The following is a 246,099-nucleotide window of genomic DNA, read 5'->3' on the forward strand; positions in this document are numbered from 1 at the left end:
CTTTGCTTTTTGCGAACTAGCTGTTCCTCCACTTCACAGCGGAGATCTGAGACAAGTATGTGGCTGATTTGGGCAAAACAAAACAAAATAAAACCAAACGAAACCAAAACAGACCTTCCTATTACCAAATCTGAGTTAGTGGGTAGGAATCCTTGTCAACCAAGGAGACCTGTCCTTGGTCCTGACCACATAATTTGCCACTCGCCTCCTTCATCGACTCCGTTTGCTACAAGTACGGAACCGGTGGGCGCCCGGCGCCAGGAGGCTCGGGCCCGGGCCACCACAAGTGCTCGGCGCGCCTCGGGCGGGTCTCGGGCGCGGGCCCGTGGCTCTCCGGGCCGGGCACCTGTTTCGAATCCAGGCGCGAGGCGCGGTGGGGGCGGTGGGGTGGGGTGGGGTGGAGTGGGATGGGGTGGGGTGGGGGCGGGGTGGCGTCACGTGCCGCCGGCGGCGGCGGCGGCCCCGGGAAGGTTCCATTTCTTCCGCGGCTCGCACTCGCGGTGCTCGGGGCCCCTCCCTCGCCCCGCCCGCGGCGCCCCTCGCGGCCGCGCAGCCGGGCGACTCCGGGCCGGGCCCCGCCCCTCTCGCTGGCGGACTCGGCGTGTCCTCCGCCCGCCCTCGCGCCCGCTGCCCCTGCCATCTAGTTGGTGCGGTCCATGGCGAGCACATCATGGCGATTGAAGGTAAGTGGAGGCTGACAGCGGGGAGGGAGGACGGTGACCGCCCAGCTGGCGGGGGGGCTCGGAGGCGCGCCGGCAGGCCGAGGCGCTGACGGGGCCGTCTCCTGAGGGCTGGAGCCGGCTGAGGAGGCGCGGGGGTCCCGGCCGCGTCTCGGGAGGCGGGTGGGCGGAGCGGCGCCGCTGGGACGCCGGGCTCCACTGGCTCGCTCGCCCCGGCCTTCGCAGTTTCAGCGGCCTCCCGGCGGCCGCACGCGGGCAGAGCTGACTGGCGGGCAGGTACAGCGTCCGGGCCGCTGCCTCCTGCCGGCCGCGCGGTGTGGGGGTCGGGCTGAGGCCCTACAGACCCCGCGGGACGGGCTGGGAGGAGCGAGGGGCCACGGGGAGCTCAGGCTGCACCTTCTTCTCTGGCTCCCGTCGCAGCAAACCGTCCTTCCACAATACCCGCCTTCCTGCCAAACTGAGAGTCCAGTATTTTGTTCCCTTTCTAACCCTTCCCTGTCCCCACTCGGGCTGATGCTGGGTTACACTCTCTATCCATTCCCCTTCTGTTTGCCGTTGCAGGGTGTCCAGGAAATTTGGGGTTAGGTTAATTTCCTCCTCAAGTGGTTTTGTTCCTCCCCAACACTCAAAACTGTTTTTCTCCATGAAAAGAAGTAAATACGTCCTTACAACAAGCACACATTCTTAGAATCCTGCAAATATCAGTCTGTGAAGTGTTATAGTGCCAACAATGCTCGTATTTCGAAAAGCAGCTTAATAAAAATTAAGTTCCTGGATAAGGTAGTTGACACGAAAGTGTATTTTTCTCTTGTTCCAGAAACATGTGACTGGGACCCAGTGTCTATATTTTGCCTTGTTTTTAAGGAAGATATTGTGAAAATTAATTTCACACGTCTAGGATGTTTATGTGAAAGATTACATCTTCAGGCCCTGTCTCTTAGATTAACTCAAACAGTGAAAGTAATTTGTAAATTTTCCCTGTGCGTGTATGTTCATCTGTACAGCTGTGCAAGGTGCCTATAGCTGTATCATTATTTGTCTACATTGAATGTGTGTTCCTAAGTAAAACTTTTTAAAGCGTTTCCCTTCTAAGTGACCAATCACTGGTAGTATGCATCTCTGGGGCACTGCTTTTTGTCAGATCGTGTGGACTCCAAGATAAGAGTTTAGCTATGTGTTTACGTTTATCTTATTTATTTAAGCGAGGGAGTACTATTATATGCAAGACACGCATTCTAACAGTTTCAAATGTCTACTTTAGTTAAAATGGTGGGGAATAAGATCTACCTATAATTTATGATATTCCTGTTATCTGGAGTAGTACTTTCAACGTTTGTTTCCCTGGCTGCCCTTTTACCAAAGGTTAAAAATCAAGAAACCAAACCCACTGATTTATGTTGTGTACTTTATTTTACCAACTAGTTTGTGGTAGAGTTTCTTGTGAAGCCGTGAAGGTAGAAAGGTTTAGCAGAAGATGAGGAAAATCCTTCAGCCAGATGCCATTCAGATATGATGCTATAACTTGTAATTTCTTAAAATCTTTTCAGTTTTTTCCTTTTTTTCTTAGTTCTTCCTTTCTTTCTTCTGGCAGTTAAGTGTTATTGATTAATTTTCCATGTCACCTGATGGGATTTTGCTCTGCCTACTACTTAACATGTTTAAAGAATAAGATGTTTTGAATCCTCACATTCTAGAGATTCCTCTGTGTTTGAGATAGTCTCATAAATATTTTCATACTGAAGCATTTGCTTAAGGTTTCATAATACAAAGATCAGGAATTATATCTTTTCTAGTTTGGCAAAGAAACTGTAATTAATATTAGCACTTCAGATAAAGATGGCAGTTCGAATTAGCCTAACTGTGCTCCTTATCACATAGTACAATAGATTCATTATGCCCACCCTCCCTAGGCTGTGTTATGGAGTAGAATGAGTTCTGCATGAGACTCTGTGCTAAGGACATCTTAAAAATTTAGGGGCCCAAAAGGCATCTCATTTTTTTAATGAAATGTTTCTTAAAACATTCAATTTCTTCATTCACCTATTAATTCAATAGACTTTTTTTTTTTTTTTTTTTTGGTACAATAGCCGTATACAATGTTCATTGCTGGATTCCATGAGGCCAAAAACATAAATAAGACTATAACCCTTCCCTCAAAGAGTTCATGTTCTATTCGGAGAGACAGATAATTTTAAACATGCAATTACAGTGTAATGTGAATGCTAAGAGATGGATCATCTTTCCTTTGTATAAAAACATTCAATGATGATGGGTCAAACACTGTTTTTGGCAGTAATTCTTATATTCATAAGGTCTTTGTATTTGGCCGAATATCTGACATTCAGTAATGTCTGTCTACCCATCCTAGTTTTGCTTTCTGTAGCAATAAAAAGCCCACTATTCTCTCTCTCTGTGATATCCCTTCTGCCATTTGAAGACAGCTCTAGAGTGTTTTCTAGACAAAATATCCACTTCCCTTCTCTGGATGATCTGTAGTTGTATGTTTTAAAATTTAGAATATAGTAGTGGGCCATTTCATTCCAGTTATACTATTGAATAGCATACATTAAAACTGTTATACCACTCCTTCACTTGTGTGTAATCCTATTAATATAGCTTAACATTAGAATAGGTTTTTTGGAGCTTCATGTTGGCGCAGAGCAAGGCTGTAATCAACTAAAACCACAGTCTCTTTTAGCTGGTATACTCTCAAGGCATGTGCCTGCAACCCCTTACTTAGCTAACCAATGTTTTGAACTGAACAGTTTGTTTATATCTGTTAAGCATACTCTTATTAGCTATGGCCCAGTGTTTTAGCCCTTGAGTCTAGACTTTTTAGTACTAAGGATTGTTTTTATTTCCTTCTCTGTGTAAACCTCCTATTTTATAACACAAAATTATTTCTACTAAGTAATCATTAATTTCCTCCTTTTATCAGTCAGATGTGTGACTGCTAATAAAAAGAGACAAATAAAAGATGCTAGAGTTACTACATTGAGCTAACATAATTCCAGTCAGCGGTAAAGAAGTTAGGCTATATTAGGTAAAGTTACAATTTTTAAAAGGCATTTTGAAATATTGAGAATAGTTATACATCCTTACTGTTGGCCCAGTGGTCTGGCAATACCAGATTGGGAATCATTGTTGTAGCCTAGCCTATGAAGTGATGTAATTGCTATCCAGCATATTCATTCTTCTAGTGTTGGCCTCTGTTAATCTGATAGTGTTGACTCTTTTTTGTTGTATTTGAAATTTCCTCCTCTCTTGATTACATATTTCTCAGTCTTCTCTTAATCTACCTGACCTAATGTTCTAGTGGCTTCCGTTCTTGACCCTGTTGCCATTGTCTGCTTTATACACATTGCCGTAATTGCACGCATTGAACAATTTTGTAATCACTTATTTACAAATTTGTTTTTCCTGTCCGACTGTAAATTTCTAGAGGTTAATGTCTTATTCATTTGTATCCCTTAGGTTTTGTATGGTACCTGAATGCAGTTGTCCCTTGGTAACTGTGGGGGAGATTGGTTCCAGGGGCCCTGGAGATACCAAAATTTGAGAATGCCCAAGGTCTTTATATCGTATGGCATAATATTTGCATCTAACTGATGCACATCCTCTCATATACTTTAAATCATCTCCAGTCTACTTGTAATACCTACTATAATGTAAATACTATGTAAATAGTTCTTTAGGGGATAATGACAAGAAAAAAAGTCTGTACATATTCAGTACATATACAACCACTGTAGGCCTAACTATGTTTTCCATGCACGGTTAGTTAAATCCGTAGATGCTGAACCTGTGGATATGGGGGGCCAATTGTATTTTGTATGAACTCAAACCAAGTTTCTATGCATTGTTTCATGGAATTCTGAACATTGTCAAAAAATTATGCCATTACCCAGAAGCGTATTTCTAACACAGAATTTTCCTGACTTATATTTCCAAATAGTAGCTAGATACTTTCACATGGTTGTCCTCAGCAATCCAAAATGTTTAGCTTGGTATATTCAGAATGTCCCAAAGTTGTCATCACAGCCACCAAATCCAGCCTCCATCAAAATTCACCCCCCACTCTGTGCAGATTTACCATCTGAGTGGCATTTTTAAGTAACCAGGAATCTGAGTTAAAAACCTGGACACCAACCTTGTATTACAGTTCACCTCCCACATCCTGTTGATAACGAAGTCCTGCCAAGTCTACAATTCAAATCAGTTTGTGCTGCTTGGTGTCTTCACTTTATTTTATGCCCTTATCGCTCATTAAGAGACTTGCATTAATTTCCTAAGTAGTCTTATTTCCAGTGTTAAGTTTCCTTCCAATTCATTTTCCAAAGTAGTGCTAGTTATCTTCGTGTTATAAAATGCAAATCTGAGTTTCTTAAAACCTCAAGATGAGGCTGGTCCTTAATAATCTAACTTCCTTCCTTCATCCAGTCCACATTTTTCTTTCTCTTCCATAAGAATATAAGAAGACTCTGCAGACTGTTTTGCCAAAGTAAAAAATAAACACCTGTTACATTGCTATATTAACTTTAACTATTTAAATTCTCTGGGTAACATTTTTAAAAAATGTAGAATAAGGTTAAACTAGCGAAAATCTATGTGTATGTGTGTATATGTGTGAGTGTATGTAGTGCATTTGCTTTTTATTAATAATGTACCTTATAGTTTGCTACATACATATATTGTATTTTTAAAATAATGAGAAGAATACTGAGATGTTCTTTAAGGTTTCTTTTGGCTCTAAGATTTCTGAGGCAAAATTTAGACTTTCAAAAGCCATTTGAAATAGTTAAAAAACCCAGTAGATTTACTTTTGAATAATTTACAGTTTATTCAAGGTTACTTTTCTAACTCACCAAAGAAAATTAGAAACACTTAGGGAACATTAGAGACACAGTGGTATTTTATTTTTTGTTGTTTTAAGGTTGTATTAGAATGCAGCTGTGCACTTTGGTAGGCCGAGGTGGGCGGATCAGTTGAAGTCAGGAGTTTGAGACCAGCCTGGCCAACATGGTGAAACCTTGTCTCTACTGAAAATACAAAACTTAGCTGGGTATAGTGGCGCACACCTGTAGTCCCAGCTGCTGGGGAGGCCGAGACAGGAGAATCACCTAAACCCTGGAGACGGAGGTTGCAGTGAGCCGAGATCGTGCCCCTGCACTCCAGCCTGGGCAACAGAGCGAGATTCTGTCTCAAAAAAGAAAAAAAAAGAGAATGCAGCAGTGCACGGCAATGGGGAAAGCAGAGAGAACCATACACTGGCTTAATTTATACAGTTTGTTATTTGAGTAATACTATTTGCATTATTAGTTTATTTGAAAATATTATGTTTGCGCATAGTATATATGTGGTAGTATAATAGATTGTTTTCATGCATTTTATTTCCATTTAGCTGACTTTATCCTTTTATTCTTTTCCCCGAATCCTAGTCGATTACTACCTAATATGAAAGTGCCTATGTATGAATAATGTAAGACTGAACAAACTACTATAAATAAAACATTTCACGCTTTTGAGTAAAATGATTATATGCATATTTTGTATGTCTATGTAGTAGTATCTTAATTGGACCCTATCAAATTAGAACACTTGATTTACCCTTTTTTTAGAAGGGGGAAATAGTGACAACTCAGGAGGCTGTTATTGGGCATTTACGAACAAATTTCGAAGAGCCACACATGTATTCAGAACAAGCTCTTATTTTCACATTTTTAGGACTATGTTAGAATTGGTATTCAAGATATTATTTTGAGTCATCATGAGATAGAAGTTTTAATGAATATTAAATTATCTTCAGTATTCTGAACTTAATGCAGTAATGCATATGAGTAGCTTTAAAAAATGATTTGGTGCAGAAGTAAAAAATAAGTTTTATTCTCTGTTGACTAGAAAATACACTTAAGTAGAATTTTTTGTGAGCACATACTTAAGGTTTTATTGTGTTATGTTAATGAGTATCTAGCAGTCAAAAGCATAATTGACCAAATGAATTGAATTAAAAAGTAGCTTCAAAGTTGGAAAAATGGATTAATTTGTGAACAGTAAATTTAATTTTATAGGATAAAATTTATACCTCTTAGAAAAGACTATTGAATAAATTCATAGGAACTTATATGGATCAAATGAGATACCGTATTTAGCATGCTTTGTAAATTATAAAGTGCTCTAAGATATTGTTGTGAATAAGATCTAGTTTATTTTATGTGATGCTTGAGGGGTAGTATGTGTCTCAAAGTGTAGGCTGCTATTTAATAGGAGTATCATAGATAAAATGAGTTTGTAAAAGTATAGAAAGGACTTGACTTTTTCAGACTATTTTAACTCTACAGTAATTGCATAGCAACAGCAAAAAGTAAAGGAATTCCAATTTGGGAGGATAACTCCCAGAGGGTTGGAGGCCTGAAGGTTTTTTTTTCCCTCTTTTTTAAAGAAAAAATTCAAAAAAGAGGACAGGTTAAGAAGTATGAGAAAGTTAACGTTTATTTTGGAATATTTACATTGGAGAATGTTTGACATTCAATGATAACTGTAGAAAAGAAGAAAACATCTCCAGAGCCTGAATTTGTTTGAATTTTATATTCTACTTGGTGAAGAATGCAAAGGGAATTACCTTTTTTTGGGTGCTTGCCACGGGCCAGGCAACATATATTCATTTTCTCAGTCATAAATAGCACCACTTCTCCCTCTGTTGTCTGCAGCAGACATCTGTTTTATTAAGACATCTTTTTTCCTGCTTGTGGACTTGGTTTCCGAATCCTTGGCAACACTACCCTCCAACCCTACCCTGGCAGCTACTACCAATCCATCAGAATTAGTATACAAGATGAAAGCTATTTTCTGTCGTGAGGTTATTATTATTATTTTATAGATTACTTTAGCTATTATTTTTACTTACTCCAAAGATTAAGTAGCAAGCACAGGTTTGCAAAGACAGTACTAGGTGATGCTGACTTTAGAATTGAAGTCTGACTCAATTCAGAAGCAATGATCTTTATGTAACACTGTGTTTTAAATTGGTGACCAAAATTGGTATTATTCCTTGAATGGTCTAATTAGGAACAAAACTAAAAGATGTCTAGAGGTTAGTGACTATGGTCTAAGTGGATTAAGTTGATTGGGGGTTGGTAGCATTAGTAGTTTCATGCTTATGATGTGCAGTACAGGTGTCTGCATAAGGATTAGCTATAAAAGAGTTTATAATTGTAAGGCAGGTGATCATTTAAAGGCTCTGACTGATGCATGTGCTTTGGAGAAGAATCTTTAGATGAGATGGAATTTAAAACATTTCTAAGGTAGCCTTTCAGTGTTTGACCAAGAAGAAATAAGTAGAACCTGTAAATTCTGGTGATTTAGGCTAATGGTCAGAATAAACATGGTAGACAAAATACAGTTGATTTTGAAAAGGACTCTTAGATCCATTTTAAAGGAACTAAATTTGGGGGTTTAATTCCATGTTTGTGTGCAGGTATACAAAATTGCGCTTCATTTTATTGTAAATTCACAAATTTGCATTTTTTACAAATTGAAAGTTTGTGGCAACTCTGTGTTGAACGAATCTATTGGCACAATTTTTTCAACAGCATGTGCTCACCTTGTGTCTCTGTGTCACGTTTTGGTAATTCTTGTAATATTTGAAACTTTTTTGTTATTATTATATTTGTTATGGTGATCTGTGATCAGTGATCTTTGATGCTACTGTTGAAATTGTTTTGGGCGCTACGAGCCATGCCAATATGGGCGCTATGAGCCATGGCAAACTTAGTTGATAAATGTTGTGTGTGTTCTGATTGTTCCTCCAACCAGTTATTCCCTCAGTCTCTCTTCCTTTCCTCAGGCTTCCCTATTCCCTGAGACACAACAATTAATAACCCTACAAATGTTGAGTGAAAGGAAGAGTCACACGTCTCTCACTTTAATTCAAAAGCTAGAAGTGATTAATCCTAGTGAGGAAGGCATGTTAAAAGCTGAGACTGGCCAAAAGCTAGGCCTTTTGTGCCAGTAGCTGAAGTTGTGAATGCAAAGGAAAATTAACAGTGCTACCTGCTGTAGTGAACACATGAGTGACAGGAAGACTTAACAGGCTTATTGCTGATATGGAGAAGTTCGAGTGGTCTGGATGACAGATCAAACCAGCCACAACATTCCCTAAAGCCAAAGCCTAATGCAGAGTAAGACCCTTACTCTCTTCAATTCTGTGGATGCTGAGAGAAGTGAAGAAGCTGTAGAAGAAAAGTTGGAAGCCAGCAGAGGTTAGTTCATAAGGTTTAGAAAGAAGCTATCTCCATAACATAAAAGTATGAGGTGAAGCAGCAAGTGCTGATGGAGAAGCTGTAGCAGGTTATCCATAAGATCTAGCTGAGATCATTGATGAAGGTGGCTACACTAAACAACAGATTTTCATTGTAGGTGAAACAGCCTTCTATTAGAAGAGGATGCCATTTAAGAGTTTCATAGCTAGAGAGGAGAAGTCAGTGCCTGGCTTCAAAGCTTCAAAGGACAGGCTGACTCTCTTGTTAGGGGCTGATGCATCTGGTGACTTTAAGTGGAAGCCAGTGCCCATTGACGATTCTGAAAGTCCTTGGGGTTTTAAGAAGGATGCTAAATGTACTCTGTGTGCTCTACAAGTAGAACAACAAAGCCTAAATTTTGGGGGTTTTAGATGACAGAACGTCTGTTTACAGCATGGTTTATTGAATATTTTGAGTCTGCTGTTGAGTCCTACTGCACAGAAAAAAGATTCATTTCAAAATGTTACTGCTCTTTGACAAGGCATCTGCTCACCCAGGAGCTCTAATGGAGACATACAAGGAGATGAACGTTGTTTTCATGCCTGCTAATGTAATATTTATTCTGTAGCTCATGAATCAAGGATTAGTTAAGACTTTCAAGCTTTATTATTTAGAAAATATATTGTGTAAGGCTGTAGCTGCCATAGATAGTGATTCCTTTGATGGACCTGGCAAAGTAAATTGAAAACTTTCTGGAAAGGATTAATCATTCTAGATGCCATTAAGAACATTTGTGATTCTTTTGAGGAGGCCAAAATATTAACATTAATAGGAGTTTGGAAGAAGTTGATTCCAACTATCATGGATGACTTTGAGAGGCTCAAGACTTAAGCAGGGGAAGCCACTACAGATGAGGTGAAACTAGCAAGAGAACTAGAATTAGAAGTGGAGCCTGAATATGTGACTAAATTGCTGAAATCTCGTGATAAAACTTGAATGGATGAGGAGCTGCTTATGTGGATGAACAGAGTGGTTTCCTGAGATGAAATCTACTGGTGAAGCTGCTATGAACATTGTTGAAATGACAAAGGGTTTAGAATATTATATACACTTAGTTGATAAAAAAAAAAAGCAGTAGGGTTTGAGAGGATTGACTCCAGTTTTTAAAGTTCTATTGTGGGTAAAATGCTATCAAACAGCATTGCATGCTACAGAGAAATCTTCCATGAAAGGAAGACTCACCCATCGGTGTGGTAAGCTTCATTGTCTAATTTTAAGAAATTGCTACAACCACCCCAACCTTCATCAGCCATCATCCTGATTGGTCCACAATCATCAACATCAAGGCAAAACCCTTCACCAGCAAAAAGATAGGACTTGCTGAAGATTTAGACAATCATTACTATTTTTTTTGCAATAAATTATTTTTAAATTAAGGTCATACATTTTTTAAGATACAATGATATTGCACACTTAATAGACTACCGTCTAGTATAAACATAACTTTTGTTTGCACTGGGAAACCAAAAAGTTTATGTGACTTGTTTTATTGTGATTTATTGCAGTGGTTGGGAGTCAAACCCATTGATATCTCTGAGGTATGCCTGTACCTGGATGTATTTCGATGGGGCTGTCATGTAACTACATATTTTCCTTCTGTAAACATGTGGGCAAGTACATATGTTGTAATGATCCTTTTGTTTATTTTTTTAAAATTCCAGTTTCCAATGACACTCACATATATATTCATACACAAACACATGCACACAATCACAGCATACGTGTGTGCCCACACACATCTATTTTCTCTTATACCCCTTATTCCAATTGTAGAGGATTATGCCAGTTTACGTTTTGCTCCTACATGGGTTTGCCTGAGGGAAAAGATGGTAACTTTGACTAAACTTGTCATTTTCTATCTGTTTCTCCTTTCCATGTTGCTGAGATGATTATTTCAAAAGCAGTGCTGCTATTATCTCCAAGTATAGTTTTTATGCAGTTCTATTTAAATTACCTTAAAGGATTGGAAAACAATTTCATAACTTTCAGTTTTTTCATAAAAATGAAGAAAAATCAATATTTACTTTCCAAAATGCATTAAACATAAAGTTCTTTTATTTTTTTTCCCTGACAATTAGCTAGTGACCTTGAACAACTTTAACTTTTGAGGTCTCCATTTATCTGTAAAATTATGAACTAGACAAATGTATTTCTGAGTTCTAGTGTCTTATGTTCTGTTGTCCCAGTCTTCATTTTCTTGAATTAAATTTGATGTGTGGAAAATTGTATTTATACAGGAGTTCATTTTGGGGGTGATTATTTTAGTGGAAGATTAATCTCTTTCCAAAGATACTGGCTAAGTGACTAAATAAGCATTCCCTCTTGTGCATTACACTGTTAAAAGCAGTATACCACTTTTTGGATTACCACCACATCTAAATCACGATATGTCTACAGTGTCTTTCTTGCCTCCTGCTTACAGATTTAACATTTCTTTTGGAAACTTTTCGGATTTACTTTTCAAGACAAAAGAAGACATAAAATTTGTACAAAGTTCAACTTATCTCTAACTGAAAAAGTATTTAAGCCTTTGACTTCCAAACAGACATATACATTAAAAAATTTACATTTAAACTAGAGAATGCATATTTTTTCCTTACACTCCTCCCAGTCTTAGGAAGGATTAGGGATAAAAGGAACACTAGGCTGGGCATGGTGGCTCACGCCTGTAATCCCAGCACTTTGGGAGGCCAAGGCAGATGGATCATGAGGTCAAGAGATCGAGACCATCCTGGGCAACATAGCGAAATCCTGTCTCTACTTAAAATACAAAAATGAGGCACCATTTGCGTGTGCCTGTAGTCCCAGCTACTCGGGAGGCTGAGGCAGGAGAATTGCTTGAACCTGGGAGGCGGAGGTTGCAGTGAGCTGAGATTGCGCCACTGCACTCCAGCCTGGTGACAGAGTGAGACTCCATCTCAAAAAAAAAAAAAAAAGGAACACTGAATTTCGTTTCCAATAATGTAATAAATTTATATGACTTTTTTGTATTTCTTCTTTTGTATTTTTAAAAGCAGGGTTTTCTTGAATTTTATTTTATTGTCTGGAAATTATGTATCCTTAGTATTTCTGTTCACTGTTCATTTTCGTAAGAATAGTGATTTCTTTTGAGTTCCACATGTACATCAGTGGAGTCTTATTTGTTGGTTAGAATTTAGGGGACAAATATCAAGAAAGGTCGTGCATAGTCTTATTTGCTTATTTGACTTTTGTGGGTACTTTGACAAATTTGGCAGCTAATTGACTGTAAATATGAAATATAGTGATTATTTGAGTAACTTAAAAAATTTATGAGGTTCTTTGATATAGATAAATTGAATGCTTTTAAAAGTGGGAATTGGCTTTCATTGTCATTCTGCAGTTTTGAGAAATATCTTAGAATGTAGTAGTTTTTATTGTTACTGTACATACTAAGCCTTGTAAAAATAATGCTGGTACAGTTAAGATTAGGTGTATGTGGTAAAACCTAATCAATTTATATTAAATACGTGGGAGAGTTTAGTTCTAATTACAGGCCTTAAAAAGTACAGCGTTTTTACGTGAATTAGCTATGTAACTCAAACTAAGTTACGTGTGTAACTTCTAGAGAATAAGCCTTAATGTGCATGGAGAATATTTCTAAGTAACCTCTGAAAACATCAGAGGCCTCAATATATTAATACATTATAATTATGTTATTTTTATTACATGACCCTTCTAATGTTTCAAAAATAGCTTTTTGTTATAATTCGGTAAATAGCCAGTCATTGGACTAGCATCTCCTCAATTGGAAAGAACTGTAGCACACAGGTATATTTCATTCTAGCCTTTCAGCAGGTAATCTGTTCACTGGTAATATTCCAATTAACACTCTATTTTTTGCAATGGGGTTTTGCTGAATAATTCCTTTATAACCCCATAGCTTTAAGTTAGGTGTTTCTTCTTGCAAAGCCTATCTTCCTGATAATCAGTGATTATTCTGTATTTTTAATAATAAAGAAGCAATACCATTGTTACAACCAAGTCAGAATGAAGATCTAACCTACTTTGGTGATAGAAATACTATTTTCTAGTTTTTTTAGCTTGCTTCTCAGACGACCTACTTTTTTTAGTGGATATCATGGTTTTTACTTCTCATGTTATTGCTGTAGGATATTTCTGTTTCTTATATCCAAGCTGTTTATAAAAGCTTCTGTGCTAAACTGAAATGATTAAATTATTTAATATTTTCATTATGGAAAGACTAAAAGTAATTCACAATAATTATAAGGTCATACATATACAGAACACTACAAAGTTTTATTCAGCTTACATTAAAGTGGTGACATGCTTCTGAGTGAAGGAAATATATCTATATAGTAGTAACTAATAGATAAAATTACTGTTAGAATATTCAAAGTATGTGTTTATGGGGTACAGTGTGATGTTTTGATATATGTATACATTGTGGAATGATTAAATCAAGCTAATTAACATATCAGTCACTTTGCCTTTTTTGTAGTGAGAACATTTAAGGTCTATTCTTTTAGAAATTTTGACATATACAACACATTATTAATGACTGTAGTGACCATGCTATGTGGTAGATCTCTAGAACTCCTCGTCTGTCTGAAACTTTGTGCCCTTTGCAGTATCTCCCCATTTCCTATCCTGCTCCTCTCCATTCCCTTCTTCTCTCCCACCTCTGGTAACTACCATTCTACTCTACATCTGTGAATTTGACTTTTGTAGATTCCACGTACAAGTGATATCATGCAGTATTTGTCCTTCCGTGTCTGCTTTCTTTCACTTGGCATAATGTCCTCCGGGTTCATCCATATTGTTGCATATGACAGAATTTCCTTGTTTTTTTAGACTGCATAGTATTCCACCGCATATATTTACCACATTTTCTTTATCTGTTTCCACCATTTGCCGTTATCTTCTAAAGTTAAACATACATTTGCCCCATAAACCCAGCTGTTCTCCTCGAAATACATTTAGAAGAAACGCACGCACAGCATGCATGTGGGAAACAGAGACATGTATTATATAAAAAGGTTCATAGCAAAAAGAGTCATAGCAAACCCAAATCAATTCAAATGTTTATGAATGGTAGAATTGAAATTTTTACGTATGTATGCATGCATATATGTATATATATGTATATTTATACACAATGGAATTATATACAGAAATGAAAAGGAATGAGCCATAACTACAAGCAATAAAATAGTTTGATCTTACAAACCTAATGTTGAAAGAAGTAGCACTCAAAAATGCCCACTTAACAATTCCACTTGTATAAATTTTCTAAGCAGACAAAACCAAGCTGTGGTGAAAGCACTCAGAAGATTAGGTACTTCTGAGGCACAAAGTAGTGCCTAGGAAGGTAAGTTAAAGGGGCTCCTGGAATGCCAGCAAAGTTCTGGTTCTTGACTTGGTTTGTAGCAACTCAGGTGCTTACTTTGTGATAATTACATGAACGTTTTATACATTTGTGCACTTTTCTGTATTTTTGGTTTTTGACCCAATAAGTAGAGATTTTTAAAAAAAGAAACATTACAAAAGACTCTTTCCAAAAAAGAATAATCAAAGTAATTTTTTTTTTTTTTTTACTGTTGAACAACTTTAATGCAGAAAATATTTATTAAAAAAATAGAGTGAGAAATCGGTTACCTTATACAGTTAAACATAATTTAATGTTATCTCTGAGAATTGTGGATTATTTTATATCCTCATGTTTGGCTAAAAATTATAACTTTGCGCTAAGAAAGCCTTCATTTTTCCTCTTATCTTCAAGTTGGAAATACCAACTAAGAAAATACAAAATATAAGAAAATACACAATTCACACTTGTATACACACAATTTCGTTTCATCCGTACATTTACTAAATAGTTCCTTGGGAGAGATGTAACATTAGAATGGAGGGTGAAATATTCTCCAACAACCCACTATTATAAATTTGTAAAACAAATTTAATAGTATGATGATAAAAACAAATTTAACTTTAAAAATTACTTTGATTGATAGGCGAAATAATCAAAGTAATTTTTAAAGTTAAATTTGTTTTTATCATCATACTATTAAATTTGTTTTACAAATTTATAATAGTGGGTTGTTGGAGAATATATAATATGAGCATATATGATAAAACATAAATAGTAACTTTACAGGATTGGATTGACCTTTCAGTAACTTACTTGTGTATGTTAAGGCTCAGATACAAAAGTGGGTCCTCTCTTACAGTCTTTCCTTCTAGACGATGTGAAGAGATGCTTGGGAAATGGTGATGTGATTTCTGCAGTTGAGAAGCTTGCCATTCAGAATCACATACTTGAATGAAGTGTCTTTATTACGAGACTTCATAAGACCTAATTTCTGGGTTGTTCCAGAAAATTCTGTTATCAGGCTATCATATTCATTTGGTTAACTATAAAGAGAAGAGTTAGGGAAACTTTTTCTGAGGTTACTTTTAGGTGCTAATTTAAAATGATTCTTTGTAACAGTCAAATTCACACTACTTTCTTTGTTCTTAACTTCCCATAAACTTTTTTTAACAGGTGGAGAGAGAACCTGTGGAGTACATGAACTTATCTGTATTAGAAAAGGTAAGTCACTGCTCTGCATGGCTATTTAAATACTAACTGAATACTTTCAAACTGTATAATAGATTTTGGTAGGATGGCGTATAATTTGTATTTATAAAGTGTAAATTTATAGTAAATATTAACATTTGTCTTATAGACTTAAGCATTCATAAAGTGCATATTACTTATTATGTGATTATTGAGAGTTGTTGCTTTATATTTAGTTTTGATGGGCTGATAGAGCCTGCCTGGTTTCTAGCATATTAGTTATTAGACATGGTGAAGAGGCAAAGAATGGAGGGTTTGATTTTTGTTCCCTTTCAGAATCTGGAATCTGAGTGCATGCTGATCTCCCATTGACTTCTGTTCTATTACTGTACCCCATCAGAGAGATGTGAGGACTTGGTTGAAATTCAAATCGGGAACATATCCAAAGACCACAACATCCTTTGACACCAACAACTGTCTATGCTTCCTTAGAAGGAGCCACCTGACAACTGGGTGGTTCAACAAAGTGGCCCCAGGAAAGGTAATTCAGTTACTAGGTGGGAGGCAAGGAATCAGGTATTCTCTAGATTTGGAAGAATCAGGAGAACCTTGGGAGTCCTCACAACTCCTTATAAGTAATCACAAATCTGTGAAATGGTATGAAGAAAAGATATTCCTGGGGAGGTCAGGGGAAGAAATCCTCATAAATTTACTACTCTTGTCTCTTTTTAAACTTGGGGCACTTTCTTTTCTTGCATCTCTCTTCAAACTCACTTGGCCCTCCTGAGTCTAGCCAACTAACAGCACTCCTCCCATCCCTAATATTTCACTTTAAGGAAGTTTGGAGCAGTGTCATTATTTGACACTCATACCTGGGTATTAGAGGCGTGGCAGGAAAATGTCAGCATATTTTCAGTAAGTCTTTAACAGCTCTGAAAAGCTTCAACTTCTTTAGACTTTAAAAACATTTTAATCCTTTTTAGGTGAATTTATGTCACTATTAGTGACATGGTTATACTAGTTTATCTGTGAGTCATTGCATGCAATTGCTGTTCATTTAAAATCTTCTTTCTTTATTAAAATACAGTTTTTCCGTATACCTTTCCTCTGGTACCATAAAGGAGGAAATTGAAGTCAGTTTCGTGAAATCTCAAATTTAGGATTGTGATTCTCATGCTATAACCATTGTTGATTTGTGCTTCTTACTTAAAGTGGAGATAGGGGATAGACAAATTTATGCATTGTTTTCTTTCTCCACATAAACATTTGTAGTCTTCTGCTATTTATATAAATCCAGAATTACTAAAAATGTTTAAAATAATTTTATAGTTATTATCCAGTCCCACTAAAACTTTTTAAAACTTTTAATTTGATGGGATAGCAAAAGACAGTAAAGATCAGTTGGAATCAAAAGCTGTTAAAGGTGTGGTCAGGTGAAAAGAGAATCAAGACAAGAATAGAGACAGCTAGAAGTAAGAAAATGAAAAGGTTTAGAGGGTCTTTTGTGGCTACAAAGGGAACAGAAAGCTACAATGGAGAAAATTAGATAAGGATAGAGGATAGTGTGAATATATCTTTTTTTATCATGGCTTTTTTTGTTGTTGTTCTTTATTGCTGTCTGTATTCCTTTTCAGGTAGTTCTCAAAGTATGCTTTGCCCAGATTTCTCTATATTAGTCTAGCTTTTTCGCTGTCTTCCATTATCTATAGAAATTTAATTCTGCATTTAAAAAATTTATTCACACCATAGCCATGACATGGAAAAAATCTGAATCTCTGTTTATCCTCTCAACATTCAGTACAGTAAATTTTTCATAAGTATTTGAATATTTTTAGAATTAATGCTCTGGGCTAAAGCTTTTTGCGTTTTATGCTAGACTTCCATAGAGTAGATCATATGAAAGTTGTGAAGAGTAATTATAATTAGTATCAATGATTATTCTAATGAAATGACATCTCTGACATCACAACCTCCTTTTTTCTTTTTCTTTTTTTTTTTTTAAGACAGATTTTTCACTCTGTCTCTCAGGCTGGAATGTAGTGGTATGATCTTGGCCCACTGTACCCTCTGCCTCCTGGGTTCAAGCTATTCTCATGCCTCAGCCTCCCAAGTAGCTGGGATTACAGGTGTACGCCACCATGCCCGGCTAATTTTTCTATTTTTAGTAGAGATGGGATTTCACCATGTTGGCCAGGCTGGTCTTGAACTCGTGACCTCAAATGATCTGCCCACCTCGGCCTCCCCAAATTCTGGGATTACCGGTGTGAGCCACTGCGTTCGGCCAGACATCACAACTTCTTTTTACCTCTTTGGCTGTTTCTGTCTCTTTTGCTAGCCTCTCTCCCCGTCAGACCTCTGATTATATCATATACCAGGGGTTTGGTCCTGGGCTTACTTCATTTTTCCATCTTTTACTCTGATTTTATCTAGTTCTGTTGCTTTAAATGCCACATAAATTTGTAAATCCAGCTCTTGGCTGTCTGAGCTCCCTCATCTTTTATCAAATGAGTTACTTGATATTTCTATCTGGATGTCTGTTATAATAACAACTTGACATGTTTAAAATGCAAGTCTTGATTTTCTTACCTGAGCCTATACCTTCCTCAGTTTTCTCCATCTCAGCTAATAAATAGCACTGTCTACCCAGTTACTCAACTCCTAACTTAGGAATCATCCTATATTTCCCTCATTATTATTGTCCACATTTAATTTATTAGTAAGTTCAATCAGTTCTACCTGCAAAGTATATTTTTTAATCTATCCTCTTTTTTTTCATCCTGCTGCTGTCATTGTAGTCTGGTTCTCTGTCTTTTTTTTGCCTAGATCACTGTCATAGTTTTCTAACTGGTTTCCCTACTTGCATTTTTTTCTCCTTTCAGTAAGTATTAGTGATTTTCAAAAATGTAAATCAGGCCAACCACTTTGCTTGTTAAAATTTTTCTGTTTATTGTTATTATACCTTAAATAAAAGTATCTTACCCTGATCTACAAAGACATTATAGTATCAACTCGGAGCCCAAAATGTCATCTGAATATCATCAGTTCAAAAGTCTCATTATCTAAATCACTTACATTATGTATGGGTGAGACTCTGGGTGTAATCCATTGTGGTTCAAAATTCCTTTCTATCTTTGGACCTGTGAAAATAGAAACCAACTTACCCTCCCATGCGTTTCTTCAAATCTCATTTCCCTAAGTTGTATTTCAATTTTGATTAAGTCAGTTTTCAGAACTTACTTTTTTATGATCAATATTGTTTGCAGTAAAGCCATATTATATCATAATTATATTTCCCTTTTATATAGTTTTCATCTTAAAAATATCCCTTCTTTCAAATTGTAAGCACGTGTCTCAACTCCTCATTAACCATGGTTCAGAATCCACTCTGATTTCTCTGTCATTCTTATTTTTCTTCTGCTACCACTCTTCCCCCTGTGTTGAAGTATACATCTTCTATATCATATATCCCTATAGAAGATTTTTCTGCTTCCCTAGGAAATAGTCAACATATTGTATTACTCAAGGTACTGTTAGCTGCTGCGCCAAACAAACCCCAAACAAATAATGACTCAAACAGGATAGAGGTTTATTTCTCTCTCGTGAAGTTTATATCAGGTATTTCTAGTTGCCACAGAGCACTCCTTCAGCAGTGATTCAGGGATCCAGGATCCTAGTTTGTGGCTCTGGCACATGGCTTTGGAGGTTAGTGTGTTCATCTTCATTAAGCAGGGAGTGTGTGGAGAAAAGGGGAAAGGAAGATCATGTGTAGGAGGTTTTTGTGGGATAGGCCTGGAAGCAAAGTACATTCCTTAAGATTCCCCTGTCAATAATTCAGTCACAGAGCTACATCTATAGTAACTTCAAAACAGGCTGGGAAATGTTAGTGAGTCAGTGAGCCCAAGAAGTACAGCAACCTATATTCTGCCCTTTATCAATTAATCTACCCTAATATAAAGTGCTCACCTTGCCATAGTCTTACAGGCTCTATATATGCTAATGGTGACCATGTGGATAAATTTCTTCTAGAGGTAGGTATATAACTTAAAGGTGTGACTTCAGTGAGAAAATTTAAGGCTAAGTAGAAGGGGAGATTAATATGGAAAGATGTAATAGGGTTGTTTCGTTTTGTTGTATTTTGTTTTGGAAGGGAAGGGATTGTGAATCCTCTGATTTTGTGATTGTCTTTTGTCTCTTAGGATCCTACCCCCTTTTTTTTCATTTCCCCTTCACCACCCAGTTGCTGAAGGGCCTTTTCCCTTCTGCCTTTTTTCCTCCTGCAGAAGCTATGTACAAAGACTGCCTAACTACCCCCTTAAGTTATGCTCGAAAGTAACTTATGCTAAGTTATGCTGAAAGTAACTCACATGTACTTTTAGAGTTCCTTGCCTGTAGGCTGTGCTGTCATCTACTCAGTTTTGTTATTGCTGCTGTTAGTATTTTCAGATTTAACATGGACTTTCCTTTCTAACTTTAGCTCCCCATTGCTGTCTTCTTTCTTCTGTCTTCCTGATAGTTTTTCTCTTCCTTTGTCTACACCAAAACCTTTCTGTTTTGTTTCGGTGGGGTGGGATCGTGAGAGATTGCACCTTATGATTTGGTAAGTTTTCTGTTTTTACTCGCATTTATTTTGAGATATTAGCATTCTCTGTATTCAGATGATTCTGAGGATATAGTTTTTATGTAGCATATATATATATATATATATATATTTGAGACAGAGTCTTGCTCTTGTCACCCAGGCTGGAGTGCAATGGCGCGATCTCGGCTTACTACAATCTCCACCTCCTGGGTTCAGGCGATTCTCCTGCCTCAGCCTCCCGAGCAACTGGGATTACAGGCATGCACCACCATGCCCGTCTAATTTTTGTATTGGTAGTAGAGACTGGGTTTCACCATGTTAGCCAGGCTTGTCTTGAACTCCTTACCTCAGGTGGTCCACCCACTTCAGCCTCCCAACGTGCTGGGATTACAGGCATGAGCCACCCCACCCAGCCTGTAGATTTACTTTTTCTTTCTTGTTTTGTACAGTTTGGGGGAGGTAAAACTGGGAGGCATGGAATTAGGCAGATTCCATTTTTTTTCAAATACTCAGAAGTGTCTATGGTATGTTCATGAACAAAAATTTTAATGTTAATTTAGTCTAACTTCTTAATATTTTTTCTTTTCATTCTTTTCTCTTTCTCCCCCTCCTTCCTTCTTTCTCTCTGTCTTTCTAGTGCTTTTTGAGATGTTGTGGGGAAATCCTTCCTTACCCCTAAGGTGATAGCAATTGTGTTACTTTAAGAGGTTTAGTCTTGATTTTTATATTTATGTTATTAATCCATCTGAAGTTGATTTTTATATGGTTAAGAACCTAATTTCATTTTATAATGGTTAAGTAGTAGTTCCAGCACAATTTACTAAGTATTCCAAAGATTTCCCACTGATCTGCAGTGCCACCTCTGCTACCTCTGTCGAGTTTTTATCACGTTGGTCTATTTCTGTTCTGTTAATCAGTTTACCTATTCCCTAACAGTACGTCACTATCTTAATTATTAAAGTGTTGTGATTCTTGTTATCTAGTAGTACAAATTCTTCTTACTTTTCTTCTTCAGTAATGTAATAACTATTTCTGGGCCTTTGATTTTCCATATAAAGTTTAGAATCAGCTTGTCAAGTTCTTTAAAAAGCCTTTTTGGAATTTTAATAGGGATTACATTGAATCTGTAGATCTATGTAGAGATTATATCTTTAAAATACTGAAATTTCTTATTCTTGAACATGGTGTATCTTTGCATTTGTTTAATACCTTTCAGTAAGGTTTTGAAAATTCATCTATAATGATCTTGCATTTTTTTAGATTTATGTTTAGATATCTTATATTTTTTGTTGCTATAGTAAATGAAATTTGTTAATAAAAATGCAATTAACTTTCCTAAATTAGTGTTATATGTAGCCATATTGCTAGACTATTTAACTATTTCCATAGATATTTTGGGTTTTCTCAGTAGACATATCATCTGGAAATAATAACAGTTTTTTAATCTTTTCTAGTTATACTTTTTATTTCTTTGGCAGCTTCTTCGGGAAAATAAACAAAATAGAACTAAAAGGATACTCTATAATCCTCTTCCAACTGCTTGACTAAGCATGATCTTAAAAATGGACAATAACAAGTGTTGGCAAGGATGTGGAGGAATTGAAACTCCCATCTATTGCTGGGAATGTAAAATGGTATAGCAACGTTAGAAAACAATTACAAAGTTCCTTAAAAAAAAAAAAAAAAAAAGACATGGAGTTACCATATAACCCAGGCCTATACCCAAGAAAATTGAAAACATATGTTTATACAAAAATTTGTAGATGAATATTCATAGCAAGGTTATTCTTTTTTGTAATTTTTTTTTTTCTCGAGACGGAGTCTCGCTTTATTGCCCAGGCTGGACTGCAGTGGCATGATCTCAGCTCACTGCAACCTCCGCCTCCTGGGTTCAAGCAATTCTCATGCCTCAGCCTCCTGAGTAGCTGGTACTATAGGTGTGTGCCACCACAGCCAGCTAATTTTTTGTATTTTTAGTAGAGACGGGGTTTCACCACATTGGCCAGGCTGGTCTCCATCGCTTGATCTCATGATCCTCCTGCCTTGGCCTCCCAAAGTGCTGAGATTACAGGCATGAGCCACCACACCCGGCCTAGCAACTGTATTCTTAATAGCCAAAAAGAAAGGGAAACAACCTAAATATCTATCAACTGATGAATGAATTAAATAAATGTGGCATATTGGCACAATGGAATATTATTCATTCACCAGAAGAAATGAATTATTGATACAAGCTACAACATTGATGAACCTTGCAAACAGTGAAAGAAACCAGACACGGAAAGCCACATATCATATGTATAGGCTTTCATTCATATGAAATGTCCAGAATAGACAAATCTATAGAGACAGAATATAGATTAGTAGTTGCCAGGGCTAGGGGAGGGGAGAATAGGGAGCTACTACTAATAGGTATGGGTTTTTCTGGGGAGTGATGAAAATATTCTGAATTTAGATAGTGATTGCACAACTCTATGAATATATTACAGAACACTGAATTATGCACTTTGGTGAATTTTGTGGCATATGTGTTTTATCTCAATAAAAAAAAAAAATCTGCTTACATAGTGTGTTTTATTCTTACCAGCTCCTCTTTTTATGCAAAAGTTTCCATTACCTGAAATTCTATTCCTTTGATATTTACTACTTTAGATTTTTTATGTCTTTATGAACCTAAATTAAAATAATGATATGCCTGAGACAGGTGAATGTATATACTAATGTATGTCAATATGTTCAAGTCATATTAACCTGGAGGGTGGTTTGTAGTTTTATGGCACAGGACTCTCTATTGTCCTGGCCTGTTAGTATTTTTATATACTAAATCTATATGGCATTACTTTATTGGATATTCACAAATCAAATGTAATATCCCAATATGAATGACAATCTGTTTTTGGAAATTGTAGAAAAAAGTCTCTGTAGTGGTTAGAGAATAGGAGATGATCAGTGGTTAATTTTGTTTTTTCAATTTAGGAAAAATAAATTTATGCCTTTTTTTTAAACATTGAAAATAAAAATTACTGAATCAATTGGGAACATGTATAGAATATTTAAATTTATTACCTTCAGTGTTTTTCCTTGACTAGAAGGAAGTCACTTATTTAAACCACTAAAATATAAATATCTGAGCATACTTGAGAAAGAGTAGCAAAAAACACCTTTCCAGTCTTTTCTCCCATTTGAATCAAAGACTGTCTTGAAGCTAGGTTGGCCACATGTGGTTTTTTGAATGCTGCTCATCACTAGTCTAAGTGGCCTTTACAATTTCTTTCAAATATGATCCGAAATAATAACTTAAACCTCATCAGTTAACATCTTAAAGTGAGTAGTTGTAACTTATCTGAGGGCAAAGCCTTGTATGATTGTTGACATAGGATGTGCATGGTAGTGGTAGGTTTACAAATTATGGGGCTACAATAGATACCCTATATCTGTTCAGTTCTGATAGTTTCTTGTCCTAATACGCAACTGTTTTAGAATGATACACTTATAAGAGAGTACAAGGTGTGAGAGATGAAAATTTGGAGACAATAGGTAGATTACAGTTTCTAGAGCTAGGGGAGAGGCTGAACTTGGTGCTGCTTTTCCAAACCTCTGGCAGTCAAGGGAGTGTTTCTGCATGTGCTATTCTTTTCCTTTGAGTTGGCTGATGTCGCTTTGTGGACAAATGGAAATCCAGTTAGGTGTTTATATTTTACTGTCTACAGCCTTGGATTCTCCCTTTTTGCTGGGCAGACAGATTTATTATTTCTTTCTCTTTCCCCTGAAGTGCATCGTGGGCTCTTCCCTCTTTTGGTGGTGTTTTAGTTATTTCTTTTGGGAATATAGTAGAAAAGCGTCTAAACTGTAGGTGACAATTTTTCATGTAGAATTTGTGAAGATGTAGAACTATATTCTGACTTTTTGGGGGCTGGGATAGGTACAGTTTCTTGCTTAGTGACCAAACTTGACTTTCAAGCCTTTTATAGTTCTAATTGTCCAGAGTAGTAGAACAATAAAGTAACTTTTCTTTTTTCGTGTGTTTATTAGAGCTAGTATTTAGTAGAAAGAGAACATGATTATGAAATAAAGAGATATGGGTTAAATTTCCCAATTTGCTTCATCCAGGCTGGGTAACTAAAGTCATTAAATTCTTTGAGTCTCAGTTTCCCCCTCTGTAAAATGGTAACATTATTAAGGCTATCTGTACTAATCTCACAAGGCTTCTGTGAGGATCAAGTGAAGTAAAGTGTATGAAACCCTTTGTAGTCAGTAAATTGGTATGTACATATTATTATTATCTTGCTGAAGAAGGTAGGGACAGTCTTGGAACTTGTAGACTCTCATTGGAGATGAATGAATTTTTTGTATGAATTCTGGAAGGCATGACCCGATTGTTTCATTGTTTATTCTTTCAGTGGTTTGACACTCAGAACTTTGAATTTGTGAGACCTACCTACTGAGTCACTAATGTTAGCCTTCTAAAATGTTTCAATAATTCATTTAATAGTGGCATATGTCTGTAGGAAACAGTTTGCTGATCTCTGAACAAGGAAGTGGCTCCTAGTATGAAAAATTCTGACCACAAATCTTTGGATGTTGGCATATAAGCAGACCTCCATCTTCAATTTCTATGTAAATCCAGTAAAATAATTTTTCTCCTATTGTTAGATCAACATGCAAATGAGAAATTCTAAAAATTATGTAAAAATTATAATTGTCTTTTCTTTGTTTCTTTCTTGTGACTAAACAGTATGTAATGAATAAAGTACTCTTTTTCTCAGTGTATAATTTAGTTTTCATTATTTTAAAAAATATCTAGTCATAATATAATTCTTTTATTTATGCCATTTTCATTTTTTCTGGTTCTTAGGGTAGATATGTTTCCTTTTGATATAGTTCAGTGACTTCTAGACCCTACTGTTAAGAGATATTCTTGAATTGAAGAGGCCAATAGATTTTTGTAACTGCCCTGTTGTACATTTTAAGCTTTTTTTTTTTAACCTGGTGCAAGAAATTTCAATTAGGTTGTGAATTTATAGAGCCTCAGTAGTAGCAGAGAATAGGGCTTTAGCTACTATAATTAAGATGACAGTTTCATTTACAATTTAATAGAAGGTGGAGATCATGGAGCTGTATTTTCTTTGATTCATTCTCGGCTTCTTTGAACTTCTTAATGAGAGGTTTATGTTCACCCAGAGGCAGGGAGCCTATCGCATTGACTCATGCTTGTTATTTTTAGTTTTATGTTCCAAATTCAGGCTGCCATAAATTAACATATACACTAAGAGTAAAGCAGACCCCCAGTCTTTGAAGGGGAATGAAGTTCAAGAGATAAGGGGAAACATTTTATTATGGAGGTCATAGGAGTACAAGAATCTAGAGTAATCCAAATAAAAATGGAGAGCAAATGGGTGATGAAGGCTATGAGAACCCATCCTGTACCTCACTAAGTTCTACTTTTCTCTGAAATACCCATCTAAAAGTGTCATTTTCTTCTTCCTTTATTTCTTTCTGTAATGGCTGTATGAGTTGGAGTTTTATGAGTGTAAAACTAAGGTGTTTACAGAATGATGTCTGTGTACCAACTTCAGAAATGTAAAGCCTATTTCAGTTTTTCGTAACCTGTCTGCATTATTCAATTGAGTTATGGACTCTTTAATAAATCACATTGAAACGGAACAGAAGTTCATTTATTGCTACCAGAACAGAAAGACGAGAATGTTGTTTATCTGCCCGGCGCTTGGTTCAAGGGTTGTAATTGAGATGTCTAGGGTGTGTGTAAAAAAGAAAATCTTTTTTTATTCTTGAGAGAAGAGGAATAGAGATTGATTGCTGAGATGGTCCTGACAGAATTGGTATCATACATACCATCCACTATAGTCTCTTTAGTAAGGGTCCAGGTATTATAAAAAATATCCCATTGCCAATTTAGTTTAGATTTCTCTCTCCTAAGGTCTTTTCCATTGGAAGAAGGAAAGGGAAATTTTCTTGTTTTATCAACCTATTTCATCCTAAGACTTAGGCAGACGAATGGGATGTATACTAAGTAATTTTGGCTTATGTACTTATTTTACCTAAATGAATTATATATGTAAAAATATGTATGGTTGGGATCTTTTGATCAATAAATTTAATTTTCTGATTATTTATTCTGGCCTGTCATCATTTTCATGAGGAGGAAAAGTATCTACAGAGGACAGTTTTCATACATCAACTGAAGTATGACTCATCTTTTCTACATTTCAACCCCAGAAGTTAGGTAAACACAAACAAACCTTTAAGAAGTATATCTACAAAATGAGTGATGAATCTGATGAAATGACAGATTGATGATGATTTCCTCAAAGAATTGGTTGTTCACATCAGTGAATCTCTAATTACTGTAAAATATGGTCTTCTTTAAACATGTGTTTACATCCACTTGTAATTTATTTCAGTCAGAGGTGTGAGGGAAGGATCCAGCTTTACATTAATCTCTAACTGATCAGCCACTTATACAATACCAGTTATTGGATAATTCATTCTTTCCCTGACAACTTGCAGTACTACTGTTTTCATGTACTAAGTTGTTATACACGCTTGGGTCAGTGATATGGTTTGGCTCTGTGTCCCCACTTGAATCTCATCTTGAATTGTAATCCCCATTATTCCCACATGTCAAGGGAGGGACCAGGTGGGAGGTGATTGGATCATGGCAGCAGGTTCCCCCATGCTGTTCTCGTGTTAGTGAGTTCTCACGAGAGTTGATGGTTTTATAAGAGTTCAGCAGTTCCTCTTCTCTCCCACCTGCTGTTGTGTAAGATGTGCCTGCTTCCCCTTCTGCAATGATTGTAAGTTTCTTGAGGCCTCCCCAGCCATATGGAACTGTAAGTCAATTAAACTTCCTAACTTTATAAATTACGCAGTCTCGGGCAGTTCTTTATAGCAGTGTAGACTAATATAGTCAGTTTCTGTAGTTAAGTTTTTTTTCTTTCTATTCATCTGTATATGTTTTCTGGAACCACTATTACTCTGCTTTTATTATTGAGGCTTTTGTTACCTAGTAGGAAAGGGTTTCTTGCATTAATGTTCATTTTAAACATTTTCTGGTTATTCCCTTATGTTTATTTTTCAATGAACTTTGAAATAAAGTATGCTTTCCTACAATTTATATTCCAAAAGAATCCTTTTTCCCAGAAAGAATCCTAATACAATTGAATTTCCTTGTGCTCTCTCCCTGTCATGAGGGGTCACACAGAGCACACTTCCCTCAGCAATGAAAATGCAGCAATATGTATACCATCTTCATGCCTAGGAAAGTCCATTAGAGACTCAGAGCCCAAGGTTTTCATTGAGGGCTTGCCATGTAAGCACCCTCTTCCTAGCTTGCAAAAAAATTGCAGATTTCCAAAAGACATATAGGAGTTCAGCATAAACCATAGTATTTACACAAACAGTCTAGGTACAAGAAACTACTTTTATCAATTAATGTTGACTGGTACCACTCTGAGGATCAAGTTCCCAGATGCCAGCCAGGGGCCAACCCTATAAGCAGGGTTTTCTAAGGATAGCAGTCTCAGGTCTGCCATGTTCACTTTTTTTTCTGTACAGAAGGTCAATGCCAAAGTAGGGCATGTTTTGACGAAGTCTGTTTTAAAATAAAATTTTAGATTCAAGAGGTCCATGTTCATGTTTGTTATGTAGATATATTAATATATTGTGTGATGCTGAAATCTGGGCTTCTGTTGGATCCATTACCCAAAAATTAAATAGAGTACTCAATAGTTATTCAACCCTTGTCACACTCCCTCTCTCTTCTCTTTTAGACTCCCCATGTCTATTGTTTCCATCTTTATGTCTGTGTGTACTCAGTGAGAACAAGTGATACTTGATTTTCTGTTTCTCCATTAATTCACTTAGGATAATGGCCTCCAGCTACATCCATATTGCTGCAAAGGACATGATTTCATCTTTTTTGTGGCTGCATAGTATGCCATGACATATATGTGCCACATTTTCTTTATCCAGTCAATCGTTGATGGGCACCTAGTTGATTCCATGTCTTTGCTATTGTGAATAGCACTGGGATAAACATATAAGTGCATGAATCTTTTTGGTAGAAGAGTTTGTTTTCCTTTGGGCATTTACCCAGTAATGAGATTGCCGGGTTGAGTGGTAGTTCTATTTTTAGTTCTTTGAGAAATCTCCAGACTGCTTTCCACAGGGACTGAACTGATCTACGGTCGCATCAACAGTCCGTAAGCATTCTCTAAGGAAGACATTTTGAGTTAATTTTTATGTATGATGTGAGGTACATATCAAAGTTCACTTGGTATGGATAGCTAATTGTTTCAGCCTCATTTTTTGAAAAAAAAACAAGACAAAAACCTCTCTCTGAAATGCCTTTGTCCTTTTATATCAAATCAATAGATTATGTATTTATCGGTTTATTTTTGAACTTTTCTTTTTTTTTTTTTGAGATGGGGTCTTTCTCTGTGGCCAGGCTGGAGTGCAGTGGCGCCGTCTTGGCTCACTGCAACCTCCGTCTCCTGGATTCAATCGATTCTACTGCTTCAGCCACCCAAGTAGCTGGGACTACAGGTGTGTGCCCACCACACCCAGCTAATTTTGGTATTTTTCATAGAGATGAGGTTTCACCGTCTTGGCCAGGATGGTCTCGATTGCTTGATCTCATGATCCGCCTACCTAGGCCTCCCAAAGTGCTGAGATTATAGGCATGAGCCACCGCACCTGTCCTCTTTTTGAACTTTATCCTGTTCCATTGAATTATTTGTCTGCCTTGTTGCCAATACCAAAGTGTCTTGATTACTGTAGCTTTATAACCATTCTTGAAGTGCAAGTCTATGCATTTTATTTGTTTTCAGATTCTTCGCTCTTCCAGATCTCTTGCATGTCTATGTGACTTTTAGCTTCAGTTTATCAATTTCTACAAAACAGCCTGGCGGAATTTTGGATGGGACTGTGTTAGAAAAAAACACCTGTAGATAAGCTGAAGAAAATTGACATTTTAATATTATTGAGTCTACTAATCCATGAACCTAGTGTATATTTCTATTTAGTTCTTCTTTAATTTTCTTTAGATATAAATTGTAATTTTCAGTGTGTCTTAAACATTTTAACATATACACTAAGAGTAAAGCAGACCCCCAGTCTTTGAAGGGGAATGAAGTTATATCCCTAAGCATTTCATATTTTTTAATGTTGTAAATAGAAATTTTAAATTTAAATTTTTAGTGGTTTGTTGATATTATATAGGAATACAGTTATGTTTTGTACATTATTTTGTATGCTGCAACCTTGCTAAATGCACTCGTTAGTTCTAGTAGCTTATTTTGTAGATTCTAAAGAAATATTTATGTAGATGACCGTGTCTGTGAATAAAGACAGTTTTACTTCTTCCTTTCCAATCTGGATGCCTTTTATTTCTTTTTCCTGCCTTGTTTCACTGACTAGAACTTCTAGTACAATACTGAATAAAAGTAGTGAGAATGAGAATCTTTGCCTTGTTGGTGATCTCAAGGGAAAGCATTTTGGGTGATCTCAAGGGAAGACCATTCAATCTTTTGCCAGTAAGTATGATGTTAGATGTTTTTGCCTGGGTGAGGAACATCCTTTTTATTCCTAGTTTTCTGAGAAAGTTTAGAAGGAATGATTGTTGGAATTTTTACAAGAAAATGCTTTTTCTGTATCTACTGATATGATCATATGATTTTAAAACTTTTTTTAGTTTGTTTACATGATGAATCACATGTTAAACCAACCTTACGTTTATGAGATAAATTCCACTTGTTCATGATGGATTATCCTTTTACTATATTGTTGGATTGAATTTGCTAAAAATTTGTTAAGACTTTTCGTGTGTCAGTAGGGATCCTGATTTCTTTTCTTTTCTTTTCATGCCTCTTTCTAGTTTCAGTATCAGGATGATACTGGCCTGAGAGAATGAATTGGGAAGTTCCTTCCTCTTGAATTTTGTGAGAGAGTTATATATAGTTGGTATTATTTCTTTCTTAAATGTTTGGTACAGTTCACCAGAGAAGCCACATAGGCCTTAGTGGCATAAATCTTCTTTATGGGAAGGTTTTTAACTGCAGACTTAATTTTTAAAAAAATACATGGGCTTCTTTAGGTTATCTATTCAGTCCACTGTTGATGGGCACCTGGGTTGGTTCCATGTCTTTGCTATTGTGAATAATGCTGTGGTGAACATATGTGTGCATATGTCTTTTTTGGTAGAAACATTTATTTTCTTTGGAAGATATATCTGGTAATGGGATTGCTGCATCAAATGGTCGCTCTGTTTCAAGTTATTTGAGGAATCTCAGAGTTGCTTTCCACAGTGGCTAAACTTATTTACTTTACCATCAACAGTGTATAAGTGTTCCCCTTTCTTTGCAGCCTCACCAGCATCTGCTAATTTTTTACTTTTTAATAGTAGCCATTCTGACTATTGTGAAATGGTATCTCATTGTGGGTTTTTTTTTTTTCTTTTCTTTTTTTCTTTTTCTTTTTTTTTTGAGATAGAATCTCGCTCTGTTGCCCAGGCTGGAGTGCAGTGGTGCGATCTCGGCTCACTGCAACCTCCACCTCCTGGGTTCAAGCGATTCTCCTGCCTCAGCCTCCTGAGTAGCTTGGACTACAGGCATGCGCCACCACACCTGGCTAATTTTTTATATTTTTAGTAGAGACGGAGTTTCACCCTGTTAGCCAGGATGGTCTTGATCTCCTGACCTCGTGATCCACCCATCTTGGCCTCCCAAAGTACTGGGATTATAGGCGTGAACCACCATGCCTGGCCCTCATTGTGGTTCTGATTTTCATTTCTCTGATGATTAGTGATATTGACCATTTTTTCATGTTTGTTGGCTGCTTGTATGTCTTCTTTTGAGAAGTGTCTCTTTGTGTCTTTGCTCACTTTTTAATGGGGTTGTTTTTCGTTTGTTGACTTGTTTATTCCTTATAGATTCTGGATGTTAGACCTTTGTCAGATACATAGTTTGAAATATGCAAATATTTTCCCCCATTCTGCGGGCTGGCTGTTCGTTGTGTTGATTACTACTTTTACTGTGCAGAAGCTTTTTAGTTTATATAGTCCCATTTGTGTATTTTTGTTTTTGTTGCATTTGCTTTGGGGGTCTTAGTCATGAATTCTTTGCCTAGACAAATGTGCAGAGGAGGTATTCCTGTATTTTCTTTTAGAATTTTTATAGCTTCAGAATTTACATTTAAGTCCTTAATCCATCTTGAGTTAATTTTTGTATATAGTGAGAAATAGGGATCCAGTTTCAGTCCGCATATAGTAATCCAGTTTTCCAGCACCATTTATTGAATAGAGTGTCCTTTCCCCAGTGTATGTTTTTGTTAACTTTGTCAAAGGTCAGTTGGCTGTAGATATGTAACATTATTTCTGGGTTGTCTATTCTGTCCTGTTGGTCTATGCGTCCGTTTTTGTATCAGTACCATGCTGTTGTGGTTACTATAGCCTTATACCATTTAGTTTAAAGTTGGGTAATGTGATGCATCCAGCTTTATTCTTTTTGCTTAGGATGGCTTTCACTATTTGGGCTCTTTTTTGGTTCCATATGAACTTTAGAGTTTTTTTTTTTTTCTCCTAATTCTGTGAAAAATTGACATTGGTAGTTTGATAGGAATAGCATTGAATCTGTAGATTGCTTTGGGCAGTATGACTTTTTTTTTTGGTGTCAGAGTCTCACTCTTACCCAGGCTGGAGTACAATGGCACAGTCTTGGCTCACTGCAACCTCCGCCTCCCAGGTTCAAGCTGTTCTCCTGCCCTCAGCCTCCCGAGTACCTGGGATTACAGGCATGTGCTAGTTTTTGTATTTTTAGTAGAGATGGGATTTCACCATGTTGACCAGGCTGGTCTCAAACTCCTGACATAAGGTGATCCATCCACCTCGGCCTCCCAAAGTGTTGGGATTACAGGTGTGAGCCACTGCACCCGGGGCAGTATGGCCATTTTAATGATACTTACTCTCCAATCCAAGAGCATGAAATGTTTTTCCATTTGTGTTATCTATGATTTCTTTCAGCAGTGTTTGGTAGTTCTCCTTGAGGAGATCATTCACCTCTTTGATTAGATGTATTCCTAGATATTTCTTTTCTTGTGTGGCTATTATGAAAGATGTTGTTCTTGGCTTGGCTCTCAGCTTAAACATTATTAGTGTATAGAAATGCTACTGATTTTTGTACTTTGATTTTTGTCTTGAAACTTTACTGAAGTCGTTTGTCAGTTCCGGGAGCATTTTCGTGGAGTCTTTAGGGTTTTCTAGGCATAGCCTCATATCATCGTTAAAAAGAGACAGTTTGACTTCCTTTTGTCGTATAAGGATATCTTTCATTTCTTCCTCTTGCCTGATTGCTCTGGGTAGGTCTTCCAGTATTATGTTGAATAAGAGTGGTGAGAGTAGACATCCTTGTCTTGTTCCAGTTCTCAAGGGGAATTGCTCCAGCTTTTGTCCATTCAGTATAATTTTGGCTATGGATTTGTCATAGGTGGGTCTTATTATTTTGAGGTATGTTCCTTTTGCTGCCTAGTTTGTTGAGGGTTTTTATCACAAAGGGATATTGGATTTTATCAAAAGCTTTTTCCATGTTGATTGAGATGATCAAGTGATTTTTGTTCTTGACTCAGTTTATGCGGTGAATCACATTTATTGATTTGTTTATGTTGGACCAACCTTGCATCCCGGCAGTGAAGGCTCCTTGATCATGGCAGATTTAACTTTTTGATATGTTGCTGAATTTGATTTGCTAGTATTTTGTTGAGAATTTTTGTGTCTACATTCATCAGGGATATTGGCCTGAACTTTTCTTTTTTTGTTGTTGTATTTTTGCCAAGTTTTAGTATTAAGGTGATGCTGGCTTTGTAGAATGAGTTAGGGAGGAGTCCCTCCTCCTTGTTCTTCTGGAATAGTTTCAGTAGGGTTGGCACCAGTTCTTCTTTATGCATCTGTTAGAATTTGGCTGTGAGTCCATCTGGTCCAGGGCTTTTTTTGGTCAGTAGGGTTTTTATTATTGATTCAATTTTAGAACTTGATATTGGTCTGTTCAAGGTTTCAGTTTCTTCTTGAGACAGTCTTGGGAGGTTATATGTTTCCAGGAATTTATCCATTTCCTCTAGGTTTTCTAGTTTTATGTGCATAGAGATATTCATAGTAGTCTCTGAAGATCTTTTATATTTCTATATAATTGGTTGTAATGTCTGGATCATCTCACTGTTTTTCTTTTTTCAATCTTACTAGTGGCCTATCAATGTTGTTTAGCATTTCAAAGAACCAACTTTTGGTTTCATTGTTCTTGGTATGTATTTAGGGTCTCAGTTTCCTTCCGTTCTACTCTGAGTTTTATTTATTTATTTATTTATTTGCTGGCTTTCAGGTTAGTTTGTTCTTGTTTTTCTAGTTCTTCTAGGTGTGATGTTAGATCATTAAGATTTTTCTAACTATTTTAGGTTGGTGTATAGCACTATGAACTTTCCTCTTAATACTGCTTTTGCTGCATCCCAGAGATTTTTGTATGTTGTGTCTCTGTTTTCATTTATTTTAAATATTTTTAAAATTTCTGCCTTAGTTTTATTGTTTACTGCAAAGTCATTCAGTAGCAAGTTGTTTAATTTCCATGAAATTGTGTGGTTTTGAGAGATCTTCTTGTTATTGATTTCTATTTTTATTTCACTGTGATCTGAAAGTATGGTTGGAATGATTTCAGTTTTTTTGAATTTGTTGAGACTTACCTTATGGCTGAGCATGTGGTCTATCTTAGAGTGTGTTTTGTGTGCAAACGAGAAGAATGTATATTCTGTGGTTGATGGATACAATATTCCGTAGATGGTTATTAGGTTCAGTTGGTCAAGTATCAAACTTAAGTCCAGAAATTCTTTGTTGGTTTTCTGCCTCAGTGATCTGTCTCATGCTGTCAGTTGGATATCGAAGTCCCTCACTATTATTGTGTGGTTGTCTAAGTCTTTTCACAGGTCTAGAATAATTTGTTTTATGAATTCGGGTGCCTCAGTGTTGCGTGTGTATGTATTTAGGATAGCTAAGTCTTGTTTAATTGGACGCTTTCTCATTATGTAATACAATTCTCTGTCCTTTTTTATTGTTGTTGGTTTAAATTGTTTTATCTGATATAAGAAGAGTGACTCTAGCTCTTTTTTTTTCTGTTTGTACGATAGATCTTTCTTCCACCCTTTTCTTTGAGCCTATGGATTTATATGTGAGATGGACTTTTTGAGGACAGCAGACAAATGGGTCTTTTTTTTTTTTTTTCCAACTTTAAAGTTTAGGGGTACGTTTGCAGGATGTGAAGGTTTGTTACAGAGGTAACATGTGCCATGGTGGCTTGCTGCACAGATCATCCCATCAACTAGGTATTAAACCCAGCATCCATTAGCTGTTTGTCTTGATGCTTTCCCCCTTCCTGCCCCCAACTCTCCAACAGGCCCCAGTGTGTGTTGTTCCCCTCTGTGTGTCCATGTCTTCTCATTGTTCACCTCCCACTTGTAAGTGAGAACATGTGGCATTTGGTTTTCTGTTCCTGGATTAATTTGCTGAAGATAACGGCTTGCGGCTCCATCCATGTCCCTACAGAGGACATGATCTTGTTTCTTTTTATGGCTGCGTGGTATTCCATGGTGTATATGTACCATATTTTCTTTATCCAGCCTATCACTGATGGGCATTTAGATTGATTCCATGTCTTTGCTATTGTGAATAGTGCTACAATGAATGTGTGCATGCATATATCTTTTTTTTTATTATTATACTTGCAAGTTCTAGGGTACACGAGCACAACATGCAGGTTTGTTACATATGTATACAGTGCATTCATATATCTTTATAATAGAATGATTTATACTTCTTTGGGTATATACCCAGTAATGGGAGGATTGCTGGGTCAAATGGTATTTCTGCCTCTAGGTTTTTGAAGAATCACCACATTGTCTTCCACAATAGTTGAACTTAACTTACACTTTTGCCAGCAGTGTAAAAGCATTCCTTTTTCTCTACAACCATGCCAGCATCTGTTATTTTTTTTTGACTTTTTAATTATAGCTATTCTTACTGGTGTGAGATGGTATCTCATTGTAGTTTTGATTTACATTTCTCTGATGATCAGTGATGTTGAGCTTTTTTTCATATGTATGTTGGCTGCATGTGTATCTTTTTTTGAGAAGTGTCTGTTCATATTCTTTGCCTACTTTTTAATGGGTTTTTTTTCTTGTAAATTTGTTTAAGTTCCTTGTAGTTGGTGGGTGTTAGACCTTTGTGAGATGGATAGATTGCAAAATTTTCTCCCATTCTTTAGGTTGTGTGTTCATTCTGATGGATAGTTCCTTTTGCTGTGCAGATGCCTTTTAATTAGATCCCATTTGTCAATTTTTGCTTTTGTTGCAATTGCTTTTGGCACTTTCGTCATGAAATCTTTGCTGGTGCCTGTATCCTGAAAGGTACTGCCTAGATTTTCTTCTAAGGTTTTTGTAGTTTTGGGTTTTACATTTCATTCTTTATTTATCTCGAGTTGATTTTTATATATGGTATAAGGAAGGGGTCCAGTTTCAGTTTTCCACATATGGCTAATCAGTTCTCCCAGTACCATTTATTAAATAGGGAGCCCTTATCCCATTGCTTGTTTTTATCAGGTTTGTTGAAGATAAGATGGTTGTAGGTGTGCAGTCTTATTTCTGGGTTTCTATTCTGTTCCATTGGTCTATATGTCTGTTCTTGTACCAGTACCAGGCTGTTTTGGCTACTGTAGCCTTGTAGTATAGTTTGAAGTCAGGTAGCATGATGCCTCCAACTTTGTTCTTTTTGCTTAGGATTGTCTTGACTATTTGGGCTCTTTTTTGTCCATATGAATTTTAAAATATATATTTTTTTCTAATTCTGTAAAGAATGTCAATGTTAGTTTAATGGGAATAGCATTCAACCTATAAATTACTTTGGGCAGTATGGATTTTCATGGCATTGATTCCTCCTATCCATGAGCATGGAATGTTTTTCCATTTGTTTGTGTCATTTCTGATTTCATTGAGCAGTGGTTTGTAGTTCTCCTTGAAGAAGTCCTTCACTTCCCTTGTTAGCTGTTCTTTTTTCTTTTTTTTAAAATGCAACTTGCAACTCTGTGCCTTTCAAGTGGGGCATTTAGACCATTTATATTCAAGGTTAGTATTGATATGTGAGGTTTCAATCATATGAAGTTGTTAGCTTTTTGCTCTGTCGTTTTTATTGTGTGGAAGCTGTATAGAGTCTATGGGCTATGTACTTTATTATGTTTTTGTGGTAGCTGGTGTTGTTCTTTCACTTCCATGTTTAGAATTCCATTAAGGATCTCTTGTAAGGTTGATCTGGTGGTAATGAATTTTCTTAGTGCTTGCTTGGTTGGAAAAATGTTTTATTTTTTCTTTGCATATGAAGCTTAGTTTGGTGGAACATGAAATTCTTTGTTGAAATTTCTTTTCCTCCTCCTCCTTCTTCTCCTTCTCCTTCTCCTTCTTCTTCTTTTTTTTTTTTTTTTTTTGCCGGGTCTCACTCTGTTGCCCAAACTAGAGAGCGGTGTTGTGACTGAAGCTCACTGCACCTCAAACTTCTGTGTTTAGGCAATCTTTCCACCTTAACCTCCCGAGTAGCTGGGACTACAGTTGTGTACCACCACACCTGACTAATTTTTAATGTTTATTTTTTGGAGAGATGACATCTTGCTATGTTTTTCATGCTGCTCTCAAACTCCTGGGCTCAAGTGATCCTTCTGCATCACCTTCTCAAAGTGTTGAGATTACAGATGTGAGCCACTATGCCTGACCCAGACTTTCTTCTTTTCAAGAAAGCTGAAAATAGGCCCTTGTTCTTTCCTACTTTGTAAGGTTTCTGCTGAGAGGCCTGCTCTTAGTCTCATGGGGTTCCATTTGTGCATGATCTGACACCTTTTTCTCTAGCTGCCTTTAAGATTTTTTTCTTTAGCATTGACCTTGGACAGTCTGGTGACTATATGCGTTGGTGATGTTTGTTTTGTATAGTATCTTGTAGGTGTTGCCTGGATTTCTTATATCTAGATGCCTACCCCTCTTGTAAGATTAGGAAGATTTTCTTGATTTATTTCCTCAGTTATGTTTTCCAGGCTTACTTTTTCTCAAGAATGCCAGTGATTCATAGGTTTGGTTACTTTACATAGTCCCATATTTCTCAAAGACTTCGTTGTTTATTATTATTATTATTATTTGAAATATGGTCTCACTCTGTAACCCAAGCTGGAGTGCAGTGGCGCCATCACAGCTCACTGCAGCCTTGACCTTTTGGTCTTAGGTGATCCTCCCACCTCAGCCCCCAGAGTAGCCAGGACTACAGGCGTGTACCACCGTGGCCGGCTCATTTTTGTATTTTTCGTGGAGACAAGGTTTCACCATATTGCTTAGTCTGGTCTCAAATTCCTGAGTTGAAGCAATCCACCTGCCTCAGCCTCCCAAGGTGCTGGGATTACAGGCATGAGACCGTGTTTTAAAATTCTCTTTTCTTTGTTTTTCTGTGACTGGGTTAGTTTAAAACACTGGTTTTGAAGTTTTGAAAAATTTTTTTTCTGTAATAGTTCATTTGTTTTTAACACTGGTGTTCCATTGTTTGGATGTTGTACAGTTTTATTTATCCATTCACCTACAGAGGGACATCTTGGTTGCTTCCAAGTTTTGGCAATTATGAACAAAGCTGCTGCAAGCATCAATGTACACATTTTTGTGTAGACTAAAGTTTTTAACTTTTTTGGTAAATACCAAGGAATGTAATTGCTGAATCATATGGTAAGAGTATATTTAGCTTTGTGAGAAGCAGCCAAACTGTCTTTTAGAGTCGCTTTGCCATGTTGCATTTATAGCAGCTGTTAATGAGGGTTCCTGTTGCTCCACATCCTCATCAGCATTTGGAGTTGTCAGTGTTCTGGATTTTGGCCATTCTAATAGGTATGTGGTGGTGTCTCTGTTGTTTTAATTTGCATTACCCTGATGACAGATGTTGTGGAGTGTGTTTTTACATGCTAATTTGCTATATGCTTATCGCTTTTAGTGAGGTATCTTTTAAGGCTTTTGACCCATTTATTCATCAGGCTGTTTTTTTTTTATTGTTGAGTTTTAAGAGTTCTTTATATATTTTCAAAACAGTCCGTTATCAAGTTTGTCTTTTGCAAATATTTTCCTCTAATCTGTAGCTTATCTTTTCATTTTCTTCACATTGTATTTTGCAGATCAGAAGTTTTAAATTTTAAATTGAGATCCAGCTTATCAACTATTGTTTTTCATGGATTGTGCCTTTGGTGTTATATTTACAGTCATTTTTGGCCGTTACTTCTTCTGATATTGTTCTGCCTTTTTCCTCTTCTCCTTTTGGTGCTCGTGTGATACATGTGTTGGTACGTTTGATGCTATCTCAAAGGCTCTCACATTCTGTTCATTTTTCTGCCTTCTTTTTTTTCCCCTGCTCCTCAAACTGGATCATTTCGATGGTTTTATCTTAATGTTTACTGAGTCTCTGATTTGCCTGGCCCAATCTGCCATTGAACCTCTCTAGTAAACTTTTCATTTAATCTAGTGTACTTTTCACTGTCAGAATTTCTATTTGGTTTCTTTTTATAATTTCTGTCCCTTTATTCATACTCCCTACTCATACAATGTTCTTCTGATTTTCTTTTTTTGTCCCTGGTTTATTTTAGCTTATTAATCTTATCTAAGAGTGTTCATTAAACATCCTTAACTGGTAATTCTAATTTTGGATCTTCCTCAGAGATTGTTTCTGTGAAATTCTTTTATCCTGAGAATGGGCCATACTTTCCTGTTTCTTTGAAGGCTTTGTAACTTTTTGTTGAAAACAACATTTTGAATACTCTATTATGGTAAGTAGAAATGAGATTGTCCTACTCCTTAGAGATTTCTCATTTTTGGTTAGTAGGTGCTGCAGTTATCTATTTAGTGACCTCCCCAGACTATTTTTGAAAAGTCTTTATTCCTTCTTGTATATGGTCAGAGATGTTTCTTTTTCATTATATCTGTGGTCAGACAAAGACCTCTCTCAGGTTTTCCTAAATGTCTAGATCCAAAAACCCAACCAAAGATGTGTGTGCCTTCTTGAAATAGCCACTGCTGGCAAAGCCACTACAGCCTGAGGCAGCCAAAACAAAGACAAGCATCTACAGCTGTTCTTCAGGGAAATGCCAGAATGATCAAAATGCACAACCGCCAATTTTTGGAAGTCAGGGTCCTTACTGCTGATTTTAGCACCAGCTAGCCAGTCCAGGTATATAAGCTGATGTCCCATTGCCAAGGCGGGGCTGAAGGGTGGGGGATGGTAGCTGTTTTGTGCATACTGTTCTCTTACTGCGTTTCAGCAGTCTCTCCCTTCATCAAGTGCTTCCCTCGTTGCTGTAATTGGCCAACAAGGTTCCAGAGTTTTGAAATAGTTGATTCTGACAATTTTTTTCCTGTTTAATGGTTCAGTAGAGGTGTGTACCCTTGAAGCTTCCTACTCCCTCATTTTCTGTGATGTCACTCTCTTATCTTTAAAAAAATTTTAAATAATAAGATGAAAACTGTTTTTTTAGTACACTGTATTCTTTGTGTTGTATATCTGGGTTTCATCTTGTGTCATTTTCTTTCTGTTTGAAGAACTTTAATATTTCTACGGCAGATTTGCTGGCGATGTTGTCTTTCAACATTTGTGTATTAGTCAATTCTTGTGTTGCTATAAATACCTGAGACTGGGTAATTTATTATAGAAAAGAGGTTAATTGGCTCAGGGTTCTGCAGGCTGTATAAGCATGGCACTGGCATCTTCTCAGCTTCTGGAGAGGGCTCAGGGAGCTTTTACTCATGCTGGAGGGGAAAGTGAGAGCAGGCACTTCACATGGCAAAAGCAGGAAGAAGAGAGAGTCAGTGGGGAGGTGCCACACACTTGAACAACTAGATCTTGCGAGTACTCACTATTTCAAGAACAGCACTAAGCCATGAGAGTTCTGCCCCCAGTACCTAAACACCTCCCACCAGGCCCCACCTCCAGCATTGGGAATTACATCTCAACATGAGATTTGGGCGGGGACAGATATACAAGCTGTATCATTCTGCCCCTGGCCCCACCAAATCTCATGTCCTTCTCAGGTTGCTAAATATAATCAGGCCTTTCCAGTAGTCCCCCAAAGTTTTAACTTGTTGCAACACTAAAAGTCCAAAGTCTCACCTGAGACAAGGCAATTGCTTTCTGTCTAGGAGCCTGCAAAATCAAATGGGACAAGTTATTTACTCCCAAGATACAGTGTGGGTAGAGACATTGGGTAAACATTTCCATTCCAAAAGGGAGAAATTGGCCAAAAGAAAGGGACTGCAGACCCTATGTAAGTTCAAAACGCAGCAGGGCAGTCATTAAATCTTAAACTTCCAAATCAGTCTCTTCTTTGACTCCACGTCCTATATTCAGGGCACACTGCTTCAAGAGGTGGGCTCCCAAAGCCTTTGGCCATTCTGCCTCTGTGGCTTTGTAGGGGGTCAGCCCCCAAAGCTGCTCTTCCAGGATGGAGTTGAGTGTTTGTGGCTTTTCCAGGTACACAGTGAAAGCTGCTGGTGGATCTGCCCCTCTGGAGTCTGGAGGACAGTTTCCCTCTTCCCACAGCTCTACTGGGAATGTCCCAATGAGGACTCTGTGTGGGGCCTCCATCCTCACATTTTCCCTCTGCACTGCTCTAGTAGAGGTTCTCTGTGAGGCCTTCATCCCTGCAGCAATCTTCTTCCTAGACATTCAGGCTTTTCCAAACATCCCTGAAATCTAGGCAGAGGCTGCCAAGCCCGCACTACTCTTGCACTCAAAGTGCCTAAAGACTTAACACTACGTGGAAACCTCCAAGCTTGCACCCTGTGAAGCAGCGGCCCAAGGTATACCTGGGCTTCTTTGAGCTGAGGCTGGGGCTAGAGTGGCCGGGATACAGGGAGCAATTTCCCAAGGCTGTGCAGGACAGCAGGACCCTAGGCCTGGCCCACAAAACCGTTCTGTTCTCCTAGGCTTCAGGACCTGTGGTTGGAAGGGCTTCCATGAAGGTCTCTGAGACCTTTATCCCATAGTATTAGGTATTAGTACTTGGCTCCTTTTTAATTTTGCAAATTTCTCTAGGAAGTGGTTGCTCTGCAGCCTGCTTGAGTTCCTCCCTTGAAATTGAGCCTTTCTTTTCTACCACATGGCCAGGCTGCAAATTTTCCAAACTTTCATGCTCTGCTTCCCTTTTAAATATAAATTCCAACTTTAGTCATTTATTTGTTCCCAGATCTGAACATAGGCTGTTAGAAGCAGCCAGACCACATCTCGAATGCTTTGCCACTTAGAAATTTCTTCTGCCAGATACCCTAAATTATCTTTCCTTCTTTTTTTTTTCTTTTTTGAGACAGAGTCTCACTGTGTTGCCCAGGCTAGAGTGTAGTGGTGTGATCTCAGCTCACTGCAACCTCTGCCTCCCAGGTTCAAATGATTCTCCTGCCTCAGCCTCCTGAGTAGCTGGGATTACAGGCATGTGCCACCACGCCTGGCTAATATTTGTATTTTTCGTAGAGACAGAGTTTCACCATGTTGGTCAGGCTGGTCTTGAACTCCCAACCTTGTGACCCGCCCACCTCGGCCTCCCAGGCGTGAGCCACCATGCCTGGCCCAATTATCCTTCATTTTTAAACTTACACAGATCCCTAGGACATGAGCACAATGCAGCCAAGCTGTTTGTTAAGGCATAATATGAGTTACCTTTGCTCCAGTTCCCAGTATGTTTGTCATTTCCATCTGAGACCTCAGCAGCCTGGATTGATTGTCCGTATCACCATCATCATTTTGGTCACAACCATTTAACTCATCTCTAAGCAGTTCCAAACTTTCCCTCATCTTCCTGTCTTCTTCTGAGCCCTCCAGACTATTCTAACCTCTGCCTGCTACCCACTTCCAAATTTGCTTTCACATTTTCAGGTATCTTTATAGCAGAGCCCCACTCCTTGGTACCAGTTTTCTATATTAGGCCATTCTTGTGTTGCTATAAAGAAATACCTGAGACTGGATAATTTATAGAGGTTTAATTGGCGCACAGTTTTGTAGGCTGTACAAGCATGGCGCTGGCATCTGTTCAGCTTCTGTAGAGGCCTCAGGGAGCTTTTACTAATAGTGGGAGATGAAGTGGGAGCAAACACTTCACATGGTGAAAACAGGAGCAAGAGAGAGTGTGGGTGAGGTGCTACACACTTAAACAATCAGATCTTCTGAATACTCACTATTGCAAGGACAGCACCAAGCTATAAAGGATCCTCCCCCGTGATCCAGACACCTCCCATTAGGTCTCACCTCCAACACTGGTAATTACATTTCAGTATGAGATTTGGGTGGAGACAAATATCCAAACTATATCCTTTTGTGTGACTCAAAGTTATGTTGTATTGTTTTACAAACTTTCACCTTTTATTTTTCAAAGATCATTTAACTGGCAAGGACTTCTAGATTAGCAGCTTTTATTCTTTCAATACTTTAAAGATAGTGTGCCACTTGTTCTGTCTTTTATTATTTCTGATGACTCTCTTGTCAGCCTTACCTTTTTTTTTGTAGATAATGTGTAATTTTTCCGACTACTTCTGTTTTTATCTTTACAACTTTAATGCATTTGCATATAGTGTTCCTTTGTGTAGTTTTCTTCATTTTTTTCTTGTTCTTTGAATTTAGTGAGCTGCTTTTGGTTATAGTTTTCATTAAATTTGGAACAATTTTGACCATTACTTCTTCAAATGTTTTCTTGATTTCTTCTTTTCTCATCTCTTTTGTGTGGGTGTCAGTTACACATATATTTATCTACTTGAAGTTGTCCCACAATTTACTGATTATTTGCTTATTTATTTAGTCATTCTCTTCTTGTGTTTATGCTTTCTGTTGATATGTCTTCAGGTTCATTAACATTTTCTTTTTAATATCTGATGTGCTGTCAGTCTCTTTCAGTGTATTTTTATCTAAGACATTTTAGTTTTCACGTTTGGAAGTTTGATTTAGGCTTTTAGGAAAAGTTCCATGTCTCTTCTTACCACATTCGATCATTCCTCTGGTTCTTCAAACTCATAGAATATATCGTAATAATTGTTAGTGTCCGTGTCTCCTAATGTTATCAATTTTCTGAGTCAATTTTGATTGATTAATTTTTCTCCTGGGTTTTTTTTCTTTTTGCTTCTTTGCATACCTGATAATTTCTTTATTGGATGCCAAACATTGTGAAGTTTCCCTTGTTGAGTGTTAGATCTAATAGTGATTAGTTCTTGAGGTTTATTCTGAGATAGGTTAAATTACCTGAGAACAGTTTGTTCCTTTCAGTCTTGCTTTTCACCTTTGTTAGGAGGGGCAAAACCTGCATTTAGTGTAAGATTAATTTTCTGAAGCAAAATCCTTCGTATATCAGTCTAATCAGTGGCTCGTAAGGTTTGAGATTTTAAAATTCTGGATCGATCTTCAGAATAGTCCCCATTTCGTGCTCTGTATAAGATTTGGCATCTCTTCCCTTTAATCCTGTTAGGCAGTTTTTTCCCCAGCCTCTGATTGTTTCCTTACATGTATGTGCTAAGAAGTACTGAACTGTATGTTACGAGTGACTCAGTGTAGGTATCTGGAGTTCTCTGTCTACACAGCTTTTTATTCCGGGACTCAGCCACATGAACTTTAGCACACGTAGCTTCTTCATACTCCCAGGTTTCTCTCCTCAGCACTCACCTGATTGTACAGTGACCTTACTGTCCCCTTTCTCCAGGTAGTAAGCTTGGAAAATCATTATCATATAGATGATCTCGTTTTTTTTTTTCTTTCTCTGAATGATCACTCCTTTATTGCCCATCTTCAGTGTCTTGAGTGCCATTGTTTCATGTGCTGTCTGTTGTTTTAGTGTTTTCAGGTGGTGGGATAAATCTGATCCATGTTGTTTTATATTAGCTGGAAGTAGAAAATGCAATTATTAGAATGGGGTCGTTTTTGGTGTTTAAATAGACTATATAAAAATCTGCAGCAGTGATTTCAGGAGGGAGTGGGAAATTACACAGGAACTGAGAGTCCTGCATTAGAGAACAAGATATGGTGAAATTTAAGAGGAGACAGAAATTTGATTGTTTAGAAGAAGTGGAAATTGGACAATGTAGTTTATGAATAAAAAGTAAAAACAAAATTTATTAAGGTAGAGAATTAGTTTTATCTTACATTTACCTTAAGGAAAGGCATTCTCTAGCTGTCTGCTCTTTAACCTTTGAATCATTGTCTTAGAACACTCCATTTGATTTCTGAATGAGATTACTTACTAAGTTTTAACGTTCCAGAAATGGTGATGTAAATGTAATTGCTTATATCATCTTTCTTCACTTTAAAACTTAAAGTTAACAATGATAAAAGATAATGTGTATTGTATTTACGTAAAAGTTAAATATATTTTATATTACTTTTTGAGCATGTCGGGAAATTAGTTTAGTATAGTTATGTTAACTAGTAGATATATGGTGCCATCTAATGGCTAATATGAAAATATATTTAGTAAATACTTCAGTCCTTTGCCTAGTGTGTATATATGAAATTTTACTATGAAATTATCATTACTTTAGATGTCCAAGGTGCAGTTTTATTTAAACTCTTAAGATATATGTATATTTTCATTTCAATTTATAATTTTTAAAATTCAGCTATATTTTGGTCTGACTTTTCATCATATTTAAAGCCATATACTTGCAATTAGCACAATTTAAAGTATATTCAATATATTCAATATAAAATTAGCATACAAATCAATTTTAATAAGCAAGTCAAAGTTACAGACCTCCTGTTTGCTATCTTTTAGTTCTGGTTCCTTCAAACTTGACCCAATATATAGTTATAAATTACACCTTATGGAACCTCAGCTTTATTGTAAACAGAATTCATTTTCCTTCCACCTTTCATCTGTTTTTGTACATTTTACAAAATATATCAAAAATGTTAGACTATTGTATTAGGTTGGTGAATTTTTTTTTTTTTTTTTTGAGACAGAGTCTCGCTCTGTCGCCTAGGCTGCAGTGCAGTGATGCGATCTCCGCTCACTGCAAGCTCCGCCACCTCCTGGGTTCACGCCATTCTCCTACCTCAGCCTCCCTAGAAGCTGGGACTACAGGCGCCCGCCACCACGCCTGGCTAATTTTTTTGTATTTTTAGTAGAGACGGGGTTTCACCGTGTTCACCAGGATGGTCTCGATTTCCTGACCTCGTGATCCGCCCACCTCGGCCTCCCAAAGTGCTGGGATTACAGGCGTGAGCCACCGCGCCCGGCCTAGATTGGTGGTTTTTAAGTGCTGTTCCAGATTGTTAGGGCTTCTCTTGAGCCACTCACAGGCTGTGATGGAGATGGCTAAGTTTAGAAAATTAGCATATCAATGGCTCTAGAAGTCCTGCACTGAAAAACTTTTCAACTTTATTTAGCCCAGTATTTCCTGAATGCATTTCACCATGGAACCCCTTACTTTCCTTTTTTAAAAATCTCACATCCAGATCTGTTGATCTCGTGTTCCTCAGATGTCATTTTGGCAATTGTCTTAAATTACATTTTTAAGGATGAAGGAATATTTCATATATATGTATGTGTGAATATATTTCTTGTTTTAATGAAATAAAATTTGTTGCTTTTTCTTGTCATATAATACTTATTTATCAAAAATTTAGCAATATGCCACTTACCCTGATGTGATTATTCCACATTGTATGCCTGTATCAAAATAGCTAATGTACCCCATAAATATATGCACTTATATATATACACCCGTAAAAAATTTAAAAAATTAGTAAATACAGAGTAATCATTGTTTCTTTTACATTTTTGTCATTTCCTGGTTAAAAAAAACTTTATCAAATTGGTATTATTACAAAGTTGGAGGTCTCACTTTACCTGACTTCAGGTTGTATTGCAAGGTGTTAGTAAACACAATAGCATAGTATAAAAATAGTCACAGATCAGTAGAATAGAACAGAGAACCCAGAAATAAAGCCACATACTTACAGCAAACTGATCTTTGTCAAAGTCGACAAAATTATGCACTGGGAAAAGGACACCCTATTCAGTAAGTGGTGCTAGGAAAATTGGATTGCTATATGCAAAATGAAACTGGACTCCTGACTCTCACCATATACAAAAAATAACTCAAGATGGATTAAAGCCTTAAATGTAAGTCCTGAAACTGCAAAAATTGTAGAAGAAAATCTAGGAAAAACTCCTCCCGACATTGGCCTAGACCAAGAATTCATGACTAAGACTTTTAAAAGCAAATGCAACAAAAACAAAAGTAGACAAATGGGACTATATAAACTAAAAAGCTTCTGCACAGCAAAAGAAATAATCAACACAGTGAACAGACAACCTGCAGAATGGGGGAAAATATTAGCCAACTTTGCATCTGATTTTAGGTCTAATGTCCAGAATCTACAAGGAATGCAAACAACTCAACCAAAATCCCTCAAATAACCCCATTAAAAAGTGAGCAAAGGAAATGCACAGACATTTTACAAAGGAAGACATATAAATGTCTAAGAAGCATATTGAAAAAATGCTCAACATCACTAATCATCAGAGAAATGCAAATTAAAACCACAAGGAGATACTGTCTTACACCAATCAGAATAGCTATTATTTAAAAGTCAAATAACATCTAACCTGGCCAGTGTAGTGAAACGCCGTCTCTACTGAAAATACAAAAATTAGCTGGGCATGGTGGCATATGCCTGTGGTCCCAGCTACTCGGGAGGCTAAGGCATGAGAATCGCTTGAACCCAGGAGGCAGAGACTGCAGTGAGCCAAGATCACATCACTGCACTCCAGCCTGGGCAATAAAGCGAGACTCCGTCTCGAGAAAAAAAAAAAAAGTCAAATAACAGATATTGGCAGGGATGCCGAGAAATGGAAACACTTATATGCTGTTGGTGGGAATGTAAATTAGCTAAGCCACTGTAGAAAGCAGTTTGGAGATTTCTCAAATAATTTAAAACAGAAGTACCATTTGACCTAGCAGTCTCATTACTTGAGAGAGAAGAAATCATTTTGTCAAAAAGATACCTGCACCTGTATGTTTATTGCAGCACTATTCACAATGGCAAAGATACGGAATCAACCTAAGTGTCCACCAACAGATGACTGGATAAAAAAATGTGTGTGTTTATTTATTTATTTATTTTTGTTTGTTTGTTTTTGCTTGAGACAGGGTCTCGCTCTGTCACCCAGGCTGCAGTATAGCGGCACGATCATAACTCACTCATCCTTGAACTCCTGGATTCAAGTAATCCTCCTTTCTCAGCCTCCCAGGTAGCTAGGACTACAGATGCACACCACCATACCTGGCTAAAAAATGTGGTTTATATAACCATGGAATTTCACTCAGCTATAAAAAAGAATGAAATCTTGTCTTTTGCAGCAACATGGTGGGAACTGGAATGGAGGACATTATTTTAAGTGAAATAACTAAAAAACAAAGTCAGATGCTGCATGTTCTTTTGGGTAAGTGGGAGATAAATAATGTGTACACATGGACATAGAGAATGTAATAATAGATATTGGCGACTCAGTAGGATGGAAGTGTGAGAGAAGGACGGGGGATGGGAAATTACTTAATGGGTACAGTGTACACTGTTCTGGTGATGGCTGCGCTAAAAACACCACTATGCAATGTATCTTTGTAACAAAATGGCACTTAATCCCCCTGAATTTACAGAAAACAAGTAAATAAAAGGCAAATGTAACCATGCTTGCTTAAGAAAACTGATGGGGGAACAAGATGGCCTACTAGATGCAGGGAGGAAGTAGCATTCACACTGAGAGAGACCAAATTATTGACTAAACCACCTTAATTTGGGCAGATCTTCAAAGAGAAAAAGCTGAGAGTGGATGGAAACACTGAAGCTGAGCATGAAGGGGGCGGAAGCTGGGAACGCTGTGTAGGATAACTGAACCCTTGGACTAGTTCCTGGCCCCTAAGAGCTCCTGGGAAAGAGGCGAATGAAGGACCTGAGGGACAGCTCACTTTCAGCACTGACCCCTAGGATCCTAGTTACAGGGTGCCTCGAGTCCCCTGTGGACATGTGAGCTGGCAGAGGGATCTTGCTGGGGATAGGCAGAGACTAATTTTCAGATGTTGCAGAGCCTGGGAGTTTTTGTGGGCTGGGTAGCTCTGTCAGAGAGTGGCCATAGATGCCTTTCCTCTAGGGCTCTCCATCTCCCTTCAGGAAGTGCCAGCCCTAACTGACCTCTGAGCCAGAAGAGAGTGGGGCTGGCTTCACTATGGAACAGGGGCACATTTGTTGTGCTAGCTCTCTTGTCAACTGCCTCTCCCTGGACCTATGCCTAGCTGCCCCACATGATTGAGTGTACTGTGTAGCATCAGCAGCGCAGCCTGAGTGCTTGGGGTCAGATTCCAGCTGTGCTGAGGAATTGCAGGTGTTTCTGGGCCACTGGGAAAAGAAATAAGGTGAAACATTGCACTCAGGCTGCGCTGCTGATGCTACACAGCTTGACATCTGGGTACCCCCAGAGCTGCAGCCTGCAGCCAAGATCTGTGGCCAGCACATGAGCTGGGGAGGAGCCTGTACCCTTAGAACACTGAGAGGGGTGACACGCATGGGTTCCTGGACCAGGGTGGGAACCAGACATGCATTTCTCCTTACACAGGGCCTGTCCAGAAGGGGTGTGGCATATTTCCCTGTTGCAACCTCTGCTCGGGGGACCTGGCAGCCTGGAACACCTAACAAAAGAAACTCGGGCGTGGACGCCCATGATTGGAGGGAGTTCCCTAAAGTGGACCTGGTGAGGCCATCTCTTCTTCTCCCCTTCTCCCCGTCCCCGACCTCCCCACTGCAGAGCACACCAGTGAAAGTGAGGAAGTACAAGAGTTGTGTGGCTCAGTATTAGCCTAGCTACTGGCCATTACTCTTAACTGCCAGCTACTGGATTCTAGCCCAAACTGCAACACCAAAAATCTGCTGATATATACACCCGTGAAACCAAGTGCAGGTGTGTACCTACACATAAAGATGTTGTACAGAGTCCTAGTCCTCTGAAAGCACCCAGAAACGAAGCTATATACAGTTAACACTGCAAAACACCAACCCTCCAAGATGAGAGTCAGTGCTAGAACTCTGGCAATTCAAAAAGCCAAAGTGTCCCCCTACCTCCAAATGAATCCACTAGTTCCCCAGCAATGGTTCTTAACTAGTTTGAAATGACTAAAATAACAGTCATGGAATTCAGAATCTGGATGGCAGGGACGCTCATTGAGATTCAGGAGATACGTGAAACACAATCTAAGGAATCTGGTAAGATGATCCAAGAGCTGAAAGAGGAAATAACCATTTTAAGAAGGAACCAACTGAACTTCTAGACCTGAAGAACTCATGACAAAAATTTTGTAATACAACCAGAAGTATTAACAGCAGATTAGAACAAACTGAGGAAAGAATCTTAGACTTTGAAGACTGTTTCTTCAAGGCAACTCTGACAAAAATAAAGAAGAAAGAATTTTTTAAAACTGAAAAAAAAAACTCTGAGAAATATGGGATTATGTAAAGTGATTAAGTCTAAGACTCTGGCATTCCTGAGAGAGAATGAGAGAGAAAAATAACTTGGAAAATATACTTGAGGGTGTAGTCCATGAAAATTTCCCTAATCTTTCTAGAGGTTGACATGTTAATCCAATAAATACAGAGAACGCCAGATAGATACTATAGACAGGAACCATCACCAAAGCACATAGCCATCAGATTCACCAAGGTCAACACGAAAGAAAAAAATCTTAAAAACAGCTAGAAAGAAGGGTCAAGTCACATGCAGAGGGAACCTCATCAGGTTAGCAGCAGACCTCTCAGTAGAAACCTTACTAGCCAGATGAGATTGGGGGCCTGTTTTCAACATCCATAGAGAAAAGAAATTTCAACTATTTCATCTCTCTTACCGAACTAAGCTTCATAAGTGAAAGAGGAATAAAATCTTCATCAGATTTTAAGCAAATGCTGAGGAAATTTGTTTCAACTAGACCAGCCATATAAGAAGTCTTTAAGGGAGTGCTAAACATGAAATCGTAAGAACAATATCTGATGCCACAGAAACACACTTAAGCACATAGCTCACAGGTACTGTAAAGCAACTATGCAATCGGTTCTACATAACAACCAGCTAACAAGATGATGACAAGATGAAAATCGTGTGTATCAATTCTAACCTTGAATGTAAAGGCACTAAACACCCCACTTAAAAGACACAGAGTGGCAAGATGGATAAAAAGAGAAGGCTCAACCATCTGTTGTCTTCAAGAGAACCATCTTACCTCTCGTGACACCTGTAGGCACAAAGGAAGGGGATGGAGAAAGATATACAAACAGAAACCAAAAAAAGAGCAGAAGTCACTATTCTTATATCAGATAAAACATATGTTAAGCCAGTAAAAATTAAGAAGAATGAAGGACATTACATAATGATGAAAAGTACAATCCAACAAGAAGACTTAATTATCCTAAATACATAGGCACCAAGCATTGGAGCACCCAGATTCATAAAACCAGTTCTTCTTGTCCTACGAAAAGACATAGACAACCACACAACAATAGGGTGAGACTTCAACACCCCACTGATAGTGTTAGATCATCAAGACAGAAAACTAACAATGAAACTCCGGCCTTAAACTCAACATTTGACCAATTGTACCTCATAGACATCTACAGAACACTCCACCCAACAACTACAGAGTATATGTTTTTCTCATATGCATACTGAACATATTCTAAGAGCCAGCACATGGTCAGTCATAAAGCAAATTTCAGTAAATTAAAAAGAAAACTCAAATCATACCAGCCACATTCTGAGACCACAATACAGTAAAAATAGAAATCAACATAAGGAAGATCTCTCAAAACTGCACAAGTACATGGAAATTAAACAACTTACTCTTGAAACTCCTGGGGGAATGTTGAAATTAAGGCAGAAATGCATTATTTGAATTTAATGAAAATAGGGACACATCTTGCTAGAATCTCTGGGATGCAGCTAAACCAGTGTTAAGAGAACAGTTTATAGCCCTAAATGCCTTCATCAAAAATTTAGAAAGATCTCAAATGAACAATCTACCCTTGCCCGAAAGGAACTAGAAAAGAAGAAAAAATACCAGCCCAAAGCTAGCAGAAGAAAAGGAATAACTAAAATTAGAGAAGAATTTAATGAAATTGAGCTGCAGAAATCCATACAAAAGATCAATGAAATCAAGAGTTGGTTCCTTGAAAAATTAAACAAGACTCATAGACTGCTAGCTAGATTAACAAATACAGTTGGAAATGACAAAGATGGCATGTAAGTGATCCCACAGTAATACAAAAGATCCTCAGAGAATAATGTGAACAACTCTATGCACACAAAGTAGAAAATCTAGAGGAAGTGTATAAAATCCTGGAAACATGCAGTCTCCAAGACTCAATAAGAAAGAGATTGAAATCCTGAACAGATCAATATCAAGATCTGAATCTGAATCAATAATAAAAACCCTACCAACCAAAAAAGCCCTGGACCGGATGGATTCACAGCCAAATTCTAACACACACACAAAGAAAGACTGATGCCAATCCTACTGAAAACTATTCCAGGAAATCAAGGAGGAGGGACTCCTCCCTAACTCATTCTACAAAGCCAGCATCATCCTAATACCAAAACCTGGCGAAGACACAACAACAACAACAACAAAAAGAAAACTTCAGGCCAGTATCCCTGATGAACATAGACACAAAAACCCTCAGCAAAATACTAGCAAATCAAATTCAGCAGCATATCAAAAAGTTAATTTGTGATGATTAAGTATCTTTCATTCCTGGGATGCAAGGTTGTTCCAACATACATAAATCAAAAATGCTTCACTGCATGAACAGAATCAAAAGCAAAATCCACATGATCATCTCAACTGACACAGAAAAAGCTTTTGATAAAATCCAATATCCCTTCGTGACAAAAACCCTCACCAAACTAGGCATCAAAGGAACATACCTCAAAATAATAAGAGTCATCTATGCCAGACTCATAGCCAACATCATACTGAATGGGCAAAAGCTAGAACCTTTCTCCGTGAGAACTGGAACAAGACAAGAATGTCTACTGTTAACCACTCTTATTCAACACAGCACTGGAAGTCCTAGCCAGAACAATCAGGCAAGAGAAAAATAAAAGGCATCCAGATAGGAAAAAAAAAGTCAAATAGCTTCTTTTGCTGATGATATGATTCTACACGTAGAAAATCCTAAAGACTCCACCAAAAGGCTGCAAGAACTGATAATTTTAGCAAGGTTTCAGGATACGAAATCAATGTACAAAAATCAGTAGCATTTCTATACACCAATAATGCCCAGACTGAGAATCAAATGAAGAACACAATCCCATTCATAATAACCACACAAAAAATGAAATGCCTGGGAATACATCTAACCAAGGAAGTGAAATGAAAGATCTCTATAAGGAAAATTAAAAAACACTACTGAAAGAAATTGGAGATGACACAAATAAATAAGAAAACACTGTTCTCATGGATTGGAAGAATCAATATTGTTAAAATGGCCACACTGCCCAGTGAAATCTACAGATTCAATGCTATCTTTATTAGACTACCAATGTAATTCTTCACAGAATTAGAAAAAAAGGCCATTCTAAATTTCATATGGAACATTGGATACCCAGGGAAATAAATATGAGAACAGTGGACACTGCACACTACTAGAGAGGGCATGGGGGCATGGGTTGTAAAACTACCTATTGGATACTGTGCTCACTACCTGGATGCAATATAAATAACCATGTAACAGGTCTGTACATGCACCCCCCGGTATCTAAAATAAAAGTTGAAAGTAAAAAAATTATTATTTAAAATTGCTTTATTACTCTGAAGTTGGATATTTTTTCAATTTTAAGAGTGATTTAACTTTTAAGAAATAAACATTCCTCTTTAGTGATGATTCCATGGAAATTATTCTTGAAGATTTATTAATGCTCTTTATTTAAAAAATTAAAGGCTTTTTTGAGTAATTATTTAATATGTTAAATTTTGCCCTCTTTTTTGTTTAACTTTGAATTTTGATTGTTTTTAAGACAGAGTTCTCATATTTGTACATAGGAAAAAGTATTAACCATTTTTATTTCTAGGATTTTTTTTGTTTAATTTTATATAGCATTTCTATACACCAATAACGAGTAGCTGAAAAAGGCCAAGAAGGCAATCACTTTTACCACAGGTATGGAAAACAAAATAAAATAATAAAGTTAGCCATGAAAGTGAAAGACGTCTGTGAGGAAAACTGTGAAACACTGATAAAAGAAATTGAAGAGGACCCAAACAAATGGAAAGCCATCCTATACTCATGGATTGGAAGAGTTAGTATTATTAAAATGACCATATTACACAAAGCAGTCTACACATTCAGTGCAATCCCTGTCAGAATATCCATGTCATTTTTAACAGAAATAGAGAAAACAACTCTAAAATTTGTATAGAACTAAAAAAATAGCCCAAATAGCCAAAACAATCCTGAGCAAAAAGGATAAAGCTGGACGCAGCATACTATCTGACTTCAAACTACAAGGCCATAGTAACCAAAACAACATGATGTTGATATTAAAGCAGACTCATAAACCAATGGAATAGAATAGAGAACCCAGAAATAAACCTACTTATTTATATCCAACTGATTCTGACAAAAGCCCCAAGAACATATTTTGTGGAAAGAATAGCCTCTTCAATAAATGGTGTTGGGAAATCTGGATATTCATATGCAGAAAAATGAAACAGTATTCCTATCTCTCACCATATACATACATGAACTCAAGATTGATTGAAGACTTAAACGTAAGACCCGAAACTATAAAACTACCAAAAGAAAAAAGGAGAAACACTTCAGGACATTGGGTTAGGCGAGATTTTATGGCTAAGACCTCAAAAGCACAAGCTAAAACCCCCAAAATAGACAAATGGAACTATATTAAGCTAAAAAGCTTCTGCACAGCAAAGGAAACAACAGAGCAAAAAGACAACATGTTGAATGGGAGAAAATATAAAATAATAGCAGACTTTATCTGACAAGGAACTTATATTCAGAATTTACAGGAAACTCAGTGGTAGAAAAATAAATAACCCTATTAAAAAGTGGGCAAAGGAGATGAATAGACATTTCTGAAAAGACAGTTTGATACCACTGATCATCAAGGAAATGCAAACCAAAGCCACAATGAGATATCATCTTACACCAGTTAAAATGACTATTATCAGAAAGATAAAAAATGACAGATGTTGTCAAGGACGCAGAAAAATGGAAATTCTTCTACACGGTTGGAGGGAATGTAAATTAGTACAGCCACTATGGGAAACAGTATGGAGATATCTCAAAAAAGTAAAAATAGAACTACCATACAATCCAGAAATCCTTCTACTGGGTATTTATCTAAGGGGGAAGAAATTAGTTTATCAATGGGATACCTGCATCCATAGTTTCTTGCAGCACTATTCACAATAGCACAGATATGAAATCAATGTAAGTGTCCATTTTCAGATGAATTGATAAGAAAATGTGGTACATTTACACAATGGAATACTATTCAGCCATAAAAAGAGTGAAACCTTGTCATTTGCAGCAATGTGAAAGGAACTAGAGGTCATTATGGTAAATGAAATAAGCCAGGCACAGAAAGGCATTGCATGCGCTCACTCATATGTGGGAGCTAAAAAAGTGGATCTCATAGAGGTAGAGAGTAGAATAGTAAATATCAGAGGCTCAGAATGGTGTGTGTAGTAAGGATAGGGGAATAAGAGGTTGGTTAATGCATATGAACATAGTTAAATAGAAGGAATAAGTTCTAATGTTCAGTAGCAGAGCAGGGCGACTAGGTAACAACAATATATTGTATATTTCAAAATCTAGAAGAGAGGACTTGAAATGTTTCCAACACATGGAAATAATAAATACTGGAGGTGATGGATACCTTGAAGTACTCCAAGTTGGTCATTCTATTCTTGTAACAAAATATCAGATGTACCCCATGAATATGTGCAAAAATTATGTATTAATAAAAATGTTTTTAAAGTTTTGATTTTATTTTTATTTTACAGATATTTGCAAATGTATGCAAATACATTTTTTATGTGGTATGTCAAGTATTTGCTTTAAAATTGTATACGTGTATATTTATGGTTATCTCCCTATGTTCATGTACGGTATTCTATATTTGTAAGTATTGTATTAGTCCAGACAATTGAATCCTGACTGCCACTTAACGGCTTTGTGAATTTGGACAAATTATTTCATTACATGTTTCGGTTTCCTTTTCTGCAAGGGTAGTAGAGTTGTTGTGAAACTTGAATGAAATTATACGTGTAAAATACGTGGGATAGTGCATGATGCAGAGTAAGCCTTGAATTACTTTTGTTGTAATTTTTATTAGACTTGCCAAAGTATGTTCATCTTATTTTAGTCCTCCGTCCTCATGCGCGCGTACACACATACACACACACAATCTAAGAAAATGTTCTTAGATACTTCTGGTGCTTTTATTGAATTTAATTTATTGCTGTTTTTCTTTTTATGCCCTACTACTTTCTTTAGGGCTATTTTATGCCTTCTTTTCTTTTTTTTCTTTTCTTTCTTTCTTTCTTTCTTTTTTTTTTTTTTGAGACAGAGTCTCGCTCTGTCGCCCAGGCTGGAGTGCAGTGGCCGGATCTCGGCTCACTGCAAGCTCCGCCTCCCGGGTTCACGCCATTCTCCTGCCTCAGCCTCCCGAGCAGCTGGGACTACAGGCGCCCGCAACCTCGCCCGGCTAGTTTTGTATTTTTTAGTAGAGACGGAGTTTCACCGTGTTAGCCAGGATGGTCTCGATCTCCTGACCTCGTGATCCACCCATCTCGGCCTCCCAAAGTGCTGGGATTACAGGCTTGAGCCACCGTGCCCGGCCTCTTTTTTTTTCTTGAGGCAGAGTCTCACTGTGTCACCCAGGCTGGAGTGCAGTGGCACGATCTTGGCTCACTGCAACCTCTGCCCTCTGAGTTCCAGAGATTCTCCTGCCTCAGCCTCCCTTGTACCTGGGATTACAGGTGCCCGCCACCGCACCAGGCTAATTTTTTGTTTTTTTAGTAGAGACAGGGTTTCATCATCTTGGCCAGGCTGATCTTGGTCTCCTGACCTCATGATTCTCCCACCTAGGCCTCCCAAAGTGCTGGGATGCCTTCTTTTTAAAACTTGTTTCTGTGTGCCTCATAGTTTTCATCCTTTTGTGATTAAAAACACATTTTAAGACTGAATTATGTTTTTCATTAACCTCTTAAGAATGAAGTTTTATTGTTAGAATAATAAAGGACTCTTGTTTTCACTGAGGCTCATGGAGGCTAGAAATTGAATGTTGGTTTGAATCCAGGGCAACCTAAAACCTCTGCTTTAGTGCTGAAATAAAAGCAAACAACTTTGCTGTGTTCCTAATTTTAAAGTGAATACTTTTGAATTGTAATATATTCTCATGAATTTTTTTTGCTATATTATTTTGGCTGATTTCTTTTATCAGGCTAAGTAAGTTACCTTCCAGTTCAAATTTACTAATTTTTTTCTTTTTAAAATTATAGGTTGCTGTTGAGGTTTCTTAATAACTTTTTTTTTTTTTGCCCTGTTGAAAGGGTGTCTTGACTCCTTTAACTTGTTAGTGTGATGAATTCTATCAGTTGATTTTCTAATGTTACATTATTTTTACATAGTGGGGATAAATCTAACTCTGTCTTGATGTATTTCTCCGTGTATTTCTGGATTTGGGTTTTAGTATTTATATTTTACATTTATATTCATCACTTTAAATTACATTTATATTCATAATTATTGCCTAGCAATCTATCCCAAATATCAGTGACAAATAAAAATAAGCATTTATTTTCATAGATCTGAGAGTCAGCTGGCTTCCTGCCTTTTTGAAGTATACATGCTAGTGCGGGAAGACAGATAACAAATGATGTAAAAAGTAATAAATTATTTGATATTTTAGAAGATAAGAGATACAAAAAATAAGCTAGCGAAAAGGTGAGGTATGGGTGTTAATGGATTGCACTTTTAAATATTGTTGACAGAGTTGTTCTCATTAAGAAGGTAATGTTTAAGCAAAGACTCAAAGGAGGTGAAAGAATCAGCTATGTGAATACCTGGGAAAATGCCATCGAAGCAGAGGGGGAACATCTGGGGAAAAACAACCTAGCTAATACTTGAGAAACATCAAGGCAGACTGTGGAATGAGCTAGTAGGGAAGTGGTAGGAAATGAGGTCAGAGTAGTCATAGAGAGCCAGATCATGCAGGAAATGAGGAGCCATTGGAAGGTTTTGACCAGAGGACAGTCAGTTCTGATTTATATTTTGAAGGGCTCATTCTGGACACTGTGGTAAGATTAGACTGAGAGGGACAAAATTATAAGTGGGTCATTCAGATAGCAGCTCTTGCAGACTGGAATGATTCACCACGTATCACCATAACCAAGATAAACTGCCCATAAGAACTATACATTTTTTAAGTTCTTTTTAAATTTTGAAACAAAATAAAGAATAATATTTAAAAGCAAGCACCTGTGTAACTAGAACCCAGGTAGAGAAGTAGAATGCTGCCATTTCTTCAAAAGCCCCCATGCACTCTTCCTTAGTATTATCTCTTTTCTGCTTACTTTTATGGACATTAATTTTGCTTGCTTTAAGTTTTACCACCTAAGTACACATCCTTGAAATATTAGTTTTGCCTGTTTTGAACTTTATATTGGAATCTTGCCCCTTCTGCCTTGCTGCTTTTGCTTAATCTCTTGTTTCCAAGATTCAGTTTTTTGCATGTAACTATTATTCATTCATTTTTATGGCTACATAATTTTCTAGTGTGTGAGTATATATCCATGACTTTTTTTCTCTGCTGTTGAGTCTCAGATTTTTATCGTCTGAAAGATTTCCAATTGCGCCACTTCCTCACGAATACTTCATATTACAGGATCTAAATTTTGGCCATTCTGGAATAATGATATTGCTTTATGATGTAATTTGAAGTTTTCTGATACATAACAAAGTTGAATACCTTTTCATACATTTATTGGCCATTTTTATTTTATCTTTCGTGATAACCCTGATCAGGACTTTGCCCATTTTTTTGTGCTGTCTTTAAAAAAATGTTTTTACACATTTTTAATATATTTAGATGTGAGCCTTCTCCTTCTGATTATGTGTTGCAAATACATTATTCCATATAATATATTAATTGGCTTCCCTAGTCATTATGAGATATCTTTTGATGATCAGAAATTTTAAATTTTAATGTAATAAAATTTATCAGTATTCGCTTTTGTGATTTATGCTTTTTACGTCTTGTTTAGTAAGAAATCCTTTGCCTTGGGATCATGAAGAAAAGTATTTGTATTTTTTTCTGCAATATTGATTGGCTAACACATTTCACACTTAGATCTATAATCTATCTAGAATTGGTTTGTATGTAAATTCATTTTTCCCTTATATTCTCGATTTTCCAAACACAATGCATTGAAAACATGATCCCTCACTCACCCACTGCTCTGCAGCCAACTTTGTCATACATCAGAATCCATGTGTGCAAGGGTCTGTGTCTGGCCTTTTGGTCTGTTATCTATTCCTGTGCCAATATCATCTGGTTTTAATTATTCTACTTTTAAAATAATTATTTGTATCTGGTAGAGTTTCCTCCCTTTAGTTTTCATTCTGTGCCTGCCAAGAAACCTTTTAATTACTGTTTCAGCTTTTCAGGTACTCTAATACCAGGAAGATATGTGTGTTCTGGTTTGACATTCTGTTAACATTTCTGTTATTCTAATGGAGTTTTCTCCAGTGTAAATTTTAAGTTGTTCATATATCCTCTGCCATTTGAATTTATTTGGCTACTGTGTAACAGGATCTAAATGCTAGATTCTTTACCTCTATTCATTTTTTTCCTCACATAGGCCCTCTAGGCCCTGAAAAAAGACAAGTTTTTGGTCTTCTAAAAGTGAGGATAAGACAGTAGACTGTGATGAACTCATCAAAGATCAAACTGTTCTGGAAAGCAGCTTGCTGACCAGTCACTTGCTGGCAATGCTTCTTAACTTGCTCTCTTTAAGCCATTGCACTATATTCTTTAGCAGGATTAGGAAACAGTTTCCCTTTTAAAATGCATTAAATATTGCAAAAATCCTTACAAATATTGATTTTAATATTTTTCCCACATAAATTTAATTTTATTCACAAATGATTTTTTAGTTTTTTTTTTTTTAACAAATGCTGTTTCTGTTTGTTTTCTTCTGCTTTTTAAATTTTTTTTCCTTATTGTGAAAGTCTTCAAATGTATTTTTACTAGGTGTTCTCAGTTTTACTTTGAAATTGGAGACCATAATTGCTTCATCAGAATCAGATAGCATAATAGAATGATTAGTTTTCACCAGTTAGAAACGTTATACTGCTGATTTCTATTTGACTTGTATTATATTAATTTTTTTCCTGACACATTTTGCTGAGCCAACATTTTCATTAACATTTATTAGTGTTTGGCTCCTAATGGAGTAGTAATCTTGAAATTATCCATACTGAATTTCATTTTGTTTTGATGTGTTATTTCTTTAATATATTGAGGTCCTTAGTGTATCTTAATTTCTTTCAGCGAATTAGCAGTCATGCCCTACCTAGTATTCCTAGGACCTTCTACAAAATTAATGAACATATTCTCAATTCCTTTATTCAGGTCATTGGTAAGGGTATTAAGTAACATGGGTTTATGTATTTCCCAAAATATCTAACTAAAATGGATACCACTGAAAGACGTGTCATGGTATACCACCAAATTTTACATCTCTTAATTTCATCGTTTCATTGCTTATCTTTTCTCTTTTTGATTGACAGATTCTTTCTTCAGTTAATGTTGATTTGGTTGCTGGTGACCCTTGTAGCACTACTTCTTACTTTATAATACCTTACTTATTGAAAGTGCTCCTACTTTATTTTAATTACTTAAAATTTGTATTTCAATCTCTAAGGACAAAGACTCAAACTGTTTCTCACATGATTCTGCTCCAAAACTGCGATGCTTGTTCAGAGGTTACTCAGAACTCTATCAGTACCTGAACTTAAAGGATTGTATCTTCTTTGCAAAGCTCTTAGAGTAGTTTTTCTTTAAAATTTCAAATATTTTTGCTTTTACTATATCTGATACAGATATATCAACAAAGAGGTAGAATGGTATCACTTTGCAAATGGAGTTACACATTTTTTATTCTATATGCATTGAGAATGCAAGTGAATAGAACATTCCAATTGCTATATTCAGGTGGGAACACAGTATGATGTTGATATTGAGCTCTTGTCATCACTAAAGTATGCTGGACTCATTTATTTAGTGGATAAGAAAACATGATATGCTGGTAAGGTTAGATGAACCTTTGATTGCCTATTTATGTGTTTGTACATAGCAGATCTATTGAACCCTTCAGTGTTTTCAGCAAAAGCTACTTCTCTTCAGAATGGATCAGGCTTAGTAAGGGGAAAGATAGTTTTAGAGTGAGTGACAATGTTTTGATCATTTCAAGAAGAGAACCAGGTGTCCTAATATTAAAATTTAAGAGGAAGATGGTATCTCTCTGAGAGATCTGAATGAAACTGCTTTGTATTTACCAGAATTTTGATGGGTTTGAACTAAATCTTGAAATAAGCATATCTAAAACTGTGGTTGACATCACAGATTGGCTTTAACCAGAATATTCTCCTGCGGCTGGTGTTGAATTCAAAATCTTACTCATAGTCACTCAGCAATGAAGATCTTATTGAAAAGAAAGAGCAAAGAATCATTGAAAAAGTAAAGGAGAGGAAGCGGTGACCTTAGATATTGCCCATGCCATTTCTCATTTAGGTAGTTTTAAAGGAATCCATACACATTGAATAGGTAATGAAAAATTTGAGATAGTCAACCCTAATTTGTTGTTCAAAAAAATGACTGTGCTTTGCTATAGAGAGATTTGCCAGGAAAATAAGTTTTTCTTAGTCTAAACTTCATTGGAATCATAATTCTAAAGCCTCAATCAAAACTGTCCTTGAAGAAGAGTCTCTGCCAGAGATTGACACAGTTTTATATTAAGATTTGGTTTAAACATATGAAGTACACTAAGTATTATTAAGTAAGAAGTATGTGGTTTAAATATACTTTATATTTGGTTTTCCATACTTGATAAGTGTTTGGGTTTTCTGTTTTTTCCAGTTCCTTCAAGATTGATTTATGGTTTTTTGTTATGATATTCAAATGAAATTTCAATTTATTGCATTGTACTTAGAGGAAATACAGGTTCAATCTATTCATGGCTTGAACTCTGAAACAAGTTGAGTGGCATGTCTTTTATCAACCTGACCAGGTAGGTAACTGTTTCTCTTAGAGGGCATTTTTTTCCCTAAGATCTTAGTTTTTCACATCACTGCCATCTGTGCCTTCATCCGTTGTCCCTTTAAGTTACTCACCAGTGAATTGTGTTACTTCTGTCAGTAAATGCTCTTTGTAATGATTGGTTTTTATAAAATATGGGGTTAACAGCTAGCATTGCTACATTCTTTTTTTGATTTACATATATTCTTTCCAGTTTTGTGTCATTTATAATGTAATATAAACATTTCAGGGAAATTTTATTTGTGAACTAATTGAAATATTATAAAAGGAAACTGAAACATATTAACCTTCTGTTTTCCTAAATTATCTCTTAGAATTATGAATAATTCTCTATGTCCAAACCCAGAGCAAAATAAATTATAGCATTTTTCTGATTAAAATATGGGGAAAATATTTAGAGCTAATTAAATGTAAAACACATATATCTTTTTCAATGAAAGTTGCCTTTGATAGTTCACATTTTAGTCAAGAGATAGAATTGCATCTATTAAATGAATTATTAAGGTATCCATGACATGGAGTTAGAGGATTAGTGTTTCATGCCCAGCAGGACAAATCAGCAATACATCCCTTATAATGCAAATTGTAAGTTGTTGCTTTTTATCTTTTTAAAAAAATAATTAGATGAAACAGAGGTGCTTTTTGTTTAATTTTGCATTTAAGATATAATGAGTAGAATAGTCTTGCAAATTTTGTATTAGAAGTTATAATTAATTTGTTTTGATAGAAGTATTATTTAGAGTATTATTGTGGTCCAAGTAAATCAAAATTGAAAATGTGTTGGTTTAGTAGATAAATATCCCCCATATGTTTAATTATTTTTATGTATATCCTAGAATTTTTCTCAGAAAAAAATTTCTTAGCTAGAAAATGTTCTTTCGTAACAAAATATGATGCAGAATTTAAGTGAATTCTACAATACTTGCAAAGTTGAAATGTATTTACTCTTGCTTTGACTTTAGTAAGATTGTAATTTTATCATTTTTTTAATGACCAACTTATCTGTAAAAATTAAAATGAATTTTACCACTGTTACTGAAGCTTAAAATTTTAAAAATTGGTATTTTTAAAGTTTATTTTTTGTAAACACATACATTTATTTCTAAATATAAAGATAACTACCAGAGCCAGTTCAGTATACATAGCACAAATAATCATTAGTCTTGGAAGGACTAAACTTTCTACATTTTCTGGTGAGATACTGTACCTAGTGCCCCTTCTCACTTTGCAGTATGATCTTTAGGTAATTCATATAGTGGATGATATAGCTCACAGAGAGCAGTTAATATTCTTTATTGAGCACTACTAATGAATATCAAGCTTATTTTCTATAGAGTACCTTTAGTTTTTAAATTCGTATGTGTTTTATTAGCTTTTCAAATGTGGCATACAAGGATGTATGGCATATTTTGGTTTTTCAACTTAATTCTAAATTCTAAAATATTTTGAATAGTAACTTGAATAGAAAAAAATTATGATTCCAGTTTTAAAATTCATGTATTTACTTTGAGGAAGCTGAAATTGCTTGCTATTTTTTAACATATGTAAAAGCTATAAATAAAACATTTGCACATAATATATATAGTAAGCTATGTTACTTTGGTCACATAGCGTTTTCTTATCTTTTATATACAGGTTGGCATACAAGGAGCAGTATTACTTGGTGTTTAAGATCATGGATTCTGGAATCAAAATGTCTAGGTTCAAATCCAGGTTCTACCACTTCATAGATTTGTGAACTTGGACAACTTAATTATTCTCTGGACTTCAATTTACTAATCTAAAGACTAAGATAATATTATAGTATTTATCATAAAATTGTCTTCAGCATTAAATTTTAAAATGAGAGCAATTATAACAATATCTGGCAAATGGGAAGCTAAGAGATTAGCAGTTAACAGTTTGGGTTCAGGAGTCATTGTGCCCAAGTTCAAATCCAGATTGTGTCACTGAATAAAAATTTTAAGATCTTGAAGATTTTACTTACTCTTTGTGAACCTCCGTATCTATATCTGTAAAATACGATTGCAGTGAGGATTAAGTAAGATAATGCTTGTAAAGCACTTAAAATAGTCACTGTTAAATAATAAGCACTTTTTAAGTGTTTGATATTGTTCAGGTTTTTAGTTGGTCTTGGTTTTGTTGTTTACCACATTAAGACTTTGCAAATTTGGTTGGGAAAACAGTGCATTAGTGAAATTTGAGTTATTGACTATATTCAACAAATTTAATTCTTCAAATGTGTAATATTAACCTAAACTAATTATTGACTGTGTGCTTTTAAATAGAATTTGTTTTTTCTTTTTGAGATGGAGCCTCACTCTCTCTCAGGCTGGAGTGCAGTGGCGCGATCTTGGCTCACTGCAACCTCCGCCTCCTGGGTTCAAGCAATTGTCCTGCCTCAGCCTCCTGAGTAGCTGGGATTACAGGTGCTCACCACCACACCTGGCTAATTTTTGTAGTTTTAGTAGAAATGGGGTTTTGCCATGTTGGCCAGGCTGGTCTTGAACTTCTGACCTCAGGTGATCCACCTGCCTCAGCCTCCCAAAGTGCCGGGATTACAGGCGTAAGCCACCACACCTAGCGTAAATGGAGATTTTGAAGATCCTCCTTAAGAGGCATATGTATTTAAATAGATTTATTTTCCTGCAGTGGATGGCCTAGAATGCTTGAAAGAAGGTAGCTTCATTATAGATAAATTAACCATGTTTTTAGAAATACTTATGCAGAATGACTTTCTAAGCAGATTCATAGTATAAAAAGATTTTAGGGGGAAATTCTACTCCTATAATGAATGAGAATATATTTTTTATTAGTGAGGTCTAAATCTGTGTAATTTTTTAATTGATGGTGTACAGCAGGGGTGTCCAATCTTTTGGCTTCCTTGGGCCACACATAAAATACACTAACGATAGCTGATGAGGTAAAAACAAATTGTAAAAAAAAAACTCATAAGATTTTAACAAAGTTTACAAATTTGTGTTGGGCTGCATTCAAAGCCATCCTGGGCTGCATATGGCCGGAAGGCCATGGGTTGGACAAGCATGGTTTACAGTGTTCATATCTTTAGTTTAATTTCAGTGTATCTTCTATTGCAGTTTTATGTACAGGTGGGATTTACCAAATGTTTTTATACTCAGAACTGTTACTGGCTAACTTCTGGTATCATTATAATATATTTGAAATAATAAATATTAGTTTAGTTCTCAGCTAAGGATGAAAAATGAGCTTGAAGATTTTAAATATTTTTATTAGAAGATATTTTATTTCTTGTCTATGACCACATTACTGTTTTAAAATTGTAAATAGATAAAATATTTTTAATGAATGTAAAAAACAGGCATTCAGTCAGGGAATTGTGTGAATAGTATGTTTACAGCAGGCATATTTCACCTTTTCCTAGTGGAGCAAGCTGCTTTTTTTTTTTTTTTTTCAATTTGTCTGATGCCACAGTATGTATTTATCTAAAGGTATGTAACATAATATATTTACCATTAATAAAGCCTGGTACCTGCATTTGCCAGCTTGGTTTTATTTAGTGAGTGAAGTGTTTCATGTGGAATAAGAGGAACAAAAAAGAGGGAAAATTTTCAAATTTTGTTAACTAACCTGACCTTTACCAGAACATCATACTCATATTTCCCTCTGTGAAATATTCTGTTGGCATTTCCAATGTAGCATGTCAAAAACTAAACTAATCATCTGTCATTCTCCTTCTGTTTTCCTCTTTCCTCCCATGCTCTAATCCAAATGCCTTTCTTCTCATATTTTTCATTCTGGTTAGTGCATTACCATTTACCTGGTCACTCAAAGCAGAAACTTTAGAATTAACCTCAACTCTTCTTTCTTATTCTCTAAATTTACGTAAGTGGATCATTATCAATTTTCTTTGAACAAAGACTAGATTTCACCTTTCTCTGTTACCACTGCTGCTACTTAAAGAACTGAAGATATTTTACCACTGTTGACTTGCTACCATATTTCAGTTTTCTAGTTGTTTTAACCAATATAGTTCTACAAGGCATACTGTAATGCCAGTAATCATGTTACTCCCCAAATACAACATTTTTTGGATGATATTCAAGATTCTTTGACAATATGGACCTTGCTTTCATCTCCAGTTACAGCTCCTCTGATATATTCTTGAGCTTTCCTGAATACACATGTGTTTATTAATTCATTCATTCATCCATCCATTTGTCCACAGATGTTTATATGTCAGCTATGTGGTGCTGTCCTAGGTACTTTGAAGATACAGAGGTAAATGAATATGACAGCTGTGATTATTGCCCATTAGTGCTTATAGAATGCCAGGTATATTTTACCAGGTGTCTTATTAAATGCCAGGTGTCTTTAACCATGCTATTTCAAATGTACTTTTACTATTTATAGAGTTTCTATTAATCTTTTATACCCTATTCAAGTGTCATCTCTTCTAAAGCATTTTGTGACTTTCTCAGGTACTGGTTCTTTGTGTTCCAGTAATAATTTATATTCATATCTCTATTATAGTATTTACTATATGTTACACTTACTTGCTTATAGTGGATCTCTCCCACTAGGTTGAATTTTTACAATGGGCAAGAGAAAGATGAAAGAGGAACGTAGAAATAAGAATTGAGGCAAAGGATAGAAAGAGGCAAGAAGAGGAGAGAAGGTAAACAGAAGCAGTATGAGTAGTAGTTAAGACACAGACACTGGGGCCAGACAAGGTTTGAATCCTGACTTACTATCTGTACACATAGTTTAATATCTCTTTGTCTCAATTTACAATTGGGACGATAATAGGATCATTGTGAAGATTAAATGGGTTAATATATATAAAATGCTTAAAACAGTGAGTGGTATATAGTATATGCTATATGTTTTTGTTGCTATTTTTGTTATCGATAACTAGCTTTCTTAAGTGACATGAGCTACATTTTCTCTTTCATTTAGTTTTCCAAGACATGGGAGATTTTCAGTCTGCATATCTAATCCTGTGTAGCCACTTAAGGCATTAAATGTCTGAGTGTTTTGAGCCTGGACTAAAAGAGGAACTCCTATATATGTTTGTTATTACAATGTAATATTGAAATACTGCTCTTTTTTGCCTCTTCATACCAGATTATGTTCTACTTCTGATTTTCCTGGCTATCTGAAATGTTGATTTTAGTTATTCTGTTTTCATTTTTACTCCACATCTCAGGCTTGATACATACCACTGTTTTTATGTCATATACCTTAGCTTCTTTTATTAAAATAGTTTTCTTTGCTGGCTGTGCTTCAGCCTGAGGACAAGACAGGCAAGGCTAATATCTGGCTATAATTTCTTGGTTCTAGGAGCAAGATCTGTCCTTCAGCACCAGCCTGATATCCAGCTAGCACTCCTACCATTCCTCCTGCCTCCTACTCTCACTCCTCCTCTCACTCCCATTGCCCCTGCCTTACAGTGTTACTCTGCTTCATCTTCTACTGCAACACCATTGACCCAGCTTTGAAAAGATATAATGTCTTATTCAGTTCTATACCTCGTATGCCTAACTTTTATAAATAATGAAAAAGGAAATCAAAGCACTCATCATTGACCAATTGGTGACTTCATTTTTAACAAATGAGTTAAGATACTATTTGCCATCGCTCTCTGATTTAAGAAAGAATCTTAGAGAAAACAACATTTTAGTTGCTGCTTGAATGATGGAGGAAGAAGAGTAGATTATACAGGGATCTTTGTAGGGGTGTTTGAAACTTAGAAACATTCTCAGCTAGTACTTGAATATTATCTGTAAGACATGGAGGATACAAAAACTTAGCTCCTGTTTAACTTCAAATGACTGATATAGTGACAAATAATAAAAAAGTTGAAAGGAAAGAAAGATTGCCAAGGACTGGAGAAGCTGTCTTTTGTCTTTTCCCACTGTATAAAACCTCTCTAGGTGATTTCATATATTTGCTTGAGACCGAATTCTCTTGAAAATCTAGTGGCTTATCATAACAGAATTTCATTCAGTTTCTGGAATATAACATGATCTTCTGTCTCTGGGCTTTTGCACGTGTTATTTCTGCCTGAAGTAATTCTTATTAATTCTTAAAATATAATCATAGAGTCCATAACTTCCAGAAAACCTTTCTTGATCTTTCAGCACTGGAATAAGTGTTCCTGTGGTTCTCATAGTCCCTGTTCTTTCCCAATCATAGCCTTTATTACACTATATTGCCTTTATTACACTGTGTTGTATCGTCCTCACCAGATTGTTCAAGGAACTCAGGAACTGTTTATATAACAATGCCTGGTATATGGTTGGTGCTGCAAATATATAAGTTGGTTGAGTGAACGAGTAGGATGTAGTAGAGAGGCGTTGGTTGTTCCAGGCAAGGGAAGAGGATCAATAAAAACAAGGAGTGTGGTATTGAATATTGCAGATTCTGTGGCAATGAGTATAACATTTGACTGGAGTATACTATTGAAAAGAGAGGCTGGAGCTTTAAATGCCACATTAGGGAGTACAAAGTTTATTTACTAAGAAAGAGCGATTGAAGCTTTTAGAGATAAAAATAATGATATGTGTTCTCATAAATTTTGTTAAGTAATATATCCGTGTGTGGGATATAACTTTTTTCTAATTCTTCTTTTTTTTTTTTTTTTTGAGACTGAGTCTCACTCTGTCACCCAGGCTGGGGTGCAGTGGTGTGATCTCGGCTCACTGCAACCTCTGCCTCTCAGGTTTAAGTGAGTCTCCTGCCTCAGCCTCTTGAGTAGCTAGGATTACAGGTGCCCGCCACCATGCCTGGGTAATTTTTGTACTTTAGTAGAGACAGGGTTTCGCTGTGTTGGCCAGGCTGGTCTCGAACTCGTGACCTCAAGTGATCTGCTCACCTTGGCCTTCCAAAATGCTGGGATTACAGACATGAGCCACCGTACCTGGCCTTTTTTCTAATTCTTATTTTCAAATTTTTGCAGTGCTCTTCGATGGATGAAACATATGATGACTGCCTATTTTATAGACTTCTGTCTTTTTTTTTTTTTTAAAGACAGGGTTTTGTTCTGTTGCCCAGGCTGGAATGCAATGGCACAATCTTGGCTCACCGTGGCCTCTGTCTCCCAGGTTCAAGCGATTCTCATGTCTTAGCCATCCAAGTAGCTGGGATTACAGGCATGTGCCACCATGCCAGGCTAAGTTTTGCATTTTTAGTAGAGACAGGGTATCACCATGTTGGCCAGGCTCGTCTTGAACTCCTGGCCTCAAGAGATTTTCCCCACTTGGCCTCCCACAATCACACCTCCCACAGGGATTACAGGTGTGAGCCACTGTGCCTGGCTGACTCCTGTTTAGATTAAGATTGTTCCTCCGAATATTTCAGGAAACTTAGAAAGTTTGAATGAATGCTGCTGAATAGATTGAACAACTTCATCAAACTTTGCAGTTTGTTTTTCTTATAAACGAAACTATTTTTAAACTATGACAATTAAAAAATATGATTCAAATAAGGTAGTAAGCTAACTTATGTTTGGGGTTTCCTTCTTATTTGTAGCTTAAAGAAAAATAAATGCTTACAGCTGTGACTTTTTTTTCTCTAGTATCTCCAGAGGCAGTTGGATTTTTGTCAGCTGTTGGGGTGTTTATTATCTTGATGCTGCTCCTTTTTCTCTATATTAATAAGAAGTTCTGTTTTGAAAATGTTGGCGGGTTTCCAGATCTTGGTTCAGAATACAGTACAAGGAAGAATTCACAAGATAAAATTTGTAAGTATCATATTGCTGCTTCTCTTGTTTGTTGTTTTTATCTGTACTATTGCTTACTTATTTTAATATATGCAATAAAAAGGTTGGTTGTGACATACAATAAACTAATATTTGAGCTACTATTCTGTAAAAGATCTGTTGAGTAAATTATGTTCAGGTGTCCTTCTGTTGTTCATGAATTGCTATTACATAAAGGTGAAGTGTCTACTATCACAAAATGACATTTTAATTTTCATATGTAAGATATACTTTTGATCCTATAATAGGAACAGATACGCTTGAGGAAGAAGGAAGTATGTTGTTACTTTATGCAGCATACTTCCATTGTCCAAGAAGCTCTTTAGAGAACTTTTTTCTCCACATCCCTAGAATGCTTTTGAAAGTGTTCACCCTTTTTCTTTACCTGCTATTTAATTTTCAGCTAATGGATAATTTTATTGTTTAGAGGAGTTGGAGGTGGTTCTACTTAGTAACTTAATTTATATATAAATTGTGATGATAAAAAATAGTGTTCTGCTCCCTCCCTTGGCACCATATATTATAGTGTTACTGGATACTAGGAAAGATGAGGGCTGTAATACCATTCTTTCTCTTATGGAAACATTTTCCTTGGAGTGTTTTTTTAATTACTACAAGAGTTTTTAAAATGTTCTATTTCCAAAGACTGGTTTATAAAAATGATAGCAGAAACGAATTGGAAATTATAAAAGCAAAGTGTTAATTTAGAAGAATATGACGAAAAATAGCTGAGAAATCTTGCTTTACTTATCTGTGTAAAGAGATAAGTGTTGGAGATATGCTTTTCTCTTATATATGGTAACTTAAAAGGTGATAGCCCTGTTACTTACAAGGATCTATTAGTTATTAAATTATATTTTGTGACTTTTGCATTAAGAAACTATAAATAGTATTTTATACAGTTTTAATTTGGTTAAGTTCAATGTTTCTTATAATCCACTCCAGTCCTGCTTTTTGATCATTTGTGCAGAAAGAACTGGCTAAAAGTATCTCTTTACTGGCCTTTGGTAATTCTCTAGTTCAGCGTTTCTGGCTTTTCCTTTGTTTAATGACAACTTTGTACAAATTTTATTAAGTACTCCCAAAGAGCTTTTTGTTTATGTGGATTTTATCTATTGATATGTACCATATTAGAGTTAAAACTGAGAAAATTTAAAATATTTATTTTTTAAAAAAACAAGACTATTACACATTAATATAAATAACATATTTAAATTTAAAAAAACTATCTTCCAAAACAAAAAGAAAATGGGGGAAAAATGGTGAGAAGAATGATTTTGTTTTATACTTTTTGCAAATCTTTTTAATGACTAGCATAATGGAAGACAGTTGGGATTCTCATTTCTGCCTCTACATTCAGTCTGTCATGTAGCCTCTGGATAACTCGTGTTCACTTGTGAGCCAATGAGAATGAAAAAGTTAAGTACCCCCTTGCTGTTATTGTAAAACTAGTCTTGACCTTGAGGATCCCTTGAAAATGTCTCAGGGAACTTTATTTTTCTAAGCCTTGTTTTTCTTTCACTTATTAAATAGGAATAATAATATTTACCTCCTAGAATTACTGTAAGATCAAGTAGGATAAAATGTGTCAATTACAATGCCTTGCATATAGTAGCCACTCAGCAGATGTCCACACTTCCTCTCCCCTAATCTTACCACTAGCCAAAATTGTTTAGATATTTCCCTCTAATATTTTTCTTAATTTGAAATGATACTGGGTAGTTTATTAGTAAGATAGTGTAGTTCCCTTACATAGACTATTAATAAGCAAACTAAAAGTACATAATAAAAATCCTTTTTATACTTCTTCTTTCAGGTATAGAATAAAAACCAATAGTATTTGAGGGAAAAATATTGTCTTGCTGCTGTTGCAATAGCTGTGGAGTGAGAAAAAAATGTCATAACGTTTAAACCAAGCGATTTGATTTTTGTTTTTCGGAAGAATCTTTACTTCAGCATATTTCTTTCAATGCATAATGTATTTACAGAAAGACTGAAAGCTACAATGTGAATTGCTAATATTGAGCTGACGAATAGCAACATTTAAGTAAATGTTAAATTCAAGTTCCAAAGTGGTTGATATTTTGAGAAGAGAAAATTCCGTTATTGTACCTTTTAGGAACAAGGAATTAGAAAATGACATTTTTCAGAAATTTCCAACAGAATCTGCCTTCAGTGTCCTCTCTGGTAGACACAATCAGTAGTGCTGTAGAGGATTTGACCACTGCTGTTGGGGAGGTCAGCTATGCTTTAACTGACTCAGTTGCTGAGCAGGTAACAAGTATGATAAGTGGCTTTCGCCCAGAAGAGGAAAGCTCTGTAGCAGAAGAAGCTGTAGACACTTCTAACCAAAAAAATGTTGGGTTAACAGAAGTCTCCAAAAACACTAATTGTCAGAAAACACAAGCCAATTTAGAGCATAGAGCAAAGCAAATAAATACTTGCAAAACTTCAGTTTCACAAAAGCAAGATCAAGGTATATATGAAGAAAGAGTATTTAAACATGTTAATGATAGACAACAGACTCTATCAGGATATCAAGGTACTGGTAATACTGGTGATTCTTCTTTGAAAGGCTACATGAATAATGGTGGGATATCAGTTATCAAACAGAATACAAGGGCTGGATCTATTTGTCAAGAAAGTACCAACAGATGTAAAACAATTGGACTAGGAGTTTCCAATAATGGTAAGAAGGATTTAAAGGAGGTAAGATATCACGAAATGAAAGGAAATCAGAAGAATGCCAATGGAATAAACAAATTGTATGAGCAAAAGAAATACGTTGGTACAGATAATCGTGAAAAGGAAGAATATACTAAATCTCAACATGTATGTTTGGGAAGAGATCAAGAGAATATGGGGCATTTCAATAAATATAAACATCTTCCCAATTTAGGGGATTCAGATCATTTAAAGAAAGCTGAAAAATGTGTTAAAAGTAAAACATCTAAAGGGAATGAATGTTCAGGAAATGAATGTTCTTTAAAAGGTATTTTGACAAGCAATAGACATATGACACAGAAATCCATTATAAAAGAAGACATACATCCAGCACCATCAACTAATTCTAAAGATAAGTTATCTGGGAAAATTGAAGAACAAATAAATTCAAAGAAATACTGTAAAGTGAAAGAAGACATAAAACCGAAGAAAACTGAGGCAATTTCTGCCAAGAAAGGAACAGTAAAGAGTAAAGATGAAAAATATTCTAAGATAATACCAGAAAAAGGTGAGGTCTCCTAATGTTGGTGTGAATGATTAAATTTTCTCTTAATTTTTTAAATTAGTAAAACATCATCCAAATTTCTCAGCTTTCCTATTCATGTGTCTACATTTAAGACTTTCTTGAATCCTTTTACTGGGAAACATTTTTAAAGCCATTCAGTATTTTTTCTAAAATCACTTTAAGAGCATTCATGTTATTTGTGCCGCTAAGTATTGCCGCTGGTCCCTGCATTATTTGGCCAACTTTTCAGCAGCCCTAGTTTTTCTTACTGTCCCTATTATGTATGTAATCGTAGCAGAACTGAAAAGTTTTCTTAATGTCCTCGTGATCCGCCCGCCTTGGCCTCCCAAAGTGCTAGGATTACAGGCGTGAGCCACTGTGCCCGTCCATTCTAGCAATTTTTTGATTGTCAGTATTAGTGATCTTTGGTAGGCCTAGTTTAGTTCTGATAGACTTATACTGCTTAAAGTAGCACAAATTAAAAAATAATGTAAAATAGTTTACATATTATTTTATTCAGAAAATAATGGTAGAATGGACACTCATAATAAATACATTACAAGTAGCATGTAGAGTTTTTAACTTTTTAAATTTGTTTTCATTAAGAAGCATGCTAGTACCTAAAGAAACCAAATATTTCTAACATATTCCACAATATAGTCAGTACTAAACTTACGCATGTTCCCAAATGATTTTCAAAAGCTTTTTGATCCATAGGTTAACCCTTCATTTAGCTGAACGGTGATATTACTGGTACCTGTGTTCCAGATTCTGACACAGGGTTTATAAGGTATAGAAAAAGGAGGAAGGCTGGGCATGGTGGCTCACGCTTGTAATCCCAGCACTTTGGGAGGCTGAGGCAGATGGATCACGAGGTCAGGAGATCGAGACCATCCTGGCCAACATGGTGAAACCCCATCTCTACTAAAAATACAAAAATTAGCCGGGCATGGTGGTGGGTGCTTGTAATCCTAGCTACTCGGGAGGCTGAGGCAGGAGAATTGCTTGAACCCAGGAGGCGGAGGTTGCAGTCAGCGAGATCACGCCACTACACTCCAGACTGGCAACAGGGCGAGACTCCTCAAAAAAACAAACAAACAAAAGAAAAGGAAAAGGAAGGGTTTTCTTCTCTATTTCTAATGCAGGTTACGTTAGGTAATGTTTTTTAATAGGTGAAGTTTGGCCACAGACTAATTACCCTCCTCAAGAGACTCAAAACCTTTTGCTGCTTTAAGGTCCCCACCCGTGGTATCCAACAAAATGCTAACAGCTCTGCACTGGGAGTCAGAGGTCTTATGGCTCTGCCATCTCATTGTTGTCTAATAGTATTTTCTGCAACAACGAAAACGTCTTACATCTCTGCATTGTTCCATACAGTAACCACTAGCTGCATGTGGCTGTTGAGCACTTCAAATGTGGCTAATAGCATGGGGAACTGGGTTTCAATTTCTGTTTAATTTTAATTAGTTTAAATAGCCACATGTGACTATTGGCTATGTATTGGGCAAGCACTGTCACAATATGTGACATTGGTGATAGCTTTACCCATTTATGGCTTTATTTTACTGATTTAAAAACTAGGACTAGACTAGATGACATATAACCTCCTTCTAACTCTAAGCATTTAGTTTCTGTCCTGTATTTAAAAATTACTTATTCTGTAACTCCCACTCAAATTTCAGCCTCGATTTCTTTACTACAGATGATCTTAACTGGCTATAAAGAAAAAAATAACCCTGTTGAACTAATGAATTTTAACTACTGTAGTCTCTTCACTTTTCTAGAATTGTTTAATAATTCTAAGAAAGTTGCACCATTGTGCAGTTTCAAAGTGGTTACCTTTTTAAAAAACTGATAATAACTAGTGCTTTTTAGAACAATAAAAAATTTAGACCTCCTGAAAGTTTTGTTTGAAATTTAGGTATATTTAAGTAAAATTTTCCTAGAAATTCTGCCTTTCACAAGCAGTAAGTGTTAACAGTTTGATGTATATCCTTACAGATAGTTTTGTCTGTGCATACCTAGACTGCATTGTGTGTGTACATGCCATGTGTGTGTATATATATTTTTCAAATGGGAATGTAATTATAACTTCTACTTTTTAACCTCCTTTTTTCTCATAACATGATATTGTAGTTATTATTTCCCTGAGAGTTCTTTTAAGTTCACATCCTCATTTTTAATGACTGCATAGTATATCATTGAATAGATATATCATAATTTATTTAAACAAAGCCCACTGATGGACATTTAGATTATCTCTTTTGCCATTAAATACAATGCAGTGAATTGTTTCAAAAATCTCTCTTTACTCATCTGTTAATTAATTTCTTAGGCTGAATTCTTAGAAATAGAATTGGTAAATTCCTGGAAATGGATCAGAGTATGCAGATTTAAAAGTCTAATATATTTTGCCAAATTGCTCTCTAGGAAAGGAGTATCAGTTATAATTTCACCAATAGTTTATACCTGTCCATTGCTGTATTTTACTGTTAGCACTGAGTATTATCAGTTTTGAAAATTTCGACCAAAACGAGAACCAGTAATGTGTCTTTTAATGTGAATTATTTGAATCAGATCCATAGTACTGGCAATACTTAGAACTTCACTTATATGTTAACTTGTACTTCAAAAAATGTAAAATGGTAAGTACTATAATTTCCTTTATATATAACATGGTTGAAAAATCCCTGTGACTAACAAACATTATTTATATAATAGAATATACAAGCTGATCTTTTTCCAAATCTTGGGCTTATGTGAAAAAATTGTATTTCTTTAAATCTGAAAATTCAGGTTATATATGTGTATATGTATGTGTGTGTGTGTATATATATATATTTGTGTATATATATGTGTGTGTGTATATATATATTTGTGTATATATGTGTGTGTTTATATGTATAACTTCAGCAAATTTTCCATACTTGATTGCATAAAAATTTTCATTTGACAGGCCCAGCAGGGCCAGTTGAGGGGAGGGAAATTTTTTTTCAATTATGGTTTGTTCTTCATGTCATTCCAAATAGATAATTCCTACATGGACAAAGATGAGCATGGTTCGTCCTCTGAAAGTGAAGATGAAGCACTGGGTAAATATCATGAGGCCTTATCCAGAACACATAATTCCAGACTACCACTGGCAGATTCTAGACAAAAGAACTATGCTTGGGAAACAAGGCAGAAATACAGTCCTCTATCCGCAGAGTATGATGGATACAGTAGTGAAGCATCAATAGATGAAGGTAAGATGGGCTGTTTTATTTTTTTACATGACACACTATAGTATTCGATTACTTGTGCCTGAAATTCTAGGAATCTGTGGTTGCAGAATAAAGAAGAGAGCTCCACACAGTAGAGTCACATTTCTGGAAATGTAATTTATTCAAATTCATATCTTTGGGCTCAGGCCAAAAATCAAAACCAATACCAAAACACCCCAAAGCAAAAACCAAATAATTTACGTGATGTGATAATTGTAGCTCTCATTTCACAGTGAACATATGCTTAGCAAGCATGATATGGAAGATGTGAATCTACTGTTCTCTCGGATGGAATCAGTTCTCTGTACCTGTTATAGGAACTGATAGAGTTTAAGTCTCTCACGGTGTTGAATATGATTCCAGTGTGTAAATGTATGCTGTTTCATTCAATATGGCTCCTAAACACCAGCCAAATGTTACACATGGCACACAGCGGAAGAAATGGTAATCTGTTTTGTGCAGAAGGGAAAACTGTCTGAGATGAATTTATTGAGAGCTGGTACTATATTATACCATGCTTTAAAGGCAATATAAGGGATTTTCAAGGATTTCAGTAATTTGAAGAATTATTTGTCTCTAATTGATTTTGTGTTATGTGCTGAAATTGACTTTAAAACTGAACCTGTATAGAAGATGTCAGTCCATTTATACATGTTTTTACATCTTTCTGTGACATAAATAAGACAGGTTTTGCCATTAATTAAAGCATATTTATTTCCACATTTAAATAAATTATTCACTTGCTTAATAGACTGTATGGGTGCTCATCATGATTATTATCTTTATACCCGGATACGAGGGAAAGAATAACATATTCTAGATATCATTTTTATCAGTATACATAAACACAAGCTATCTTTGATTTTGTAGCTGTGACTTAATGTTTTAGGGCTTATTACTATTGATGACTTTAAATCTTATCCCAACATGTACAATTGTCAAAGGGGGTAAATCGTCTATTACTGTATTTGGCTTCATGCCAACTAAAGATTAGTGCACCTCAATTCTTATGTCTGTTAGTACACAGATATAATAATAAATTAATCAAATACTGAATGATTACTATATGGTCATTATGAGATTCAAGGAAAAAAATAAAAAATATTTGACACGTACTCTACCTTCAAAAATACAGTGTAGTACTAGGGAAAAGAAGACATGTGCTTACTAAGTTAATTAAATAATGCAAAGCAGTAAAACCAGTCCCCAAGTTATGTACACCTCTGGTACAAGAATAGTAGAGCAGGAAGAGAATGTGTTTTGAGATCTGGTCCTTATTAACATTCTGGCTATATCTCTTAACATGCTAGCTGTGAGACCTTTGGCAATATAGTTCATTGTTTTTAGATTTCTTTCATTGCCTGTAAAATATGAATAATACTGAACTGGTAGGGTTGCCATGAAAATTAAATGATAGATGTGGTACAGTTTTCAGCATAGTGTCTGATAGCTCCTAGGTAAGTGGTAAGTAAATGTAGCTAATTATAATGGTAGTGAAAACAGTGATGGTCATGAGCAAGCCCTGAGTGTGCATTCCTTTTTTGCAGGTGTACATTTAGGATTTATTTTCTATTCATTTCTCTTCCCTCTCACCCCAACACCCCTCTGCTGTCTTGAGCACGTCTCGGTAGTTCTGTTAGTCTAGCCTGACTTTATAGACTATGGAAAGAGCAGTGAGGAGAGAGATACAACCTAGGTGCTTTTACTGTTCTTGCCCTAACCTCTGCGAGTGGTCCAAGTGTCCCAGAATCACTTTCTCATTTTAGTTTACCCATATATTTAGGAGCTATCCTGTACTTTTTTACACATTTCTACCCTAAATTATTTGATGAAACACTTAATTTTAGGCATTCTGAGATTAGATTTATTTATTTTGTAAACATGAAAAGCTTTTGTGAATACTTTTTAGCAGTCATACACTGCTAGATACTGTGGATATGAAGATCATAAGCTTGTTTCTCTCAAAAAGCCTACTGACGGCTGGGCACGGTAGCTCACGCCTGTAATCCCAGCACTTTGGGAGGCCGAGGTGGGCGGATCATGAGGTCAGGAAATCGAGACCATCCTGGCTAACATGGTGAAACCCCGTCTCTACTAAAAAAATAGAAAAAAATCAGCTTAGTAAAAAAAATCATTTTTTACTAAACAAAAATCAGCTGGGTGTGGTGGTCGGTGGCTGTAGTCCCAGCTACTCAGGAGGCTGAGGCAGGAGAATGGCGTGAACCCAGGAGGTGGAGCTTGCAGTGAGCCGAAATTGCATCAGTGCACCCCAGCCTGGGCAACAGAACAAGACCCTATCTCAAAAAAAAAAAAAAAAAAAAAAGCCTACTGACTGGAGGAGGAAAATCAGTGAGTGTATATGTAATATAATATGATGAGAGGTCTGTTAGTCACATGAACAAAGTGCAGTGGAAATATAGAGGAGGGAAAAAAAAGAAAAACTGTTTTGAGATGGAGTCTCACCCTGTTGCCCAGGCTGGAGTGCAGTGGCATAATCTTGGCTCACTGTAACCTCTGCCTCCGGGGTTCAAGAGATTCTGCTTCCTCAGCCTCCTGAGTAGCTGGGATTACAGGTGCGTGCCACCATGCCCAGCTAATTTTTGTACTTTTAGTGGACTTGGGGCTTCACCATATTGGCCTGGCTGGTCTCGAACTCCTGACCTTCTGATCTGCCCACCTCGGCTTCCCAAAGTGCTGGGATTACAGGTATGAGCCACCGCACCCAGCTGACAAAACTTTAAAAAGTAAAAATAAAAAAGATACACAGAGTAGGAGGTGATTTCGATTTTGGGAGATAGGAATCTCAGGAAGTCTAATGGGGTCTAGGTGGGCTGGACTTGAGTGAGAATTATTTCAACAAGCATGGAATAGGGCTTTCATGCAATCATGAATTCAAAAGAAAGTGTATTTCAGTGCCTCTAACTTGGGATCTCTGTTCAAAGAAGGGGAATGCCTTGCTCAGTAGTTTTTAAGCAGGAGAGTGTGATACAATGTAGAGAATATTTCAGGGATGGAAAAAAATCCACTTGACTCCAGCACAGCTGCATCTATACACATACATCTGAGGCAATAGGAGTTAAAATTGAAAAGAGAGATGAGGTCGAAGGCCTGGAGTGAGAATTTGCTGAAGAGTTTTTTTACTAAGGAACCATAATCAGGGTTGTGCTTTAGAAAGATTAATTTAGCAGCAAGCAGACTGTCAGAAAAGATACTGGTTAAGGAAATCTATGGGGTAGTATATGTGGAAAATGATAGAAGTCTGAATTACAGTAGTGGCAATAGAAATAAAGTAAGATAGGAGAGAGATTATTGAGGTAGAATTTACTGGATTTAGGATCTGAACGTGTTCGGAACATTTGGAAAAAGAAAGGAAGCATCAGAGATGACTGATTTCCATCATGTATGGTGAGGAGAATGATGATGTCATTAATATAAATATAAAAAATCCAGAGAGGGACCTGTGTTTGGTTGGAAGGGGGCAGTGGATAAGAGATATAGTAAGTGATTTTACATAGTGATAAGAGGATATTTAAGCAGTTGGAAATGGCTATCAAGCTTGTAATCATGAATGCGTTTGAGGGAGAAGTTTTCAAATCATATATGCTTAGAGAATAGAAACTATGGGCATGAATTAAATTGATGAAGGAGAATGCGTGGAGAGAAAAGATCAGAGAATCATTTCCTTTGACAGGAGAATTAGGGGTGTCATGAAAAGACACAAAGAAACAGTAAAAGAGATAAAGAGGAGATTCAGGAAAATGTTATATTTTATCAGCCGTGGAAGAAAAGTTTTAGAAGAAGGAAGGCAGCGTGGTTGGGGAGGGTGATAATTCAGATAAACCCATTTGTCCAGTAGAAGTTGATCAATCATTTTCAATTAGAGTTTTAGGAGAGTAATAAGGAAGTCAGATTGAATGTTAAGGAGAGGATAAGTGGTAAGGAAGTATACATTTGCTGCCTAGGCTTTCTTACCATCTATTCTCTCCTTTTCAACTCTGAGAGTCAGAGAGGTGGTTGAGGGGTTTTGTTTGTAACCCAACTGTTCACTTTCTTTCTCTCACCCACTGGTACTCCCCTCTGTTATATGTTTGGGAAGGAAGGGGGTTTGCGTCTCCACCTGGTGGTTGCCCCTTGGCAAAGCTGCTTCTGCAGAAACTGCTACTTTGTAGCTGATCACCCACCTAAGAGAACTGCTGGGTACAGTTCTCTTGGTAGGACTTCATTCATTTTCTTGTGTGAGTATAAAATAAATGACACACAAGTAAAGAGATGAATAGAGTAAGTTACATTTCTTATTGCTCTGATCCTGTAGTCTGCATGTGACCATCACACAAGTTTATAAAGGTTAAACTTGACTAATGTGAGTTAACTAAAGGGAATCACAAGGTAGAAGGAAAAATATTTAAAAATATACATTTTTTTACATGGCATAATATTTACCTCATTAATGCTAATAAGGAAACTTTAGTCTATTTCTCAACAGCCTAAGTAATTCCAGTTGAGAAACTTTGGAACAGCCAATTTTGAAAACAAATCTGCAGGAGTAGAGAAGATTAGAGAGGACCTGAAGAGGTATTAGGAGACACCAGTGCAAGAGAAATTTTACCAGGTAGCGAGGACTGCCATTTATTGAGTTCCTACTATGTGCCTCACTCTGTTTCTGTTATGCTGTCATATTTAATTTTCATTGCCATGTATGGTGGTCGGCAAGATTCTACAGAATTGAAGTGACTTTAAGTTGATTATTATTATTATTTTTTTTTGAGACGGAGTCTCACTCTGTCGCTGGGGCTGGAGTGCAGTGGCCGGATCTCAGCTCACTGCAAGCTCCGCCTCCCGGGTTCACGCCATTCTCCTGCTTCAGCCTCCCGAGTAGCTGGGACTACAGGCGCCCACCACCTCGCCCGGCTAGTTTTTTGTATTCTTTAGTAGAGACAGGGTTTCACAGTGGTAGCCAGGATGGTCTCAATCTCCTGACCTTGTGATTCGCCCGTCTCGGCCTCCCAAAGTGCTGGGATTATAGGCTTGAGCCACTGTGCCCGGCCTAAGTTGATTATTTTTTTAACCCAAAGTTACACAGCAAGATAAAAACTATACTTGTCAAGTTGACAGCAAAATTAATGTTATTTGGCTTTCATTAGGTCATCACTGCTACTTTAATATTTCCCCTAAGTCTATTTCATACAAAATGAACCCCTTCAGTTGGTCCTTTAGAGTAGGTTATATGTTATAAATCTGAAATACACATATTCTAGAAAAAGTAAGAAAATGTAATGGCGTATTTGTTGATCATGTTTTCTCCTCTAGGTGGCCGTATTAATCTTCTGTTTTTTTTTTTTTTTTTTTTTTTTGGAACTACAAAAAGGATGATATCTGTAAGAAATTTTTCTAGAATAAAGAAACATTAAAATAATTTATCAAATCCTTTTGTTCCCAATTTTAATTTATTTTTACTGTGTTGGGCTTAAAATTAAGGGCATTTTCTGATAAACCGCTCTAGTTTTAAAAAGGTCAGTGTCAAAATATGGTTTGTGGATATCTTGTTTAATTGATGAGCTAGACCAACCTCTGAAATTTCATTCACGCTAATTAATACTTTCTATTTTTATATTAGATAGAAGCTTATTAAAGATGATTCTATATGAAGATCAAGTTCAGTGTAAAATTACTAGAATGTCTTTTGTTATTGATAGCTTTTTATTATTAGTTTACCATAGAGATTACATAGATATACTTATATATTATGGAAAGCTGTATTATTAAATTTACATTATTTATTATGGGGGCAAGTTAATATAAAACACCATGGAAAAATAATTTTCATCATCACTTATGTCTTAGGGTATATAGCTTACACACACACATACATATACACAGCCGTACTTGTCATTCTCTTTCTGTTATAGCTATGCCACAAGCTTCATTCTATTAATTTTGATGTTACCTTAAAATTAGGACTACCAAAATGTATTTATTTATTCCTTTTATTTATATTTTACTTTTATAGTAATTTAATATGTAAGAGTAATAGATTGTTTATATTTCCTTTAAGTCCATTTTAACTGTTATATTAAAAAATTGTTTTATTAATTTTCATAATTTCTTTGCAAAGTGGAAAAGTACTAAAAATTCTCTCTGTATTTTCCAGAATTCTTTGATATAAAAATAGTGTAGTGACTTTGAATAGTTAAAGTTAGGTATATTACATTTGACTCTTGAATAACCTAGGAGTTAGAGGCACTGATCTCCCCGTTCAGTCAAAAATTCACATATAACTTTTGATTCACCAAAAACTTAACTACTGATAGCCAACTGTTGACTGGAAGCCTTTATTGATAATATTAACAGTCAATTAATGCATATTTTTAATTTTATCTGTATTATATACTGTATTATTATAGTAAATTAGGCTAGAAAAAAGAAAATGTTATTAAGAAAATTATAAGGGGACTTGGGTACAGTGGCTCATGCCTATAATGTCTCTACAAAAAATTTTAAAAAACTAGCCGAGCCTGGTGGCCCATGCCTGTAACCTTAATTTCTTGGGAGGCCAAGTCGGGAGGACCACTTAAGCCCAGGAGTTTGAGGTTGCAGTGAACTATGATCATGCCACTACACTCCAGCTGAGGCAACAGAGTGACACCCTGTTCCAAAAAAAAAAAAAAATAAGGAAAAGAAAATATATTTACTGTTCATTAAGTGGACATGGATTATCAAAAAGGTCTTCATTCTTATCTTCATGTTGAGTGGGCTGAGGAGGAAGAGGAGGGGTTGATCTTGCTGTCTCAGGTGCCAGAGATGGATGAAAATCTATTTATAACTACACTCAACACAGTTCAAACTCCTGTTGTTCAAGGGTCAACCATACATATTTATTTAGATTTTTGGTACACTTTTTTCTTAATTTCAGATTTTTGTTTATGAACATCTCTCCTCTAAGGAATTCTTTATCATGTGTATATTTTTAAAATATGGCGAATTTGAAGAGGAAATAATCTTGACTTTTATTTTACTGCAACTTTGGTGTTTTGGAGATCTTTTTATGTGATGGGATGAATTCCTCCCAATAGTGTAGAATTTTATTTAATTTTTTACATCTACAGTATTTATTTTTCTCTTTTTATTCCTTATTGTGATAAAGTATATACAGCACAAAACTTATCATTTTAATAATGTTTAAATGTGCAGTTCAATGTCATTAAGTATATTCACATTGTTGTACAACCATCATCACTATTCCATCTCTAGGATTTTTTCATCATCTTAAATGGAAACTCTATACCCATTAAAAAATAAGTCTTCCAACTCCTCCTGCTCCTCCAGGTCTCAGCTTAGATGTCACTTCTCCAGATCTGTTTGAGGGCTCCATCCATACGCTTCCAAAGAATCCTGCTCTTCCCTTGTCAAAGCACCTACTGGATGATAACTCCTCTATTCCCCATTTGACTGTAAGTTCTGTGAGGCCAAGCCCAGGCAATGTGCAGATTTTATCCTCTGTTATCTTTAGTGTGTGGCATAGTGCTGATAGATGCTAAAATACATATACACAAACACATTTTTAGAGTAAATGAATGAGAACACAAATGCCAAATCTACCTCCACTATGCTGCCTGGCTAACCCAACTAGTTAGCCAAGACTCAACCCTTATTGGGAATTCTCCTCCCAGTATTATACCATTTTCATGGTCAATAAAATTTCATCCATTTGAAATAAATGGAGGGAAGCCTACTGTGAATTACTGAGAAACTGTACCATTTTGAAAGAAGTTTTGGTGCTTTCAGGTAAGCCCTAAAAAATATCTTTCCTGTCTGAACAAATACTTTGCAATTTGTTCACTTATTATTTGCCTTCAAATGATGTTAAAATATCTTTAAAGGTGATGAAACCCCTTTCTTAAGTAAATGGAGCAACAATCCTGAAAAAAAAAAAAAATAAGTCTTTTATTCTCTCATCCCAGCCTCGAATAACCAATATTCTACTTGCTGTCTCTATGAATGTGACTACTCTGGGTAGCTCATATAAGTAGAATCATACTGTATTTGTCCTTTTTTTGTCTCGCTTATTTCAGTCAGCATGATGTCATCAAGATTCATCCATGTTGTAGCATGTATCAGAAGTTTATTCCTTTTTTTTCTTCAATTTTGAAATAGTGGTAAAATACACATAACATAAAATTTACCATCTCAACGGTTTTTAAGTGTACAGCTCAATAGTTTTCAATCCAATTGTTGTGCACCATCACCACTATCCATCTCTAGAACTCTTCATCTTGCAAAGCTGAACTCCATACCCGTTAAACAACTTTCCATCCCCCCTTCCCTCAACCTTGGCAGTCACCATTCTACTTTTTGCCTCTGTGGTTTTACTCTAAGTACTTCATATAAATGGAATCATATCCTATTTGTCTTTTTGTGACCAACTTATTTCACTTAGCATAATGTCCTCAGTTTCATCTGTGTTACAGCATGTATCAGAATATTCTTCAGTTTTAAAGCTGAATAATACTCTGTTTTGTGCATGTGCCATATTTTGCTTAACCATTTATCCATTGGTGAACACCTGTATTGCTTCTGTGTTTTAGCTGTTGTGAATAATGCTGCTATGCACTTGGGTGTATAAATATCTCTTTGAAACTCTTCTTTCAGTTCTTTTGAGTATGGACCCAGAAATGAAATTGGTAGGTCTATGGTAATTCTATTTTTAATTTTTTTAGGAACTGCCATACTATTTTCCACAGTGACTATACTATTTTACATTTCCTCCAGTAGCGTACAAGGGTTCCAATTTCTCCACCTCCTAACCAATACTTACACTGTTGTCTGTTTTTTCAAAATAATAGCCATTCTAATAGATATGAGTTGATATCTTACTGTAGTTTTGATTTACATCTCCTTAATTATTAGTGATACTGAACATCTTTTCATGTGCTTATTGGCTGTTTGTATATCTTTTTTTGAGAAATGTCCATATCTTTTGCCCATTTTGGATTCGCGTTGTTTGTTGGTTGGTTGTTGACTTTTAGGAATTCTCCATATATTTTGGATATTAATCTCTTATCAGACACAGTTTGCAAAAATTTTTTCCCATTCTGGACTGGCATTTTTTACTCTGTTGATAGTATCTTTTGATAGACAAAATGTTTTAATTTTCATGAAATCCACTTTGTGTATTTTTTGTTGTTGTCTGTGCCTTTGGTGTCATGTCCAAGAAATCTGCCAAATCCAATGTTGTGAAGCTTTTTCCCTATGTTTTCTTCTAAGAGTTTTGTAGTTTTAAGTTATGGTTATGATGTGATCCATTTTGAGTTAATTTTTTTGTTTGTTTGTTTTGTTTTGTTTTGTTTTTTTGTTTTTTTTGAGGCGGAGTCTCGCTCTGTCGCCCAGGCTGGAGTGCAGTGGCTGGATCTCAGCTCACTGCAAGCTCCGCCTCCCGGGTTTACGCCATTCTCTCGCCTCAGCCTCCTGAGTAGCTGGGACTACAGGCGCCCGCCATCTCGCCCGGCTAATTTTTTGTATATTTTAGTAGAGACGGGGTTTCACCGTGTTCGCCAGGATGGTCTCGATCTCCTGACCTCGTGATCCGCCCGTCTCGGCCTCCCAAAGTGCTGGGATTACAGGCTTGAGCCACCGCGCCCGGCCGAGTTAATTTTTAAATATGATATTAGGCAAGGGTTCAGTTTCATTCCTTTACATTTGGATATCCAGTTTTCCCAGAACATTTGTTGAAAAGGCTCTTCTACATTGCATGGTCTCGGTCCCCTATCAAAAATCATTTGACCGTATATGCAAGGTTTTATTTCAGGACTTTCTGTTTCCTTCCATTGGCCTATATGTTTGTCTTTGGCCAGTACAACAGTGTTTTGATTACTGTAGCTTTATAGTACATTTTGAAATCAAGAAGTTTGAGTCCTCTAGCTATGTTTCTCTTTTTCAGAATTGGGATCTCATTGGATTCCATATGAATTTCAGGATGTTTTTCTATTTCTGCAAGGAACATCATTGGAATTTTATGGAGGTGGCATTAAATCTGTAAATCACTTTGGGTATTATTGACATCTTAATATTAAGTTTTCTAAGCATCAACATAGTGTGTCTTCTCATTTATTTATTTATGTCTTTACTTTCTTTTGGAAATGTTTTAGTTTTCATTGTACAAGCCTTTCACCTCCTTAGTTAAGTTTATTCCTAAGTATTTTATTCTTTTTGATGTAGTCGCAAATGGAATTGTTTTCTCAGAAATTTCCTTTTCAGATTGTTCATTGTTAGTGTATAGAGATGCAGCTGATTTTTTTAATGTTGATTTTGTATCCTGCTGCTTTGCTGGATTTCTTTATTCGTTTTTTTGTTTGTTTTTTTGTTTTTAGTGGAGTCTCGCTCTGTTGCCCAGGCTGGAGTGCAGTGGTGTGATCTTGGCTCACTGCAACCTCTGCTTCCTGAGTTCAAGTGATTTTCCTTCCTCAGGCTCCCGAGTAGCTGGGATTACACCATGCCCATGCCCGGCTAATCTTTGTATTTTTACTAGTGATGGGGTTTCACCATGTTGGCCAGGTTGATGTTTAACTACTGACCTCAAGTGATCCGCCTGCCTCAGCTGCCCAAAGTGCTGGGATTACAGGTGTGAACCACTGCACCCGGTCTGATTTGTTTATTAGTTCTAGCAATTTTTTCTAAGGTGGACTCTTTAGGATTTTCTGCATAGAAGATCATATAATCTGTGAGCAGAGATAATTTTTTTCCTCTTCACTTTGGATGCCTTTTATTTCTTTTTCTTGCCTAATTGCTCTGGCTAGGACTTTCAGTACTATGTTGAGTTGAAGTGGTGAAAGTAGGCATACCTGGCTTTTTCTTGATCTTAGAGGATAAGATTTCAGTCTTTTATCATTGAGTATGATGAAATGAGGAGTGTTTTAGGAAAGTATGTCAACTTTCTCTGTTGTTGGGATTTATGCATGTCTGTGCGTGACTGTTGGACAGGGAGGAGAGTGTGAGAGAAGATCACTTATAAGAACAGTTTCTTGAGAAAGGTTTAGGAACCAGACATGGTGAACTTGACTCAGTAATAAAACTAATTAGTATGGAAATGCAGTGTTTTGTTTGTTTTGTTTTGTTTAGTCAAGACAGGTTCTCAATCATTTGCCCAGGCTGGAGTGCAGTGGCACAATGATGGCTCACTGCAGTGTTGACCTCCTGGGCTCAAGCAGTCTTCCACCTCGGTCTCCTGAGTAACCAGGACTATAGGCGTGCACCACCATGCCTGTCTTTTTTTTTTTTTTGGTAGAGATGGTTTCTCCATGTTGCCCAGGATGGGGCAGTTTTAAATGTAGCTTGCTATCTGTATCTGTTGATAGTATCATATGGTTTTTCTTCTTCAGCTATATGTGATGGATGGATTACATTCACTCGTTTTCAGATGTTGAACCAGCCTGGCATACCTGGAATAAAACTCAGTTGGTTGTGGTTTTTATTCATTATTGGACTTGATTTGCTAATGATTTGTTTGGGATTTTTGAATCTTTCTTCATGGAGATATTGGTCTGTAGTTTTCTTTTCTTGTAATATCTTTGGTATTAGGGTGATGCTGGCCTCATAGGATGAGTTAGGAAATATTCACTCTACTTCTGTCTTCTGAAAGAGAGTGTACAGAATTGGTGTAATTTCTCCCATAAATGCTTGGTAGAATTTACCATTGAATCCAAAATTTCTGCTTTGGAAAGTTATTAATAATTGATTCAGTTTTTAAGTAGGTATATACCTATTCTTTCTTGTGTGAGTTTTGGAATACTGTGTTTCTTCTTGTGTGAGTTTTGGAATACTGTGTGTTTTAAGGAATTGGTTTATTTCACCTAGGTCATCAAATTTGTAGGCACAGATGTTGTTTATAATATTCCTTTGTTATCCTTTAATATCAGTTTGGCCAGTGGTGGTGGAGATTGCTATCTGTTTCTCAGGTTGTTTTCCTGTTACAGCTTTTACCTGATTCATGCCTGAGTTCTGTGAAGTGCAAGGAGGCCATTGTAAGACCTCAAAAACCTGTTTTAATAAATCCTGTAATGCCCACCTATTGTTGTTTAGGGATTTTTTTCTAAAAGAAGGTAACAAGAAGGAGAGAGATTTATTCTTTCCCTCTTTGCTATGGACTACTGTGCACTTTAGCATCTTCAGGACAAATAAGGGACAACTAGCAGAGAATGACTATGCCCAGAAGTAGAACAGGAAAGTAATACCTGGTGGAGCATTTAAATGCCATGGCAGAGTTAAGTTATCTTCCTTTTTTCTCTTCTTCCTATAGTCTTTTTTTTTTTTTTTTTTTGCAGAGAAAGATGTCATTGGAATCAACTGAAGATGCTAGATTAAGAAAGATTAAGTACACTGCCATCATTTACCTCTAACTCAGATATTTTTGTATAGTACCGACATAACAGAATGGTATCAGTGCAGCTGAATTTCAGTAGCATACCAGCTGCTTCTGAAATAATTAAGTAAGCAGTGTTTTCTACCAGTTCTTCCTACTTTTGTCTCTTGTATTACCTTTTTATCACCATCTTTTACCTTTAGGTTGCCCTAAGCACTTCATCAGGTTTGTCTCACACCAAGTATCTCTTCTTCTCAAATCATGTTTTCCTCTCTTACCAGTAGAAAGATTCTTTACCACTAGAAGTTTCCAAGTTATCATTTATTTCCTTTCTAAAAATGGAAGTAAAAAGGGGGAGCAGAGGAAAACCTAGCTTCAGTTAGAGTATTAAACCATGTGAAATCATACTTGTTTGTTTATGATATTAACTCCTCATACCCGCTTCTTTCATTTTTCGTATGAGTGACTCTGATTATAGTACCCAGTAAAAAAACCCCATCATGAGAAGTAGAGTGTAAATATTAATAGTTACAAATAAATACGGTAACAGAAGAATATATCAATTCTGTTGGTTTTTTATTTAAATACTTACTATGAAGACAATAATTAGAAACTGATTAATTTAGCTATACTGTTCTCCTAGTTTACTCTTCCATGTTTTCCATTCTACTAATTGTTTGTAATAGAAGCTTACCTATACATTTGCACTATTTATTTATGTATTATCTAAATTTGTTCATAGTACTCCCCAAATTATTGCATTTTCAATTTTTTTTTTTTTGGCCTTAAAACTGAGTTTTAATATGTGACAGGATCATTCAAATATCTTTTCTTTCCAGTTACTGCTATAGTACAAACTAGAATAAGAATTAGGGGAGACAAAGTAAAAGTCAGTTACAGTAGTGAAAACATACATTGAAATGTTCAGATGATAATGTCAGAAGAACATGTCCCGTCTGTCCTCTCTTGAGGCAGATATTAATCAGGGTTTGAGTTTTGAGAAGCAAAAAGAAAAGAGACCTGACTAAATGCAAACTTTTATTGGACCATAGGGGTAGACCGTGAGAGTTGAGCTAAAGATACAAATATATACATTATCCTTTATGGTAATATGTTTCTCTGGCTTCATTCATGTTAAATAATTACAGAGCCATTTTAAAGAGGTAAATATCAACTGAATATCATTAGTTTTGGGTGAAATAGAATTGAGATTCTATTTATATTAATGCATAATTCTGAAAAATCCTTCATCTAAGCAATCTTAATGTGGAGCTCTCTTTTTGAGATTTCCTACCTTTGAGAAAATAAACTACATTGAAATCTTTGATGTGTGAATCAAAAATTACCTTGAGAATGTAAGAGGTGTTTTGACGCCTTAGAATATCTCTTTCATTTTGCTTGATGTGTTCTCATAAGGGTAAAGATTTTCCTAGAAGATCAGATTATATTTAAGTCTGAGTTGCTGAAATGCCATCCACCAAAAAGTAAGATCATTTAAATGGATTTTGGGTCTTAGTAAGGCAGTTATTTACTATTCAGATAGTTATGAAAAAAGCATTTGGCTTTTTATAATGTAACCAATCTTTTAGTCGTTGTGCCTTGATTTTAGTAGGTAACTGAAAAACATACCATGAGGTTTTGCTCATTGGTAATTTTGAAAATGCTTCTTTAATTAAGTATAAATTTAATAAAGCATAACACTTTATAAGGAAAATATTTACACCCTTAAACATTTTTACTTGTTTCTCAAAGAAAGAATATACCCTTAAATTTTTTTTATAATTTCATAGTGAACAGCTTTTTCAAGATGATGGATTACAATATTTTGGAAGTCTGGAAAATCTGTATTTTTAGTACATTAATAAAAAGTTAGTTCTGCAAATAACAATAGCTACACTTTATTAATGATTATGTGGTAAATAATATTGTAAACATTTTACATAAATTAATTCATTTAATCTTCAAAATAACCATAAGGGACAAGTTTTATTAGTGTCCATATTTTGAAGATGAAGAAACTGAAACACAATGAGGTTAAGGAACTTAGGTCTAAGGTTAATAGCAAGTATATGGCAGGGGCAAAATTTAAATACACTGTGTCTGCCCTCAGAGCTAATGCACCAAACTCCTCTGCTGAAATAACTTAGATAACATAATATGAGAAAATGTTTTTGTATAACTGTTACACCCAAGTAAATCTTTATTGCTGTTTTATTTTTATTGTGTAAGTAATACATGTTCATTATAGAAAAATCAGAAGTTAAAATTTATATATATATATATATATATATTTTTTTTTTTTTTTTTTCTTTTTTTAAGTAGATGTAAGGGGTATAAGTACAGTGTTGTTGCATAGATATATTGCATAGTGGTGAAGCCTGGGCTTTTAGTGTAACCATTACCCAAATAGGGTACACTGTACTCATTAGGTAATTCTCATCCCTCACCCACCCACTTTCCCTCTCACTTTGCTGAATCTTCAGTTTCTATTATTCCACTCTCTATGTTCATGTGTAAATATTACCTAGCTTCCACTTCTAAGTGGGATCATGCAGTATATGACTTTATGCTTCCGAGTTACTTTACTTAAGATAATGACCTCCAGTTCCATCCATGTTGCTGCAAAAGACATGATTTCAATTTTTTATGACTGAGTAGTATTCCATGGTATGTGTAAACCACATTTTCTTTATTCAGTCCTCTGTTGAACACTTAGGTTGATTCCATATTTTGCTACTGTGAATAGTGCTGTGATAAACATGTTAAGTGCAGGTATCTTTTCTGATATAATGATTTCTTTTCCTTTAGGTATATACCCCAGTATTAGGATTGCTGGATCGAATGGTAGATCTACTTTTAATTCTTTCAGAAATCTCCATACCGTTTTCCTTAGAGGCTGTACAAATTTACATTCTCACCAACAGTATATAAGCATACCCTTTTCTCCACGTCCTCGCCAACATGTTATTTTTTGACTTCTTAATAACAGCCATTCTGACTGGTGTCATATGCTTGTTGACCATTTGCAAAATTGTATGCCTTCTTTTGCAAAATGTCTGTTCATTTCCTTTGCCCACTTTTTCATAGGGTTATTTGGGGGATTTTGGTTGAGTTGTTTGCATTCCTCATAGATTCTGGATATTATTACTCCTCTATCAGTGGCATAGTTTGGAAATATTTTCTCCCATTTTTCAAGTTGTCTGTTGACTGTGTTGATTGTTTTTTGCTGTGCAGATGCCTTTTAGTTTATATAGTCCATTCGTCTATTTTTGTTTCTGTTGTTTCTGCTTTTGATGTCTTAGTCATGAATTCTTTGTCTAGGCCAATGCCCAGAGGAGTTTTTCTTAGATTTTCTTCTAGAGTTTTAAAAGTTTCCAGACTTGTATTTAAGTATTTAATCCATTTGTATGTGGTGAGAGATAGGGGTCCAGTGTCATTTTTCTGCATATAGCAGAGGAATGGAAATCCAATTTTCCTAGCACCATTTATGTAATAACATGTCATTTCCCCAGTGTATGTTTTGGTTGACTTTGTTAAAGATCAGTTATTCCTGGGTTCTCTATTCTGTTCCATTCATCTGTAAGTCTATTTTTGTACCAGTACCATGCTGTTTTGGTTATTATAGCCTTATAGTATGATTTGAAGTCAGGTCATGTAGTGCTTCCAGCTTTGTTCTTTTTGCTTAAGATTATTTTGGCTGGCTATTTGGGCTCTTTGTTGGTTCTGTCTGAATTTGGAGATTGTTTTTTCTGATTCTGTGAAAAATGATATTGATATTTTGATAGGGATTCCATTGAATCTATAAATCACTTTGTGTAGTATGGTCATTTTAGTAGTATCAGTTCTTCCAATCCTTAAGCATGAGTTGTCTCTCCATTTGTTGGTATCATTGACAGTTTGTTTTGTCAGTGTTTGGTAGTTTTCCTTGTAGAAATCTTTCACCTTCTTGGTTGAATGTAGTCCTAGGTAATTTTTTTTTTTATTTTTGTAGCTTATTATAAATGGAATTGCTGTCCTGATTTGGATCTCAGCTTATTGTTGGTGTCTAGAAATGCTGCTGATTTCTGCACATTGATTGTGTATCCTGAAACTTTACTGAATTTATCAAACCTTAAAGTCTTTTGGAGGAGTCTTTAGGTGGAGTCTTTAGAGAGATGATTATTTTAGGCATAAGATTATATCATCAGCAAATGGAGATAATTTGACTTATATTTTCCAATTTGGATGACCTTTCTTTCTCTTGCATGATTGCTCTGCCTAGGACTTCCTAGTACTAGGAATAGGAGTGGAAAAAGTGAGCATCCTTGTCTTGTTCCAGTTCTTAAGAGGGAATGCTTTCTTTTACCCATTCAGTATGATGATGGCTGTGAGTTTGTCGCTTATGGCTTTTATTATTTTGAGATATGTTCCTCCTATATCTGGTTTGTTGAGAGATTTTATCATGAAGAGATGCTGAATTTTATCAAATGCTTTTTCGGCATCTATTGAGATGATAATATAGTTTTTGTTTTTAATTCTGTTTATGTGGTGAATCTCATTTATTGATTTGCATATGTTGAACCATCCTTGTATCCCTGGAATAAATCCCACTTGATCATGGTGTATTATATTTGTGATGTACTGCTAGGTTCAGTTTACTAGTAATTTGTTGAGGATTTTTGCATCTGTGGTCATTAGGGATATGGATCCGTGGTTTTCTATTTTTGTTATGTCTTTGGCTGGCTTTGGTGTAAGGGTGATATTGGCTTTGTAGAATGAGTTGGGGAGAATTCCTTTCTTCTTGATTTTTTTTGAAACAGTTTCAGTAGGATTGGTATCAGTTCTTTGTATGTCTCATAACATTTGGCTGTGAATTTTTCTGGTTCTGGGCTTTTTTGTTGTTGTTGGAAGATTTGTTGTTATTTGTTCAGTCTCACTACTCGTTATTGGTCTGTTCGGAATTTCTATTTCTTCCTGGTTCAATCTTGGGAGATTGTATGTTTCTAGGAATTTATCCATTTCCTCTAGGTTTTCTAGTATGTAAGTGTAGAGATGTTCATGTAGTCTCTGATAATCCTTTGTATTTCTGTGATATCACTTGTAATGTCTCCTGTTTAAAATTTCTGATTGTGCATATTTGAATCTTCTTTCCTCTTTTATTTGTTTGTCTTGGTAGCAGCCTATCAATTTTGTTTATCTTTTCAAAGAACCACCTTTCGTTTGGTTGATCCTTTGTAATTTTTTGGTCTCCATTTTATTTAGTTCTGTTCTGATCTTTGTTATTTCTTTTCCTCCAGTAATTTTGGGTTTGGTTTTCTCATTCCTTAAAGCGCAACATTAGGTTGGTGATTTCTGATTTTTCTGGCTTTTTAAAATTGTTGTTGTTGTTATTAATGAAGGCACATAGTGCTATAGACTCCCTCTTAGCATTGCTTTTGCTGTATCTCAGAGGTTTTGGTATGTTGTGTCTTCATTGTCACTCATTTCAGAAATATTTTAAATTTTTGTTTTAATTTTGTCATTGATTCAAAGATCGTTCAGGAGCAGTTTGTTTAATTCCCATGTATTTGTATAGTTTTGAGCATTCCTCCTGGAATCGATTTCTAGTTTTATTCCACTCTGGTCCAGGAAGATATTTGATATGATTTTGATTTTTTTAAAAGTTTATTGAGACTTGTTTTGTGGCCTACTATGTGGTCTATGTTGGAGAATATTCCATGCACTGATGAGAAGAATGTATATTCTGTGGTTGTTGGGTAGAATATTCTGTAAATTTCTGTTAGGTCCATTTAGTCTAAAGTCGAATTTAAGTTCAGTGTTTTTCTTTGTTGATTTTCTCTCTTGATGATCTATCTCGTGCTGTCAGTGGGATGTTGCAGTCCCCCACTATTATTGTATTGCTGTCTCTCTCTTCTTAGATCTAGTCATATTTGTTTTATGAATCTGGGTGCATATAAATTTTGGATTGTTACATCTTATTGAATTGATCGCTTTATCATTATATAATGCCCTTCTTTGTCTTCTTTTATTATTGTTGATTTTAAAGTCTGTTTTATCTGATATAAATGTAGCTATTCCTACTTACTTTTGGCTTCCGTTTGAATGGAGTATCTTTTTCCACTCCTTCACCTTCAGCCTTGGTGTCCTTTCCAGTTAGGTGGGTTTCTTGTAAGTAGCATCTGGTTGTGTCATGTTTTTTACAAATCTGTTGTGCCAATGTTTATCTTTTAAGTGGAGTGTTTAAGGCATTTATGGTCAAGATTAATATTGATATGTAGGATTTCATCTTGTCATAATGTTTACTGTTACCTAGTTGTTTTGCAGTCTCATTTGTGTAATTGTTTTGTAAGATCTATGAGTTTTATACTTTTGTGTGTTTTTATGATGATGATTATCAATCTTTCATTTCCATGTTTAGAATTCCCTAGAGTATTTCTTGTAGGACTGGTCTAGTGGTGATGAATTCCTAGCACTTTCCTGTTTGGGAAAGACTATTCTCTTTCATTTATGAAGCTTATACTAGTATGATAACAAATTCATGGTTGACAGGTTTTGTTTTTAAGTCCGAAAATGGGACCCCACTCTCTTCTTGCTTGTACAGTTTCTGCTGGGAAGTCGGCTTTTAGTCTGTTGGGATTTCCTTTATAGGTGTTTAGATGCTATTTTCCTCCTGACACTAGGAATTTTTCCTTCATGTTGACTTTAGTCTGATGACTGTTTGTCTTGGTGAAGTCCTTGCAGTGTATTTTCTAGAGTTCTCCGAGTCTGTTGTATCTGGATGTCTGAATCTCTAGCAAGACTAGTGAAGTTTTCCTCAATTATATCCTCAAATAGGTTTTCTAAACTTTTTACTTTTTCTTCTCCCTCAGGAATGCCTTTGACTCCTAGGTTCTGGTGTTTTACGTAACTTGATACTTCTCAGAGGCTTTGTTCATGTTTTAAATTCTTTTTATTTATTTTTGTCTGACTGGATTAATTCAAAAGACCTGTCTTCAAGCTCTGAGATTCTTTCTTCTCCTTGGTCTAGTCTGTTTTTAAAGCTTTCAACTGTGTTTTATAATTCCTTCAATGAATTTTTCACTTCTCCCAGACTCTTGGGACATTGAGATTGGTGAGACACTGCTGTCTAGCCTGCAGTGTAGCCAATAGCTGTATAAGACGTCTGCCCTTAGGCTCACTGCCAAAACAGCTGTAGTGCAGAATCTCCTGCCTCAGCCCCGATCAAGATGGATTAAAGACTTAAATGTAAGACCTAAAACCATAAAAACCCTAGAAGAAAACCTAGGCAATACCTTTCAGGACATAGGCATGGGCAAAGATTTCATGACGAAAACACCAAAAGCAATGGCAACAAAAGCCAAAATTGACAAATAGGATCTAATTAAACTAAAGAGCTTCTACACAGCAAAAGAAATTGTCATCAGAGTGAACAGGCACCCTACAGGATGGGAGAAAATTTTTGCAATCTGTCCATCTAACAAAGGGCTAATATCCAGAATCTACAAAGAGCTTAAATTTACAAGAAGAAAACAACTTCATCAAAAACTGGGTGAAGGATATGAACAGACACTTCTCAAAAGAAGACATTTATGTGGCCAAGAAACATATGAAAAAAAGCTCATCATCACTGGTTATTAGAGAAATGCAAATCAAAACCACAATGAGATACTATCTCATGCCAGTTAGAATGGTGATCATTGAGAAATCAGCAAACAACAGATGCTAGAGAGGATGTGGAGAAATAGGAACACTTTTACACTGTTGGTGGGAGTGTAAATTAGTTCAACCATTGTAGAAGACAGTGTGGTGATTCCTCAAGGATGTAGAACCAGAAATACTATTACACTCAGCAATCCCATTCCTGGGTGAATACTCAAAGGATTATAAATCATTCTCCTATAAAGACACATGCACACGTATGTTTATTGCAGCACTGTTCACAATAGCAAAGACTTGGAACCAACCCAGATGCCCACCAATGATAGACTAGATTAAGAAAACGTGGCACATGTACACCATGGAATACCATGCAGCCATAAAAAAGGATGAGTTCATGTCCTTTGCAGGGACATTGATGAATCTGGAAACCATCATTCTCAGCAAACTAACACAGGAACAGAAAACCAAACACAGCATATTCTCACTCATAAGTGGGAGTTGAACACTGAGAACACATGGACACAGGGAGGGGAACATCACACACTGGGGCCTGTTGGGGGGTGAGGGGCTGGGGAAGGGATAGCATTAGGAGAAATACCTAATGTAGAAGACGTTATGTCTTCTACATTAGGTTGATGGGTGCAGCAAACCGCCATGGCACGTGTAAACCTATGTAACTTTCACGTTCTGCACATGTATCCTAGAACTTAAGGTATAATTAAAAGAAAAAAGAAACCAAAGTGATGTTAACTCGACATAGATATTTATACATTGTTCATATACATGTTACATTGTCCTTATAAATAAATGGACTTAGGATCAGACTTTAAAATCTAATGTATATAACTATAGGAGCTTCTGAACTTAGTAAGAATTAATTCTATGTCTTTATGATATACATCTTCCAGCAGCATTGGTTCCTAAAGTCATTGAGTCAGGAATCCCCTGTAGTCAAAATGATCTTTGAAAATTCCTAAATGGGTTTGTGTATGTAACTGTGTAATAATTCTAAAGTTGGAAGACTATTTAGTCTTTTAAAAATAAAAATAAGCTGTCAATGAAAATAAATAAATAAACACATAAATACATAAATAAATAAATAAAGGGATTCTCTATTTAGGGCCTCTCTCCAGCCCTGAATAGCTGGGCTTCCATGATCTCTGTTCTTTTGTGGGAGTGGCCTGCAGTGCAACACCAATATGGTGCCTGTGGTGACTTCTATTGCCACCTTTAGTTTTTTTCAGAGCAAGTAAAGGCTATGGTTATCATAAGGAGTTAAACCAAGGAAATGTGGCCAGTCAGCAGATGGCCTCAACCTGGGTAGGACAGATGGACATTGAACATTTGCCCACTGGGATACCAGTGCCAAGGATGTCTCCTCTGGTGTTGGGAAAACACGTAAGGATAGGGCCTACAGAACTGGTGAGTTTAACAGCAGCCCCTACCCAGGGCTCCTGAGGGAGCTAGAAAGGAGGCTTTAGGTCAACCCTCTTGAGTCTTTGTGGTGTTCAGCAGGTGGGACTTGTGGTGGCTACTTGCTTGGGCACCAAACAGCCTGAAAGAAGGTTTCCAAATGAGGAAATCAAAGCTATACTGGTACTGTGTGGCTGAATGTCAGCCCTGAGTTGATCACTGATTTTAATTTGATTATTATTAAAATAAGTGAAGCCCTATAATTTACAAAAAATTCTTTTCTAAAGGAAGCATGCATGTGAGATGCAGGGGTGAATATATGCAGTACATTAATGCTTAATATTGATAACTGCTACTGGGAGATATATAGCATACTGTAAGTGAAAAAAGCAAAGCGTAGAACAATTCGTATACTATACTACCTTTTATCTAGAAAGGTGGAATATGTTTGTATTTCTTATTCTTGAAAACAGTAGAAGAAACCATAAACTTAAAAATAGTTACTCATGAGGGAGGAAACAAGATAGAGGAGACAGCAGAGACCCTACTACTTGGGTCTGGTGAGACAGAATACTCTTACAAGTTAGACAAAGCAACTTTATTACTCACAGATAGGCAGCAAGATAAACAGAAGCCAGAGATCCATGAGGAGCTAGTCCCCCAGGGTTTACGAAAGCTGCCCTAGGTAGATAGAGTCTTGTCTGTGTATGCCTCTTCTTGCAGCATAACTGAGGGACCCCAAAAGCACTCTGCTCTGGGTTTTATACCCCAGCGTTACTGGGATCACTGAGCCAAGTGTTGCTTAGTGATAGGAGGAATGATGAGCCTGGGTTGTTCTGGACAGTTTCTTACCTCAGGATGTTGCATTCTGAGTGCATTTATTGAGTTATTCTCACAACTGCAATCAGGAGAGGCAGGGGAAGGGCTGAGTGGACCAAAGCCATCTGGGGACCTGTCCTCCTGCAGGGACAGGGATAGAAACTAGACTCTGTGACAAACCTTGTTTACATAGCAACAAAATGAAATGAAATTTGCAAGCACATTTCCTAAAACCAAAAGCACAATGAAACAAATGAGCTTAACCATGTCTTGAATGAGTTTAACCATACAGAGAAGGATGTTTAGTTAGAAAATAAGTGGAAGCTTCTTTTGCTGTGCAGAAGCTCTTTAGTTTAATTAGATCCCATTTGCCAATTTGGCTTTTGTTGCCACTGTTTTGGTGTTTTAGTCATGAAGTCTTTGCCCATGCCTATGTCCTGAATGGTATTGCCTAGGTTTTCTTCTAGGGTTTTTATGGTTTTAGGTCTTACATTTAAGTCTTTAATCCATCTTGAATTAATGTTTTTATTACAGAGTTAATTTTTGTATAAGGTGTAAGGAAGGGATACAGTTTCAGTTTTCTGCTTATGGCTAGCCAGTTTTCCAAACACCATTTATTAAATAGGGAATCCTTTCCCCGTTGCTTGTTTTTGTCAGGTTTGTCAAAGATAGATGGTTGTAGATGTATGGCGTGATTTCTAAGGCCTCCATTCTGTTCCATTGGTCTATGTATCTGTTTTGGTACCAGTACCATGCTGTTTTGGTTACTGTAGCCTTGTAGAATAGTTTGAAGTCAGGTAGCATGATGCCTCCAGCTTTGTTCTTTTTGCTTAGGATTGTCTTGGATATACGGGCTCTTTTTTGGTTCCATATGAAATTTAAGTAGTTTTTCCTAATTCTGTGAAGAAAGTCAATGATAGCTTGATGAGGATAGCATTGAATCTATCAATTACTTTGGGCAGTATGGCCAATTTTCACGATATTGATTCTTCCTATCCATGAGCATGGAATGTTTTTCCATTTGTTTGTGTCCTCTCTTACTTCCTTGAGTAGTGGTTTGTAGTTCTCCTTGAAGAGGTCCTTCACATCCCTTGTAAGTTGTATTCCTAGGTATTTTATTCTCTTTGTAGCAATTGCAAATGGGAGTTCATTCATGATTTGGTTCTCTGCAGGGGCAGATTGTAGAACCTTTTTGAATTCATTTCTTTTATTCTGCTTTCAAAGGATTTGATCAAATACAAAGCATGAAGCTACATGTGGTGTGTACAGAAATGATACCTTTCCATTAGAGGAAAAAGACTTCAGTAGGTAACCATGGAAACAGCCTAGTGTCCATTCCAATTTCTAACAGAAAATCTTAGTTTTCTAATAAAAACCTACCAGATAGATATATTTCTACTCTAACTCACTAGTTCTAACTTTCTAAAAAGTTTTGGAATCTTTGTTTTACTAAAAAAAACAAAACAAAACAAAAAAAGTAAAATATGTGTTTATGGCTGTAAAAAAACAAGTAACTGGAAGTTGGGTTAATTGGAAAATGTAGTTATGGTAATCCAAATGGCATATAGCTGTCTCTACTGCCGTGGTAACAGTGGGAATATAAGTAAGAATTTGAAATATATTTTGGAACCAGAATTAACAAGTTTGGATGCAATATGGGGGCTGACAGAAATTGACAAATCCAGGATAGATTCCTGGGTTTTTATTTGAGCAACAAACATAGTATGGGAAAGACTAGGGTAGGAATAAGGATTTTCTGGGCATATTAGGACTTTGAGATACTCACATAGGATATGAAGTTGTCAGTTCAGTGTGAGTCTGTTTACTCAGAGGGAAGGTCTGAGCTGGAGATAGGAATCTAATTATCATCACTGTATATATGATATTTAAAACCAGGTACTCTATTTTTGTTACATACTACACTGCAGTCAAATCTGTCTCATGGACTATTCCAGATTTTTTATTAGGATCATATTGAGAAAGTGAATTTCTGTAATATGGGCATGGAGTGTATTTTTTCAGAAATCGTTTAAAATATATTTTTGTATTGGTTTCTCAATTTAAAGCAGTTCCCCTTTCTTTAAGAACGATCTCTGATTTCTAGCAGTGGGCCCCAGAAGTTATGTCTGTATTTCATTACCTTATCTCCACAGCTGTAGTTGGCTGATGGGTGCCAATGTTGTAAATAGAAGGTGCATAAACATCTACTTTTGGATCCCTAGAGAAGTCTTGGTTCAAGCACTTTTTGAGGCTTAGTTTTTAAATCATTTCCTGGATTGCATGGTACACCTTCCATTTTTCTCATACTTTTATATTCTTTGGCTTAAAATTCTAGTTCAAGTTGGTTTTGTTTTATTTAGTTTTACTAATACAGAAATAAACGTAAAGACCCTTGTGTTTTACTACCCAGAGCTCATAATAAGTTTAGATAATGTTTTGAAATCTCTAGAAATTTCACTTCAACTTTTTACTCCATTTTAAGCCACTGCTGGCATCTTTCCTTTTGTGGAAAGCTTATTTGAAACAGTCTTTTAATGAATCAAAGCCATAGGAATCTTGTTTCAGCATCGAAACTTATTAGGGTGCTTCTGCCAGACAATGTGATAGATATGTTCTTTCTGGATCTTGTAGTTTTGATATTAAAGATATCGCGATCCTTACACATTTTTCTTCCAAGAATAAAAGTATCTCTAAAGATTTCTCTTTTCTTGGAATTTCCAGATAATTATTTGTATTAGGCTCTTCTTGCATTACTATAAAGGAATGCCTGAGAGTAGGTAATTTATAAAGAAAAGAAGTTCACTTGGCTCACAGCTCTGCAGGCCGTGCAAGCATGGCACCAACATCTGCTCAGCTTCTGCTGAGGCCTCAGGGAGCTTCTACTTATGGTGGAACATGAAGTGGGAGCAGGCATGTCACATGGTGAGAACGGGAGCGAGAGAGTGAATTGGCAGGGATGTCCCAGACTTTTATTACCAAGGGGATGGTACTAAACCATTCATGAAGGATCTGCCCCCATGATGCAGTCACCTTGCATTAGGCCCCACCTCCAACACTGGGAATCACTTTTCAATATGAGATTTGAGGGGGACAGACATCCAAATCATGTCATGATTCTCTTTAATAATAATAATACATCTACTTTCAGAATATTTATAAATTTTCCATGTATTTACACTTGAATAGACTCATTTCATTCAGTGCTATACACATTTAGTTCAAAGTTTAAAATGTAGAAATTAATTCATCAGTGTAAATTAGTCAACAAAATATTTTCTTAATGCATTGTAAAACCTTGTCAAACTAAGATCTGTTTATTCATAATAGTGCTAAATACAAAGTAAATGTTTCCCCAGAATTAATTAGATTTCTGTAAAAAACATATGAGATGCTTTGAATGTAGTTAATTTGTAGTTCATTTATTTCAGACCCTTACATTTCAGATGAACACACTTAAAAATTTATAAGTTTTAGTACACTTTAATGGAGGACATATTCTTTTTGTTTGTTGTTTTTGCATTGAGATAAAATTAACTTTAAATACAGAATAATGATACTAGCAGTTCTGAAGGATACTCTTTCCTATAAGATGAAGGCATTGAAAAAAAACCTCCTCCAGCCATTTCTTATCTCTGAATTAATAGTATAGTTACATTAATAAATAAGAAGGACTTTAACCAAATGAAAATGCAACTTCTTATCTTTCTGTACTTTCGTTTAGAATAACGTTTGGAGGTATATTTATCAGTAATAAATAGGAGACTGTATAAAAGCAAATGAAATATTAGTAATGAGTAAAATCATGTTAAACTATTTTTAAGTCTGTAGGGAAAATTTATATTTCTATTCTAGGTATAATATTTTTATGTTACTTTAGAACTTCTCAATCTTCAGGAAATTATCGTTATATAAATTTTCATTCTCAGAAATTTAACAATTTTATTGTATGTTCTATTTGTCCTTAGAAAATATATTATTTTCATATCTTGATTATATTTGATAATATAAATCATGTAGTACAAAGAAAATTACTTTATCTTTGTAATTGCTAATACATTGAACACATTTTTCACTAAGTATTTTAAAATTGCTTTATGGAGTTATGTTTTTTCTTTAAAGTTTACTCATGACTGGGTATCGTGGCTCACAGCTATAATTCCAGTACTTTGGGAGGGTGTGAGGCAGGAGGATCACTTGAGGTCAGGAGTTCGAGACCAGTCTGGCCAACATTTAGGTGAGATCCTGTCTCTACTAAAAGTACAAAAGTTATCTGGGCATGGTGGTGGGCACCTGTAACCCCAGCTACTTGAGAGGCTGAGGCAGGAGAATCACTTGAACCCAGGATGCAGAGGTTGCATTGAGCCAAGATCACACCACTGCACTTCAGCCTGGGTGACAAAACAAGACTCAGTCTCAAGTAGAAAACAAACAGACAAACAAAATTTACTCATTTTAAGTGTACAAGTCAGTGATTTTTTTTTAGTAACTTTACTGAATGGTATAACTATTACTGTAAATTATTTTTGGAACATTTCCATTAGCCATTCAGATTTGTCATACCTATTCACAGTTAATCCCTACTCTCACCCTCAGTATCAGGCAACCACTCATCTACTTTATATAAATTCACCTATTCTGGACATTTTATATAATTGGGATCATACAGTGTGAAGTCTCTTGTGTCTGGTTTCTTTCACTTAGCATCATGTTTTTGAGTTTCATCTGTTGACTTAGCATGGGTCAGTAGTTCCTTTTTATTACTGAATAGTACTTCATTGTGTGAATATACCACATATTGTCTATCCACTTAACCACTGATGAACATTTAGGGCATTTCCAGTTTTTTACTATTAGGAATAATGCTTCTATGAAGATTCACTTGCAAGTCTTTGTGTGGTTGCTTATAAGTATTCTAAAATCTTTGTGTACATTAACACCTTTAATCTTCACAGCATCTCCAGAGTTAAATAGTATTATCATCCCCATCCTATAAAAGAGGAAACTATAAAATTATATTAACATCATATAGCTACTAAGTGATGGACCCAGGAATCAAACCAGTTTGATTCCAGATCCCCTGTTTTTAATTCTATAATTAATTAATTTATTTGATATCAATGTGTCTTTATCATATTGATTGGTATAAATAATTATTCTAATTAACTTAAATCTATCATATTGATTGGTATAATTATTCTAATTAACTTAGCTCCACCATTATATAGTCCTTTTAAACCAGAATTTTGGTAAATATTACTTTATCATTAGATTTATTATTAGAAATTTTTATGAAAAGGATAAAGGTGGCAAGTACTTTGCCTTATTCATCCTTCTTTATCTAGCACCTGTCAAAGAGTATGGTACATAGAAAGGTAGACAATAAATGTTTATTGAATTAATATAGCCAAAAAATAAAAAATTACTTGGATTTTTCTGTTGCTTTGGTATAGTTTTTTTCATTATTTGTCGTTTTCCTGTATATCCTAATTTGAAGAATTTATTTATTTATTTATTTATTTATTTAATTTTATTATTGAGATGGAGTCTCACACTGTCAGTTGAGCTGGAGTGTGATGGTGCAGTCTCGTCTCACTGCAACCTCTGCCTCCCAGGCTCAAGTGATTCTCTTGCCTCAGCTTCCTAAGTAACTAGGATTACAGGCACCTGTCACCACGCCTGGCTAATTTTTTGTTTCTTTAGTAGAGACGGAGTTTCACCATGTTGGGCAGGCTGGTCTCAAACTCCTGACCTCGTTCATGATCTGCCTGCCTCGGCCACCCAAAGTGCTGGGATTATAGGCGTGAGCCATCGTGCCCGGCCTTGCTGAATTTAATGTAGATTATATTTTCAATGTGTTTCTGATTAAATATCCTAAGACTACTACAGATGTTTTAAGATACTATAATTGACAAACATAGGTTGACTATAGCTCAAGAGTTGGGAATCCAAGTTATGTGTTATGCAAAATATGAATAAAAAAGATGTCTGCTTTTTTCAGGTTGATTTTTGGCAGGAATACTATATCAGTGAAATGTCTTCAGTGTGTTACATCAGGGACCACATGATCTCGGATGTTACTGGTGCTACTAACTTTGCTTGTTTGATTTAAGTGGTGTGGTGTCCACTAGATTGCTCCATTTTGGAAGACCTTTTTCCACTTTTTCAGGAGTAAATAATTTCTGGATTGGTACTTTGAGACTGTGAATATCCTGTTCCCCAATACCTAGTGGTTTTAACATTCATTGATGATTCTTGACTAAATCAGTTATTACCTTTTTCTTTAGTATTAATACTCAGAGATTCTTTTTCTATTCAGTGTTATCCACTCCTGTCATTTTTTATTTGGATCCCCGAATTGTCTCAAATTGGGCTATCGATTGTTCACTCAAACCGACTCCCACATCTTTTTGACCTGTATGTGTCCCTGTATTAGTCCGTTTTCACACCACTGATAAATACATACCCAAGACTGGGCAATTTACAAAAGAAAGGTTTATTGGACTTACAGTTCCACATGGCTGGGGAGGCCTCATAATCATGGCGGAAGGTGAAAGGCACATCTTACATCGTGGCAGACAAGAGAAGAGAGCTGGTGCGAGAAAGCCCCCCCTTTTAAAACCATCAGATCTTGTGAGTGAGACTCATTCACTATTACGAGGACAGTGTGGAAAGATGCACCCCCATAATTCAATCATCTCTCATTGGGTTCCTCCCATGATACATGGAAATTGTGGGAGTTAAAATTCAAGATGAGATTTGGGTGGGGACACAGCCAAACCATATCATTTTGCCCCTGGCCCCTCCCAAATCTTATATCCTCACATTTCAAAACCAATCATACTTTCCCAGCGGTCCCCCAAAGTCTTAACTCATTTTAGCATCAACTCAGAAGTCCACAGTCCGGCATCTCATCTGACACAAGGCAAGTCCCTTCTGTCTATGAGGCTGTAAAATCAAAAGCAAGTTAGTTACTTCCTAGATACAATGGGGGTACAGGCATTAGGTAAATACAGCTTTTCCAAATGGGAGAAATTGGCCAAAACAAAGGGGCTACAGGCCCCATGCAAGTTTATAATCCAGCAGGGCAGTCAAATCTTAAAGCTCTGAAATGATCTCCTTTGACTCTATGTCTCACATCTGGGTCATGCTGATGCAAGGGGTAGGTTCCCATGGTCTTGGGCAGTTCTGTCCTTGTGGCTCTGCAGGGTACAGCTTCCCTCCCAGCTGCTTTCACAGGATGGTGTTGAGTGTCTGCAGCTTTTCCAGGCACACTGTGCAAGCCATTGGTGGATCTACCATTCTGGGGTCTGAAGGACCATGACCCTTTTCTCACAGCTCCACTAGGCAGTGCTCCAGTAGGGACTCTGTGTGGGGGCTTTGACCCCACATTTTCCTTCTGCACTGCCCTGGCAGAGGATCTCCATGAGAGCCCCACCCCTGTGGCAAACTTCTGCCTGGACATCCAGGCATATCCATACATCTGAAATATAGGCAGAGGTTCCCAAATACCAATTTTTTTTTTTTCTTCTTTAATCTTTTATGTGGATTTTTTTTTCTTTTCTTTTTTTTAAAAATTATACTTTTAAGTCCTGGGATACATGTGCAGAATGTGTAGGTTTGTTACATAGGTATACATGTGCCATGGTGGTTTGCTGTATCCATCAACTTGTCATCTACATTAGGTATTTCTGCTAATGCTATCCTTCCCCTTGCCTCCCACCCTCCCACAGGCCCCAGTGTGTGATGTTCCCCTCCCTGTGCCCATATGTTCTCATTGTTCAACACCCACCTATAAGTGAGACATGGTGTGTTTGGTTTTCTGTTCCTGCCCAAACACCAGTTCTTGACTTCTGTGTACTCACAGGCTCAACACCATGTGGAAGGTGCCAAGGCTTGTGGCTTGCACCCTCTGAAGCCACAGCCCGAGCTCTGTGGTGGCCCCTTTCAGCCACTGCTGGAGCAGCTGTGATGCCTGGCCCACAAAACCACTTTTTCTTCCTTGACCTACTGGCTCCTGTTGGTAGGGGCTGTGGTGAAGACCTCTGACACGCCCTAGAGACATTTTCCCCATTGTCTTGATTTTAACATTTGGCTCCTCATTACTCGTGTAAATTTCTGCAGCCAGTTTGAATTTCACCTCAGAAAATGGGATTTTCTTTTCTGTCACATTGTCAGGCTACAAATTTTCCAAACTTTTATGCTCTGTTTCCCTTCTAAAATTGCCTTTAACAGCACAAAGTCACCTCTTGAATGCTTTTCTGCTTAGAAATTTCTTCTGCCAGATACCCTAAATCATCTCTCTCAAGTTTAAATTTCCACAGATCTCTAGGGCAGGGGCAAAATGCCACCAGTCTCTTTTCTAAAACATAACAAGAGTCACCTTTGCTCCGTTTCCCAACAAGTTCCTCATCACCGGAGACCACCTCAGCTTGGATCTTATTGTCCGTATCACTATCAGCATTTTGGGCAAACCATTCAACAAGTCTCTAGGAAGTTCCAAACTTTCCCACATTTTCCTGTCTTCTTCTGAGCCCTCCAAACTATTCCAACCTCTGCCTGTTACCCAGTTCTAAAGTTGCTTCCACATTTTTGGTTATCTTTTCAGCAGGACCCCACTCTACTGGTAGCAATTTACTGTATTAGTCCATTAATACATGGACTAATGTGTTACATTAGTAATGTATAGAGTGTCATATCATTTGGGAGGCCTCACGATCATTGCAGAAGGTGAAAGGCATGTCTCACATGGTAGCAGACAGGAGAAGAGAGCTCATGCAGGGAAACTCCCCTTTTAAAACCATCAGATCTTGTGAGACTCATGAGAACCATGCAGGAAAGACCCAGCCCCATAATTCAGTCACCTGCCACTGAGTTCCTCCCATGACACTTAGGAATTGTGGGAGTTACCATTCAAGATGAGATTTGGGTGGGGATGCAGCCAAACCATATAAGTCCCATCAGGTCTTTAGTCCTTTCTTCCTTTTAATCCTTTTTTTTTGGCAGAGAAAGTTGCATTCTTTTCTTGTTTTTTTGTTTGTTTGTTTTGTTTTGTTTTGTTTTTGTTTTTGTTTTTAAAGGAGGCCTGGATCCTTTTGTGAAGACGGACATTTAGAAATGAAGATCTAGGTGTGCTTGTTACTGCTGGGTATCATTTCTTCTAGGTTCTTTCAGTGAACAGTTTATTTTGATATGACACATTCAATCCAGTACAGAGTTCTTCCTCTTCTTTCTCTTTTCTGTATTTGTATCTCTCTTCATCCATAGAACTGTGGTTCCTAGCAGAATTCTTGTATTTATTCATTTGCTCAGTCCTACAATACATATAAAATAGTTTAGGTATTGGTACTTAAATACCACTGCCAATAATAAATCTATTACATAAAATTCAAGAATTTGGGTTGCATAATGTTTGTCCTTATAATATATCAATAAGGTTGTACAATATACTGTGTTCAAAAGTTATCTGCATTAATTCTTTTTTGTGGTTACTGTTTGCTGTGAATATAGTTCACTTCCTACTTTTTGTTTCATTCGATGTTGAGTTTTCCTTTTTCAATTTAATTGTTTTTGAATATGTAAAACATTAGTCTAAATTAAAAGCTAAATTAAAACATATATTCAGATAAATCCCATTTCTTTTTTATTTCTTCTACTTCATTCCTACTCACCTGTGTAGGTAACCACATTTTTAGTTTCTGGCTTATCCTTCCTATGTTTTGTTTTGAAAAGACATAATTATGTGTGTCTTGTTATTTTCCCTTCATATAGAATACTATATATATGTGTGTATGTGTGTATATGTATTTTTTCTTTTGCATTTTTCTTTTGTTACTTATTTTGGAAACCACTCCATATGAATTCATAGAAATCGCCTTCCTTCTTTTTTTACATCTGCTGGTTATACTTCTGAATAAGTACCTAGCTTGTATTCATCCAGTATCTCACATACATGAGAAATACCTACCTTTCAGACTATTTTTTTATAGGATATTAATATCAGATTCTTTGAAAGAGTAATTAGCCTCATATCTGTGTTACTTTGTTTCCTTTACATTTAATATGATTGAGACTGCTAACCAAATCTTAGTTGGTTTTAGAATATTGTTGGATTTCTTACCTGCTACTTATGTTAACTTTTGGACCCTTTTTTGCATATGTATAGTCAAATTTCTTGGTTTATATCCTGAACTGAAATCGATCAGGAACACTCTATTGTCAAACAAATTGTTAACAATAACTTGTTAAATTCTTTTCAAGCTCTTGGTTAAGTTATTCTTTAAGAGCGATTTATTTGGATCCTAATTACAGAATTTTTAGTATATCCTGGCTCTTTTGAGTTTTTTTCCCCGATGACAAACTCTTTGGAGCAAATTTTAGGTTTTAAAAGCTCTCCAGGCCCGGCGCAGTGGCTCACGCCTGTAATCCCAGCACCCTGGGAGGCCGAGGTGGGTGGATCATCTGAGGTCAGGAATTTGAGACAAGCCTGGCCAACATGGTGAAACCCCGTCTCTTCTAAAAATACAAAAATTAGCTGGGCATGGTGGCAGGTGCCTGTAATCCCAGCTACTCAGGAGGCTGAGGCAGGAGAATCACATGATCCCAGAGCTGGAGGTTGCGGTGAGCTGAGATCGCGCCACTGCACTCCAGTCTGGGCAACAAGAGCGAAACTCCATCTCACAAAAAAAAAAAAAAAGCTCTCCAAGCGCAGAAACAATGGCATTCTAAAGCAATTTATTAACTATTAAAGAGTTGACAGGCAGAAAGCATTGTAAATACTTAGGAGTCCATTTAATAGGTTGCTAACAGCAAATTATTGAGGTGTATTAATTAAATTTTTAAAATAAAAAACAGCTCCACATACCTATTATAAGCTTATTTTCCTTTTATTGAAATTTAATTCACCTTTAATGTTACCTTTAAGTTTTAGATGTGGTATTAAATGTCAAGATCATTCTGCCGTATTCTCTACATTTTCTTATGACTGCTACTAGTGTTATAATCTTATACAATATCCTACATGACTACAAATTTTCTTTCCTTTATTTATACATAAGGACAAAGCCCAGATCAAAGAAGGGTAGATTATACCAGAACATGGAAATTTTGTGTTGATCCATACAATATCAATATAGATCAACATTTTAATTTAACTTTAACTTTTTATGTTCATGCATAGAAGGTAGAATTATATTGTAGTAGAATCTCCTTTGGTTTTTTATTACAGCGAATCACTAATTTATGCCACTGTAATTTTATTTTTGAATGCCTGCTATGCTATGCACAGAGATAGAAAAAGAGCTGTTTAAGAGAAAATTCTTTCTGCCAAGTTGAGAAGCAACAGGTGGTTTGTGTGCTGAAGTAATAGATTTATTATTGGCAGTGGTATTTAAGTACCAATACCTAAACTATTTTATATGTATTGTAGGACTGAGCAAATGAATAAATACAAGAATTCTGCTAGGAACCACAGTTCTATGGATGTAGAGATTGTCATATTTAACAGTGATATGTAGAAAAGCAGATTAGAAACTGTGTGCTTGGACTGAGTTTGTTATCAGTGACTTCAGTGCTAGTTTATTGGGAAGGAATATGACCATTTCATTTGAGACTCCCACATGTCAGTGTTTATGACTGTAGTCTTTTAGGCCACTTAATTTTTTGGAATAATCCTCCATTATCCTCATTATCCTGTTTTTGGTGAGAAGTGTGATATAATGCTTGGCTGCAGCACTCTTGGAACTGAATAATAAAAGGTAGCTGAGCATTGAACTGTTCGTCAGATTTTCACTTAATTCTCTGTTTTCAGAGGGGGAATGCTTCTCCCTGTTTCCTCTTATGCCTGATGTTCCTTAATTGGATTATTGAATACTTATTATAGAGGACATAATTTGTGGTGGGAGTGTTGTTATTGCTTACTGTGCAAGCTTTCATCTGCCTGCTCTTGTTTTAGCATACTTCTCACCCAGTACCTTCCAAGGTACTAATACCTTCAATTCCTGAGCCTTTCTGGAGCTCTGTGGAGTGAACTGGCTTGTTTCTCATCACATTCTGATTTTCATATGAGTCAGGAGATGAATAAGCTGTGGAAAAACTTAATTCCGATCCTATCTTCAGTAATTATTATCTATGTGATATAATAAACTTTTCTGAGTCTTTTCTTAAATGTAAATTATCTAAAAATACTTGCCCTAAAGAGTTAGTGTGATGACTAGAAATACTACATGTCGGCCGGGCACGGTGGCTCAAGCCTGTAATCCCAGCACTTTGGGAGGCTGAGACGGGTGGATCACGAGGTCAGGAGATCGAGACCATCCTGGCTAACACGGTGAAACCCCGTCTCTACTAAAAAATACAAAACAAAACAAAAAAAAACTAGCCGGGCGAGGTGGCGGGTGCCTGTAGTCCTAGCTACTTGGGAGGCTGAGGCAGGAGAATGGTGTAAACCCAGGAGGCGGAGCTTACAGTGAGCTGAGATCCGGCCCCTGCACTCCAGCCTGGGTGACAGAGCGAGACTCCGTCTCAAAAAAAAAAAAAAAAGAAATACTACATGTCTTGGGATATAATGGTTCTGAATAAATGGTAGCTATTAACATATTTGTATATATGAAATGTCTTTATGTATAAAATTAAATAGGTGTGCCCATTGATAATTTGTTGAAAAAAATAAAAGTGCATGAACTTCAAACTGTCTAAAAAATGGGAACAACTAGTTTTTAATTGATATTTTATTGGTTGAGAGGGAAAAATATGTTTTTTTCCTATTAGAATGTCTTAAAAATAGAATTGTTGGCCAGACATGGTAGCTCATGCCTATATTCCCAACACTTTGGGAGGTTAAGTCAAGAGGATTACTTGAAGCTAGGAGTTCGAGACCAGCCTGGTCAACATAATGAAACCCCATCTCTACAAAAAAAAAAAAATACAAAAAATTAGCTGGGTGTGGTGGCATGCACCTGTAATTCCAGATACTTGGGAGGCTAAGGCAGGAGAATCACTTAAGCCCAGAAGCTCAAGGCTATAGTGAGCTATGATTGTACCATTGAACTCCAACCCTGTCTCAAAAAAAAAAAAAAAGATTGTCTCCCATATAAAAAGTTAATTTGTTATAGTTATTGGTTATATATCAACTAAAATTTAAGTCAAAGTGATTTCTCACTTACCATCTCCAGTTCACCTTTAACCATTTAGAAGTCTCTTCTAAGTAGGTGTTTTACTTCTCACAGAACATTTAGAAACATCATGTAAATAAGATTTTTGATGCTGTTTTTAGAAAGTGCTGTTTTGCCTAAGACTAGTCCTCATTTCAGATTTAAAACTCTGTAGTTATACAGTTAGAGGCAAAGTTTATTTTAAATTCACTTTAAAAATTAATATAAATTAACACCCAATATGAAACTTACCTTTATACGTTTATGTTTTTTAAAGTACGTTTGATGACATCATATTATAAAAGCTGTACTCACCTAAATATTTCCAACATTTATCCTTATGGAGCTGTTGTCTCTCAAGAGCTTTCAGTGAAACTCTGGGTGAAGGAATCTATAGGGCATGCAACTAGTTGAGAATTGAGCCAACTAAAAGGTAATTGAGACCTCAACCCTCACCAAAAAAATATTCCACAACAGTTTTAAACATGTTTTTCATTAAGGGGTTCTGTGGATCCTTGGTAGGGGTTTGTTCTAGGAGTAAGATAAAATGAGGGTCAGGGAATCAGAATGAGGAGACAGAGCTCAAGCTCCTTATTTCTTCTTTTATTGGTTTAAATAGATTAGATTTTATTTGAACAAAAGGTTCTATAACTAAAAAGTTTTTCTGGGGCTGGGCTTGGTGGCTCACGCCTGTAATCCCAGCACTTTGGGAGGCCAAGGCAGGCAGATCATGAGGTCAGGAGATCGAGACCATCCTGGCTAACATGGTGAAACCCTGTCTCTACTAAAAAAAAAAAAAAAAATTAGCCGGGTGTGGTGCCATGCACCCAGCTACTCAGGAGGCTGAGTCAGGAGAATCACTTGAACCCACGAGGTGGAGGTTGCAGTGACCCGAGATCGCACCACTGCACTCCAGCCTGGGCGACAGAGTGAGACTCCATCTCAAAAAACAACAACAACAACAAAAAAGTTTTTTTGAAAGCTTCCAGTTGATACTATTATGTATGTATGTATGTATGTATGTATGTATGTGTGTGTGTATATTTTATTTTTTTTTTGAGACTGAGTCTTGCTCTGCCACCCAGGCTGGAGTGTAGCAGCTGCAATATCGGCTCACTGCAACCTCCACCTCTCAGGCTCAAGCACTTCTCCTGCCTCAGCTTCCTAAGTAGCTGGGATTACAGGCACCTACCACCACGCTGGGCTAATTTTTGTACTTTTAGTAGAGATGGGGTTTCGCCATGTTGGCCAGGTTGATCTGGAACTCCTGACCTCAAGTGATCTGCCCTCCTTGGCCTCCCAAAGTGCAGGGATTACAGGCATGAGCCACCACGCCAGACCCCAGTTGATATTGATATTTGAAATCACAAGATTGGAGACAAACCCAAACATGAGGTAGTATAAATATCTAAATTAACCTGTCCTTGTTCTCCCATTGTTTAAAACCTTCTCTAGTTGGTCAGTTCTTTGCAGAGGTAATTTGGTCATCGTGCCTGACTTTGTACTTTTGTTAATATTGTACCCCAGTTTGAAACATAGCACCCTCTTTCAGCCTATTGAGCACTGCATTTCAAGGCCAAAGTTAAGGCCAACTCCTGCCATGAAGTTTTCTTGCCAACACTCTCACAGATTAATCTTTCTATTTTCAGAATTTCTGTAGACCTCGGTTGCTTTGGATATTCTTTTGTTAGGTGCAGTAACTTGTTTCACTTCACTTTGGTGTGAGTTCCCAGTATCTCACATAGTGCTTGCTGGATGCAAATTTAATAAATCAATAAGTTTTTTATTTAAGTGGAACAAAGTTATGAGCTTGATTTTTCTAATTAAAACCTCTCTTGCCCTTATTACCGTTAGCCTATTTTGTTAATGATTTATATATTTGGACTTCTTGAGTTTCTTGAGTTTGATTCTTTAACATTCTTTATGATCTCTTTCATTTTGCATTCATCTTGATTTGCCCACAAAATGGAATAAGAAATCATTCATGTTTGACAGCTAGCTATACTCCTACTTCCCCATAGCCTGACAACAGAATACTCCTTCCATATGCAGATTTCTTGTGACTATTTGGGGTTAAAGAGGACCATCTCTCAGAATATACAGAACACATAAACTTTCTCTCCCTGTGTGTTCTTACATAGGTATTTGATTAGGTTGTGCATTTAGGTCTATACCTACCACAGATTATAGTGATGTATAAGAAAGATTGTCCCTATATTAATTGTATTTGTATCAGGATGTTTAATGGGATTTTTCTTGAGGCTTTTGTTATTCTGGAATAGGTGACTAGGGACTGAAAGCTGGAATAAGGAGGTAATAGTAATTCATCTCTATCTAAAATCTTGAGCTAACAGCCATTGGCATTCTGGGTCAGAGACTTCCCTACATGTTTATTATGAGGTAGTCCAAACTGGTTTTATTACTCCCAAATATTAATCTAACTGCTGTGCTCCCACTCCCACCCCATATCAAATAAGCAGGAGATGAGGTAGGGGGAGAAAGAAAGTTGGAGTTTGAAAGTTGGGAGGTACTGTGGTTACAGCTCTTCTACCTCATCCCATTTTTCAGTGGGCACTTGAGATTTGTGAAGAACACGGAGATATTTTTGAGGCTCCCCTTGGAGAAGCATGGAAAGTAGAAGAGATAAGAGCTATAGGGCTAGTCAGACAACCAACAAACCAAGGAATTTGCTACCTAATTAGGGGATTAGGAGTATGGACTGCCGACCACAGGGGAAGACTTGGCTGCTCTCCTCTCAGTAGTTCCTCTGTGACTGCAGAGGCTGAGATGAAGCTGAGTATCACCCAAATGAATTATCTGCATAATTTATGAAGAAACCACCATATCAGCAGAAACTACTATAGCCAACCAGTGCTAGAGTGAGGTTTAGGGTACCTTTCTACTACCTGCATGCAGCCAGTAAGGCAATCTCAGCAATTTCTGCTATTCCTGTTCCTTACCCCAATACATGAGAGTAATTAGAGGTGGAAGAGAGGGAAAGATGTTCCAGAATGAAGTCATTCAAGGTGCTGGATGGAGTAAGGAGGATTAAAAGTGCCGACCTCACTTTGTCTCCCACTCAAAAGTTCCATGAACAGAAGCTTAGCTGGCATCAGAGGGAAGGAGTAACAAAAGCATATACATATATGGTGCTTGCGATGTAAGAGGCACTGTTTTAAGCCCTTTGCTTATATTAGCTCATTTAATATTTTGACAGCACTGTGAACTATGAACTATTATTACCTCTGTTTTACAAGTTAGAAACTTAGATATAGAGAGGAAATTAAGTTAGACCTGGGAATGGAATTTTAAATTCTTCTAGCTTGAGATTCTTTACTAACAGAAAATGACTGGTAATGAATGAACTCAAATTAAGGGCAGGATGAGAGAAATTCACTATCATACAATTAAAACATAAGGATTAGAATAAAAATTTCCCACGGAAAAAATTCCTAGGAATTTCACATGCTAAATTCCCATACTAATTTGGGAATGAATTTGGTGGCTAAGAGCTGACAAATTCTCTTACTCAACCTGCATTAGTTAAATTGTATATATATACATGTATATGTATGATGACAAGAAAGAATATATATATATATAGAGAGAGAGAGAGACATGAATGGGATTACATTAACATTATTTCCAAAATAATGGGAACTAAAATAATTACTGTCGGAGTTGTGGGCCCTAGGATGTAAAGAGGCTGTTCTTTCAGTTCATGCACTGCATGTTTTCTTCCCAGGGTGTGAATACATTGCCAGAATTGGCAGGATAAAATAATTTACTAGCCACTATGTTGCACTAGGGGTCCATACTCTTCTCTGACCTCAGGCCAAATAGCCTACTATGGCTTTCTGTGAAAGATATCCCCTTTTCTTTCTTTCTATTTATTTATTTATTTATTTATTTATTTTTATTTTTTATTTTTATTATACTTTAAGTTCTAGGGTACATGTGCATAACGTGCAGGTTTGTTACATATGTATACTTATGCCATGTTGGTGTGCTGTACCCATCAACTCGTCAGCACCCATCAATTCATCATTTATATCATGTATAACTCCCCAGTGCAATCCCTCCCTCCTCCCCCCTCCCCATGATAGGCCCCAGGGTGTGATGTTCCCCTTCCCGAGTCCAAGTGATCTCATTGTTCAGTTCCCACCTATGAGTGAGAACATGCGGTGTTTGGTTTTCTCTTCTTGTGATAGTTTGCTAAGAATGATGGTTTCCAGCTGCATCCATGTCCCTACAAAGGACGCAAACTCATCCTTTTTTATGGCTGCATAGTATTCCATGGTGTATATGTGCCATATTTTCTTAATCCAGTCTGTCACAGATGGACATTTGGGTTGATTCCAAGTCTTTGCTATTGTGAATAGTGCTGCAATAAACATACGTGTGCATGTGTCTTTGTAGTAGAATAATTTATAATCCTTTGGGTATATACCCAGTAGTGGGATGGCTGGGATATCCCCTTTTCTTATTATGAGTATCAAGAGTCTCATGGCACTTTTCAGAAATTTGGATTGTCACATTCACTTTACCCTCTAATTTGCAAGATATGTTTATATATAGTCTTAGTTTAAGATGCTTTTTCTGAAAGCATCTCACCCTCCCATATAAATCAGTGGATGCAAGTTTATCTACAGTGGGTGGAGAATGAGGAAATGGGATGGGAACTGGGAGGTGGGAAATTGAAGGATATGGATGCTATCTAATTCCATTGTATGAGAAGTATCTGCATCTCAGCTCTAGCGTTGGTCCTTGCTACATCTGTTTCAGCTTTGGAATTGTATGCAACCTCATATCTTTTTTTCTTTCTTTTTTTTTTTTATATACTTTAAGTTCTAGGGTACATGTGCACAACATGCAGGTTTGTTACATATGTATACATGTGCCATGTTGGTGTGCTGCACCCATCAACTCATCATTTACATTAGGTGTATCTCCTAATACTATCCCTCCTCCCCCCGTCACCCCACGACAGGCCCTGGTGTGTGATGTTCCCCTTCCTGAGTCTGAGTGTTCTAATTGTTCATTTCCCACCTATGAGTGAGAACATGTGGTGTTTGGTTTTTTGTCCTTGTGATAGTTTGCTGAGAATGATGGTTTCCAGCTTCATCCATGTCCTTACAAAGGACATGAACTCATCCTTTTTTATGGCTGCATAGTATTCCATGGTGTATATGTGCCACAAATTCTTAACCTAGTCTATCATTGATGGACATTTGGGTTGATTCCAAGTCTTTGCTATTGTGAATTCTTAAGCATACTTAGAAGTAGTTAGAGCCAATGGGTATGCTTGTATAGGTCTGTACTCAGGAGACTTGTAAATGGCAGATGTGGTTTCTAATCTTACCCTTTGTATAAATTATTACTTTAGGAATGTCACAGGCCCTCGTCTCCTTTTGCGCAAATGTTAAGGTTAGGCAGTGTGATCTAAGGTTCCTTCCACTTCTCACGTTTTGAGTTCCTATGTTCCTAAGTAGAGCTACTAAAATTGCATTTTATTGCCTTTATAATTTCCAGCATAATATGTAAAGTTAACTTCAAAAAATAAACTATGTATGCAGGTTATATCCTGTAATCTTTCTTTTAGTTCTTTTGTGTAGCTACTTTTTTAAAATTTATAGTTTGTCTCTATGTCAAGATTAATGTGAGAATTCTATGTGCTTTGAACTTTGGTGCTGTATTACAAATATTCCAAAGTAGGTTTGTAAAGGAAGAAAACTCTGAGCCAATAACGTATTTACCTTTAGAGAGGTTTAAAATATTCATTGGTTGTACTTGTGGGCAAAAAATCCAGAAATTTAAAGGGAAACAGCCCTCTATAGAAAGGAAAAAAATATATATTCAATTCATGGGCCATGCTGCTATTATTGCTGGGTGAGATCAGATGTCCTTTTTTAGGGCAATTTTCCATTTGCTGTTGCTATTATGATTTTGATTTTCTATGCATCATTTTCTCCAGCTTTAATTGGTAGTTGATTTGCTATAAAACATGTTTTTCTGCTATTTTCTTACGGAATACTTAGTGAATAGATCTGGTCAGTGTTATCTGTAAACTCCTAATTAAATTCAGGGCTTAATCAATTAAGACATCTTTGATTTATCTACTGTGTCATCATTAAGTTTTTTATCTCTACAAGAAAACTGAAAAGATACGCTTTGTGTACCTGAACTAGATTCACTGTCTTCACTGAAAGGACTTCCATGCCTTTATTGTATTTCCCAAAGGCCTGCTATTTAATCTTTTTTTTCATTATCTCAGATACCATTGAATCCTTTTTCTCTATCCCATTAATTTCATCCTTCATATTACTACACCTTGACATTAATGGACTGTCATTGTAGAAGATATTATGTTTGGTATGTCTGTAATATTGAATAGGACTAATATGAAATTTTCATAATTGAGTTGGGTTGCACGAGCAATGATGTTCGTATCTGGAGGGTTTCTTTAAATGATGAGTCAAATTTGAAGCTTCTGGGACGAAAAATTATCAAAATATATGCACTTATTCTTGCTTATGCGAATTTTAAATCAGAGGCTAATCAATTATGTGTTATATTTCAAGTTATTGGTAAACATTTATGTTCTCAGTAGCCTCAAAAATACATGTTTATAGACTAAGACTCAGTTATCTTTTTTTCCTTATTCGTTTTAAAAGCAAATATCCACAGTAAAGGTGACATAAACTAGTGTCTGGTATAATGGATATTCAATGCTGTATCTTGACATGCTTAACTAAGAAAACTCAATTTAAGTTTGATAGACTTGAGCTTTTCCAGATGTGGGTCACTTCTAGACATGTAACTAGTTATAGAAATTTTATAGTGGGGTTTATACTTAAGGGGTTTAAATGAAACTAACTTTACTGATACAAAAATAGTAATCTGAATTTAAGTATTAAAAGAATTCCCAATTCACAATATAACTTAGAGTTTTGATTTTGTAATTTTATGTACGTGTTGTTTGTTGGCTAAACTTCAATATAATCTATTGTTACATTGTGAGCTTTGCTATTTGAATCTTATTCAACTTTGTCTCTTTCAGTATTTAGAGTTAATTTTCTAAGACTGCTGTGGTTACCTTATTTTTTCAATTATCTCTTTTTTTCAATAGTGTAAAGATCTATTATACAGTGGCTTTGCATTTTTGGCATTCCATTGCAGAAAGTATCAATTTGTCACATAAAAAGAAAAATTAGATATACTTTATTCATGTTAAAGTCACACCCTAGCTTTTTTAAAGGCAGCTTTGACTTAGAGTTCCAAGCCTGAGGATATTGATTTGAATTATGCATGACTGTCTGGTGTGCAGTTGCATTAGCCTGCTGGATGGATAATGTAAACATGTTCTGAATTTTAAGTACATGACAGTATATGAGTGGCAGGTTAAAAATAGAACTAATAACCAAGTGCATATTTGAAAATTTGATTCTTACAGTGTAAAACTATACAGGGATGATATCTGCAAATGGTTGACTGCAAATACAATAACTTGTTTTGTATTCTACAAATATAAAAGATAGTGTCTGATAAGTATACTGGGTCAATGATTTTTTTTTCTAATTTGTCAAACTTTTGACAGTAAAAAACAAAAGCACAATAATGTGCAAATGAATAAGGATTACCTTACACAGATTATTAGTTGATTGCTCAGCCATGCTGTTTCTAACATATTTTTCAATAAATAGGCAGGAGGATTTGATGCTAGTTATTACCACTTTGCCATCAACACGTCCATTTTGAAGTCTGGAATTGCAGTGGGTACAACTAAACGTTGTAGTTTTACAAATGAAATTTGCCATTCTATTCTCATGAAATCCTGTACCTTTCACTCCCATTTCAAATTGGTAGAAAACAGTTTGTTCTAACTACAATCTGTATCTTTGACACTTACATTTTAATTTACATTTCCAACTATACATTTTTCCTAATGTTATCGTTCTTTAATTTTGAAATTTTCTAAAGTTTAATATTAAATGTTTTAGTTTGTATTATAGTTTATGTGCTTGTATTATATATGCTGTGTGTATGCATGTATATTTATTTGTGCATGTTGGTAAATTTAACCCATTTTTCTTTTGCGTTGATGGTATTTTTCTTCTTGATTCATAATTCATGGATATTAAGAATATTAGCCTTTGTTGCATGTAATGGTTTTTGTTTTTTTGTTTTTTTGTTTTGTTTTTTTTTTTTTTGGTAACATTGGTGGTGATTTTGCTGACCCAAAATTTTTATGTTATCTCAGATTTTTTTTTTTTTTTTTTTCATTTATAGCTTCTGGATTATATGTCACATTCAGAAAGACTTTTCCTGTTTTGAGATTTGGAAAATTGTGTTCATGTTTTCTTCTAGTATTTTTATGGGTTTATCTTTTACCTGTAAATCTTTGATCTAGCTTTGATTTTTGTTGCAAGAATTGAAGTGGAGATCTAGCATTCTTCTTTTCCAAATTGCTGCCATTTATCACTGTGTTTTTTGCTGGAAAATCTAATTTATTAATCACTGATTTGAAATACTGCTTTTATCCTACGTTAAATTCCTTTTTGGACTTATATCTATTTCTGAACTTTATTGTGTTCCAATTAATTTCTCTATTACAGTGTCTAATGCTATAACATCATATTCTTTGTCAAATCTTTTATGGTTATTCTTATTCAATAATTTTTTTGGCTGAACTTTAGAATAATTCTGGTGCTATTTTGAATGAGATCACATTGAATTTATGTTGAGTGTTTCTTGATTACTTTTAATGCGTAGTTTAATTACCATTGTGAAGTTTTTTGATGCCCCTCCTTTCCAATATTCTTTTATTTTTATTCATCATTTCTATGTTGTATTCTAGAGGCCAGATACTTATGTCTTAACTGCTGTCTTCATTTGGCCACAGCTGGAATTGGTTATCAGCAATCACTTATTCTTTTTTATTGTGTGATGGCCTTCTTTTTTCTCTATGATTCACTCTCTTCTATTCTTAAACACTCCTAGGTTTTCCTATATGAAGAGTATCCTCCCTCTAATCTTAATTTTTTTAGTGTTTTTTAAAAAATCAACTTGAGATATAACAGCCTTCTAATCTTTTTAATTACTCTTAACATCCTCTTTCCGTTTCTTACATATCTCTTTAGAAGGCTGGCTGACAATGCTTTCATATTTTAACGATCCATTTTTCCAAATCACTTGAAAGCTGACTTTTAATTATCTCACGCTAGTGATTTTTTTCTATTTAGTATTTTATTGTGGTAAAATATATACATAGCATACAATTTATCCCATATAAGTGGGATCTCATATAACTTAAATAATAATATATGCCTTTTTGTGTCTGACTTATTTCACTTAGCATAGTTTTCAAAGTTCGTTTATGTTATGGCATGTATCAGAATTTCATTCTTTTAAAAATCTGTTATATATTTCTTTTAATTGTGGTAAAATATATGAAAATAAAATTTACCATCTCTACCATTTTTAAGTGTGCAGGTCTTTGACACTGAGTACATTCACAGTGTTATGCAACCATCACCATTATCTATTTCCAGAACTTTTTCATCTTCCTGAATAGAAACCCTGCCTATTAAAAAATAACTCCTCATTTCCTCTTCCCCTTAGTCCTTGGTAACCACTATTCTATGTTCTGTCTTTATGAATTTACATGTTGTAAATAACCCATGTAAATGGAATCATACAATATTTGTCCTTCTGTGTTTGGTTTATTTCATTTAGCATAATGTCTCCAAGGTTCATCCATATTGTACCAGCTATCAGAACTTCATTTCTTTTTGTGGCTGAATAATATTCTGCTGTACATATATACCACATTTTGCCTATCCATTCATCCTCTGATGGATTCTTGAGTTGCTTCTACCTTTTGGCTATTGTGAATAATACTGCTGTAAACATTGATGTGCAAGTGTCTGATTGAGCTGCTGCTTTCATTTATTTTGGGTGTATACCTAGGAATAGAATTGTAGGGTCACATGCTAATTCTGTGTTTGACTTTCCTCAGAACTGCCAAACTTTTTTTCTGCAGTGGCTGAACCCTTTCACACTCCAGCAGCAATGCATGAGGGTTCCAATTCTTCCACATCCTCGCCAACACTTGTTATTCCTTTGTTAGTTTTGTTTTTAGTGGTAGCCATTCTAGTGGGTAAAAACTAGTATCTCATTATGATTTTGATTTGCATTTCCTTAATGACTAATGGTGTTAGGCATCTTTTGATGTGCTTACTAGCCATTTGTTTATCTTCTTCTGCAAAGTGTATATTCAGGTCCTTTGCCCATTTTTGAATTGGGTTGTTTTGAGTTGTTTCATATTTTCTTCCATTCTGTGGGCTATCTTTTCACTGTCTTGGTAGTGTGCTTTGATACACAAAAGTGCTTGATACAGTTTGGCTGTGTCCCCACCTAAATCTCATCTTGAATTGTAGTTCCTGTAATCCCCACGTGTCATGGGAGGAATCCAGTGGGAGGTAATTTAATCACAGGGGTGGTTACCCCTCATGCTGTTCTTGTGATAGTGAGTGGATTCTCATGAGATCTCATGGTTTTATAAGGGGCTTTTCTCCCTTTTGCTTGGCACTTCTCCTTGCTGCTTCCATATAAAGAAGGATGTGTTTGCTTCCCCCTTCTGCCATGTTTGTGAGTTTCCTGAGGCCTCCCCAGCTGTGCTGAACTGTGAGTCAGTTAAACCTTTTTCCTTTCTAAATTACCCAGTCTCAGGTATGTCTTTATTAGCAGCGTAAGAATGGACTAATACAGTGCTCAATGAAAAGTGTTTGATGAATTTCAATTTATCTCTTGTTCCTTTTGTTGCCTGTATTTTGTTTGTTGTATCCAAGAAATAATTCCCAAAACTGGTGTCATAAAAAATTTTTCATTTTCTTCTAAGAGTTTTATAGTTTAAGCTTTCATTTAGGTATTTAATTTTGAGCTAATTTCTATATATAGTATAAGATAAGGGTCTGACTTCATTCTTTTGCATGTAAATAACCACTTACCTCAGCACTATTTGTTGAAGACTGTTCGTTCCCCATTGAATGGTCTTGGCACCCTTGTCAGTTGACCACACACATACGGTTTTATTTCCTGACTGTCAAGTGTATGTCATTGATCTACATGTCTGTCCTCTTGCCAGTACCACACTCTCTTGATTACAGTTGCTTTTACTAAGCTTGAAATCATAAAGTGTGAGTCTTCCTACTGTATTCTTCTTTTCTTTATTGTTTTAGCTATTCTGGTTATCCTTGCAATTCCATATGAATTTTAGAATCAACTTGACAATTTTTACAAAGAATTCCTCTGAGATTCTTATGGGGATTGTGTTGAATCTGTAGATTACTTTGGAGGATGTTGCCATCTTAATATTAAGTCTTCTAACTCATGAACATGAGATGTTTGTCCAGTTATTCATGTCTTCTTTAATTTCTTTCAACAGTGTTTTTCAGTTTTCAGATGTTTTAATAGGTTGTTCATGTTGTATCATGTGTTTGAATTTTATATTACTATATTCTAAGAACTTTTTTAGGACATGAAACATTATATAGATTTGAAGACCTCTCCTATATATCACCATATTCTAGAATTTGGTATTTATGCATCTTATTCATATTTTAAAAATTTACCCTCCCATTAACAGCCTTCTTACTGATCTTTTATGTCCTCATCAATGCTTACATTTGCTAGATTGTTGCATTTTTGGCAATCTGATAGGTGGTATTTCACATTTTTGTGTAGTTCCTAGGAAAAGCTGATAATATAGAAATGTGAGATGTAAAGATTGAAAAGGGAGAAATACAACCGGCGTTGCTTGGAAATGATATGGTTGTCTATCTAGAAGAGGAAAGAGATTCTACAGGCATATTATGAGGAAAGGTATCTTATTCAACAATCTTGTTCATTATTTCTGATAAATTCTAATAATTTGTCTCTAGCTCTGGCTAGGAACTCACATGCAATGTTTAATACCAGTGAATGTGCCTCTTGTTTCTGTTTTAAAGAGAATGCTTCTAATGTTTGCCTTTTATGATGTTTGCTCTGGTTATTTAGAAGATATCACTTATTGAATTAAGGAAATTCCCTTTTGTTCCTAGTTTGTTAAAACTATTTATAACCATTAATTGATGTTTAATTTTATTATTTTCTCTTTCTAATCTTTGGAAATCACATGGATTTTATCTTTTAATCTAAATGTTCATGTTGTGAATTACATTAAAAGATATCCGTTTGCTAAACTAACCTTGTGTTCCTGAAATAAAACCCAATTTGTCATGCTGTATTTTGATTACCTGTTGTGTTCCCTTTAGATTTTCCCAAATAAGCTTATTATACACCATTTTTTCTCTTACTATCTTTGTTTGAGTCTTAGCATCAAGGTTTTATGAAATTGTAAGGCAAGTTTTGGATTAGTTGCTCTTTTTCATTTCTCTAGACCGTTATATAAGATTAAGAGTATCTGTTCTCTGTTTGGTAGAATCAACCTATGAAACCACTTGTATCTTATGAGTTTTTTTGAAGATAGATTTTTTGTTGATTTAATACTTAAATGTAAGTGTCATTGGATTCTCTATTTCTTCATGAGTCAGTTTTGGTAAATTATATTTTTCCAAAAATTTTTTATTGTATACATTTTCAGAATTATGATTGTAAAGTTGTTAATAGCATTATTTTCCTTACTTAATTCTTTCAGGGTTTTTAAAAAAGAATTCATTAATTCTTCCAAGGAAACATTTTGGTTTTGTTAATCCTCTCTGTAGAATTGGTTTTTTAAAAAATTTTATTCTATCTACTTTCTTTTTTCTTTTATTTAGATTTATACTGTAACTTCTTGAGCTGGATGCTTACTTCATTGTTTTTCAGTCTTTTTTGGTTTCTAACATGTGGATTTAAGACTATACCTTTTAAAATACCATTTCAATTGTATCCAACACATTTTAATATGCAATATCTTCATTTTTATTTGTTTTTATAATTTTTCTAATTCCTATTATGATTTTTTTCAGTTGCTGGGTTTGGATTTAAGATTCCAAATATTTAAGCTAAAAGAAATCTCTCGGTGGCTCAAGCCTGTAATCCCAGCACTTTGGGAGGCCGAGACGGGCGGATCACGAGGTCAGGAGATCGAGACCATCCTGGCTAATATGGTGAAACCCCGTCTCTACTAAAAAATACAAAAAACTAGCCGGGCGACGAGGCGGGCGCCTGTAGTCCCAGCTACTCGGGAGGCTGAGACAGGAGAATGGCGTGAACCGGGAGGCGGAGCTTGCAGTGAGCTGAGAGCCGGCCACTGCACTCCAGCCTGGGCGGCAGAGCAAGACTCCGTCTCAAAAAAAAAAAAAAAAAAAAAAAAAAAAGAAATCTCTTCTTGTTTCTGAGTTCTCAGTTAAGTGTGTTGTGATCAGCTATCAAAATCTATGCAATACCAACTTTGCTATTTAAGACTTGCTTTATGTGGCTGGTGTATTTGTGTGTGTGTGTCTAGGGGATTAATGTCTATTGTATCCAACAAAAGAGTACGCATTCTCTAATTCTTGGTTGTAAGTTTCTGTGAATGTCTTTTAGTTGAGCTTATTGAGTTCAACTCATCTGCTGTATCCTTCCTATTCTTTCTGCTTTGCCTTTTAATCAGTAGGAGAGATATATAATATCTTCCACTATGATTTTTTTCCTTGGAATTCTGTTTTTCTTTAATTATTTTAATGTTATGTTATAAGGGACTTACATGCTTACAAATTCATCTTTCTGGTGGGTCGTTCCATATATAATTTTGTGGTAATAACCTTCTTTATATATTTATATTTATGTCTCTTCAGAGAGGGCTCAAAAACTATTTTATTTGTTATAATATGCTTACGCAGCTTTTAAAAATTGATTTTTGTTAAGTGTATCTTTTTATGCTTTAATATTCAACCTTTCTTTATTCTCAGTTATAAGTGTATATTGTAAACGTTTACTTCCTATGTATTTTTTGCAGTACTTTTTATAATTATTCTATTTGAATTTGTTTTTGCTATATTATTTTCTTATATTTACCCCACTTTTTCTATGCTTTTTTTTTCTCTCTGTTATACCTTTTTTTTTTTTGCCTTTGTCATGATGTGTCTTAGGAACATGATAGTGTGCAAAATTTTTTGATGGTTTCTGCATTTGATGGCATCTGTCTCTGGAAATAACCTTAGGAAAGATCATATTATGAACAGCTTTAGGAATTTAGAAACGTTGAAGCAAAACATTGTTCACATTAAAGTTGAGTTTACTAATGAGATCCTCGCATATTAATGTAAAATGTCTGCAAAATATAGTGGTTACTTAAACATCACTTAGCATAAACATTTTATTCTGAGGAGGAAAAAATATTTTTATTCTTTTCGTGTTTTAATCTTTGCATACAACTTCTCTCGTCCCACTCTCTCTCTCTCTCTTCCTTCATTGTGCCGTCACCATATATTTAAAGATCTTGAGAGCTTATGTAGTCTTGCAGGAAGGCCTGGATCTCAAATATGAAAAGGTAGAACTCTGTTAGAGTTAACTAGACTTTGAAGAAATGAGATTTTCTAGTTCCCTTTTATAATCCATTGCAGCAATAGCAGTTTTCACTTTTAGAAAATTAATCCCTTATTCTATTCCACTTTCAAAATGGAACTGTTAAGTGTTATGGATTCATTGTAGTTAAAATTACACAGATCTTAGTGATCTGGCTCGTTCTCTTTGGTTTATGGACAAAAGCCCAGAGAGTTTAAATACTCACTTTGCTTTTTAGTAGCAGACCATGGGTTCAAACTCAGGTTTCTGCTCTCCCTGTTCAGTGTTCTTTATTGATTTTCCCTTTCCCTGTTATAAAAGCTTTACAAATTAGGTTTTCTTCTCAAGGCCTATGGAATTTAGTAACTTGCATAATGCCTGGCGCAAAATAGGTCCTAAAATAAATGCCTGTTGTTTACCATTTACTGGGAAATACAGGTACACTTGGAGTCTTGGAGTTTTAAGTGGCTTGCGCTTTGTTGTCTGTGGGCACAGAAGAGGCACACTGAAATCAGCTGAGTGTTTCTTGGTATAGGGTCGTCTGCTTTTCTCCAAACCACTCTTAACAGAACATGGGATTGTCTCCAGAAGCAATCATGAGAGAAGCTGATTTAGATGGATATATTTTCTCTGCTAGTCAGCTTAGTTCAACAAAGATAGTTGGGTATAATTTTTTTTTTTTTTTTTTTGCCTAGACTTTTGCTACAGTCCTTTGTGATGAGGAAAAACAGTTCTTTGTGATGAGGAAAAACATTCCCTGTGAGTCTTGATAAAAATTTCAGACATGTGTTATAATATTTTCCCTTAAGCTAATTCTCATATAAGCCTAGTAATACCATTTTTTTTTTTTTTACTATTTTTATGGTTTCTATTTACGTTTCATAATCTTTCTAAAACAACAAAAGATGCCTTCCCCCTCTAAAGATGGAAAAATTGAGGCATTGTGAGTGTTGAGTTGGAACCTCTGTGTGAAATTCACTGCATCAGACTGAATTTGTATAGATATGTATTTCTTATAAATTAAAGAGCCTCCCTTTAGTAAGTAATATATTTATATATTAGATAATAAAAATATTTATGTTTATTCACTCTATGATCTCTAAGTCACAAATCCTTATAGAAGGAGTAATACGTGTTTCTACATTGTAATACGTATCTTAATCATAAAATTTAAGATAAACATTCACTAAAAGGACATGCCCAGCCACATTGAATAATATAATTCCTGTGAATTGTTACGTCATGTGAAGTTTCTTATTTATGTGGGTACATTTGTCTTAAAAAGTAAAATTGTATCTCTCTGACAAGAAGTCTGTATAACTGCTTCATACATATTTATACTATTTTTAAAAGGAGAAGTCACAAAAGGAGTTGTTGAAAATATTTTTTGTAGGAGCTGAGTTTGATATTCAATTCCTGATTTTTAAAAAAGATCTCTTATGTAGTAAAAGATATTAAATAGTGAAGAAAGATTTGATTGCTACACTAAGAAAGAAGAAAGTATAGGTAGAATGAGATGATTTCTGACATAATCTGAATAATTTTTACTGGTAAAAAAAAGCTTCGATTCCATTTTGCAATGATGTTTTTGTTACAGTTTAGCACTTAACCTTGAACAATCTGCATGTTCTCATAAATGACCTCTTCTGAAATTTTTTATTATGGGCTATGTAATATGAATGTTCCTATGAGATACTGTCTTTCATATAATTAGAAATTTTTATTACTGAAGAACTCAAAACTCAAGTTTACTTTTGGATTCAGGTTTTACTTTGAATCACAGATTGTCATATTGGCTTATTTTAATGTTTACCTTTTTAAAAATAACTCATTTTCTATCCAATAATTGGTTGTCTATTCAGATTTTTAAAAATAATTAGCTGGTTAGCTGGTTTAATTAAATACATATACACACACACACACACTATTTTTTAAAAGCATGAACAATTAGAGATTCATAATGTCTTGATGGCTTGATTCCTGCCATGTCAGTTTTCTTGTGTTTGATGAGACACATAGAGCAGTTATGGGAGAATACTTGTCACTGGTATCCATGGTAACTCCAAAGATACTTTGGAACTCAGAGGCATAGAGTGAGCCATAGTAATAGATCTCATTATAAGGGCAAAATACATAAAAGGTTCAGGCATATGCTTTTAATTAGTTGCCAAAAATAGCTAGAACTGGAGAGGATGCAGTGAAATATTTTTCACTGATAGAAATAGTATGGGCAGCGTTAAATTTTAAATGCTTCCCATACTATTATCTTTTTCTACCAAAGTAAGGGAGATGTACATTCTGAATACTCATAGTGGTAGTTTCTTAATCACAATTTGGACATGGGAGTACAGGAGTATACATTCGTAGAAGAGAAGACTTAGTTTCATACTGATAAAAATATAGTATTTGCTTATCATTTTTAATTCTTAGTCCTACAACATAATTTATTCAGAAAAGCACTTCTTAGACTTTTCCTTGTAGGTTCTAAACTACCCCTGAGATTTACTTTCTGTCTAAACAACATACAGAATATTTTTCCATGCATTTTTGTTTTAAAATGCAAATGATACAGTAACTAAAATTCTTATTGTTCAGGTATATTAAATTTTCTGTCTTTTTTGGGACATATTAAATTTAAATTAGCTAAAACAGGCTTCAGGAAAAGTAGACAAGAATAATTAAGTATTTGCCATTAGAGAATTATGATGGATAAAAGATTAATAACACTTTTAAGACAAAATTCTTTAAAGATTTCCTTTTGAATTGCAATCTGTAAAAAAAAAAAAATCTTGTATTGCATTGCAATTCAACACATTATTTCTTCCTGTTGCTATAGAAACTAATTCTGGTGCAGCTGTGATTGCTAATCAAAATTCTAACATTATACAACCTTTTCCCCCTTAGTATTTCATTTTGTTTTTAGTTGCAAAATAATAAATTTCAGTGGTAAGTTCATAACAATGGTCAAAACATTAATGCAAAGATTTTTTAAAATTTAAGCCCTTTTCTTTGAAAATAAGGAGGTATTCTTATTGTGTAGTTTCAATATGAATAACAAGAAAACAAAGCATTTTAGCTAAATTACAAAGGTCTATAATTGCTGTATTACATCAACATTGTGAAGCACTTAACTGCTTCATAATCCTAAATTGCTACTATTTCAACCATCTATTTTTGAAGTGTCTGGTTATTTGGTATTATAAAAATGAAAAAATAAAAAAATCTTCAGAATGCCTGAAGTCTTTTAACACAAAATGGGAATGAAACTTCCTTATTGTTTTATCTTCAAAGAATTGATATCACATCCTCATTTTATGTCATAAGTAAAAGCTAATTAGTTCTCATTCTTGCCTTTATTGATATATACTCCCCAACAAACTGTACTGTTAACATCATCCAATATAAGTCCATGTATGTTTTACAGGCCAGAATGGAGTTATGTTTTGGGTTTTGGTGTTTTTTTTTTTTTTTTTTTTTTTGTCTTTCTAAAATCATTGGTTCTTTTCTACTTCCTAAAACAAATATAAAAACTAATCACCAATTTATACATAGCAAAAAATGTATTCTGTATGTATATACACATTCAAGAGGCCTTAAGCTGAATCTAAAATAAAATCTTTGGTATGTGTTATAGTATGAATTACAGTATGTTATTTGCATATACTATCACAAAGTTTTAATTTGGTATACCAAGAAAACAAAGATGAAATTTATTATTTCAAGTTACTGATTGAGTTTAATAAAAACTCAGATGTAAAAACATAACATTTTGTATGGTTTAACAGGGTAGACTGTGTCCAAAATTAATCTGAAAACAAATTTAGAAGTTCCATGGCCTTTTCTCAAGAACACTAAATAAAAAATGAAAAATACAGATCTAATTTATTTATCCTTTCTGAGCCTCACCTACCTCAGGGGGTTACTGTATTGATTAATGCTAATATGATAACTATAGTAACAATTAAATTTACCGACACTATGAAGCACTGTGCAAAGCACTTAAAACATTAACTGAGTTAATCTTCAGAAATTACAATAAGGTTGATGCTATTACGATTCCTGACTTGCAGATGAGCAAGTAAAGTCATCAGAGATGTAAATAAGTTGTCCACAGTCACACAGTTAGTGAATGGAAGAGGTAGAATTAGAACCGGGTAGTCTAATATCAAAACCCACAGTCTTAGCTCCTGTTAAGTACTGTATAGACCATAAATTATTATATGAGCTTAAGGTATTGATACAAACATAGGCACTCTGTCAGCCAACTGCTGCCTTAAAATTTACATTGTTTATTAATAATGTTGGAAGAGGTATACGTCACTTAAAAAATTTCTGTTAGGATGTTCTCAGGTGACTATAATCCCAATTCTATAAATTCTTTACTGTCAGAAGAAAATGCCTTCAGAAAGCAATACATTTTTTCCCAACTCTCCATAATAGTGAAATGGGAAAAGTTCCCTTGTCCCCCTCGCAGGGCGTGTGATGGTGGTGTGGATCACTTCTTCAGTGCCCTGCTACTTAAACCTGTAGGGGAACATACAGACTGGCAGGCTGTGGGGCTCTGACCCCATGGCAGTGTCTAGGGATGAATGTTTACAACTGAAGCCCTAGTAAGCATGTGTTACAGGGTGCTCTTCTAGTTTGGCCATCCATAGGCGGCTTGTGTTAGTCAGCTCAATTAGACCCCTGCCTTTATCACAAGGACAGAGGGCTTTCTGTATCCCAGGGTTCTTGCCTTAGTGTGCTGGAAGAATTGGACCACATGTGGGTTTGGAGAATAAGTACAAGGTTTTATTGAGCGGAAGTAGCTCTCAGCAGATAGGATAGCTTTCTAGAAGGGAAATGGTTTTCCCCTGGAGTCCGACCACTCAGCGGCCCGGCTCTCCTCTGACTGCCCCAGCCAAACTCGGCCTCATCTGGCCAGTCTATGGCCTGTCAGTGCGGCCGGCTGATGTGTGTGCTTCTGCCGGCGTGCGCCCCTCGATGTCCTCTCACTGTCCAGCCATTTGTGTCTTGTGCTGATGTGTTCTTCTTGACATCTAGCTGCTTGTATGCCTGCCTGCTAGGGTTTTTTTTTGTTTTTTGTTTTTTTTTGTTTGTTTGTTTGAGACAGAGTCTCCCTCTGTCTCCTAGGCTGGAGTGCAATGGCAGGATCTCAGCTCACCACAACCTCCGCCTTCTGGGTTCAAGCGATTCTCCTGCCTCAGCCTCCTGAGTAGCTGGGACTATAGGCGAGCGCAACCACACTCAGCTAATTTTTGTATTTTTAGTAGAGACGGGGTTTCACCATGTTGGCCAGGATGGTCTTGAACTCCTGACCTTGTTATCCGCCTGCCTCGGCCTCCCAGAGTGCTGGGATTACAGGCCTGAGCCACCGCGCCTGGCCGGTCCTGAGGGTTTTTATAGGCACAGGATGGGGGCGTGGCTGGCCAGAGTGGTCTCGGGAGATGCAACATTTGGGTGCAAAGACAGGAGTACCTGTCCTCACCTAGGTCTGTGGCCACAGGCCTGGGGGTTAAAGCCCTTGCCAGAGACCCATCCTTCCGTTCCCAGCACTTCCCTGCCCTCTTTCCGTATCAATAGTTCCCTTGCATAGATTTTCTGTTACCAAAGATATATCTTTGCTATTAATAAGGGACTTAAATTTGTGTTAAATAGTACCTGCATGATGGATGTATTTGTTAAATATTGAGTATTGTGTTTTATATAATTTTATTTCCCATAGGCTTATCCCTTAAGCAAAAAACTTTAAACTTTTTGATAGCAGCATTCTATCTTACTGGTTTTACATTGCCTTCAACTAACAGATTTGCTACTTCATTTATCCATTGAGATATTACTCTGTAGACTTTGGGAATAGTAAGAGCCATTTTCTCCACTAGAATCTCAGACACAAGTAGGAGAGTTTTATTGAGATACTTGGCTTAATTGAATCTTGATGATAATTTTGGGTCATGATTAATATTGGTTACTAAGTGGAACCCCCAAAAACGCTGAAATTTCAGCTGCTGTTACTAATATAGATGGCATGGTGTATATTCCTGAATGACTTTTAATAAGAGCAGTATCAGGTCAAAAAATTCACTCACAGTATATAATTCAAGAGTTTTACAACCATCACAATAATTTAGTTTTAGAACATTCTCATCACCCAAAAAATAAATCTTGTACATATGAGCAGTCACTCCCCAGCAACAGCATCTAAGTAACTACTACTCATCTACTTTCTGTCTCTTTATATTTGCCTCTTTCTCATCTTTCATATAAATGAAACAGTACAAAAGGTGGTTATATTAGTCCATTCTCATGCTGCTATGAAGAAATACCCAAGATTGCGTTGTTTATAAAGAAAAGAGGTTTAATTGGCTCATGGTTCTGTAGGCTGTACAGGAAGTATAGCAGCTTCTGCTTCTGGGGAGGCCACAGGAAACTTATACAATCATGGCAGAGGAAATATAGGGAGCCAGCACTTCACATAGCTGGAGCAGGAGGAAGAGAGAGAGTGGGCAGGTGCTACACACTTCTAAACAACCAAATCTCACGATAACTCACTCACTATCACGAGAACACCACCAGGGGGATGGGGCTAACTCATTCATGAGAACTCCACCCCCATGATTCAGATCCCTTCTCCAACACTGGGGATTACAATTCAACATGAGATTTGGGTGGGGACACAGCCAAACCGTATTCGTGGCTTTTTGTTACTGGTTTCTTTCACTTAGTCTAGTGTTTTGAAGGTTCTTCCTTGTTGTAGAATTTCTTTTTATTGCTGTATTAGGCCATTCTTGTGTTGCCATAAGGAAATACCTGAGACTGGGTAATTTATAAAGAAATGAGGTTTAACTACCTTACAGTTCTGCAGTTCCAATAAGCATGATGCCAGCATCTTCTCAGCTTCTGGGGAGGCTTCAGGGAGCTTTTACTCATGGTGGAAGGCAAAGTGGGAACCAGCACTTTACATGGTGAAAGCAGGAGCAAGAGTCAGTGTGGGGGAGGTGCCACACACTTAAAACAACCAGATCTCAGGAGTACTCACTCACTGCGACACAGACAGCCCCGAGCCATGAGGGATCCACCCCATCACCCAAACGTCTGCTACCAGGCCCCACCTCCAACATTGGGGATTGCATCTCAGCATGAGATTAGGTGGGGGCAAATATCCAAACCATATCAATTGCCAAATAGTATTATATTGTATAGATGTACCACATTTTGTTCATCAGTTCATCACTTGATGAAGGTCATTTGGGTTCTTTCTACCTTTTGGCTACTATATGAGTAATGCTTATGTGAATATGTGTACAAAAAAATCATTGCGTGGATACATTTTTTATTTCTTTTGAGTAAATACAAATGTACAAGTCAAATTGCTGGGTCATATTGTAACTAATTTTAGAATTTTGATAAGTGTATTTTGAAATGGTTGTACCATTGTACATTTCTATCTGCAATTTATGAAAATTCCTGTTTTTTCATACCTTCCAATACTTATTATTGTCTATATTCTTATCATAGATATATTAATGGGGTATAAAGTGGTATCTGACTGTGATTTGGGGGAAATGTTTTAAAATAAAGAATTAAATACTGTGTTAACTGCTATGGAAACTAGATGCAGAACAGTGCCACAGAGGAAGGGACTGTTGGACCAGAAAAGGTTTTATACTAGAACTGAAGTCTTGGACATTGAAAACAAAGGATATCTCCATGTTGATGCTGGAAACAAAGAATATTATAGCAAACGCCACTGAAGCATAAAAATATGCATCTATTTCAGGGAACTGTAAATGGCCTGACAGGGTTGGTACAGTGATTTGATAATTGCATGTGGATCATGAAATCAGTTTAGTAGATCTTCACAAACACTAAAAAAGTGATTTGCCATGAAGAATACTTAGGAAAAACAAATTGTATTTCTTATAAAATATGGTTATTGCACATACTAAGGATATTACTTAATTACTCTTTTACCCACATAATTTAAGACATATACTTTTAAAATGTATTTATGGTGTGGGTCCTAGTTCAAGAGTTTGAAATTCACAGGTCTAGAGTACACATTGAAAGACAAAAAAGATGTGAAACACTTAAAATAGCCTAACACAGCACGTTACCCTAGTGTGTACTGTAGAAATATCAAGTATGTCAGAAAAAATTTTCATTGACCGTCTGTGAATAATATGATACATGTATGAATTTTTTTTTTTTTTTTTTTTTGAGACAGAGTCTCACTCTGTCGCCTAGACTGGAGTGCAGTGATGTTATCATGGTTCACTGTAGCCTCGACTTCTCAGGCTCAAGTGATTTTCCCACCTCAGCTTCCCCAGTAATTGGGACTACAGGATTATGTGCCACTATGTCTGGCTATTTTTTTTTTCAATCTTTTTGTAGAAATGGCATTTCACTGTGTTTCCCAGCCTAGTCTTGGACACATGAGCTCAGTTGATCAGCCCGTCTTGGCCTCTAAGTGCTGGGATTATAGGCGTGAGCCTCTGTGCCCAGCATGTATGAATCCTTTAAAGCTATGGTATTACAAGCCTGTAATCCCAGCACTTTGGGAGGCCGAGACGGGCGGATCACGAGGTCAGGAGATCGAGACCATCCTGACTAACACGGTGAAACCCCGTCTCTACTAAAAAATACAAAAAAAAAAAAAACTAGCCGGGCGAGGTGGTGGGCGCCTGTAGTCCCAGCTACTCGGGAGGCTGAGGCAGGAGAATGGTGTGAACCCGGGAGGCGGAGCTTGCAGTGAGCTGAGATCCGGCCACTGCACTCCAGCCTGGGCGACAGAGCGAGACTCCGTCTCAAAAAAAAAAAAAAAAAAAAAAACATTTTTTAATCATTGTTTTTTTTAGCCTGAGTAGATGCCTTGTAAAACTATCTAGATCATTGTTTCTCAACCTTTTTTCATTATTGCTTCCCTACAGAGATCATTTCAATTTAATTTAAATAAATCAATTAAATTAATTTGAAAATAATCTCTACATAATAGGGTACTATGTTCACTATTTGTGTGATGGGTTCAATAGAAGCCCAAACCTCACCGTCACACAGTATAACAATTATATAACTATAATGGTTATAGTTATATCCATGTGACAAACCTGCACATGTACCCCCTGAGTCTTAAAAAAATTCTACCTAACAAGAGAAGATAAATACAAAGGAATAAGTTTTTGTCAGGTAGGGTTATGTTTTGGTAAGCCATAAAACATAATAGTGAAGATATTTTTTCCCATCACTCCAAAAACCAATTGTAGCTCACTGGGGCGTGACATTGTCTGAGTTGAGAATGCATGATCTAGCTTATTCCTATTTTGTTTAAAATTAGAAGACTTGGAATTTCTACCGCAGCCCATGAAGAAGTAACTGCTAAAGGACTTGCTTTCCTGCCATAAATAATTAGAACACTCGGGGAAAAAAAATGTAAGGAAAAACTATTTTGAGTCATTGGACAGTAGGCAGGGCAGGGATATGATCCATAAGAGAAAGCAAATGAATGAGGAAATACCTGTGAAGGCCCCAGCTTATTACTTAGAGACAATTTTGAGGCTGCAGTGCAAGGAGGGAAAACCAAAATGGAATCTGGCAGTCTTCAAAAATATTGATTGATATTAATATTGTAATTTTGGACAATCTTCCTTTCAAAATTTAATAGGGAATTATTTATCAAGAATCTTATAGTTTCAGCATAGTTGAACAAAGTAAAAAGAAATTCTGGTCATTGTTGATATTGAGTTGTCCTCATATTATTTTAAAGGCGATAAAATATATATTGTTAAATTTAATTCTAGATTTATCTAGTTTGGTTTTGTGAAGTTTTCTTAGGAATACCAATTATCTTTTTAATTTTGTCCTCAAAAATTGCTGCATTATTTAGGATAATTCAGTGAATTTAAAGCAATGGATTTGAAATATCTACTGTGTATATTTTAAACCAGATCAGCCTTTTAGCAGGAACACTTGTCATTTCATTTAATTGTTTAGGCAATTTTGTGAATAAAACACCCTTCAGTGTCCCCTAAAAGAAATCTGAAGTCATTTTCAGAATCATAATTTAGATTCATAATATCATGTAGTCAGATTAGAAGGAAATTTTTTGAATAATTGTTTTCTTGGCTTTTTTTCTAACAGCTGGTATTTCTGTGACGTTTCATTTAGAAGAGTTTTATAACTTTGAATAGTCACACCTCTTGATATCATGTACTCTTTTGTTTCCTTAATGTTACAACAAAAAATATAATGTGAGTTCATGACGTGGGAATCCAGAGGTTTCACTGCCCTGCCAGTCATGATTGGATCACATTGAATACCTCTGCAACAATTATTTTGCCCTTTATTCAACAAACTGTTTAAAAATTGTGATCTAGCAACTGCATTTCAAGCAAGTTGCTGGGCACTGCAGGTACAAAGATAAGAGACAGCTCCTGCTCTTTCAGGGAGCTCACATGATCATCTAGACAGAGATAGAAAAGTTAATGTTAAATGTTAACATAGTGCAATACGCTGTAAATGATGGAAGCAACGTGTGCTGTAGAAGTCAGTACTTAGGACCGCTTAACCCAACATGCATACATAGTGGATGTATTTGGGGAGAGGGTGGTTATGTTTGGGGGTGGGGTGACAAATGCATTTGGGAATGATAGGAGAGGGTGAATCTTTGAAATTCTTCAAACAGGTGACAACTAAGCTGATTCTTGCAGGATAGTATGTGAACTTACCCAAGTGAAAAGGAAGAGGAAGTGAAGGATATCACAGGCCAAGGGAAGGGCATGTACCAAAGAGAGCATAGAAGACCATAGCGCATTGAGGAAATTGCCAGTGTATGGCTGTGACTGGATTCAGGGGTGAAAAACATTCAGGATATTGTCTTGAAAGTAATGTGTAGACCTTTAAAGAGTATAGAACCAGCTCTGAAGAACTATAATACTATATGATAAGAACAAAACATTTTGTCCCTGGAACCTGAGCAAGACTAAGTCTGCTTTGGGGTATAGTTAAGGATGTACAGGCATACCTGAGAGATACTGCAGGTGCAGTTCCAAACTATTGCAATAAAGTAAATTTTGCAATAAAGCAAGTCCCATGATATTTTTGGTTTCCTAGTACATATAAATGTTATGTTTACACAATACTGTAGTATATTAAGTGTGCAATAGTATTATGCCAAAAACAATTTACATACCTTAATTAATACTTCATTGCTAGAAAAATGAGCACATGCTGTTGGGAAAATGGTTCCAGTAGACTTGCTTGATGTAGGGTTGCCACAGACCTTCAGTTTGACTGCTGTACCTTTGAAGCACAATAAATTAAAGCACAATAAAACATGATATGTCTGTGATTTTTAATATGATATAAAATAATCACAACTGAAGAGAGAAACCTGTGGCCTCAGCCTCATGAGCGTCATGAACTACCCAACTACATTAACCTGCACTTAATTACACCTAGTTCCAAAGCACTTCATAAAACAAAATAAACAATATCATAGTAATCCTATAATCATAATAGCACTATAGTTTGTAGGAAGTTTGAATTAAAACCTGGCGAGCATATGATAGTGAAACATCTAGAAAGTTTTGATTAAAGATGAATATGATTAAGCATAAGAATTAGAGATTCATTTGGAAAAATCTCATGCTGAACTCAATTGTGGAAATTCCTTGATGCTATTTGTAGAGAGAAAAGTTAATGTTAAATGTTAAGATTTTCAGTTTCTATTTGACAGCAGCAGAAATTCAGTTTAAGGAGCAAAGCTAAGCAGTTGAGTAAATGTAGTTGTTAGAATATTTAGAAGTGTTTTCCACGTGAGAAAGAATTACACTTGGACTATGTGGGGTTAAATTTTAGAAATCATGATATTTGGTACATTTTTGAGTTTTAAATTGTATTGGAAATGTAAACATTTTCAAGCCATAGAGCCATTCTAGGTGACATCAGTCTTCCAGTCTTTCTCCTCCCAAGTCTATACATTGAACCAAACTATTGGCAGCTAGGAATTAATGGAGACCAACCCTTATTCTAAGCAAACTTGAAAACCAAATAGACTACTAGGAATCCTATCCACCGAGGTTTTCCTTCTGTATTATCTTCCAGGGCCACCTCTGAAAAGTACTGGAATACCAGAACATTTTGCTTCTGTTGGTGTTGGTGTATCACTAGATACAATTGTTTTACTCAGTTAGGTAATCATGATATATTCCCCATGAGGCTATGAGTGTAGGTAAGCAAGAGAAAACAGGCATAACTATAATACCTACCTATCCCTTAGAGCCTATTTAGTCTGATAATTATCATCCAATATATGCCAACTTTCCTTAAAGATGGTTTGCAGCAGACATCCTCAGCTTTATAGCTAAGAGATCACATGTCATCTGTCTCATACTGGACCAGTTGGACCACATTGCTACCTGGTGTTCCTTGGTCTTCCATATAGCCTCTGTTTGATACTAATAGTAGACCAAGAGCCATTTCTCAAAACAGAAATGCTTTTCACTTTACTTGCCGATGTGAATATGATCTTGTTTTAGAGCTCTAAGGGTCAAGAAATGAGAGGCAGTGAGTTGATTTTTCACTAGAGAAATAGATGTACTGAATAAGATTTTACTGGTAGAAAGTTGGTAGCTATGTGTGCAGTCTGGTTTTTTCTTTTTTTGAGATGGATTCTCACTTAGTCATCCAAATTGGAGTGCAGTGGCATGATCTCGCCTGACTGCAACTTCCACCTCCTGGGTTCAAGAGATCTTCCCACTTCACCCTCCCAAGCAGTTGGAATTGTAGGCGTGTGCTACCATGCCCAGCTGATTTTTGGGGTTTTCTGTATTTTTAGTAGAGATAGGGCCTCACTATGTTGGCCAGGCTGGTCTCAAAACTCCTAACCTCAAATGATCCACCCACCTTGGCCTCCCAAAGTGCTGGGATCACACCATGCCCAGCTGAGTAATGGATTATTTCAAATCAACAGGAAAATAAACTAATCAAAGATTAGACTTTCAAGGCATGACACAAAAATAATCTGAACTTTGTTTTCTAATAAAATGTATCTGAAGATGCAAAAGAAGATTATTTATATATTTATTTTATAACAGGGTCACGCTCTGTGGCTCAGGCTGGAGTGTAGTGGCACAATCATAGCTCATTGCAGCCTCAATCTCCTGGGCTCAAATGATCCTCTTTTAGTAGCTGCAGTTAACAGGCATGTGCCACAATGCTCAGCTAATTTTTATTTTTTATTTTTTTTCTTGAGACAAGGTCTCACTCTGTCGCCCAGGGTGGAGTGTAGTGGTGTGATCATGGCTCACTGCTGTCTTGACCTCCTGGGCTCAAGTGATCCTCCCACCTCAGCCTCCTAAGTAGCTGGGACCATAGACACACGTCACCACCCCTGGCTAATTTTGTGTTTTTTTGTAGAGATGAACTTTCGCTGTATTGCGCAGGCTAGTTTTGAACTCCAGGGTTCAAGCTGTCAGTCCAGCTTGGCCTCTCAAAGTTCTAGGATTACAAGTGTGAGCCATTGCACCTGGTCAAATTTTTAATTTTTTTATAGAGACAGAATCTCACTATGTTCCCCAGGCTGGTCTAGAACTCTTGGTCTTAAGCAATCCTCCCGCCTTGGCCTCCTAAAATGTTGGAATTACAGACGTGAGTCACCATGCCTGGCCTAGAAGATAATTTTTAAAAATCTGTAGGCCTCCACAGCAATTTTACCATCAGGGCTTCCCAATGGTATTTTTTAGCGCCATTACCTACAACAGACATTTTAGCACCACTTGGTTTGCTGGGTCTCAAAGGTCAGGCATAGAGCTTCCTCTACTGTATCCTCAATCATCTGGAGAGACTTATCTTGCTCTGCATGCTACTCAAAGCTATTAGCTTTTTAGTTTACCTTATAAATGGATAAGAACTATATATTAAAATGTGGAATGTGCTGCTTTCAAAGTGTAAAGAGGCCAACAAAGGTTTTTGTCTCCTTAGCAGGAAACAGACAAGGAATATAAATTCTCTTTGACTTTGGGAGGAATATTCTTATCATATGCATGGATCCTTGGGAACATTATTGACATGGCAAGCCCATGTATTTTCGTAGGATTTAGTTCTCGATTCTGTCTCACATGTAATCTTACCAAGGCACTTCATCTCTCAACTCTTCTACTCTCCTGGTCATAATAGCTTGCTGTCATCAGAGCAAGCTTGATCCTTCAAGGAAAAGTAGTATGGAATATTGAGGCAGCCAAGGTTTCTGCAGAGTAGATCGTGGCATAGAACAAGAATTCTTAAAGCAGGTCAATAGATGTATTCCTGCCTTGCCAGGTGAAGACAACCTGTTAACTTTTGTTCTTTCTGGATAAATACAAAGGAAAAGAGCATTTGTAGGTTAAAGCTGCATATCAGATACCAGGGCTGTCTTAATTTGCTCAATAAGAAGACTCCATCTGGAGCGGCAACTGCAGTTGAAGTCATCTTCTAATTAAGTTTATGATAATCTGCCATCATTTTTCAAGCCTACTAATTTTTGCAGTAGACAAACTAGTGAAAGCATTTGTCAAACCTGCAATTCTCTACCATCTCCGATGGTAGACTAGTCTCTGCCTTTCTTTTGAGATGCCGTGTTAATGGAGAAAGGAAGCTCTGTTGGTTTTCAGCTGTCCTTTCCTGTACCATATAGGCACTGCCTGGAATGCCAAAGTTTGGATTCCACCAATTGCTAAGAATATACATTCTGATTATAAGCCCAAGAACTAGAAAAATAACAATGTCATTCCTTAGCATTATCCTTAGGTATTAATGTTATCTAATGCTATTATATGTGAGATTTAAAAAATTTTTGCTTTCTAATTGATCATTGAGTGTAGAAATTCAATTCATTTTTTAAAATATTGATCACATAGCCAGTGACCTTGCTAAATTTACCAACTCTTAATAGATTATCTCTACATTATTTTGAGTTTTCTGTATCACAGTCATTATCTGAGAGTAATGACAGTTGTTTTTCTCTTTCCAATCATTTTATATCTTCTTTTTCTCACCTTATTGCCCTGGCTAGGACCTTTAATTCGTTGTTGAATAGAAGTGGTGGTAACAGGCATCCTTGTCATTCCTGATCTCAGAAGTCAAACTTTCAACATTTCACCATTAAATATGATGTTTGCTTTAGGACTTTCATGGATACCCTTTAGGAGATAAAGGAAATTGCCTTCTATTCCTAGTGTGCTGAGAGATTTTATCATGAATGGATAATGAATTTTATCAAATGCTTTTAGTAAGTCTTTTATAATTATCATATTACTTTTTATATTTATTCTTTCAGTGCAGTAAATTAGATTGATTAGTTCTTAAATGTTACATCTACCTTGCATGTATAGAATAACTGCATTCCAAATTGATTATGATATGGTACCCTGTTTACATAACTCTGGGTTAGATTTGCTAATGTTTTGTATAGATTTTTTGTATCTATGTTCACAGGAGAGATTGGTTTATACTGTTTCTTTCTTGTAAGATACTTTTTGGGTCCTGATGTCAAGGTTACTATGGCCTTATAAAATAAGAAGTATTCCCTCTTTTTTGTATCATCTGAAAAATTTTATGTAAAATTGGTATTTTTCCCTTCTTTAAATAATAAATTCACCAGTGATGCTCTCTCTGGGCCTGAAATTTTCTTTATTGTGGAGGTTTTAAAATAAGGATTCAATTTCTGTAATAGATAAAAGATTATATAATTTCCTGTTTCATCATGGGTTCGTTTTGACAGATTGTGGAGTTATTTTGTAGCGGTATCCTCTATTTTATTAGAGATATTCCTCATTGCATTTTATCAGGTGGGGTACAATTTTGATTTGTCCTGTTTCTCATAATGTTCACTTTGATCTCTAGTTTGAGCTGGTATCTACCAGCCTTCTCCACTGTAAAGTTACCCTTCATAATTAAAAAAGTATTTTGTAGGAAGATACTTTGTAATTATGTACATATCCTATTCCTCAAAAAATTTTCATTTATTCATATATTTATTTATATCTATATGGACACATAGTTTTCTCATTTATTCAATGAGCAATAATCAGTTACTGTGTTTATTTTGAGCTCAGATGGTTAGTGGTCAGTGGGATCACTGTCAAGCTGGTTTCTTTGTCCTTTTAACATATCCCCATCAGTCTTTGAACATCTCCTCACTTTCAATACACAAACTTTTCTAGGCTCATCATGTACTTTACCTGGCCTCACCCTGGAATTAGCCATTTCTTTAAAGAATCCTGGTTCCTTTTAGTGGATAATAGATTTAGAAGCCAAGACCCAGGCGCTCAGTGGACTCACTGCTGTCGAGGTGGTGGTGGTCACAAACCTCCTCAGCAAAGCTAGGATATTTATGTATGGGTGTATGTGCAAATATGTGCACACATATATGCACATTTGCACTAATAACTTCTATCTATGTATTTTTAAACTATGAGTTTATGTGGATTGTCCAATTCCAATGCAACGCCATAAAATTTGTTTTAGTGTTTTCCTTTTTCATATTTGTAACTTCCTTTTCCATCAGTAAGAAACCTGGCTGCCATTAACCTTAATATATTTATTATTTGATTAGTCTGCACACATGTCCTCCCATCTCCCTGCACACATGCGCCCTTCACTGTGTTTGAGTTCTGATATCTCATGCTGCCTTTCACACTTGTGGGTGTCCTCATGACCAGCTGAGCATGGGCTCTGATACCCGAGGTCAGCTTGCCCCACATTGGGTGCCCTCATCATCCTTTCTAGACCCTGACTTCCTGCTTGAGTTTTAGCACCATGGTCCAGGACTCCCCCTTACTCCACATAGTTGCCCTCTTCACCCCACTTCGCCACCCTCACACTGGACACCCTGTCCACGCTGCTTAGGCTGTAGTTTCCTGATAGGCTACCTGTCTGTACAGATGTGCACCTTACCCTGCTCGTGCTCTGATGTTCTTCACCAGATACCCCTGTGTGTGGCACCCTCCTCACCCTCCTGGGTTCTCACAGCCCACCCCAGTCACCTGGCTCTATGGCCCTGATACTTCTCATTCTCTGACTTCACATTAGGTTGCTCTCCTTCTTCAATGCGAACACACTCGTTATCTTGTTTGGGCTCTGTTGCCCCAGGCCAGGCTGCCCTCCCATGAGGAGCTTCCTTATCCTACCAAGGCTCTGACTCCCCTCACTGGGCTTTTCTCACCTGCTTGGGCTTCAGCATGCTCTGTAGGACTGCCCCCATGTATGTGTGCTGTCTTTACCCTACTTTACACCTCAGTCTGGTCACTTTCTGAATTGAAAACCCTTCTCACCTGCCCTTGGGTTCTGACACTGTATGTTTGACTGACTCCACTCCCCAGTATGGACATGGACACCCTTCTTTCATCTCACTGGGGCCTAGGCCTCAAGATCCCACACTGGGCTGGACATCTTCCCACTTGGGCTCTAACATGTGGCTCTGTACCGCTGTGACTTCCTTTGCCACCATCAATGCAGCCCTCTGCCTTCCTCTGCCCCACTCAGTGGCTTTAGGGCTGAAATTTTCAGAACGAGAACAAAGGGGAAATTTCTGTCTTTTTAATGTCTGTGGGATTTGAAATGATGTCCTCTTTTTATTCCTGGTATTCATAGTTTATGTAAACTCTCTTTTTTTCTGGACTCATCTCTTCTAGTAGTTTATCAATGTTATTTGTGTTTACAATGAATTTTATTTTGATGCTTTGTTATATGCTTGGTTTTTTATTTAATTTCTGCTCTATTATTTCATCCCTTCTACTTTCTTTGGATTTAATTTGCTATTTTTATTAACTTCATTTTTTTACAATGAGTTTTTTTTTAAATTATACTTTAAGTTCTAGGACACATGTGCAGAACGTGCAAGTTTGTTACATAGGTATACACGTGCCAGGTGGTTTGCTGCACCCATCAACCCGTCATCTACATTAGGTATTTCTCCTAATGCTATCCCTCCCCTAGCTTCCCACCCACCAACAGGCCCCGGTGTGTGATGTTCCCCCACCTGTGCCCATATGTTCTCATTGTTCAACTCCCACTTACGAGTGAGAACATGCGGTGTTTGGTTTTCTGTTCCTGTATTAGCTTGCTGAGAATGATGGTTTCAAAGGATTATAAATCATTCTACTATAAAGACACATGCACACGTATGTTTATTGCAGCACTCTTAACAATAGCAAAGACTTGGAACCAACCCAAATGCCCATCAATGATAGACTGGATAAAGAAAATGTGGCACATACACACCATGGAATACTATGCAGCCATAAAAAAGAATGAGTTCATGTCCTTTGTGTGGATATGGATGAAGCTGGAAACTATCATTCTTATTTTTGTTAACTTCTTGAAGTGGATTCTTAGACTGTTGTTTTTTAGCCTCCCACCTCTCCCCAATATTTTATGCTCAGACCTGTACATTTCCTTCTAAGCACAGATTAACCACATTCTACAAGTAGTTGTGTAGATCATTTTCATTATCATTCTCTTCAGGATATTTTTTTTTTATTATTATACTTTAAGTTCTGGGATACATGTGCAGAATATGCAGGTTTGTTACATAGGTATACACGTGCCATGATGGTTTACTGCAACCATCAACCCATCATCTACATTAGGTATTTCTCCTAATGCTATCCCTCCCCTAGTTCCCCACCCCCCGACATGCCTGTGTGTGATGTTCCCCTCCCTGTGTCCATGTGTTCTCACTGTTCAACTCCCACTTGTGAGTGAGAACATGCGGTGTTTGGTTTTCTGTTCCTGTGTTAGTTTGCCGAGAATGATGGTTTCCAACTTCATCTATGTCCCTGCAAAGGACATGAACTCATCCTTTTCTGTGGCTGCATAGTATTCCATGGTGTATTTGTGCCACATTTTCTTAATCCAGTCTATCACTGATGGGCATTTGGGTTGGCTCCAAGGATTTGCTATTGTGAAGAGTGCTGCAATAAACATACGTGTGCATGTGTCTTTATAGTAGAATGATTTGTAATCCTTTGGCTGTATACCCAGTAATGGGATTGCTGGGTCAGATGGTATTTCTGGTTCTAGATCCTTGAGGAATCGCCACACTGTCTTCCACAATGGTTGAACTAATTTACACTCCCACCAACAGTGTAAAAGCATTCCTATTTTTCCACAACCTCTCCAGCATCTGTTGTTTTCTGACTTTTTAATGATCACTATCTTCAGGATATTTCTAATTTATATTGTGATTTCTTCTTTGATCCATGGATTATTTTGAAGTATGTTTTAATCTCTAGTTATTTTCGTTTACATTTCTGTACATTTTCTAGTTATAGTTTTGTTTCTGATTTCTAGTTTAATTCTGTAGTGGTCATGTCACCAGTGGATGTCTTGACTGTGAGTCGTCCACATTCTTGGTGTTTTGAACAAAGAATTGGACAAAATGCACAAACAAAGCAACAAAAAAAAAATGAAGCAATGAACTCATAGATTTATGCTAACATAGATTTAAGCATAGTGAAACAAAATTACACTCCACAGAGCAGCCCAAGAGCACTGGCTACAGAATTTTCTGTTGTTTAAATACCCTCTAACGGTTTCCCATTGGTTGCTTGGCTACCTCCTATGTAATGAAGGACTGACCTGTGACCAGTCTGATTGGTTGGAGGAGGTGACCAATCAGAGGCTGAAGTGAAGTTACAGAGTTACCAGTGAAGACTTGGCTGGTCACCAGTCTGACTGTGGGAGGGGACCAATCAGAGGTACTTCCCATTTTTCGTCTGCCACACAGTGCAAAGGGAGTAGCCTCTGATCCTTTTGTTACTTGGGTGTGGAGAGCTGGGGTTTTACTTTTGATTCAGTTCTAGGAAGTCAGCACAGCCTTAGGTTTCCTGCCTTCAGACGTTATTCTTCTGCCTCGCTTAGAAAACATCCTCTTCATGCTTCCAATTTGTGAAATGTGTTGAGACTTAATTTATTGCCCAGCATATAATCAATTTTGTCAGATTTCCACAGGCACTTGAAAAAAAAAAAAGAATTCTGCAGTTGTTGAATATACATCTTTTTTTTTTAGAGCTGTGGTTCTCACAACTGTTTTAAAAGATAAGAACCACAGGTCATATTCCGTGTGTGCGTACATGCTATTTTTTCTATGGTAAGAAAATACTTCATCTTGTTTTGCAGGTGCCATGCCATATGCAGATGGTAAATTAAAATGCTTAAAATATATCCATGCCTAAATCCTTTTATAGATATGTTATTTATATAAAAATAGGGGTATGAAATTAGGTAATAAAGCAAGAACTAAAGTAATAGGAGAGCATCATCATGTGGTGTTTGATAGTTCCATAGAAATTTCTTCTTAAGGTTGATATTTACAGTGTAATTTAACAATAATAATATAAATTTTGTTACTTTATAAAATTATTTTAAAATTTTTCTTATATCAATTACATTTAAGCCAACTCTTAGTACACTATGTAGACTAAAAAGAGATTGCAAACATTTAAAAAGGAGGGATCTTCATAGCTATATTTTTTAATGAAGTTTTTATTCCACCTACATTTGTGTGTTCTACACTTTAAAAAATAAAATGCAAAAATAAAGTGAAAAGTAAAGATAAAAGTGTGGTGTTACTATTTTCAAAACTTGAAGGATATGGTGTGGCTAAAATAAATTTTAGATATTCACAGCTTTAGTGTTGTTTCTCTCAAATCCAGAAAACAGTAGTGAAGTCTACCCATTGAGCCCACTTAACATCTTTATATATCACAAACCCGTTTTGTGTAACTTGTGCTTTGGTCTCTGGAGCAAGAGTTACACTAAATCTAAAGTAGCACCAGATGCCTGGAGCTCAGCTGTGATAATTCACTTAGTCGGCCCACAGCTAGGCAGGGACCTAATATAAAAAAGCAAACCAAAGGAAATAAGGTGTAACATTATTATCAGACCGAAATTATCCTGTGCTGGCATATCAAAAGAAACCTCAGAAAAGGATTGTTATATTGAGGAAAACTATAACCACAGACAGAAAAAAAATACTCTGATAAAGAAAACAGGCCTGGCACAGTGCCTTATACCTGTAATCCCAACACCTTGGGATGCCGAGGCAGATTGCTTGAGCCCAGGAATTCAGGATCAGCCTGGGCAACATGGCAAGACCCTGTCTCTACAAACAGTTTTTAAAATTAGCCAGGCATGGTGGCACATGCCTATAGTTCCAGCTACTTGGGAGGCTGAGGAGGGGGGATCACTTGAGCCTGGGAGGTCAAGACTGCAGTGAGCCATGTTCACTGGATCATGAACTGGATCATGTTTGTTTTGTAACCAACATTCTTTCTCTTTCATCCTCCCTCCTGGATCCTACATTGTTTAGGCATCTACTCTTTTCCACATAGGTACGAAGAGTGAAGCTGGCCCCATCCCCAGCTTCAAATTTTGATGGCTTCTGATTAATTTAAGACAATTATGGTCATCCCATTTCTTCTACCAGTGATGGGTTTAGGAATAGACATGTGACCCAGGTCTGTGTATTGAGATCTGTGAGGCAATATGCTCAAGACTTCTAGGAAAGATCACCTCTCTTCTAAGAAAAAAGGTAAAGGAGTAGATGGTGTGCTGACTCCCAAAACCACTTAAGTTGGAAAATGTTTAATTGACTTCATGTTACAGTATTTAGGTATTACCCTTTAATTCGGTGGCTAATTAAATATGCACTTTTAAAGAGGCAGAGGATGTCAGTTTAATGATTGATAAACTTTGTCTTATCCCCTGAGAATATATTTGGAAACAGCAGAAAATCCAAATATTGTTGTTTTTTCTTTTTCTTTAACAAATAGGGATTTGTCTCAGCCATCAAGTTTGGAGGTAGGTATTTAGTGATGCTTCAGATACCCGGACTTTTCATTTTCCTGCTTCTGCCTTCCTAGCTTTCATTCTCGTACTTACCACTGTATGGTCACAAGGTAGCTGCTACTCCTCCAAGAAGGAAGCAGGGGAAAGGCAAAGGGACAAAGAGGCATGCCAATAGAGTCTGGCTGCTTTTATCAGGAAAACAAAACTTTCCTGGAAGGTTCACTCTGAAATCTGCTTAGATCTCATTGGCCACTCCTAATCGGAATGCTGCTTAGGAGAAAAAGAGGTTATGGATGGAGTCAAATCAGTCTGCCAGTGGTGGCAGCCACACATACTTACCCACCCCACATATATGGATCGAGCTAATTAACCGCCTAAAACCACTTGTCTCTTTACTATTCTGTAATTCTGTGGGTTATTTTGCTATGCCTTGCAACCTGTCTAATCTGTCTTCTTGAATTTAGCTTCAACTATATTAATTCAGCCACTTTTTTACTTTTTGCTTATGTTATAAACTAAAGTTAGTACAGCCGGCCCTCCATGTATGTGGATTCTGCATCTGTGAATTCAACCAACCTCAGATGGAAAATATTTGAAAAAATGTGTGGTTTCATCTGTACCAAACATATCAGACTTTTTCTTATTATTTCCCAAACAATACAGTATTACAACATTTACATAGCATTCACATTGTGTTAGATATTGTAAGTAACATCGAGATGATTTAAAGTATGTGGGAGGATGTACTTAGGTTATATGTAAATACTACACCATTTTGTAACAGGTACTTGAGCATTTTTGCATTTTGGTATTTGAGAGGGAACGGTGGGGTTAGAACCAGTTCCCCACATATACTGAGAGATGACTCTGTGGATAGACTATTAGACTCACTAGGTAAGACATTTAGCTTTACTTTTTTTTCAGAAGTGGGGCCTCTGAGCAAATATGTAAATTTGTGCTACATTTGTGCAAATTATTATTTTTCATTGAACCAAGCTTTATGGTAATTTTTAAATGAAGCTTATAGTTCTTATGTAACTTTTTATCTTAGGAAGAACAGAGGAACTATTGAATATTTGAGCTGAAATCCGTAACAATGATAATACAAACTACTGTTTCAGGGGCCCTTGAGAAAAGAGATGCACAGTTCATTAAAAGAAAAAAAAAGATCAGTGTTTACATTTAATGTTTAGTATTGCATTCAGAATTTATCTACAAAGACTTAGCTGTTCTTAAATTATGTACTGGGCTCTATTTCCCTCCTGTCCCCAACTCTGTCCTTGTTCACAGATACATTTATTCTCAATCACTGAGATAAATAATTGAGGTAAAAATTAAAAGGATAATTTTAGAGTGAAAGAAAATGTGATTTCATATTAACTGCTAGAGGTAGAGATGCCTACTATAGGCAAGATGGAGTCATAATTTACAAAGAATACAGACACAGACGTAGAGTGGGATAGAGTGCCATTATAATGGAGAAGAGACAGAACACAGCCTCCAATCTTTGCTGATTGATGGATGTTAGCAAACAGGGAATGGGCCTGATTCACAGTGCACCTCATTTTAGGATTCTGGATCCAGGACAGATGTAGAAAAACATTTCTGACACCGCCAGCTGAATGCTAGTTTAAGTTCATCTCAGTAACTGAAGAACATAGGTGAGTTCTTGTTGAGATATTATGTTTTTTTTCCAACCATATTTGTATTGCTTTGACCCTAGGGTGGCCACAGATCACAGGGTAACAGATGAAGTATGTATACATCAGGATTGTTTTGAGAGAGACAAATAAATACACTGTTTAACTAATACTTATCACTCCCTCATTTTTATGATATGTAACGGGATCTTTCTTTGTATATGACTTTTATTTTTCCTAATCTTATTATGCAGGAGGTGAGGAGTGGGAAACCAGATTATTCTATTTGTGCCTCTGAATTAGGGAAGAAGAGAAGTCATTAGTAAATCTAATAGTTATGTTGCCATCAATTTTTCGATCCAGTTTTCAAAAGTTATTTACAGTTATTGTGTATAACACTATACTGCGTGTTGAGGCTAATTGGAAACAGTGACCAGATTCTTAATCATTATCAGGAAACTGCATTCAGAGAATGAGAAGAACACCCCCGCTGGATGAATTGCAGCCACCACCATATCAGGATGACAGTGGTTCTCCCCATCTGTCATGTACACCCTCAGAAATTGGGGACAGTAAATGTGAATTTTCCCACTGCAGCAACAGTCCAAGATGCTCATATAACAAGTGCCCAAGTGAAGGAAGCACAGGTCATGAAATAGAAAGTTTTCATAATAAAGGATATGAAGAAGATGTTCCAAGTGACAGCACTGCAGTCCTGAGCCCTGAAGTAAGTAAAAGCACATAGAAGTTTGAAAATGAATGTTATTTGGAGAATAATAATCCTGTGCTTCTCCTCTTGGTAAGAAGAATTGATTTTATCAGTATCTTATTCCTTTGTAACTTATAGTACCAGTATCCATCCTTAATCTAATCTTTATCCAACAAACTTATCAGGAATGTCCCAACTAGTCTTCAACTGCTCCCACTCCCCAACTCCAAGCCCCACCACCAAAGGAAGATGGGTACCTACAGATGTTTTTTTTTTTTAACACTTTGTATAAAACATTCTAGAATAATTGATTTTATCATTTATTTCATCTTGAGGCTACTATTTGTATTATTTTATTTTGGATTTTTTTTTTTACTATTAGGAGGTTACTCAGTGTTTCACAAGTCTTTCATAATCTTATTGTATTTTCATATCATAGAAAATACAAGGGATAAATGATGATCAGCTTTACTAATGAAATTTGAATCCATGGCTTCATGCATTCAGAGTGGCTGGTTAGTTGGGCTTTAAGTTTACTTACTGTTTTGGAGCAAAAATGTGAAAATGACAACAAAAATAATTTTGTGGCCGTTTTGAAGTATTACTGTATTCTAAAAAGAATTTGTTTTAATGTTTCTGTCATAATGAAAACAATAAAGGCAATCTAGAGGTTTTATAATTTAGTATTTAGATTTACTTTCAAGTTTTTTTGTTTTTGTTTTTGAGACAGGGTCTCGCTCTGTCACTCAGAACAGAGTGTAGTGGCGCAATCACAGCTCACTGCAGCTTCCTCCCACCTCAGCTTCCCAAGTAACTGATACTACAGGTGTGTACCACCACACCCACAAATTTTTTAATTTTTTTGTAGAGACAGGGTTTCATTATGTTGCCCAGGCTGGTCTCAAATTCCTGGGCTCAAACAGTCTTCCTGCTTCAGCCTCCCAAAGTGCTGGGTTTGCAGGCATGAGCCACTGCACCCAGCCTACTTAAAAGTTTTAGATTGCAAGTTTTTACTGCTTTTTTTCCAGATAACATTCAGTAGTACTGAAATATGTCCATATTCCTACCAGACGAATTTTCAGATCTGCTGCCAAAATTAAATAATAGATGTAGTTTCCTAATACCCAGAACAATTAAGCTATGGATAGAATTTCCTTTTTTTTTTTTTTTTTTTTTGAGGCAGAGTCTCGCTCTGTCGCCCGGACTGGAGTGCAGTGGCTGGATCTCAGCTCACTGCAAGCTCCGCCTCCCAGGTTCACGCCATTCTCCTGCCTCAGCCTCCCGAGTAGCTGGGACTACAGGCGCCCGCCACCTCGCCCGGCTAGTTTTTTGTATTTTTTAGTAGAGACGAGGTTTCACCGTGTTAGCCAGGATGGTCTCGATCTCCTGACCTCGTGATCCGCCCGTCTTGGCCTCCCAAAGTGCTGGGATTACAGGCTTGAGCCACCGCGCCCGGCCCCTAGAATTTCCTTAATTTTAAGTTTTTCTTTTATAATTGTTAAAAATACCTTGTATCTGTTATTACTTTTTTTAGTATTCCTAGTATTACAGTATCTGACCTAGAAGAAAATTGTACATTGATATTTTAAGTTTAATATATCGTTATTTTATTATTTTTCATGATGTATGTTTCTTTGTGTTCCATTACCTAAACAAATTTGAGACAACTGTTTTGTAGCTTTGTAAACTACATATACAGCTCACAAGTTAACAGTGAAGCCTGGATTGTGGGATTAATAAACAACAACAATAATACTATCACCACTGTGTCAGGAATTTTGCTATGAGCTTTATGTAGTCTGCTCATTTAATTCTAACAACCACATCTTTAGGAAGTTGTTATTTACATTTTATAAATGAAAACATTAAGAGTCAGAGAACTAAACAATTTGACTAAGTACAAGCAGCTCTTAAATAGTGGAACTACAGTTCAAACCCAGGTCTTTCTGACTGCCAAAACGGTGCTGTTAACAACTATATTATATTGTCTTTTTTGATCCAAAACGTTGTGTGAGAAATTACTTTGATTCAGTGGTACCCTCCAAACATTACCAGGCAAACTCTCTCAGAGGACTAAAGGACCAAAGTAAGATGCTCAAATTATGTATGTGTGTGTGTGTGAGAGAGAGAGAGAGTGTGTGTGTTTTAATTCATTTCACATACAAAGCAAGAAGTAAGAGGAGCTAAATGAAATCAGAAATCCGTTAACACACTTAGGGATAAGCTGCAAGTGGGTATAGGTAGCAAGACCACATTGTGTGAGTCCTGGTTTATGCAGTGCCCATACATCCTATCTCACTGTCTCTTTTCCATCAGCATTCCTATTTATGATGTACAAGGACCAGAGTTGAGATTTGAACAAGAGTACCAAGAGCCAACAGCACACACTTGTTTGTTTTGTGGGAGAGATATAGTTATACTCCTGGCCGTCACTTAAACTTGTCAGTTAGCCTGCTAGGCAGTTGTAGGTTTTATCTGCATTTCTTAAGTAGAGGACATGGGTGACAGAGCTGTCAGCCCAGCTGCATGATCGTGGCTTGTGCATTTCATCCCTTTCTATAGGTAACACTCATTTGATCCATCATATTTTCTATTTAATCTTTCTTTGGCATATAAGTTATTAACTATTTGTATTTAATATCTTATGAATTCTGCCTATGTCTCACAAGCTGCTTCTTAACTCACTATCTATAGTTATCACACACTGTGAGTTTTGTCCGTATTTCAGAAGCTGCTAACTTGCTATCTGTAACCACTTCTTTGGAATTTCCTCCATCCTGCTTATTTTTGTGTCTTTTGTAGTAGCATTGAATATACTCAAACAATATAGCAAATGCACATTACAGAAATATTTAGATGTGAATGGTGGTAGCCTATGCTAATGTGAAATTCACTTTTGTGGTTTTTCAAGTTTATTTTGCATCCTTGTAATAGATATTATGTGTCAGATAGAAAATTCTCACTTTTCTCTTGGTTTAATCCAGGCTGTAGTTATCTTAGAGCCTATCCACATACATGATTAAACTGAGAGAGGAGAGAAGGTTCAGAAGAATTTCATGGGAAGGAGTTTATAAACATTGTTGATGACCTATTGCTATCTAAATAAAGTTTTTTTAAAACTGGTCCAGATACCTTGAAAGGAAGGATTGTTTGCTTATTGCCTATTTTCAGAATACAAATAATGTCTTTTATCTGTAAATGTTCCACCCTTTCAACACTGGGTTTCGCAAGAATTGTTGGCATGTTTGAAAAAAAAAGAAAAAACAATCAGGGAGGCACCAAGAGAAACAAAGTTGAAAAATAGCTATCTGGGACCTGATAAACATTTTTATTGCCTGAAAATCTTAGCTGTCATGATGCTGTTTTAGAAAATCTTTAATTGAAATACCAAAACCATGTAATTAATAACCTTTTAATTACCAATTATAAAGTAGTATACATTAAAACATTTTGCTCTAAACTGTAAATTTTAATAGAATAAGAATATGTTTTGATTTTCTCATACTACATTAAAAACTGAATTCTCTTACGGGAATTTATTCCTTCCCCCCAAGTATTGTTCTTCTGTTGTTTTTTTCCCCCATACATTATACCAACTAGCATGTAAGATTTATAAGACCAAGGACTAACTGGGCATGGTGACTCCACACCTGTAATCCCAGCACTTTGGGAAGCCAAGGCAGGAGGGTTACTTGAGCCCAAGAGTTTGAGACCAGCGTGGGTAACATAGTAAGACTTTTGTCTCTACTAAAAATCGGAAAATTTAGCCAGGTGTGGTGGTGTGTGCCTGTGGTTCCAGCTATTCAGGAGGCTGAGGCAGGAGGATTACTTGAGCATGGGAGGCCAAGGCTGCAGTGAACTGTGATTGTACCATTGCACTCCAGCCTGGTTGACAAAGCAAGACTCTTGTGTCAAAAAAAAAAAAAAAAATGAAGGACTCATGTCTTTTTAGTTCTCTCTGCAGAAAGAAGCACTCTCCCGACCTAAAATAGGGCTTGGCACATAGTAGGTACAGTAGTTATGGTACATGTATAAGCTGCTACAACAAAAAGACCCCTCAGCCCAATGGCTAAGGAACACAGAAACTTATTTCTCTTTTGTTTAACAACAGTGCAGGGTGAGCAGGGGGCTTTGCTCTATGAGATTATTCAGGGACCCAGTTCCTTCTCTTCTGTTGCTCTGCCTTGCCGTAGGGTATTGTCGTAGTCCACATGGTCTGAGCAGACCCACACATCCTGACTGTATATCTGCTTGTGGGAAGAGTGAGACAGAGAGTGGAGAGCAAGTAATTTCTTATATAAACCTGATCTGGATGTTTCACACATAAATTATTTTTGCCTCTCATTGGCCGAAGCTGAGTCATGTAGTCGTATGAGCTATAATAGAGGCACTGAAGTATAGTCTCTTATGGACAGTGTTTTTTCTTTTTTTTTTTTTTTTTACACAAAGTCTCACTCTGTCACTGACACTGGAGTCCACTGGCATGATCTTGGCTCACTGCAACCTCTGCCTCCCTGGCTCGAGCGATTCTCCTGCCTCACCCACCTGAGTAGCTGGGACTACAGGCATCTACCACCCATACCCAGTTAAATTTTGTATTTTTAGTAGAGATGGTGTTTCACCATGTTGGCCAGGCTGGTCTCAAACTCCTGACCTCAAGTGATCTGCCCGCCTCGGCTCCCCAAATCTTGTGGGTTGTATTTCTAGCTAACATTCAGGAAGATTTTGTTTTGTTTTGTTTTGTTTTATAAATGGAAAAAGAGAAGACAGAGATTCAGTAGTATTCACTGCCACGCAAAGTTTAGAAAATTTAAAAAATTTATTAAATTGGCCCACATTTTGAAATGAGAATTATTTAAGATTTATTAAAATACTTGAAGAGGCAGAGTGGTATAGTTGAAAGGTCAGAGACCTAGGTTTGACATTGTTGGTAACTAGCTAAAACCACTATTACATTCTAGATAGATAGACTGGCAGGAATTTGAGACAATTACAGGAAAAATGGTTATAATTTCTTTTAATTTCATAATTAAAATGTACCATTTCAGCCTTTCTTGAACTTTTAAAATGTGTGTTCTGTCATTTTAAATAGTCATTAACGTTAGAAAATAATGTGTTTTTAATTGTGGTTAGAAATTGAAGTAAATATAGTCTATGTTATGGAAAGTAAATATTTGCTGAGATTTTGAGACCTTTATTTATGGTTTCACATTTCCATTGATTTTTAAGTCTAAATATCTTTATATTTTATTACAGATTGGGGTGTTTTAGAACAAACTCTGAAAATGGAGCCAAATTTTTCAATAGCATTATACTTTTACTTATGTTCTGTTTCTCTGCAGCCTGATACTGTGCTGTCAATGGCATTGTTTATAACATTGAAAGTAAAATGTAGTAGTTTTCTACAAAAGGAGCAGATATACCCACTAAAGGATGTATTTTAAATTATCGTTTATAAAAACATACATCACACTTTCTCAGAATTGTAATGGTGAATATTAAATTCTAAACGTGTCTTTATTATCATAAGTTTTGAGTTTAACTTAACTGCTTATAGTAATCTCGCCCTATAGGGTTGCTTTTGGTTGTAGTTGACTGTTAATTGTTATTATATTACTTTCTTTGTGGCAGAATTGTTTTCACATCTTCCTTCTAAAGAAACATCAAGTATTTATTGACATGCTAGGCTAAATAATTGAGTTAAAAACTCTAACATTTAAATTTTCTTTTCTTAGGATATGTCAGCTCAAGGATCATCATCACAGCTTCCTAAACCTTTTGATCCTGAGCCAGAAGCTAAATATGGCACACTGGATGTGACTTTTGATTATGACTCACAAGAACAGAAGCTTCTGGTAACAGTGACAGCTGTCACAGACATCCCAACATATAACAGGACAGGTGGCAACTCATGGCAAGTACACCTTGTTCTTCTACCTATAAAGAAACAGAGAGCAAAAACCAGCATCCAGAGAGGACCATGCCCTGTCTTCACAGAAACATTTAAATTTAATCATGTTGAATCTGAGATGATTGGAAATTATGCAGTTCGGTTTAGACTGTATGGTGTACATCGCATGAAAAAAGAAAAGATTGTGGGGGAAAAGATTTTTTATTTAACAAAATTGAATCTTCAAGGGAAAATGTCATTGCCTGTGATATTGGAACCTTCTTACAATCATTCTGTGAGTATCTCATCAAATGGCCTGAATACAGTTTATGTTCATGGTTTATAGTGTACACAATTTTAAAAATCTTTAATCAAGCCAACAAGTTTGTCAGTCTATTTTTTAACATGGTAATCATGCCTTTTCAAAAATAAGCCCTGGATAGATAGATATACTTTTTCTTACCTAAAAAAATTGCCCTTGAAGATAATTTGTGATTTATGTCTTTTATTTTATCCTTCACAGAGTTTTGGCCCAGGGTTTTACATGTTTGTTTTTTTGTTGAACATTTATTAAATGTTTGATTATGAAGTCATCCAAACTCCTTATAGAATTTTAAGTATCAGCCCCATATATTATTTGCTATATGGCAGAAAGGATTTGCCCTTACAGAATATGTACTGCTCCCTAGGTCATGACTGGATATGTTTCCAGAACTTCTGTGAAATTATTTTAAAGTTTCAAAATAAATCTGGCCTCAGTAGACTTTCCACCCTTTTTAAACAGATTGTGAAGTATTTCAAGAGAACCCTTAAGCTTAGTACTTTGAGCTAGTTCTCTCTTTTCTCTTTTTGTCCTCCAGATGATAATCACATATAAATCTCTCTTTCTGTCTTCATATTTTAAAGTAAATTCCCACAAGGCATTGCAAATCACAGGAGAGAAATGTCTGCACTGTTTATTTAAACCAGGGAGATACATTATGCCACATTTAGATTATGAAAAAATCTGTGATATGCTATAAGTGTGCATTACGGTTTATATTTATTCCTCTCTGTTATTTTGAAAACAAAGCATTTTAAAAATACAAATATACAGATTTTAGAATAGATTTATATTTTAAAATAAAGGTATACTATTTTAGTGTTGTTTTAAGCTTTTAAATGTGTAAGCTTCAGTCCAAGTAGTTTAGGGTCTCATTGCATTTACACCAGGCAACATTTTATGTTGTAGGAACTTCATTCACAGTCAGACCATACCAGTTTAACTAAATGATTTCAGTGTCTTTAAGTACAAAATGATGATGGTAAATATAGTATATTCATATGGGTTTCTAGGATAAGAATTAATATCTTTTGGGAAAATTGATAACTTGTTATCCTTTTACATTTTCAGAATTATCATTTTGGGGAAATGCCTTTTTAAAATAATAGCAGCAGCTTATAAGAGGGGAGAAAAAAGAGTGCAGGCAATATTTCAGGGGGGAAAGAACAAATTTTTCATAAAATTTAATTATCTACAGTTATTAATATGATTTCTAAACTTTTTCATTATTTGGTCTGGGTGATCACTAGTTATTCTGTGGAAAATATGCCCTTATCTAGAAATAACTTATTTAAATTAGCAGAGAAAGACTCTGTCATCAAGAGGTATGTAATTTATCTGTTCCCAATTGTGTTTTAATTACATTCATTTCACAAAGAGAATGAAGTCATAGAAAATAATACTGTCTTATCTCTGTTCAAACTAAGCAATTTTTTAATGGACCTACATTACATGTGTTAGCTTCTAGTCATTGATTCTATGATCTTTTTCTGCCAACCAGTACAATAATTGAGGAAAAAGTGCTAAATAAATAGCTTGTAAGACATAACATTTCTTTTTTATTAACTTTTATTTTAAGTTCAGGGGTACATGTGCAGGTTTGTTATATAGGTAAACTTGTGTCATAGGGGTTTGTTTTACAGATTATTTCATCACCCAGGTATAACCCAGGTATAAAGCCCAGGACCTAATAGTTAATTTTGCTGATCCTCTATCTTCTCCCACTCGCCACCCTCTGATAGGCCCCATTGTCCGTTGTTCCTTTCTAAAGATGTAACATTTGTATTTGAATAAAACTATCCATCTTCTGCCCTTAGAGAATATTTTCTCTGTGTTGACATGCTTCTCAAATTTAGTACCCTGTATTTAATTATTCTTCTTTGTTGCTTTCCTTCTTTCTCCACCTTCTCAAATCTCATTGATTCCTTTTGGCTTCTGTGCTATCAGTTATTTAGTTGTTAAAATATACCAATAGAGTGTGTATATTCTATATATACTATAGTATTAATGTTCTCTTTGCTGAAGTTTTAATATTAACTTTGTGGGGAGATCTTGTGATTACAGTTTACTTGGGTGAGTTTGGCTCTAATTTTTGTAAGATGTAGTAATATATCTGTAAGAGATATACTCATAATTAAACATTTGTTCTAGTTTCTTTTTTTTCCCCCAGAGTCAGGGTCTCACTCTGGGAAAAGTCAGGATCACCCAGGCTGGGGGTGTAGTAGTGCAATCATGGCTGACTGTAGCCTGAAACTCCTGGGCTTAAACGATCCTCCCACCTCAGCCTGTCAAATAGTTAGGACTACAGGTGCACACCACCAGGCCTGGCTAATTTTTTTTTTTTTAGAGATGGGGTCTTGCTATGTTGTCCAGGCTGGTCTTGAACTCCTGGCCTGAAGCGATTCTCCCACATCAGTCTCCCAAAATGCTGGGATTACAGGCTTGAGGCAGCATGCCAGGCCTTCTGGTAGCTTTTGAATACTTACTTATTATTGTTGTCATTTTTGTTGTAAGGATATTAGCCTTTTGGCAAGGAAAATTTTAATCCAGCCAAAGAGCTTGCAAACTACCATTAAAACACATTTAAGCTTACAGTTTTTTTTCATAGATAATAGGAAAATAGAATTTTGCATATAAAATTTAGTTTTATAGCTAGTTTTGCAGGAACTGATTGAGAGAAAAAAAGACCAATGTCACCAAAATGACTTTCTGAGGACTAAACAGTGGGTTTCCCTGAGAATAAGATTAAAGTTTAACATTAAGGCCGGGGCGCAGTGGCTCGTGCCTGTAATCCCAGCACTTTGGGAGGCTGAGGCAGGTGGATCACGAGGTCAGGAGATTGAGACCATCCTAGCTAACATGGTGAAACCCCATCTCTACTAAAAATACAAAAAATTAGCCAGGTATGGTGATGTGCACCTACAGTCCCAGCTACTTGGGAGGCTGAGGCAGGAGAATGGTGTGAACCCAGGAGGTGGAGCTTGCAGTGAGCCAAGATCACGCCACTGCTCTCCAGCCTGGGTGACAGAGCAAGACTCCATCTCAAAAAAAAAAAAAAAAAAAAATTAAAATACCATTTGAAGTGTTCCTTCTTGATCATTGCATGATAGAAAATATACTAAGAGTTAAAAAGCATAATTTCTTTCTACTGACTAGCCATGTAAACTAAGTAAATCATCTGATCATTTTGGGTATCAGGTTTCTCATTAGTGAAATGAGAGGATTAGACCAAGTGATCTCTAAAGGTCTATCCATCTCTGATATTATCTAATTATGCTAGTATATGTTGGGGAAGGAGTTAGGTAGGAACAGAAATTGGTGAATTTTAAATGAGTTTTGTACGCTTGATATAACATTTTGTGGCAGACATGTATTATGTTTTCTCACTCTTCCACCTTTTCAGTAACTATCTGGGAATAACTATGTCTGCCTCCCTAAGGTAAGCCATAAGTTGACTTTCCCAGTCTCACTGGTAGGTACGGCAGGAGCTGTGTGACCTAGACTCTGCCACTCATATTCATTTTCTTTTTTTTTTTTTTTTTTGAGACGGAGTCTCGCTCTGTCGCCCAGGCTGGAGTGCAGTGGCCGGATCTCAGCTCACTGCAAGCTCCGCCTCCCGGGTTTACGCCATTCTCTCGCCTCAGCCTCCTGAGTAGCTGGGACTACAGGCGCCCGCCATCTCGCCCGGCTAATTTTTGGTATATTTTAGTAGAGACGGGGTTTCACCGTGTTAGCCAGTATGGTCTCGATCTCCTGACCTCGTGATCCGCCCGTCTCGGCCTCCCAAGCCACTCATATTCATTTTCAAGAAACCTCAATACAGACTGAACAAAGAAGCAGGCACTGCACTCAGATCATGTTTCCATGAAGTTGATGGTGGAGGTATCTGGTTTTCAGAGGCAATAGTAACTCTGTTATAAAATAGCTCTGCTGATGCAGAAATGGTATTGGTGCTGGGCCACTAACAGTTGCAATAGAGAAAAGTCCTTGGCAGAAAAGAATCCAGTGAGAACAGCAGCAGGTTCTCCTCACCCGACCTATTCTGTAGTATGGTTTTTAGACTTCATTCTTGAGAAGCTTAATCATTAACTTGGTTCTTTATTCATCCCTATTCCTTTAATAAATTACTATTCCACTTAATGAGTCAGTTAGCTTCTGTTATTTTCAAATAAGAATCGTGAAATAGCCATATGGTTTACTATTAACTTGCTTTATACTGTCTTATGCCAAACTCAGTAGCTAGAATGTTGTCAGTTATCCTTCCTACCATGGTATATATCCCTCTCATAATTTGAACTCTTCTTACATACTCAGCTTTGTTCAGATGGCACTCTTTCTTAGCATATAACCCCAATTAATTTCTTCACTTGGATTTTTGGTACTGTATTACTCTCTGTAACAGTTGCATAAAGTAGCCTTTCCCTTTTTCCTCATCCTGGTTTTACGTCTAATTGCAGCTTATTAGATTTGTTAATATTATTATATTTGATTGATTAATAATAAAACTTTATTCTTTCTCTCACAAACATACACACAACCCTTCCTGTACAAACAGTATTTAATTAGCCTGATCTCTTCGGAGTGGCTAGCAATAATAGTAGTGAGGTTACCTACACATTGGACAGTTCTCCTAATATAGGAATCTTTATTACATCCTTGGTTTACTTTAAATAATATATATGGTTTTTGGTGAGTTGCCTTTTAGGAAAACTGATATTTGACAAAGCTGTGTTGTATTTCATCTTGAAATAAGGTTCTCTACATTAATAGATGAGCTGCAGGCGTACCTGTTTTTTTTCTGTAGACAAATGGTTCTCAAAGTATGATTCCTGGACCAATAACATCATCACATAGGAACTTGATAGAAGTGCAGATTCTCAGTCCCTCTCTGAAACTTTCTGAATTAAAAAAAAACTCTGAGGGTAGGGCCCAGCAATCTGCATTTTAACAAGCACTGTACATTATTCTGATATACATTAAAGTTTGTGAATCACTGCTTTTGACCAGGGTTTGCAAACTACGACTTGTAAGTCAACTGTGGCATGTAGCCTGCTTTGGTAAGGTCTGTTGCTCCTCTCTGCAAAAGCTGCATAGATTACCACTCTGTTGAACTCAGGTGTGGCCACATGACTTGCTTTTAACTTCTGCTCATAACCTTTAAGAATCAGAATAATTCTTTCACTATTATGGAAGCATGTGTGGAAATGGAGCCTCTTTGAGCTTTGAAGGAAGCCTCTGTTGCCGGTCCAAAATCCATATGTTGTATAAGGAGGAAGTAAACCATTGTTGAATTAAACTGCTGAGAATTTGGAGTTCTCTGTTACTATATAATCTACCCTTGCTGATAAAACATTTGCTCTTCTGACTAAGGAGTACATTAACCCCTGTGGGAAGAGAATCAGATGAAGCAGGTAATATAGTTTGGATGTCCCCTCCAAATCTCCTGTTGAACATGTTGAAATGTAATCCGCAGTGTTGGAGGCGGGGCCTAGTGGGAGGTGATTGGATCCTGGGGGCAGATTTCTCACAAATGGTTTATTTTAGCACCATCCTCTTGCTGCTGTCCTCACGATAATAAATTATTTATCATGGGATCTGATTGTTTAAAGGTCTGTAGCATCTCCCTCTCTCTCACTCTTGCTCTCTTCATGTAATGTGCCTGCTTCCATTTTTGCCTTCTGCTGCGAGTAAAAGCTCCCAGTGGCCTCCCCAGAAGCTGAGCAGATTGCTGCACCATGCTTGTACAGCCTGCAGAACTGTGAGCCAATTCAACCTCTTTTCTTTAAATTGTCCAGGTACGTCTTTATAACAACATAAGAATGGCCTAACACAGCAGGGAATTGACTAATGCAGTTGCCTTCTTCTGAAAGAATCTAAGGCACCATATGTGTTCCAGATTCGATTACCTGGGAAGCAGACTCTGAGAGGGAGTTTAGTGTGCCAAATGTTTGTTAAGGAGTGCTCTTGGGATTCATACTTGTAAAAGAGAGGAGATGGAAGCAGGATTGGGCAGAGAGAAGTCAAGCTGCAGTACACACCCAATGACAGTCTTAGCCAACCCCCAGGGAACTCTGGAACTAAAATAGTCCTTTAGAGTTGTCCCCATTTGGGCTGAGATGGCTAGGCCTTTATACTCCCATCAGTCAGTCATTGGATATTGGTTGCCCCTTGTATTAGTCTGTTCTCATGATGCTAATAAAGACATACACAAGACTGGGTAATTTATAAAGGAAAGAGGTTTAATTGACTCACAGTTCCACAGGGCTGGGGAGGCATCTTGAAACTTAAAATCATGGCAGAAGGGGAAGCAAACATGTCCTTCTCCACATGGCAGCAACAAGCAGAAGTGCCAAGGAGAAGGGGGAAAAGCCCCTTATAAAACAATCAGATCTCGTGAGAACTCACTCACTGTTACGAGAACAGCATGAGGGTAACAGCCCCCATGATTAAATTACGTCCCACAGTCCTCCCATGGAAGCGGGATTATGGGAACAATTCAAGGTGAGACTTGGGTGGGGAAACCGCCAAACCATATCATTCCGCCCCTGGCTCCCCGCCACCAAATCTCATGTCCTCACATTTCAAAACAAAATCCTGCCTTCCCAACAGTCCCCCAAAGTCTTAACTCATTCCAGCATTAAGTCAAAAGTCCAAGTCCAAAATCTCATCTGAGACAAGGCAAGGCCCTTCCACCTATGAGCCTGTAAAATAAAAAGCAAGTCAGTTACTTCTTAAATGAAATGGGGGTACAGGCATTGGGTAAATACACCCATTCCAAGTGGGAGAAATTGGTCAAAACAAAGGAGTTACAGGCCCCATGCCAAGTCCAAAATCCAATAGAGCAGTCATTAAATATTAAAATTCCAAAATGATCTGCTTTGACTCCATGTCTCACATCCAGGTCATGCCGATGCAAGAGAAGGGCTCCCACAGCCTTGGGCACCCCTGAAAGGGTGACCTTGGGTGAGGCAGTTCTTTACAGTTCAGTCAGTTCCTGAAGGGACTGACATTGAAGGCTGTCTTCCAACAGCGCTACCAACAGCTAGGGCAACAGTCTCTTCGTAGATATATAGGGAATTATCTATTGACAATTACCATTGTCAGCTACAATTCAAGGTGAGACTTGAGTGGGGAAACAGCCAAACCATATCTTTCCACCCTCGGCCCCTCCCAAATCTTATGTCCTCACCATTTAAAACAAAACCATATTGACATTCTATTGACAGTGTATCACAGTGTCTGTCAGAGCTATAAATCTGGACAGTATAAAAAATCATACTGTATTTGATTTTTTTTAACTGGAAGGCAGACATAGGGCAGATGGAAAGAAATGTAAGAATGCTAATATGCTAATGTAGTTAAGAAAAATGACTAACCCTCTCCTATTTAACTTAGAGAAGGATTATTTAGAAAATAATCAGCAAGGAAGAAATATTTATGTAAAGTTCAACTATTCATTTTATTTCATTTTTTCTATTAAATTTATGTAAGGTAAAATGGATTTTTAAATAAAATAGCTATAGTTTGATCCCATTTTTATAAAAGTATTTCTATTCCTTTTTCTGTTAGTATATATTCATAGAATGATGCCTGCAGAATGTTTACCTAATAGCAATTTATGAATGGTTTAGGTTTATGGTGATTTTTTTTTACTTCTATCTTTGTTTATTTCTGTCTTTGTTTAATTATTTATGATAATCATTTGTCAGTTAAAAAATGGAGAGTCAGAAGGGGCCAGGGAATTTGGACCCTGGTCAGTTTGGTGGGGATGAATAAGTAGATAAGTTGATAGCTGGATTCTTTAAGATAAGTGAAAGGATGGGAGAAAACACAGGACCATAGTGAAAACTTAAATTTTCTTAAGTTCTAATGATAGAGGGTACTTAATATTTTCTTAGATGTGTGTATATCATTAAATCTGACTCTCGCTTACACTTCTATGTGAACACAAAGCAGTTCTGGAAGTAGACATGAGAGTAGATGATTGTCTTGGGTGAGAAGAGAAGATCTTCAGGAACTCCTAGATTTAAAAATTGGAGAAAAGAGAGGTAAAGTAGGAAGAAAGAGGCAGTAAGAGATCATGAAAGCCAAGAATGAAATTCATGAAGGAAGGAATAATCAGTTTTGTCAGATGTTGCTGATGGAAAGAATAATCTGAATATTAAAAACTGTGTGTTGGATTTAGGATATGGAAGTTATAGATAGCTTTTCAGGGGCTAATTTTGATACTGTGAAGGGGCTAGAATCCAAACAAGAGTGGCAGTCATTTAGACATTTTTTTCACCTAATCTGGCTATAACAATAGGAAGAAAAAGAGGACAGTATTTGGAAAGTGAGGGTTTAGGGAGAATGTTTTTGAGCTGAGGAGAGCCTTGGGCATGTTTAAATATTAATGCAAATGATTTGATTTAAAAAAGGACAAATAAGAGAGCCATTAATCAATGTGTTTGGGATAAACAGAGAGGCAAAAGTGTTAGAGTATTTTCAAGAGATTTATTTAAATGGTAGATCATGAAATGAATAAAGAGAGAAGTGAAGCCAGAAAGGGGATTATGGGCAGGAGAAGTAGAAAGGTTAGTGGACTGAAAGTCCCAAGGATATCAAGAAAGAGATGTGAGAGGAGTAGCTAAGCAAGAAGTGTTGAAGGATGGCAGACTGTGGTTGAAAGGGGAATGTTTTCAGTTCATTTGAAGTGGAAGGAGAAGGGTCCAGAGTGTGATGGTGGAAGTGGGCATCTGAGACAGAGTAAAAGGTACAATTACTGGAGAGGGATACTTGTCAAGAGGGCTGGGTTCTTAGATAGGCTGAGTGGACATGGAATTTACAAAAGATGATGACAGAAGTTGAAGTGTAAAAAAAAGGTTGAATTCAGAATCAAATTTTCAAGAAAAAAACAACTGCATGAAAAAGTGGGCAAAGGATATGAACAGACACTTCTCAAAAGAAGACATTTATGCGGCCAACAAACATATGAAAAAAAGCTCATCATCACTGGTATTAGAGAAATGCAAATCAAAACCACAATGAGATAACATTATGTATTAGAACACCAATTAGAATGGTGATCATTAAAAAGGCAGAAAACAGGCCGGGCACGGTGGCTCACACCTGTAATCCCAGCACTTTGGGAGGCCCTTCCAGTGAATGACTCCAGCTTCCTTTGGAAGTAAAGCAGCCTTGAGAAGAGTTTTTATTAAAGAGGCATTAATGATGGAGGACCCTTGCGTAGTGAGGAAACCTCTTTTTGCCTATATGACAGCATGGTGGTGCGGGATATGGAAGGCATGTTTAGAGTCAGTATAAATATTGATGCATAGTCTTTTTCAAGAGTGAGGGCTCGAGTTAAGGCAATGAGTTTGGCTTGCTGAGAGATAGTGGAGGGGGGGCAGAAAGTATATGTGTCAGGTGTGAGGAAGAAAATAGATTTTGCAAGTTATGAGAACTGTAGAGAGTGAGATGAGCATAGTTTTTGATTTTGAGGGCCTCTAAAAGTATTAAAGCAGCGACAGCTGCCGTACGCACATGTGAGAGCTAGGCTAAAACAATAAGGTCAAGTTGTTTGGACCAAAAGTCTACAGGGTGTGGTCCCAGCTCTTGTGTAAGAATTCCGTCTGCACAGCCCTGCACTCCGGCTGTGTATAATGAAAAGGGAATGATGAGTTAGGGAGAGCTCGTGTGGGAGCTGTTGTTTAAGGAATGGAAAGGGGAGTGGGGAAAGGATTTAGGATTTATGGGGTCAGCTAGGCTTATCTAGAACAGAATAATGGGTTGTGGAGGGAGGTATTGAGGATAGGAGAGTATATGGGTTTGGCACCATGGGGTCGATAGGCAAAACAATTTGGTTGATAAGGCGCAGATCCTGAACTAACTTGTAAGACTTGTCCGGTTTTTTTGGACAGGCAAAATGGGGAATTGTAAGGAGAGTTTATAGGCTTTAAAAGGTCATGTTGTAACAGGCAAGTGATAACAGGCTTTAATCCCTTTAAAGTGTACTGTGGAATGGGATATTGGCATTGAGTGGCGGTAAGGGTGATTAGGTTTTAATGCGATGGTAAGGGGTGCATGATTGGTTGCTAAGGAGGGAGTAGAGGTGTCCCATACTTGTGGTTAAGGTGGGGAGATACAAGGGGAGGATGTGAAGGAGGCTTTGAACTGGGGAAAAGGGTGGCAATGAGGTGTGGCTGTAGCCTAGGAATAGTCAGGGAAGCAGATAATTTAGTTAAAATGTCTTGACCTAATAAGGGAGGTGGGCAGGTGGGGATAACTAAAAAGGAGTGCATAAAAGACTGTTGTTCAAGTTGGCACCAGAGTTGGGGAGTTTTAAGAGGTTTAGAAACCTGGCCGTCAATACCCACAATGGTTACGGAGGCAAAGGAAATAGGCCTTTGAAAGGAAGGTAATGTGAAGTTGGTAGCCTCCGTATTGATTAAGAAGGGAACAGACTTACCTTCCACTGTAAGAGTTACCAAAAGCATCTGTGATGGTCCAGGAGGCTTCTGAGGCAATCGGGCAGTGTCAGTCTTCAGCTGCTAAGCCGAGAAGATCTGGGAAGGAGTCAGTCAGAGAGCCTTGGGCTAGAGTTCCAGGGGCTCTGGGAGTTGCTGCCCGGCAAGCTGGACAGTCGGATTTCCAGTGGGTTCCCACACAGATGGGACATGGCTTAGGAGGAATCCCAGGCTGTGGGCATTTCTTGGCCCAGTGGCCAGATTTCCAGCACTTAAAGCAAGATCCTGGGGGAGGAGGTCCTGAAGGAACGCCTGACCACTGTGGCTTAGGCATTTTGACATTTTTGTGTGCTGAAGATATGGCTGAGGTTTCTCTCATAGTAGAGGCAGGTAATTGCAACTCTTCTCTATTATTGTACATCTTGAAGGCAAGGTTAATTAAGTCCTGTTGTGGGGTTTGAGGGCTGGAATTTAATTTTTGGAGCTTTATTTAATGTTGGGAGTGGACTGGGTAATAAAATGCATATTGAGAATAAGATGGCCTTCTGACCCTTCAGGGTCTAGGGCTGTAAGGCATCTAAGGGTTGTTGCCAAACGGGCCGTGAACTGGGCTGGGTTTTTATATTTGATGAAAAAGAGCCTAAACGCTAACTGATGTGGGAGAGGTCAGATAAAGAAAAAGGAGCATTAACCTTTACTATGCCTTTAGCTCTAGCCACCTCTTTAAGAGGAAATTTTTTGGCAGGTTGAGGAGGGCTAGTCACGGAACGAAACTGTAAGCTGGACCAGGTGTGAGGAGGGGAGGTGATAAAAGGATTATAGGCTGAGGAAGAATTGCTCAGCCTAGCGAGGAGCAGCCTGGGGAGGGGAGAGATCACATGGGTCTGTAGAAAAGGAAGATTGGAAAGACTTAGCAACGCTTGGGGTTGGGACTGAGAGGATAGGCGGAAGGGAAAGAAGGAAGATTTGGGATGAGTTGCATTGGGAACAGAGACTAGGGAGGGACCGATGTGTAAAAGAATGCCTGGATATCAGGCAACTCAGACCATTTGCCCATTTTACAAGAATTGTCTAGATCTTGTAGGATGGAAAAATCGAAAGTGCTGTTTTCTGGCTATTTGAAACCATTGTCGAGTTTGTATTGGGGTTAAGCAACATTGTAGAAGAAAATAAGGCATTTAGGTTTTAGGTCAGGTGTGAGTTGTAGAGGTTTTAAGTTCTTGAGAACACAGACTAAGGGAGAAGGAGGAGGAATGGAGCGTGGAAGGTTGCCTATAGTAAAGGAGGCAAGCCCAGAGAAAAGAGAGGGTAGAGACACAGAGAGAAGGGTTGGGGGGTGCTTGCCTCCCAGGAAAGTGGTGCCACTAAGGGTGAAGGATCAAGGCAAGCGTCCCCGCAGTGGTCAGACACCTCTGAAACATGGGTGAATGATCAAGCAGGCGTCCCTGCAGTGATTAAACACCAAGGGAAGACTGTCTTCCCGAGTCTGTTACCGGTGCCAGGGTTTTGGGTTCACGGATAAAACTTGTCTCCTCTGTCTCTACCAGAAAAGGAAAGGAACTGAAATTAAGAGAAGGGAGAGATTGAAGGATGGCACCAAGGTTGAAAGGAGAAAGAGGTTGAGGGATAGTGAGAGAGGTTGGAGGAGAGTAAAAAGAAGCCACTTAGCCAATTTAAAATTGGTGAGATGTTCCTTGGGCTGGTTGGTGTGAGGACTCGAGGTGGGCGGGGGATCTTTCTCACAGAGCGTAGAGCAGGAGGACAGGGGATTGATCTCCCAAGGGAGGTCCCCCAATCCGAGTCACGGCACCAAATTTCACACGCGTCCATGTAAAGAGACCACCCAACAGGCTTTGTGGGAGCAATAAAGCTTTTTAATCACCTGGGTGCAGGTGGGCTGAGTCCCAAAAGAGAGTCAGCGAAGGGAGATAGGGGTGGGGCTGTTTTATAGGATTTGGGTGGGTAGTGGAAAATTACAGTCAAAGGGGGTTGTTCTCTGGGTAGGCGGGGTGGGGGGGTTCACAAGGTACTCAGTGGGGGAGCTTCTGAGCCAGGAGAAGGAATTTCACAAGGTAATGTCATCAGTTAAGGCAGGAACTGACCATTTTCACTTCTTTTGACATTCTTCAGTTACTTCAGGCCATCTGGATGTATATGTGCAGGCTTGGGCCCAGAGGCCTGACGCTAATTATTGCTGTATAAATGTTGAATGAATGGATGGGTGAATAAGTTCATAGGATATGTATATTATCTCTGAGTTTATTGCCTCTGGTCTCATTTTGCAGCTAATCTTGTATTATTGAACTTGGTTTTGTTTTGTTTTGAGATAGAGTCTCGCTCTGTTGCCAGGCTGGAGTACAGTGGCACAATCTCAGCTCACTGCAACCTCCACCTCCCAGGTTCCTGGTTTCAAGTGATTTTCCTGCCTCACCCTCCCAAGTAGCCAGGACCACAGGTGTGTGCCACCATGTCTGGCTAATTTTTGTATTTTTGGTAGAGGTGGAGTTTCACCATGTTGGCCAGGCTGGTCTCGAACTCCTGACTTCAAGTGATCTGCCCACCTTGGCCTCCCAAAGTGTTGGGATTACAGGCATGAGCCACCGTGCCCAGCCTGAACTCGTTTCGTATCTTCATCTAGATTTTAAACACTTGGAGAAGAGAGACTGTTTTATTTATGTGGTAGTTTTCATAGCATCTAAAACACAGGTGTTCAATGAACACTTACTAAATTTATTCATCAACATGTTCAAGTAAATCTGATCATTCTTAAATTCTTATTCAGTTTCATATAATATAATATTATTTCTTGAGAGGTGTCAGTATCCTGGCCCTACTAAGAATCTTTTATAACCTGGGATACAATAAGCATGCGTCTCAGGGTATTTAAACACATCAGGAGTTTTATTTTTAAATAATAATTGATTAATTAGGGATATATGTGCATATGCCATTTCTCAGTCAAGAACATAATGCCACAGACTCTTAAAAGTGAGCTACTTTATGACTTACTACAATGATGAACTTGTAGATAGTTGTAATTTCAACCTTTAATTTCTAAAATTCCTATGTGTCAGAAATAGCCTATCTTTTATGTTAATGGATTAAATCAATTTAAATCAATTCAGTTTGATGTTTATACTGTTATTTTTATTTTTAAGAGGTAAATTATTGCTGATACTCTATAATTCAGTTATGTGTCCCTATAAGAATCATACTTTATATGATTAGGAAATACCTTTCAAAACTTAGCTTCATCCGATTTCATATTCACTATAATTCACAACTACCATTGTCAGCAAAAATCTACATTTTCTGAATGGAGATTACCCTTCTTCTTTGTAAAACAATTTGTAATAAGTACTTCATGATAAACTAATAATCACAGTTGAAAATTACTACATGAAGGAGAAAGCTACATGTGTTTTAGTTCCCTAGACAACAACAGTAATGAGTCATGGCTCACTTTAGTATAAAACTCAATGATTATAGACCTATTTAGAGACAGTTATTCACAGAGAAAGTAAATGAGCATATATTATTAGTTGAGAGGAATAACTGCAGTCTCACACAAAGAATTGTTATCAGATAAATCTTTTAGTGAAAGGAAGAAACTAAAACAGGTCATTAAAGAAAGCCTTTTGTTTAAGTCAGATTTTTAGTTTTGTAGGAAAAAATTCAAGTTTAAAGGTCAAGTCTCAAGAAATTTTGAACATGCAGGAAAATTGAGTGAGAAAAACTGAAATTTCAATATGTAAAACTGCTTTTTAAAGTATTTAATATAGAGAATAAAGAACATCAAGCAACTAAATTGGGATTCATTTTGTTGAACCATCCAAATGCTAATCCCTTCACTGTCAGCATACCAACAAGTGTTGCTTGATGTGTATTATGTTTTTCAAAAATGAGCCAGAAAATTAACGAATAAGCTTAAAGCGCAGGTATTGTTTTCCTTTGCTGCTCTATTTTATTTTAAGCAATTTATTTCTTCAAGATACCAACTTTAGTTGTTTGCAATGCTAATGAGAGAGATTAACAAATGTTTTATGGAAAGAGAATACTACTTGACCATTTTATGGTAGATTGTAACAGATAAATGGGTCCAAGCAAGCAGCATATTCTATAATTAAGTACACTGTAAAATTTATTAAATTGAGAAAGAGGAGATAAAATAGTGTTTCTTATAAAAACATCATGGGGAGACACATTCAAATTCTAAATATTAACTGTTTTTCCAAAAATTGTTTCTTTGGGAAGTATCTAGATTATGGCCATCCCGAAAACATGCCTTCTTCATTATTATCAACATCTATGAAATGATATATATTTTACTTTAAGGAAGCATTTTTATTACATTACAGTGTTCCCAAGTAAGTTCCCTTTTGTGTTGATTTTTTGTTTTTGTTTTTTTTTGTTTTTGTTTTTTGAGATGGAGTCTTGCTTTTGTCACTCAGGCTGGAGTGCAATGGCGTGTTCTCAGCTCACTGCAACCTCCACCGCCCAGTTCAAGTGATTCTCCTGCTTCAGCCTCCCGAGTAGCTGGGATAACAGGCATGCGCCACCATGCCTAGCTAATGTTTTTGTATTTTTAGTAGAGACAAGGTTTCGTCATGTTGGCCAGGCTGGTCTTGAACTACTGACCTCAGGTGATCCATCTGCCTTGGCTAATTGTTTAATAATAATAGAATAGTTATATCCACTGTATTTCTTATTTATTATCTTACCATTTGGTGGATGGATGATAATTAAATGAACAGTAACATTGAATGAGGTTGTTCTTGAGGCCTACCCTTTATAAATGAAAGAAATAGCAAACAGAAGCAATGTTTTATTCTTTTCTTTAATCATTTTCCCCATCATGCTAATTTAAAATAACAAAGTATACAATGGGCATATATATTTTATAATCAAAATCTTTAATTCTCATATTTTTGTATTCAAAATCTTGACAGATGATTTAAAATAGGTACTTCATTTGAAAAATGTTTAATACTATTTTTAATGATAGATATGAATATGTATTTTATCAGAATATATTTTATAAGCTAACTACTAGTAATTACATTGCTCGTAGTCTTTCTTCTGAATTTAGCACTAGTGAGGATATTTCTATGGATATATCTGCTGAGACAGTTATTTCGAGGTAGACAGGATTTAATGCTACTTTTCCAAAGTAGTGTCCATTTAGGCAGATGGTGAGAATTTAAAGAAAACTGGAAAATACTAATTGCAGAAATGTTTTTCTTTCCAGAAAACTTGAGATTTAATTTAGAAAAGAGGCAGTTTTTATCTTTGATGTATTTATGTTCTTAGAATAGAATAGAACTTAAGAAATACTGAATGCATTCCTAGGACAAAGGAACTTAATTTTAAATATTTTAACTTGAATGAAATTGTTTATTAGCAGATTTCCAGTCTCATAATCACATTTGTGCTATGGATTCGGTAGAGACTATAATGAGTCAGAAAGATATCTATTTGAAAGTTACATTGAATTTTATGCAGGGAAAAGAATAATTTTGGTCATAAAGTTATTTTTCATGATAAGCCAGTATATAAATTTCCTGATGTTTATTTTAAGCAAATAGATGTAAATTTCCATCACTGAAAATGAACATGCTCCTGCAAATACCACATGTTTGTATTCCAGGAGCTCCTGTTAGAGTAAAATACACATTTTTAGGTGTTGATTATGCAAAGATGTTCTGGTAAAAAGGCTAATTCTCCATACTACACGTTAGAATTGAAATAGTAGTGCCAGCTTACCTGGGTACTTCACAAGGTTGTGAAGATTAAATGAGGTAAAAGTATGTGAAAACCTTTGAACTAACAAACATTAGCTGCTTCACTGAGATTGTTATGCCCAGACCGTTTGTTCCCCGAAGAAGACCACCAGAGTCCAGAGTCAAAGCCAAGCGGCAAGGATCTTTAATGCAAGTTCGAACTTGGTCCCTCCGTTCTACAACATACAAGAGGGCCCCGAGTGATGCATGTGCCCGCTTTTTATAGTCCAATGTACACAGGACATGTAGGGTTACAGAGGTACAAAGGAATTCTTTTTTTTTTTTTTTTTTTTTTTTTTTTTTGAGGCGGAGTCTCGCTTTGTCTCCCGGACTGGAGTGCAGTGGCCGGATCTCAGCTCACTGCAAGCTCCACCTCCCGGGTTTACGCCATTCTCCTGCCTCAGCCTCCCAAGTAGCTGGGACTACAGGCGCCTGCCACCTCGCCCGGCTAGTTTTTGTATTTTTAGTAGAGACGGGGTTTCACCATGTTAGCCAGGATGGTCTCGATCTCCTGACCTCGTGATCCGCCCGTCTCGGCCTCCCAAAGTGCTGGGATTACAGGCTTGAGCCACCGCGCCCGGCCAAGGAATTCTTTTGGTTGCAGCATCACAACTGGTAATTGGTTAATATTTTATGTTATACAATTAACATTTTCTATTTGTTCCCACGCATTTAGTAAAACTACAAACAGTTGTGACCTTATCAGGGGCTCTCTAGGTGGTGTTTCTGAGATGTGTGGGGCGGGGGGAATGTGTTTGTGTTGGGTTCAGGAAGTCGGGACAAAATAGAGGGTTGTGTTTGTACTGGGCCTAGGACTAAGATATGTGGCAGACACCGGTAATTAGAACAGAACCGAGCAGGACAGAGACTTTCACAACGTTTGTCCTTACAATGTCTGGAGTCTATAGATAACCTAATCGGTTAGGTCCGGGGTCGATCTTTAACTAGGCTCAGGGCGCCGCCCGGGCTGTTTGCCTGTGGACTTCATTTCTGCCTCTTAGTCTCTTCATTTGATCGCTTTCAAGATAAAACAGGTGTCCTTAATTTAATTTGAGTAATTCTACCATTTGTTGTAACAATATTCTCTGATCTTACAAAAGGTATACATTATTTTCTTTCCTATATCTCTTAGAATTGTTTTTATAGGCTATACCTTAGCTATTTACCATGTCCTTTTTATAGTTAGTCACTTTTGGGGCAACTAATGATTAGAATGGTACTAAATTACATTTTTTTTCTAGTGGAAAAAGCTAACAGAGCTAATAGAAACTGAAAACTTAAGTTTGGTACACATACTTTTGTTATATTTTGGAATTACCTGATATTATAATCAAATTATATACAGTCATGCACCACACATAACGTTTCAGTCAACAACAGATCACATAATTGATGGTGATCCCGGAAGATTATTACACAGTCTTACTACCATACCTTTTTTTGGTGTTTTTGTTGTGTTTTGTTTTGTGTGAGATAGGGTTGCTCTGTTAGGCTGGAGTGCAGTGGCACAAGCAAGGTTAACTGCAGCCTTGACCTCCTGGGCTCATCAGCCTCCCGAGTAGCTACTGTACCTTTTATATGTTTAAATATGCTTAGATACACAAATACTTAACCATTGTGTTACAGTTGCCTACAGTGTTCAGTACGGTAACATGCTGTACAGGTTTGTAGCCTGGGAGCAATAGGCTATACCATCTGGGTTTGTATAAGTACACTCTATGATGTTCCCACAATGATGAAATTACCAAACAATGCATTTCTCAGACCATACCTGTGTCATTAAGTGACTATAATTTGTATAATAAAAGTTATAACATATCTGAAGAGAATAAGATTTTTTTAGTTTATGGAAAACAGCGTATCAGAAGTACATTTTTCGTTAGTCAGTTTACTTTCAGTGGTATGTTTCTCCCTAAAATGAAAATTAACACTGTCCTTAAGCTGTGTTCAAGTTAAGAAAAATTTTTATACCAGCTCATTTGTGATTTGTCACAAAATATTAAAGAATTGCTAGGTAGGAGAAATCTGCCATTTTAATGCCAAAATTGTTAGATATTCAAGACCAAGTTTATGTTTGCATTTAGGAGGGTTGGTATAAAGTTGGGAGCATCTGTAGTCTCTGGATTCACGTCGTGGATCCCACTGCATCCCAACTGTGTGTCCTTAGTTGAATATTCAGCCTCTCTGTGCCTCATTTTTTTCATTTGTAAAAAGAGATAGTAATGATAATAGCCACCTCATAAAATTTTTCTGAGGAATAAAGGAGATAGTCCATGTAGAGTCCTTAGAACAGCAGCTGGTAAAGAGTGGGAACTTGATAAATGCTAACTATTTTTATTTGATCTTATCCACTGTGTGAATAAATTTAATGTTCTAATTTTGTGGTAACCTTAATTAGATACTAGTCCGCAAGTAAAAAATCATTGCATTGTATTTTTTCAAGTTTCAAAATCAGAAGGAACATACCAAACTGGAAAAGAAGAGGGTAAACTGGAAAAGAAGAGGGTAAAAGTACTATTATTACAACAACAGAAGTAGCTAGTAATAACTAATTTCAGGAACTAAATATAATTTAAGCCTCAAATGTTTTTGAGATATAACTTTTAGAAATATATTCTGAGTAATTATTAAGAAGACAATTATAAATATTCTTTAAATGCACTTTTATTATTTTCAGGCATATGTATAACTCATATTACATTGACACATAACAAGCAGCTTAAACTAGGCTATTCTGAGGTAACAAATCCTGTAACTTTTAAATGCCCACAACAACGGTTTCTTTTTTACTTATGCTACATGTTTATTATGGGTCAATTATGGCTCTATTCCATGTTTTCTTCACTGTAAGATCCAGACTGATTGGGCACGTTCTTTCTGAAACTTTGTTGGTTGTCATGGCAGAGAGCATAGCAAACTAATCCTTATCTCTGAAAGCTTTTGCCCAAAATTGACACATGCCACTTCCATTTACATTTCATTGTCTGAAGTAGGGGTTGGCAAACTTTTTCTGTGAAGTGCCAGAGAGTTCATTTTTTTTTTTTTTTTTTTTTTAGGTTCTACATATGGTCTCTGTCGCTTTTTTTTTTTTTACAATTCTTTTTAAAAATGTAAAACCTTTCTTAGCATGCTGGCTGAACAAAAAAACAGACCACATGCCACATTCAGTTTGCAGCCTGTAGTTTGCTTACTTCTGATCTAAAAGCAAGTCTTAGAGCCAAGCCTGGTATCAACAGTGAGGGGCAGTGAATAACTGTAAACAATATTCCATACAGTGAATTGTAAGATTAATGTAATCTGTATATTCACATTGTGGGTTGCATATCAGTAGTTTATAAATAAATTTGTGCTTTTATAGTACATGAATTTGCTCTCTTGGAACAACATTCTCTTTTACATCTTACTTAAATAATAGAGTTGCATAACAAAGCCTTTCCTGAATACTCAACTGTGTCCAGTTATCACAGTTTCTGAATCCAAGTGCTAATTTATAAAAATATTATTGAACATGAAATACTTAAATATCTGACAAGTCATAGTATGTGTTAAATAAGTTGGCCTAGACTGGCACTGCCAAAAGAAAATGCAAGAAAGAGTTTATTTTTACAGTTAAAGATGGTGGATTAGGCACATATAATTATTTATTCTTTCTGTAATCTCCACTGAAATGATAGTATCATAGTTTACAAAAATAAATACATACATATATATATATATATATATATAATATATATATATATATATATATATATACACATTCACATTTATACCCATAAGGTCCAAATAACTGGAAAGAGGGCATCAGCAGATGAGACATACCACCCTCTGAAGACATTGTGAATGGAGGCTGGTAACTGACTCATTAGAAAGAATGGAAATAACTGAGCATAAAGTCCACATAGAAGGGGAGAACTAATCTGATCACAGAACCATGAATACTATTAGGTACAGCATGGGGTAGCATGAATCTGGGGATTAAAAGCAAGATAATCACTAAAAGCCTGTAAGATGTATAGCAGTATTTCCATCCAACATGAAGAATAGTGTCAGGCTTGCATCTAGCCCTTGGGCAGTCAATATCATAAGTTTCTTCTCTGGAAAAACTCAAGATTCCAAGCAAAGATTGCCCCATACTGACATTTAGGAGTCCCCAGGGAAATAGTCTTAGCTCCATCTAATCGTGTTTATGCCTTCAGTGAACAAGCTGCATTTAAACGTTTAGAGTTTTTGGGGGAATGTATTCTTAAATATAAACAGGCAATCATGGCTGAGGAGACACTAAGGGAAAGCCTCCACCAGGAAAGAAAATCCAGGATAAACAGAAAATAAAATTATGCAACAGAAAGAGTCCATAGTGGAAAGATGACAAGAAAACTAAAAACTAATTTTAATTAGTGTTTTCAGAAAGATTTGAGAAGACAGATTTTTTTTTTAGAAGAGAAAAAATGCTCAGAAAAAAAACACTCATAGAAAAAGGGGGCTCTTCTAGATTACAAGTATGATCGCCAAAACAAGGCAAATAGTAGAAGGGTCAGTACGAGGACTGGCACACTCTACAGCCTTCCACCTGTTTTTGTAAAGAAAGGTATACAGGAACCCAGCGCTGCCTATTTGTTTTCATATTGTCTATGGCTGCTTTCATGCTACAACAGCAGAGTGAGTAGTTATGACAGAGATCATATGCTCATGAAACCAAAAAATTTACTCTCTGGCCCTTTACAGAAAACGTTTGCTAACCCATTAATTAGAAAATAGAAATGAAAAAAAAAAAAAAAAACTCCAGGAAATATAAAAGGAAAATGGAGTAGAAAAGAAACAGATGGGAAGATTTAAAAAAGGATTAGAGACTTAGACAATCCAGGAGGATTTAACATATGACTAACAGGTGATTCATAAAGAAAGAAAACAGAGGGGAGGAAGTTGTATTAAAAATACAAGGCAGTGTGCCAAAGCTGAAGAGCTTGTCTCCAAATAAAGGATCTGAACAATAAATGAAAAAGTCCAGACCTAGACACAGCATTGTGAAATTTTAGAACACCAGGGGTAAAAGAAAATCCGAAAAGACCCCCAGATGACATAAAAATTAGAAAGATCAGAGGGGCATCAAACTTTTCAACTGCAAAACTAGATGCTGCAAGACAGTTAAGCTAAGGCTTCAAAATGGTAAAGAAACATGATTTTCACTATATTAAGTGTTTTGTATGTATAATCTTAAATTCTAAACACAACGCTATTATGGGTAGGTGTCATTATTTAATCCCCATTTTACAGATGATAAAACTGTACTTTTGTGACTTTGAGTATCCCAAAGTCACTGTGTTACATTTGATTACTTGGCAAACTACAAATATTCCCAGCCCTTTCTAGTTTTTTTTTTTTTTTTCCTGTACTTAAAAAGAAATATGTTTGAGATTCTGTAGCGTTCTGGATGCTAATCAGGTTCCAGCAGTTAAACACATTTGTGCATGATTTGCGAAGTTAAAGTGAAGGCAGAGGCCATTTTCTTACTGCTTCAGACAGGCAAGTTCAAGGAAAGATGCTTGTCCTCCTGCAGTAACATTCTTTTTCTTTTTTTAGATTCAAGGGGTAGGTGTCCATGTTTGTTACAAGGATATATTGCATAATGCTGGAGTATTAGCTTCTGTTGAACCCATCACCCAAATGGTTAGCATAGTACCCAGTGAGTAGTTTCTCAGTCCTTACCCCCATCCCACCCTCCCCGCTTTTGAAATTCCCAGGGTCTGTTGTTTCCATCTTTATGCCTATGTGTACCCATTATTTAGTTCCCACTTCCAAGTGAGAACATGTGGATTTGATTTTCTGTTTCTGCGCTAATTCACTTAGGATAATGGCCTCCAGCTGCATCTATGTTGCTGCAAAGAATATGATTTCATTCTTTTTTTAGGGCTGCATGGTATTCCATGGTGTATAGTGGCTAGTTTACAGCTTCATGTACACTAAGAGGTAATTGCAGTGGCCGTGAAGACTTCCTGATCTCTTGATCAAACTAATATAGTATGTTTTTTAAGTCATATCTTCCCGCCTCCCCACTACATAGTAACTCCTTTGGGGGATCAGCTTTTCAGAAGTGTTCTAGGAGTCATTTCTTTAGAACTAGCCTAAACCTTGCTACTCCAGCTCTTCTAACAATTTTGTAAAGCCCCTAATTTTCTGAATTAAATCTCTTTCTTAAAATACCCAAAGTGATTTCTGTTTCCTTCACTGATTCCTGACTGATGTAGTTCACAGAAGTTTAATATTAATGATAGAATAAGAGGTTTTCAGATTTTAAAATTTATATCTAGGCAGTCCGTGCTATACTAAAACACTGCCAGTCATAACGAGGGTTTGATTCTAGTTAAAATGGTTTTTTAACATATAATATCTAAGAATAATTACATTAGTGGAAAGAGGTAAAGAAAGGCAACATCTGACTGGGCGCAGTGGCTCATGCCTATAATCCCAGCACTTTGGGAGGCCGAGGCGAGCGGATCAGGATGTCAGGAGATCGACGTCATCCTGGCCAACATAGTGAAACTCCGTCTCTACTAAAAATACAAAAATTAGCTGGGCGTGGTGGTGCACACCTGTAATCCCAGCTACTCAGGAGGCTGAGGCAGGGGAATTGCTTGCATCAGGGAGTCAGAGGCTACTGTGAGCTGAGATCCCCCCACTGCACTCCAGCCTGGCAACAGAAAAAAAAAAGAAAGGCAACGTCCACTTACTTTCTTCAACTTGAATAGTGCTTCCGTGTTCTGGGTGCAATTTTAAGAGTGATATATATTAACACATTTACCCCCGAGATAGCTACTATTATCCTTAATTTATGGCAAAAAAAAAGAAAAAAAAGGCATAGAAAGGTTAACTGAATTGCCCAGAGTCATATGCTTAGAAAGAGGCAGAGTGAGGATTTAAATTCATCTGTCTCTACAGTCTGTTCTTTTAGGTATTCTATACTTTATCATTATATCTTTGTAACACTAAATTTGACCTGAAAGGGGATTAGATTTGTCTGGGATTGTTGATAGAACCAAGTTTAAAGTATGAACATGTCTTTATTCCCATGTAATTTGTTTTTTATTAGATGTGAAAATCTTTCAGAATCCTTAAAATGTCAAGATTGTGATTTTTAGGACAAAAATACAATGTAAAGTAGATCCAGAAATGAGAACTAAAAGTACTCTTTTCATCATCAGTACTGGTATGCTGCTGAAAATATATTATGACCAAAATAATTTTATGAAAAAGTGCTGAATTCTCTCTTTGTGGATCCTTGCCATTTCTTTTTAAATTTTGGTCCTTTTGGCTGTTTCTCACCATTTTCCTCTGAATCTTTTATGGTTCTGTACCCTAGAATGTATCATGAAATATGTTAACTCACTTAAAATTTCGTAGCTCTGATCAGTTTAACAGTTTACTAAATTGTGTGAGTGACATATAGAGAAAGAAGCAGAGGCTTTTGATAATGTTATGTTCCTTGGTGGATGGTGTTCTATGGCTTTGAGTGGGCAGGGGCTTGGATATTTAAAATAGGAAAAATGGTAAAATGTGCTTTCACAGGTAGTCCCTACCTAATGAATATGTTGTGGTCCCATACTCATTTATAAGTTAAAAGTTCATTTGCAAGTCAGCATGTAGACAGTGTTTGGAAGTTTGAACTAAGGCTGAGTATTATAAAAGCACTAAAGATTCTAGGAGAACATAAGTACCACTTAGACTTTATTTTCATTGGATAATGAGGTAGATATAGTTCCCATTCTCACCCTCACTTCCAGGGCAGTGACTTGAGCAATCTATAAGTGGAGATCCTCAGGGAGTTGCTAAGGAGACCCTCCATTGAGGACTCTGGCAGGGGAGGTGACAGTATAAGTATGGCTGTGTTGGTGATGGCTACAGCAAATGCCCTCAGCAAACTTCCTCTTAGATTCCATTGGCTAGGATTTGGTCACATACCCATGGCATCTACCAGAAAGACTGGAAATACAACTGCTGGCATTTTTAGTCTTCGAAGTAGGAGGAGAGCCCTTCCAACAAGAGATAAAGAGGTTGGCAGTGGCTGCTGAGCAGGCAACCAACAGTGTTCACTGTGACTTATAACTGGGGATTTTGGTAGCGGTCTTCAAATTTATGCTTTAATATGGAACTATCTTTTGGACAAATGTACCTAAAATGAATAATTTCTCCTTTAAGTTTCTCCCCTCTTTCCAAGTATACAATATTTTATTTTTAAAATTTAAAATTGGATGATCAGGGCAGGGCACGGTGCCTCACTCCTGTAATCCTAGCACTTTGAGAGGCTGAGGTGAGTGGATCACCTGAGGTCAGTAGTTCGAGACCAGCCTGGCCAACATGGTGAAACCTTGTCTCTACTAAAAATACCAAAAATTAGCTGGGCATGGGGGTGGGCGCCTGTAGTCCGAGCTACTGGGGAGGCTGAGGTAGGAGAATTGCTTGAACCCGGGAGGCGGAGGTTGCAGATCATGCCCAAGATTGTGCCATTGTATTCCAGCCTGGACAAAAAGCGAAACTCCATCTCAATAAAATAGGATGATTAGATCTATGACTATTAATTATTTTCAAGAGAGATTTTTAAGGCCAGGTGTGGTGGCTCATGCCTGTAATCCCAGCACTTTGGAGGGCCAAGGCAGGAGGATCGCTTGAGGTCAGAAGTTCGAGACCAACCTGGACAACACAGGGAGACCCAGTCTCTACAAAAAATGTTTAAAAAAATTAATTGTGGTGACACATGCCTGTGGTCCCAACTACTGGGGAGGCTGAGGTGGGAGGATTGCTTGAGGCTGGGAGAGTGAGGCTGCAGTGAGCCACAGTTGCACCATTGTACTCTAGCCTGGGTGACAGAGCGAGACCTTGTCTCAAAAGAAAAAAAAAAAAAAAAAAAGATTTATGTATGTAGCTCTTTACTAGTGAACAGCTATCTTATATTGTAAATGCAAACAAAAGTTTACAACTCATATACAATATTTTTCCTTTCATCTTCTTTTAATAAGAACTTAGGCTTGTTTAGCTTTAGAAAATATTTTTCACTTTTATATTACATTAGAAATGCCACTCTTTAAAAAATCATTATTTAAAATACAAAATTAATAGCTGAAGTGTTTGTACTGAAACAGATCCACTACCCTCTTCTGTCCTACAGAATTTCTGAGTAAGCTCTGCCAATCATTTGCATCAGAATCTTATGGAATACAAACATTGTCTATTTCGGGGACTTAACAGTAGATCCACTAAATCAGAATCACTGGAAAGCAGCCTAGGAATCTATTTTAAACAAATTGCCCAAGTGATAGTGGCATACACTGAAATATCAGAGCCACTGATATATAAATTGTTTTCCCGAAGAACATTGTGGATATGAATGAGTTGAAGTGTGTATTTTGGAATAAGTTCTGAGGACATATTTTTGTCTGTTTTTTTGTGTTTCATCAGATTTTTCCATCTTTTACTGCCTTTGTTTTCCTTTTCAAATATTTATCAATGTATGTTCTTTAGGTATCAAAAAAATAGCTTCAGGAGTAGAATTATAGAGAAGTATAAATGAATTTATAGTAAAAATGTTAAGAAAAGTTTCCTTTTTAGAAATCCCCTACCATCATTTAATCATATAAAGAGCCAGAGATTACACTGAATAATTACTTGCATCAGTTAAGATTCTGTCAGTTTCAAGTGAATGCACACCAACTCAAAATGGCTTAAGCAATAACAAAGACCTAGAGAGTAGGCCTTTCTTCAGGCATGACTGAAATAATATTACCAAGGTGCTGGTTTCTCTTTCTACTCACTTCCCTGACCCTGCCTTCCATGCATCAGCTGCATAATCAGGTTTCACAGAGGGGCCCTCTTGAAACTCCTTGTGTCTCACCGAGTTATGTGCCCATTCCACAACCAATCACAGTGGCTACAGGGATGGGCTGCACTGATTAGCTTATGCCCTGGAGCTGGGTGGTCGGTCACCTTCCAGATCACATTAGATAAGAGTTAGAAAGGAGTTAAATTCATGGTACCACCTCTAAAAGGAAGTGATGAATGGATGCTCGGGAGATAAACAACTAATGTCTAATATAATGTTTATTTAAACTTTCTTGATAATAATGTTCACTAAACCTTTAGTGATTGGACATAATATACATGAAATCCTATTTTAATCCGTTTGATGCTACATCAGAATTAGGCAGAATTTTCTGCACATTGCCTTTAGGAAACTTGAGGTCTGTTACACACAATCAGTGTCTAATATGCTTAATTGGCTATGAGCTAAGTAAGCCCTGAAAATGATGATTCTCAATCTTGATTACACTAGAATGAGTTGGAGAGTCTTGAAAGTCAAGATGCTCAGGCTCCCACTTAGACCTGTTGATTTGTGGGGCCTGAGTATCTGTATCTTCTAAATGCGCTACAAGAGACTCTAATACCAAAACTGCATCAGTTTTCATTGCCCCATAGAATCTATCTGACTTTCATATCTTCTTCACTGTCATTGTCTGGATAGCCCCAGGACTGCAGTGAGTGACTGTCGAGTTCTGAAATATCTGTCGAGTCTGACCATAGACTTAACATGAAACAAACCATATCATTCAGAAAACTATTATAAAACTGTTTTTTCCAAAACTGCATCAAACTGCAGCCAGCTAAACGAATGGAAAGAGGTACTTATACACACTATTAAATGTTAACCATTTCATTGCCTTTGGCTTCTTTCATTTCATATATACTGTAAAATATTAAAATTATTTATCTCCTTGATTCGTTAGAAGCTTAGTGTATTTTGAGAGCAGAAAAAAACAAAAAACATTTTAAGAATGGATTAAAGTCATGACCATGAGGAAAAAAATGGTTTATTTCCAGTGTTCATTGTATGTAACCTAGAATATTATAGATTACATTTTCCTTTTGATTCAGTTTATTTAAACAAAGTTTATTGTGGCACTGAAGACATTAGAACTAAATTTTTAAGAAACTGACAAATTCATCATTTCCTGGGCTTCATTGGTCATTTAGGAACACTGATTTGGAAAAATATGCCAAGTGGCCCATTAATTATCCACAAGGCCATTCTTATGGTGTATAGTCCCACCTGGACTGTCCTGAAATTCACAGTGTGAAATGACAGAAGGAATGAAGATAACATTAAAAGATTTGTTCCAAAATAACACATCATGATAACATGAAATAACCATTGCTATTTCTATAGCTATTAACATTTCATTTCCTGGGAAATGCTTTTAATACTCTATGAGGATATATACAAAAACAACAGTAATAACATATATAATAACTCAGGTAGCTAGAGAATTCATGATGAAGTTGGTCTCTCAGAAATATCCTTCTTTATTCCTATTTTAATGAACATGTAAATCATATTTTGCCATTATATTTGTCAGTAATTTACTCATAACACTTGAAATTTGAATCAGAACTAATCTTCAAACAGTCTGTTTTGTGGCATAAAAGAATTGTTATTACCTTTTTAACATTTAAGAAAGGAAATTTGAAACTCAAGGTATTCATAAATTTAAACTGAAAACATCTTTGTCCTAATTCCTTAGTGATGAGAGTGTGTTTAACATTTTAATTCATGTGAAGTGGTTAGCACAGTTCCTGGGACTTAGTAAACCAGTCAGTAAATAATAGTTGTGTTAATATTATCATCATCACTACTGTTTCTACTATCATCACCACTGTGACTGTCACCTTTTAGCCACTTCTTTCATAAGCATAGTTTAATTTGATTTCCTTTTAGTTGGAATTGACAGTTGTTTTCATAATCCATTTTGTCCCTGTGAACATCTTGCATGAGTAATTTTTAAAAATTTTCTCCCGTTTATATGGATAGTCTTATTAATATATGCAGAACTTGTTATAAAATATGAAAAAAATGTAAATTGTTAAAGTCTTAATTGCACAGTAGAATTGGTATATGCTATACTAAATATCTTTCATGGCTTATGCCACTTTTTCATAGAGGCAAGACTTATGGAATATTATGCTTCTATTTTTTATCATTATTCTATTTGTATATAGGTATACATATATACATATTTACATTTACATTTATTTCTATACCTATATATTGAAAGCCATGCATTCACATTGAGACTACCAATTTTAGTTCAGCACCACAGGATTCATATTAATTTTCTCCCTTTTTATATGTGTAGCTACCTTCTTCCATAGTGAGAAGCATGGCTTCTGTTATCCTTAATGTATTAACTCATTTGATCAATCTCTTTGAATGTAGCCAGTATTCTGTTGCAGCCATACCTTCCATATAAACGTTCATTCCCAAACTCAGGTTCTAACTCCCTGTGTTTATTTTCTCCTCCTGCATGAAGTCCTCATTGTGTTTGGCCTCTGACACCAAGTAAAGGCTCTTTTCACCCTGCAAAGGCTTTGAAGCCTCATACCAGGCTGGCCCTGATGCAGGACCCCAGCCTTGGGCTCTGACATCCCACACTAGACCACTCTTCTATGGAAACACTGTCCTTACCCTACTTGGAACCTGACACCTGAATGGGCCCACCCCTCTGAATGGGTGCCGTTCTCACCCTGCAAAAGGTTCTGGCAGCCCATTCTGTGTTACTACGTGTTGCCCTCAGTGGAATGTCTTCTTTACCCCACCAAAGCTCTACATCCCAGGCAAGGCCATCCCTCTATGGAAATGTTCTCCTTATTCTGCTCAGGATCTGATGGCCACCACCAGTCTGCCCATCTGGGCTCTCTCCCCATGCCAAGTCCACTTCTTCATATCTTTCTTCCCACCCTGGCATGGACATCCTCTTCACCCTGCTATTGTGCCATTCCTCTGTGAGGACACCCTCCTCACCCTGCTTGGACATAATTGATTTTTTTAACTTTTTTTTTTATACTTTTTTTAAGTTCTAGGGTACATGTACACAACGTGCAGGTTTGTTACATATGTATACTTGTGCCATGTTGGTGTGCTGCACCCATCAACTCATCATTTACATTAGGCATATCTCCTAATGTTATCCCTCCCCCTTACCCCCTCCCCACAATAGGACCCAGTGTGTGATGATCCCCTTCCTGTGTCCAAGTGATCTCATTGTTCAATTCCCACCTATGAGTGAGAACATGCAGTATTTGGTTTTCTGTTCTTGCAATAGTTTGCTAAGAATGATGGTTTCCAGCTGCATCCATGTCCCTACAAAGGACACGAACTCATCCTTTTTTATGGCCGCATAGTATTCCATGGTGTATATGTGCCACATTTTCTTAATCCAGTCTGTCACTGATGAACATTTGGGTTGATTCCAAGTCTTTGCTATTGTGAATAGTGCTGCAATAAACATATGTGTGCATGCGTCTTTATAGCAACACGACTTATAATCCTTTGGGTATATCCCCAGTACTGGGATGGCTGGGTCAAATGGTATTTCTAGTTCTAGACCCTTCAGGAATCGCCACACTGTTTTCCACAGTGGTTGAACTAGTTTACAATCCCACCAACAGTGTAAAACTGTTCCTATTTCTCCACATCCTCTCCAACACCTGTTGTTTCCTGCTTTTTACTGATTGCCATTCTAACGGGTGTGAGATGGTATCTCATTGTGGTTTTGATTTGCATTTCTCTGATGGCCAGTAATGATGAGCATTTTTTCATGTGTCTATTGGCTATATGAATGTCTTCTTTTGAGACATGTCTGTTCATATCCTTTGCTCACTTTCTGATGGGGTTGTTTGTTTTTTTTTCTTGTAAATTTGTTTGAGTTCTTTGGAGGTTCTGGATATTAGCCCTTTGTCAGATGAGTAGACTACAAAAATTTTCTCCCATTCTATAGGTTGCCTGTTCACTCTGATGGTAGTTTCTTTTGCTGTGCAGAAGCTCTTTAATTAGATCTCATTTGTCAATTTTGGCTTTTGTTGCCGTTGCTTTTGGTGTTTTAGACATGAAGTCCTTGCCCATGCCTATGTCCTGAATGGTATTACCTAGGTTTTCTTCTAGGGTTTTTATGGTTTTGGGTCTAACATTTAGGTCTCTAATCCATCTTGAATTAATTTTCGTATAAGGAGTAAGGAAAGGATCCAGTTTCAGCTTTCTACTTATGGCTAGCCAATTTTCCCAGCACCATTTATTAAATAGGGAATCCTTTCCCCATTTCTTGTTTTTGTCAGGTTTGTCAAAGATCAGATGGCTGTAGATGTGTGGTATTATTTCTGAGGACTCTGTTCTGTTCCATTGGTGTATATCTCTGTTTTGGTACAAGTACCATGCTGTTTTGGTTACTGTAGCCTTGTAGTATAGTTTGAAGTCAGGTAGCGTGACGCCTCCAGCTTTGTCCTTTTGACTTAGGATTGTCTTGGCAATGCGGGCTCTTTTTTACAGCCATCTGATCTTTGACAAACCTGAGAGAAACAAGAAATGGGGAAAGGATTCCCTATTTAATAAATGGTGCTGGGAAAATTGGCTAGCCATAAGTAGAAAGCTGAAACTGGATCCTTTCCTTACTCCTTATATGAAAATTAATTCAAGATGGATTAGAGACTTAAATGTTAGATCCAAAACCATAAAAACCCTAGAAGAAAACCTAGGTAGTACCATTCAGGACATGGGCATGGGCAAGGACTTCATGTCTAAAACACCAAAAGCAACGGCAGCAAAAGCAAAAATTGATAAATGGGATCTAATTAAACTAAGGAGCTTCTGCACAGCAAAAGAAACTACCATCAGAGTGAACAAGCAACCTACAGAACGGGAGAAAAGTTTTGCAATCTACTCATCTGACAAAGGGCTAATATCCAGAATCTACAAAGAACTCAAACAATATACAAGAAAAAACCAAACAACCCCATCAAAAAGTGGGCAAAGGATATGAACAGACATGTCTCAAAAGAAGACATTCATACAGCCAACAGACACATGAAAAAATGCTCATCATCACTTGCCATCAGAGAAATGCAAATCAAAACCACAATGAGATACCATCTCACACCAGTTAGAATGGCAATCATTAAAAAGTCAGGAAACAACAGGTGTTGGAGAGGATGTGGAGAAATAGGAACACTTTTACACTGTTGGTGGGATTGTAAACTAGTTCAACCATTATGGAAAACAGTATGGCGATTCCTCAAGGATCTAGAACTAGTTGTACCATATGACCCAGCCATCCCAGTACTGGGGATATACCCAAAGGATTATAAATCATGCTGCTATAAAGACACATGCACACGTATGTTTATTGCAGCACTATTCACAATAGCAAAGACTTGGAATCAACCCAAATGTCCATCTGTGACAGACTGGATTAAGAAAATGTGGCACATATACACCATGGAATACTATGCAGCCATGAAAAAGGATGAGTTTGCGTCCTTTGTAGGGACATGGATGCAGCTGGAAACCATCATTCTTAGCAAACTATCACAAGAACAGAAAACCAAACACCGCATGTTCTCACTCATAGGTGGGAACTGACCAATGAGATCACTTGGACTCCGGAAGGGGAACATCACACACCGGGGCCTATCATGTGGAGGGGGGAGTGGGGAGGGATTGCATTGGGAGTTATACCTGATATAAATGATAAATTGATGGGTGCTGACGAGTTGATGGGTGCAGCACACCAACATGGCACAAGTATACATATGTAACAAACCTGCACATTATGCACATGTACCCTAGAACTTAAAGTATAATAAAAAATAAATTCTCAGGATTCATATTTAACAAAAAAAAAAAGGAAAGGTAAACTCGTAGGACACAGCCTCCTTCACTTCCTATGCTCACATTCTTGATGGGCAGTTGCCACACCCCCACCAAAAATCATCACCATCCCACTGGCGCTCTTCCTTGGTAGAAATGTGGGGACCTTACTACTCTTGTGAATTATAGAGGGAAAAATAATGAAAGTGAATATGAGGATGAAGCCAGATTATAAAGATCCTCAAAAACAGAATAAGGGATTTAGACTTCTTAGTAAAAAGACCATTCGAATTAAGAGTCCAGAATCCTAAGTCCTGGTCCATTTTCTCCAGAACAACTAGATATGTTAAAACTTTCAGAAAGGTATTTAACCTCTCCAGGCCTTATTTTTCTCATTTCTAAGGTAAATATGTTAGGTAGAATAGGTAGATTTGAACCATGTTCTCCAGAAATGCTCTGGGATTCTGGAAATGTTTGCTTCAAATTTCTTTTTTTGTTTTTTTTTTGAAATGGAGTTTTGCTCTTGTTGCCCAGGCTGGAGTGTGGTAGTGCAATCTTGCCTCACTGCACCTCCGCCCCCGGGGTTCAAGCGATTCTCCTGCTTCCGCTTCCTGAGTAGATGGAATTACAGGTACGTGCTACCATGCCTGACTAATTTTTGTATTTTTAGTAGAGATGGGGTTTCACCATGTTGGTCAAGCTGGTCTCAAACTCCTGACTTTGTGATCTGCCCGCCTTGGCCTCCCAACATGCTGGGATTACAGGCGTGAGCCACTGCGCCCAGCCTGTTTTTAAAATTATAGTTTAAAATGGTAAAAAAAAAAAAAAAAATCATAATCATAAACACGTTTTGTATTAAATTTTAATCTTTTGGAAACTGTTTACATGTTAACTCACTGTATTAGTCCATTCTCACGCTGCTAATAAAGACATACTGAGGCTGGGTAATTTATAAAGAAAAAGAAGTTTGATGGACTCATCGTTCCACATGACTGGGGAAGTCTCACAATCATGGTGGAGGCAAATGAGGAGCAAAGTCACATCTTACGTGGTGACAAGCAATAGAGCCTATTCAGGGGAACTGCCTTTTATAAAACCATCAGATATCGTGAGACTTATTTACTACCAAGAGAACAGCACAGGAAAAACCCATCCCCATGATTCAATTACCTCCCACCGGTTCCCTCCCGTAACATATAGGGATCATGGGAGCTACAGTTCAAGATGAGATTTGGGTGGGGACACAGCCAAATTGTATCACTCACTATCTACTCTTTTTTTCTTCTATAGATTTACTAATAAAGCCACTTCTCCCATATCTCTCTACATATTTGAAATTCTTATAATTGTGACTTGGGAATATTATAGCTTGGTGTTGATAATATTATTTAATCACTATATATTGCTTAATTTAGTCCTATATATGTCTGCCATAAAAATTATACATGCATCACAGTCAGTGCTTTTTCTATATTTAAAAAAATCAGGTAGTTTTAATTATTTGCATAACATCAGGGTAATTTTCTTTAATTATAAACAATCATTATAGTAATGGTTTAACTTAAAAAGTTTCTGTAATGTTCCCTAACTTTATCTTTCAATTTTCTTGGTCAGTTCAATCAATATTCTGACATTGCAAGACAAGGTAATTCACAACTTATCAGCTCTTTATTGATATACATAAAATAAAACACAAACACTGGATGCCAAAACTGTTACCTACAAACCTAAATATCAAATTTCATTTTTTATTCAAACAACCTGTTATAAATTTGACTCGGTAATAAACATATACTAATACAATACTATACTTACCTGTTTCATGTATTTGAATGTGGAATTAGAATAAATTTTTTTTTTTTTTTTGAGACAGAGTCTTGCTCAAAAGACTAGAGTGCAGTGGTGCAATCTCAGCTCACTGTAACCTCCACCTCCCGAGTTCAAACGATTCTCATGCCTCAGCCTCCCGAGTAACTGGGACTACATGCGTGCACCACCACACCTGGCTAATTTTCTTTTTTTGTATTTTTAGTGGAGATGGGGTTTTGCCATGTTCCCCAGGTTGGTCTCAAACTCCTGCTAGGATTACAGGTGTGAGCCACCATGCCTAACCAAAAGGGTACTTTTACTACAACTTTTTGAAAACCACTAGATTAAATTATCTTTGAGATTCTAAGATTATATTATTCTGAAATAGGGATCCTGTAAGTAGTTTTTCATAACTATTGAGACATGATTCACAGATCATAAAAAATTCACCCTTTTATAGTATGAAAGTCATGATTTTTAGAATATTCACATAGTTGTGCAGCCATCACCATGATTTAATTTCACAATATTTTTATTATCCGTCCGCCCCCACCAAAACTCTGTAGCCGTTAGCAATTACACCTCCTGGCAACCACTAACCAATTTTTTGTCCTATGGTTTTGCCTCTTCTGCACATTTTATATGAATCGAATCATACAATATGTGGCTTTTTGTGTTTGATGACTTTTACTTAGCATGACGTTTTCAAGGCTCATTCATGTTTTATCACGTATCCATACTTCATTGTTTTTTGGGGACTTAATAATATTCTTTGTATGGATATACCACATTTTGTTTGTCTTTTCATTCATTGACATTTGGGTTGTTTCCATTTTTGGCTTTATGAATAATGCTGCTATGAACATTTGTGTACAAGTTGTGTAGACATATAGTTTCATTTCTCTTGAGTATATGTCTAGTTCTAGAGCTGCGTTTATTCTTAACATTTCTAGGGACTACCAAACAGTTTTTCAAAGTAGGTGGTAGGTGCACCATTTTACTGACCCACCAGCAATGTATGAGAGTTTCAGTTTCTCCACAATCTCTTCAACACTTGTTATTATCTTTTTATGTAAGCTATCCTACTGGCTATAAAGTAATATCTTATTATGGTTTTGATTTGTATTTCCCTAATGACTAATGATGTTGAGCATCTTTTCATGTGCTTATTGACCATTCATTTATCTTCTTTGGATAAATTTCTATTAAAATCCTTTGCCTATTTTTTAAATTGGCTTATTTGTCTCTTTATTTTTGAGATGTAAGAGTTCTTTACATATTCTGGAAATAAGTCCTTTATAAGATAAGTGATTTGATAATATTTCCTCCCATTCTGCCTGTCTTTTTACTTGATGATATTCTATGAAGTACAAAGTTTTTAATTTTGAGAAATTCAGTTTGTTGATTTTTCCTTTTGTTGCTTGTGCTGTTAGTGTCTTATCTATGAAACCATTGCCTAATATAAGATAAAGATTTACTACTATGTTTTCTTCTAGTAGTTTTATGGTTTTAGCTCTTTAGATTTTTTATACGGTGTGAGGGGAGAGGTCCAAATTAATTCTTTTACATGTGAATACCAGTTGTCCCAACACCATTTGTTAAAAACAATTCTTTTTTCATGTATTTGTGTTGGCACCCTTGTTGAAAATGAATTGCCCATAAATGTAAGTTTTTATTTCTGGACTGTCAATTATAGTCTCTTGATCTATTTGTCTATCCTTCTGCCAGTACCACACTGTCTTGATTATTAAAGCTTTATAGGAAGTTTTAAAATTGGGAAATGTGAGTCCTCCAACTTTCTTATTGTTTTTCAAGATTGTTTTGGCTATTCTGGGTCCCTTGCGTTTACATATGAATTTTAGGACATGTAAGTTTTAGGATTGAATTCTTTGTTTCTGCAAAAAAAAAAAAAAAAAAAAAAAAGGGGCCATTGCAATTTTGATAGGGATTGCATCGAATCTGTTTGATCGGTACTTTGGGCTGTATTACCGTCTTAACAATTTAAGTCTTCCAATCCATTAGCATGAGCTGTCTTTTCATTTATTTAGGGCTTCTTTGATTTCTTTCAAAAATGTTTTATAACTTTCAATGTAATACAGGTTTTACAGTTTTGTTAAATACATTCCTAAGTATTCTATTCATGTTGATGCTATTGTGAATGGAATTGTTTTCTTAATTTTGTTTTTTCATTGTTCATTGCTAGTGTAAAGAGATAAAATTGATTTTTGTATATTGATCACAAATCCTGAAGCTTTGCTGAGCATATTCATTAGTTCTAGTAGTTATTTTCTTCGTGTGTATGTTAGGATTTACTGCATAGGAGATCATGTCATCTGTGAATAGAGGTAGTTTTAATTCATCACTTCCAATCTGAATGCCTTGACACAGACATTCTCCTAGACTAGTCGCTCCCACGATTTATTGTTGCTGTTTGTTGTTGTCATTCCTCTTTGATGACTTTCTTGGATTTTGTAAAGTCTGTATTATTGTCATGTGCATCTCAGTTAACATTAGTGGCCAGCTAACAACTGGACAGAGATTTCATTAAGTCTTTGCTGAGGGGTTCTGGGTGTATTGAGCCATGCCTTCAATACTCCTAGAGTCAGTTTACAACTGTGCCTTAAATTTCATTTTCTGCATGCACAGAGCAACAAGATCAGCTAGAGTTATGAGACTAGGACCTTCCCAAGTTTTTTTCTGGGCATGCACATAGCTTTGCACATGTGCATGGACTGCTAGATTTCCAGAAATGCGTTAGAACTTTTCAGAGATCCCTATTAACTTTTCATTCCCTATATTTTGCTCTTATTTTTTCATTGGCCAGAGCTGCTGCTTTGGTGGCTGCAGTGTTAAACAATTGCCACTGATTGCTGTTGGATTTCACAGTTGCAAGTGTTGGTTTTCAACACTACCAGTGAACTGGGGAGAGGGTAATGGGAATAGGGTACATTTAAAATGCCACAAACCTTGTAGTTCTCACAGTATTCAGCCATTTTTCTTGAATAAACACTCCTTGGAGTGTTGCAGGCCTTTAGTTAGTTCAGAGTTCTGAAAAAGTTTTTTTTTTTGACAATGTTTGCCAGTGTTCGTGTTGCTTTTATAGAGGAGCAGACTTTCAGAGGTCCTTACTTCACCATTCTGCCTGTAATGGTTTTTGAATAGAGGTGTGTCACCACCAAAGCCAGGTGTATGGAAGTCTAGTTTACCAGTGTCTGATGTCCATATGCTGGCATGGAGATTGGTGAACTGTAGTGATGAACTGATCCAAAATGGCCGTTCAGTTAAGGAAAACTAGGAACATTACCAGAAGAAAGTTACAAGGCCAAAAGTTCAAAGATTTAAGAGTAAGTAACAGATTGAGCTGACATGAAGGATGACCTGACTGAGCATAGGAGACCTCTCCTGTGCCTGCTCTCTGCACCCCTTCCTCCCCCATTTTGCACTGTCTACATCCACTACACAGATAATGTTTGAAAACTTTTCAAGCATTCAAACCCTTTATTTCAAATGAAATATTATTTATAACTCAAATGGTGTACAAGAAGCATCAGAATGGGGAAAAGATAACTAAGATGAAATTGCGTTATAGAAATATAGTGATCTATTTTTAAAACACTTATGTGTTTGCTCACGTAATCTTATCACTTGAGAGGACATGAACATGAATCTCTGTTTTGTAATGGAGAAAAATGAGACTTTCAGTAGATCAGTTACCTCCAAGGCTTAGGGCTAGAAACAGGTAGAACTGCTCCTAGTTCTTTTGATTTGTCAAGTACTTTTTGCACTATTAGATAATAACACTCTATTAGAGGAGTTTTAGTAGTAAGGAAGAGCCTATTTTGAGATACTATCTGGAGGAAAAATCACCAGTGTTTATCTGGTTGGTCATGTGAGATTAAAAAAGAGAAGATGCCCAAAAGTTGGAAAAGGTAATGCATAAAAAGTGTAATTTTAAAACATTGCAGCTAGCCAAAAAACAAATGCCATTCTAATGTAGGGAAATGAAGATCAAGTTGCTATTAATTCAGTGGAAGAATCAGGGAAATAATTACTGAATATTTAATTTTAGCCACAAATGTGTATATTTTGCTAATTTTTCTCCAGGTATCAGCAGCACTGTAAACAATAGCAATTATAATAGTTACTTGGATATCTACATTTGTTAAATATTACACATTTGGGAGTATATTCATTTGCTCCCACCATCAATAGTTTATACTTTAATATCTTGAAAAATGTCATATATTATTTAGTGCTACATTCAATATTTTACCATCTATATTATTACTGTCCTCAGCCTGCTAGAGAGTTACTTAACTGTAATCCTGTAAGTTTTGCCTTAACTGAAGACTCAAAATATTTTGGAGAAACTGGGTCAGCAGGGGGCAGCACAATCTTACAATGTGTAAAATGTGGTCATTTGAATGACCGTTCAGAAATAGGATATAAAGGTAGTGTATGTAGTTCATGGCTTTTCAAGCATTCAAACCCTTTATTTCAAATGAAATATTATTTATAACTCAAACATGCAAGGCAGAGAAAAGTGGTATTTTACTAACAGAAATCTTATTTTATAATATTTACTTGTAACATCTAATGCTGAAAATGATAGGGTTGTTTTGATGAACAAAAAATTGAGAATAAAATTTTCTAGAAGGTACTATTACTATATTATTTTTATAGATGAGGAAATTGAGTCTCAAGGAACTTTTAAAACATGTCCAGTGTCACACAGATGGCAAAAAGTTAGAGCTTATTCATAAACTCAACTGTCTTACTCTGTCCAAAGCACAGGCACCTACAATTATGCAATTGCTGCTAATACGTTTTCATCTTGCTGCAGCTCTGAAATCCAGTGCAACATATTTCTTTTGTTTTAATTATACATTTTAGAGAAAATTCTGATTCGTATAGATAAGAAGTTACAAATGATAACTTTTTTTTGACAGCTTGCTCTTTAAACTTCAAATATTCTCCATTAAACAGAAATGACAGGTAAATCTTTAGTCCAAGATACAAACAATAATACATTAAATTTATTTGCAGTATAATGTGTTCCCTAATATGTTAACAAGTGGTATAACTATTAAGGAAGTAGACATAGTTATTTCACCTTTTTTAGATAACTGAAGTATGGAGATGCTAAATACCTTACTAAAGTCACAGTCCTGTAACAGACCCCAGTAAATCTGGCTGCAAAGTTTCCTTTCCTTCTGAGTACACTGTATTGCCTCTATTTTATTACTCATGTATGTACTTGTATTGTTTTTATTTTAATTTTTAAATAGTTAAAATTGTATTTTAAAAATGAAATTCGATAGATTTCACTAGCCACTGTTAGAAAACCAGTAGTCTATGGATAATTATAATCCAAAATATAGAAGACATTTAGAAATTATTTGGGGCTGTTATATTAATAATTTAATTTATCTCTATTTAGCTTTCCAATAATAAAAACATATTTATATTAAAAACAGATTCAAATCATCTCATTTAAAATAAATTCATTAAAGGGAACATATAATTGGATATATCAGCTTGTATAGGAATAACTGATTCTAACACTCTATATGCTGAGTGACCAATTTAAAAAGCTCACACTTCCCCCAGGTGTAAATGTGAGAGCATTTCTGGAATATAGAGTCTTTACTATTTAGCAACCCAGTATGTGTCAGCAGTGATTCAGATATCTCAGAGAAAGAAGATTTTTGAAATTTTCAGAAATGTGATAGACTAGTAAGAAATCAAGGAAGTCAGCTACATTAATTTTGAAGCAAAATTTATAGTTCTTAGTATGTACTAAAGCTGTTAGGTTAGAAAAATCTTACATGATTACTCCAACTATAACATGGGTCTAGATCACTAAGGTTGATTATAATAAAACAGATATTTTTAAGTCTATGTTTTGCTACAGGGTAAAAAATTGCAATTTTTTTGCTCGGGATATAAAATGTGCACAAAGCAAGTGTTATCTCAAGTAAAGACTTATCTATCACTAGCACAGCTAAGTAAGTTGTGATTCCTGTTCAAACATTCAGTCATGCAGCATATTTGGCCTTATTTTTTGAAGAGGTATATCTGAGCATGTTACTCCCCAGTTCAAAAATGCCTCTCTTGCTTCCACTACTTGTAGAGTAGGTCCAACTTTTCTTACCACCGCATTTCATGTCTTTCATGATTCATTATTTTCATTCAGCAATATTTATTAAGTGCCTGCTGAATGATAGGCACTGTACTAATTTGAGGACATACAAAGATGAATAAAACAAAAGTTCTGCCCTCAAGGGACTCACAGTCTAGTGGGAAAGACAGACAAAGCAACAGTTACAGGCCAGAAAGTCTCTAATAGAAATATTCATACAGTGCTGGGTGAATACAATTTGGCTTCATCCTTCCTTTCCATCTACATTTTCCACTCCCTCCCCATAAACACATGCCACTCCAGATCCATTTACATTTAGCAAATGTGATACGCACTTTTGGGGCTTAGCTCATACTTTCTTTGTGTGAAATGCCCTTCCCTATGCCTGCTGAAATCCTATTAGGACCAACTTCAGGTAACTCTGGAATATTGTTTCTGTTATCCAGAGTTGATCACATCCACATATTTTCTCCCATAAAATCTCTAAAGGCAGTTTTTCATAGTCTGCCTTGAAATCAGTTCATCTATTCCCTAGTGCAGTGCTTGTGCTGAACAGACATTGAATATACTTTTCTACTGCTGAGTCTCCAAATAACAACTTTATTTCTAGTCTATTCTGTTTCCTTCAGTAAAATAAAAACAGTATGGCCAGGCATGGTGGCTCACATCTGTAATCCCAGCACTTTGGGAGGCTGAGGTGGGCAGATCACCTGAGGTTGGGAGTTCAAGACCAGCCTGGCCAACGCAATGAAACCCCATCTCTACTAAAAATACAAAAATTAACCAGGCATATTGGCTCATGCCTGTAGTCCCAGCCACTCAGGAGGTTGAGGCAGGAGAATCACTTGAACACAGGAGACAGAGATTGCAGTGAGATCATGCCACTGCACTCCAGCCTGGGCAACCGAGTGAGACTTGGTCTCAAAAAAAAAAGAAAAAACAGTATATGGCCTATTTATTACTTTTTGCAACTGGCCTGAAGTCTGGTCACAAATAAAATGAATTAGGATTATAAGATGAATATGAGTGTTTCTAAAAACTATTAAACACAATGTAAAAAGTATATTAGGTACTAGAGTATAATGGATATTGTTGGTTTTCTGCCCCAGATGTAAATGTGAGAGCATTCCTGGGATACAGGCTTTACTATTTAGCAACCCAATATGTGTGAGCAGTGACTCAGATATCTCAGAGAAAGAAGATTTTTGAAATTTTCAGAAATGTGATAGACTGGTAAGAAATCAAGGAAGTATGTATATACTACATATATACTATAGTAGTATGCATGGCCTATATATGTATATATGACATACATATGTAATATATACTACATACATACTATATGTATGTATACATATACATTTCCCACATACAATTCCCACAGAAAAAAATAATTTCCAATGAAGATGAACTCACGTTTTAAAAAGTATGAGCAGGAAGAATTGGTCCACCATGAATGACAGTAGATGCAAGAGAAAGATGTGTTGGCAGCTCTAGAACTAATAGGGCTCTGTGAAACAGGTTATAAAATAAATATGCTTTTTTTTAGTTTTTTTTTTATTATACTTTAAGTTCTAGGGTACATGTGCCTAACGTGCAGGTTTGTTACATATGTATACTTGTGCCACGTTGGTGTGCTGCACCCATCAACTCGTCAGCACCCATCAATTCGTCATTTATATCAGGTATAACTCCCAATGCAATCCCTCCCCCCTCCCCCCTCCCCGTGATATGCCCCGATGTGTGATGTTCCCCTTCCTGAGTCCAAGTGATGTCATTGTTTAGTTCCCACCTATGAGTGAGAACATGCGGTGTTTGGTTTTCTGTTCTTGTGATAGTTTGCTAAGAATGATGGTTTCCAGCTGCATCCATGTCCCTACCAAGGACGCAAACTCATCCTTTTTTATGGCTGCATAATATTCCATGGTGTATATGTGCCACATTTTCTTAATCCAGTCTGTCACAGATGGACATTTGGGTTCCAAGTCTTTGCTATTGTGAATAGTGCTGCAATAAACATACTTGTGCATGTGTCTTTATAGCAGCATGATTTATAATCCTTTGGGTATATACCCAGTAGTGGGATGGCTGGGTCATATGGTACATCTAGTTCTAGATCCTTGAGGAATCGCCATACTGTTTTCCATAATGGTTGAACTAGTTTACAATCCCACCAACAGTGTAAAAGTGTTCCTATTTCTCCACATCCTCTCCAGCACCTGTTGTTTCCTGACTTTTTAATGATTGCCATTCTAACTGGTGTGAGATGGTATCTCATTGTGGTTTTGATTTGCATTTCTCTGATGGCAAGTGATGATGAGCATTTTTTCATGTGTCTGTTGGCTGTATGAATGTCTTCTTTTGAGACATGTCTGTTCATATCCTTTGCCCACTTTTTGATGGGGTTGTTTGTTTTTTTCTTGTATATTTGTTTGAGTTCTTTGTAGATTCTGGATATTAGCCCTTTGTCAGATGAGTAGATTGCAAAACTTTTCTCCCATTCTGTAGGTTGCCTGTTCACTCTGATGGTAGTTTCTTTTGCTGTGCAGAAGCTCCTTAGTTTAATTAGATCCCATTTATCAATTTTTGCTTTTGCTGCCATTGCTTTTGGTGTTTTAGACATGAAGTCCTTCCCCATGCCCATGTCCTGAATGGTACTACCTAGGTTTTCTTCTAGGGTTTTTATGGTTTTGGGTCTAACATTTAAGTCTCTAATCCATCTTGAATTAATTTTCGTATAAGGAGTAAGGAAAGGATCCAGTTTCAGCTTTCTACTTATGGCTAGCCAATTTTCCCAGCACCATTTATTAAATAGGGAATCCTTTCCCCATTTCTTGTTTTTGTCAGGTTTGTCAAAGATCAGATGGCTGTAGATGTGTGGTATTATTTCTGAGGACTCTGTTCTGTTCCATTGGTGTATATCTCTGTTTTGGTACAAGTACCATGCTGTTTTGGTTACTGTAGCCTTGTAGTATAGTTTGAAGTCAGGTAGCGTGATGCCTCCAGCTTTGTTCTTTTGACTTAGGATTGTCTTGGCAATGTGGGCGCTTTTTTGGTTCCATATGAACTTTAAAGCCGTTTTTTCCAATTCTGTGAAGAAACTCATTGGTAGCTTGATGGGGATGGCATTGAATCTATAAATAACCTTGGGCAGTATGGCCATTTTCACGATATTGATTCTTCCTATCCATGAGCATGGTATGTTTTTCCATTTGTTAGTGTCCTCTTTTATTTCACTGAGCAGTGGTTTGTAGTTCTCCTTGAAGAGGTCCTTTACATCCCTTGTAAGTTGGATTCCTAGGTATTTTATTCTCTTTGAAGCAATTGTGAATGGAAGTTCATTCATGATTTGGCTCTCTGTTTGTCTGTTACTGGTGTATAAGAATGCTTGTGATTTTTGCACATTATTTTGTATCCTGAGACTTTGCTGAAGTTGCTTATCAGCTTAAGGAGATTTTGGGCTGAGACAATGGGGTTTTCTAAATATACAATCATGTCATCTGCAAACAGGGAAAATTTAACTTCTTCTTTTCCTAACTGGATACCCTTTATTTCTTTCTCTTGCCTGATTGCCCTAGCCAGAACTTCCAACACTATGTTGAATAGGAGTGGTGAGAGAGGGCATCCCTGTCTTGTGCCAGTTTTCAAAGGGAATTTTTCCAGTTTTTGCCCATTCAGTATGATATTGGCTGTGGGTTTGTCATAAATAGCTCTTATTATTTTGAGGTACGTTCCATCAATACCGAATTTATTGAGAGTTTTTAGCATGAAGGGCTGTTGAATTTTGTCAAAAGCCTTTTCTGCATCTATTGAGATAATCATGTGGTTCTTGTCTTTGGTTCTGTTTATATGCTGGATTATGTTTATTGATTTGCGTCTGTTGAACCAGCCTTGCATCCCAGGGATGAAGCCCACTTGATCATGGTGGATAAGCTTTTTGATGTGCTGCTGAATCCGGTTTGCCAGTATTTTATTGAGAATTTTTGCATCGATGTTCATCAGGGATATTGGTCTAAAATTCCCTTTTTTTTGTTGTATCTCTGTCAGGCTTTGGTATCAGGATGATGTTGGCCTCATAAAATGAGTTAGGGAGGATTCCCTCTTTTTCAATTGATTGGAATAGTTTCAGAAGGAATGGTACCAGCTCCTCCTTGTACCTCTGGTAGAATTCAGCTGTGAATCCATCTGGTCCTGGACTTTTTTTAGTTGGTAGGCTATTAATTATTGCCTCAATTTCAGAGCCTGCTATTGGTGTATTCAGGGATTCAACTTCTTCCTTGTTTAGTCTTGGAAGAGTGTAAGTGTCCAGGAAATTATCCATTTCTTCTAGATTTTCTAGTTGATTTGCGTAGAGGCATTTATAGTATTCTCTGATGGTTGTTTGTATTTCTGTGGGGTCGGTGGTGATATCCCCTTTATCATTTTTTATTGCGTCTATTTGATTCCTCTCCTTTTCTTCTTTATTAGTCTAGCTAGCGGTCTGTCAATTTTGTTGATCTTTTCAAAAAACCAACTCCTGGATTCATTGATTTTTTGGAGGGTTTTTTATGTCTCTATCTCCTTCAGTTCTGCTCTGATCTTAGTTATTTCTTGCCTTCTGCTAGCTTTTGAATGTGTTTGCTCTTGCCTCTCTAGTTCTTTTAATTGTGATGTTAGAATGTCAATTTTAGATCTCTCCTGCTTTCTCTTGTGGGCATTTAGTGCTATAAATTTCCCTCTACACACTGCTTTAAATGTGTCCCAGAGATTCTGGTATGTTGTATCTTTGTTCTCATTGGTTTCAAATAACATCTTTATTTCTGCTTTCATTTCGTTATGTACCCAGTAGTCATTCAGGAGCAGGTTGTTCAGTTTCCATGTAGTTGAGCGGTTTTGATTGAGTTTCTTAGTCCTGAGTTCTAGTTTGATTGCACTGTGGTCTGAGAGACAGTTTGTTATAATTTCTGTTCTTGTACATTTGCTGAGGAGTGCTTTACTTCCAACTATGTGGTCAGTTTTGGAATAAGTGCGATGTGGTGCTGAGAAGAATGTATATTCTGTTGATTTGGGGTGGAGAGTTCTATAGATATCTATTAGGTCCCCTTGGTGCAGAGATGTGTTCAATTCCTGGATATCCTTGTTAACTTTCTCGTTGATCTGTCTATTGTTGACAGTGGAGTGTTGAAGTCTCCCATTATTATTGTATGTGAGTCTAAGTCTCTTTGTAAGTCTCTAAGGACTTGCTTTATGAATTTGGGTGCTCCTGTACTGGGTGCATATATATTTAGGAGAGTTAGCTCTTCCTGTTGAATTGATCCCTTTACCATTATGTAATGGCCTTCTTTGTCTCCTTTGATCTTTGATGGTTTAAAGTCTATTTTATCAGAGACTAGGATTGCAACCCCTGCTTTTTTTTGTTCTCCATTTGCTTGGTAGATCTTCCTCCATCCCTCTATTTTGAGCCTATGTATGTCTCTGCATGTGAGATGGGTCTCCTGAATACAGCAGACTGATGGGTCTTGACTCTTTATCCAGTTTGCCAGTCTGTGTCTTTTAATTGGAGCATTTAGTCCATTAACATTTAAGGTTAATATTGTTATGTGTGACCTTGATCCTGCCATTATGATATTAGCTGGTTATTTTGCTCGTTAGTTGAGGCAGTTTCTTCCTAGTCTCGATGGTCTTTACATTTTGGCATGTTTTTGCAATGGCTGGTACCGGTTGTTCCTTTCCATGTTTAGTGCTTCCTTCAGGGTCTCTTGTAAGGCAGGCCTGGTGGTGACACAATCTCTAAGCATTTGCTTATCTGTAAAGGATTTTATTTCTCCTTCACTTATGAAACTTAGTTTGGCTGGATATGAAATTCTGGGTTGAAAATTCTTTTCTTTAAGAATGTTGAATATTGGCCCCCACTCTCTTCTGGCTTGTAGAGTTTCTGCCAAGAGGTCTGCTGTTAGTCTGATGGGCTTCCCTTTGTGGGTAACCTGACTTTTCTCTCTGGCTGCCCTTAAGATTTTTTCCTTCATTTCAACTTCGGTGAATCTGGCAATTATGTGTCTTGGAGTTGCTCTTCTCGAGGAGTATCTTTGTGGTGTTCTCTGTATTTCCTGAATTTGAATGTTGGCCTGCCCTACTAGGTTGGGGAAGTTCTCCTGGATGATATCCTGAAGAGTTTTTCCAACTTGGTTCCATTTTCCCCCTCACTTTCAGGCACCCCAATCAGATGTAGATTTGGTCTTTTTACATAATCCCATACTTCTTGCAGGCTTTGTTCATTTCTTTTTCTTCTTTTTTCTTTTGGTTTCTCTTCTCGCTTCATTTCATTCATTTGATCCTCAATCGCTGATACTCTTTCTTCCAGTTGATCGAGTCGGTTACTGAAGCTTGTGGATTTGTCACGTATTTCTCGTGTCATGGTTTTCATCTCTGTCATTTCATTTATGACCTTCTCTGCATTAATTATTCTAGCTGTCAATTCTTCCACTTTTTTTTCAAGATTTTTAGTTTCTTTGCGCTGGGTACGTAATTCCTCCTTTAGCTCTGAGAGGTTTGATGGACTGAAGCCTTCTTCTCTCATCTCGTCAAAGTCATTCTCTGACCAGCTTTGATCCATTGCTGGCGATGAGCTGCGCTCCTTTGCAGGGGGAGATGCGCTCTTATTTTTTGAATTTCCAGCTTTTCTGCCCTGCTTCTTCCCCATCTTTGTGGTTTTATCTGCCTCTGATCTTTGATGATGGTGACGTACTGATGGGGTTTTGGTATAGGTGTTCTTCCTGTTTGATAGTTTTCCTTCTAATAGTCAGGACCCTCAGCTGTAGGTCTGTTGGAGATTGCTTGAGGTCCACTCCAGACCCTGTTTGCCTGGGTATCAGCAGCAGAGGTTGCAGAAGATAGAATATTGCTGAACAGCGAGTGTACCTGTCTGATTCTTACTTTGGAAGCTTCCTCTCAGGGGTGTACTCCACCGTGTGAGGTGTGGGGTGTCAGACTGCCCCTAGTGGGGGATGTCTCCCAGTTAGGCTACTCAGGGGTCAGGGACCCACTTGAGCAGGCAGTCTGTCCGTTCTCAGATCTCAACCTCCGTGTTGGGAGATCCACTGCTCTCTTCAAAGCTGTCAGACAGAGTCGTTCACGTCTGTACAGGCCTCTGCTGCTTCCCCTGTTGTTGTTTAGCTGTGTCCTGTCCCCAGAGGTGGAGTCTCAGTTGAAAATGCAGAAATCACCGGTCTTCTGTGTCGCTCGCGCTGGGATTTGGAGACTGGAGCTGTTCCTATTCGGCCATCTTGCTCCGCCCCCCATAAATATGCTTTAATAGAATAAAGAAATAAAAGAAGTAATAGAAACTACAAAAAAAAAAAAAAGAATAAGACAATGTGGGAAAAGAGGTTGATTTAAATAAGGGCCATATTGAACTTCTAGAATGAAAAAAGTCATTAAAAATAGACTCATTGAAAAATATGAAAGAGTTTTGAAGAGTAGAATAAGAATGTTAAGCATATTTTCTAATAAGGACTCCAGAATGTGAGACTAGAAAAAACGAAAGATAATGTTTAAAATACATAGATCATCAGATTGAGAAATTAGAAGTTTTACACAGGATTATTAAAACTGAGTCCACACCCATAAAAATTACAGTGAAATGATAAAATACCAGACAAAATGATAAAAGCAACCAGATAAGATACAAGGGAACAACAGTGTGACCAACAGCAGACTTCTCAACAGCTACAAGAAAGGCCAGAAGGCAGTGCAGTAGTATAATATACTACATGCTAGGTGTTGTTCTAGGTATTCAGTATACATTAATGAAAAACAGATATAAATGTTGGCTTGCATGAAACTTAATTCTAGGTAGAGAAGAGAGATTAACGTAATACATACAATAAGTATAGGGTATGTGAGAAAGAGGTAAGTACTGTGGGGTGGAGGGAGAAACAGGGTGAGCAGAATTAAGAGTGCTAGTGAGAAAGGAGGTGTAATATTAAATAAGGGTCAAGGTATAAGGCTCATTGGGAATGTGACATATGAGCAAAGACTTGAAAGAGGTGAGGGAGTTAACCATGTACAAATCTGAGGAAGGAACACCGCGAGCAGATGGAACAGCCTATCCTGAGCCCAGAGTGCGTGTGTTGTGTTCAAGGAATAGCAAGAAAGTGCATTTAGCTAGAACTCTATGATTGAGGAGTAAAGTAGTAGGAGGTAAGAGAGTAAAAGAGGCAGCCCTCTCACTCCAACTGCACAAAATCCATATTTTTCAATACTCAAACAAACAAAAAAAACTTTCTAAGTCAACTCAGCGTCACAGACTAAAGCATAATTAAAATTGGAAATATTTAGGCACAACCACAAATGAAAATACCTAAATTTGTGGATTTCAGCCCCTAACAGTATTATAAGGAAATGTCTAGCCTTAAATTTATTTCTAAGAACATAAGAATGAGGCAAATTGGTCAGCTATAAGCATTCTTCAACTCAAGAAGTTAGAAAGGGGAAACAGAGTAGAAATTAAAGAAAAACTGAAGAAGTTTAGCATAAACAAAATCTGGTTCTTTGAAATTACTAATAAAAATAGATAACACCCCTGGAGATGTTGAACAAGAAAGAAAGAAAAATATGTCATATTAAAAGGACATAACCACCAATTCAGTGGAGATCTCAGAATTATAAGAGAATGACTCTAGGAAAATAAATTTGAAAACAAAATGTGCACTTTTCTTGAAACATACGAATGTCTAAAAAGTGATTTAAGAGTAGTAGAAAACTTGAAAAGACTGATTATCATTAAAGAAATTCAGCCAGTAGCCAGAGTTCTCTTAAAAGAAAGAAAGAGAAAAAAAGATGGTCGAGTTTCAGAAGCAAGTTTTACCCAACTTCAGTGAACAAATAACTTCTGTTATATAAGCTATTTCAGAGAATGAAAAGGAAAGGTATCTAACTTCTCTTTCGAGGCTTATATAATTTTGACACCAACTAGACAAGAATAACATGAGAAAATTATAAACCAATCTCATTTATAAACATATATGCAGAAACCCTAAATTAAGCATTTTAAAATAATTCAGCAAAAAATATACACATATGCCTATATTTATACATATATATTCTTCAATAGGTATTGTTTCAGGAGACCATGAGAAAAGAAACTTACAAACTTTATAAACCAATCTCATAAGCAGAAATGCTAATTAAATATGTTCATATTGAATAGAGCAAAAAAGTGCGTATGTATATATATATATACACATAAATTTTTATTATAGCAGGAATTTTTTTTTTTTGAGATGGAGTCTCACTCTGTCGTCCAGGCTGGAGTACAATGGCATGATCTCGGCTCACTGCAACATCCACCTCGCAGGTTCAAGCAATTCTCGTGCCTCAACCTCCCGAGTAGCTGGGATTACAGGCGCCTGCCACCACACCTGACTAATTTTTGTATTTTTAGTAGAGACAATGTTTCACCATATTGGCCAGGCTGCTCTCAATCTCGTGACCTCAAGTGATCTGTCCGCCTCGGCCTCCCAAAGTGCTGGGATTACAGGTGTGAGCCACTGCACACAGCAGATCATAGCAGGGATTTTCATGACCATTTCCACATGATGCTATGGTCAAACGTTGATAAAGTATTCTGTTATTATGGTTATTTATGTGAATGTTCTATGATTCATTTTTCTTCTTTCTTAAATCTTATCAGATATGTTAATTTTTAGTGTTAATATGTAGGGTTTATGAAAGAAAAAGTGATCATTTTCTGCTTTTATTGTAGCTCTTCCTTACCTAACCTGAATGTCAGAGCTGTGCTCCATGAGTGTAGTAACATCATGATTCCGTTTCATTGAACCATCTTTTCATCCTCCTCGGCTCCTGCAAGGCTAATAACTGCACAGCAAGAGCCTGTGGAGGATACTTACAATTGGAGCAACAGCAACAACATCACCTGCTCTCCAGTAATGTGGATAACAGTCCTCACTGAAGACCAAGGGGGAAAAAGCAGGGACAGACAACTCAGTTGAATGGGCTCTGTAGTTGATGTCTGTTTTTTCTGCCTAGTATTCATATCTTTCTTATGCACACAGTACCCAGATTTTGGTTGGGAGACTAACCTGCCCCTGTGTTCTGCTGAAGCAGACTTTATTCCAAAGCCCTAGAATTAAATCTCATAGGCTCTAAGCAGCAAGTTCCACGATTTGGGTTTGAGCAAGTAGGATGCTGTCTTCCTCTTTCCCACGACACTCAGAGCTGCTGGCAACTAGGAGGGAAAAGTGTGCCAGAGAATGAAGCCGAATTTGGGAAACCTGAGAAATGAATAAAGGAGAGCTGGTTCCTAGTGACATGGGTTGAGGCCTGGATCAATGAGTGCCAGAAGCTACCTGTGTACAAACTGTACAAAGCCACTGTTCACTCCAGTAGACTGTCCTTTTGATACACTCCGTGTTTTTACAAACCCTACTAAAACCCAGCCTGGCTCTCCTTTACACTAGACTTACAGTGTGGAGGATGGAAAGGAGGTAGGATTTGGAGCAATTACGCTCTTTCTTCCTCTCTCCTGAAATTGCCTCTGGTGATCTCCTCCTTACCTAGTTCCCTGGGGCTAGGAAAGGGCCCTGAGGAGGAATCCTTGCTGCTAGAGATGAAGCTCATCATTAGTGGCAGCTCTGACTTTGCAGCAGGTGACTTCCCTTGTTTTAACTTCAGCACCCTCTGTGATCGCCCCATTTTCAGAAAAGTATAATGGAAGCATTTCACATATAAATAAAAACTGAATGCTATCTTCCAGACACAGTGAGAATTAAGTTCCACAGACACTATTCAATAGATAATTCAGTTACAGTAATTATCATTGTACAGTTCAGTGGTTTCACCTTAAAAAATATTGAGCATAAGTAGTTACAAGTAAGCTGGCAGTAATTTAATATTAATAAAAAGCGCAGTATGTTTACTTAATAGGAATTATATTGTATTTTTAATCATATTGTTTTTTCTCTATGTATTTACAAGCTTCCACCTGATTTTAACCTATTCACACCATTAAGGAAATGTAATGGCTACCTTAACCACTAATTCTGGTTATGGTAAACATATAGCGTATATTCATTCCTCTAAAAATTACATATACTTCACTTTCACAGAATTATTTGTAATCCTTTACCCTAGGGCAGGAGACTCAGGGGGAAGGAGAGGAAGTATTAAAAAGAAGTAAAATATTATGCAAGATGGGAAGAAGTTTTACTTTGGGGAGCCTGTGGACTATTTCTTTAAGTAGACCTAGTTATGATTGGAATTTGTTTGACTTTGCATTAATCACCTGCAGCTACTGCTACCTAGGCAAGCCCCAGTTATAAATTAGTGATGAGATCTGCAGAGGGAGGAGATGGAGATTCCTGAATATACACTGAATGGAGCAGCATGCCCTGAAGAGTAGTCTGAGGAAAGATGCCATTTGGGCAGATAGTGTCGATATTTAATTTGAGGTTGTTTGTTTTTGAGACAGATCTCACTATGTTGCCCAGGCTGGTCTAGAACTCCTGGGGTCAAGTGATTCTCCTTTGTCAGCCTCCCAAGTAGCTGAAATTATAGGCGAATGCCTGTAACCTTTTTTTTTTTTTTTTTTTTTTTTTACTACAGTGATTCTGTTTAGCTATTTTTTAACTGCTTTTCTTGTACTGAGTGATCTCCTTGGACTGCCACAACTCTACCAATATTGAATGGGCAGTTACACTAATGTCAGTGGAAGGAACATGAGATTAGCACTTTTTCTAGGGTGTAAATTCATAATGAACTCTCCTAGATAATAGTTTCTTGTGTTACTTAAACACCACTATATTTCAGCAGGGCTTACTAAAATAGAATGTGATCAGCAAGGATCTTAATGCTCTTGGTTTTTTGGTTGGACTTGAAGGTAATGGTTTTCACAGCAGTAAAGTGGGGAGTGTTCTCCTTAGGATCGAGAAAGGACTTTCCATTGCTTTCTTTGGGCATTGCCTTTTTTCTCAAAAGTGACAGTATGACTTCTGTGTATAAGCAACTATTAGGTTCACATCTTATCTGACAGTAGGTTAATGTGGAAAATACTATATTGTGAAAAATGTATCTCACAATATTCTAGCAGATGCTGCTAGTATAATAGCCTAATGTAACAAATGCACCAAATGTGCTCAAGCATGTTTTTGACACTGTTTTCATAAGTGATGATATATCCTAATTGAAACTTACTAAAATTGTTTTCGTCTCCAACTGTCATGAAAACATACCAAACTATGTGTTTTGTATACCCATCATTTAAGAATATAAAATGTGTATTCCTTTTGGCTTCCACTCTGTAGTCTAGAGTTAAAAATACGAGATTTTAGCCTTCTGTATATTAGTCCAACAAGTTTGCTCAGGCTCCAGGTATGTATTAATTCTCCTTCATTACTTCTTCAGCCAATAGTAGGTTTAAACTCGAAGATTCTTATAAAACATTTAAAATTTTTTTAACTACATTGTTATATGGAATAGTGTTAGTGTCTTTTTTCTTTCCTTTTTAATTCATGGACTGGATCTCTTTGGGAATCTTCAAAGAAAGTTCTGTATATTTATTTTTATCGTTGTATATTCATTTGTGTATAGTGTCTTTTCATCATGTAATTCTTTTCTTAAATCTTTCTTGCAAAACCCAACACACATTAGAAAAGGGTAAAAAATGCAAAATGAATAGCCCATTTATCACAAAGCAAAACCCATGTAATTACCATCCAGGTCAAGGAAAGAAACAGTGTCTCAGTAACCCCAGAAACTCCCATCCTGCCCTTCCCAATCACTGTTCTTCTCTCCCACCTCCAGAGTTAACTACAATTTTTACTTTATGTTAATTACTTTTTTGCTTTTCTTTGTAATGTTACCACCTATTAATACATCGGGAACAAAATGGTTTAGTTCTGCTTGGTTTGAGGTTTTGGTTTTTGGGTTGTTTGATTTTTTGTTTCTTTTTGTTACTTTACATAAATGGAATTATGCAGCTAGGTATCCTTTTGGGCCCAACATGTTTTACTTATAATCACATTTGTAAATGTAGTTATAATTGGTTTTCATTGCTGTATAGTATGCGGTTGTATGAACTCAGTACAAATTATCCATTCTATTGCTTGGATCCAATATGAATAATGCTGCTGTGAACATTCTTTCATATGTCTCTTGATAAACATTGCACATATTTCTGATGGGTATATATGTAGGAGTGGAACTGCCAGCTCATAGCGTATGTGTATTTATAACATTTAAAAAATTGGTATCACTTCACATTTCTGCAAGAGACCTATGATAGTTCCCAGTGCTTTGTCCTCACCACAGTTGGTATTCTTTTAGCTCATCTGTTTGTTGTGTAGTGTTACCTTGTAGTTTTCATTTCCATTCCCCTGATTACTGATGAAGTCAAACAATTCAAAGAAACCTGCTGATATTTTTATTAGAATTTAATTTAATCTGTTGATTAATTTGGAGAGAATGTTACAAAATTGAGCTTTCTAGTACAGTAACAGTTTATATAGTACTTTTTGATTTCTCTCAGTAATGTTCATAGTTTTCTGTATCGAGGCCTTGCATATCATTTGTTACATTTATTCCTACATATTTTATATTTAAATGCCATAATAAATGCTATTTTAATAAATTTTATTTTCTATTTGCTTCTGATATATAGTAATGTATGGATTTCTACATTTTACCTTTGTATACAACTGCAGTTCATCTGTAGATTTGTTCCTGTGTACATAATTATGTAATCTGCACATAAGGGCTTTTTAAAAAAATCTAGTCCCCTTCCAAATCATTATACTTTTTATTTCATTTTATTGTCGTCTTCACTAGCTGGTATCTCCACTACAGTGTTGACTAAAAGTAGTAATAGTTGGCAATTTCAAAGGGGAAACATTAATATTTTTTGCTATTAAGTATGATGTTGCATGTTGCTAGATTTGGTTTGCTAATAGTATATTTAGGATTTTTTCATCTAGATTCATGAATGAAAAAATATTTTAATTTTTCTTTTTTATAATGCCCTTATTAGATTTTGGTTTTAATATTTTGCTAAATTCTTAAAGGAAGTTGAGGAGTGGTTTCTCTTTCTCTACTATCTGAAAGAGTTTGTGTAAGGCTAGCATTATTAATTAGAATTCACTAGTGAAGCCATCTAGGCCAAAGTTTCTTATTTTGTTTTGTGTGTGTATTTTGGAAAGGCTTTTAATTACAAATTCAATTTCTTTAGTAAGACTGTTTCTGAACAGTCTTCCACCGTGTCTTTTGGTTGGTAATAACTTTCTAGAAAGATGTCTATTTCAGAGGTCTCCGACCCCCTGGCCGCAGACCAGTACCAGTCCATGGCCTGTTGGGAATGGGTGCCACACAGCAGGAGGTGAGCAGCAGTGGGCTAGCGAACATTACAGCCTGAGCTCAGCCTCCTGTCAGATCAGTGGCAGCATTAGATTACCCTCTACACCCTGTCCATGGAAAAACTGTCTTCCAGGAAACTGGTCGCTGGTGCCAAAAAGGTTGGAGATCGCTGGTATATTTCATTCAAATTTCAAATTTACTAGAAGAAACTTGTTCATCCTATCCTCTTATTTTTTTCATGGTCTGTAGAATATATAGTGATGTCTCCTTCTTCATTCCTGATCATTGTTATTTGTCCCTTCTTTTTTTCTTAATTGGACTCTCCAGAAGTTTATTCATTTTATTAGTCTTTCAAATCACCTATTTCTGTTATTTAGTTACTAAAAGTATACCTTTAATTTCCAACAAATATAGATATTTTATTCTCCTCTAGAACAGAGTTTGAGTTTCTAATCAGTCAAAAGCATTATGAATAATTTTCATCATTTGAAATTATTATTTGCTTTACTTTAAAAATTCTGTATACTTGGGAAAATTATATTTTGTAGTTATTAGGTATAATATTCTGCATGTGACCATTAGGTCAATTTTGCTTATTGTGATGTTCAAATCTTCTACATCCTTATGGTACTTACTTGTCCGCCCATTTAGTCAGTTACTGAGGGAAGTGTGCTTATGTCCCCAGTGATTATAGATTTCTGTATTTCTTTTTCTAGTTCTGGCCATTTTTGCTTTCTGTATTTTGAGTCCATGTTATTAAATGCATCCAAATTTGGGATTATTTTACTTTTTAGTAATTTCAGTGTTTTATCATTATTTCATATACTTCTTCATCTCTAGTGGTGATGATTGCCTTAAAGCCAACCCTGACTGATACTAATGTAACTACATCAATTTATTTGATTATATTTTACATGATTAATTTTTCATATATTGTTCAACTTTTCTATATCTCTGTGTTTTAGATGTTGACTTATAAATAGCAGGTAGTTTGGTTTTGTTTATTTAAAGGCACAGTTAGGACATTTGATTATTGAGTCTAAATCTTTGTCAGTCGTTTAAGGTTGATAGTCTTTAAACAATAATTTCTCATATTCAGAAAACAGTTTATTAACATCTATAAGTTTAAGAAACATTTATCTGATTTGTATATAAATATGCAGGGATTTGTGAAGTCTTCTCATTTCCTATTACTTCTTTGGCTTTTATATAATGAAAAGAAATCCGGGGGCTAAAATATGCTAAGGACGATAATTCTAATCTGGTGTTTGGTTTGGTTTGCAACTCATCTTTATTGTGATTTACTTACCTAATCCAAATAAACATGGCATAACAGTATATCTCTCTTGCAAAATACTATAAAAATTTTATTATTGATTACAGGGCTGTGACTCCCAAATGAGTGTATCAGAAATGTCGTGTAGTGAAAGTACATCCTCATGTCAGTCTCTTGAACACGGCTCAGTTCCAGAAATTCTTATTGGCCTGCTTTATAATGCCACAACTGGAAGACTATCAGCAGAAGTGATAAAAGGCAGCCACTTCAAAAATTTGGCAGCAAATAGACCACCCAGTGAGTGAAAAATAACTTTTTAAATTCTAATGTTTTCTTTACTTTTGGGACTCTCAGTACTAGGGACTTCAATCCTATCATTTAGTCTTAACCAATCAAAATGAAATGGTGTAATCATCAGCTAATCTGTTTCATGTTTTCTATTTCCAGTCATTTGGGAAGTAGAAAAATTTGAAATTCAAAATATTAATAGTAAGGTGACAGAACTTTTAATTTTTCATGGTGTCTGCAAAATAAATTATCTCTATCATCTTTTAATGCCAAAAAAGGTTACAGGGCCTTTAAAAGTGAGTAATGTTCACAAATATGAACAGGAATGTGTATAGCTATTGTTAACTGAAGAATAATGTGTTTTCTATCTGCATGCAGTACTATGAACTATTTTATTTACTTCTGTATTTTCCTTCTTTCTCCCTTAACAATTTAAGAAGAAACTATTACTTCACATTTTTTCTCCTTTAAAATTATAACCCAGTACTGCCAGTAGAGACTTTTTGTAGATGGAATGGGCTTTGCTCTTACCAGGACAAACAGAATAAGGAACAGTTTGCAGTTTACCCTGGATGCTAAGAAAGGAAAGCTAGATGGCATACCTCTGCCCTGACTGTATGCATGTTATACCTGTTACTGTTCTCTCTCCAGATCTCTCTCCCAGTTCAATAGGGCCAGGGTAGGTTATGGGAGGATAGTGAAATTGTCACCCAGTATACCTCTAAAATGTTGGTACCTGTAAGAGGTAAACTGGGAAAGTGGCAACTTTTTTTTTTTTTTCTTTTTGGGAGACAGAGTTCTGTTCTTGTCGCCCAGGCTGGAGTGCGATGGCACGATCTCGGCTCACTGCAACCTCCGCCTCCCAGGTTCAAGCGGTTCTCCTGCCTCAGCCTCCTGAGTAGCTGGGACTCCAGGCACCTACCACCACACCCAGCTATTATTTTGTATTTTTAGTAGAGACGGGTTTCACCATGTTGATCAAGCAGATCTCAAGCTCCTGACCTCAGGTGATCCATCTGCCTCGGCCTCCCAAAGTGCTGGGATTACAGGCATGAGCCACCGCACCTGTTCCAGCTTGTTTATACTTAGCTAAAATCAAAGCTGTTAATGCTGTAAACTAAAAACTTGAAAAGAAATCTGAAATAATAATGCCACCTTAAATTTTATTAAAAGAATTCTCACAGACTTACTTAATGCCATGTTTTATTCCAAGAAGCAAGTAATTAGTATAGGAGTAGGGCCAGGAACAGTATCTCATGCCTGTAATTCCAACACTTTAGGAGTCTGAGGCAGGAGGATCACTTGAGCCCAGGATTTCAAGACTAGCCTGGGCAACAAAGTGAGACCCTGACTCTACAAAAAATTAAAAAATTAGCCAGGCGTGGGGGCTTGAGCCTGTAGTGCCAGCTACTCAGGATGGTGAGGTGGAAGGAACGCTTGAGCCTGGGAGATCAAGGCTGCAGTGAGCCAAGATTGCACCACTGCACTCCAGACTGGGCGACAGAGCAAGACCCTGTCTTAAACAACAAAAAAAAATTGGCCAGGTGCGGTGGCTCACGCCTATAATCGCAGCACTTTGGGAGGCCGAGGCAGGCAGATCATGAGGTTAGGAGATCGAGACCATCTTAGCCAACATGGTGAAACCCCGCCTCTACTAAAATACAAAAAATTAGCTGGGCATGGTGGTGCATGCCTGTAATCCCAGTTACTTGGGAGGCTAAGGCAGGAGAATCGCTTGAACCCAGGTGGTGGAGGTTGCAGTGAGCTGAGATCGCGCCACTGCATTCCAGCCTGGTGACAGAGCAAGACTCCATCTAAAAAAATAATAATAATTAATTAATTAATTAAAATTTTAAAAATAAAGGAGTAACTTTTTTACCCTTGAATTAAATTAACTCTTTCTAGTTGTCATAAAAATTATTTATTCAATGGAAGTAAAAAGTTACTATAATATATTATAATACTGGAAAACAATTTTGGAAATAATATTGGAAAGCTTGCTTTGTACATATATCATAGAAGGTATCTATCCCTGAATTAAAAGTCTGAAGGCTTAAATTCATATTGCTACCCTTGGACAGTTGATCTCACTCCCTTAAGTCTGTTTATTTGTAGGTAAAATTAAGGTCGTGTATCTCACAGGGTAATTGTGAGACTCAAATCAGATAAAGGTGCATAAAAGAAGGGTGGAATTATTATTGTCCCCTTTCTCATTTCAGAAGGAGAAATTGGGAAAAAAGAAGCAATTTCTAGAATAAACAGATGTGGTAGTGTGACTTGATCATCTTCATTAGTATACACTTAGAATGCAAACTCAAAAGGCCTGGAGGATAACTGAAATAAGTAAAACTCATAGGTGAAAGATGGGGAGATGGTGAGGCCTGTGACAAACACGAGAGTGCACACCCTGCCAGAAGACTTTGAGATTCACAGATTGTTAGCACTGTACTGGATAAATAGAACATTGTTTAGGGTCACATTGAGCCCCCAGTTATCAATTTGCCACTTGTGCTTTAACTAATAATTTACTACATTTTTTCACAAATATTTAGCTGGAGACACTAAAAAATAGAATGAAATGATACGTTTGCCTTTCTATCCTTACTGTAGTCACTCTGATAGAAACAGAGCAACAAGGATCACAACTAAAAGGGAGGTCTGGCCAAGTGCAGGGATGGGTAATAAACAGATGACAAAAGATTAACATCTGCAAGATAGAGTCAATGTTTCAGGTTACAGAGTAGGTTACAGCAATTGCCATTATTTTACCATTAGACCTTCAGTATAAGGATAATTCATGGTGTTAGGTGGGAGGTAACTAGAAAGTAAGTATTAGTCAATTTAAAGCCATTTTATGAAAGTGGAATATTTATAAAGTAAAAGATAAAATAGTTTTAACAGTTTGTCCTAAACAGTATATATTATATAAGATTATAGCCCCTCATATATACCTAGGTTATAAGCTTTGAACTATGTTATAGACTGAATAATCCCCATTTTTCCAAAGAAAGAGCAATATTCAAGAGCAAAAATTTCAATAGTCCTATTTTGTTTTGCATAATTAATTTATATATATTGGGAGTAGTGAAAGTATTTGAAATATTAAATTGACAAATTTTAAATTTAGCAATAATAAACATAATAATTCTGATGATCCTTATAATTACTCTTATTCAGTCTTTTATAGTTTGATAATGTGCATGATTCTATGTTCAATGTGCTTTAGACCAAGAGGATATCATTAAAAATATGTCCCCCTTTAAAAAAGTGTAATTTTTGTTTAAGATTACACAATAACCTTAAAAATTCTCATCCCGTGCGGTGGCTCAAGCCTGTAATCCCAGCACTTTGGGAGGCCGAGGCCGGCGGATCACAAGGTCAGGAGATCGAGACCATCTTGGCTAACATGGTGAAACCCCGTCTCTACTAAAAATACAAAAAAAAATTAGCCAGGCGTGGTGGCGGGCACCTGTAGTCCCAGCTACTCGGAGGCTGAGGCGGGAAAATGGCATGAACCCAGGAGGCGGAGCTTGCAGTGAGCCGAGATCGCGCCACTGCACTCCAGCCTGGGCGACACAGCCAGACTCCCCGTCTCAAAAAAAAAAAAAAAATCTCATCCCATGAAATTTACCCAACATCCCTTTTGTTCAGTCCTCTATCTGAATTAAAATGCTGAAGTTTTGTGTTCTTCCACTCCAGTGAACAGTGTTTCCTCTTTAATTCTAACCTTTGACCCTCTTTCACCCAACGATTGACATCTGGTCATTATTTCTTTTACTGCTTTCCACCCCCTGTTGTCAGATGGACTGTTCTGTTGTCTAAAACACTTGATAGGTGGACAGGTTTATATAATCCGAGGTGAGTTCCTGTAAAGGCTAATTGGATGTTGTCTTTTCATGCAAAACCAAAATACCCTAAAACTTGCCAGCAGTGAAGCTGTCCACCATGTTGGTTTCCAAAACAATGCACATTTATTATCTGTGGTACTTTAAATAAAACTAACTTAGAATTTATCTCTGATTATGGATGATGGTATTCAGAGCATATATGAAATAAGCAAAACTTTTTAAAATAAAGATTTTTATTTTTTCATTCGTTTGTACTTTGATTCATACAACAGAAATAGATATTTCCTGATAAATATTGTAATTTTCTTTAAAATTAATTGAAATTTTGATATGAAGTACACATGATGGATCACCATGCTGAAGATCATTTGCATGAGTCTAAAAAACTTGAAAACACGGTCTTATAAAGAGAGGATTTGTCTCCCAAATCAGGCAATGAACTGTTACATTTCACTTCGTACACTAAACATCACGTCAATTTTTTTTGTAATTCATAAAAATAGTTCAGATATCATTCTTAAAATTTTACATTAAATTTGTGCCAAAAAAAATCCTATTGTATTTTAACTATCCTGAAAGCACATTAAATGTACTCTTGCATGAAACCAGGCAAAAGTTTTACTTGGTTTGCTAAACTTTGAACCCTTAATGCATTTGGCTTCATTTTTGCCCTTAAATGTTTTTAAAGTATATTTAAAAACCACATCCATGCAGAGATTTTTTTTGACATTTCATCCTAAGCTGTTTTGATGTCATCTTTGCATTCTTGTCTTCTTCTTTTCCTCTTCACCATTTGCCTTCATTTCTATTTGTTTGTTTATTCTTATTCTCTGAAAACAGTGGAATGCTTTACAGTGTTGTGGCTAATTGAGCTTGCTAAGTGTTTATTAATGCTATGATGTCCTGCTTAGTGAAGCTAAATGGGAAGGGGAATGGGCAGGGGAGGGTAGTGGGAGGTCAAGGATAGGGTGGGAGGGTGGAGGAAGGATTATGAGGTATACCTTTAAATTCTAACTATTACATAGAAATAGTAAGGTTAAGATATTATTACTCCCAAAATATCTTTGGCCTACTTAGCATTCTCTGTATTTGTCACATATTATAAGCATCTATATCAAAATGGAATTGGTTGAATTTCCATTAAACATGGTATACACCATATCCTTATAAAGTATAAATACTTAATTTTCTTAACCTATAAGAAAATTGTTTTGAGTTTGTTTCAAATGATATTTGTGATATGTTGTTTTTTTCTTCTTTAGATACATATGTTAAGTTAACTCTACTGAATTCCATGGGTCAAGAGATGTCCAAATGCAAGACATCCATTCGCAGAGGGCAGCCAAATCCAGTATACAAGGAAACTTTTGTTTTTCAAGTGGCCCTATTTCAGCTTTCTGATGTGACACTCATACTGTCTGTGTATAACAAACGCAGCATGAAAAGAAAAGAGATGATAGGCTGGATTTCTTTAGGTCTAAACAGCTCTGGAGAAGAAGAACTGAATCACTGGACTGAAATGAAAGAGTCAAAAGGACAGCAAGTATGTAGATGGCATGCGTTGCTAGAGTCATGATGGATAGAATAAGCAAACAGTTATCATCCAAGGCAGCATATTTCCAATTCCAACATTATTGTTTCTACCAAGTCACCATTAGAAGAACTGTTCTTTGAAGAATCATATTCAACCTTCTATCAAAATGCTTTAAGTTTTATGGAAAGAACATCTCATACTGACATAAATGAAGAAAATATGTGTATCTAGTAGAGCTTGTTTGGGAAACTGAGAAACATACATTATCATTGCTAAACTAACAGCCCTCCAGAAATGTCATAAGATGTTTTTTGTTTGAAGTTAATTTTAATTTAGCAAAAGAGCCAGTCATTTTGTGAAAAATCAAAATTATAAGTGATTTTAAAAACCAGAATTTTAGTTGCAATGCAATTTTAATATCACCCTACATATTATTTATAAAACATAGTTTGACTGGCCAGTCCCTGGTGTTTGTAACGTTCTTTAATATGAAAAAGTAGTTCTCCAACTCTATCATAAGTCATATCTAATGGTGAAGGGTTTCAGTCACACTGAAAATTGTTTTATTTCAGACATGTTCCCTTTGTGCACTTAGTTTCATTGTGCCTCACTTCCTCTCAATAGCACTAAATCTAAGTGCAAACAAGTATTCATTTTCATACAGGAATTTTTTTAATATGTTATTTTTTTAAAAGCTCATTTTTCATTTGCCTCCGCTTTTGCCTGATCCAAAGAGACCAAGTCACTGTACTGGTCCCTTGCAAGTCTTCTAGACAGGTTGTACTGTAGAACTACGTAACTTTCTGTTGAAAGCACTTCCTGTATTCTTGTATTCCAATGTAGGAAGCTAATAGAGCAGGACTTTACTTTAAAATTTCTTTCAGTGATTGACTCTTCAGAATTGCAGTAGTGTGAAAATACATTTTTTACAAACTGAAAATACAGTAGATAAGCTGTTGAAAATGGAAAACAATTCAATTTTAATTTTCTGCTCTGAGTATTTAGTAACCAACACTGCATAAAGCAGGTAGCATCCAAAATAAGAAACTGTTCTCTCTCTAAATCTTCACTCTTACTTCAATTTATATTTGTGATATAAAGACTATCCAGTTCTCAGTTTGAATTGGAACATCATGTTAAAAACAGTTATGAGATTCCTTATGAAGTTTCTAGTAACTTGTGACTAGACTTTATGAAATTTACAGATAAAGTTCTTCAACGTGATGTCATCTTGTGCCTTTCATGTAAGTTAAATTTGCTCATACAGCTTGAAAGTTGTATTTGCAAAATTAAGCCTTCAATTTTTATAAATGTAAAGATTCCTCAGAACAGTGTCGCAACATCTTTATTTCCTCTGAAGTATGTAAAAGTTGTATAATGTGCTAATTGTTTTAATGTCAAGGCACTTTCATTTGTTTTTATATTTAGGAACTCTAATCAGGAATATTAGAAGCTGTTTTCTTTTTAATTTTACTTCTTACCTAATATATCATTTTATGCATTTACTTTATTGGCGTATGTTTTATATATATTAAAAATAGTTTCTTTTTTCTCCTTTTCATTTCTAGTTAAAATAGACAAAAACCTACTATTTGCCAGTTCCTAAAAAGCAGTATATCATTGCTTCTAGTCCCAACTAAGTACTATATATTATTGTAAACTAGAACTTGTTATTACCATAATAACAAAACAATGCATAGATATTACTTCAGCTTGGCTGTACTGAAAGGCCTTAAAAGAAATCCAAAAAGACCGTGAACTTCTGTAATTTTTAGTTTAAAAAATGGCAGCTCTATGCATTCATGCACATGAATTGTAAGAAAAAATACAAATGCTATATTGGATGACATGAGGTTTGAGAATGTTGTTACAGGGCTGCATTAAAGGGAAAAATCCATCTTTTATTGTTATATCAATGAGCTTTTTCCAGGATTTTTTAAATAAATGAGTAAGAGTTGGAACCTGAATCAAATGGCAAAATATCTCATTTAAGTATTTTCAGCAACAGTATGAAAAAAGACTTGAAGAGGGGATGTAGATTTCACTGAGAAATTGGACTTAGGCATTTGAAGCTACAGTGATCTTTTTTGACTTTGAAACAACTGACTACATTGCTAACAACTGTTATCTTCCTAATAAAAAGAGTTATCAGTCTTATTTGTAACTGTAACAGAGCTTAGTGAAACACATTAGTAAGACCAGCTTGGTGCTTTCACTCTTAGAAAAAGACCTAACTAATTGTTATTTGTTAAATCTACCTGTTTTCAGACTATTCCCAGAATTGTGTGTGTGAGATTTGATACATCCCTAGGGATTTATCTGGTATAAGTATCAAATCCTTCATGGCCTAAAAATTAATAAAGAGTTTTTTAATATTTCTGGAAAGACCCTACCTCCACCCCAGCTGCCAAGTCCTCAAAGATTATAAATTATCTATATGACGTGTGTATCTGTATACACACGTGCACTTACATACAACATAAATATGTATATGTATATTCATTTGTAAAGGCAAAGGTGCCCTGGCTTTTTCAGATAACTGAACAGAGAAACATTTCATAAGTTTAGGATTATTTTTCTCCTCTGTGTATTTACTAGATACTGTATTTGGTTTGGGTGCTTTCTGCTGCTGTTCTCCTTTACACACAGCAAAATATACATTTGTTTCTGTAGATTGACACAACTATAGTAATTACTCCCAAAAAGTTGTCTATTCTTCTAGAAAAGGATTAAATAAGGCTCAGGGGACCCACTTCACTCTACTGAATCTAATGTACGAGACAGTACGACTGCTTTTTTGTGTGCTTAAATTTGCATGAAAGCTTAATAGCAAAATCTTCTATCTCAGTAATTATAGCAAATAGGGACCCACTGGAAGGGAGCAGGTGTTGGCTCAGAAACCTGAAAAAGACAACCCGCTTTCATATTCTTTTAAAATCCCCTAAGTTTTCTAATAAAATGGTATAGTCCAAATATGACAATTGACCAGCATTTATGGGAGCCTCTAAACCTGGAGTTATGGGGTTTATTTGTCTCCCAAATGAGCTGCAAAAGATAGTTATTGCTGCCCAGTAAACAAAATGTACGTCAAATCAGTAAAGACTTTGTTTAATATAATATTGCCTTATCTTTCAGAAGCTTTCTTCTGTATTCTTGTGTCTTCAGAACAATCCACATTTTGTTTGAAATCCATTTGCATATTATCTTACTAGTGAATTCTCAATAACGTTGTATTTGCTGACAAGAGTAATAAATTGGATCACAATTAAAAGAAAGAAAACCCAATGAGAAAATATCTAAACTACCTGATTAATATGCACATGTTTAAATGTAGGGCCTGGTAAGGCAGTTTCATCCAACCTAGTGAAGATGCCCAGGGCTGTTTGTTAAATGATTTGCTTGATACCGTCATCATTTTCATTTCACTTATCAAGTGAATCAGTAGCATAATCAGTAATTGCAAATTAAGATAGTACCAATAGGGGAAAGGGGTAAAAGAATTGAGAGTGTTTGTCAATATGAAGATGAGTGGGGATACTGAATGATATCATAGTCTTCCCAATGGAAGAAAAAGTAGGCTATGGGAGATGTAAATTTTTGATGGAGTAAGAACAGTAGTCACCAACAAATATTTTTCAAGATCCCTATCCAGATATGAATAGAAAGGACACAAATTCATTTGCATAAAATTGCCATTTGCCTACATAGACTAGACAATTCATAGATTTTTCACAGTGACAGTTATTATATTATGTATATAGTTATTTTAGTTATCAGTAACTTCACCTTGATAGTTTTTATTTCTAATTTTTTTTCCATTCACTGTCCCCAGTTCATCTGTGGCCTACATTCAAGGTAGCTGTCGCTATTATTATTACTAACCAAACAATATTGAATACAAGTTTAAGCATGCTGCAAAGCATTTTCTAACGTTAATTTTAAAACATCGTCTCTGCCTTCCAAAGTGATGGTAACAGCTATAATTTTCTAAGATCTAGCACAATAATTTATTATTTGCTTGATTCTCCAAACAATACTATGAGGTAAGTAATGTTATCAACATTTTATTGATAAAGACACTGCACCATGAAGAGGTTAAGCAGACTTTCCCAAGGTCATTCAGTAAGTAAGTAAAGAACTGGGATTGGAACCCAGATGTAAATTACTCTAAGACCCATGCTATGCATGTTGCATCTGCCTCCCTGTTTAAAAAAAAAAAAAAAAAAAAACTACTTAGGACATTGTATTTATCAATAATCCCACTCACCTTGATTGAGTGGCAGAACTAAGGGGGAAGAAACAGCTGGGGAAAGAGAAAAGACAAAGAAGAAAAGATCAGACTTTTTTTCTTCTCAGGACACAAATGGTGGTACTTTTGTGTCATTTTGTAGATGACTTTGATTTGCAGAGATTTGGAATTGATTTATCCTGCCAGTTTAGCCTGTCTTCTGAAAGCATATTAATCAGTTCTGCTCCTTGACCACTTTTGGGAATCCAAGGTGTTTTAATTGTTACATGACCCCCTTACTACTCTATGAAGGGCATAACCTGTGTCTAGCCCATATCTCACTCATATCAGTGTGAGACAAAAGATTTGTCTTCCTCTGCCCTCTCATTGCAATTTATTTATGTTTCTTTTATTCTCAATTTTATTAAGATTTGTCAGGAATTATAGCTAGTTTTTTATTACATATGTCTCTCTTTCCCCCTAGGTAAGTAGTCAATGCCTTGTTAGTATCTTTCTGTACCCCTTTGCTCATAGTAGGCAGACAATAAATATTGAACTAAATTCCCTGTGGAAGAAACCAGTCACACTATTACTTGAGTCTTAGTTTTTATGAATCTTGTGTTATGCATGGATTTATTTATCCCTTCAGTTAGTATATATTTAAGAGTACTAGATATGTGCCATGTGTTGTTCCAAGTGCTACAGATGCAGAGATAGTAAATTGGTCAAAGCCTTTGCCCTCGTGGGGCCTACATTTGAAGGTAGGAAGATGGCCACAGAATGGATAATTTCAGTCTAGTATAATGAAGCATTAAGATAGAGGCATGCATAGAGTACCATGGGATTTAGTAGAAGAGTGCAACATGGAATTCAAAAAAATCTTCCTGGAGAAGATAATCCCTGAGTTGGGTCTTAAAGAACAAATACATGTTAGACTCCCATCAAACTTGAGGATACATGTTCTTTCCAAGAACAAAATGTAAAATAATGATTTCTAAACTATAGTATCCTTAAGAATTATTTTGAAAATTTAACTTGGGCAAGGCGTGGTGGCTTACGCCTGTAATCCCAACACTTTGGGAGGCTGAGATAGGTGGATTACTTGAGCTCAGGAGTTTAAGACCAGCCTGGGCAACATAGCGAAACCCCATCTCTACCAAAAATTTAAAAATTAGCTGAGTGTGGTGGTGCATGCCTGTGGCCCCAGCTACTCAGGAGGCTTAGGTGGGAAAATCGCTGGAGCCTGGCAAGTCAAGGCTGGAGTGAGCCAAGATAGTGCCACTGCACTTCAGCCTGGGTGACAGAGCAAGACCTTGTAGAAAGGAAGGAAGAAAGGAGGGAGAGAGGGAGGAAGGGAGGAGGAGAAGGGAAGGAAGGAGGAGAACGGAAAGTATGAAGGAGAAGGGAAAGCAGGGAGGAAAATTTAACTTGTATTCCAAACCTCCACCTCCAGAGATTCTACTTCATTTGGCCTGGAAGGGAGCCCAATAATCTACATTTTATTAAGCTCTCCAGGAAATTCTGTCTGAGATCTATTGATATAGAATATTAAGTGTATTACATAGCATTATTCATGAAATGTTTCAGTGCCTGTAGATCAGACCTTTAAGTGTGATAGTGATAGTAAGAAGCAGATTAAGACTTGGATTGATGTTATTCATCTTTTTCTTGTGCTTCCTTACAAAGGAAAATATTTAATGAAAAAAATTAATATTTAATAATGAGTTTCTGTACATTCACATTCAACATACATTTTTCAAAGTGTTTCTTGGTATAATAAATATGTTGATTTTATGGCTTCCAAAAATTCCTTTCCATTATTGTTCAAATATTTCCTTCTAAGTTATCTTTACAATGATGGATATAAAGCAAAGAATGGGGAGGTATTTAGTAATTTCTCTATCAGTATTGTAAATGAAATAAGACTGACCTTTGAGTAAATGTATAGTAACAGCCATAGGTGCTGGCATTTTTGCATTCTTGTATACAGTAAGATTTCTTGCTTCCCTTTATCATCATCTAAATGACTTCATTGTCATCACACTCATCAGATGAACTGCAGTACTGGATTCTTCTCTAAAAGCTGTGTTTCTGTGACGGCTGCTCTAAACTCTAGTTCCTTGATTGTTTTGTTCTTAGGATCCTTTGTTTCGAATAGCAAGTTAATACAGCAGCCTCAGGACCTTCTCCTTCTCTCAAAATGAATGCTGTGGATAAGGTACATCTGTGTTTCCATTTCCCCTCATTTCAAATGTAGCCATATTTTCTTCTCTGATGTAATATTTTGTGTGAATACATTTTACATTTTGAAGTTTTATTTTCCCCCACAAAGATCTGTGGTTATCCCACTGAAAAATGAGCTTATTTGAATATGGGAAATAATGTTGTCATTGAATTAGGCTGTTTTGTGACTGCAGATGTATCACTGTGTTTGATTTGGTGATAGCTTGAGGTCTAGTTAATATAATCTTGAGGTAATCAGCTTGATAGACTGGAATTACTAGTTTATTATCAAAAAATGAATGTAAAAATATTGCTCTTTTCTCTCCTTGTTTAGACTAGTATGTGCCTTTTTTAAAATATTCCCTTTCTTCTTCCCTGCCTTTTTTCCCACTCTTATTCATGTACACTCAAACTAGATACCATAGTTAGTTCATCAAAGCTGAATAATACCTATCAAAAAGTGGTACCCTGACTTTTTTCTCTTAATCACCTGTACTGGACTGTAGGGAAGACCAGATAGGCTTTCTTGGGGACTACAGAAAGAGCAAAGCGTAATACTCTTTAATCATAGCATGTTTGTTGTTGCTGTTTCAGTGGTGGTTGTGAGGTTGTTGTATACTTACCTTGAATAGTGTGAAGTACCCTAAAATTATGTTGTGTGGGCTGGGAGCAGGAAGGAAACTGATTCTTCGTCTAACAAAAGTTTGGCATAACTTTATTGTAAAATTTCAACTGCTTATGACATGAAAATTTCTAATTAATTATAAGAACAAAGTCACTGCGGTGGCGATAGTTGTGCAAGATGTTTGACATTATTTCTATGTCAGTTTGATAGTCTGTGTTATAAACTGTCTTATTAGGACTCTTCTTCCCCCTCTTCTTTATTATTCTGATTATCAGTAAATCCAGTTTGTACTGTTAGACTTTTGAGTTTGTCTTTTAAATATCCAAGACTATTACTATTTTAAAAAGAAAAACCATAGCATCTTTATGTTTAAAAATATATATGATGATGTGTTTAAAATGAATTAATAGATAAAATATAACACTCCATTATATACTGAAAAAATAATTTTTCAAACTTTGTTTATATATTCCATTATTGCTAGCAGTTCATATTAAATATGACTATTTTGTTTAATGAGAAAATAGGAATTTTTCCTTATCTCTGAGACTTACTGCTTCTCTTTGCCATTCACATCTGGTTGAAGGTGGGTGGTTGTGAACTTCTTAACGTCACTTCATTTGTCAGTTTCTGGATGTGCCAACCTCCTCCTGACGGTTTAATTTTCGGTAATAATCAAACCATTTATTCCCTCAGGGGTTGGTCATCATAGTGATTCCTGTTCTTAACCCCCATTAGTGTGAATGGAAGTAATCCATAAGCACCAATAGGCGAAAAGGCCCATAAAGGATCAGTATCCCAGAACCCTGAAATAGGACGGCCACTTCAGTACCCAAATGTCATTGCAATTCTAATGGAGTAGAAGCCAGCTTCTTGAAGTGAGGATTTGAGATCATTATATCATATTCTCTCCTTTTGGTCTCCTCCCTTCTCCCTCTAGCTTGCACATTCTTTTTATTTTAAATTTTACAGGAAGACTTCTTTTAAAAACCTGGTTTTTAAAATTTCACATGTTGCTTTAACCAGGCGATTTCCCAAACCAGAAAACTGAAGTACATACCATGGAGTCATAAGAAGTTTGGGGGCTTTTTTTGTTTTGTTTTTGGTTTTGGTTTTTTTGGGTTTTTTTGTGGCTTTTCTTTTGTAGTGTGGGGAGTGGGGAGAAGGAAAAGGGAGGAATCGTGCTTGTTTTGGTTTTGGGAAGTCTTTTTGGATAAATATTGGGAATATTTATAGTATTCTGTAATTATGTGACATTTGTTGTGTGAGGGGAAACCAGAGTAGCTGTTGCACATAAATTGACTCTCTTAATATTTAAACATATTTAAACAGTTGTTTGAAGCAGAGCTAGAAATTAATGGTGATACTTCTAACAGCATTTTGATGTTATAAATATTACTTTAAGTTTATCAAGAGAAAAATTCCAGTAGTAGCTTGCATTATAAAATTAATTGATTTATTATGTTTCTGTATAATTTTATTGAGATTGCTTTTGTTTTTGTGGTGAATATAATATAGTGGCAACAATTTTGAGGAATCTTTAAAGCTGTTTGGAAGAGATGGCCAAACTTTGGCTAGATTTTTACTAGAATTTTGAAATAAGAAAGTGTATAAATATGTTTTCAGTTAAATTAGTCTTGAGGAAGAACAGTTATTATATGAGTTTTAAGGGTCTTGATAAATGTTGGGACCTATTCTAAAACTCATGAGGTTCCTCACTGATCAATACTCTTGCATTGTATTTCATTTCTCAAAATAATGAAATTATTATGGAAAAGCTCAATTAGTGAAATCTTTTATTCAATATTCCCTTACTCTTCTTTCTTCCTTCCTTCTTTCTTTCCTTGCCTGTCTCCCTCCTTCCTTCCTAGTTCTTTCATTTTTTGAGGCAAGAAGCTTCCTTAATAATATAGTTTCTACAGAGCTTTCTTACTTATTTTTCTAATAATGGATATAACAGTGTGATAAAGTTTAAATGCTCCGTGAGCAAAACTCTTATCAAACAACTGAAGAAATGCACTGCTATTAACCTTTTCCTTGGTCTTGAATTGTCTCCAGCATATTTGCTAGCGACTCTAAACCATTAATGGATCTTATTAATATAAACAAGTGTCTGTGTGGTTATCGACAGTGTTGTATTATTGTCACATTTATTTACATTTTTGGTGAAAAATATAAACAGATGCGTGTGTGAAGCAGTCTGTTTTATAGAGAGCATATATGTAATCATTTTCATGTAATTGGAAATGTGCTGTGTGTTGCATTTTATTCTCATGTCAACTTTTCTACTATGTATACACCGATTGTCTCGGTGCCTTTTTCCTTTTGTATAATTGTATTACATACAGAAATTGCTGACCTCTGTGAAAACAGTGTAAAAAAATGTTAAAATTATTATTCCAATGAGATTTTAATGGCAGTTTAATTTTCCAGAGAATAAATTTTGTGTGGGTTAAAAGTTATTTTTCTTCACCTTTATGTAAGAAATCTGTTCACATTTTAGTACTCACATGGAATGGGTAAACATCTGACTTCATTGATGATGATACATAAACATCAGTCCTAATTCTTGTCATTGACAAATGTTAATATGACTGTTACACAAAATAAAATAATGTCAATTACATAAGGAAATATCGAATGGATATATGTACATGTTGTTTAGATCTTGGGTTTGAAAGGAATCTCATCTAAATGCACTATAAAATACTGTTCTCAAAAGGTTTGGGTCATATTATTTTCTTTAACTGTAAGTCAAATCTGGCTTCCAAAGAAAATAGACTTACAAATTCAAACATTTAAAAATATTCTCCTTTAAAGTTCATATAAATCACAAATAAACTAAATAGCTTTAAAATGGTCTCACTATCTTCAGCTGGAATATGAACTGTTATCTAGTTTGTTCTTTCACTTAATGTGAATTTGTTGTCATTCTTATCAGTATTGCTATCCTGTTTAACAAAATAGTTTTCTCTTTGCCAATAGTAGTTTGTTGATTTTTCATTCTTTTTCATTAGATAGTTGTATTGTTTCCCAAAGACCTTGAGTTTAGATATTTTTCATATTTCATTACCTTGTCCATTTTACTTCCAGCAACAAAGATTTATAACAACAGACTTAACAAGTACTATTTTGCATATGAAAAAGAATTTAAACGTTTGGTGCTCTAAAACTGAAAGAAATTAAAGTTGCTGCATCATCTAATCTCTGATTGTCTCTGAATCCTCAGTTCCATAAATTATCCAGAGCCTTTTTTAACGTTTTTAAAGAGGGGAACGCCAGTGCCCAATTGGTCTGGTTGAGTTTTTTTTCTTTCCTTTTTGTAAAGTCGTCTCTACTGAAATATAATGAAAACATGAACCACATCTTCTGCTCAGAATAAATGGATTCATAATGTAATCTTCAAACTATAATTTAAGGAATTTGTATTTCTTCCCAGTACTCACTGCTGAATTCCTCCCCCACTCTCAAATGTTTTGAGGTTCTATTATTAAGACATTTAAGCTGGGCACAGTGGCTCATGCCTGTAATCCCAGCACTTTGGGAGACTGAGACGCGGATCACGAGGTCAGGAGTTCAAGATCAGCCTGGCCAACATGGTGAAACTCCATCTCTACTAAAAATAAAAATATTAGCTGGCTGTGGTGGTGTGTGTCTGTAATCCCAGCTATTCTGGAGGCTGAGGCAGGAGAATCGCTTGAACCTGGCAGACGGAGGTTGCAGTGAGCCGAGATCACGCCACTGCACTGCAGCCTGGGTGACAAAGCAAGACTCTGTCTGAGGGAAAAAAAAAAAAAAAAAAAAGACATTTAAGGTTAAGCCAAAAGTAACAGATTTGCTTGAGTGTTGACAAAATTTTTTTTCTAAATTGTAAGCAATATCTTACTTAGGGATAATTTATTATTTAATACTTTGAAAAAAATTATTTTCGTTTAGGTCTTTCAGAGAATTACAATTAATATAAAGTGAAATTCCAGCAAAAAGTTGGCACATCTGCATTCTTGCTAACAAATCATGAAATTATTTTCTATTGTTATAAATTGATTTAGTAGTTATTCATTATAACAGGTTACTATATTTAAGGTATGTTTTTTGTTTGTTTTTCTCTTTTTTAAGCCAAAACCTCACCAAACATTGTATTTTAATTGCAAATTGATTATAACTCCTTTGATCTCCAATATGCAAAATAATATTTAAATCAACTTTTTCTTTCCATAGATTATCAAAATATTTCGTGATGGTTCCCATTTGAAAATAAAGTCATTCCCAATTTTAAAATAAATGGTCTCAGTAAAGGTATATATGGAATATTTTATTAGTAATTTATAATGAATTATTAAAATATAATACATACATGTTTTTATGAAATTAAGTACCAAATAAATAGGGCAAATTATGTGAGGATCTCATAAACTTATATTGATTAGTAAGAGAAAAAATGAAAACATCTACTCAGCATAAAGAAAATATATCTAAAGGAAAACCTTCCAAAGAATACTTTTAATATGTGGTAGAAACTGCCAATTCTTCACCAAAACCCATGTATTTCTTTTTCTTGGTCATATGGCTAGCTTACGTTTCTCACTTTCCCTTGAAATTAGACATGGCCATGTGACTGAGTTCTAGCCAATTGAATACAACCAGAGATGATGTGTACAATTTCTAGGAGGTTTTTTTGTTTTGTTTTTTGTTTTTTGTTTTTTTTGAGACAGAGTCTTGCTCTTTTGCCTAGGCTGGGGTGCAGTGGCACAATCATAGTTCACTGCAGCTTTGATGTGCCAAACTCAAGAAATCCTCCCACCTCAGCCTCCCCAGTAGCTGGGACTACAGGTGCATGCTGCCACACTCGGCTTATATTTTTATTTTTTTGTAGAGACAAGGTCTCACTATGGTGCCCAGGCTGGTCCTGAACTCGTGGCCTCAAGCTCTCTGCCTGCGTTGGTCTCCCAAAGTGCTGGGATTACAGGTGTGAGCCACTACGCCCAGCCCAGGAGGCTTTTTAAGAATCAAATATGGCCAGGCATGGTGGCACATACCTGTAGCCCCAGTTACATGGGAGGCTGAGGCAGGAGGATCATTTGAACCCAGGATGTGGAGGTTGCAATGAGCCGAGATTGTGCCATTGCACTCCAGCCTAGGCAACAAAGGGAGTTCCTGTCTCAAAAAAAATCAAATATGCCTTTTCCGTGCATTGTTTTCACTTTCCACTGGCTGGATACAGAGAAAACTGAAAGCTTTCAGGAATGGCAAAGCCCCAAGTTGGAGAGATTCTGGGTCACTGAGTCACCTCACAGAAAACAGGCAACCAGGTATGCATGTCTTGGAATGACAGCATAAATAAGGAAAAAAACTTCTATTATATTTGAGCCATTACTTATTTTGGAGTACATTTGTTACTGTAAACAACCAAAACTAAAAAACTATTGATACCTTCCAGTGGGGTTCTGTGAGAACGAAAACCTAAAATACTTTACGTTAACTTAGCAGTCAAGCAGCCAGTGGTGAGGAAATAGATACAGCAGCCCGGAAACCTGTAGCGGTATTTTGCTGTGGCAAAGCACGAATAAACCAGTTGCCTGTATAATGAAAGTGGTCAGTGTGACTGCTAAAACTGTAGTTCAGGGGAAATGGATGGAAAGAGCCAGAGTAGCGGTGTGTTTGAGATGTTCCTTGCTAAAATATATTAAAAGAAAGCAGTAAACTCAAGCAGAAGTTCCATGGCTTTCACGGAGAGATTGAAGGGAATGGAAAAGAGCCCTGAGATTAACTGCCTTGGAGTTGGAAAAGTCTACTGCTTCTAGATCCCAAGTATTAAGATAGAAAATTGGAAAAGGTGTTGAATAAGAAAAGCCCATTGAGACTGCTCAACCAAACACAGGGACTCAACCTCATGGCAAATATCAGAATTGTTTTAGTGTTCCCTCCTGTTTCAGAGGAACTCCAGGCAAACTTTCATCCTCATGAAGCAAGCTATGAAAGTTGTGTGGCCTCCAAGAAGGAAACAATTCTCATATCTACTTCAAATGAAACCATAGCATGTAATAGTCTTCTGACTCCTCAGAAGTCAAAGCAGTGGACCACTGAGAACAATGAATAAGAGTACCCCTTAGAAAACAGATGGAGCCAAATAAAAAACTGCCCCTAGGTCAGGCGTGGCAGCTCACACCTATAATCCCAACACTTTGGGAGTCTGGGGCAGAGGGATGCCAGGAGTTAGAGACTAGCCTGGGCAACATAGGGAGACCCAATCTCTACCAATAAATAAATAAGTTAGGTGTGGTGGTGCACACCTGTACTCCCAGCTACTCAGGAGGTTGAACTGGGAGGATCACTTGAACCCAGAAGTTCGAAGCTGCAGTGAGCTATGATCATTTCACTGCACTCTTGCACTCCAGCATGGTCGACAGAGCGAAACCCTGTCTTTAAAAAACAGGAAACAAAAATAAACATTTAAAAACTGCCTCTGCTGAGAGAATTGGGAGCCGGGGTTTCACTGCTATGAATCAATGACTGCTGTATGTTTCTCATTCTTCCCTCTTTCAAATGAAAATTTTAATGGCAGTTATCTTCTTCCTGCTCTGCATTATGTATTTGTTGGAAGTTGCGGGGGCAGATATCTTTAAATTCCCAGGTCACTGGACTTGATGGAAAGGAGAGTGTATCACCAGAGATAGAGGACTTGGAGAAGACTGCAATAACTGAATGGGACTTGAGGTGGTCTTCCTTAGGGAGAAAGTAAGCTGTTTAACTAAAGCTCTGTTCTCTTCCTGGACACACGCTAGACTACATTTCCCAGCCTCTCTTGCAAGTATCTGTGGCTATGTGACTGAGTCCTAGTCAACTGGAATGTGAGTGGAAGTGATATGTACCATTTCTAGGCCCAGTGCCTTCATGGTCTCTCTCCCCATGCATTAGCTGGTTACAGAAGATGGCTAGTATGCTAAGGGATGGTGAAGCCACAGATGAAAGGAGCCTGGGTCCTTGATTCACTGCTTGAAGTTCATCTACGCATCAACCAGTAACATCTTCAGAGTCTTACATGAGAAAAAAAAACTTCCACTGTGTATTTGAGCTGTTACTCATTTGGGGTGTATTTTATCCCTGCAGCACTAGCATAGACTGATAAGTAAACTCACAGCAACTGAGGAAAATCTAGATAGCACTGTAGCAAAATAAACAAAAGTTCCAAACAATACTCGGAAAGACAAGGTCTAACACCTAATTGTTGGGGGCAAAAACCAAATAATAAGATAAGTCTCCAGAACATTGCCTGCCAACAGTACTGGAAGGAGTTATTTTAGGAATGGATTGTAAGGCTTTTGTAAAGATTCAAAATGCATGACTCTCCAACTTCACCAAACTACAAGAAATGAATTTAACTGTGACCCAAGAGATGAAATGAAGTGATAGGCGGAAAGCCAGAGGAACAACTAAAACCTGAGCATCAAACCTGGAGACATAACTGAAGCAATAAGAATGTTGGAGGAACACATTTGTAGGGTGAAGAGAGAAAGAATCCAAGCAGTGAACCAGAGTTAAGGCAAGGACACCAGAAACGTCATGAGGGGCAAATGAAAACCAGGTGGTCAAAACCCTTGAATCCAGACTAGAGACTTGTATAGTTAACCCCATAAGGTTTAGAGTAGAAGAGTGATTTTAAGAAGGCAAGTTTAATAGGGGATAAGAATCAGAAAGAGGTCCATTGGAAGCTTTTTTTAAAAAAAATTATTTATTTATTTATTTATTTAAGACGGGGTCTCACTCTGTCGCCCGGGCTGGAGTGCAATGGCACAATCTCGGCTCACTGCAACCTCTGCCTCCAGGGTTCAAGTGGTTCTCCTGCCTTAGCCTCCCAAGTAGCAGGGATCACAAGTGCATACCACCATACATGGCTAATTTTTGTATTTTTAGTAGAGACAGGGTTTTTCAGCATGTCGGCCAGGCTGGTCTCAAACTCCTGACCTTAGGTGATCTGGCTGCCTTGGCCTCCCAAAGTGCTAAGACTACAGGTGTGAGTTAACGTGCCTGGCTGGAAGCTATTTTTTTAAATTCAGATGTTTAAAATCATAAGTGATTAGATATAAGGTAATACTAGTAACCTATATCATGTGAATATATCCTATATCCTATATCATGTGAATTCTGGGAATCGATGACCAATTCAGTGCAGAGTCGTGCAAAGCACTGGAATGACCAAGTCACAGGAATCAAGAGCTGACATCCTCTCATTAGAATATACGTTCCCCAATGGCAGAAACTTTTCACAACTGTGTTCCCAGTGCCTGAGCGGTATCTAGGGCATAAAGTGAATATTTAATGAATCTTTATTTCTGATGGAGGTTGGGACATTGGGAAGTTTGAGGGGGCTTGAGAGGTTTTTGGGGGGTTGTCTTTTTAGGCAACTATTTGTTTTAATTGAATAGAATCAGCCAAGAATGGTTAGATTATATTAATGTACATTATTTGCCAAGGCAATAAAAATATACAAATACATTTGAGAAATATATTCAATAATACCTGAGATGAAAAGAATACTTGTTCAACAAAAAGAAACTGATTTATGAAACCCCATGTCCTCTGTCATTTCTGGTTCATTAGTTGATTTTTTAAAAAACATCTATTTCTGATGTAGCTATAACTGTTAATAGGAAAATAATACTAAGCTAACACCAAGCTTTTTTTTTCAATAAACTTCATTTTAGGACAGTTGTAGATTTACAGAAAAATTCAGTTGATACTACAGAGAGTTCCCACACACCATGCACCCAGTTCCCCCTATTAATAACATCTTACACTGGTACATTTTTTTACAACTAATATCCAATTTGCTTCATTATAATTAAATGAAATCGCTGGTTTAATCAGATTTTCTTAGTCCCCTCTCCTTGCTTATCTAATACCCTTTCACTGTTCCAGGATCCTGTTTAGGATCTTACACTGCGTTTATTTATAAGTCTCCTTAGGCTTCTCGTGACTATGACAGTTTCTCAAACGCTCCTTGTTTTTGATGACTTTGACAGTTTTGAGGAGGACTGACCAGGTATTTTGTAGACTGTCCCTTAATTGGGATTTCTCTGATGTTTTTGGTTTACAAACCTATTTTCCCATCTGGAAATATTACTCTGCTCAGCATGGAGTTATGAGTTTTAAATGGGTTGACCGAGGCAAGTTATCCAACACTTAATAAGTGTTCACGTAGTTTTATTTTCATCTTTTCGTGATTAATGAAAGGACACTTATTATCTTTGGCACAAATAGTCACTTCATATGCTTGGGGGGCATTACTAAATCAACCATCATTTTTCTAAATAATATTAATACCTTTAATAAATTTTATTTTCCAGATTTTCTATTCTCTAGATCCTTTCTAACTAGCTTGACATCCCTTAATCCATGAAATCTGAGCCTCTATTCACTTATTTATCAGGGATTCAAACAAAATAAGGGCTTACAATATGGCTTTACATTTTATACCACTTATCTTACTTGTTTTTTATTTTTTAGTCACAACACAAGTATAAGGATTCTATTTTAATTATTTATAAACTGTCAAAACTTATTTACCCTGTATTACTTTGATAATTATTTTTAACCATTGGGCAATATTTTGCTACAGTAGCTCTTAAACTGTACAATACAGATGATTTTTGTTCACCCAAGATAGTTTCAGTCTTTATAGGATGTTACCGTATGTTGCATACTATACATGCATATAGCTATCCGGAGATTTCGAAAGCAAGAAAAAATATGTTAAACTTCAGTGAACATATTTTTTAAATGAAATCAGAAACAGTATCCTATAATCTTTATTATGAATGTCAATTTTTTTCAAGCTTACAGCTAATTGGATTTCAAATTAAATTGTGTTTGTGTGTAAAATCTTTGTAGAAATCTTCATACTTTTCAGAAGATTTTAAACATTTATACTATCAATTTTGTGATTTTTTAAAATTTGCCTCTTCTACAAGAGTAAAATATTAAACAAAAGCACTTTTGCTTGGGCTTCAATTTACTTAGCAAAGAGTTTTCAATGTCTACTATGTGTTTGAGACTGTATTTGGCTTAGGGCTGTAAATACAAATGAGATATAGTTTTTTCCCAAATGAAGCATGTGATCTAGTAGAGGAAGACAGACCTGAAAACAAAACAAGGCCAAAAAAATTGTAAATGTTCAATGATACAAGTTTGCAAATAGTCCAAGGGCTCACAAATGTCATGAGGTTGGTTCTTCTTTGGGGTAGGGGGTTGCATCAAAAAGCATTCAACAAGAAGTTAATACCTGAATACAGTGTAGAAAAAGGAGGACTGCACATATTTTCTAGTGAACTGGGATGAGGGAAATAGCACATGAACACAGGAATGGAGATACAAGGCCGAGTGCTTCTTGATGAGTATCGCAAGTCATTAGTCATGGCTGGAGCATAGTATGTGAGGACAGTAGCGTGAAAGATAATGCTGTAGACACAGGCAGAGAACAGAGCAGCGGGGCCTTTGTTTGCCTTGCAAAGAATCTCACATTTATCACTAGACAACAGAGAACCCCTGAAGAGTTTTAAGCCAGACAGTGACATGATGAGATTTTCATTTTATTAAAAGTATTCTTGCAGCAATTTGGAAGATAGGCTGGAGCAAAAGGAAAAACTGAAAGCATATGGCCTATAAAGAGGCCATTGCAGTCATCTACGTGAGAAATGTGTGAGGGCTCAAACTAAGGTAGTAGCAGAGGGAATATAGAAAAGGAGAAAGAAAAAATACTCAAGGAGGCTAGGCACTGTGTTTCACGCCTGTAGTTCCAGCACTTCAGGACGGCCAAGGCAGACAGATCACTTGAGATCAGGAGTTTGAGACCAGCCTGGCCAACATGGTGAAACCCTGTCTCTGCTAAAAATACAAAGATGAGCCAGGCGTGGTGACTCACGCCTGTAGTCCTAGCTACTCAGGAGGCCAAGGCAGGAGAATCGCTTGAACCCAGGAGGCAGAGTCTGCAGTGAGCTGAGATGGAGCCATGGCACTCTAGCCTGGGCCACAGAACAAGACTCTATCTCAGAAAAAAAAAAAAAAAGCTGAAGAAGACTAAACAGGCCTTGATGACTGACTAGTTGTGGAGGATTAGACAGAGGGAGATGTCTAGGAAGATACTGTTTCTGGCTTGGACAGTGGAATAGAGGATGTTGCTGTCTACTAAGAGGGAAGAATAAAGTGAGACTTTCTGAAGGAAGAGATACTGAATCAGTTTCCCTGTGGTGATCCCCCAAAGATTTCTAATAGGTTGTTGCATATGCAGGTCTGAAGCTCAGAAGAAAAACCTGAATGAAAGGTATGGATTTAGAGTTTATCAAATTTCAAATCGGTTGGAGTCTAGATAAATGGGATTTGTTATATGCTGATTGATGGCATATGGTTTAACCAATATGTTATGTAGATGAACATTTAAAAAATCATTTAGGTAATACTAAACCCAATGGGAAGATGGCATATTAGACTCTAGCACTCTTACTATAGTAACTCACTAACAAGGACTATTATAAAATAATTAGAAGAGATTTCAAATAAATAAATAGAATGTAAAGAACCACCATAATGAATGTTATGCTTACTCTAGTTGCTGTTTAAGAATTATTAAACAGCAATTTAATCATTATTGGGAAGTGGTTCTTTTTCTTTCTTTGTTTTTTTATTCTTGTTTTTGTAACTAGTTTCTACCACTGATGTTTGACGAATGTTGGATGGACAGTAACTACTAAATAAATAATGAAAAATGTGGCCAGGCACGGTGGCTCACGCCTGTAATCCCAGCACTTTGGGAGGCCGAGGCGGGTGGATCACAAGGTCAGGAGATCGAGACCATCCTGGCTAACATGGTGAAACCCCGTCTCTACTAAAAATACAAAAAATTAGCCGGACGTGGTGGCGGGTGCCTATAGTCCCAGCTACTCAGGAGTCTGAGGCAGGAGAATCGCGTGAACCCGGGAGGTGGAGCTTGCAGTAAGCCGAGATGGCACCACTGCACTCCAGCTTAGGCAACAGAGTGAGACTCTGTCTCAAAAAAAAAAAATAAGTATGCACTGCTTAAAGGGAAAGCTTGAACCATATCAAACAATAAAACGGATTTTAGAAACAAATATTTATACATTGCAATGAGTGTTGTACTTTGGTGGTCTTAAAACATGGTATGCTATTCATCTATTTAAACAATACTGCCTAATTCAAAACATTTTAGAAACATATTCTTTTGGTATTATTTTCAGAGCCTTCTAGCAGTCATGTAAGAAAAACATTCCAATGATTTGTAGTCAAAACTCATTTTTGACAAAAATCATTAGTTTTTCTTCTTAAACTTTTTATTATGGGAAATTTAAAACATCTGCAAAATAAACAGAATAGAATAATGAACTTTCATATACTACTCACCGAGCTTGAGTAGTTAACTAACATTTTGTCATTCTTGTATGATCTATAGTTTCATGTACTCCCCATCCCCACTTAATTTTTATTACTTTCAAAAAGTTTTAAGGTAAATTTTTTATACTTTCATGTACCTTACATTGAAATCCACAAATGTTACCTTGCACAATATTGACAAACAGATGCATGTTTGTAACCCACACCTCTATTATAGACCATTTTCATCTACCAAGAATGTTTCATTATATTATTTCCTAGTCGTTTGCACCCAAAGGCAATCATGGATCCATGTATTCATTTAGATTAACTTTGCTTATTCTAGAACTTCAAATAAATGGAAACATACTATATGTACTCTTTGTTCCCAGCTTCTTTTGCTAAGCATAGGATCTTTAGATTCATCCATGTTGTTGCATTTACCAATACTTCATTCCTTTATATGGCTGAGTTTCATTGTATGTGTAAACCACAATTTGTTTTCCATTCTCCTTGTCCCAGTTTTCTATTGCTGCACCACAAACTATCCCAAACTAAGTGGCTTTGAAAAACTGACAATAATATATTTTGCTCATGAATCAGCACTTTGTGCATGGCATAGCAGGGGCAGCTTTTCTCCATTTTGCATGTCACCCCCAGGGTGGCACAAAGGCTGAAGGTGACTTGATGGTCAGAGACAGGAATCATCCAAAGACTCACTCACGTACCTGGTGGTGGATGCTGGCTGTCAGCTGGAACCTTAGCTGGAGCCTATGCACATGGCTGCTTGCATTTCTCACAGTCTGGAAGCTGGGCTCCAAGAATAAGATCTCAAGAGAGCAAGGCAATTGTAGGTGGCATTTTTATGACCTATCTTCAGAAGCCACAAAGCATCACTTTCTTCGTACTCTATTGGCCAACACAGTCACAGAGTTCTATCCAGGTTCAGAGGAATACAGCAGAGACTCCACGACTCGGTGAGAGGGGTGTCAATGTCACATTCTAAGAACACATGGGATAACACATGTTGTTGTGACTGTCTTTGGATAACACTGTCTGCCATAGTCTCCCTTCTGGCCACAAGAGTTCACATCTTTCCCACATACAAAATACACTCAACTCTCTCTTCCAAGAGCCCTAAGTCACTTACCATTATGGTAATAGCACACAGTCCAGGATCTCCTCATGTCATTTAGGTCTGAGTGTGGATGAGACTCCTTGGGAGCAGCTTCTGCATTCAGTTCCTTCAGTAGCATTCTGAAGAGTTGTGAACCAAAGAGAGAAGTTACATGCTTGACACACACCCAACAGACAACAGGGGAACAGGCAGAGGATAACCACTGTAAACCCTACTGCTCAAAAACATGTGCACTCCCTGGGATTTCTTCCTTTTGATAAAATGTAGCTCATGTTTGCAACTAATACATTTTATCAGACTACTCTCTGCTGCAGAAGTTTGTGGATCCAATGAACTCTTTTGTTTTTGTACTGTCTTTGTTCCTTTCAGTCCAGGCAATCTACTTTTTCTTTAAACCTTGTGAGATTTATGTGTATTAATTTCTAATCCACCATATTGAACACAAATCTCTTCAAGAGAAGCCCTACTCTACCTAGAAATATCTATGAGATTGCTATGGGACAACTCTTTTAAAATCTTTAGATGCCCCATTGTTTAGCAGGGAAGATCTGTGAGGCATTTCCTTAAGATCCTTAGAAGAACTTCTGTTTGTCTGAAAAGGCATATAAAATACCACCTTTTGGCCAGGCACAGTGGCTCATGCCTGTAATCCCAGTACTTTGGGAGGCCAAGGCAGATGGATGGCTTGAGCCCAGGAGTTCAAGACCAGCCTTGGCAACAGTGAGACCCCATCTCTACCAAAAAAAAATTTTTAATTAGCTGGTCCTGGTGACATGCAACTATAGTGTCAGCTACTTCCTTGAGCCTGGGAGGCTGAGGCTACAGTGAACCATGGTGGTACCACTGCACTCCAGCCTGGGCAACAGAGTGAGACACGGTCTCAAAAAAACAAAAACAAAAAAAACAAAACAAAAGAAAACCCACATTTTTTTTAACACCAGTTTAAGTCTTTCTGAGGTCTTAACAAAAGGATTTCCAGTCATGCCCTTGGCTTATATGTGGACATATTTCTGCAACACCATTGATTTCCTATAAGCCATTTCTTAATTCAAGCATCATTTACCATCTGGAGAGGCTGGAAATGAGAAACCATGTAATTTTCATACCCAGCAAGTCCTGGCTCCTTATATTTAACTGTCCTTTCTCTTATCTCTCTTCTAATACATTGCCAGTGAGAAGTCAGGTGACATTTTCAATATTCTACCTGAAAATCTTCTTAACTAGATTGTTGTCTGCATTCAGGACATTACCTATTTTCCATATTACTGCAGGGGACTTCAGGGACAATTCTCCACCACCATAAAATGAAGGTCTCTTTTCCCTGCAGCTTCCAATAACATTTTCCTTACTTTCTCTTTGGTCCTCACTGACATCCTCCTCAAGATCCTTTAAGCCCCTGCTAACACCTTGTCTCCTCAAGGCCCTTCCAACTTTGCCTACTATCCAGTCCCAAAGCCAATGCCACATGTTTTAGGTTTTTGTTTTGGCAGTACCCCATCTCCAGGTACCAAAATCTGTTCCAGTTCTCTGTTTCTGAGTGACAAATCACCCCACACTTAGTGGCTTAAAACACCAAGTCATTTATTTTACTTACGAATCTGCAATTGGGCAGAGCTTGACAGAGACACCTCATCTCTGCTCAATGCAGCATCAACTGAAATAATTCACAGGCTGGAAATGACTCCATAGTCAGGCTTTGAAGTCGTCAGAAGGCTCACTTAACCTGTCTGGGAGTCAACAAAGGTTGCCATCTGGGACACCGAGGCATGAACTCTCCTGGTTAGTTTCCTTGCAGCACAGTGCTGGATTCCAGGAACAAGCATCCCAAAAGAATAAGACAGAAGTGTGTGGCATCTGTACAACCCAGCCTCGTAAGTCTCATAGTGAAGCTTCCTCCATTCTTGGTTGATTGACACAGTCACAAAGATCTGCCTAAGTACAAGTAGAGGGAATATAGGAGATGTGATATAAGGTGGTGGCCATCTTAGAGAAATGAAATCTGCCATAGTCCTGATGCTATTACTTAGGTTTAACCTGTATCTTATTTATAAGTCTACATTCCAAACCTGTATCTTATTTATAAGTCTAGATTCCAAACAATGTTTTTATATTTCTGATGATCAAACCCATTTTTAAGGTGCCATGATTGACTTGATTATTCATGATTATTCATGATTGAGATATTGAGAACGCATGGAGGCTTTCAATTCCAAAAGAGTTTTTAAAATCAACAGAACCATCATCATTGCAAGTACTGTTTGAATCTATATGCAATTCTAATTATCAGCCCTTTATCACAGATTATTTATACTTGTAGTTGAATGCATTGCACACTCTGACTGTAAACTACAATGATTAGATTATCACTATCAAGCAGATTTAAATTTAGCTGGCAAAAGATAGACTAATTTCTCAAGCTCTTCAACACCTGACAACAATCTTATAAAATATTATGAGACCTTTGGTATTGTTAATTATTAGCATGCCTGATTCTTCTTTTCCCACTAGCACATTTCTATGAAGAAAATTAACTCCTATATATTTTTTGAGAATATAACCTAAGGGCATATAGCAATCTAATTGTATGCCTAATTATTTCAAGTTATCTTTTAAAAGTTGGTCTTAAGGATCTCTTTTGCTAAACCCTGTATCCAAAGGAGGCCAAAATTGACACAGACTTTTAAGAAAACCCCTAGGCCACATGCAGTGACTCATACCTGTAATCCCAGCACTTTGGGAGGCCGAGGCAGGCAGATCACTTGAACTCAGGAGTTCAAGACCAACCTGGGAAACATGGGAAAACTCCATCTCTACCAAAACTACAAAAATTAGCCTGGTGTGATGGTGTGTGCCTATGGTCCCAGCTACTAAGGAGGCTGAGATGGGAGAATCATTTTAGCCCAGGAAGTTGAGACTTCAGTGATCCAGCATCGTACCACTGCACTCCAGCCTGGGTGACATAGTGAGATCCTGTCTCAAAAAAACAAACAACGAAATCCCCTGAGAAATATTTAATATATAATCTTCCCTGCTATATTCGAGACACTCAATTGTATCAGGAATATTCCATAGGTATGGAAAGATGTTTCTTCTGAAACCTTCTAACTATAAATAAGCTATCAATTACTGAGTATATACATTCTTGTCACACCACCGCCCCACCACTGCCATTTATAGGGGAAAAGGCAAAAAAGAAAAACCAAAAAAAACAAAACAAACATATATATATATATATATATATATATAAATGCCAGTCATGATCATTTAATCTCATAGGTTGGGACCAGTTGGAAAAGAATAATCTCATTTGCTAAGAGTGCATGGCACACTGGCTATAGAATAAAAATGAGCACAGGGAGGTAAATGCCCAAGCAGCTTGCACTCAGCCTGAATCGGACTTTTGACTTCTATGTAAGAGAATGAGAGTGAGTCACTAAAAAACTTTCCACTCAAAGGTGATTTCTAAGTGATGAGTTGTGTATTAGTAATAAATTAGCAGGTTTTACTTAGATGTCTCTTTACATGCTTACTATATAGGGATAACATTTTAAATCATGTCAGTAACAGGTTCAACTTTTAGAATAGATATTAAAAGAAAAAATTGCACAATTGCATGTCAAATAAACATGCCTAGAATGACAGCCTTCAGCTGGGACCATGTGGCCATTATCAGGGCCTCACCACCATCCAGTGTCACTGTACTCTAATTACAGAAGGAAGGAAACATAACGTTTTGAATACTGCATTTGCAAATATAATCATAGAAAGGTTCATAGATAGCTCTTTTTTTAGAAAATAGTTTAAGTACGATTTTAAAGAAAAAAATGGCAGAAGAATTTTTTCCTATTTATATCACGTGAGGCATCCTCAGTCTCCCCCCCACCCCCCCAGCTTTATTAGCTTTATCTTGGGTTTGTTTGTTTGTTTGTTTTTTGTTTTTGAGATGGAATCTCATTCTGTCACCAAGGCTAGAGTGCAGTGGCACAATCTCGGCTCACTGCAACCTCTGCCTCCTGGGTTCAAGCAATTATTTTGCCTCAGCCTCCTGAGTAGCTGGGATTACAGGCATGGGCCACCACACCTGGCTAATTTTTGTATTTTTATTGGAGACAGGATTTTGCCATGTTGCCCAGGCTGGTCTCAAACTCCTGACCTCAGGTGATCCACCCACCTCAGCCTCCCAAAGTGCTGGGATTACAGGTGTGAGCCACCACTCCTGGCCTTCCCTCCTAGCTTTAAACATTGACCTATTCTTCAAAGTCAAATGCTCTTCTCTTGTTATTGAACTTTGGTTGACTCTATTTTGTTATTGGGAACATTTTCTAGTTAAGAAACAATCTTTCACAGGGTGTAAATTTTCAGTAGTCCATAGGAAATCTTAAAAGGTGGAAATGGACTTGATTATTCATATTATTCAAAGATTTTAGTCTTTTTTCTTGGAATCCATGAATGGATGGCCATCTGGCCTTCTCGTTTCCACTACAAACACAATCACTTTTTTCCCAGTAAAGTTATGCTGATTCCCTCTTGATTTTGATTTTTTTCTAAATGGATCTTTCTTTGACAGCCACAGAGTGAAATGACTTGAAGGGGAAATTTCTCCATATGGTAGTATTGAAATAAAATGCCTGCCAAATTGGATTGATTGGAGGAGCTCTGAATGCAGCAATATTAATATTAAGTGAAAAATGCATATTTCATAAAAACCTTTGGGTGAAACAATACATGAGTCACAGAGCTATTATTCAAGATGTCAAATGGTAGTTCATGGTATGAAAATAAAATACTAACCAGAGTAATGCCAGGTGCAATAGAAATGAGAGAAATGTGCCTAGGTCTTGAGGTACAAAAAAGACAAAACTATCATTTGGATAGTAGAAGATCTTTAGTCTTTTTCTTGAAACCCATTAGTGGATAGTTGTCATTGCCTTCTCATTGCCACTATACACATGCTTTGTTCTCAATAAAGCTATTTCTGATTCTCTCTTTGAATTTGATTTTGTTGTTGACAGAAACAGAGTGAAATGTCTCAAATAGCATTTGGGAGGTTGGGGGATGAATGAAGAGAAAGGAAAAGGACTCATGCTTCCCTGTTCTCATATTGGTGGTTCTCAAACTTTCAGATGTTTAGGAATTATCTGGGGAGGGAAGCATAGTACAAATACGTATTTTTCAGGCCTTATCCTCACAGATGCATTCTAAGGCACCCCAAATATCAATTAGATTTACCCCATGGCCCACTGTGTAACTCATGACTGGATATATATGTATCAGTTTTTCTCAACATTACATAAATACTCCTGGTTCCCTCCTCTGAAAATGCCACTCTACATGTTTCTTCTGAAATAACGTACACTTGGGGCCAAATACCAATGTCACGTAGAAACTTAAGGTGCAGAATCTATTCTAAAACATCTTCAGACTTCAAATGAATGTGTGGCCCTGGAGGTCTAAAAACTGTTATGTTGGCTGAGTGCAGTGTCATGCCTGTAATCCCAGCACTTTGGGAGACCAAGGTAGGTGGATCACCTGAGGTCGGGAGTTCGAGACCAGCCTGACCAACATGGAGAAACCCCGTCTCTATTAAAAATACAAAAAAATTAGACAGGCATGGTGGCGCATACCTGTAATCCCAGCTACTTTCTGGAGGCTGAGGCAGGAGAATCGCTTGAACCCAGAAGGCAGAGGTTGCGGTGAGCTGAGGTCATACCATTGCACTCTAGCCTGGGCAACAAGAGCGAAACTCCATCTCAAAAAACAAACAAAAACAAAAACAAAAAAACTGTTGTATGGCTTTAATGTTTATTACAACCCCAAATATATTTAGTATGCACTGACTATTGTTTAAAAGTTGCTTCAGTAATTCCTGTGTTCATTGAATATAGTTGGATAACAAGACATTTTATTTGCACAGGAACTTCCCTTTACCCTTGGCATTGCTAGAATTTGCTTTGGGCTGAGTTGAAGTTCAGAGATTCTGAAGTGTGGGTTCAGTCAGTTTAACTTCCGTTGTATCATTTTACATCTACTCATTTGCAAATGGACTGAAGAGACCCTCTTTAACAGAAGAAGGGGTGAGAATATGATTCTACCATCCAGTGAGGTTTAACACAATAACATTTCTGATGAACTGGAATAGGATCAAACCAAGTCTGGATCCCAGGATATGGCAACAAGATCCCTAAGACGGAAGACGGATGATTGAATTATTTACTGATAAATAATAAACACTTCCAAACTAAGTGGCTTAAAACAAAAACAATAATTTATTTTGCTCATTAATCTGTGAGTCAGGAATTGAGATAGGTGAGAAGAGAACAGCTCACCTATGCTCTGTGATATCTGGGGTCTCAGATGGGATGGTCTCAACATTTCAATGCTGGAACACCTGAAGCTACTCAGCCACCCCAAACCCTTCTCTCTCACACACAGCCTATCTACATGGCTAGCTTGAGCATCCTCAAAACATGGCAGCCTTACCATTGTCAGACGTTTTGTATGGCAGTCAGGGCTCTAAGAGTGAGTGCACTATGAGGCCTGGGTGAAAGCTGCAAGCCTCTTATGACCTAGCCTCAGAAATCCAGAACATCAATTCTGCCACATCCTATTGGTCAAATACGTCATTAAGACCAGCCAGATTCAAGGGAAAGAAAATTAGACTCCACCTATTGGGGGAGGAATAGCAACAAATTTGCAGCCATCTTTAGTCTTTCTTTATTTGTCCTTCCTTCCAGTTCATTCTCTGCCCACCAATAATTTACATTCATCCTACATGCAAAATACACATACCCCCTCCCAAGGCTCCCAAAAGTCTCATCCCATTTCAGCACTAGTCCAAAGGCCAGCATCTCATTATGTAAATTGGGATGAGGTTTCTCAATGTAGTTCCTTGAGGAGAGTTCCTCTTGATCTGAAGACCATGAAATGAAGATGCAAGTTATCTTCCTTGTCTATAAACCCAATATCCAATAGTGACACAGGGATAGGGTTACTGCAGTCAACACAGTCATTCAAAAAAGAGAGGACAGAATCAAAGGTTCAGAGCAGCCACTAGCCTATAATAGTTATGAAACCCAACCAGACCCATATCAATAGTTCCTTTGCTCTGAAGCCATTTCTTACTTTGATAATATTTTTCTGAAAGAGATGGAGGTAGGGACTTTTATTTTCAAATGCAACAAGTTCTTCCTTCTTAATATATCCTATAAATCCTCAAAAAGTGAACAGTTCCATCTTTAATTTTTTCCTCACTTCCCATATTTTATGGTAGAAATAATAAAATTATTAGAAAAAACTAAGTAGCACTTTCAGCATTCTGCCTGAAAATTTGTTTAGCAAGATCCTCAAGATCTTTCTTTACCTCATTACTCCAAGCAACAATTTAGCTAACTGTTTTGCTAGGACATATCTCACATGCCTGTCAGGTCTCTGAGCCCAAGCTAAGCCATCATATCCCCTGTGACCTGCACATATACATCCAGATGGCCTGAAACAATTGAAGATCAAAAAAGAAGTGAAAATAGCCTTAACTGATGACATTCCACCATTGTGATTTGTTCCTGTCCCACCCTAACTGACACATATATTTTCCCCTGCCCTTAAGAAGGTGCTTTGTAATATTCTTCCCCACCCTTAAGAATGTACTTTGTACGCCTATCCCAAACCTATCAGAATGCCTATCCCACCACCCTTTGCTGACTCTCTTTTTGGACTCAGCCGGATAGCACCCAGGTGAAATAAACAGCCTTGTTGCTCACACAAAGCCTGTTTGGTGGTCTCTTCAAATGGATGTCCGTGACAATACCCTTTCTTCCAGCCTCTATTTCTTCACTGTCCTGTAAGGCATCACTCATAAGGCCATTACAGATTTCACAAACAGTCTTCTTAAGGCCCAGTTTCCAGCTGCTACCTAGTCCCCAAACCAATATCATATGTTTTAAATTTTCTTAAGGTAGCACCCCACTCTTGGTACCAAATTCTGTTCCAGTTATCTACCCTGTGTAAATAACTACACAAAACAACTTTTTTTTCTCACAAATCCATAAATCTGGAATTCAGACATTGCACAATGGAGACAGTTCACCTTTGCCCCGCAATGTCTGAGGCCTCAACTGTTATGACTTGAATGACTGGGTGCTAGAACAGGAAATTAGCTATACTGAGGTTTCTAATAGCATGGTCCTTATTGGGGGAACCCGCCCCCAATATTTCAACATAGGTTCTTTTTATTTTCCATAAGTGTCGGCCGGCTGAGAAATAAAGAGAAAGAGTACAAAG

The 246,099-nt window shown here is 36.6% G+C and overlaps 1 protein-coding gene across 3 annotated transcripts; it reads left to right on the forward strand.

Moving 5' to 3' along the window:
• Positions 1 to 445: 445 nt before the first annotated feature.
• On the forward strand, positions 446 to 227,507 carry SYT14 (synaptotagmin 14). Of its 3 annotated transcripts, XM_033197018.1 has the most exons (9): positions 446 to 683; positions 15,501 to 15,548; positions 69,121 to 69,285; positions 75,562 to 75,777; positions 149,618 to 149,889; positions 155,607 to 156,056; positions 211,665 to 211,854; positions 215,647 to 215,703; positions 216,956 to 218,781. In XM_033197018.1, exons 1-9 carry the CDS (start codon positions 671 to 673, stop codon positions 217,267 to 217,269), a joined length of 1,725 nt encoding a protein of 574 aa, XP_033052909.1. In that variant the 5' UTR covers positions 446 to 670; the 3' UTR covers positions 217,270 to 218,781. The 3 variants fall into 3 exon arrangements, with proteins under 3 accessions (XP_033052909.1, XP_033052907.1, XP_033052908.1); XM_033197016.1 differs by lacking the exon at positions 215,647 to 215,703 and having other exon boundaries at positions 216,956 to 227,507; XM_033197017.1 differs by lacking the exons at positions 446 to 683; positions 15,501 to 15,548; positions 215,647 to 215,703 and adding an exon at positions 15,852 to 16,056.
• Positions 227,508 to 246,099: the final 18,592 nt, after the last annotated feature.

Source organism: Trachypithecus francoisi, unplaced genomic scaffold, assembly GCF_009764315.1.
Source record: "Trachypithecus francoisi isolate TF-2019V2 unplaced genomic scaffold, Tfra_2.0 Lachesis_group5, whole genome shotgun sequence".
In the NCBI taxonomy this organism is placed as follows: Eukaryota; Metazoa; Chordata; class Mammalia; order Primates; family Cercopithecidae; genus Trachypithecus; species Trachypithecus francoisi.

Excerpts from the sequence above, each read along its gene's own strand:
- SYT14 (XM_033197018.1), top strand. Across the intron at positions 75,778-149,617 it reads TGAAGCATCAATAGATGAAG|GAAACTGCATTCAGAGAATG; the intron begins GTAAGATGGGCT and ends AATCATTATCAG. Across the intron at positions 149,890-155,606 it reads CTGCAGTCCTGAGCCCTGAA|GATATGTCAGCTCAAGGATC; the intron begins GTAAGTAAAAGC and ends TTCTTTTCTTAG.